The sequence below is a fragment of the Elgaria multicarinata genome, chromosome 4, assembly GCF_023053635.1.
Source record: "Elgaria multicarinata webbii isolate HBS135686 ecotype San Diego chromosome 4, rElgMul1.1.pri, whole genome shotgun sequence".
In the NCBI taxonomy this organism is placed as follows: Eukaryota; Metazoa; Chordata; class Lepidosauria; order Squamata; family Anguidae; genus Elgaria; species Elgaria multicarinata.
In genome coordinates this window covers 16,300,346-16,588,703 of record NC_086174.1, presented here as the reverse complement: position 1 = coordinate 16,588,703, position 288,358 = coordinate 16,300,346, and positions in this window count along the sequence as shown.

Sequence of the window (288,358 nt, the reverse complement as noted above, 5' to 3'; positions counted from 1 at the left end):
AAGGGAAATCTGGCCCTTTTGGGGTCTGATGGATCCCTGCAAGGAACCCGGCTCGGCTTCCATTTGTGCGCCAAGTCATTCAATCGCTTCTGAAACCTGGGAACTTTACTGAGTATGTTTTGTGCAAAACTATGTGCCAATTTGTACAAAATTAGTGCTGTAAAATGGCGTGATTTGTACACGTCCACCCTAAAAATCTGTAAGTTGGCCGAAATCACTGCGTGTCAAGTTTAGCCAACTTGTGGATGTTTGAGCCAGTGTCAGGGGGGCGGGGAAGCCCATGAAAACGCACCAAGCTCCACCCCCCAATGGATTCCTCTACTACCCCTAAGATAAGATAAGTTTTAAATGAATGAATTTCTTCGAGATAAGACTTGGCAGCTCTTACATCAAATTCTACTAGAATCATACCATAACATAGATAAATGCATTAACTTCATAGAGTTTCATCCAGACTTGAGCTAGATCTACACTATTGCTTCACAGGGCATGGCTAGACGGGGGCGATATCCCACATGACGCACAGGGCATCCCGGGAGCAGGGAGGAACGATCCCTCCCTTGGCCCGGGATATCGCCCTACAGTTTAGTTCTGATTTTTCTGCGGTCTCAGAATGATCCTGAGACCGTGGAATGTGTGGCCTGCCATTGCGGTTTTGTCCCTGCTCCTCGCAAGTAACAGTGAGGACCCAGGACCCAAGCATGGGGCATGGAGTTCCTCAGGAGCTCTGTGCCCATCGGGGGTGGGAGTGCGTAGTGAGAGGGTTTTTTTTTTTTTTTAAACACTTTCATTTTTTGCAGGAGCGCTCCTGTGCTCCTCTCGGGTTCAAAAAAATGAAATAAAAATGGCAGCCGTGATGTCCTCTCTGGGACGTCGTGTGCCGCGTGTAGATGAGGGTGATGATTTCGCGATCATAAAATCAAGAGATCATCACCTTCCACCCCTCTTGCCTAGCCATGCCCACAGTGGTTTTGAGGTGCACTGATAATTGTTGGGGCAGAATCCACATTCCATATACTGCTTTCATGGTATTATTCCCTGCTTTTTCTAAGTTCATAATGATTTGACATAAAGTATAGATCTGGCCTTAGTCATATTTAGAGAAGACCCATTGTAACCAATGGGAAGCCCCATGATTTCAATGTGTGCACTCTAAGTATGATTAAGCCTGAATCCGACACAGAGATAATGCATTGGTTTTTTTTATTATTATTAGACTGTAAGCCTGCGGGCAGGGACTGTCTTTTTTGCTAAGTGTAAGCCGCTCCGAGAGCCTTTTTTGGCTGAGGAGCGGGGTATAAATATGATAAATAAATAAATAAATAAATAAATTGGGTCTTTTGTAACCCGTTAACTGATAAGCAAAACTCTAACTCAGGTATGGGGAAATTGTCGCCCACAAGATGCTGTTGGCCACATGATCAAGGATGATAGGACTTGTAATCCAGCATCATATGGAGGACCACAGGTTCACCACCCCTCCTCTAAGTAAACTTGTGACTGAGTGATCAAATCTTGCAACCCAACATTCTTTAAGGAAACTCTTTCAAACACATCATAACCTGTTTTCCTAAGAAAATAAATACTCTCATTCACATCTACAAATTCTTATTTATTTACATTTTCAGTTGCTTTCTGCTTGGCATTTCATAACATAGCCATTTGAAACAAGATGTGTACATAGCTTTGAGGGATGTGAATTAGCATTTTCTTCAGTAACCATCCTCAGCTCATCTAAAAGTGCAAAAAACAACTGCTCTCTCAAAATCTGTGACAATCTTTTCTTTCCCCTCATGATAATTCATTTCCAGAATGTCCTTCTAATTCCAATAACAGAAAATAAAATTCAGATATTGGCTTAGTATCTTCATTGTCTTAGTATCTTTAATAATTGTTTTGAACCTAGTTGGAGAAGTTTGTTTTGTTAACATTATTCATTTCTAGAATTGGTTGATATAAAATCCATTACCTAGAAATATAAAGATTACTGGACATTTTCGTTGTTCATGTAAAGACATGAAGACTAGATCTACACTACTGCTTTATAGCAGTATTGGAGTGCACTGATAACTGTTGGGGCACAGTCCATATAGCATATACCGCTTTCAGTGTGTTATATCCTGCTTTTTATTCCACATTTGTAATGATTTGACATCAAGGTGTAGATCTTGCCTTTGTTCATGGAGAGTTTATGACACCTTTTGTGTATCATTTATTTGAATCTAGGCAGGATCTACACTCCTGCTTTATAATAGTATTGAAGTGCCCTGACAACTGTTGGGGCACAGGACACATCCCATATACCGTTTTATACTGCTTTCATAGGGCATGTCTAGACCAGGGGGGTGGATGGGGAGGATCTCACGATATGCTGATTGTGAGATCCATCCCCTCAGTCTACATGAGGCATGTGACGTCCTGGGAGGAAGAGGACGTCACACCCGCCATTTTGTTTTTGTTTTTTTATCGAAAGTGAGCACAGGAGCACTCCAGAGGAAAAAGTGAGGTGTGTTTTTTTCAAAAAAGGACCCCGACCCCGCTCCCACCCCTGATGGGAACAGAGCTCCTGAAGAGCTCCTTGCCCCATGCCCGGTTCCTGGCTCCTCGTGTTTACTCGCAAGGAGCCAAGACTAAACCGGGATGGCTGCCCAGACGTCCCACAGTCTTGGGACAATCCCGAAACTGCAGGGAAAGTTGGGATTAAAGCCGTCCTGGTTATCCCGGGGGAAGGGAGGGATCATCCCTCCCTTACCCTGGGATCCTCTGTGCATCATGTGGACACGCAGGGATGATCCCAGGATATCGCCCTGTCTAGCCATGCCCATAGTGTTATATCCTGCTTGATGTAGATCTGGCCCTAGTTACATAGTGAATAGTCCATTTTGACCTAAGGCCGATCTACACCAAGCAGGATATAACACTTTAAAAACAGTATGAAAATGTTATATGTAATGTGTCCTGGGCCTGAACAGTTGTCATAACCCTTATAAACCGTTATAAGCAGTAGTGTAGATCCTGCCCTATTTCCACACAGATACACACATTGGTTAATTGGTTGTGTGGTAGATCCATGACTGCTGACTTTAAGAAACAAACGAACAGTGAACTGCAAGTGTTGGAGGCTGTTAATTTCCCCACACAGTGTGTGTGTGTGTGTGTGTGTGTGTGGTGTGCTGATAGTGTGGTAGTGGTGGAATGTTTAATTTTTTCCCTGGCACCATTTTTCCTAAACTGTTTCCCAAAGTGTTTGCTAAATGGGGCAAAAATGCTTAATTTGAGGGAGGGGCGAACCATTTTGCAGACAGGAACTCGTGTGTGTGTGTGTGTGTAAGTAGCCCTGGGAATGTCATATGACCATTAAAGGGAAGGGTATGATTTTCAGAAAGCATAATGTACTAACAGTGAATTCAGTTCTCCAAATACCAGTCTTTACGTAGCCAAAAAGTCACTGCCCACATAGGATGGGAAATAAAAAATGTCCTAAGGAAGAAACCCTGAGTGGGGGTCTTCGCCCCCTCCCCAAAACAGCCCTATGAGGACTGAGTGAATGTTTGACGGGGACCTTGGGAAACTGGGTTGAGTGGAATGGAGTGTCCTGGAGAAGGGCATGGCTGAATAGTGAGCAAATGTCTGTGAGATAAATATTATGAAGGAGAAATGCCATAAATAAATGAATCATTAGGCGCAACACCCCCACCCCCCAAAAACAAGGAGGCAACACTCCCCCTCTTGCAAACAGTCATGTGTGGACTGAGCATGCTCAGCAGTGGCTACATACTTATGTAGGGTGACCATATGAAAAGGAGGACAGGGCTCCTGTCTCTTTAGCAGCTGTATAGAAAAGGGAATTTCAGCAGGTGTCATTTGTGTGCATGCAGCACCTGGCTGAAATTCCCTCTTCATCACAACAGTAAAAGCTGCAGGAGCCCTGCCCTCTTAAACAGATACAAAAGAGGGCAGGGTTCCTGCAGTTTGAACTGTGGTGATGAAGAGGCAATTTCACCAGGTGCTGCCTGCATACCAATGACTCCTACTGAAATTCCCTTTTCTATTCAACTCTTAAAGAGACAGGAGCCCTGTCCTCCTTTTCATATGGTCACTTTAACTTATGATTGTTGCAGTGCCATAATTATGCATTCCTTACTGGTGCAGGTGCCCACATCCAGGCAGGGGGCGGGGCAGTGGGGCCAGTTGGCATGGGCCTACAATTTTGAGGGGGCCTACTCCAAGTCGCCCTGGTGAAGGCAAAGGGGGGCCCTTTGGTAAAGATTTGTTACAAAGTAGCTCAAATATTGAACTTGTGATTCGGCAATATTTCCCCAAATGTCCTCATCGTGTTGCACATTTTTCTGTCATTGCCAGTAAGAGTGGCCTCTAATGAGAGCAGCTTCAGTGTCCTAAAATGAATCAAGTCATACTTTTGGTCTGCAATGGTGCAAATTTTTTTGAATGGATTAGCAGTTTTGAACGTTAACATTGACAAGGCAAAGTTGCTTGATTTTTCTGTTGATGATGATGACGACGACGATGATGAATTTGCCCAAAGAAAAGCAGGTAAAGCATTTCTCAATGTGAAGAAGTGATGTCTTATATAAATCTTGAATAAAAGTGCTTGCCACTACCTTTTTAAATAAATTGTTCTAGTTCATAAGTATTTAGAACTGATTAAAAAATACTTAATGAGCAGTTTGAAATGGGGCCTACATTCCCCATCAGGCCCGGGGCCTTTTACCAGCTTTGCCCGGCCTTGCAGATGCCAGTAGTAAGTAATTCACTTTGGAGAACCACATGAGAGAAAAGGGCCTAGATGTCCCCTTTTAGCAGGGCAAATGGGAAATCCCCTGTGGCTGCATTTCAGTTCCGCTACTTTGTTTCTTAAGGTCAGGAGATCCAGTCGCAGATGTCCTGTGCAATATGCAATTTGAGTTTAAGATTGCTAAAGTTGATTTCTTTTTTATGTAATGCTCCGGAATACCTAATGAGCAGCCTTGTTCTATACAACAGAACGGTGATGAACGGCCGGCATGGAGGTGACGGTGGACAAGAGCAAAGTAAGTAGGAAAGAAAGTCTTAAAAACTACGATGATTATAACCATTTAAGTGATTGAAATTGTAGCACCCTGTTATAGAACTAATTTTATATTCATGGCGTGTGAAACGGCATAATTAAAATGCTTTATTGTGGCCATACACAATGAGTGTAGTAATAACTTCCACTATGTCTGTGTCTCTCATTTGAAGCAACCATCAGGAAAAAGAGGGGAAAGAAAACCTTTGGAACTAAGGGAGGCTTAAATCCTGCATTCACATCTCCATAATATTATTATGGCACCTCAGAAACTTCTGCGAAGACGTTGGAGCTGCTCAAGATATCAAAATAGTTGCAGAAGCAAGAGAACCAATGCCTGAGTGCAACTCCACGGATGCACCATGATTCTGCCTGCAGGTCCTCTTCTCTATTACACAACAGCAAACGAACGGGTGAGTAGGGGTTGGACAGCCGAGGAGCGCTTGTGCATCCAACAAACTGGCCCCGGCAAACTCCTGCTGAGCACTCCCAAGGTTTGTAGGCCTGCTTGGCTTCATCCCCTTTCCCCCACTGCGTTAATGGCGGCAGCCAATAATGCAGTGGTAAAAAAAATATGCACTTTCCCCAGCCTTGGAGAAACCATGTGTTTCTCCCACCTCCAGCTGATGGAGGCTCAAAGGCCCCATTAACGACTGTGTTAATAGGGACTTTAAGGCCCCCCATGGGCTGGGCTGGGAGAGAAATGCACAATTTCTCCAAGGCTGGGGAAATTGCATAAGAGAGGGAAATGCCGAATTTCCCCAGCCTTGGGGGAATCATGTGTGTCCCCCCCCCTATATTGGGAGTCTTAAAAGTCCTATTAATGCAAGTGTTAATATGGAATTTAATGTCCCCATCAGTGGTGGAGGAGACAGAAACACGCAGTTTCCCCAAGGTTGGGGAAATTGCATATTTCCCCCCTCTATGGTAATGATAGCAGCCTGCCTAGTGCGTGAATGTAGGGTGACCCTATGAAAAGGAGGACAGGGCTCTTGTATCTTTAACAGTTGCATAGAAAAGGGAATTTCAGCAGGTGTCATTTGTATATATGGAGAACCTGGAGAAATTCCCTCTTCATCACAACATTTAAAGCTGCAGGAGCTAAACTAGAGTGACCAGATTTAAAAGAGGGCAGGGCACCTGCAGCTTTAACTGTGGTGATGAAGAGGGAATTTCACCAGGTTCTCCATATATACAAATGACACCTGCTGAAATTCCCTTTTCTATGCAACTGTTAAAGATACAGAAGCCCTGTCCTTTTCATATGGTCACCATAGTGAATGCTCAGCAGCTGCCTGCCTGGCTTTGGCTCTTTCCCCATTGGGGAAATTGCATTTTTCCTCCTCCTGCATTAATGGCTTCCGCCATTAATGCAGTAGGGGTAAAGGGTGTAATCTGGAAGCCAGGGCAGATCCATGCCTGAGTTGGCGTGGGCTGGGTCCATCCCAGTACTGGGTGCGTCCACCTGTGCCTGGGAGGGCCAAATGCAAGGGCATCCACTGCCCACATGGACAGAATTTCAGAACAATACTTCCGGCATGCAAGCAAGGTCCCTTCCCATCTTGGTTATGAACTGCAGATTGCTTTTGCATTTTCATGGAATATGTGCCTGGATTGTGATCTCTCATTAGTATGTAACTTTGACATTTTCCTTTATATGTGTCTAGACACGTTGAGCAGGGGGTTGGACTCGATGGCCTTATAGGCCCCTTCCAACTCTACTGTTCTATGATTCTATGATTCTGTTACGCTGCTTTGACCTGGTGGGAATCTACACTGGTGTTATTCTAATGTTTTGAATGGGTTACTGTGATGCATAGCGTCACGTGACCCTGGGTTTCCAACGTTGTAAATGAGTCGTACTTACAGGTTCTATTTCTTAGTTCCAGCATGGCTACAGATTCATGTGCCTCGTCCTACCGGTAATTTTCCTCTCCCTTTCTCAGAGCTGCTGGGTTTGCTCCGCCCACTTCCTGTTATCCTTCCTTTGCCCCATTTGCTATCTTATCTGCTACAGCAGGTAAATCACACCAGCATTATACTGTGCAATCACTGACAATTGCATGCAAAGGACTCAGAAGTTTTCCACCTTAGAATCTGCTTTTATTGTGAAGTACTCCCATGCATCCTGCCTTAAAACTTGAATCAAATTGGGTCATCGGTTGATTTTTTATGATTTTTTTTTAACATTTCCCCCCTCTTTGCAAAGGAGCTGAGGAGCGCTCAAAGGATCGCTGTAGCTCCATGCAGGAAAATTAACAAGGGTCTCCTGGTCCCAGTCCAAAACTCATGACCAGCAGGGCTTAAATGCGGCTGCTGCTAAAACTTTTCAATTTGGTCTCCCATCCCAACCCTGACAAGACCCAACCCTGCTTAGCTTCAGCAAAGTGGCTGGCTCCTATGCATTCAGGCAATTCCCTGGGACTTGTGCTAAGATGTTTTGGGAGGGAGGGAGTTTGTGTGTGCTTATGACTGTTGCCCTGCACTGCTGGCTAGGAATGAGGCAGGCAGTGGTAGGAGCAAACCCAGCAGCTCTCAGAGAAGAGGGAGGGAGAACAACGAAAGGATTTAACAATGTGCCCTGCAATAACGTTACAGCTACAGAGAACCGATACAGAGAACCACGTTAGAAAGGGACACTAGCAATGCAATAAGACTAGTGTAGATCCGGCCAAGGTCTGAGATACCAGAGATTCTCAGAGTTTAACTCTTCCAAGCCACTTGAATCCTTTGAGCATCAGTCTCAACATCCCACGTACTCATAGCCGTGAAGGTGTGATTTAGATCCAGAAAATGGCTTCATTTATTTATTTATATATTTATTACATTTTTATACCGCCCAATAGCCGAAGCTCTCTGGGCAGTTCACAAAAATCAAAACCACGAAGAACATAATAAAACAACCAACAATCTAAAAACACAAATACAAAATACAGTCTAAAAAGCACAACCAGGATTAAAACCACGCAGCAGAAGTTGATATAAGATTAGAATACAGAATTAAAACAGTAAAATTTAAATGTAAGTTAAAATTAGTTGTTAAAATACTGAGAGAATAAAAAGGTCTTCAGCTGGCTATGAAAGGAATACAGTGTAGGCGCCAGGCGGACCTCTCTGGGGAGCTCATTCCATAGCCAGGGTGCCACAGCGGAGAAAGCCCTCCTCCTAGTAGTCACCTGCCTCACTTCCTTTGGCGTGGGGTGGAGGTGAGGAATCGCCCAGCATCACTGCTCTGATCAGAACCAGAACGTGAAAGTAAAGAACAGAAAGAGGATAAGGGGAAAAGAAATGAGCCAATAACCGATCTCAGACAGTCGCACGACTTGGTCCTAATCTTCTGTGGATTGTGCATACATGTATAGTACAACCAAATACATGTCTACTAACAAGTTCAAAGGGGCTTACTCCTAGCTACATAGAGATAGGATTACAGGTAGGGTGACCATATGAAAAGGAGGACAGGGCTCCTGTATCTTTTACAGTTGTGTTGAAAAGGGAATTTCAGCAGCTGTCCTTTGTATATATGGAGAACCTGGTGAAATTCCCTCTTCATCACAACAGTTAAAGCTACAGGTGCCCTGCCCTCTTTTAAATCTGGTCACTCTAGTATAGCTCCTGCACCTTTAACTGTTGTGATGAAGAGGGAATTTCCCCAGGTTCTCCATATATACAAATGACACCTGCTGAAATTCCTTTTTCTATGCAACCGTTAAAGATACAGGAGCCCTGTCCTCCTTTTCATATGGTCACCCTAATTACAGGCTTCATTGTTTAATTAAATGTTGAAGCCATTCTTGCCTTGGAGAGCCACAATATTGCCCCTAGGTAGTATCAGGGGGAGCCATGGGATCGTTTGGACTCCTGGAGAGCAGTCTAGTCTTGGGCCCAGGACTCTGAGTTCCTTGCCACTGCTTCTTCCCTGCCAGAATGGAGAGAGCACGGAGAGAGAGGAAAGGGGGCGTGCCAGTGGGAGGGAAGGAGGGGACTGGGGGGAATATATTATGAAGAACCCTCCATCCCCCCCCCCGCCTCCTTCCCTCTGCAGAGCCTCAGCCAGATGGGCGAAAAAGCCTGTCTAGCAAAAATACAGAGCGGGAGGAGCACAAAGCTGAAGATTTATTTATTTATTTCATTTATTTCATTTCATTTTTCCTCCAAGGAACCCAAGGTGGCATACATAATCCTCCTCTCCATTTTATCCTCACAAGAACCACCCTGTGAGGTGGGCTGGGCTGAGAGTCTGTGACCAGCCCAAAGTCACCCAGTGGTTTTCCATGGCCGAGTGGGGAGTAGAACTCGGAACTCCCAACTCCCAGTCCAACACCTTAGCCACTACACCACACTGGGTCAGGAACTACACTACTGCTTTAAAACGGTTTATAACAGTAGTGACAACTGTTGGAGGCCCAGGACTCACTCCGTCTCCAGTTTTCAAACGGTTTTCAAAGTGTCATATCTAGCTTGGTGTAGATCTGCCTCTCACACCACACTGGCTCCATGCTCCTCCTTCAATGTATAGAATGCCCACCATCTTCTGAATTTGGAGGCTGACGGATTGTGCCTTTAATCTCTTCAATTGACGACCTGCCTATACCTTGCGTACTAAAAATTCAATTGTGTCCATTTCTCACTTGTTAATTTGAAAATTGATTCTGCCCCATCACTCCCAAATTCCCACCATTTTCATCTTCAGAACCATGAACAAATAGTTTCTTCCCTTTGTTGATGATGTTAAAACAGTAAGTACATGTTTGTAACCTGCACGCCTGGACAAATTGTGTGAACAGGACCTTGGACAAAAAATGCCACCCCCTCTTCCTTTTGTCCTTGCTGTTCAAACAACTCCTGTTTGTCTCCTTTGTGATCTGTTTATAGGCATGACACTGAATATAAGATTTACTGGAATATAAATATGTACTGCTGAAAGTGTATCACATATTTAGGATGTGTGATATTTGCCAACCCAATTTTTAAAAGAGTGCATTTCCCAGACAGTGGGGGCTGCTTTACAAAGCTTACCTCTTTTCTTTTTTAATGAATAAAATTTGAGCAACTCAGTGTTAATGTTCAGTTCCTGTATTAACATTTACATTAATTAGCTAATTGAAAGATTAAATTGCTTACATACATTATGCAAATTTGATTTACACACGTTTAAAGAGCAGCTACTGATTAATAAATTAGACACTTAAGAAATCATGTGTAAATCAATGTAAACCATTCGTTTTCAATTTCATTTCCTTTTTAATGGCATTTTGAGGAACACCTGGATTTGAACTCATCAGCTGTTCTGCACTTGCATTTCTTATGAGCAGTTAAATGTTCTTCAGTGGATATTATGAACAAACGAAGGGTCAAACTGGGCAAGACGACAGAGATCTACTAGCAACTCTCCCATCACTTTAAATTTTGGCTAGCTACAGTGACTCCCAGCCTGGATTGGGTCCATGGGTCTGGGGGAGGATTTTTTTCAAAACCATTGCTGATGTCTTAAATTGATGTCAGCTTTATCTGCTCCCGTCTATGTGTCAGTCTTTTGTATGGGTAAAATGCAACATACATCCTACTTAGAGTAGACCCACTGAAATGAATGGGACTTAAGTTAGCCATGATTAAAGTAAGTACCATTCATTTCAATGGGTCTACTCTAACTAGGACTTGTGTTGAAATGAAGGTTTATTTGTTTTGTTTTTAAAGAAAAATGCTGTAAGCTATCTCCAGGATTATTATTTTTTAAAAAAGTGGGAAGGTGGCATATAAGTAGTTTTAATAAATAAGCAAACATTTATGGTGCCTGGGGTTTAGGTGTCCAATCATTGATGCTGCCACAAGCATATTTCCTTGACATACATTGGGTATTGATCATATATGGTGGAGACAATTTTCTCAAGCTAGCTGATGATTGTTGTAGCTTTCATATCGGTCTACCCATTGCATTAAGAACATGAGAAGTGCCATGTTGGATCAGACCAAGGGTCCATCTAGTCTAGGACTCTGTTCACACAGTGGCCAAACAGCTATTGGCCAAGGACCAACAAGGCAGGAGATGGTGCAACAGCACCCTCCCACCCATGTTCCCCAGCAACTGGTGCACACAGGCTTACTGCCTTGAATACTGGAGATAGCACATGACCATCAGGGCTAGTAGCCATTGATAGCCTTCACCTCCAGGAATTTATCCACCCCCCTTTTAAAGCCATCCAGATTAGTGGCCATAACTACATCTTGTGGTAGTGAGTTCCATAATTTAACTATGTGCTGTGTGAAGAAGTACTTCCTTTTATTTGTCCTGGATCTCCCACCAATCAGCTTCAATGGATGACCCTGGGTTCTAGTATTATGAAATACTAGAAAAATCTCTCTCTATCCACATTCTACACACCATGCATAATTTTGTACACCTCTATCAGGTCTCCCCTTAGCCTCCTTAAGATGGCTTTAAAAGGGGGTTGGATAAATTCCTGGAGGTGAAGGCTATCAATGGCTACTAGCCCTGATGGTTGTGTGCTATCTCCGTAATTTGAGGCAGTAAGCCTGTGTGCACCAATTGTTGGGGAACATGGATGGGAGCATTAACCCCAAAAGTAAATACCCATTTGCTAGTGCAGTGTGGGAAGCAAATCACTACTATTAAATTCAGAACTCTGAGAGAAAATAGTGTCATACCAAAAATTTCTCCTATGAAAATTTCCACCATTCTCATTCAATTTGTTAGAAAAGAAATTGCTTTCAAAAAGAAATTCAAAGGAGAAGAATTTTTGGAGACTTTCTCATGGGTTTGGTTCAGGCCAGGGTTCTTGTGCTTGCCTTACTTATGAGATGGCTGAGGACTGTGTGTGAAAGTGTCCTGTCTTTCATTGTACAACCATCTCTCTGTCAGCCTGTAGCCTCCTTGGCTTCCCGCACTTCCTGCTCAGGGGAAGACGTCATTAATTGTTCCCACAATTTCTCTCCCCACAGATAGGGTGGAGAATTTTGAGAGGCCATTTGTGCACAGCTTTAGGAGAAACTTTTAGGGGTGTGATCCGCTCCGATTAGGAGCGTAGAAGCAGTAGCGGATTGGCCTGCTCCGCCTTACCCAGAGGCGGAGTAGGAGCGGACCGCGGACCCCCTAGAAGCAAGGCGAAGAGAAGCGCCCATTTTTCGGAGCTCCTAGTTCAGGCGGAGCGCTCCGGTCGCCATCTTGAAAACATTTCACCATAGGATTGCATTGCGGCAAATAATCGCGCATAACTACGTTCTTTTTGAAGCTATCGTTCTAGAAATTCTTGTGCTCAGAGAGTCGTGGATGGGGGTCATTTTGAGACCACTCTCACCTCTCTGCGTTGTCTGGGTCGCGTGCTATATTTTTGTGAAAATTGGGTCAACCGCGCGGCTCAAACGGCGTTTTCGGCTTTTCACCCATAGGATTGCATTGAGGGAAAGACTCGGGCATAACTGGGTTGGTTTTTAAGCTATCGTTCTGAAAATTCTTGTGCACAGAGAGTCGTGGATGCGGGTCATTTTGAGACTACTCTCAACTTTCTGCGTTGTCCGGATCGCGCGCTAGAAGTTTTTTAAAAATCGGCGGGAAAAATACCTTTTTCAAAGGGCTGAGGGGCAGAGTCAGCTCCCGGTCATGATGATCCCAAAGTTAGAGGAGGGCATAGGCAAAACAGGTAACTTGGGATTCTGGGAAACTTCTCTTTCTTCATCTGAACGGGCTTTTCCCCGTGTTTTTTAACACAGTAGCCCCACCAAATGCACAAACACAACCTGAAATCATATACTAAGCCAAGAATAAGAGATAGAAACACAGCACTGCTCCCCACCCTAACTTTGGGGAACAACTGAAAAGATGTGGTGCAAGGGGATGAGCTCCCCTAGGGCATCTCATTGTGGACGTGCCCCCACTCTCTCCTGCACTGGAAGGCCATTAGAGCCTTCCAAAGAGAGTAAAACGGTGGAGCAATGCCTATCATGAGTTGAAGTGAATGTTCACTTTTTAGTGGTGGAGCGATGCCTGTTATGAGTTGAAGTGAGCGTTTACTTCTTAATCTCAGAGCTGTTGGTGGCTGTCTTGAGTTGAACTGGCAGCTGCTTCCCCCTCCCCCGGGCACGTCCCCCTATTGCTGGTAAAAGACAGATATAGCCTTTTTTTAAAAAATCTTCTTGCTGTTTATTGAGCAACACTGCTGCTTTTAATTCCACCCCTCCTTTGTTTATTTATTGATTTATTCCATTTTATATGCATTACTGGCTTATCCTTGGCTCACTTCCTTATGCCCCCAGAAATGCCAGCTGCATGCCTGCCTGCCTTCCCTCCCTCCTCCCCTGCCCACCTCGCAGGGATGTTGTGTGTGGGGTGCCCGATTTTCAAAAATTCGCCAAAAATCAGGGGATGATGGGATTGCTTTGAAACTTGGCGTGCATGTGTATATCCCCATGAGGTGTCATGGTGCCAAACATGAGGTTTCTAACTTGAAAAGAAAAAAAGTTGTATAATTTTTTAGCTTTCAATGCAAGCCTATGGGGGGGGGAAACGGAGCTCCGGATCCGGATCCGGAGCTCCGGGCGGAGCGGAGCAGAAGTGGGCGGAGCGGGGGTGGGGCGGAGCGGCCCGATCCGGAAAATGGCAGATCTGCAAGTGAAGCGGAGCGGGGGGTCCGTGCACACCCCTAGAAACTTTTAATTCCAGGGGCTCATTTAGGAATCTCAGGGACTTTTAATGTTCACTTCAAAAAAGACATGAGGACTGTCTTTTGTAAACCGCCCAGAGAGCTTCGGCTATGGGGCGGTACATAAATGTAATAAATAAATAAATAAATAAATAGATTATGAGCCCTGATTTTTTTTTTTTTTAGTTTGGATTCAAACCTGATGTCAATAGCCCTTGAGGCAACAATATTTCTTGAGGCACACCAGTGCATTGCTAGGACGATGTGGAGTAGACCAGGGCACACTGGAATGCTTCCTTCCTTCTTCCCACAGTGCTGTTGCTACTAACAGCCTCAAAAGCAAATAGACTTCAAATGGAAAGGAGAAGAGTCTTGGGGGCAAGGTAGGTGGCAGAGAGGATGTCTTGGGCCGTGCAGTGGACAAATTTGGATTTGGCTCAGAAATGATCCAATTTCGGAAGAGTAGCTAAGCACATTTCTAGGTCAAAGCAGATATGAGCCACAGTTCGCTCATCCATCACTACTTAACCTGGCTTATGGATCATACTGAGATAAGTCAAAGCCCGCCAAATGCATCTCTTTAATTTAGACTTCACTTTGGCTATTGCCAACACATTTTCCCCCAGAGTGTTTTGGCCTATTTTCCCTTCAAATCCTGGACATAGAAGGAACTGTGGTAACGTTCCCAAAGGCTGGCTTGGAAGGCTACAGGGAACTGTGTGTTCTCTGAGTTCCTTGCTTAAAGACATTCCTAAACTTGTTGTGAGGAAGCTTGCCCACCTGATTGAGCTAAAGCTAGAGTGACTAGAGATAGGATTTTTGTTTGTATTTTATGCTTTTTATGGTTTAAAATTTTGTATATTTGTTTTAATATTCATTGTTTTAAATTTTTGTAAACCGCTCAAAGAGCTTCAGCTATGGGTTGGTATATAACTGTAAATAATAATAGTAATAATAATAATAATAATAATAATAATAATAATAAGGGCAGGGCTCCTGCAGCTTTAACTGTTGTGATGAAGGGGAAATTTCACCAGGAGCTGCATGCATACAAATGACAACTGCTGAAATTCCCATTTCAATACAACTGTTAAAGATATAGGAGCCCTGTCCTCCTTTCCATATGGTCACCCTAGCTAAAGCTATGTCACCACAAGGGATATAGGCCTGGACTGAGGTAAACCCTGGCCTATATCTAGGGGGAGGGCTTTCTCTTCTGTGGCACCCCAGTTGTGGAACGAGCCCCCCAGAGAGGTTCGCTTGGCACCTACATTGTTTTCTTTCCATCACCAGCTGAAGACCTTTTTATTTTCTCAGCATCTGAACACCTAATTTAACTTAAATTTAAACTTTGCTGTTTTAATCTCATTTTTTAACCTATATTAATTTTTGCTGTGTGATTTTATTCTCGTTGTGCTTTTTATATTGTACTTTGTATTTGTGTTTTAAAATTGTTGGGGTTTTTTATGCTCTTCATGGTTTTAATTTCTGTGAACCGCCCAGAGAGCTTCGGCTATTGGGCGGTATAAAAATGTAATAAATAAATAAATAAATAAATAAGGGGAACACATGGCTTTGATGACAATTAAATGGTTTGGGGAAGGTCTAATGGGAGTCTGCCTAAGGCAGCTGGACTTTCACCAGGTTGGTTCCTTCCCAATACATTGGATTCAAGTCCTATTATCCCCAGCCATCATGGGGATGTTTTGAGGTATAGTCCAAGACATCTGAAGAACATCACATTGGAGAAAGGGAGCCTGAGGTGCCAACAAGTTAATTGTGAGCTTGTCAAGGTTTCATCAGACTAGCTCAGAGGTTGCATAGCTTCCTTGGTCCCAAAGGTCAGGAACTTCCCTCAGCTAACCCACAGTTCCTTGGAGCCATTAAAACAACAAAAAAAGCCAGTCTTACGGATGTCAGAGGAATCTGTTTTGGAGGTGGAGCTCAGTGAGTTTTTGCCAGCTCAGGCCCTGGATGCCACCTTGAGGACTCCTGAGCTGGCTCAACTCAGCATGCCCTGAAACAGGCAATCTCACAGTTTGCTGCTCTTTTGGGGCAGGGGAATCCTGATTTGCACAAATTAATGGCTGGGAACGTTTATAGAACTCGTGATTTGTACAAACCCATAGCCACAAATAGCACAATTTGTGCAAACGTGTAGGTATAAATGGTCCTTTACACCTGCATTTTTATGCAAAATTTCTGGCTGTGGTTTTGCGCAAATGGCAATTTCCATAAATATTCCCAGTCATGAATTTGTGCAAATCAGAGCTGGTGTTGGGGTGGGAAGAGAGAAAAAAGAAATAAAGATACACATTCATGCCAGGCGCTCCTGGATCGTCCGGCGGTTTGCCGCACATGCACACTGCGAGTTCACCCTGCCTGAGCTCTGTTTAGACTCCAGGATGCAGGTGGAAATCTGAAAGTCATTTTTCATTTCTGTGTAATTTGCTTAGCGGTAAAATAGATGGGTGTTTTTTCCTCTTAAAGTGGAAAAAGAAAAGAAAAAAGGACCCCCCTCATAAAACATGCATCTTTTGAGCACAGTATCAAAGTACATGAAACTTTGGCTATTTGCCTGAGGCTGAAATTCACGAAGGCTGTTTCTACACCTGCCTTTTCTCCCGGGATCATCCCAGGATCATCCCTGTGCATGCAAATGACACCCAGGGGATCCTGGGAGCAGGCAGGGGTGATCCCTCCATTTTCCTGGGATAATCCTTAGGTGTAGAAAGGGCCCAAGTTAGAACTGCCTCAGATGTTGCTTACTGTTGGTAAGGTTCAATTCATCTATAACTATTGTCAGTTTAGGAGGGGGGGACATTTATCAGTTGTGTGTCAGGTTCACACCCATTTGGGGGTGGGGAAGAAATTGGAGGTTTCAGGCATGTAGCAGTGAGAAAACAGCACACTAACCATACTAAAACAATGTTCACATGAACCTTTTAGAAGGAGGATTGAAGATCTAGGTCAATAAAGGCAAAGTTGGAGGCAGCTGTTACTCAGCTCAAAATATGACTTTATAGTGTTACATACTCCCCCCACCAGTTCGATTTTTCTCTCTCTCTCCCTAAGAAATAGCTACCAAGGAAACTAACAAGAGCAGAAGAAAAGTGCAAGAGAAATGGTGTTGGTTATGCTTAAGATTTCATCTTCCTGCTCTTTGCCTACTCAAAATTTCACACAGTGATACAGACCCAAGGTGCTTTCCCACCCACGGGTGGTAAAAAGGAGGTGGGAACCTCTCAGAGAAGTAGATCTTCTCTGTTATTTTAACTGAACACTCTCCAAATTTCTTGGGTGATGGGACCAATTTGAGAATGGCACATGGCATGGACCAAATGTGAGCAGCTGATTTGGAGGGAGAAACATTTGTGGGGTAATGTGTGAATATCAGTGTGTGAATGAAGGATATCAGTGTGTGAATGTAGACGTGATGGGGGTTTCAAACCCAGAATGTTACTTTAAAAAGTGTTGGGCATGAGAAGGAGAGGACGGTAATGCTGTTTTGAGAAGAGAATAAATCTCAGCTCAGCAGTGAGCTTTCATAGCGGCCTTAGTTAAACCACAACCTCATGGCTTTCATCCTGTCATATGGGGATAATAATTCTGGCATTAGTTTCAGATAATAATTCTCACCTCAGTTATGAAGCAGAATGTTCATGAACTATGTATAGTCAGCGTGGAGTAGTGGTAAGAGTTCACATTATGCCAACACTTTTCCAGCTGGACTGGCTGCCAGTCCATGTCCGGGCCCAATTCAAAGTGCAGATATTAACATTCAAAGCCCTAAACGGCTTGAGGCCAGGTTGTTGGAAGGATCACCTTCTCCGATAACTACCTGCCTGGATCCTAAGATCATCTTCAGGGGTCCTTCTCTGTAAGCCCCTGCCAAAGGAATTGAGGCCAGTGGCGACCTGGAAGAGGGCCTTTTCTGCTGCGGCCCCTGACTGTGGAACAAGCTCCCTAGACAGGTTTGCCTGGCCCCTACATTGTACTCCTTCTGCTGCCAGGACAAGACCACCACCCCGTATGTATTTTAGCATGCTGTTTTAAATTGTATATTGAATCTCTTCATCGCTGCAAGGTTTTATTATGGTTGTGCTTCTATATTATGGTTTTAAGCTCCCATATTTTATAATTTTGTGCTGTATCTTGAGGTTTTGATTTTTGGGAACCATCCAGAGAGCTTCAGCTATTGGTCAGAAATGAAATGAAATAAATAAGAGTTTCAGAAAAGGACTAGGGAGACCCAACTTCACCCTTGATGCTCACTGTATGACCTCTCTCAATGTAGCCTACTACACTGGGGTGTTGTGGGGACAAAACGGGGGGAACCCAACCTTGCCTTCCACCTTGAGATCCTTGGAGGATAGATGGGATAGAAATGAAATAAATAATGGCATTTCCCCCTTTTCTCGCAGTATCAGATAATACAGAGCATGTGACTTAAAGGGATTATGGTCTGAGTTTCACTGTCCCCTGAAGTTGTAGCTAATGGAGAAATTTGGAGGGTGTTGATGACATGCTACATCTTACATATTTATGGTAAGGAAGAAGAAAAGACCTGGAGCTGCCCTTGATTGCTGTAACTGCCAGGCATCCTCCATGGTTTCTAGTGTTGCCCTTTCAGTGAGACTAATTAATTCAGGTCTTGTTACTGTAAGAGAGAAACACAGAGAAGTGCAAACCAGTGACAGACAGGACTCCAACTTGGGAAGTATGGTGAGGTTTGAGTAACACTTCAAAGAAGAGAAGGGGATCAAGCTCACTTGCCATTGAAGCTGATCTTCATACCGTACCGCTGAAACCATGAAACAGACTTAGACAGAGGAAGGGTTTGCTGAGTGTGTCGGAAATTGCATGACAGCACATGTCAACACAGATTTATTATTGAAGGGTGGCTGAGCAGGGATTCTTTGTAGATTCCACGGACCTACTAATGGAGATAGTGCCTGTTTCACTGTACATTTGCAGGTTCACCTTTCAAAACCATTATTGTGAAGTCATGGGGAAGACACCTGCAGGAGGGCCAAAGCTCAAGCAGTTTCTCTTTGGATTGTATCTACTAGAGAAAGCCAAGTTTTCAATGCATTCACAACTAAGGTACAAACTCTTAGCAGCTATCACCAAGGCCCAAGATGCAGTCAGCGAAACACTTAGAACTAGCTGTCGTCCTTTCAGGAAATCCTTATGCAGTTAACACACGGTGTCTGCAAAGGCAATTTGTGGACCCAGGCTCTTGGGTAAAAGATGATTAACTGCAATCCTATACATATCTACTCAGAAGTAAGCAAGGATGGACAGACTTACCTCTTTCTGTGCCACATGCCAGTGTCACTCACCAGCCAACCCTGCTCACCATGCACGTGGACCTCCCATGTTGTGTAAAAACGGCAGCTCAGCCTTTTTTGTAAATGGTTTGTGCAAATGGTGGCCACGAAGGTTCCATTTACACAAAATTACAGACCTGTAATTTTGCATGAATGGGCCACTTCATAGCTGCCGTTTTCACAAAAGGCCCTTTCTGAAAAGGCCGAAGTGCTATTTTGTGATTTGTCGGAGGAGTGGGGCCGAGCTGAGCAAGTGCAGCAGTCCGCAGACTCCAGTCTGGGGGTCCAAGCTGGTGAGAAATCACCGAAGTTCCATCCCCAAATGAACACCCATGACATCACTAAAAGTAAGCTCTTCTGACTTCAATAGGACTTGTTCGCAGGTAGGGACGTCTAAGAAATTTGTTTTGGTTCATTGTAGATCAGGATTTCCCTGGTTCACACCTTCTGGATTAAACCAGACATAAATCTGTGGTCAAAGACGATGCATTTTCGAGCTTTCAGTGTCATTTGTGGACCTTCAAAAATGCATCAGACAGCATAAGAACATAAGAAGAGCCATGCTGGATCAGACCGAGGGATCTAGGCCAGTACTCTGTCCGGCCATGAAGCTGCCGACCAGGGACCCACAAAGCAGTGCATGGTGCAACAGCACCCTCCCACCCATGTTCCCCAGCAACTGGTGCACACAGGCTTACTGCCTCGAATACTGGAGATAGCCCACAGCCATCAGGGCTAGTAGCCAATGATAGCCATTGAATCTGAAATTCTCACCTCTTCCAGCCTCTTTTGCCCGAGTTTTCACACACACACCGAAATGCCAAAAATGGAATGGTCAAAATTTTCACCACAGCACTAACTCAAACAGTGCCTGTTCTGCTTTCACTGCCTCCCACCCACCCTGTTCTTATTCTGTTGTTCCCATGAAGGAAACAGCCTCTGCTTTCTTGGCAGGAACTATTTGTTATACATGCATCTAACCGAACACACCTATCAGAGTAAATTTAAGAGGGAAGAATTAATGCAGGGGTTAGGCGGCATGATGCCCATGGGCTCCAATGTACCTTGACACCTGTTTTGGCACCTACCAAGTTGCATCATTTCTCCCACTTTTTTTTTCCTTAATGAGCACTTTTTCTTTGCAGTAGTTGGGATTGCTGTGAAAGAGATTTCTGTTGGTGCTGAAAGCAGTTGGTTCAAAGGAATTGTTCAGTGTGTTGGAGCTGAGACTCCGCCTCTGCATTGTATTCAGTCTTTTGGGCCATTTATTTGCCCTTTGCCATGCCTCCCATGGCAGCCATTTTGCAGTGGTGCCCAGGACAGCTTCTCAAATTGCCAAATGTGTAGATGGTCCAAAACGTTTGCCTATCCCTGAATGAATAAGTGTGAAGGGCATTTTTTTCATATGGGGAGCATTCAAACATGTGACCCCTATTGCCTATAATTGGAATTTGAAGAGGTACAGTGATCAGTGCTCCAAAGGAATTGCATGTGATGTGTGTTTGAGCTCTTAGGGTGACCCTATGAAAAGGAGGACAGGGCTCCTGTATCTTTAACAGTTGTATTGAAAGGGGAATTTCAGCAGGTGTCATTTGTATATATGGAGAACCTGGTGAAATTCCCTCTTCATCACAACATTTAAAGCTGCAGGAGCCCTGCCCTCTTTTAAATCTGGTCACTCTAGTATAGCTCCTGCACCTTTAACTGTTGCGGTGAAGAGGGAATTTCACCAGGTTCCCCATATATACAAATGACACCTGCTGAAATTCCCTTTTCTATGCAACTGTTAAAGATACAGGAGCCCTGTACTCTTTTTCATATGGTCACCCTATCTTAGTTAGAAGACATGTCAGTATTCCTGATTCCTGCAGTGTATGCAGCCCATGCTGGTCTTCTGGGTGGGATCTACACTTATGGAAAAAACAAACGTTAAGGAAGGGTTGTGATAATGTGACACTCATTTTTAACATTTTTTCATCGTTTTTTTCCTTCTTTCTATCAGTATAAATGTTCTTTTCTTACATTTTAAAAGCATTGCATGAGATGGCATGTGTCCCCTTCTGTCGTTATTCCTTCATCTCTCTGAGATTTCAAACACAACCCCTTCGTCTGCAGCCAGTTACTATAATCCTCCACCCCCCACAATCCTTTCCCAATTCCCATGATTTTATGAATGGAGGGAAACATTGCTAGATACTTCCCTTTCGTAGGTACAAGAACTCCTGGGTTCCAAAAAACACACCCGCTCCAGGCGCTGCAGCTAGGCTCACTTCAGCAATTCAAAACCTTGTTGTTTAGCCAATCGTAGTCCTGCATTTCTCCTCCTGTTCCTTAGCTCACCCTGTGGGGGAGGGGAGGGAGAAGGCAGGAGATCAGGAAGAGGGCGGATCACAGTATCGAGTGATGAAGAGTGTGTCCTGGTTTAATGAATAATGACTGGGTGTGACCCGTGACGTTTAAAAGCATCCCAAGCTGAAATGTTAGAAGTAGTAAAAAACAAACAAACAAAAAAAAAACACGTTGTAAGCAATTGTGTAGATTCGCCCCGGCTGGTAAGCCACAGGGTGGCTAACAGAAGTCACAGGCTCACTGTGGACCATGCATTCTGCATGGCTGGCTTCTCTATTTGAGCCCAGGGTTATCCCAAAGGAAAAAGTACTCGCCTAGAACAGGGATCTTTCCTGCCCCCACCATTTTACAATATGTAACCCAATTAGGAGCTGCCACTGGGCTCTGCAATTTTCTCCCAGCCACTGAGAACATGCTCTGTCTTTAAAATATATATGGTCTCCACTTAGTGAAATTTATTATCCTGTACTGTTGCCCACAGCCTTTTTCAATATGGTTGCACTTGACAAGAGTGCATTCATTATCTTATCATAAATGTAAAGCTCATGGATTTCAAACAGACACAGCCAGCTTGAGCATTCATTGAAGCAGTTCATTCATTGAAAGGAAATGCCACATAATTAATTGAAACTGGTTGCAGGCAATTATGACATCCTGGCAAGGAAAACCCTTGGTGGAAAAGCACATCAAATACTTCAACCTCGTTGCATTTGGAATAGGCGGGGAGACAGCCCGCCCTGGGCTTAAATAAACTTTGGGGACATGCTACGGTATGAGTATTGTAAAACCAATCAGATTAACGTTTCCCAATAAAAAGGTACACAGTTGTAAATCTGTCCATGTGTTGTTTTCATTTTAATGGCTTAAATATGGTTGAGATAAAAATTACTCTATTGTGAAAGGGGAATGCTATAAATCTTGGTACTTGGCATAAACAAATGTTTGTATGTATGGTCTCTCTCTCTCTCTCTCTCTCTCTCTCTCTCTCTCTCTCTCTCTGTGTGTGTGTGTGTGTGTAACTAACAATACAAATTTTCTCTTGAGGTATAATCTATTGCTCATCCTCAAAGATGAGCAAGTCCAGTGAGTTTGGAACATGTATAATAGGAAGCCCGAAGGGTTGGACAATGCTTTCCTATGGAATCAATGCAGCCACATTCCTTTCTGTATATATAATAACAGGACCGGTCCTTGGTTGGAGACCTGCTGAAATAAATGTGCGAAACCTTCATTGTCATTTCCTTGGATATTTCCACCTTTCCCAAAAGTGCCATTGCATGGTCAAAAGTGGATCTGTAATTGGAAGGACAATTGTCTAATGGATACCTAACGTGGATTTGCATCATATCATACATGTGCATTGTTCCCTGATCAAAGAATCAGTCATCTTGCTATTTCACATTGACTGCACTGGGTTGTTGGTGCTCATTGTGTCCTGTGTAAGTACCAACTAGTTTGTTATTGCCTATTATCACTCCTGTCAAAGTGATGTCTAGGATTATTGCACATAGAGACAAGATATTTCTTGAATGAAACTACTGAACACCTTTCATGATTCTGTGTAATTGGCTGCATCGACCAGCTGTTTCATCACCACCACCACCATGCTGCCCTGCACATCCAACTATTCGGAAGCCCTATTTTGTTATTCAGGACACTTATTTGTGGCTCTGCATAGGTGACTTTCAAGTTTGGAATAAAAAACAATATCCCATCCCTAGAACTGGTCATTGGAAGACTAGGGCCGTAGCTAGACCTAAGGTTTATCCCAGGATCATTCCGGGTTCGTCTCTGCCTGAGCGCTGGATGCCCTGTGTGGCACTTAAATGAACAGGTTTGACCCCAGGACAACCCTGGGATAAACCTTAGGTCTAGCTATGGCCTTAGATTCAAGAACATCCTTTGTAGCAGACTCAGGTCTACTTCAAATGGTACGACATTTTTGGGAAGAGATACTTTCATTTTCTGAACCTGGATCAGTTATTTGGGCCATCTGTTCTTATGTTCTCGGTTCCACGTCCTGGCACTTTCTGATCCTGATCTTGTGAACTGGTGCCATCCTAAATCCTACATGAGCTGGCCTACTGCTAAAAAAACCAATGGTGCTGCTGGCAGAGGTTGTATGGCTTGTCATAATACCGTCCTTCCCCATGTGCCATCTGGTGGGATGTTGCTGTAACTCCAACATTCTAGTTCACAATGTGCTGCTCTGATGTGATGTGTTCTATTTTCTTGATGGAAAATAATGTGACAAAACAAGGTGCCAATGCATAGTTCCTCCTCCTCCTCTTCCTCCCATAATTGGAATCTCTCCTTATCACTCTGAGTTTCACAGCTTACTTTTGCACCTGCTTCTTAAGAGAAGCAAATCGCCCCCAAAGATGATGGGTAAAAATACAATTCAACATATTATTATTATTATTATTATTATTTATTTATTTATATAGCACCATCAATGTACATGGTGCTGTACAGAGTAAAACAGTAAATAGCGAGACCCTGCCGCATAGGCTTACATTCTAATAAAACCATGATAAAACAATAAGGAGGGGAAGGGAAAGCAAACAGGCACAGGGTAAGGTAAACAGGCACTGGGTAGGGTAAAACTAACAGTATAAAGTCAGAACAAAATCAAGTAGCTAAGTAAGGGCAACATCAGGATATTCTTGCCTTTAATGTGCTTCATGAAAATGAAATAATTAACATTCTAATTATTCCTTTACATAGGCTAAGCATTACGACTGAATGAAGTGCCCAGAGTTCTATTATATCGTCTTGCAGTGCTTACTAACAGCCTTGTTTGTTATGTTTTTCCACTGACAATATGTGCAAAAAAGTTCATTTAAAGAATCAGTGTTTGACATGGCCATTGAAGACAATTTATTTATTACATTTATATACTGCCCCATAGCCGAAGCTCTCTGGTTGGTTTACAAAAGTTAAAAACAGTGAACATTAAAAACAAATATACAAAAAATTAAAACCATCAAAAGCTTAAAAACAACAATATCTGTTTAAAATCTGGATCAACTTCCCCTAACCTGGTGCTCTGACATTTTTAGATGACTATAGATCAGCGGTTCTCAACCTGTGGGTCGTGACCCCTTTGGTGGTCGAATGACCCTTTCACAGGGGTAGCCTAAGACCATCGGAAAACACATATTTCCGATGGTCTTAGGAACCGAGCTACATAATTTTGCTACATAACAGTTGCAAAATTACACTTATGAAGTAGCAATGAAAATAATTTTATGGTTGGGGGTCACCACAACATGAGGAACTGTATTAAAGGGTCACAGCATTAGGAAGGTTGAGAACCACTGCTATAGATGTTCCTGCTAAAATAAAACATCCAAGGAATGTTGTAGTATTTAACAGGAATGGCCCCTCATGTTTTGCTGCTGTGTTCAGAGATGGAGAAATGGGGTGGCCATTTTGGCTATGTTTCAGGAGATGACAGAAATACCCCTCCCCCCAAAAAAAATTGTTTCAGGGTGTTAAAAGAATGCTCTCTCTCTCTCTCTCTCTTCCCCAAACCTTGCAAATGAGCCTCTTTGGGCAGGCTGCTGCCAGGTTCATGCCTCTCCCGACATGAACCTACCCATACACTATGCTCAACATCTAAGGTCCTCCTCCGGGTGCCTACCCCAAGGGAAGCTTAGAGAACGGCAACCAGGGAGAGGGCCTTTTCAGTGGTGGCCTCTCAATTGTGGAATGATCTCCCCAACAAGGTTCACCTGGCGCCAACATTGCTACCTTTTCGGTTCCAGGTTAAGACTTTTCTTGCAGGCATTTAACAGCATTTAACAGCATGTGCTGAGTTTTTTGACTGACCCCGGAGTGGATGTTTTTAAATTGATATTGTCTGTTTTTGTTTGTATTTTATGCTTTTTATGGTTTTAATATATTTCTTTTAATGATCACTGTTTTTAACTTTTGTAAACGCCCAGAGAGCTTTGGCTATGGGGCGGTATATAAATGTAATAAATAAATAAATAAATAAATAAATAAATAAATAAATAAATAAATAATTCCCAGAAGGCAATGACATTGGTATCTTGACATGAGATATAGTTCTGGAGTAGATGTGTGCACTCTGCCCCAGAATTATCTGGTAACCATGAACATCTGTGGAGCATTCGATTGTCCAGATCAGAGATTGGCCACTACCAAACCCATCAATAAATATCAGAGCAGAGATGTGCCCAATCAGAGCTTCTAAAGTCTCTGAAATTATCATGCTCTCTCTGTGTGTGCATCTAAATTGAATATCTGCATATTTGGAAGATGCTGAGCGGGATGAGGGGTAGCTTTGATATTGACTTCTGTGGCTAACCAATTGGAAATTGCTACAGAGCTGTCCATGACCATGTTCTCCTCCAATCGCAGTGTTCAGGGAAGTGGGAAACACTAACTGGCCACTGATTCTGGGTGGGTGGGGGGAGGAAGAGAAGGAATGTTTCTCTGCTCAGACTTGTAGAAGTCAATCATCCACATTTCCACAGTGTGAAAGTGCTGCTTGGCCGGCTGACATTGTGAGTAAGAAAGCTTCTGCACCTGAGTCAGGCACAGGCAGGCTCTTTATTTCAGTGGCAGGGCTTCCAGTGCAGGGAGGGGTGTCCATCCAATAGATCTGGAGGGCATCAGGTTGGAGAAGGCTGGACTGGTTGTTGTTTTTTTTAAAAAATCCTTAAAAATCAAGGCATGGATGGATCTGATTCAAACTTGGCATGGCTAAAGTTCTGCTTAAGTGCTATTGCCTTGCCATGTTTCATCTCTTTATCTGTAAAACTTACGCAGATATCAGCATTTTTTTAAATTTCCATTTTAAAAAAATCCTAGAATTCAAAGCATGAACTGATCTGAATCAAGCTTGGTGGGGCTAAAGCCCTCCTAAAGAGCTATCACTGTGCCATCTTTAAAAATGAGGGACCTGTAAGCATTTGTTTAATTTCCATTATCAGAGAGTTTATCCGAAAAGGGGCGGTTCTCTAACGGGTAATCCAATGGGGCAGAGTAAGGGCAGCTGCTCTGAAATCAGGGCACAGAATAGCCTCAACAGAGCTCTGGCTCAAATTTCAATGTGGAGAAGACCCACTTTGCACACACCCCTATGCTGGAGCCATTGCTATCTTCATGAAGAAATCACAATATGGCCCTGAAAACTGCTCTCTCACTCACTCCTCACAACAGAAAAAGAGAGTGTGCTTTCAAGACTTGGATTTATTTTTTTATTTTTATTTTTAAAAAGGCACAACAGTCAATATGCCAATGGAACTCCCCTTGCCATTTTAGGGTGCATTCACCCCAATCTCACCCCCTTTCAGTAATGAAAATGGCACCGTTTGGTGGCCCAAATCACTTGACCTGAATTGGCTCACACCAAATGTCAGAGCACTTTCATATGTTTATATCCAATGTGCTCTTGCCTTGATCCAGCTCTGCATCCCCCTACACATTGCCTGTGAATAGGCATGTGCATCCGTTTCAAACTACCTGAATTGGTATTGCCACCCTATGGGACAAATTGGTGGAAGGCATCCTGCAAATATTTAGTCACTTTGGTGAGAATAACTGAATTGGTTCAGGAGGGAGTAAAGGCTGCAAGATATCTCTTTCTTTACCTTCTTTGTCTAGCATGGTGAGTAGTGGCCTGCCTTCCTTCCTTCCTTCCTTCCTTCCTTCCTTCCTTCCTTCCTTCCTTCCTTCCTTCCTATTCTCCACTGTGTGAACAGAATGCTGGATTCGATGGACCTTTGGTCTGATCCAGCATGGCTCTTATGGTTCCTCTTCTTTGTCATTGCAGATTAAAGGGGGAGGGGCAATGTACATAGCCAGCTAGGCAGGATCATAGGTGTACTCAGCACATTTCATTAGGGTGTGTACCCAGGGAAATTGTTTTTTTTAAAGGCAAACATTTATTGAATACTCAGTCATAAAGGACCCTACTCTTGGCAGAGACTCCCAGCAGAGATTTGCACAATTTCCAGCTGTAATTTGCTTGATCTCTACAAATTTCAGCTATAATTCTGGCTGCAATTTGTGCAAATTAAGCATATTAGGTGACAATTTGCACAAATGAAGCACATTACAGCTGCAATGTATACAAATTAAATCTAGTGTGGCCACAGTTTGTGCAAATTAAGCAAACAACAGTCAGAATTTACATAAATTATGCAAATTGAACCCACAATTTGCATAAACGGAGATTTAAGGGGTGGTGGGAAACCACATCTGAAAATCTGCAAGCTGGCCCAATTTGAGACAGACTGAGTTGGGCTAGCTCGCAGTTAAGTTAGCCAGAGTTCAGGGTGGGAGGCAGCTGCTGAAAGCTCAGCAAACTTCACCCACCGGACAGATTCCTCCGACATCCCTAGTTGAGCCAAGGCATCACTTCAAGTTGTGACTCAACATGTCAGGACAATTCAAAGGACCATTTTGAACTATGGCTTTTACCAAGAAGTTCACCATGGTTCTGAAAGGTACCTGCACATCCCAGCCTTAGCTAGACCTAAGGTTTATCTTGGGATCATCCCGGGGTCATCTCTGTGCATCTAAATGACACACAGGGGATCCCGGGAGCAGGCAGAGACGACCCCAGGATGATCCCGGGATAAAACTTAGGTCTAGCTAAGGCCCCCATAGTTGAGCTAGTTTTGTGTGTGCTGATACCCATGCCCTGAACTCAGATAGCATCAGGAAGGGAAAGCAGATCCATGCTTGCTTCAGTACATAGTGGGTAGCATGTGAGTGCAACCATTTGATTCAGCACATGGCAGTGCAGGCTAAGTAAAAATCATCCAGCTGCCATTGTAGGTGACTAGGCATGTTTAACAACTGTTGGCTCCAATCTCCCATGCAGTTCCTAATTAATACCGAAGCAAGCACCCATTGAGATCAATTGGGATTCAGATGAATGTTACAATATGGATGGGGATGTGTTTTCAGATGTACAGCTACATGGGTCAATTGCTCTTTCTGAATTGACCCAATAGCCACAAGTTGGAAAAGCGATGGGAATAGGTCTGTCCTGATAATATTTACCAGAACTGGGTACATGGAAATTGGCCACAGACATCTTAGCTATTATTTTCCCTATGTTATGTAAGCCACTTTAGGAATTTTACCAGAAAAGTGGTTTTGAAATATTACACATAAATGTAACTAATAATACCTTTATATGATGAATTATTATATTTGAGGTTTGAGGGATAAAGGACAAGCTCTTCTTTATTCATTGTGGTCTGTCAAATAAATAATATTCTGTGATATTCTATAGAAATGGGTCTTAGTGGGAGACTAAGAGCAAAGTGGTATTGGCTGCAAAGGGAAATCTGAGAATCAGCATATAAAGATTTCTAGAGCCACATACACACATTAAAAGACTTAAATTACAATGCCGATGGGGTAGCCTCTTAGTCAAGACAGTAAATTTTACCAACAGGAGGATAGAATTTTAGACTAATACTTTCTCATAATGGTGGCTTTTCTCCCCTGCAGCTATTGAGTAATATGATGACTTTATCTAACCAAGGCATCTCTTTAGAAATCATTGGGTTTTATTTATCTCAGGATGAAAGCTCTAGCAAAAATGCTTAGGTTATTTTTCTTCACAAAAGCTACAAGAATGGCATCTTGTGCAGCTTTTGAGACATTGCTTTATGCTTATTGGCATCCTCATCTTTATCAGTTGCTTTTGCTTTTCCTATTGAATGTTAAATTTGGACTTGTATAAAATGCTTCATTGAACCTTCCATACAACAACGACAACAACAACAATGAATAATTTGTGTGGGGTGGAGAGAAATTGTTGGGAGATGGTTATGTTCTATCACATGGTGTGTCTATGTGTGTGAAGGTTAGGGGCCTACATAAGCAAAGTAGAAAGGTCAGGCCTTAGAGGCTTGGGGTTTTTCTGTTGAGAGGGGGTATCCCTGAGAAGAGTAGTTTAATTTCTCTGGTTAAGATTAATTTCCCTGGTTAAGTTTCATTTCTTCGAGGTTTAAACATCACTTTCTGTTTCTGGAGGAAGAGGGTATCAAAACAGGAGAGAGCCAGCCAGGTAGAGACCAAGAAAAGACAGCAGCATGAGGAAGAAGCAGATGGAAAAGCCTAAATCCAGCTAGGGTAAAAGAATCTGCACTTTGCAACTTTTATTTTCTATTTATTTATTTATTTACATTTATATACCGCCCCACAGCCGAAGCTCTCTGGGTGGTTTACAACAATTAAAAATAGTAAACATTAAAAGTATACAAAAATTTAAAAACCATAAAAACAGTCTGAAAACAACAGTATCCATTTAAAAACAACAATTCTGGGGTCCATTAAAAACAAACTATTTTAATGCCTTTGTATCACTTAGCTCTATTGACAAAATAACTTTACTTATAATTTGTTGTTTTAATATTTTAGTAAACTGTTATGCTAAACCTTAAGGGTCTGGAACGTCACTCACCCCACATCCACAGCTTAAACCCCATGTTATTGAGAAAGGAAAAATAAAGGAAGGAAGGTCAGACTCTTAAAGAGGCAAAGAGCCTTAAGGAGTTACTCAGGGAGTCCAGGTCACAGATACAGTTGAACCCTAACAGTGTCCTACTGATATATTTATTCATTTGTTGTGTTTACATCCTGTCTTTCTTGATAAAATGTCTCCAATGGATGTGTAAATTCTAATGGAAGATGTTTAAACTAAAGAGAACAATAATTTATAAGTGTAAATTCCAATGGAAGATGTTTAAACTAAAGAGAACAATAAGAAATATTTTGGAATGTACTCAGGCACACATGGGAAGCTCCAAGTAATAAAAATGTTTTATTTGATGTCAGGTGATCTTGGACTCTGCACTGTCGATGGAGGTGCTGGAGGTGTCAGTTCCTGAGAGTGTCTTTTATTAGCTTCAGCTGATTTATCAGCTGCATCCTTATCTAGAAGAAGTGGGCCTTGGTACAGCCATTCCTGCTCTGGCTACATCCAGACTAGTCTACTGTAACACACTTCAACTCATGCAGCATGCCATAGAGAGCTAATCGAAGCGAGGAGGCAACACCCATCAGTACTAGCCGCGTTGGTTGCCAATGAATTTCCAAGCCTAGTTTAAAGTGCTGGTGATTACCCTTACTGACCTAACCTGTTTGGGAACAGGTTATCTGGATGACCACTGACACTGGTATGAACCTGTCCAAGACCTATGACGGGCCATTGTAGGATATTATGGAGTTAAAATGCTTTGTTTCTTTGCCGATCAGATGGCCAAAGGCTTTGATGATGCAGCTGTCCATTCATCCTAAGCACCGCTGGGCTCTTGTCAGCAGGGTAGAAAGAGTGACAAAGGTGAGTTTTGCTTGTCTGTCCTCTGAAATAGCTTTTTATACTAGATGGGCCTCTGACCTTCTCTCCCTGCTGGGATGTGTGGATGGGAGGCGAAAGGCCTTTAGATCCAGGGCCTCTCCCATTCCTTGCCACTTGTCTGTTCACATTAACCCCATTTGAGGTCAGAGTCCTGACCTCAGGAGAGGGAACCCCCATGGAGTTTTCCATGGCAGCTGGGAGGGGCTTCTAGGGTTGGTAAGATCCAAAGTCAGATCTCTTTCACCAAGGTCAGAGCTCTATCTCCAGTCTCGGAGGAGGAGATTCACTTCATCCAATGGTCTCTCTAGGGGGCATAGGATTGTTTCTTAGAGGTCAAAAGTGTAGTTAGAGTGTAGAGGCCAGGAGGTTTGCTCAGTGGAGCAGGAGATTTAAAGTTCAATAAAGGGTTGGAGGAATAGAGAAAAACTTTCAACTCAGGAAATAGAAACATTGGCCTTTGCTAGAACACAGGTTAGCCCGGGGTGAACCCAGGGCTCGCCCCTGTGCATCCAGATGACACACAGGTGGTCCCGGGCTCAGGCAGGGGTCAACCCTCCCTTATCCTGGGGTAATGGGCTCCAGTTGTAGCCCGGTATTTCCCGCGGCCTTGGGCTGAGCCCGAGACCACGAGCATGTAGACCGTTCTGCTGCTTTTCCCCGGCTACTGCAATAACTCGCGGGTAGCCAGGAAAAGCAGCAGATGGGGCGCAGTGCTCTGCAGGAGCACTGGGCCCATTGGGGCGGGGGGGGGAGATTGGGGAGGGGGAGATCGGAGCCAGAGAGAGATCGGGGGTGGGGAGATTGGGGGGAGAGTGGAACCAGGGGGAGATCAGGGGGGAGATTGGAGCCAGAGGGAGATCGGAGGTGGGGAGATTGTGGGGAGATCGAAGCTGGGGGTGATTGGGGGTGGGGAGATCAGGCAGGGGGGAGTGGGGAAATGATTTTTTTAAAACAACAACAACAACCTTACCTTTTGTCGTTGGTGCACTCCTGCACACCCGGCCCTTTAAGAATTTTTAAAAAATGGTGGACGCGATGGGGCTTTCCTGCAGCCCATCGTGTCTGATGTCTGGATTGGAGCGATGGCCCACGCTACTTGTACCGCGGGCTCACCCGTCCTCCTGCACGGATTCCCAGGTAGGTCTAGCAAAGGCCTTAGTTTACACAAATGAAAAAGAACTACTCTCCTAATTGGTTGGAATCAGGGGTTGGAGAGAAACCTCTTTTTTCCCTAGAAGGTATGAAGATATCTTTTTTTAGATGATATAAACCAAAGCCAGAGTGGCAGGGGTCAGAGAGAAGGCAGAAAGGAAAGAACGCCCAGAAGGTCCTAGAGGAATCAGAGTTGCTGGAACTGGGGAAGAAGTTGAAAGTTCTGGACTAATACAGTAACTATTGCTTGGATAAGGGGACTATATCCATTTTTAAATTACTCTTTTGCTCATATGGGGGTTTGTGTTGAACATGCACATGTGTATCTATTCAAGTCTGGAACATTTTCCTATTGACATTTTTGTTCAGTAAATTTTAAACCTTGTTAATTGAAATTGCGTGGTTTGTTTTTCAGTTACCCAACCTATGTTTAATAGTCAACCTCCACACTATCTAAAGTAGATACCTGAGACTAGGGATGTATGAGAATTTCATTCCTATTCACAATCAAATGGGCATGTCCAGTTTGCAACCCCAAATCTGAACGCAAACATGAATGAAATTCTAGGGAAATGTCTGCAATTTCCTGGATTTACATTTGCACTACAAAGTTTGCACTTGTGCAAGTGCGTATTTCCAAAAATATATATGCAAATATGTGTAAATCCTCCAAAACCCCACATTTCACCCTTTTCAACGATTGTTAATTTTCTTCCAAAACTGAAAAGGCTTTATGAAAATACTTTATGTTAGTGCTGCTGCCAAATTGGATCCAATGGAATGGGTTTCATTGCAATTTACTTCCATCTATTTATTTATTTTTGCTATATTTTGCCCATATGAATCAATGGGGCTTCCTTAAAAATGCTTATGATGATGACAGTCTTGATGGGCAGTATGCCAATTATACGAGGTTGCCTCATGTGGCTAGCCAGTTGTTCCACTGCTAGGTAGTTTCCTTTTATAACGGCCTAAGAAAAGTTTTTTTTAAAAAAAAGTCGGGTAGCACACTGCAGGAAAATAAAGCCCCTTGGGAAGAGAAGAGGTACAGTAAATTAATGAGTGCTCTTCCTATCTTTCCCTTGTGTTAAAGGGGTGGGGAGAGAGAGAGAGAGAGAGAGAGAGAGAGAGAGAGAGAGAGAGAGAGAGAGAGAGAGAGAGGAATCATCATTGCAGAAACATACGTAACACAGCACCAGACGTTCATGTACATGGCAGCACTTGGCATCCAATTAGAGCTGAGCACATCATGTTAAAATAAAAATTCAGGACCGTCAGAGAATAACAACTAGGAGTTAGTCTCAAATGTTTGCGTTGCAATTTTAGCTTTTGAGACAGAATAATGTGTAATAAATTCCTTTGTCCCAGCTTAGGCAGATGAATGTCCAGGGAAAGCCAATGTCTCTGAAAGAAATTAGGGATGGGTAACAGTTTTGTTTGGTTCCATTTTAGAGAGAGCGATGATAGAAAAACCAACAACAATGTATTAAAACATAGATTTGAACTAGTGCTGTTGTGAAAATCTGGATTGCTCCATTTTTAGCATTTCATGGGAGGGGGGAAATGAAAACTCTGGTGAAAGGGGCTGGGAGAGGTGATAATAATTTTCTCTTTTGGGAGGAGGACAGGGCTTCCACATAACTTTTTAAGTGTAGGCAGTTGTTGAGGGGTCTTCTTTCCATTTTTTAATTAAACACACCCACACACCCCTGGCACTTGGAGGAGCTCAGGGGTTCTTCCTGAATGCCAATTGGAGAGGGAGAGGTCACATGGTCTCCAATAGGCATTCAGGACAAACTGCTGGGCTCCTCTAAGTGCTGGGGGTGGTTTTTTTTTTTTTTAATAAAAAATAAAAAGCAGAAAGAAGATTCCTCAACTGCTTCCCTGTGAAACAATGCCTCTTCCGCAGGGAGAGAAAAGGCTCCCAAAAAAAGGTTCCCAAAAATTCAGGCAGAACTTTCAGGATTTCAAACGTTTGCCCCAGCATTGGTCCATACAGGTACAAGAACGCAGCAGTCCTGCACTAGGCATAAAAACTAGGTATCTGTTCAGTTGGGTGGGTGGAGGGGGGCTGTCCTTTTTTCACAGAATGGAATTGGGGGTCAAACAACATATCCCCAGAGGCATGGATACTGAGAGCCCAATTTCTTTCCTGTTTGGGATCCATGCAGTGGCCAGCCCTGGACCTCTTGCTGCCTGAATAGGAGCAGGAAACAGTGGATCTCCAACCACATCCATCCATGTCAAGGGCTAGATTTACACTACTGCTTTATAGTGGTATTGAAGTGCACTGATAACGGTTGGGGCACAATTCATATTCCATATACCACTTTTATGGTGTGATATCCTGCTTTTTTTTTTTTTTTACACAAGGTGTAGATCTTTTGTAAACCGCCCAGAGAGCTTCGGCTATGGGGCGGTATATAAATGTAAATAATAATAATAATAATAATAATAATAATAATAATAATAGATCTGGGCAAAGCTAGGGATTGTATGGATTTAGCAAAATCTGTTCCGTCTGCATTTTGCGGATTTGTCAGGTGCCTTTTGTTCCATTATCCACTCATTGGGTGGATCAGATTTAGGAGTGTCGCAGGCCCTTGAATGGGTCAAGGACCCCAGACCCAGTCAGGCTCCCATGCCACATTTGTGGGCTCATGGGTCAACTGCTTGCATGGACTGGTGAGTGCCCCCACCCAGAGCCTCCATTGTGCAACCACTCCCCAAATGTGGAAGTCCTCCCCAAATGCCCATTTTTTCTGCTTTATGCTGTTGGGGAAATGCACATTTTTAGCCATCCCCCCCACCCCGTAAATGCATTTTTCTACAATTAAATTTGCATAAAATTCCAGAAAGCAAAGAAACTCATCCACAAGTCCACAGAATATGTGCAACTTGGGAAATGCTTGTCTACTAAGGAATCCATGGTTTGGAATCCTAGACTTGATTTCATAACAAGTGCAAAAGTAGCATCATAAGCAGGGCTTTCAATTTCTTAAAACTTCATTCATTCTATTTCAGCTGTACATTTCTCCAACATGCCTACTCAAGGTACTTAGTTCCCATGTTAGTTTGGTACCTGAGGGCAAAAATCTGACAAATACCTCTCCTCCTTCCTGGTAGTAGAAATACAACAACAGCAAATTAAATTAGGCAATGAAGAACTCACAGGGCTAATGGCGCATTGGGGGAATTGCACACTTTCCCGGGGCCCTGGAATATGTGCTCTGCCTCCCTCCCCCATGCCAATCATGGCCTTAAAGACCCTCTTAATCCAAGAGGGCCTTTATGGCCATGATTGGCAGGGAAGAGGGATGGGGGGGGGGGAAACATGACTTCCCCAAAAGCGGAGAGAGAAAATATGCAATTTCCCCAGCCTTGGAAAAATCACATATTTCTGCCACTGTGGTAATGGCAGCCACCATTACTGCAGTGGTGAGGGGGAGGACAAAGGGCATGCACAGGGTCCTACAGGTGCAGTGGGGCAAAAATCCACCCAGCTTGTTCTTCAGGGTCTGGGAGGGCCAGATGTGGGGGTGACCACTGCCCTTGCTGGCAGATTTTTGCCTCATACCGTATTTCTTCAATTCTAAGACACACTTTTTCCTCCATACAAACATCTCTAAAAACAGGGTGTGTCTTAGAATCGCGGGTGTGTCTTAAGTTTTTTCCCCCCTGTTGGTGGTACTGAAATTAGTGTGTGTCTTACAATCGATGGCATCTTACAATCGAAGAAATACGGGAGTTAAATTAAATAACCACTTGCTGTCATTTTATGGCACCCAAAAGTAATTGCCTGATGCAGCTGCCTCACTCTGCCTAAAGGGAGGGCCAGCCCTGGTTGGGATAGCTCCCTTTCACTGCTGAAAGTTTCCTGAGATGCAAACATGAGGCCCATTTGGGAGACACCTTAAACCATAGCTTTTTAACTATTGTGGTTAAAGCAGAAATCTAGGCCATATTCAGAAGACACCTGAAACCATGGCTTTAGCCATGGTGAATAAGGCTTTTTGCTTTATTCACCATGATTAAAGCTATGGTTTAAGGTGTCTTCTGAACACAGCCCAGCTTTCTGACTTAACCAACATGGTTAAAGCTATGGTTTAAGGTGTCTTCTGAATGGGGATACAGTGTTTTCAAGGCCAGTGTGGTAGGATTCAGTTCCCTGCATACTCACATTCACATTCCTATCACAGCAACCTGGCAGTATTTTCCATTTGCCACTGAAAAGATCCAGCATGTTCTGCCCTCTTTCAAAGCAGAAGCATTTTCTGCCAAACCTTGCTTAATTTAATACAAATAGTTGGGCTGATGTGCCATAATAAAGGTTTCAGTTAGGTAGGACCAGCCTAAATGTTTTAAAATGTGTTGCTATACAACAGGAATGTAATTATAATAATGTAAAAAAAATCTAAATGGCTATTTAATCCCCCATAGGTCTTTTAGCCCTGAAAAGCCATCTCGAAGCATATAATCTCCTCCAGATTCGAAACAGAGCAGTCTCAATGTGCTTTCATGTGCAGCCAAGAGCAGCTCCCACCCCCAACGATAATCAAAGATGATGAAAAAGGTAATGATGCAGAATAACGCCAAGAAAAAATATTATGATAACAGAATAGCTATCATCAGGAATATATATATATATATATATATATATATATATATATATATATACACAAAATTACCACTCACTCACTCAGTAGCACACATACGATCTATGCCTGGTGAAATTCAGTTCCTTGTAGCTGACAGAGTTATCTGCTCAAAACCAGCACTGGTGTTCTGAAAACAGAACAGGCTTCCAAGCACACAGTGCTTGGATATCCACATCTGGGTGTGCATAGGCTTTGATGTGGATGGGGCTGAATGTCCCCAACAGGGATCAATAGCTGGTGCACATGACGAATTGCCCATGACTAGAGCTGGAAGGGAGCCATTCCTTTCTACCAGCCTTTCCCAAGCTACAATTTGGGCTACAATGCCAATGGTCAGGAACACTGAGAGTCATCATCCAAACTGCCTGGAGGGTTGGGAAAAGCTGCTATGTACAATTGCCTATATATGGCCTTTGTGACAAAACAGATATTCCTCTTAGCTCTGGCAATTGTCAAAAATAAGTGAATGTTTCCAATGCAGCTGTAGAGACACATTTACAAAATAAACAGCTTCAGGCCATTGGAAAGACAAAGAAAACATAATCAGGCATCAACAGAGCATGAGTAGGGGGGAGGAATTACCTAGAGATGGAACGTAAGTAGGTGCCCTTATATTCTATGGGCTTCCCAGAGACATCTGGTTCATTGGCCACTGTGTAAACAAAAATGCTGGACTATCATAAGAACAACTGTGACAACAAGAACAACAAGAACAGCAGCAATAATAATAATAATAATAATAATAATAATAATAATAATAATGTATTACATTTATATACTGCCCATAGCTGAAGCTCTTTGGGTGGTTTACAAAGATGAGCCTTTGGTCTGATTCAACATGACTCTTCGTATGTTCTGTTTTCTGTTATCTTGGGAGGTCCAGTCCAATGTAATGAATGGTTAGAGTATCGGACTGGGACTTGGGAGATCCAGGTTGTTTCGTGTGTGTTTGTTCGCATGTATGTGTTATGGGTGTACAAAGTGGGTCTTCTGTGCCTTGAAATTTGATCTGGAGCTCCACAGAGGTGATTCTCTGCCTTGATTTCAGAGTGGCTCACCTCTCTCCACGTTGTCGAATTACTTGTTGAAGAATCATTTAGTATTCGGGTAACTGGTGTTATCAGAAATGCTTACAGCTCCCTCTTATAGAGATCTTTAGACCCTCAAAGTTGAATCAGATCAGTTCATGATTTGATTTTTTAGAATTTTTAAAATGTAAATTATCAACAATGCTTTACATCTGCATAATTTTTATAGAGAAATAGATGAAACATGGCAACTTGATAGCTCTTAAGGAGGGCTTTAGCCATGCCAAAATTGAATCAGATCCATTTATGCTTTGATTTTTTAGGTTTTTTTAAAAAAAATCCCACTCGTTTTCTCCAACCTGGTGCCCTCCAGATCTATTGGATAGAGCCCCTCCCCCTGCACTGGAAATGCAGCCAGACCACAGGAGTAATAGTTTAACTGAAATAAAGGACCTTCTTGTGCTTGACTCACATGTAGAAGCCTTCTCACTCATGATGCCAGCCAGGCCAGTAGCACTTTCACACTGTGGAAATGTGGATGATTGACTTCTTTGAGTCCGAGCAGAAACACACTCCCTCTCCCCACTTCCCCCTGGCAAGGATCAGCAGCCAGTTAGTGTTTTCCACTCCCACAAATACTGTGATTGGAGGAGAACATGGTCAGGGACAGCACTGTGGCAATTCCTAATTGGTTGGCCACAGATGTCAATATCAAAGCTACCCCTCACCCCACTCAGGATCTTCCAAACCGTAGTGGTATTTTGGGGGTCTTCCTTCCAACCCTTCTATTCTCCCCATTCTCTGCAGTTTGTCACAGTCCACATGAGGATAAAGAGATGGATATGTGAACAACCTCTATCTGAGACAGCGAAAAATGGCTGACTGTCAAAGAAGACAATGCACAGCTAGAAGAACGCATAATCTGACCTGGTACAAAGGAGCTTCCTACGTTCCAAGGTAGATAAATGGAATGAGCTCCCCACTTAGATGTGCCTGGCACTAACACTATCATCTTTCCAGCACCAGGGTAAGACTGTCCTCTACTCCCAGGCATTTAAAGGCATTTAGTGGCATATGATGGGGGCATTTATGCCAATCATCTAAACAAGACTACAATTTGATTGAAAAAGTGTTTAGCTGTCTAAATTGTTTTAAATTATTATTATTATTATTATTATTATTATTATTATTATTATTTATTTATTTATATAGCACCATCAATGTACATGGTGCTGTACAGAGTAAAACAGAAAATCGCAAGACCCTGCTGCATAGACTTACAATCTTATTCTGTATTTCTATAGTATGTTATTATTTTTATGAATTACTGTAAACTGCCCAGAGAGCTTGGGGTATTGGGTAGTATAGAAATGAACTAAATAAATTATTATTATTATTATTATTATTATTATTATTATTATTATTAGTGTACCACCCAGGGAGCTTCGGCTAATAAATAGTAATAATAATAAATAATAATGGGACAATGGCATGACCACAGAAGAAAATTACATCCCAAAGGCAGTTTCAACATCAAATGTAATATTCCAGGCAACTGGAAATTGGTACCACCAAAGTTAAACCAAAAACAAATCATGTACTCGCACAATGATGTCTTTCTTGTTTGGTCTCGAAGCACCAGACTTCATCACATCTGTAATTGGGGAAGGGTGTGGGAGGGGCTGTTTTCCCTTCCTAAACTAGGTAGCGAACCACCAACCCAATCAAAATTTTATTGCGACAGTCCTGGAAGATGTAAAACATACCTCTAATGAGAAGAAAGGAAGTTTCAGCTGCTAAGTTTTACTGTTTCTCTGGCCACAATATTCAAAATGGAAAGAAGATTTGAAGGCCTTTGGCTAGAGATGGCACACCTGGGGAAACAGGCTGAGGAAGAATAATGTGAAGAATACATTTTCAACTCATTCAGCAGAGCTGCCCAATTCTCACAGCATGAATTTCTGAAGGCCTGTGAGGAGCCATTGGCCATTCCACATTTAACTTTATTGTCAAACAGAAGTATCACAGAAGTAGGTGTTTGTTTACACTGATGAATATTTCAATCCAGATTCATTCCCACCCATTGAGAACTGGTTGTTTCATTGGCTTTGACAGATTGCACTTGGGTTAATTCATTTTGGTAGCTTCCACTTCATCTAATTTGCTTCAGCATCTTTAGAGTAGACATTTTTCATTTTTACAGCTGGGTGACTGGTGCTACTCTTACGTGTGTGTGTGTTTCTTCCATCTTGCATGGGTATAGCTGCATGTGCAAAAAGGAATCATCATAGACTCAATTTAGCCTACTCATTCTTCCCTTCCACCCCACAGCTTCTCCTAAGCCAACTATATCCAGGCACATTCACACCCTGCAGTGCTCAGTGGGGAATTGTGTTCAGTGGGGACCCTGTGCACTCCTCACATGTGTTCATCCAGGCATCTTTGACCTTTTCAGGGCTCTACTTTGTCCTTTTCAGGGCTCAGCTAATCATACCCTGGTGTTAGGGTGACCATATGAAAAGGAGGACAGGGCTCCTGTATCTTTAACTGTAATGTAGAAAAGGGAATTTCAGCAGGTGTCAATTGAAGAGGGTGAAATTCTCTCTTCATCAACAGTTAAAGCTGCAGAAGCCCTGCCCTTTTTTGTATCTGGCCACTCTACTATAACTAGTGTAGCTTTAACTGTTGTGATGAAGAGGGTATTTCATCCACTTCAATTGACACCTGTTGCAATTCCCTTTTCTACATTACTGTTAAAGATACAGGAGCCCTGTCATCCTTTTCATATGGTCACCCTACCTGGTGTAGGAAATCCATGCCTGATATGCAAGGCTCCTGGCTGCCACCTCATGGATTCAGGGACGATATAACTCAACCTTCCCCAACCTGGTTCCGGATGTCAACTCTCATTAATTCCAGCCAGCATGAGCAACATCTGTAGGGCTGTGGAAGGCTGATGTAGCAAACTGCAATCTGGACTTGCAATCTAGCAATTGGAAGAAATGTCTGAACCATTTTTGGCAAATGCAAGGTCAACTGACCCCCATCTTGTGGGTAGAGGGAGAAGCAAGGAAATAATGACATGGACACCAGAGTTTGGGTATAACTAGGGCCTCTTTGTTTAGCTCACCCTTCCCTCGATCTGCATGCAAGAATATGGGAATCCAAGCATCCTGTCTCCAGGCAACTAGCCTGCATAAAGGGTGAGCCACTCAGCCAAGCCAGGAGTCAGATTAAAAACCCAACTCCTTTCTTAAGCTACACATGTGTGCTCCGGGGGAGACCTCCCCGTGTCACTCCCGCCTGGAGCTACATAACCCCAAGTAAGTGAGACAGTGAGGTTCCCAAAGGCAAGCCATATCCTGGATCAAGGGCCACACAGCCCCTGATGACCAGGCCTCCGAACCTGCCAATCACCATAAAAGTGCCCAACGAGTGCTCACCAATGTCATCTTTTATTCCAAGATTCTTGCACAACCCTGCCAACAAATCAACCTAGTATTTACCCACCATCAACTAATTAAATTCCAGTATGGAGTAGGCAAAAAACCTGTACACCACACCTAATACGTGGCAGGTAAAATCCCTACTCAGCGCCCCCTCCAAAGGGGGTGTCTAGCTAATCCCATACTAGAGGAGGGTGGGAGCCAGAAGATTGAAAGAGGCCAGATAAGCACGTGGGGCTCACCTTTATAGGCTGGCCCCACCCATGCATAACATAGGCTTATGTGCAAGGTATGTGATACATCATTTCCATCCTCTCCCCACCCGCAACAGCCTGCCCCTGCCCTAGATGTACTGGCTGGGCAGGAACAGGTCTAAGGGATGTATGAGAACTTTGTCTGAGTCCCTTTATGACCAGAATTTACCCAAACAGCATCTCCTGAATGCAGACTCAAATGTCCTCTGTGGTCCATCCATTTCTGATCTTGTGATGTAATTTGCCAACAAATTCCAACAAATGTGTTTGACAACATGCATACATTTGGAAAATATATATGTATACATTTGAAAAATGCACACATGAACACACGTCAATCAATAGGAGAAAAGTGCATTCTTTCCAAAAAAATAAATAAAAATATGTGCAACAATTGGTGCACATACTTGTAAAATGTACATGAAAATGGGCTTGGATTTTCATGGGAACAGAAAAAGAAGATCCCAATCTGATCTATAGACATGAACCAGAATGAGCTTTTGGGGTGGAATTCAGAGTACTTTGACAAGCTCACATTTTGCTGATCTCCACATCCCTAAACACAAGCGCTGTATGGATCAGTAAGGTGTGAGGCTCCATTCTATCATTCCATAGAGCAACTCTATGTCCTGTAATGCAGCACTCATTGGAGTTGTGCAGGGAGAAGAAAAATCCTTCTATGGGACTATTAGTACTACATCAGCAGTAACAACGGGGTGGTGGTGGAGAGGGAAGCATGCTAGTTGCAACACTCCAGGTACTACAAGCGAATGAGAACAGAGTCGTGTGATGGCCAAACTATAAAGGGAAGCTTAAGAAATTAAGTCCATCCTTCTGGTAGATAGTTTGTTGCCTGCACAATTAGCCTTGCCATAGCACCAAAAGGAGTTGAGAAGGACTTACTGGCTCAGGCCTGGCCTTATCTGAGCAGCCTTTTAGGGTGTAGATTAATGTGGAAATGAGTTTTCCATGCTTCAGTAAGCTACGGCATTAGGAACTTTCTTCCTCTTCTTTTTTGCTAGAACAGTTACAAAAGCCACTGCTGAGAAGAGCAGTTGCTAGGGATGTGCTCCACTTCTAATCGGACTGGCTTGCGGCCCAGACTTCCTGGCTGAACCGCGGGCTCAATTGAAGAAGCCGACGGACCGCGGACGGAGGCAGGTAAGGCCCCCCTCCCCCTTGGTCCCTTTCCGGGCTCTGCCACCGTCACCGCAAAGGCGGCGACGGCGGCAGGGCCCGGTAACCTTCCCCGCCCTCCTCTCCTGGCCTTTCCTGGCACCACTCCCCTCCCCTGCGGAGCTCCGATTCGGAGCCGGAGCTCCGCGGCGAAGAGGAGCGGAGTATGGGTGGAGCAGCGCGGAGCGGGCCGGTCCGAAATTTTTGGATCGGCCCGCGGGGCAGAGCGGGGGGTCCGTGCACACCCCTAACAGTTGCCTAATTCTGCGACATGGGCAAGAGAGATGATGGTGTGGAAGTCTGAGGAGGAATGTAACTGACCATTTGTGCGTGCGTGCGTGCGTGCGTGTGTGTGTGTGTGTGTGTGTGGTGCATGCATGTGTGTGTCTGAAAGCTTTCTGGGAATGAGCATCAACAAGACAAAATGGCAACTGTGGCCATAGCTAGACCTAAGGTTTATCCCTGGATCGTCCAGGGGTCAAACCTGTTCATCTAGGTGACACACAGGGGATCCAATGCTCAGGCAGGGGCGAACCCTGGATGATCCCAGGATAAACCTTAGGTCTAGCTGTGGCCTGCGACTCAGGAATGACAAGGAAGAACAAAGAGGAAAATGCTTCAAAATTGTTGCTGCCAAGAAAGAAAGTTCTCAGACAGAAAGAAAAGAAGAGACTTCTATGAGCTTTTCTTCACGGAGCTCTTAATCCGCTCTATCTACTTTCAGTTTCATTGCAGAATTGAGATCCGAGTTTTACAGTGTTTTTTTCCTTTCATGATTTTCAGCTACACAGCCTCTAGGTGGCACTGTATTACAGCAGAATCATTCAATTATTCAAGTAGGAAAGCATGTTTTCTTTCGCTTTCCCAAATAATTCACAAATTCTCCACACCATGACAATTTTACCCCACGCTCAGCTTACCAGTCAGTCAATGTTGGGAAGGGTTCCTTCTTTGAAAAAGAAAAGCAAAAATGACCATCTCATGGTGGTAGACATGCTGTTCAATTCAGCCGAGTACCGACTGAGCTGGCTCTAGTGATTAACTGGACAAAGGAATAGTGACCATTTCCAGGAACCCCTAGCAAACTATGAAGAGGGAAGGAGGAGAGCACCAGGGCAGTCTAGGATTTGCCCAATGACTAGTTTATCAAGCAGCAAGGGATTCATTTTTTTCTCTATCAAAAATAGTTGAACAGTGGCAAGTGTGCTGCTTCATCAGCACAACCAGCTGGTTGACTTTTTGGAGGAGGAGGACAAGGAGCACGTGAGCCCCCACTGGCATTCTGTTGGAGACCCCAGAAATATGCTGACCCACCCATCTGTAGGCTACTTATTTCACCCATCCCACCCATCTTTTGAATCAAGTGATGAACATGCTTGCATGAGGCATAAGAATGGAAGCTTTTTTCCATGGGGGAAGAAAACTTTCAGGAAATTGGAGGACAGATTTTGATGCAGCATTATTTTCAACTCTTCCCTGGAGCTGGACATAACACTACATTGGGGTGGATATAAAATGGAGGCCAGTCTGTCAACATAGTTGATGCTGTTGTCAATAGCAGTGGCAGTGCACATACGCAAACCCCAAAAAACCCTTAGGAAACAAGAAAGAAACTGTGCTACAAACCCTGTCATGGAGAGCCCTACCTGTGAAAAATGGTTGAGAATTTCTCCTCCCACTGGAGAAATTCAGTGAACCCCCCCCCCCCCCGCATTTCTCTGCCCCAAAATAGGGTGGAGAACTTTGAGAGGCCATTTGTGCACTGCTCTATTCATCAAAGTCTTTGCTTAATTGTGCTGCTGCTGGTGCTGGTAATTAACATTTAAAGTCCTGAAATCTTTTGTTGTTGTTTTTGCTGTTGCAAACTAAACGCACGTTATGAAAATGAAAGCTAGATAAATTATATTCCTTGTGTCTTTGTTTTCAGACTGAAGGCTTCAGGATAAGTCATAGCCACAGAGATTGGTGTTTATCCTTGTTCAAAGAGGAAGTCAGACTCAGACAAAGGTGACCTGTGCAATGTGGTTTGCCTGCTAGGGTAGAAGGACTAGATGATATACCAATAATTTATTGGGCTGTCATTAAAGCTTTATGCCTTGCGATGATTTATAAAGAAGGGTAAATGGATTTATCTCTCCAAATGACTTTTTCTTCTTCTTTTTTTTCAAAAAGGCTGTTGTTGAAGCCCTCTCTAAATTGCATTGCTAGGTGACTAAACTATAAGCGTTCACAGTGTGGATTCTTAATTAACAAATTTGGTCTTCTTTCAAGATCAGATTGGGGTCCTTCAGTGAATCCACCGATCACCATCTTTCAATTTGGAGCAGAAAAACCCAGCATTTTCACAAACTGCAGAAGAGGTTTCTTTTTTAAAAAAAAAGAAAGAAAAGACAATAGCAACCACACTTCTTGCTTCCTTATCCCCAGATACAAAATTTCCCAGTGAAGCCAAAGAAAATTAAGAACTGCCTTGCTGGATTAACCAAAGTCCATCTAGTTCAACATTTTATTGTAAGCAATGGCTAGCCAAAAGCTTCTGGATACTTACCTGTTGCCAGTTCTCTCCTTTTAGATAGTCAGCTGGACTCAATGGCTGCATTCAAACAGCACATTAGTCAATGGTGGGTTAATAGACAACTCCAGGGTTGATTGTCAAGGGGGTTCTTCCCACATGACATAATTATAATCAATAGTGGTAAGGATTAAGGCAAGCATCGAGTTGACACATTCCCTGCACTCTCTCCTCCCCTCAGTCCTCCCACTGGTATCCCATCAGCCATTGCAAGTTCTGCTTGTTGAGCTAGAGCAGCAGCTGCCACTTTGGTTACTTAGGGTGACCATATGAAAAGGAGGACAGGGCTCCTGTATCTTTAACAGTTGCATAGAAAAGGGAATTTCAGCAGGTGTCATTTGTATATATGGAGAACCTGCTGAAATTCCCTCTTCATCACAACATTTAAAGCTGCAGGAGCTATACTAGAGTGACCAGATTTAAAAGAGGGCAGGGCACCTGCAGCTTTAACTGTTGTGATGAAGAGGGAATTTCACCAGGTTCCCCATATATACAAATGACACCTGCTGAAATTCCCTTTTCTATGCAATTGTTAAAGATACAGGAGCCCTGTCCTCCTTTTCATATGGTCACCCTAAGTTACTCTAGCCAGGGGACTCTGTAGTCGCCGAAAGTAACCATCTGTGTGTGATGAAACAGTCAACGGTGCCTGACACACAACACTATAACCAATGGTTTTTCATATAATCAGCTCTGCACAGCATTAGTTATTTGCATTGGTTATTTCAGCTGAATAACCAACCATTGTGTGAAAATGTCCTGACAGACAGCACACTAACCAACCACTGACTACTTAACCCAATGTTGGTTATCGTGTTGTCCGAACCCAGGCACTGCCCCACTATAATTATTACGCCTATTTTCTCTTTTGCATTTTCTTCTTAATGCCCTGTTTTACTTCTTTGAATCTTCTCTTATGCCTTTGACAACTGTGTTTGCAATAAGACAAGAGTGTAATGCAATATGGCCTAAATGATGCTGCGTCATAAACTTGTGTAATTAGTAAGATGCCAAGTCACACCTTTGGTCCATCTACCTCTCCATTATCTGGCTCATTTCCACCCCACAGATCCTTCCCCCACACCCATGGCCCACACAGGAACCTTTCACATGCAAAGCAAGGTAAAGCTCTACCACTGAGGTAAGACCTTTGCCCCAACTTCAACAGTTGTTCCTACTTGAACCATCTATACCAGCCTTCCTCAACCTGGGGTGCTCCAGATGTGTTGGACTACAACTCCCAGAATGCCCCAGCCAGCTGGCTGGGGCATTCTGGGAGATGCAGTCCAACACATCTGGAGTGCCCCAGGTTGAGGAAGGCTGATCTATACTGTACCAACTGTGTTTCTGAGTCCAATTGAAAGAGCTGGCTTTCACCGTTAAAGCGTTAAATTGTTTGGGACCAAATTACGTGAAAGATTATTTTTACCCATATCAGCCTAACCACACGATAAGGTCAGCAAAAGATGCCCTTCTCATTTGCCCACCTGTGAGAACAATTAGGTTGGTGATCACATGAGAGAGGCCTTTTTCCTCAGTGGCCTCACACTTCTGGAATAAGTTCCTTTGTTTTTTAAAGAAGGTCCTGTGAACATGCTTCTTTACTTCGGCCTTCCCCATCGATGCTTTATCGGACTGGGCTATGGCTGCAGTTCTCTGTCGCAAGCGATATTTTATGCTGGTGTTTCCTGTTCTTTGGAACATTTGCTGTGGCTTCTGTTTCATTGCTGTTCCTGTCATTTGATCGTGTTTTTACTAGTGCTGTGCTGAAAATTGATCCACATTTTTTCAACCACCCCCATTCAACTTGATAGAAAAGAAATTGCTTTTGAAAAGAATTTCAAAGGAGAGGAGATTTGGGAGAAATTCTCATGGGTTTGGTTCAAGGTTCTTGCGCTTACCTTACTTATGAGGTGGATGAGGAGTGAGCAAAAAGTGGCTTGTCCTTCATCGTACAATCATCTCTCTGGCAGCTTGTAGCTTCCTCCATTTCCCAGACATCAATTGATATTATATAGTGACCATGTTCCCTTCCCCCTTAGGTATTGGACAATGTGGAGGATGTAAAATGAGGGCCAGGCTAGGGTGACCATATGAAAAGAAAGACAGGGCTCCTGTATCTTTAACAGTTGCATAGAAAAAGGAATTTCAGCAGGAGTTATTTGTATATATGGAGAACCTGGTGAAATCCCCTCTTCATCACAACAGTTAAAGCTGCAGGTGCCCTGCCCTCTTTTAAATCTGGTCACTCTAGTATAGCTCCTGCATCTTGAATTGTTGAGATGAAGAGGGAATTTCACCAGGTTCTCCACATATACAAATGATACCTGCTTAAATTCCCTTTTCTATGCAACTGTTAAAGATACAGGAGCCCTGTCCTTCTTTTCATATGGTCACCCTAGGGCCAGGCTGCTCGCACAGTTACTGCTGTTGTGGCTTTTCTCACCATTCCTCCATACCCCCTCCAAAAAACAAACGAAAACCTTAGGAAATTAGAAGTAAGCTGTGTCACAACCCCCATCAGTGATGTACTGTAGTTTTGAGAAACTGTTGGAGAATTTCTCCTCCCACTGAAGAAATTCAGGCCTCAGCTAGACCTAGCAGTCTAGCGGGATGGAGGGGTGCAGATCTCATGATATTTTTATCATGAGATCTCCCCCTCTGATTACATGTGGCCTGCGACGATGTTGGAGTGTGAGGACATTGTGGCTGCCATTTTTACATTTTTCTTCAAGAGGAAGGAGCGCATGAGCACTTGTGCGCAAAAGGTAAGTGGTTTTTTATTTTTTTAAATTTTCCCCGCCCACCCCTCCCCCGATGGGCACAGAGCTCCTCAGCTCCTCGCGAGTAACTGTGGGGAGCCAGGACAAACCGTGATGGTGGGCCACACTTTCCGCGGTCTCAGGATCATCCTGAGACCATGGAAAAAGCGGGCCTAAAGCGTAGGGCCATATCCCGGGGCAAGGGAGGGATCATCCCTCCCTGATCCTGGGATCCCCTGTGTATCATGTGAATGTACAGGGAAGATCCCAGGCATTGCCCCAGGAAAAAGCCCCGTCTAGCTATGGCCTGAGTGAAACCGTCGTCCACTTTCGCTGTTTGCGCACAGCTCTAGTTTTTACCTTTTTTTTAATCTCACATTTCTTTTTATTATGTGTCAAGAGTTGTGCTGCTCAACTTGTCAGGAGTTTAAGGAACAGCAAGTGGAAAGCTGATGATTATATTTGCAGGGGAGACAGATTGTGCTTGCTTTCTTGTTTTTTTTAAATATTCCATTAATCCAATTTCTAAGGCAATCTTAATTTGGAATTAACATATTTTATAAAGTATAGAAAGTTCATTAATTGTTTATCCAAATTCTGCTTGGTGTCCTTTCTTCCCACCTCCCATTCCTTCAAAGCTGCTGAAGATAGTGAAGTTTATGAGTAAGCCATATTTAGCTTATTAGATTAAATTTTCCTCTTCCTAACTAATTTGTGTAATCCTGGGAGAGCGGATTAATTCTTCTGTCTGACCTCAATATCCTCCTCCCCTCTCTCTTTCCTCTACACTGTACCCTGCATATACAAGCTCCAAGTATAACTGTCATTCCATAGTGGGTGGGGATGGTGAAATGTATGTGGCATTATTGACATTTACAATTTTATATGAAACTAAGGAGAGATTTCAGAAGAGCCTGAGATAGCATCTATTTCCTCATTGTTGCTTTTTACCTGTGTCATTCATATATATGCACTTTTTCTTCTGTTGTCTTTTCTTTGAGCAACTTGGGGTAAATGATTTTTTGAAAGAGCCCAGTAAGTATTGAAACACACACACACACACACACACACACACACACACACACACACACACACACACACACACATGAAAGCACATTAGAGACCATCTGTTTATTGTAGCCATAATCCTCCATAGTAGCAATGTTCCATTAGGTATCTAATGTCGAATGAGACTATATTGCACATTTGTGTTTGAGTTTGAGATCAAATGGGGGTGGTTGTATTGTATGAAATATATTGCCTGCTGTGAAATGAACCATCCTCCACCCTTTTTGCAACCACTGCTTCTCCTTTGCCCTCTCCCATAAAATGTACACAGGACAGGAGAATGGGCAGGAGGTAGATCCAATCCATAATGAAGTTTCATTTCCTATTGAAGAGCACAGTAGGATTCCAAATCCTTATTGTAGGAAACTGATGGGAACAGTGTCAATTTCCAACCAGTACCATGGGCATGTTTAGCCTTGAGAAGAGAAGGCTGAAGGGAGACATGATAGCACTCTTCAAATACTTGAAAGGTTGTCACACAGAGGAGGGCCAGGATCTCTTCTCAATCATCCCAGAGTGCAGGGCATGGAATAATGGGCTCAAGCCATCTGTCAGGAATGCTTTAAGGTGGATTCCTGCATTGAGCAGGGAGTTGGCTCAATGGCCTTATAGGCCCCTTCTAATTCTACTATTCTATGGCTGTATGGCCTCAGCTAGACTTACCGGGTCTAGCACGATGGAGGGGTGAAGATCTCACAATATTTTTATGTTTTCTGTTTATATGTGGTGCATGACAACCTCAGAGGGAGAGGACGTCGCTCCCGCCATTTTGGGTTTTGTTTTCCCTTAAAGGAGACGAGCGCACTAGTGCTCGTGCACAAAAGGCAAGTTTTTTATATATTTAATGATTTTCCCCGCTCCCCCTACCCCACCCCTGATGGGCACAGAGGTCCTGGGGAGCTCTGCACCCCATGCGCAGGACCCGGCTCCTCACGAGTAACTGTGAGGAGCCGGGACAAACCGCGATGCCTGCCCACACGTTCCACGGTCTCGGGATTAGCCCGAGACCATGGAAAAAGTGGGCTCAAAGGGTAGGGCGAGATCCCAGGGCAAGGGAGGGATCATCCCTCCCTGCTCCTGGGATCCCCTGTGCATCATTTAGACGTGCAGGGACGATCCCGGGCATCACCCCGGGATATGGCCCCAACTAACTATAGCCTATGAGTCCCGATGTATTATCACAAAGGGGGAAAGCGCTTTGCTTACCATCACTTTTCCACCTGCATGTTTGTCCCTCATTACTTCCTATTTTGAAAGCGGAAGTAAACAACATGCATGTGGCCCATTCAGTGGGCCGTTTTGATCCCGGTGCTTCTCCTTCACACAGCAGGAGATAGCGACAACTTCCATTTTTAAAATAAGTTGGATTTACTGGGGTGTTGTGGGGTGCATGAAGAAGGCTAGAAAGGGAGGCAGAAGATGTCATGAGAGGGACCCACGAAAATCCGTGAGTGCCCAGTATCTAGAGTTCTATACAATGCTTGTCTGCTGGAGCTCCAGTGTGGTCCTTAGTGGGAAAGGAAGCTCTACCAAGGAGCTGGAATCATGAGTGTTGCTTACACATCCCTGTCCTTCTATCCTGGATAAATTGGAGATGCCTTTGGGTGGGGTGAGGGGCGGGGTAGTGGAAGAGCTCAGCACCTGCAGAAGTGGCTTTGGGTACTTGAATGTGTAAACATTTTGCACTTGCTCACGTATTTATTTATTTGTTTATTTATCAAAACTTTTTTATAGCGCCACCTCAGCATTTCCGGCATCGTGGCACTTTACAATAAAAAACATGTAAAACAGTATAAACAGTTTAGCCATTTAAATACGAACAAGCTTACCATTTAAAAACCTCAGAACATTAAAATTCAAGCTGCCACTTCCCCAAACTCTTGCGTAAATAAAAATGCCTTACAGAGACGTTCCAAATGGTGCACAGTGGGGGCCTGTCTAAATTTGAATGGCAGATCGTTCCATACTTGGGGGCAGCAACAGAAAAAGCCCCGGCCCCCACACATTCTAATTTGTAGTTTTATCCACAGATGTGATATGTGGATGTATATACCTTTAAGAGGCCTGTAGCTGCTAGTCTCCAGGTCCTCATCGAAGGCCTGGGCGGGGCCTCTGTTTCAGCCACTTGGTGGTGTGGGCCTTGCTACAGAGTTTTGGAGTGTCACTGTTCTAGGAGGTTTTAGTAATAAAGGAATCCAGCAAGGAAAAGACTCTGAAGTTATTGCCTGGTAGTCTAGGGGCAAGTGGCAGGCTGAACAGGTAAGCTCACCCGTATGGTCCCTTGTAGACAGCAAGAGCCCGTCTACACTTGTCTAGATGAAACATAACAAGTTGGCAGAGATGACGTCAGCAGTCACGTGATGCTGTTGTTGTTACGTTTCTTCTGACTTTTAAAACCGTTCCACTTTCTGTTAAAATCGTTTTAAAACTAGCAATGTGCCCCAACCTTTCGTTGTTTTCAATGCCGTCTTTCAAAGTCATGTCTCGTGACCATGGTCTTTGCTTCCTGATTAGGACAAGTGAGGGCTTTTCTAGGGGAGGGAGAGCTGGCACAACGCGACGAGGGGGAGGGGGAGGGAGGGCGGTGAAAGAGGGGACAGAGGCTTAATTTTTTAAAAAAACTGCTTATCTTTTGGGGCGCACGTGGCCCCTTTAAGACGCTGCAGGGCTTCCCTCGTCCCTACGCGTCGCCCCGCCTCCCTGCCGGCTTATCCCGGCAGGTCTAGCTCAGAGTCACCGGAAGAAGGAGATTTACTTCAGAGCCGGTATGAGCATAATGACGAACATTCTAAAGAAGAGTGTGCCGGGGTAAAACGATAGAAGAAAAGGTATTTCGATTGACTGGGCTCAAGTTGCATTTCCTAACGTAGCAAGGAAGGACGCAACAATGCACTTAAACAACGGTGTAATGAATAGTGTAGATCCTGCCCAGGTTACAATAATCAAGTCTGGAGGTGATCAGGGCACCCTGCTCCTGTGAATGAGTCTGCTGGTAGTCGGACACCAGGGCCAGGTGGGCACTCAACCAAGGCCTAAGCAGTGCAAGGCTTTATAGACAGTTAGTAATAGGGCTGTGCACGGACCCCCTATCCACTCTGGATCCCAATCCACAACTTCCAGATTGGGTCCGATCCACCTCACACTGATCCACCTATGGTCCACTCCACTCCACGGCGGGGCTCCGGATCCCGATCGAAGCTCCATGTTTCCACCCCATAGACTTGCATTGAAAATCAAACACCTATAACTTTTTTACTTTTAACGTTAGAAACCTCAAAATTGGCACCATGAGAGCTGATCCATGTATCCACATTCATAGCCAGTTTGAATCAAATCCAAGCATCCAGTGATTTTTGGCGAATATGTCAAAAAAAAAACACCACCCCATTTTCAGAAATGCAAATGTCATTTATCTAGATACAAACTTGAAAATGGGCACCATCCCAGCCTCCACCTAGATCCACATTCATGCCAAGTTTCAAGGAAATCTGAGCATGCCCGGAGTTTTAGTTATTTTAAAACTTTTTAACCCTCAACCCTAACCTCAATTAACAAACCTTTCTACATCTCTGTCACTTTTAATGTTAGAAACCTCAAAATCGGCACCATGAGAGCTTATCCACGTATCCACATTCATGGCCAATTTGGATCAAATCCGAGCATCCACTGATTTTTGGAGAATATTTCAAAATCCCACACCCCATTTTCAAAAATGCAAATAGCTCCAACATTTTTTACAGATACAACTGGGTAGCAATGCCTTTTTCATCACGAGAAAGGACTCATACTAATAATGTATTTATTATTTGGGGAAATGGGACAAGTGTGTATTGTGCTTTGCCCAGACTTTATTTGAATGCTCAAACTTTATTTGAATGCTTTTTGCACTTAACAAGCAGTGCACAGAAAACACCCACACCCACACCCCCAAGCTAAATCCTATCTCCTCCAAATAAATGCAGCTACAGTACAGAACTAACTAACCCTCCAAGACAGGAAACTGTCTCTGGCTCCCTCTGGCTTAGCCCCCCCTTCCAACATGGGGATTGGAGGATGCTTCACATTATCATCACGATTGGGAGTTCAATCTGTCAATCAAGGTGAAAAAGAAGAGCTTTCCCCTCCCATTTTACCCATTCTATAAAAATTAATAGCAAACGAACCGCACAATGAAAAATTCTGATAATCGACACAAATGACCCCCATCAAGCACTCTCTGAGCACAGTAAGTTTCAAGAATGTAGCTTTTAAAACAAAAAAGTTATATGTGCTTTGTTCTCACAATGCAATCCTATGGGGGAAACCTTCCAACATGGCAGGCGGAGCTCCATGTGGAAGCGGGTTGATCTGCAAATGGACGACCCACCCCACGTTGCTCCACTGCCCCCTGACCCGATCATCCTCCGCCTTTAACGGAGGCAAATCAGGCCAATCTGATGCTGCTTCTACGATCCGAAGCGAAGCGGAGGACAGCTCTAGTTAGTAAGACATTGAAGTGCATCCTAGTAGCCACTGGCAGCCAGTGGAACTCTCAAAGTACTGGAGTAACTGAAGACCATTTTGGGAGCCCCTTGATCAAGCTGCCTCTGTCACATTTTGCGTGGCCTGTAGGCACTGGATTTGCCTCAAGGGAAGGCCTGTAGACAGCAGGTTGCAATAATCAAGTCTGGAGGTGATCAGGGCATGAAATGTGGTGGTGAGATGACACAATGGGGTGGATTTGGAGGAGCACATGTAGTTGGTAAAAACAGCTGCAGACCCCGGCCCCCACCTGTGATGACATGGTGAGGGACTGGTCAAGAAGGACACACTGGACTTGAACCTCTGTCACAATCCTCGGCGAGATTCCTGAGAATGACACACCTCTGACCTCCTGTTGGAGCAAAGATAGACCCTCTAAGAGAGGCATGAGGAAGACACACCAGAGTTCTTGCCCTGCAAAATTTGGGAGGTGAGATCACCCTTTCTTATGCTTGCCTTTGCTGGACTGTATGAATGTCTGTATTTGATCAGCGTGTTGAAGACATACCTCTGCTTCAATTTGCACAGATTTTCCTCGCTCTGGCCAAGGTGTCAGAGGTCCTTACCGTTCTGAAAACAGTAAGGTAGTAAGACAGATAGGCCAAAGGTCAGAACTGAAAAGGACACGTGCTGTGAAGAGCATCACTGTTCTATTCAGAGATCATGTGGAATCTTCCATATAATTCTGCTGACAATAAAAAAACAATAACTTCATACCGAAAACTGAGTAGGTTAGTTTTTCCGACTTGCATCTCCCTTCTCCCTCTAATTGCCCTTTAGTTTGTGTTGCTTAAGTTTAAATTGCTCCAGTATTTTTTTTTTAATCACTTGAATCGGTTTAGTGTCCAAATAGATGTACGTTTTTAATCAATTTATTGTGTACACAGATTGAATCTAAAATTAATTCAGTATCTAGTCTGGATGAATTTTAAATTCAATTTAGCCCTTGATCTGATTTCAGTTTTACATTGAATTACATTTTTCATGGAGCCATGCTAAGATACATTTTGGTGATTAATAAGGCCACACAACCCCATAAATCCAGCATAATTGACCGAGAGCCTAGAAAATGTAGTAGAAACAACTCTGGGCAACCCTTCCCAAACTGCATGTGACACAATTCCTATATAAATAGCAGGCTGGGTTGGCTGGTCTTCAGCTTCTACCCCTGCAATCCTGATGTGCCTTGCTTCCTGAAGTGCCTTACTTCCAGACGCCATGGCCTCATCTACACCAAGCAGGATATTTCACTGTGGAAGCGGTCTATAAAAGGCAGGAGCCACACTAATGCTTTATAGCGGTGTTGAAGTGCACTGACAACTGTTGGGGCCCATTGACACATACCATATACCAGGATACCTGAGAGAGCGCCTTCTCCCCTACTAACCTACCTGGTCACTTAGGTCATCCGAGGGTCTGCTTCTGGTGGTTCCACATAGATCCATCCTCCGATTGGAGTCCACCAGGGGAAGAGCCTTCAACGTGGTGGCTCCCCTCCTGTGGAATTCCTTGCCTCTGGAGGTCAGGTAGGCACCAACCTTGTACTCCTTTCAGCACCTCCTGAAAACATCGTTATTCCAGGAAGCCTTTCCTTAATATCCAGCCATGAGTCACTGTATTTGCTTCTTTTAAAATCTGTTTTGAGTGTTTTATTCTGTTTTTTTTAAAATAAAAAATCTTGTACACTGCTCCGCAATTTTCAATTGGGAGCAGTATATAAATATTGTAAATAAATAAATGTACCGCCTTCATACCACTATATCCTGCTTGGTGTGGCTCCTGCCTTTTATGTGCCACTTTCATACTGCTTTCATAGTGTAATATCCTGCTTGGTGTAGATTACGCCTAAATTTTGTTGTAATACTGAGCTTAAACAAAACATGCCTGGATCCTAAGGAAACAGCAGCAAAGCTAGCAGAAGAGCAGGGTGAGGGATTATGCCATCTCTCCACTCCTGTTCTGACTTTCTCTCTACTCTTGAGAAGACCAATTGACTCACAAGCAGGCCCACCTGGGACATCATGTTTCATGAATGGCTGAGGCTATTGTTCTATCCCCCAACCTGGGGGAAGAATAATCGGAGTAGGATCAGGCTGGGCTATGAAGTCACAACCACCTATAGGAATATAGGAAGCTGCTTTACACTGAGGCCAGATCTACACCAAGCAGGATATAACACTTTGAAAGCAGTATGAAAGTGGTATATGGTATGTGTCAATGGGCCCCATAAGTTGTCAGTGCACTTCAATACCATTGTAAAGCAGTAGTGTAGATCCTGACGAAGTCAGGCCATTGGTTCATCTATGCCGATATTGTCAACATTGGCTCTCCAGAATTTTAGGCAAGAGACTGCCTACCAGGAGATGCTGGGAATTGAACCAGGAACCTTCTGCATGCAAAGCAGGTGCTCTACCACTGAGCCATGGACCCTCCCTGCCTTGCTGTGTTTGACATGAGAGTAGTACTGCCTCCCTCCCTCTCCACCTCTGTGTATTAACATTTGGTGAGAAGGCAGGTTTGACATGAGTGAGTTTAAGGGAATGGTAGTTCTTTGTCCTTTGTACATGTAGGATGCAATCCTATGCGTATTTAGACAGAAAAATGTCCTGCAACTCCCAGCATTCCCCCAGCCAGCCATGCATCCAACTGTTTGAACCTACCATTAAAAGAGACAAATAACAACATAAGAAGAGCCCTGCTGGATCAGACCAGGGGTCCATCTAGTCCAGCATTCTGTTCACACAGTGGCCAGCCAGCTGTCAACCGGGGACCCACAAGCAGGACACCCTCCCACCCATGTTCCCCAGGAACTGGTGCATATAGGCTTACTGCCTCTGATACTGGAGGTAGCACATAGCCATCAGGACTGGAAGCCATTGATAGCCTTCTCCTCCAAATCCCCCTGGAATCAACAGGAAGAAACTAGGCACAGCCAATTAATATAATTAGGGAACAATCCTTTCCATGTTATTTATTAATTGACTTGCTTTAGTAGTTATTAACTGCTGCTTAACTACAGAACTGAATGTTTGCATGTAGGTTATTTTAATATTTTTATTGTTAGATCATTTTTTGCATTATCTTTTGCTATCTTATTGATACTATTGTATTCTGTATGGTGCTGTTAGCCACTTTGGGCTTCCGTTTGGAGGCGGGAAATGAGATAAATAGACAAAGATAATGATAAGGAACTGGGGAACTGAGAAGCAGGAAGTCTGCAGGACATCTGATTGTCATTGTGGTGGGTTTAGGGTGAGTATTGGACTCAGATCTGGGAGACATGGGTTCAAATCCCCACTCAATCATGAAAACCATTGGGTGGGCTGTGGCCAGTCATTATCTCTCAAAAACCTGCCAAACCTGTTTGACCCAAGTTGATGCAGAGAGAAAAATAAATATATAGATGTGTCAGCAAGGGCAATGACGTCTGTGGTGTGTTTTTTTGTTTTGTTATTTTGTACTTCAACATAATATTCAGTGTGCAATGTTAGACTTTTTAAAAAACGGTTTGTGTAAAAACTCCCTGGGGTGGTCAGGTTCAGCTTGCGTTATGAGAGAGCAGGCTGTTCAGAGTGAGATCATGCATGCAAATGAAATCCAATCCTATCAAACTCTCCCGAGGTAATCAGCAAATGATGACGAAACAGCTATGAGCTGAAGTGGGCTCTTGAAACTGCAAACACCTGTACAAAAGTATGCATGGTGTGGAGAATGTGGATAGGGAGACATTTTTCTCCCTCTCTCAAAATACTAGAACCCGGGGTCATCCCATGAAGCTGATTGGTGGGAGATTCAGGACAAATAAAAGGAAGGACTCCTTCACACAGTGAATAGTTACATTATGGAACTCACTACCACAAGATGCAGTGATGGCCACCAATTTGGATGGCTTTAAAAGGGGGGTTGGATCAGTTCCTGGAGGCAAAGACTATCCATGGCTACTAGTCCTGATGGTTGTGTGCTATCTCCAGTATTCGAGGCAGTAAGCCTGTGTGCACCAGTTGCTGGGGAACATGGGTGGGAGGGTGCTGCTGCACCATGTCCTGCTTGTTCACCCCTGGCCAATGGCTGTGAACAGAGTGCTGGACTAGATGGACCCTTGGTCTGATCCAGCATGACGCTTCTTATGTTCTTAGAAACTTAAAACAGAGTACATCGTTGGTTGTTCTCTCCCCCCCCTGCCCCCCCCCCCGCCAGCCGGCCCCACTCAAGGGAAGGCATGAACAAAAGTATGCTCTATGCTGTTGTTGCTGTTGTTTTTAAGAAGGAGGTACCATGGGGACTCAACTGAATATCTCATGTGCCTGAAAGATAACAAGCCAATGCAATGAACTGCCGTGCTCCCTGATTTTTTATCGAAACGAAGAAGAAAGCTTTAATATTAATTGAGATGACAAGGTGTCTTCGCAGAGGAGGCCTACAGCAGAGCAGAGCATCGCTGGAAGGTGCACTCGTAAGGCTGAGCTCAGAGCAAAGGTAGCACTGCACTGCAGGCTACATCTGACAGGCTGCTCGGCAAATGCCCGCATCGTCTTTTCATGGAATAATTGGTTCTCTGGGTTTTCTAGAGACTTTAAAGTCGCCATTAAAGGAAACAGGGCACAATGCAGACCCGGGGAGAACAGAAAGATAGAAAAGAAATTAAGTGTGCCAACAGTTGTCTAGATGGTTTATAAGGACATTGACTCCGCACGCACTAGGAAACCATCGAATTAGGAAACAGGATAATTTAATTAAAATAGATCAGCTGTCATCCTTGGCTGCAGTCCTGCACTCAGTTGGGCTGCTTGAATCCCATTAAAGTTGATGGTCTCTCAGCAGTTAACTGCGCTTAGGATTGCAGCCTTTCGCAACTCATACAGTTGGGTTTCTTGGCGGGTGGCAGAGGCTCTAATGTACACACAGAACTCTTCCATCTGCAAGGGTTTCCACATTTTCCTGAGCATGAAATTAAAAGAGAGCCCTGATCACTGAGGACGTGTTGCATAACTCTGCAATGACCAGAATCATTTTCAAGGCAAAGGGCCTCTCTTGGCATTACTTCAGTGGTGTGGGACCTCAATGTTGGCACCAGTGCTATAGCTAGATGGGGCAATATCCTGAGGATCACCCCGGGATCATCCCTGTGCATCCACATGTTGCACAGGGGATCCTGGGAGCAGGGAGGGATGATCCCTCCTTTCCCCCGGGATATGGCCCTATAGTTGTAGCCTGCTTTTTCCGCCGTCTCGGGATGACCCCAAGACCATGGAACGTGTGGGCGGGTGTCGAGGTTTGTTCCGTCTCCTTGCAGTTACTCGCGAGGAGCTGGGAACCACGCACTGGGTGCAGAGCTCAACAGGAGCTGTGCGCCAATCTGGGGTGGGGTGGGGTGAGCAGGGAAAAATGTTTTAAATAAAAAAACTTACAATTTGTGTACGAGCGTTCCTGCGCTTGTCTCATTTAAGAAAACAAACAAACAAAATGGTGGGCACGATGTCACGTTCCTCCAAGGACATCGTGCGCCGTGTGTAAACGGGGGGCGATCTCACAATAACAATATTGCAAGATCCTCACCCCTCCATCGTGCTAGACCCTTAAGTCTAGCTGAGGCCCAGCTCTTTTGGGAGAGGGTTTTTTTAGCTGCCATGTCCTCTTAGTGGCTCCCTCTAAGGGGCTACCTCCCAGTAATTGGGCTCAGTGGAAGCTGGTGTCCCCAATGTTAGTAGGGTGGTGAATCCACTCCAATTTCAGTCAAAGCCAGTCAGAACTCTAAAGGAGGTCTCCAATCTGCACTGGAGTGGACTAGCCATTGATACATCTGCCCTCCATGAATCTGTCTTGATCTGAAGGCATCTAAGGCCCATTGCTTTGTTGGATGACTTCAAGTTCTAGAATCTGAGGGTCTTTGGTTCGGTGGTAGAACACATGCTTGGCATGCTGAAGGTTTCAGGTTCAATGGCTAGCATCTCAAGTTTAAAGTACCAGATAGTGGGTGATGTGAAGGCCTCTACATGGGAACCTGGAGAGATGTGATTATTCAGAATAGACAATGCTAGGTGATACAAACAAAGAGTCCTGAGACTGAGGCAAAAAACAACAACCCTGAAGCATCTTTCATGGGGGAAGACAACGTTCAGGAAATTGCAGGACCAACTTTGGCACAGAACTTGCTCTATCTCGTTCCTGAAACTGCTCTCCTCCCATCCACTACAGAATTTGCAGGGGGATAGCAGTATTATAAGCATATGCATTAGATTCAAAATGTATCCTCAATCACCTTTCATAAAATTCATGTTTGGAAGACCCTGGAGAAGGTGCTTAGGCCTGAACAATGACAACTAATGCTCTGTCAAAATGTCTCGTAAGGTAACTTTTCTCAAAAAACGTTCGGAGCTTTTTCTTGTCTCCTTTGGAAGAAAAGGACCCTTTGTAGAATATTCTCCAAATTTTCTTCTCCATTTTTGTGGTGTCCATCTCCGTTTCTCTTCCCCCACACTTCCCAATGCCCTGAAATGATACTAGGTATGGGGCACTGTGGGGGATGTCAAATGGGGACCAGGCTGTCAACACAGTGGCTGCTGTTGTCTCCCACCAATAAATAAATAAATAAATAAATAAATAAATAAATAAATAAATAATCCAAGGAAGGAAGGAAGGAAGAAAATGAAAGAAAGAAAGAAAGAGGAAGGAAGGAAAGAAAGAAGGGAGGAAGGGTGCTTCCTTCATTCCCAATGGTGAGCCTTATCTGTGAGAAACTGTTGGAGAATTTCCCCTACTCTAAATTTATCTGCCCGAGAGGCCATTTTTGCACACCTCTGGTTCATATGGATGAATTTGCCCACAAAGGGGACAAATATTTCCCTGCAATTGAAAGAAAGACAGAAAGGAAGAAAGACAGACAGATGAAGGAAGAAAGGAAGTATGTAAGTCAGGGAGAAGCTGTGATGACTTGAAAGGGAAGCAACGGTAGCCAGAGTTAGTGGGGCAGTCCCTCCAAAATATTTTCTTCTACTCTGTTTGCTTCCCTAGCTTTCAGTCCCATGTCTCTAAAATCACATGGATTAATTCCTTGCTCCTCTGGTCTTTGAATTCTCCTTCTTCCTCTCCCAACTTGATTTTCCTAGACTCATTCCTGGGGGGACAGAGTTATTTGGCAATGCAGTTTGTTGGGGGAAATGCATATTAAAATGTACATATTAGTGGGAAGTGTACACAAAATAAGTACATTTTTGGAAAGTATACACAAAACTGTTTTACATCACTAGAATCTTTTGGTGGGGGAATGCTTCAGTGTAGCCACACACAGACCCTACGATTGACAATCCCTTTGCTTTTAGTGAAGTGTGCTAAGTTTCTGTTCAGCGGCTGCAAATCCTCAAAGCCTTTATGAATGAAAGGTCATCTGCAAGGTCACATCCATTTGCAAGGAACGTTGAGCATGCATTTATTATTCATCATAAAAGCATATAATTATTATTTTGTATGGAGCACGTGGTTTCCTATCTGGGCATTACCTGCTAAAAAGACCTTCTGTAATGAAGGCGCCCACAGATTTGATCAAAAGGTGTTGACCGCAAAAGGGAAAGTTGCCAGCAAAAATCGACAGACGAGCGTATGGCTCCAACCTCTCGACATCAGAACACATTAATTCTTACACAGAGAACAACATTTTGGAGAGTGTAACAGGGAAACAATCAGCAAAGTGATTACAGAACATGCAATCAGGAAGCAATTCTTTCTCCCTGTGAGTTCGAAGAGCAAGCAAATCCAGGAAGAGGAAGAGCAGGCTATCGGGCAAAATGAAGAGCCATGCAACTGGATGGGATCCAACATCCTGATTCTGAATGTCACTTGGGAAAAATAATGCCAGGAAACCCAGGAGACAATGATGAGTCATTTCCACTTAAGCGGAGAGTTCCACACTTGCGAGGATGCATACGTCTATTAAAAAATCCAGAGTTACTGTCCTCAGTGGACATATTACGGAGTACTTCAAGGCCATCTTAAAAGCCATGATTTAGATCTATTCTTGATGTTGCCATATCTCTGTGATGATCTCACATGAATCCTCATTTAGCATTTTTTAAAGTTCTCTGGTGCATATGCACCGTGTGTTCTCAAAGGACCTCAGATGAGCCCTTCTATACCCTGTTCAGGCCTGATGACCACCTGAGCCTCATCCTCTAAGAAGGAGGTCCAATAGATTCAAAGAAGCTGTGCACTGGTTTGACGCATGCCATGTGCTGCGGTGTCATTGGAAGAACTCAAGTTTTTCCCATTGCCTACCTCACCAGGGCTATGCTAGAGTTGGAGGCACCCTCACTTGGTTGCTTAGAAATTCTGTTCTGTGAAACTAAAAGTTGGATGTCCTCTGAAAATACAGGGGTGGTTGTAATACATTCCAGTATTCTGGTGATTGTGTGGTATTCTCCAAGTGCATTTGACAACTGAAGATGATGCAATATTTGACAGTATCTGACAGGTAGCAGGCAATAAAGGATGATATGCTGAGTGTGTTGTTATTATTATTATTATTATTATTATTATTATTATTTATTTATTTATTTATTTATATAGCACCATCAATGTACATGGTGCTGTACAGAGTAAAACAGTAAATAGCAAGGCCCTGCCGCATAGGCTTACAATCTAATAAAATCAAAGTAAAACAATAAGGAGGGGAAGAGAATGCCAACAGGCACAGGGTAGGGTAAGCAGGCACAGGGTAGGGTAAAACTAACAGTATAAAGTTCGCACAACATCAAGTTTTAAAAGCTTTAGGAAAAAGAAAAGTTTTTAGTTTTTAGTTGAGCTTTAAAAGCTGCGATTGAACTTGTAGTTCTCAAATGTTCTGGAAGAGCGTTCCAGGCGTAAGGGGCAGCAGAAGAAAATGGACGAAGTCGAGCAAGGGAAGTAGAGGCCCTTGGGCAGGCGAGAAACATGGCATCAGAGGAGCGAAGAACACGAGCGGGGCAATAGTGTGAGATGAGAGAGGAGAGATAGGAAGGAGCTAGACCGTGAAAAGCTTTGAAGGTTAACAGGAGAAGTTTATATTGGATTCTGAAGTGAATTGGAAGCCAATGAAGAGATTTCAGAAGCGGAGTAACATGGTCAGAGCGGCGAGCCAAGAAGATGATCTTTGCGGCAGAGTGGTGAACAGAAACCAACGGACTGATGTGAGAAGAAGGAAGGCCAGAGAGAAGAAGGTTGCAGTAGTCCAACCGTGAAATAACCAGCGCATGAACAAGCGTCTTGGCAGAAGAGACAGACAGTGTGGTATAGCTGGCCAGAAAGCTGAGCTAGAAATCAGGAAGACCTGAGTTAATTTCTCACCACCATTAATTCACTAGATGATGATGAAAATGACGATGTTGATGATAATGATGATGAATTTCTATACTGCCCAATAGCTGAAGCTCTCTGGGCAGTTTGCAACAATTCAGCAGAGAAAAATACAGCATCAATACAATTATACAGAATTTAAAAGTAATTTAAACAGCTAAAAAGCAATTCCAATAAAATACTTAGACCTGTCAAACAGCTGGCATAAATGCTTCATCATGTGCCGTTAAATGCCTGGCAGAAGAGGACAGTTTTAAACTGGCCTCCAAAGGATGATGGTGTTGGTGCCAGGCAGGCCTCAGTGAGGAGATCATTCCTACAGGATGGTCTTACAGGGTTGTCATAAGTTAATGTCTGTGACATTGTGGTAACTACAAGATGTTTATGAAATGCCTTGAACAATTCCAAGTACTACCACAATGGGAGGCATTTGTATTATCTATCATTTAGTGGCCAGTATTTGATAGTATCTAACAGCTTATATGGAGCTGACCAATTTAAAACTCAATACTGTAAAATTCATTTGATAGTATCAGACAGTTGGCATGAAGCAGATAGCAGCCTATTTTACAATATCTGATATGCCACAATTCTTACTGGACTGGGCTTTGGTACATTGATTAGTTCTGTAGAAGACAACACTTCAGAAAGTGAAAATTTTCTCCCCACTGATAATTTTCTCAGGCCACAGCTAGACCTAAGGTTTATCCTGGGATCATCCAAGGTTCGCCCCTGCCTGAGCACTGGATCCCCTGTGTGTCACCTAGATGAACAGGTTTGACCCCTGGATGATCCAGGGATAAACCTTAGGTCTAGCTATGGCCTCAGAGTGCCTACATAAAAATCTCCTCTTCTACACAGCCATGAAAGGTATAGAGGCCTTGTTCTCCACTCAAACAAACCAGTGGAGGGGTATTTATGGAAGTAACCTTGCTTCCTACTTGACCTGAAAATGTGTTGTTCTTTGGAATGCTGTGTTTTCACCCATTCATTTCATTCAATATTTTTATATCCTGACCTTCTCCAATTCTGGAATGCTGGACAGCTAACAACACAATCACCCAAACAGTCATGAAATAACCTGAATGTAATGCAACATCTTTAATTACACACTGCCTTTACATATTATGAAATGGCACCGATAACTCTCACTAGGACTGCTCCTAAACAACTTTACATCCGAGTCCAAATGCCTGAACAAATGAAATGACTTTGCTTTTCCGAACTCTTGCCTCCAAGCTGTAGCTTAAGAATGCTCCCCATGAAGCTGAATGCTCCCTAGCAGGTGACAAATTAAATAGCAAGCAAGGCATTAGCACAACGGGAGCCATTTTGAATCCATTTATCCTGTATTTGGTTTCCCTGTCAGCCGTTAATGCTAATGTAGCAAGAAACAGCTTCACGAAGGGAAAGGGGGAAGTTTCTTCCAAGTTTCCTTCTCAGTCAAAGAAATATCAGTCTTCTTTGTTTAGATCAAGTGGATATTTTGTTGTGGTATCTGTTTCACCTGCCAGGCCTGCACAAGTGGGGCTTCTTATGTGGATTCATTGTGACCTGTTTGGACCATTCTTATATCATCTATATTTCCTTTAGGGATAGCCATATCCATCTATTTCCAGTCTGTGTCACTTTCACATGTGTCCCTTCACACTTTTGCATGTGCTTTCATTTCCCCTGACTTGCCACCACACTAATCTGCAATTTAAAATAAAAAGCTACATGGAGAATTCTTCTTCTTCTTCTTCTTCTTCTTCTTCTTCTTCTTCTTCTTCTTCTTCTTCTTCTTCTTCTTCTTCTTCTTCTTCTTCTTCTTCATTTCAAAGCTCTCTGGGTGGTTTACATAAGATTAAGACACTTAAAAACTAGGGATGTGCTCCGCTTCTCCTCAAACCGGAGAAGCAGGAGCGGAGCAGGGGGCTTCGCCTACCCTTAAGGCGGAGGCGAAGAGGATTGGGTAGGGTGACCATATGAAAAGGAGGACAGGGCTCCTGTATCTTTAACTGTAATGTAGAAAAGGGAATTTCAGCAGGTGTCAACTGAAGTGGGTGAAATTCTCTGTTCATCAACACAGTTAAAGCTGCAGAAGCCTTGCCCTCTTTTGTATCTAGCCACTCTACTACAGCTAGTGTAGCTTTAATTGTTGTGATGAAGAGGGAATTTCACGCACTAAAATTGACACCTGTTGCAATTCCCTTTTCTACATTACTGTTAAAGATACAGGAGCCCTGTCCTCCTTTTCATATGGTCACACTAGGATTGGGGGACCTGCGGAGCATTGCGGAGCGGATCGAGGTGAAGGCGGATCCTTCGCCTTGATCCGGAGCTCCGCCAAAAAGGTAAGTGGGGTTTACTAGGCCCTGCAGCAACGGCGGCAGGGCCAGGTAAACCCCCCTCCCTCCTCTCCCTTATCTGCGTCCGTCTGCGGTCCTGCGGCTGCTTCAACTGAGCCCAAGGACTCAAACAGGAAGACTAGGCCGCAAGGCCTCGGGCTCAGTTGAAGTAGCCATGGGACCGCGGACAGACGCAGGTAAGGGAGAGGAGGGAGGGGGGTTTACCCGGCCCTGCCACTGCCGCCGCCGCCCGTGCGGTGACGGCAGCAGAGCCAGGTAAGGGACCAAGGAGGAGGGGGGGTCTTACCTGAGTCCGTCTGCGGTCCCGTGGCTGCTTCAATTGAGCCTGAGGACTCAACCAGGAAGACTAGGCCACAACTGCGGCCTAGTCTTCCTGTTTGAGTCCTCGGGCTCAGTTGAAGCAGCCATGGGACCACGTATGGACGCAGGTAAGGGAGAGGAGGGAGGGGGGTTTACCTGGCCCTGCTGCCGCCGCCGCCCGTACAGCAATGGCGGCAGAGCCAGGTAAGGGAACAAGAGGGAGTGGGGTCTTACCTGAGTCCGTTGCTGCCCATCCCAGCTTCACTAGAGCCCGTGGCTCAAACAGAAAGTGTAGGCTGGGGTCTACAGATCCTGGTTGAGCCGCGGGCTCTAGTGAAGCTGGGATGGGCCACGATGGACATAGGTAAGGGGGAGGAGGGAGGGGGGCTTACCTGACGCCACTCCCCGCCACTGTGGAGCTCTGATTCGGAGCTGGAGCTCTGCAGTGGAGCGGAGTGGCCCCCAGGTGGATCGAGGCAGGGCGGAGCGGGCCTTATCCGCAGTTTGCGGATCGGCCGCGAAGAGGCTCAGGAGTCCGTGCACACCCCTATTAAAAACAATATACAAAAATTAAAAACCACAAAAACATACAATATACACACATTTAAAACTGCTACAACAACTTTAAAAAACAAACCGATGAGTCTAAAAAAAACAGACCCAGGCTCATCAGATATTGCTAAATGCCTGGGAGAAGAGAAAAGTCTTGACCTGGTGTCAAAAAAATAACAATGTTAGCACCAGGCAGGCCTCATCAGGGAGATCATTCTACAGTTGAGGGGCCACCACAAAGAAGGCCCATTTAAAGCAGTTCAAGCCTATCCATGACTTCCTGTAAGAACACTCCATTGAGTTCAATGGCGTTTACTCCCAGATACATGGATATAGGATTGCAGGTATAATGTATGGATGGACCGATTCACCCACATCAGATTTCTTTGGACACTCACCCCACTGCTGTCCGACCCTGTGTGAGCTTCTTTCAAGACTCGGTAAGTGTCCGATGCCATTGTGAACCCATCCACCCTCATCCAGAGCTTCCGTTGTGTGCAACAATAGAGGCACTGGAAATTATGTCTTTCCCCCATTGCATAAATGGCGACCATAAAAACCCTATTTTGTGCAATGGGGGAAACACACAATTTCCAGAGCCTCCATTGTTGTGCACAATGGAGGCTGCAGATGAGAGTGAGAGGCTGTGGTTGTTGGCCTGTGGGGGCATTCAAAGCAAGGGCCCATGAATGCACCACTAGCACCCAACTGTTTCTGGTGGGGGGGACATGGGGTAATCTGTTGGACCCCCAGACCCAGCCAGACCCCTGCAACATCCCTACAAAATTTATGCTTCTTTGTGTATTTTGATGATTTATTGACTTTTACTTTTTGTCTGAGAAGTGCATCGGAAGATTTGGGAGTGTGACAGCCAGTGAATAAGTTCTAATCTGCAGATTAGTCTAAAAAGTACAGATCACTTGGATCAGAATCCACAAAGACAGCAGCCCTATTCAGGCATTTAAAAAAAAGGGTTAGGTGGATGATGAGCAAAGATGGCTTTTGTCTCTTAACATGGAGACATAAATATACAGAAATTAAACTGAATGGGAAACTGTATGTGTGTGTCTGGAACGGCACGTTTACATCTATCGAGCAATTGTACAAAAGCAGTCTGATATTGCCTCTGGTTATATTTTATTTGTGTTTTCTTTCTGTGTTTTCTGGAGTCTGCACACATTTCCAACTGATTTTGCTGTCTCATTTTTGTCTCCTGATTTGGGATTCTGGCAATGTGCAAGCTAACTTTTCCATACTGATTTGTATTCACATCCAGAAACTGTTTTAACTGTAGAAGAACATTAACAGAAACTCATGTATATTTTCGTCCCTTCTGAACTTGCATTGTCTGCAACTGTAGGCATCAAAATTCAATTCAGTTCTGGATGAGAGTAAGCACCTGAAAGCCTGAACAAGTTTATATATATATATATATATATATATATATATATATATATATATATATATTCTCTAGATGATCAATTACACAGACTGTGTTTTCACTAGGGCTGTGCACTAGCTCAGGTCTGAATCTGAATCCCACACCTGGGCTATAGCTAGACATAAGGTTTGTCCCAGGATCATCCCGAGTTTGTCCCTGCCTGAGTGCTGGATGCCCTGTGTGGCACTTAGATGAACAGGTTTGACCCCAGGGCAATCCTGGGATAAACCTTACGTCTAGCTACGGCCCAAGTGGGCTGTTCTAAACTCTAGAGGCTGAAAAGGGCCATTTCTGGCCACTGCAGATTGAACATTAGATCTAGGAAATGACAGACCTGCCATCATCGAGGATGGGTGGCTGCTAGACAGGTCAGGTATTGCCCATGGGCAGACAGGGCAGTGGCTCACCACGGTGAGTGGGGAGGAGGGTGAGCACAGAGTCTGATGGACTCCCTGTTGGCTTCATGCCCAGGAACCTGCAACATCCAACCCACTTTGAATGTCCTGAATTTATTTATTTATTTGTTGCATTTATATCCCACCTTTTTTCCACCAAGGAACCCAACGCGGCATACATAATCCTCCTCTTCTCCATTTTTATCCTCACAGCAACAACCCTGTGAGGTGGGTTAGGTTGAGAGTCTGTGACTGGCCCAAAGTCACCCAGTCAGCTTCCATGGCCAAGTGGGGACTAGAACCCGGATCTCCCGACTCCCAGTCCAACACTTTAGCCACTATACCACACTAGATCTCGCTTTGGATCTGGAACTGATGTGGATTGGACAAGGCCCAAAGCAGCCCGAAGTGCATCAGGTTTGATTTGGAAGCTCTGAAGACGCCTCCGAAAGAGTTCAGGAGGCCCTGGAATAGCCTTAGTTTTTTGTACAATTCTGTCAGGTAAGTTACTGTCCTGAGTATGTCAATACTCATTCCAAAGACCAAAATTATTCAGCTTTTGACCATCCATAGTATAGAGCAGTATCGCATGGACATAGGCATGTGCTGCACGTTTCATTAGGGTGGGCATCCAGGGAATTCTTTTAAGGTGATCATTTATTGAATCCTCAATCATAAAGGACATTATTTTTATTCATTTATTTATTAAACACTGTAGACTATTATGCCCTACTCTGCATTCAGCTTGCCTGACTGTGGGAGGGCCATTGCAGGTGAGGGGGGAGGAATGAGGAGACACTCCTTAATCCCCAGCATTGGTAGGGCTTTGTGGTGACACTGGCCAGAGCAGGGGCTTACAAGGTGATATTAGCCTTCAGGGCATCTCCTCCTGGCCTCCTTGAAGGTGACTCCCAGCACAGTGATTCCTTTTCACTCCTGCTACCAGGAGCAATGTCATGCTGTCAAGGGTGGTGGCAGTGGAGCAGCTGGAGGGTAGCTGGAGGACAGTTCCTGCTGCATCTGGATCCCCCTCTGAATCTCTGCTTAATGTCCCTCTCAATTTAGCACTTATTGCTTGAGATATTAGGGTGTGCCACAACACACCCCTTGCACACGCCTATGCACATGGGGCATCACATCCTGACAATGCTCCTGAGTCTGAATAGGGCTACCTTCATTATGTGTAGGGTTTCCAACAGTGGGAGGGAAGCCCTGCCCAACCAGGCCCCTTCACGATTTGAATCATGACTGCCTGAAGTAGGCCTTTGAGATGCAACAGTTCAGAATAGGTTAGAATTCAATCTTCAACCACAGCCAGCCAGATGCCTTTGCGAAGCTCATGAACAAGACATGATGGTTGATGGCCTTAGAGGTGAGTGAATGATGTTCAAGTTCATCTGGGCCATAGCTAGACCTAAGGTTTATCCCAGGATCATCCCGGGTTCATCCCTGCCTGAGCACTGGATGCCCTGTGTGGCACTTAGATGAACAGGTTTGACCCCAGGAAAATCCTGGGATAAACCTTAGGTCTAGCCACGGCCCTGGATTCCCCAGACATCATCTTCCTGCTCATCTCTCCCCTAATTCTTGTTCATCTTTACGATTGCTGCTTGCGCCGGGTGAACAGGGAACTTGCACAAATTGAGCAACGATGACATGGGAGATTTCCACATGTCTCCTTAAATTTGCACAAATTTCCTCCACAACCCTCCATAGCAGGGCTAATTCAGTCTAGTGAGGAAATTTGCACAAAGGAGGACATTGCACAAACTGCACTGGGACTCGGGAATGAGACAAATGGAAACACGCGTTCGATAATTTGTGAATATTTTCAGCGTACACATGGTCGTGCTCACATTCAGAGTATCAAATGGGTCATGCACGCAGAAATCCTTCTCTGAACATTATGCCTAGTATCAGATATATAAAATAATTAGGGGTGTGCACGGACCCCCCGCTCTGCTTCTCTTCCAGATCCGTGACTTGCGGATCGGGCTGCTCCGCTCTGCCCCCGTTCCGCCTATGTCCGCTCCGCTCCGCTGCGGAGCTCCGGATCCGGATCGGAGCTCCGTTTCCCCCCCATAGGATTGCATTGAAAGCTAAAAAAGTATACAACTTTTTTTCTGTTAAAGTTAGAAACCTCAAGTTTGGCACCATGACACCTCATGGATGTATACACATGCATGCCAAGTTTCAAGCCAATCCCATCATCCCCTGATTTTTGGGGAATTTTTGAAAATCGGGCACCCCATTCACACCCCTTTCGATAGCTCCGTCAATTTGCACGTTAGAAACCTCAAACTCGGAAGCATGATAGCTTATCCAGGGATACACATGCACACCAAGACTTAAGGCAATCCCATCATCCCCTGATTTTTGGCGGGGCTCTAACCTTTTAACTCACCCCAAATCAAGTCCCATTTTACAGCTACATCAATTTGCATGTCAGAAACCTCACCTTCGGTCCCATGACAGATTATCCATGTGTCCACATGGACGGCAAGTTTCAAGCCAATCCCATCATCCCCTGATTTTTGGGGAATTTTTGAAAATCGGGCACCCCATTCACACCCCTTTCGATAGCTCCATCAATTTGCACGTTAGAAACCTCAAACTCGGCACCATGATAGATTATCCAGGGATACACATGCACGCCAAGACTCAAGGCAATCCCATCATTCCCTGATTTTTGGCGGGGCTTAAACCTTTTAACTCACCCCAAATCAAGTCCCATTTTACAACTATGTCAATTTGCATGTCTGAAACCTCACCTTCGGTCCCATGACAGCTAATCCATGTGTTGACATGGATGCCAAGTTTGAAGCCAATCCCATCATCCCCTGATTTTTGGGGAATTTTTGAAAATCGGACACCCCAGTATCTGCAGACAGCTCAATGGGCCCATTTCAAAGGAAATCCCAACATACCATGAATTGGGGAGTAGAGATAAACCTAAATATGAATCTTCTTCCACACTTGAAAAATTGATTTGGAACTTGAGCACAGGAAGGACTTCTCCCCTGAGTCAAAGCAAGACACACAAAAACCATCCCTGCGAGGTGGGCAGGGGAGGAGGGGGGGAAGGCAGGCAGGCAGCAGACATTTCTGGGGGCACAAGGAAGTGAGCCAAGGATAGTTTCAAAGCCAGTAATGCATATAAAATGGAATAAATAAATAAATAAACAAAGGAGGGGTGGAATTAAAAGCAGCAGTGTTGCTCAATAAACAACAAGAAGAATTTTTTTAAAAAAGGCTATATCTGTCTTTTACCAGTACGAGGGGAGTGGATGTGCCCAAGAGGAGGGGGAATCATCTGCCAATTTGACTGGTCCTGTCTAGGTACCAGTCTTTAAGAAGCAAACGATCACTTCAACTCATGATAGGCATTCTCTCCAGTGATTTACCTTTGGAGGGCTCTGATGGCCCTCCAAGGACAGGAGAGTGCACAGGGCATGTCCACAGGCCCTAGGGGAGCTCATCCCCTTGCACCACATCTATTTAGTTGTTCCCCAAAGTTAGGGTGGATAGCAGTGCTGTGTTTTTTCTATCTCTTATTATTGGCTTAGTATATGATTTCAGTTTGTGTTTGTGCATTTGGTGGGGCTACTGTTTTAAAAAACACTGGGAAAAGTCCGTTCAGACTAAGAACCGCCCAGAGAGCTCCGGCTATTGGGCGGTATAGAAATGTAATAAATAAATAAATAAATAATAAAAAAAGAGAAGTTCCCAGAATCCCAAGTTACCCGTTTTGCCTATCCCCTCCTCCAACTTTGGGATCATGTGATCATGACTGGGAGTTGACTCTGCCCCTCAGCCCTTCGAAAAAGGTACATTTTCCTGCTGTTTTACCCGATTTTCCCAAAAATTCTAGCAAGCGAACCGCAGCATGCAGAGAGCTGGGAGTAGGCTCAAGATGACCCCCAGCCATGACTCTCCAAGCACAAGAAGTTTCAGAAAGATAGCTTAAAAAACAACACAGTTATCCCCTATTCTTTTCCCCAATGCAATCCTATGGGTGAAATTTTGCAAAATGGCGATCGGATCGGTCTGCGAAAAGAGAAGTGCTCCGCGTATGTGCGCTTCTCTTCGCTGTGCTTCTACGGGTCCCCGGTCCACTTCTACTCCGCCTCTGGGCAAGGCGAAGCAGGCCAATTCGCTTCTGATTCTCCGCTTCCAATCGGAGCGGAGCACATCCCTAAAAATAATGTCTTCATACATGGAAGGTCCATCTAGATATAATGCCTGATGCCTGTTGATATATAAGGATTGATAATTCACAAGGGATGCCAATAAATAAATAAATCCTGCCTTCTCTCCCCCAACACATGTACATTGATACATCTTGTGTGGTGCAAACTCTCTGACCCACCCAGGTGACTCATCTTTCACAGTCAACAAGTGGTAACTGCAGCAAAATGTTGAAGTGTAGAGTGTCTCAGCTCAGGATTCCAGACATTTTCTTCCTCTCCTTTTCCTGTTTTTCCAAACCATCAACATTCCTTGACCATTGAGCATGTTCAGTCCTCTTTGGGCTGCGTGATTTGCGTTGGGTAGGGGGAGGTTACTCTCCCTTAGGTTTTCCCCCTTAAATTTTTTTTGCACAGCTACAGATCTCAAACTCCGCTAAAGCTGCTGATACCTTCCTCTTTTGTTAAATAAGCATCAGCACTCAGAGATCACAGACTGCTAATAGTGTGTGTATATGTCTCCTTCTCTCCCTCTGTGTGTGCCTGTGCCTGTGTGTAGACAGACAGACAGATGGAAGATAGAAAGTCTGAAGGTGGAAAAAAGTATTGAATTAAGAAATAGAAGGACATGGGTAAGGTACTTGCTGTACAAATGGTTTATGCTTTAATTTTTTCCTTGCATTTTTCTCATTGATGTACATCTGTTCTCACTTTTTTCCCCTGTGTTACCGTACTGTCAATGCTGAAAGTTTTTGCAAGGGGGGGGGGGAAGCCCAACAACACTGTCTTTTGATAGCTTAAGGTTTAAAACGGATTACAAAGGTTTTATGGAAGACTCTATTCATTAGCCACATTAAAGGCAGACAGTACAAATCAATGTTTGACTTTTCCTTTAACCTTAAAATGTCATTAAATTCCTCACATGAAAAGGTTGATAAAAACACCCTTTTTACTTAATTGACAACACTTCTATTCACTGTAGCATTTTGTAACAGGAGAGGAGCACATGCAAAAGGTGCAGGAAAAGGTCAGCATACAACTTGAAATATTTAGTGTTTGGGGCAGAGGCCTCTGTGTGTTCCGACAGATTTAATACCTGATTCCCCCTCCCCACATGCATCCAAGAACAAGCCATTATTTTTGTTTGGACTTATACTGCTTCCAGATGAATTATTCAACAGGCTAGGGTGGGTAATGTCCACCCTACATTACAGATCTATTCTTACCACTGGCGTCTTGACAGTAACCTTTTGCCTACTAGTCCTCTTCATCCATGGTAGAAAATGTAGCATTGTTCTCCAATGAATGTGTTGCAATTGCAGCATTGTTATAGAGGGTTATAAAGGGGTGTGTGTGTGTGTGTGTGTGTGTGTGTGTGTGTGTGTGTGTGTGTGTCTATGATGTGATGCAAGATTAATTAAGCAGGGTCTACACTTCTGCTTTAAAATGGTTTATAACAGGAGTGACAACTGTTGGGGCCCAGGAGACACTCTATATACAGTTTTCAAATCATATTCAGAGTGCCATATCCTGCTTGGTGTAGATCTAGCCTTAATCCAGTGGAAATCAATGGGCGGTGAAGACCATTATTGGAGGAGAAAGGATTTGGTTCCATAGATGCATCCAACCATGTCATACTATCAATCCAGGGGTGGGGAACCCCAGGAATGGGTACCAAATCTGTGGTCCTAATCCACTCCTCCAAGGTTTTCCAGTTGTTCACACACCCTCCCCCTCTGGCCAACCACTGATTGTTTAGTAGTTTTATGGCTTCTGTGCAGTTTTTCCTCCTTCTTAAAGGTTGAAATGCCTCTCCTAATGGCAGACAAGGAGGAAACTAGCAAACAAGTCAGGAGCAATCCTGGATAAGTAGAATCAGGAGACAGCAATGTCTGCGTAGGGATAGGAGAATCAATGAGGTTTGACCTTGTTGAGGATCTCTGAGTTCCACTTCAAAGCTTGGTTCAATATCTCCCTGATTGTAAGCTTTATGTTTGATGTGAGAAGTGCACATTTAGGTGCATTTTTTAAAGTGTGCACCCAAATGCATACCTTCCCTCTAATGACTAAAGTGTGAAAATACACGTGTTTAAAGTGAGCGTCTTTTCTCTCTAATGAATGCATTTTGTAAGTGGGATTGCAGGCTTGGAAATTTGTGAGTTTGCCCCCACCCTAAAATATGCATTTGTGTTTGCTTATGAAGGTGTGAACAGGGAAATTTTTGATGTTTAATGAACTGAAATGACATTCTCATGCATCCTAACTAGAGTTCTAACAAGAGCTGTTGGCTGACCACTGCCACCTATTTGACCATCAATAAGAATATCTTTTGTAATCTGTCTCAAGTAAGGGTACAAGGAGAACGCGATTTGTTGAAATTCTTGAAATTCAATCTCAAAGCTTGTTCTGTCACATGTCAGTATCAGAACTCAATCTTTGCTTTTATTCAATTTATTTATTTATTTCATTTCTGTACCACCCAATAGCCAAAGCTCTCTGGGCTGTTCACAAAAATTACACACGGTACAGCATAAAAGATAAAATATAGAAGCTTAAAACCACAATGAAATGGTACAACCAGAATAAAACCTAGCAGCAATGCAGAGATTTAAAGATACAGATTTTAAACATCAGGGCTAAAAGACTAGGATGCTAAAATGCTGAAATAGTGGGGAAATAAAAATTTATTTTATATTTGTTACATTTATACACCGCCCCACAGCCGAAGCTCTCTGGGCGGTTTACAAAAGTTAAAAACAGTAAACATTAAAAGTATACAAAATTTAAAAACATAAAAACAACAGTATAAAAACAACAGGTCTTTATCTGGAGCTGAAAGGAAAGGAGTACAACTTAGGCCCCAGGTGAACCTCTCATTCTACAGCTGAGGTGCCACAGCAGATAAGACCCTCTTCCTGGTAGCCACCAGGAAGATCTATTAATAGCCACCAGGTATGCATTTTTCACCCATTCATTAAAATGTACTTGTGTCCATTTTCCAAACTATGCATTTTTATATACATATTGTTCAAATGCATTCATGCCGTTGAACACATTTTGGGGAGTCCATGAATCACATTGCAAGCATGTAAATGGGTGGATTTTGACAGCAGATTGTGTTTGAGCCAGTATTCAGTTCAGTAGATGTGAGCAGGGTAATTTCTGATTAAAAAAGCTTTTAAAACCTGATTTTGTTCTTACTTTATACTGTTTGTTCTGACTTTATACTGTTAGTTTTACCCTACCCAGTGCCTGTTTGCCCTACCCTGTGCCTGTTTACCCTACCCTGTGCCTGTTTACCCTACCCTGTGCCTGTTTACCCTACCCTGTGCCTGTTTGCATTCTCTTCCCCTCCTTATCGTTTTATTATGGTTTTATTAGAATGTAAGCCTATGCGGCAGGGTCTTGCTATTTACTGTTTTACTCTGTACAGCACCATGTACATTGATGGTGCTATATAAATTAATAATAATAATAATAATAATAATAATAATAATACCAAAATGAATTTCTCATATATCCCTAATCACAAGCCCATCTAAGAGAGTCCTTTGCTAGAAATGTCCCACCAATGCACCCCAAGTAACACCCCATTTTCCTTTCTTTCGTCTGATGCCTCAGAGAAAATGAGAACTCCTAAAAACATCATGAGGAAAATATTCAATTCTATTGTAATAGGCCAGTTCAAGTTAATGATACAGATTTGTGTGTCTATTCAGGTGAAATCTGCTGGAAGCATTTTGAGTAAGAACCTTAAAATAGAAAAACTTTTCTGGCTAAAAATACATGGCTCCTTGACATTAGTTTTTGACGTGCCATCAGAAGGAAGGCCACATGCAATCTAAGTTGCTAAAATGCTTTCAACTAGTTTAATGCAGTTTAGCGATTCAATAAAATGTGTGTTTTGCAGATCCATCAGGTATTCTCACAGGGCAGAAACTTCCACAAGTGTCTCGAATGTTGCTTTATGAATGTTGATTGAAATCAATAACTACAAATTCATGAGGAAAAGACTTCTCTCTTCCCCGGGGAGAACTATGATCATCCATCTACCTACCCACAACCCAGCAGCCACTGTGGCTCCTGCATTCCCATGCCCAAATCCTCAATAAAGCCTTTTCATCCATAATGTATTATGTTTTCAGCTGGGTGATATTTTGCTTTTTCCCTCTCTGCCTTCCATTTGCTTTTGAAATTACCATTATCAGCCTTAATGGATTTCGGCTTAATTAAATCAACAGAATGTAATAAGAATACAACTTCTGGTCAGTTGTAGTATTTTGCCAGTAATAGCATCCAAGCTTGTTCTGATACATTTTTTCAGCCACTCACACATTGTACAATGGAGTAGCCACTAAAGTTATCCTATGTTAACCAACGTAAAGTGGCACACAGGTGGATTTAGGTGGTCTTCTCTGTATATACCCTGAATCAGTTCCATTTCACCATTCGTATAGAATTGGTTTTCCCCATCATAAGAACATGAGAGCAGCTGTGCTGGATTGGACCAAAACATCCTTTTCATAGTGGCCCAGAAGCAGGTCAGAGTACAAGAACACCTTCCTGCTCACATTCCCCAACAACTGCAATGATGTCTACTAGAAGCCATTGATAGTCTTATTCTCCATAAACTTGTCTAATCCACCTTTAAAGTGATCCAAATTGGTGCCCATCGCTACATCTTATGGTGGCAAATTCCATAGTTATGCACAATATGAAGAAGGACTTAATTTTAGCTGTCCTAAATCTCTCACCATTCCTGCATTGAGCAGGGGGTTGGCCTCGAACGCCTTATAGGACCCTTATAGAGAGGGAGAAGAACATCTCTTGGTCCACATCCTCCATGCCATGAAGAATTTTCTACACCTCTGTTATGTCCTTCCTTACGCACTCTTTTTCTAAGCTAAAAAGCCACTAACTTTGCAACTTTCCAGCATCAGAGAGTTGCTTCAGCCCCTTGATAATTCTGGACTCCCTTTTCAGCATCTTTTCCAGCTCTACAATATCTGTTTTGAAATGCATAGGATAGAATTGTACGCCACATTCTGAGTGTGGTCTCATCATAGAGTGATATTGATACTGTCAGTTTTATTCTCAATTCCTTTTCTAAAGATGGACTTCCCCCTTTTTCTCAGCGCGTTGCACATTGGCTCAGCCTTTTCGTCAGCTAGCCCACCACAACCCCAAGATCCCTTCCCTGTTCTGTGCCTGCCAGCCCAGTCCTCATCAGCACTGAATTATTATTTTTTGCCCCAATGTGCATCATCTTGCAGCTGCTTACATTTGCCATTTTAACGCCAGTTTGGGGAGATGCCTTAAAGCTCCATAATATTGATCACATTGCTGCCCTCCTTTTGTGAGTTTCCCAGAGCCGTCTGGGTAGGATCTACACTACTGCGTTATAATGGTTTATAACAGTAATGACAACTGTTTAGGCCCAGGACACACTACAAATACAGTTTTCAAAATGTTTTCAAAGCGTTATATCTTGCTTGGTGTAGATCTGTCCTTGCTTAGAGAGTGTCGGAAAAAGAATGCTGAACTACATGGAGCTTTGTCATTATCTAACAAGGCAATGCTCTCAGGCCATAGCTAGACCTAAGGTTTATCCCAGGATTGTCCTGGGGTCAAACCTGTTCATCTAAGTGCCACACAGGGCATCCAGCGCTCAGGCAGGGACGAACCTGGGATGATCCTGGGCTAAACCTTAGGTCTAGCTATGGCCTCGGTCCGGAGTGTAAGCTTCATTTCTCCTGTACATCATTTCTAGGGATGGTGCAAGCATCCAGCTGGGCCTGTGAGGGCAGTGGACCCCCATGACTGGCCCTCAGGGACTCAGTCAGACATGCTTGGGTACAAGGGCAGACCTGCACCTGAGTGCTCACAAGCCCCGTGCAGGTCTGAAGCATGCGGGAATCATGCGTTTCATCCCACTGTGCTAATGTCATTAACATAGCCGGTGTGTGTGTGTGTGTGTGTGTGTGTGGAGGCCAGAAGCCAGGTCAGCTGCTGAAAGTGCATGAGCCTCATGAACACGTGGCAGGGGCCCACATGGCCCGATTCGTGGGGGGTGGGGTTGTTGCTGGAGCAGCAGGGCAAGCACTCGCCAATTTCGGCCACCCCTAATTTCTGACACTATTTTATATTTTATCTTGTTATAAAGCTTTGCACATGGGAGTTAACTTATAGAATGTCCATAGTCAATTTCTAGAATTGGCCAGGGATGGATGACCCAGTGATGAGTTAGGATTTTCCAAACATCGTGTCATCTCGTGCTGCATTTCCATTTGCAATTGCAGTCACTGCTCGCTTTGCATGAATGGGAGATTTGCCAAGCAGCGTTCGAATGAGAGATTTGTGAAAATCTCCCCAAATATGCGCAAATCTCCTCCATAGACTAAAGTGGGGCGGATTTAGTCAACTGAAGAAATTTGCGTGAACCAAACATGGAATCGGGAACGAGACAGACATGAGCACGTGTTTGATGATTGGCAAATGTTTTTGGTGGGCACGTGGTCACAGTTGCAAGGTGTGGTAATGACAGTGGAGCCACCAGTCTCCAACCTTTTTGGGGGTAGTGTTCAGCTTGCATAACTCTTAATTCTGACTGAAACCCAGAGTGATTCACAGCCCCACTGAAATTAGAGACACCAGCCTCTACTGGATGATAACCGATAGCTTAGAGGGCTTTAAAGGGACACATCCATGGAGAATAAGTCTACCAATGCATACATAGAATCATAGAATAGTAGAGTTAGAAGGGGCCTATAAGGCCATTGAGTCCAATCCCCTGCTCATAGCAGGAACCCACCTAAAAGCATCCCTGAGAGATGGCTGCCCAGCTGCCTCTTGAAGGCCTCCAGTGTGGAAGAGCCCATGACCGCCCTAGGTCATTGGTCCCATTGTTGGGCTGCTCTAAGAGTTATACAAGTTATAATTGATGTGTGGAACCTTGAAGTCAGGCACAGGATTCCTCAAAATACCAGATGCTGTGTATCAACAATGGGAAGGTATTCTTGCCTTCCTATCCTGCTTGTAGCTTTCCCATAGGCATATGGTGGGCCAATGAGTGAAACATGATGCTGGATTAGAGCTTTTGGGAGCATCCTGCAGGGTCCTTTTTACCTCCTTCTCCTTCTCCTTCTCTCTTTCTCCTTCTTCTTCTTTTCATTTCTATGTCACCCAATAGCAGGAGATCTCTGAGCAGTTTAAAACAATTTATAAGGTAACAAAACGCAGCATAGAAATGTAAATATAAAAAATCTTAAACAATTTAGACAGCTAAAAACAGTGTCGATAGAATACTAGACCTGTTTAGATGGCTGGCATAAATGCCCCATCATATGCCATTACATCTTACGATGAAATGCTGATGACAATAACACCACCACCAGACACATGAGAATTAATGCAAGCCTTTGTCAATTTGATTATGCTGTTATCATCCTCCATTTATGTGCATATTTGTCCACCAAGCATTCCAGAAGACTTCACTGAGGGAGATGAGAGGGGAAGCAGGGCCATTCCACCAGCCGCCATGAAGGCTCCTCCTCCTCCATCTATCACCAGCAGCAGCCATTTCAGAGCAGCCTTCCAGTTTTTTATTTATTTATTTATTTATTTATTTATTACATTTTTATACCGCCCAATAGCCGAAGCTCTCTGGGCGGTTCACAAAAATTAAAACCATCATAAAACAACCAACAAGTTAAAAATACAAATACAAAATACAATATAAAAAGCACAACCAGGATAAAACCACGCAGCAAAATTGATATAAGGTTAAAATACAGAGTTAAAACAGTATAATTTAAATTTAAGTTAAAATTAAGTGTTAAAATACTGAGTGAATAAAAAGGTCTTCAGCTGGCGACGAAAGGAGTACAGTGTAGGCGCCAGGCGGACCTCTCTGGGGAGCTCATTCCACAACCAGGGTGCCACAGCGGAGAACTACATGGAGCGCAGTTTTCATTTTTCCTCTTTCCTATCCATCCCTGTTTCCTTGTGTTCTGTATTTTGTTTAAGTGGTTGTTTATAAACTTCTCTGGGATCCCTTTTAGCTGAGGACCAAATAAATAATATTCTAAATAAGCAAATAAATAAATGCGAAGCTCCATTATACTGAATCAGACAATTGATCCTTCTCACCAAGTATGGTGTAGTAGAAGATGCTAAATTCCAGTCTCAGGTATGGGTCTTTCCTATCACATGCTACCTGAGATCCTTTTACTTAGGGATACAGAGCCTCAGACTTGAGGAACAAATATGTCCCATTTGGGGTCTCTCTCAGTCTCTCCAAAGTTCCCCAGATGGCCACATGCTCCTCCCCCAGCTCTGCCTTCTTCTTCTGATAACCAGTCATTTGGTGGTCCAATGACATGTGTGTGTGTGCATTTTAAAAGGTTGAAATGCCAATTCTAAGACAGAGGGCTCATCTACACCAAGCAGGTATTCCACCATGAAAGCAGTATATAAAAGGCAGGAGCCACACTACTGCTTTATAGCAGTATTGAAGTGCACTGCAGGATCTACTAGGGTGACCATATGGAAAGGAGGACAGGGCTCCTGTATAGAAAAGGGAATTTCAACAGGTGTCATTTGTATATATGGGGAACCTGGTGAAACTTCCTTTTCATCACAACAGTTAAAGCTGCAGGTGCCCTCCCCTCTTTTAAATCTGGTCACTCTAGTGTAGCTCCTTTAACTAGTATAGCAGCTTTAACTGTTGTGATGAAGAGGGAATTTCACCAGGTTCTCCATATATACAAATGACACCTGCTGAAATTCCCTTTTCTATGCAACTGTTAAAGATACAGGAGCCCTGTCCTCCTTTTCATATGGTCATCCTAGGATCTACACTACTGCTTTATGGAGATACTGAAGTACACAGACAACTGTTAGGGCCCATGACACATGTACCCCAAGCAGGATATAACACTATGACAGTGGTATGAAAGCAATATATGATCTGTGTCAATGGGCCCCAACAGTTGTCAGTGCACTTCAGTACCACCATAAAGTAGTAGTGTAGATTCTAGGGTGACCATATGAAAAGGAGGACAGGACTATAAAACAGAAGTGTGGATCCTGTCTTTTATATACTGTTTTGATAGTGGAATATCCTGCTTGGTGTAGATGAGCCCTTAGTTACTGGCAGTGAGAGAGTTATGCCATGATATGTTTTGGTATTTTGGCCCTGCCCCATTTTGCCTTCAGCCCCATCAACTGAAATGTAATTCTCAAAAGATTGTCTGTAATTGTATTCTGGGCTGAATGGAATTCACCACCTTGCTTTAACTGGGGATGCCCAACAATGAGTCAAAAGATATGCCCTACTATTGAGCTATGGCCATTTCCCTCCTGTGCCAATGCATATGATACGCGTTGATGGACCCTAATTATGAAATGCTGTTAGGGCGCGATCCTATGCCTGTTTAGTCAGAAAACAGTTGTACAATTCCCAGCATGCCACAGCCAGCATGCTGGCTCAGGATTGCTGGGAATTTTAAGAATTTTTTTCCACCTGTCTAAAATGCCTACGATTGTGACTGCAGTGTATAAAATAGTTCCATTGTCTCTTCTGGCTGTCAAAACATTTGCATAAACAGCATATCCCTTTCAGGCAAATGAATCAATAGATTGCTACAGCAACTTAGAGGCTTCCAAAATTCTTCTGAAAGCAGAGGGCTATTAGTGCAATTGCCCTCGTCCACTCACTTTTGAACAGCTAAACTGGAAACAGATTTATTTATTTTGTATACCTCTCACTTGTAGAGAAAAGGAAAGGGGCTCTTATTTATGCAGTTTGCGTTCTGCTTATTTCTTTAAGCTTCCATTGTACAGGACATACAATACTTTCTCTGCCCCCTCATCTTGCACTCAATTTTATTATGATTGTTTGATTATTTAAAACCCATGTTTACCAAACTCAATGCTTTTCCCCACTTAGGCACTAGCAAACCATAGCTTTGTGTCTGGAGAGAGAGAGAAGGGTGGGGGGAAGCATTTCCAAATCATTTTGATTTTATTCTAGCAGTCATTTTCCCTTGTCTGTTTTATTTGCATCGAGATATTTAATGCTGAACACAAAGTAATTGCATGAGTGGCTACTGAATTGGTTCTATGAATATATGAATAGCCTTTGTTTCTGTCCCATATCTCAGAACAAACATAGGGGATATCTTGTACTGTAAACTTTGGCTTATGAAGCACCCACACAAAGAAGTCACAAGAGTCAGAGGTAGGTGTCATGTATGCCCCTACTGCTCTGGTGTTGGGAGCAGGTGACCCAGGAAATCAATCAGAAACAGATTCTGATTCAGAAGACACCAAGCTGTGGGGGGGGGGAGTTCACATGGGAGAGCCTCCAGCAGCAAATGCGCCCCTCCCAGAGTCTGTCTCCTCAAGGCCAGATCCTATGCTCTCAGGAGACAGGGAGTCAACTTCCGGGGGTGAACATTCCAAAACATTACTGGATACTAGGAATCGCCAGAAGTTAAAACATTCAGCGAGATTAGCAGCAAAGGGACAGTCGGAGAGGTTGCTTGAGAAGGCGTCCACGCTTCCTCCTCCACCTTGAAGCTTGGGACATTTGAAAAGCCTTTTCTTTCCTTTGAATGGTCAATTGTTTTGCTTAGTCTGCATAGCGTTGCGTAGGGGGGATTTTCCTATAAAAGTGCCTAGTTTGTGTTACAGAAGTGTTAATTGTTTGTAATAAAGCTTTGTAGATTGGCCTCAGAACTTTCCTTAGTTTTGACTTCTTGGAGATGCTTGGGCAACTACAGCTCATGACAGTAGGTGACTTGCAGCCATCCAGATGTTTTAGCCTACAACTCCCATCAGGCCTAGCCAGCAAAGCTAATGATGTAGGATCATGTGAGTTGCAGGCTGCAAGTTGCTCAACCCCCTATAGACCAAAGTGAGTTGAACTAAACTAGACTCTTTAGTTTCATTTTCACTTTTCACTTTTGTGGAAATGTACATGGGTGGATGTGTTGTGCTTGCTGTACATTTCTCCATGCCTTGGGATTTTGTGTATTTTTAAAATTCCAGACATTAATCATCCCAGATGGGATAGTGGAATCACCACCCCCTCCCCTTGGCTCAATTTTTAAGGCTCCAGAGGTGTGGCTTTTGAGGGTGGGAGAGAGCTGAAACCTGGGATAAACGCCCAGAGAAAAATGTGCTAATCCTTGTGCAGAATCCCTTCATAACTTCTCTGTATTTTATTTATTTCCTTTCTTTTCTATGCCACCCACTAGTCAAAGCACTCTGGGTGGTTCACAACAATTAAAACCACAAGAAAGTTATTGAAGACAATTATAGAAAGAAATTGATACCATGGTGTTAGTAGACAAAAGTTACAAAGGAAAAGAAAACAAGATGAAGCACAGTGCACATATTACCCAATGCAGATCTGTGAGTGGAGAAAGAAGCATGCGATAAAGACACAGGCACCGGAGATTGGGATAAACTAGAGCCTCTTTATTTAAATAAGGGAACTTTACCCCTCCCAGGTGGATCTGCATGTGAAAGTGTAGATATCTATTAGATCCTTTCTTCAGGCACCTAGTCCACCATTATGGGCGAGACACTCTCCAAAGCCAGGAATCAGGTATACCCGGCCCCTCCCTTATGAGACACTTTGAAAGTATGGGGAGACCAACCTGCATCACCCCTGTCCAGTGCTGCACATCTCCGAATAGGTGAGGCAGGTATGTCCCCAAAGGCAAACCATATCCTGACACGAGAGCTGCCCAGCCTCCGAGCAGCAAGTCCTCCGGATATGACAATCCCCAAAACATGCCAGAGGGCTCACCGTCCCTATTGTAATATCATGCAAACTCCTGCACACCCATGACAATCCAATATAGTCCACCTATTTACTCACCTTCCGCTAATCGCAATTCCAGTATGGAGTAGGCAAAAAACCTGTGCACAACTGCAAATGTGTGGCAGGTAAAATTTCTGCTCTGCGCCCCCTTCAAAGGGGATGACTGGTTAATCCCATACTAGTTAAAGGGAGGGTGGGAGGGAGCCAGAAAGCAAAAGAGATTGAGCTTCAGTGGGGCTGGCCATTACAGCCTCTGCCCCATCCATGTGTCACATATCATACATTCCTTTGCATGTGCCTTCTTTCTTCCACTCTCTCCCACGCTCAGAAGCCGCCCCCTGCCCAAGGCTGAGCAGGAAGAAGGCTTCTGCTGGCAGAGATTACTCCCTGCCAGGAGCAGCCCCATGCAGTGTTTCCCCCCTTACTTTTATAGTTTTGCACTTGAACATAATATGTGGAACTCTAATTGTCTACTTTACTAGTTTAATCCCACATCTTCTTATTTATTCATATTAGACAATGTTTTGGTTTTATAGTTCTGTTGAAATTTCCCAACCTGTCTTTTGCGATTTTTGACCTGCCTGGCACATGAACCTTATTGAGCAAGAATGTTTCTCATAATGTACAGTTTTCCTCATGTCAAGCTTCCTGGCAGAAATAGGTCAAAAGCTAACTTCATTTCAGACAGCCATTTTGATATGCCTGAAATGTCTACTGCCTTACAGTTGCCTACATTACCATCACAGCTTGAGAACCATTGTATCATTTGCCTTTTCAAGTGCTACTCTAGTGGTTTCAAAATATTTAGGAACCTCTTTCAGCCTGAAGGCCAAATTCAATGTGGAGAAGCACCTGGGACCACATTCCAGTAGTGGACAAGGCTGAAAGTAAAGGGGGTGAGGCTAAATGCACACACATACATACACACACATTAAATGCAAACCCCCCCCCCCCAGCATATTGTATCTGGTTTCATCCTTAATGGCAGCCTAGAAATAATCCTAGTAAGATAGATTAAGGCTTTTACTTCCAATAACTAAACTTTCAGAGTTTTAGAATGGGGTGAAACTTTGCAAATGTTAGGAAACCACCAAATGGAGAAGGAGTGTGGCCATCTGGGAATCCTTGATCTAGAACATGTGGGAGGAGTCTGTAAGTTCACCAAGAGCATGGGAAGAAATGGCTTGGGGCCAGGCTATCTGAACGAACGCCTCCTCCCATATGTACCTTCCCGGATCATAAGATCATTCTCAGAGGTCCTTCTCCATGAGCTCCTGCCAAAGGAAGTGAGGCAGATGGCTACCAGGAGGAGGGCCTTCTCTTCTGTGGCACCCCGGCTGTGGAATGAGCTCCTTAAGGAGGTTTACCTAGCACCTACACTATACTCTTTTATATGCCAGGTAGCACCTTTTTATTTTCTCAGCATTTTAACAATTAAGCAATTTAATTTTAACTTTGCTGTTTTAAACTTGTATTTTAAATCTGTATTAATTTCTGCATTGCTGCTTGATTTTGTCCTGGTTGTGTTATTATATTGTATTTTATATTATGTTTTTTGTACTGTTTGTTTTATATTTTGAATGGTTTTTATGGTTTTACTTTTTGCTGTGTGTGCAGATGACAGGGGATCCCGGGGTCAGGCCGGGCTAAACCCTCCCTTGACCTTGTAGGCCCCTTCCAACTCTGCTATTCTATGATTCTATGACCCGGGATAACTGAATCCACTTGTGGCCCGGGGCTGCGCAAAGTCTAGCTGGTTCCGTGGTTTTTCCCAGCTGCTTGCTTACTTGCGAGTAGCCAGGAGAAGCCGCGCAATGGGCGGATTCAAAGGTAGGTCTAGCAAGGCCCTAAGGCAATATCAGAAAGGTCCTCAAAATATGTTGTGGATTGGTCATTAGGTGGCACGCATTAGGTGGCATACAAAAGATGTGCAGAAGTCAACAGAGGAGGCATCAAGGCAGGCCAAAGAAATGGGGTTTTAAAGCATGATCACCTGAAATAGGCCAGATATACACCAATGAGGATATGACACTTTGAAACTGGTTTGAAAGTGGTGTATGGAATGTGTCCTGGGCTCCAACAGTTGTCAATACCATTAGAAATAGTTATAAAGCAGTAGTGTACCTTGGATAATAAAAATCACAACATTGTATCTCAATAAAGAATGTTGTCCTTTAAAAAACAACTCACCCCCACCCCAATAATTCCATGTTGTTCATCATGCGACGAAAAATGACAGCGCTGAATTCAGGACTGCGCATTAAGTACATCATGCACATTTTTCTCTTTCATGGTTTAAAAATATCAGTAAAGGTCACAGGGTGATCACTTTTCTTGTGGGAATCATTAGAATCAATTATTCAGCTCCCCCTTTGTATAAATGCCAGTGCTGCACTGGATTTTCAATCTATTTACTTTTGACCATTCTTTGGTGGGGGAGGAGCGAAAAGAAATCACGTAATGGAAAATTGAGGGAACGGGTGAGATGCCTGAAGAAATTTCTTAGTGTACAGTGCTCAAGGGATTACACTGTAACAAGATGGTCAAGTTAGATGTGTGCTCTTACTTTCTTTCTTTATTTATTTACTGCATTTTTATACCGCCTAATAGCCGAAGCTCCCTGGGTGGTTCACAAAAACTAAAACCATTCAAAGTATAAAACAAACAGTATAAAAACATGATATAAAATACAATATAAAAGCACAACCAGGATAAAATCAGCATCGGTGCAGAAATACAAATTTAAAATACAAATTTAAAACAGCTACGTTAAAATTGAATTTATAGACTGTTAAAATGCTGAGAGAATAAATGTTGTTTTTATATTGTTGTCTATATGTTTCTGATGGTTTTTTAAAATTTTATTTTATTTATTATTATTTATTTAGTTATTACATTTCTATACCGCCCAATAGCCGGAGCTCAAATTTTGTATACTTTTTTGACGTTTACTGTTTTTAACTGTTGTAAACCACCCAGAGAGCTTCGGCTGTGGGGCGGTATATAAATGTAATAAATAAATAAATAAATAGGTCTCCTCCTGGCGTCTGAAAGAATATAGTGTAGATGCCAGGTGAACCTCCTTAGGGAGCTCATTCCACAGCCGGGGTGCCATAGCAGTGAAGGCCCTCCTACTGGTAGCCACCTGCCTTACTTCCTTTGGCTAACGGAGAAGGTCCTGTGCTCCTGCGCTTTGTGTTGTCCCTGGCTCCTTCCGCTTTCTGAAAAGCCCTTCGAGGTTTCAGCCCGAACTTCCTCCTTTAGGAGTTTCTATTACTTCTGCCTATGAGTGCCTGAAAGCTGAGTGCGGCCATTAGGGCTCCTTCTATTGTCCTGGACCCCTGAGCAACTCATTAAGGATTTCTTGCCTCCTTAAGTGTCCCACCTTCCTTTGTTTACCTTCCCCTTCCCAATAACATAATTGTTTAGGCTGTAGACATGGAGAGAGTGACACTCCAGACACTTTAGGTTCAACACAACCATTTACTAGTTTATTAAACAACCAAATTACAAATAAAGGCATTTAGTCATTAGAGCTGAGTGATACAAATACATTAAAGGAAAATAAAAGTTGCAAAACACAAGTTCTATTGCCCTAGCTGCATTTAAGCTTTTCCAGCCACTTCTTCCTCATTCTCCTGCCTTTTCCTGCTCTGGCTGACCTCTTCTCTCTCTTTTTTTTACTCTCTTCCCCAAAAACAGAAAGTACTGTTTTATCCTTGAAGAAATGGAACTTAACCGAAGAAATGGAACTTAACTGGGAAATGAAACTATTCCTCTCAGGGATACCACCTTCCAACAGGATAGCCTCAGGGCCCTAAGGCCTCACCATTTTACTTTGCCTCTGTAAGCTTGAAACAGAGGCATTTTTTGTTAGTTTTGTTGTTAAAAGGACTCTGACTCCTCCCTTAGCTGCTAGAGCTTCGTTGCTTTATCAGAGGGCCTTCCTAGACCTGCCGGCTTACGGGGGCCGAGGCACGCTAACGTTAGTGCGCCTCCCCCATGCTTCCAGACGGTGGAGCCGCAGGGAGGACGCAAGCCCTGCGGCGTCCGCCATTTTTTTTTGTTTTTGTTTAAAGGGGCCGCGGGTGGCCCGAAGACTCCGGGAAGGTAAGTGGCTTTTTTATTTATTTTTTTAAAATGGGGGGGGAAGGGGGGAGGGTGGGTGGCACGGGGGGAGGGCGGGTGCGATCGCGCCGCCGCCGCCCGAGCAAGCAGCCGAGCGGTGCTTGCCCGGGCAATGCCCGGGATGGGGCGGCATTGCCCGGGCAAGCGCCGCTCGGCTGCTTGCTCGGGCGGCGAGCGGCGCAATCGCACCCGCCCTCCCCCCGTGCCACCCACCCTCCCATCCTTCGCCCTCCCCTCTCTTCCCCCCCCCCTGCCGATGGGCACAGCGCTCCTATGAGTGCTGTGCCAGGTCCGCGGCTTTTCGCGGCTCCTCGCAAGTAAGTGAGGAGCCGCGAAAAGCCGTGGAAGTCTCCACACTTCCCCCAGCCCCAGCCTGAGGCCGGAGCTGGGGGAAAAGCGCGCCATAAGCGACTTAGCTTATGGCGCGCTAGACCAGGCCTCACTGCAGCCTGCCGCCGGATTCCCCTGTTCGTCATCTGGACGCATAGCAGGGAAACCGGGTTGGAAGGCGCGCTAAGGCCTGGTCTAGCAAGGCCCCAAATAGCATGGTGTTTACAGGCCTTCTATTGCTCCCCAAGGAGATCAGGACTGACAGGCTTCATTCACATTGGAGAAAGGTACTCTATGTTATAAGCAATTAAAAAGGTGTTACATGCAATATGTTTCACACTAGTTTCCAATGATCCTATATTGGATTTTACTGTTTCCCCCCATTTAAATACCAGGACATTTCCAGACATTCCACTACCCTTCCAAAAGATCAGCCTTGCCAAGTTTCAGACAGATGGGACAAATGGTCTCCAATTAAGAAAGGGCTCACAGACACAGACACGTAACTGCTACTGCTACCGAAACCCAATGAAATATCAATACAAAAGGAGAGGCTGACTGACTAGGCAACTTTAGAAAGAACTCCTCCCTTTGTGCACTGTGATTGGAGGGTTCAGGCTGATTGTAGAGAGGAGTAGACCTAGACCCTTCCCATTCCTAGCCTGGACCCACAATATCCTTACTCCCTGGCAACCTGCTTCCCAGAGTGGCCAGATGGATGCCTCGGCGAGAATGCATTGCATTCTCTTTTCTGGTTTCCCCCCAACTGAAATGGAGCCCAATGTATTCAAAACAGCATTTCCTATGAATACAATCCTATTTTTCTTACACTGTTAACATGGCTTTGTTTATCCCAACAATAATAAGATCGCCTCTACAAACATAGGAACTTTTGTGTCACTGAGGTCAAACGTCATTTCGTATCCAGCATTAATAGAATCATAGAATAGCAGAATTGGAAGGGGCCTATAAGGCCATCGAGTCCAACCCCCTGCTCAATGCAGGAATCCACCCTAAAGCATCCCTGACAGATGGCTGTCCAGGTGCCTCTTGAATGCCTCCAGTGTGGGAGAGCCCATGGCCTCCCTAGGTCATTGGTTCCATTGTCGTATTGCTCTAACAGTCGGGAAGATTTTCCTGATGTCCAGCTGGAATCTGGCTTCCTTTAACTTGAGCCTATTATTCCGTGTCCTGCACTCTGGGAGGATCGAGAAGAATGGTCTTTAAAAGACCATTCATATCGGTCTTTTAAAGTACTGTAGGCATTTCTGCAAATATGTTCTTCATAACACAATCCTACGCTTGTCTACTCAGCAGGACATCCCATTTAACTCAGTCGGACTTACTCTGAAATAATTTTGTATAGGATTGCAGCCTTAATTACTGACTTTGAAATTCACACTTGATGCATTTTCCCTCCCTCCTTCCTCTTTCAGGACATATTTTTGGCTGCTCTGCTACAAATCAGGCTTGGACTTCCTGTTGCTTAAATAAATAAATAAGATTTATTATTAACATCTCCTTTTTAAATAGCTGTGCAAAACACACACACACACACACACACAAACACATGCATATAAACCATGTAAATAACTTGGAGATAAGTCCTAAGACTATTTTAATGTTAACCAAGATTGCAGGAGCAGAGTTTTCAGCAAAATCTACATACACACTCACCAACTGCTGGAGAGGTAATTAGACTTTCATTTGCCACCTTTCCTCTAAACAAATAACTGGCTATCCAGACTTCAAATGCCTGCTCAGAATTGAAGATTACCCTTATCAGTCCTGTCAGGCAATAAAATCACTTTTGCACAAAAAATATCAGCCCTTTACATTGAAAACACATTGTCTGATAAACAAAGATTGTGAAATAATTTCTCTAATTTCCTACCGGGTTTACATCACCTGCCTGCATGGATTTAAAAAGGACTCTTAGGCATGGAACTGAGAAATTAGTTCCCCAATACTGAGCATATCGCACCTGTGGGGTTTGGGGTCAGATGTGCAGTTGTCAGTCACATGACGGGCCAGCTGGTGGATACTGGTTGGAATCCAGGGGGGCCGAACCCTGCCCCAAATGGATTGGTCTGACGTCCCTAAAGGACTTGGATAAAATAGGAACACTGATGAGTTCAGTTATTTGGATGTGTTTATCCCTTGTTGTGTCATTGCCTTATTGCTGGTGTGTGTGTGTGCCAATTCAGGTGTTAAAACTTTTTCCTATTGACATTTTTCTCCAGAATTTATTTAATTTTTGCTTTTTGGAACTTTGTGGATTCCTTTCTTTTTAGGTTACCCACCACCCCACATCTAATAGCCAAAGTGCCACTAAGAAGATACCTAAGACTTAGGCCATGGCTAGACCAGGCCTATATTCCGGGATTGTCCTGGGGTCATCCCTGTGCATCCAAATGACACACAGGAGATCCTGGGAGCAGGCATGGATGACCCCTCCATTTGCCTGGGATAATCCTTAGGTTTAGCTAAGGCCTCAGAGAATTTTGGGGATAGTTTGGTGAAGGAAACCAGAGGGGTGTTTGTGGAATCCATCTGGTTGCAGTGGATCCAGGGGGGATCTGGGAAATTACAGGCCATTTAGCTTGACATCTGTTCCAGGTAATTGGTTGAAAGCATTATTAAAGACAAAATTAGTAAGCATATAGAAGGGCAGGTCCTGCTAAAGAAGAATTAACATGGCTTCTGCAAAGGCAAGCCTTGTCTCACTAATCTGCTAGAATTCTTTGAGAGTGTCAACAAACATGTAGACAGGGGTGATCCAGTGGGCATTGTTTACTTGGATTTCCAAAAGGCTTTTGATAAAGTCCTCCACCAAAGACACCTGAACAAACTTAGTAGTCATGGAATAAGAAAAGGGGTCCTCTTCTGGATCAGTAACTGGTTAGAGGAGAGCCTGAAAGAACTGGGCATGTTTAGCCTTGACAAGGGAAGACTGAGGTGAGACATGATACCACACTTCAACTACTTGAAAGGTTGTCACACAGAGGAGGGCCAGGATCTCTTCTCGATCGTCCCAGAATACAGGACACAGAATAATGGGCTCAAGTTACAGGAAGCCAGATTCCGGCTGGACATCAGGAAAAACTTCCTGACTGTTAGAGCAATATGAAAATGGAATCAGTTACCTAGGGAGGTTGTGGGCTCTCCCACACTGGAGGCCTTCAAGAGGCAGCTGGACAGCCATCTGTCAGGGATGCTTTATGGTGGGTTGCTGCTTTGAGCAGGGGGTTGTACTCGATGGCTTTATAGGCCTCTTCCTACTCTACTATTCTATGATTTTATGATTCTGTGACAATAAAACATGGGTAGACAACTCTTTTGGGCTGTGGACATATTTGGCCATTTGAGAAACTCTCCCGGGCAACACCACAAAATGGCTGCCTTGGGAGGTGTGGAAAAGGACAAGTGTATGAGGTTGGTAGAGCAGAACAAGTGAAGGTTAGAGCACGAAGCATTCCTATGCTTCAATAACAGTAAAATTCTTTACAGGTTTACTATGAAATAAACTCCACGGAGTTAAATGGGTGTATCCCCAGGTAAGTGGGTACGGAATTGCAGCCTGTGTGTGCTATATATTGATGCTGATGAAGATGCTGATGGTGATAATGATAATCATGATGATTATAGCATTTTTACTCAGAGGTAAGTCTCATTGACTTACTCAGTGCATTTGCTTAGGATTGCAGCCTGAATGTATGTCGTACCTTTCCACTGGTATGCTCAAGGGACTAGCAAAATCAATACTGCATAAAACAACAGTGCCCGAATCAATAAAAAATGATTAAAACAAAGTTATAAATCTTTTAAAATTTTATTTTAAAATATTTAACATAGTACATAGAAAAATAAATCTGCTGTGATGATAGAGATATTAGATTAGAATATAATTACAGTAAATCTTAATGGTTTTTAACAACATATATGGCTGAACATTGTCATGTATTTTACTGTTCCAAAGCAGCAGAAACAAATTGTCAATTTGTCTTCCTTCTGTGGTACATATGAAGTTTATCGATTTGATCATAGAAACTCTATCCTAGAAGTTAAGTTACTAGTATATTATAGATGATAGATCCAGTTTTTCCATCTACATGCAATGAGCATTCTTGCTATTACGGGAAGGGTGGCATTTCCAAATCTTCTGATTTAATTAGGAATTTCGAGCAGCCAAAGAGAAAGGGCAGAATCCTCCATTGGTGCAAGAGGAAGATAATGAATCCTGCAGTAATTAGAAATTAGCAAAAATGCTCATTTCTGGAACTGGGAAGACCAGCAAAACTTGCAGAAAGTAGCAACTGACTTGACCCATTCTGGGAATATCTGTTCCCCCCCCCCCCGGCCCCTCAATTCTTGGGTTCTTCTTGGAAGCACTATTTCCTGTGGTCTTTGTTGTGATCCCACTAGTGAAACAGAAGTGATGGGAGTGCAACGGCAGTATTGAATACTGCCCTCGAGCAGTTCTAATGAAATACATTTTCCACCAGTTTCTTTAACGTGATACAATAGTTTGCAACACAGTATAAGTTTTGGACCGTTCCAGAAAAGGATATGAATCAAATTAGCATTTTCTCTCTCACACACCTCTAGGAGCTGAGCATATTTTAATTAATCATGCCTGAGTAAGATGCCTAGCAATGCTAGAAATATTCCAGAAACTTTCTCTAAGGTTTAAACATACAATTTTGCCTACAGATTTAGTCATCCATCAAGCCGACCCATTGAAATCAATTCATCTTAAGTTACCCATGGTTAAACTACATGCCACTAATTTCAGTGGTCTACTCTAAGCATGACTTAATGTCGATCCAATCCTGTCTTTGATTTATAATCCCACCCATCAGGCTGCAATGAAAACCTCAAGATTGCCTACAAGAGAACATAATAAAATACAACTGTTGCAATGCCAGCATTAAAAATACAGTGACCAATATAGCTGAACGAAGTCTAAACAACAACAACTTTAGAACTGAAACAAGGAATGGCACAACTTTAAAACTGAAACAGGGAATGTAACATTTAATTTAGTAAACAATCCTATTAGATTATTGCCTGCTAGTTGGACGCCTCCCATCTTGGAAGTTTCAAAGGCTCCTAAACTCTGCTGGACTAAAAACTTTTCTTTTTCCTAAAGCTTTTAAAACTTGATTTTGTTCTGACTTTATACTGTTAGTTTTACCCTATCCTGTGCCTGTTTGGTGCATTCTCTTCCCCTCCTTATTGTTTTATTATGATTTTATTAGAATGTAAGCCTATGCGGCAGGGTCTTGCTATTTACTGTTTTACTCTGTACAGCACCATGTACATTGATGGTGCTATATAAAATAATAATAATAATAATAATAATAATAATAATAATAATAATGAGCAAATTTCATTTCTCCACCCTTCTTTATAGTATTATTTATTATTATTTTATTTTCATAGAGCACATTGTAGTGATCCAATCTTGAGGTTACCAATGCCTGTACCACCATCGCCAAGCAATCACTTATCCACTAGACGAGCTCTGGGGCCCTCTGGTGGAATTCCACTGCTGAGGTCAAGACCAGGAACTGCGCAGCCCCAGGATCTGTTGGATCCACAACCGCTCCACCCCCACCAGCACATCCCATCCCTCTCCTGTGTTTCCTTCCCTGAGGCTGCAGCATCAAACTTGGGTAATTCAGCTGCCGCAGAGTTCTATGCAACTGGGAAGGACTAGGTTGGGTGGTGGTGGTGAAATGCATCCTCAGGTCTCCTCCAGTGCTCGAGGTCTGACTACAATTGAGGAGGGGATATGCAGCAGCCTAAAACACCCCAGAGGAGGAATGTGCGAATCAGTAAAAAAATTGAGCTCACTGAAGTTCTCTGAATTCCATCTCAAAGCTCATTCTGAATTGACTCCATATCAGATCACACATAAGGTAGTCAGAGGAATCCCTTTTGGACATGGAGCCCAATGAGCTTTCATGGATTTGGTCCATTTTCTGCCACACAGTTGGGCCAGTTTATGGTATTCCTTGTTTTTTTGAGGGTTGCGCAAATTCCAACTCACCACAAATAAAGAAAAAAAAATGCAAAATGCTCACAGAGTTTGGGGGAAAAGCCACGACTTGGTCCACAAATGCTGACTACCACAAAGCCTACCACAAAGCTCTGGCGAGCCAAAGCAGGGGTGGATTTCCCAGTGACGGACATCCCTAATTGTGAACTGTGCTGTTCTCTTTTCACGTTCAAACCCACCTCATATTTTAGTCTGTTAACACAGGTACACATCAACAGTGCTCATTTTTTAAAAATGTACTCATTCTTCTTCCATTGCTTAATGTGTATTTTTGCACATTTTTGGAAAGTATGCATCTCTTCATGCACATTTTTGAAATGTCCACATGCTGTCAAATGCATGTGGTTTGGTCCGCAAATCACATTGCAAGCACAGAAATCTATGGACTTTGACCGGAGATGGCATCTGAGTCTGTGCTCAGTCTGGAAGGTGCGAACTGGGTAAAATCCTGATCAAAAAAGAAACTGAAACAAAAATTTTCAACTATCCCTACCCCAGATGCCTGTCTGGGGACTATCTTCATTATTATTTCATGTATTTCTGTCCTTATAATCCATTTTTCCTTCCTGAGGGAAGCCCAAAGCCCCTAACATCAAAAGAGGATGACACAATTGATGCAAAATATCAGTGATAGGTGAGATAATAAAACAGTATTCCAAAATACAAATGAATAGAAGTCCAAAGTAGTAACAACAATATGACAATACATCTGTCCAATCCATAAAAATGAATTCATTCATCTTTCCCCCACCCCACCCCACTGAAGAGGACCTTTCCCCTCTCTCAGCAAGAAATCTGGGGACACCCAAATAAGGAACCAATGACCTAGGGAGGCAGTGGGCTCTCTCACACTAGAGGCCTTCAAGATGCAGCTGGTCAGCCATCTGTTAGGGATGCTTTAAAGTGGAACCCAAGGCAGCATACATAATCCTCCTCCTCTTCTCCATTTTATCCTCACAACAACACAACAACCCTGTGAGGTAGGTTGGGCTGAGAGTTTGTGACTGGCCCAAAGTCACCCAGTGAGCTTTCATGGCTGAGTGGGGGCTAGAACCCAGATCCCCTGACTCCCAGTCCAATATTCTAGCCACTACACTACTCCTGTGGTAGGGATGCACATAGAACTCCACTCCTGTAGGCCTCTTCTGATCTGGAACCCTGATCACATTCCCCCAGTCTAAAGCATGGAGAGCCAGGGTGGAGTAGTAGCTAATGTGTTGGACTGGTAGTCAGGAGATCCAGGTTCTAGTCCCCACTTGGCCATGAAAGCTCACTGGGTGACTTTGAGCCAGTCACACACTCTCAACCCAACGTACCCCACAGGGTTGTTGTTGTGAGGATAAAATGGAGAGGAAGAGGAGAATTATGTATGCCACATAATTTTCCTTGGAGGAAAAAGGCAGGATATAAATGTAATAAATAAATAAATTAAATAAATTGGGGCTGGGGCATCATGGCATGGCATAACAACGCAGGAGGCATGACGAGTGGCAGGATCACCCCAGCTCCTTTAAACACATGATGCCCGTTCACACAAGGAATATGTGAAGGTGAATTGAGAGGGCAGCTTCATGGTGAGGGGAGCTTGGGCAGGGGCAATTTTTCCAGAACAGAGGAGCAGAAGATACCTAGCAGCTTCAGGACTCCTTTTGAAACCGGCTGGGCTGGTTGCAGAACTCTCGCCCCTTGCAGGAAGATACCATCATACTCTGATGCTTATTTAGGGAGGGGATAAGAGCTGACCACATTGAAGAGAACAACCATAGTCACTGCTGTCAAGCTGCAAGCAGGCCGTAGAAGAGGTGGGGCAATCCCCTCCCACTCCCACTTTGTCTGGAAGTTCTCCTTTGAGAATTTTTGGTCCAGCTTTGAGTGCAGAGGTTGTTATGCTCCAATGGAGCATCCTTATTTCTTTATTAAAACATTGATATCCCGCCCTATATCACAAGGATCTCAGGGCGGCGAACAGATAAAATCATACATATAAAATAGAACAATAAATATGAAGTTCTAAAACAAATTCAACCATTAATATGTTAAAACCTGTATGGAATTTTAAAACGGTAAAATCCAACCAAAACAAGACAGTGTGCAAGCTAGTGGATTTAACCATCAAAGGCTTTGTTAAAAAGCCATGTCTTAAACTGACGCTGAAATGAAGCATTCCACAGCTGGGGTGCTACAACAGAGAAAGCCCTCTCCCATGTCCCACCATAGTGTATATCCCGCATTGGTGGGACGCAGAGAAGGGCTACTCTGACAGGTCACAGGCAGGCAGATATAGGGAAAGGCGGTCCCTCAAGTATCGAAATCTCAAGCCATTTAGGGCTTTAAACATCATTACCAACACCTTGAATTCTGACCGGAAATGTATTGGCAGCCAGTGCAATTCCTTTAAGACCGGTGCTATATGGTCTCTATGAGATGTTCCAGTGAACGGTGCAGCTGCATTTTGCATTAGCTGCAACTTCTAAGTCGTCTTCAAGGGTAGCCCCACATAGAGTGCATTGCAATAGTCTAATAGGGAAGTTACAGTATTACTGCGGCTAGGTTATCCCTGTCCAGAAAAGGCCGTGGCTGGCAGATCAGCCAAAGTTGACCGCAGGGCTCAGTCCTGGGCCCAGTGCTCTTCAACATTTTTTTTAATGATTTGGACGAGGAGGTGCAGGGAATGCTGATCAAATTTGCAGATGACACAAAATTGGGTGGGATAGCTAATACCCTGGAAGACAGAAACAAACTTCAAAGTGATCTTGATAAGCTGGAGGGCTGGGCTGAAAACAGAATGAAATTTAATAGGGATAAATGCCAAGTTCTACATTTAGGAAATAGAAACCAAATGCACAGTTACAAGAAGGGGAATACTTGGCTCAGCAATGCTACAAACGAGAAGGATCTTGGAATTGTTGTAGATCGCAAGCTGAATATGAGCCAACAGTGTGATATGGCTGCAAGAAAGGCCAATGCTATTTTGGGTTGCATTAATAGAAGTATAGCTTCCAAATCATGTGAGGTACTGGTTCCTCTCTATTTGGCCCTGGTTAGGCCTCATCTAGAGTATTGCGTCCAGTTCTGGGCTCCACAATTCAAGAAGGACGCAGACAAGCTGGAGCGCGTTCAGAGGAGGGCAACCAGGATGATCAGGGGTCTGGAAACAAAGCCCTATGAAGAGAGACTGAAAGAACTGGGCATGTTTAGCCTGGAGAAGAGAAGATTGGGGGGAGACATGATAGCACAATTCAAATACTTAAAAGGTTGTCACACAGAGGAGGGCCAGGATCTCTTCTCAATCCTCCCAGAGTGCAGGACACAGAATAACTGGCTCAAGTTAAAGGAAGCCAGATTCCAGCTGGACATCAGGAAAAACATCCTGAAAGTTAGAGCAGTACAACAATAGAACCAATGACCTAGGGAGGTCATGGGCTCTCCCACGCTGGAGGTAGCTGGACAGCCATCTGTCAGGGATGCTTTAGGGTGGATTCCTGCATTGAGCAGGGGATTGGACTCAATGGCCTCGTAGGCCCCTTCCAACTCTGCTATTCTATGATTCTACGACCCCAAGTACTCCGAGCTACGCACCTGCTCTTTCAGAGGGAGTGCAACCCCATCCAGAACTCCAAATGAGAGAGCTGAAGGCTTAGCTACCTCCCATCCCCCACAAACCATATAATACATATGAAAAGACAATGTATTTTTCATCAGATGAAACAAATATTTACTAGAGCTGGCCTGACTTATTCAGTGTTACACTTCCTGCCCACTGCTCCTCATTATTTTAAAGCCACATCACAAGCATGTGAAAGAAGAGGTGTGAGCCATAGCTATTTATTGCATTGTTATTAATACACTGCATCCTGTCAAGCGCGGCGAAAGATACCGGCCTTATCCCTATGATCTATGAATGCGTTTTTTGTAATTTAATTTTAAATCCTCAGTGCTGGCATTAGCTGAACAAATGGGGGAGAAAGGGAGATAGGCCACCTGACAGCACTGGGCCGTGGAGGAGATCTTTGTTTGCAAAAGAAAAAAAGAAAGAAAGAAAGACAAAAAAGGAACATAAAGGAGAAGCTATTGTTGCCAGCCAGAGATAAGACCCACCTAATGAGTGTGCTGTGCTAGCGTTACTTTTCTAGTGAAAGTACTATTTGTAATAGTAGACTCGAAAAGATAATATAGTGGGTATGGATCGAGTAGCATAATTGGACAGGGATGGATGAATCAAACAATCTCTGGACCGTGTTTCTTTCACATGTGTTCAATCGCAAGCCTGTTCTACCCCATTTCTACATTAATCCACATATAGGAAATTGCATTCAAAGATGTATGTAAATACAACAAACATAGCAACGCTTGTTCTGTATCACAATCAATGGTCTACTTCTAGACATTATCTTTGTCTTGCTACACTTAAACACTCAATACCACCACCACCCCACAAGCCAGGAAACCAGGGACTCTCATGTATCTGGAAAAATGTATTTCCAGCCCACTCACTGACCTGTAATTTAAGAAATTCAAAACACAATTATTCAAATACAAAGGGCTTCTCTAAACAAGCAATTTATATCATGTTTGTGACTGGCCACTCATGGAAGTTTGCAGGTCATTTTTGACAATGTTGTGAACCTCCTGAACATCTCCCGCTTCTTCCCCTTGTTATTCCGTTTTTCTAAAACATAATAGTAATAATGAAAAACTTTGGATATCCCGATTCTTCTGAAATATCTCAGGATTTCTTACCGTGTGCAGCTGAAGTTGTGCTACAAAACCCCCACTAGAGGGTGCTGTCCGATTCAATACTATGAGAACAGAGAGGAGAGGACATTTTCAATTACAGACCACAAGGTCGCCCATCTCTTCCTGTGTAATTCAGGTCCCTACAATTGCGGAAGAGAAGCAGTAAGCAAAGTGCCAATAAGTGAATGGGATTTCCCTTTAATCTAAAGAAGCCTAAAGACAGGAACAACAGCATTTTAAATGACTGTTTTCTCAAAAACTGGTAACCCAGAAGTTCAAGGAAGCTTTGTTTGGAAAGTCTAGGGTAGGGATGGACAACATGTGAGGCCAAGTTGAGGACTTGGCTCTTTATGTTCTTCACTGCCACCTATATAAATCACCACGGACCAAATTCATCCTCCCCTTTCTAAACTTCCTTGAAGGCCACACAGAAGGGTTCAAAATCAGGTGGTTGCTGGCAGACACAGGCCATAGCTAGACCTAAGGTTTATCCCTGGATCTTCCAGGGGTCAAACCTATTCATCTAGGTGACACACAGGGGATCCAATGCTCAGGCAGGGGCGAACCCTGGATGATCCCAGGATAAACCTTAGGTCTAGCTGTGGCCACAGACAACTTTGTAAGCTACAGGGTGGCCCTATTTGCCCTAGCAGCATTAAAGTTAAGGAGAGCTTTTGTGGCAGGTCTGGATTCTGACCTTGGGTAAGGTAGACAATAACACAAAGAGTATGGCATTGATTTAAGATAACGTGTTTTATTGCTGCTCTATTTTGCTTAATGTGTTAACTTGTCCTACCGTTTCAACGGTTTTAATCAGATTAATGTTTTAATGTTTTAATGTTTAAATGTTTTAATGTTTTATGATGTTGTGATGGCCATTGGCTACAAACAATAAAGAATGAATGAATGAATGACAACATGTGATTCACAGGATGTTGTAGGACTGCATTTTCCATCAGCCTTTGCAGCATAGTCATTGGGGTGAGAAACAGATTGGAACTGTAGTCCAACAATACCTGGAGGGCTACAGGTCTTCTGGGTACAGTTGCTGTAGAATATACTATGCACCACACTTTTGACTTGTAGGTCCAAAACATTTCTCTTTGCAGACTGCAGGTCTATCCCACATGGCTTACTGCCCATCAATGATCTAATGCCCTGGGGCCCAGATGTCTTCTCCTGTCAATGATTTCAACAAAGTGCTGTGGAAGACAGGTTACACCAGAGCAATGATGTCAGCTGAAGAATTCAGAATAAGTAGCTATAACAAGGTAGTATAAATAGTATGTTCAGTCGCTGGCAGTCAATCCAGAAGAAATATCTACAGTAAGAACTTCGTCACCAGAAAAGTGACGGCTATATTTGTAATAAATAAAATAATAATAAAGGCAAAAAACCCACCTCACACAACATTTTAACAAATTGCAAGCAGATCCAACCCAAGAGAAATGAGTAACATCATCGTCGTCATCATCATCATCATCATCATCATCATCATCATCATCATCATCATTCTTTCTTACCTGCCTCTCCTACTGGATTGAGGTGGGGTACAATATCAAATATAAACATACTACAATATATAAAACTGATTAAAAACATATAATAATAAACATTTAACAGCTAACTTTGTCTTTTAATGGACGACAGAACTGTAGTTTTTTATACTGTTGTTCTTACGTTTTTGATTGTTTTAAATTTTGTATACTTCTTAATGTTTACTGTTTTTAACTTTTGTAAACTGCCCAGAGAGCTTCGGCTATGGGGCGGTATAAAAATGTAATAAATTATTATTATTATTATTATTATTATTATTATTCTGGCAGTGAAAATTTGGAATGTTTTTTCTGGTATGTTTTAAGGATGTTTTAATCATGTATACTATGTTTTTAATCAGTTTTTATGTGTTTTATATTCACTGTTGTTCCCTGCCTTGATCCAAGTGGAGAGGTGGGTAAGAAATATATTATTATTATTATTATTATTATTATTATTATTATTATTATTATTATTATTATTATTCATTATTAAAATAACAGCCAGACATTGTAAAATTTGACTGGGTAGGCCTGCTGGAAGAGATCAATCTTTATAGTTTTTTTAAAATTCAGAAAGACTGTTAGGTTGGTGAATCTCTCCCGGCAGGCCATTCCACAGTTTGGGACTGGCAGAAGAAAAGGTCCTCTGGGTAGAAGAGCTGCTTCTTCTCCTCCTCCTCCTCCTCCTCCTCCTCCTCCTCCTCCTCCTCCTCCTCCTTCTTCTTCTTCTTCTTCTTCTTCTTCTTCTTCTCCTTCTCCTTCTCCTTCTCCTTCTTCTTCTTCTTCTTCTTCTTCATCATCTTCTTCTGTAAAACAGGTCTCTCCATATTACCAGCACCATTCAAGGTTAGAAAAAGAAACGTCTGTACCATATATAGTTTTCCGCTATTTGAGGTACCTGCCAGAAGTGTTTTAATCCTAAATCTGGCTTTACCAAAGCTCCGGACTGTACAACAAAACATACACCTAAGTCCACCCAGCTGCACAGGGTAAAGTCTGTTCCATCAACTCCTTGGAAGAATCTTCTTTCCACCACTAGTTGGCTGTGGTTTTGAGGCTTCTCATTAGGGATGTCATGGGCATCCAGTTGGGGCCGGAGGTTCAGTGATTTCTTGCCAGCTTTGCCCACTCCACCCCCACGACTGGAGTTGGCAGACCCCTGTGCTTGCCTGACTCAGTGTGTGCTAAGTCAGGCAACCATAGTAGTCCCTGCTGGTATGCTGACTCACAAAACGGCAGCAAATGGTGATTGTGAAGAGGCAAAATTAAAAGAACATTTGTGCAAAATGGCTCTTTATGGAAAAGTTTGCACTGCCATTTTGTGGCTTGGCAGAGGTGCCACCTGCCAGGTGCCTGTGGACCAACTGGTGGCTTCCTGCATGTGGCAAACATGGTCGGGTGGCCATCAATGGGTGGTGCATGGCACGAGCGGGCTTCAGCTTGGCCATCCCTACTTACCATTTCCTTAAGGTTTACAGCATGAATGAAGGAGATTGATCCCACATGATTGTGGCTCAGATGAGCGATGCTGAGATTTAGAGTTGCAGTCACACTAAAGGTGCAATACCAGAGTTGATATAAAGCCTTTGTAGGAATTATTAATAATAAAAAGTTAAAAGCTCTCAATCTACTTGAGATGAAGCAAAAGAGTGAACAGTACCATAATGCTTAACACCTGAGGTCTTTGTTGATGTTGCGATGAAACTGTATAAGTATGCTTACTGAATATAAATTGTCCAGGACTTAATGGAAGAGGATTGTGTCACTAAGGTCAAGTTCTGCAAGCAATGCCTAATGGAAGAAAACCATCAATATCCTGCATTTCTGGAGCAGTTAACATTTTAAGATGAAATACATTTTTTGGGGGAAGGAAAAAGTGTTTAGATAATACTAGCAGTTCCTGTTTCCACCTCCCAAATGGGGCTTTGAAACAAGCAAGCAAGCAAACAAACTAACTAATATTGGATATAGAGTACTGCTTCCAGTCCTGGGCTCCACAATTCAAGAAGGACGCAGACAAGCTGGAGCATATTCAGAGGAGGGCAACCAGGATGATCAGGGGTCTGGAAACAAAGCCCTATGAAGAGAGACTGAAAGAACTGGGTATGTTTAGCCTGGAGAAGAGAAGATTGAGGGGAGACATGATAGCACTCTTCAAATACTTAAAAGGTTGTCACACAGAGGAGGGCCAGGATCTCTTCTCGATCCTCCCAGAGTGCAGGACACGGAATAATGGGCTCAAGTTAAAGGAAGTCAGATTCCGGCTGGACATCAGGAAAAACTTCCTGACTGTTAGAGCAGTACAACAATGAAACCGGTTACCTAGGGAGGTTGTGGGCTCTTCCACACTAGAGGCCTTCAAGAGGCAGCTGGACAACCATGGCCATAGCTAGACCTAAGGTTTATCCCAGGATCACCCTGGTTCGTCCCTGCCTGAGCGCTGGATGCCCTGTGTGGCACTTAGATAAACAGGTTTGACCCCAGGACAATCCTGGGATAAACCTTAGGTGTAGCTACCGCCTAGGTCTAGCTGTGGCCCATCTGTCAGGTATGCTTTAGGATGGATTCCTGCATTGAGCAGGGGGTTGGAGTTGATGGCCTTTTAGGCCCCTTCCAACTATACTATTCTATGATTCTATGATTCTAAATGGTTTTGTATCTCCCAGGTTTGTTTAATGAAATCCAAGGACAACCATCTTCTGTATTTCACAGGATATTCTATTATCCACATGATGATCTGGAGGCTGGATATACTAGGCCAGTCCTAGTATATCCAGACAGAGTGGAGCAACTAATTTAGGTATCATGCAACAAGAGCACATGGCTAATTATTTTGTAGCAGTATGTCTTGACTGCCAGTCATGGGGGAGGAGCTTGTGGGATGTTCTGACACATGTTCCAGAATAAGTTGGTTGCTTTTGGTACTCTGCACCTTGACTTGGATGTGCAAGGGGTAAGAATGCTAGAGAAATTCATTTCATTTTGGCTTTGATCAGGATTTCATTGAATTCACACCTTCTGGACCAATCTGCAAAGCCCATCTATTTCTGACAGCATGTGTACATTGTGTACATTTCAAAATGAGCGCATTACAAAAATGTGTACAAATATGCTTTAATCATGGGGAAAGAAGGTGTACATTTCCAAAATGCATACATTTCAAAATGAGTACATTTCCAAAATTCTGGATGATATATACAGACTTTGACTGCAGATTGGTCTAGAAGGTGTGAATTCAATGAAAGACCATATCGAATTGCAAGTGTTGTTAGGAACATAAGAACATAAGGAGAGCCATGCTGGACCAGGCAAAGGGTCCATCTAGTCCAGCACTCTGTTTACACACTGGCAACCTGTTGTCAAGCAGGGAACCACAAAAAAGACATGGTGCAACAGCAGCCTCCCACCCATGTTCCCCAACAACTACCTCTGATACTGGAGGTTGAACTTAGTCATCAGGACTAGTAACCACTGATAGGCTTCAGTTTTTCATTCTCATGAAAATCCATGCAAATCTTTCTGTGCATATCTTTCCAAATATATGCATCAGTTGTGTGAATTTTTGAAAAGTATGCATTCTTCTCCCATGATAAAAGCATATTTGTGCACATTTTGGAACTTGTGAAATGTATGCATTTTTGAAATGGATACCTTCTTTTCCCATGATTAAAGTGTGATTAAAGCATATCATAGGAGAAGAATGCACACTTTTCAAAAATTCAAGTGCTGGACCAGATAGACCCTTCGCCTGAACCAACACGGCTCTTATTATGTTCTTAACAACACTTGCAATTTGATGTGGACTTCAATTGAAATGAACTTTGAGATGGAATTTGGAGAACTGCAGCAAGTTGTAGTTTTACTCATTGGCATGTCTCCACTGAGAGGGAACATCTACTGCTGCAGCTCATTGCCCAACATGTCTTGGGCCATTTCTACACCAACCCAGTATAGAGGGAAGGAGGGGGGAGGATCTCACGATATCCTGATTGCGAGCACAACATCCTAGGAGGAAGGAGGATGTCACACCTGCCATTTTAATTTTCACAGTGTACGTGCGCTCCAACTAAATGTAAGGTTTTTTTTTTTATAAAAAACCCCAACCCTGCTCCCCTCCACCCCCAATTCCTCTCCGCCTGACTCCCTCCCTCTACTGATCCCCATTACTTGTGGGGAGGAGGGAAGAAGCCAGGATGGGCGGCCACACACCCCACAGTCTCAGGACGATCCTGAGACTGTGGAAAGAATCGGATTTTTCCAGGGAGTACTTATCCCTGGGAAAACCCATTCTCATCCGTCCTTCCTCCTGGGAGTCCTTGTGCGTCATTTGGATGCAGAAGGACTTGGCCGTGACCAGCCCGCACTTTCGGGCTGGTGTAGAAATGGCCTTGGTCCATGAGAGCAAGTGAGGCAGGCTCTGCCGTCATGCTTACAGACTGAAAAGAAAAGGCCAGAAAAAAATGAGGATCTATAAACAGCTTGGGCCAGGTTGACCTCTCCTTGCTGGTGTCCTTGCATTGAATCAGAGTTGGTGGCTCCAGTTTATTATTGATGGATGGGCCCTGAGTGCTGAGTTCTGCTGCAGTTCTAGGGCAGTAGGCTGTTGGAGCAAAGTGTCAGGGTGTGGGGAACTGAGTGCCCTGCAGTTGCTCCTTCTGTTGACTATGGAAGGTTCATCTTCTTGTTGCGTTCATAATACTCCCAGTGGGACTCGAAGCCCTGGCCATTGGCGGAAGCCAGAACTTGCTTCGCTCCTGCTCTCTAGTCTCAGGGAAAGTGTAAGTGGGAGCCAAATGTTCCTTGTGGTGAAAAAGGGAGGAAGTGAGCCTCCTGAAGCTGTTCCTTCTCAGGCTGATGGATGGGGCCAGGTTGGTCTCCCCCTTGGCTTGATGTTAGTCCTGTGAGGCAGGGGGTACAGTCCCACCAGTGTCCCTAGGTCCCCTGGCTGATGCCAAAAGATTTGATTCCATTGTAAATTGGGGGAGGGGGGTCCCTTGCTGAAGGTCTTGGTCTGATCCAGCATGGCTCTCTGGCCATAGCTAGACCTTGGGTTTATCCCTGGATCATCCAGGTGTCAAACCTGTTCATCTAGGTGACACACAGGGGATCCAGTGCTCAGGTAGGGGTGAACCCTGGATAATCCCAGGAGAAACCTTTGGTCTAGCTGTGGGCCTCTGTATGTTCTTATGTTTTGCCTCCATTTCAAATGAAGCTGTGGACAAAGTTGATACCGTGTGTGCTGATAAAAGCAAGGCCTTAAAAGCCACATTAAATTACCCCATGGCTTGACTTGGGCTCCTGGGCTGTTAGTTGGCCATCAACTACCACACTGTGGTGTTGGTATTTTGAGATTGTTTATGGCAAAAGCATTTCAAATCTACTGCAGCATTCCTTAAGACGAATCCTCCTTTGTATTATAAGCTCCACTTCTTGCTGATACTTTTGTGTTCATCTCCCAAGGTTTTGAAAGGAGCCTTCCTCGCAGCATCATTTTTCATCCCCAGTTTGCATATCCAAGGTCACAAACAAAGCAAGACACATCAAATGAATCGCCAAGTTGTTGGCGAATATCGATGACTGAAGCTGTTCACAGGATGCAGCAAGGAATGGTGGATATGTTCTGAGGAAAGCAGGATTTCAAGGGAATTATTCTCTTAAAACATTCTAGTTATTGCTCTTTTAAACAAAGAGAAAACATGAAATACTAAGGCCAGGATTTATGTATTTTAAGTGACTGTTGGCACACCTAAGTGCTTGGGATGTATGGAACCAACCCAATTATTCCTGTTATTTTCCTGCCTTACAGTTTCACATGTGTATTTTCCCCTGTTGTATAATAGTTTGAATTGTGACATAATTTGCATATCGTTGGAGGTGGGGTTGGGGATCTGTAATGGGACCTAGTGCTATATTAAAGACACTCAGTACTAGCAGAATTATGCAAATCCATTTTGGCAAACAAAACAATCGTGGATAAATATGACAAGGGTGTAAATGTGTCCATTACGGTTTTGACCTTCCAAAACCTCCTTGGATGCATGGAACAAAGTGTTTGGAATTGGACCAAAGAAGACGTTTCATTGCAGCCTTTAAAAGAGAAATAAATCCAGGGTATTGATCATCCTGAGAGATTGTTTTTACCTCAAGGAACAGGAACAATGTCAACAAAAATACTGATTTGCATAATACCTGGCTGTGAAAACTCTGCTGCGTCTCTCAGCCTCTTTCATATTCAGCTCTGTAACTTATTAGATTGATAATTGCCGGTGGGATATCTTTAGCATTGTGGGATCAGCTGATAGTTGTGTGGCCACATGAATATAATTTAAACAGGAAAAATGAGTCAAGAATAAGAAGGGGGAATTATAAAGATATAGGACCAAACACGAGAGGTCTTACTAAAATTTGAATTCAAAATACACATACATTTGAATGATGGAAGACACACTGATACATCTTTCTTTCTTTGCTATATTACACTTATAGATCTACAATAGACTCACCTTTCACTACATAAACTGTATGCCAATGTTGAAGTAGAAGGACATGTCCAGAGATATTCTTGAAGTCCACCAAATGAGGAACTGTGGAACTCCCTTGCTCATGATTTATTTATTTATTTATTTATTTATTATTGCATTTATATCCCACCTTTTTTCCTCCAATCCTCCTCCTCTCCATTTTATCCTTACAACAACAACCCTGTGAGGTAGGTTGGGCTGAGAGTCTGTGAGTGGCCCAACGTCACCCAGGGGGTTTCCATGGCCGAGTGGAGACTAGAAACTGGATTTCCCGACTCCCAGTCTGACATTTTAGCTACTACACCACACTGATGAATCTAACAGCATATTATGTTTGCTTCATAGTCTCCATGTGGCAATGGATTCCCTTCCCACCCATGCTTAACTCCAACAATTTTTTTTATTTATTTGTTTAAAGCATTTGTATCTCGCCCTATATCATTAGGATCTCAGGACGGCATACAATTGGAACCACCACATTATAATTTGCTTGGAAACTGGAGTGGATACAGGAAAACTCAAAAGATGATATTACAAGCTGTGAAGTACCCACCAAAGGCACAGAACTGGGATGGGAAATCTATTAGCAAGGGCATCACCATAGCAAATATTTCAGCTGAATGTCTCAGCCTTAAATGAGGCATTCTTCTTTGGGTTGGCTTCAAACTACATTTAAAGTTTGGTAGGAATGTATGAGGATTTTGTTTCTGTTTCCAAATCATGCAAGCCTGCCCCAATCAAAGGTCTAAATGTGAGTGTGAGGCATGTGTCCACCCAAAATATTTTCAAATTGTCAAATACATGTCTGCATTCACCTCGTTCCCGATGCCCAGTTTAATTTGCACAATTTTATGTCATTTCTGCACATTTCCTCACTAGACTGACCTAGCACTGCTTTGGTCTATGGAGGAAATTTGTGCAAATGGGGAATTTTGCGCAAATTTGGGGAGATTTGCACAAAGTTCCCATTCAATTACTGATCAATTTGCACAAATTTCCTGTTTGTGCAGATCGAGTAGCAATCACAAGCAAAATGGGAATCATATGCAAGATGAATGGGGAGGCAATGTTTGGAGAATTCTAGAGATCTCAAACATCACATGTTCGCCTATACCTAGATTTTGGTATATAGCCATCCTGTCCCCCCCCCCTCACCTGTATGCTTTAAATTGGCATTTGTTTGGGTTGTTAATTGGGATGGGAGAGAGGGTGGGTTCAAAGTAAAAAAGGTCAGAGCCCCAAGCACCAAACACTTTCCCCCCTTTTTTATTGTGAATGTTAACAAAACAGAACAGAAAACACATTGTGAAAATGGGGGGAACATACAATCAATCAATCAATCCTTTATTTACAGCCAATAGACCAGAAAAAGAAAGTTACAGTTATTCCAAGCAAAAGATCAATAAGATAACCTAAGCATATAAAACATATCATTAATAATACATTTTAATACATAAAAATCAAGGGTAAAAGGGAGTAAGATCAGAGCTAGAATGGGACATGTGTTAACATTAGATCTTAAACAGAACATAGGAGGAAAATTCAAGCAATCATACGTGGTCTGATGAGAATGGCCATTACATATATAGGATTATCATCAATTTCCATCATGTATACCATTCATAGAAAGGGAGAGAGTTATACAAAGGTTTCAAGAAAAGCAGACCAAATATCCATGTATTTAACCACTTGCAAGTTGTGTCTATATAACATCCGTTGAAAAGTTGATAATGTTATTAGGTCCTTGACCCATTGCATTATGGGAGGTGTGGATTTGTCCTTCCAATGTGATAGCATAAGTCTTTTAGCTGTCGGAATAGCTCTGAAGATCCATATGCACTGACTATGTGTTAACTTCCAAGAAGCCGGTAGGTAGTTTAGGAGGACATGCACATTGTTCCATATTATATTTTGTTTCAGTACAAAGTTCATCCTTATTGTTACCTCCGCCCAAAAAGGAACAACTATGGGGCACTGCAAAAACTTATCAGTTAAAGACGCATTAGATGCATTACATCTCCAACAATTGTGCAAGTTAGACAAACCCTTATTAAAAAGGCAAACCCTTAGACAAACCCTTGTTAAAAATGTATCATCATATTCTAGCTTAAAGCTCTTATTGCCAGCAACTAAAGTTTGGGAGAGGCATTTCAACCTTTTAGAATGGAGAAAATTTAGGGATGTCGTGAGCTCCCAAGTGGGTATGGGAGTCCAGCAGACACACACACACACACACACACACACACACACACACCCCATGTCTGTGTTGTTAGCATAACCACCTCCATTTTTAACAGGAAACTGTAAAGTTTCCATTGCACACCAAGCAAAATCTCATGATGCCCTGTATGAGAATGTCTCCTTGTGTGCATCCTTATATCCTTCTTATCTAAACATAAACAAGTGTTCTGTCTCCAGCTGTCTCCAGTGCTGCTGTGTCGAAGTTAACTTCTGTAACTTACTGTCAGGCCAAAGGTATTGTTTACAGAACTGTTTAGCATAATTAGCTATGCCCCAGTGTTATGTTCTGATTGGTTAATGCTGCTACTGGGCCCTGCCCCTTGCAAGTTCAAATATTGTACCGTATTCCCTATGTCTTTTGTCTGATTGCTCCCTTTGAAGAGACCAGGCCTTGATTACTAATCAATAAAGCGCTTTTGAACCCTCTGTCGCTGGAATGGTGGAGTCGTGCTTAAGGGCTGTTTGGATTTCGTCCTTGGGTGAAAAGAACATTGATCTAACAGTGCCATCAGACCCAGTCGGGCGTACTTGGTTCGAGCTCACACCCTGCTTGAGTATTCGTGGAGTGCCTGAAAATGATCAGTAGCCGCCTGTCCTTACTGCCAAAAGTGTGCATTTCCCCCCTGAATCAATGGCAGCTGTCAGTGATGCAACATGAGGAAATTGCGCAACAATGGTGCCTCTAGAAAATGTGCATTTCCCTCATTGCGTCAATTGTGTCCATAAAGGGTAAAGGCATAAATCGAGCATTGATGTAATGGGGTGGGTGGGAGAAATGTGCAATTTCTGGAGGCTTCGGAAATTGCAAAATTCCCTCCCTTCCATCAATGGCAACCATCATTGACGCAGGGAGGAAGTGCACAGTTTTGGCAGTGAGGGTGGGTGGTTGCTGAGTGCTCTCCAGGCCAAGCTGAACCTCAGAAGAGGCTCGTATGGCCCGATAAGCATGGGGTGAGTGCCTGCTGAGATAGGTGCAGGTGAGTTCGTTCAGCCCTAGGAAAATCTGTGCAACAGCCAGAAAACCACCAAACAATCAGTATTTAGGAGAAGGGGAAGGGGGTGGGAAGAGGTGTGGTCATCTGGAGAACCCCACAGATTCAGACTGGTACCCCAGCAGGGCTGGATTTGGCCCACATTCCAAGTTCGTCAATCTTGGTGTAAGCCATAATAACTGTTCCAATTCCTCCATTTATGGTGATGGGTGCACAAAACAAAAAGCCACCGCAACAACCCTACTCCCTCACCACATTGGAGGCATGCATGCATGCAAAGCAGGGACACAGATTGTTTCGGGTACAACTTTGGGCCACAATAACGCCACCGCCCCTAATTGCATCGCCCAGCATAGGAAAGTTCAGTGAATTTGCCACATCCATTTTGTTGCACCAGAGGCCTCTGGCTATTTTTCGTATGAGATCTAGAATGGCCCATTCCGCTGCCGAAATCATGCGATCTCTGGCTTTGGTGCAGGTTACTCCGGTCAAGGAAGCTCGTAGCCTTGGCTTTATATTTGACTCCTCGCTCTCCTTTATTCCTCATATTGAGGCAGTAGCTAAATCTTGTCGTTTTTTCCTGTATAATATTGCCAGGATTCGATCATTTTTGTCTGTCTCTTCTGCCAAGACGCTTGTTCATGCACTGGTTATTTCTCGGTTGGACTACTGCAACCTTCTTCTCTCTGGCCTTCCTTCCTCTCACATCAGTCCGTTGGTTTCTGTCCACCACTCTGCCGCAAAGATCATCTTCTTGGCTCGCCGCTCTGACCATGTTACTCCACTTCTGAAATCTCTTCATTGGCTTCCAATTCACTTCAGAATCCAATATAAACTTCTCCTGTTAACCTTCAAAGCTTTTCACGGTCTAGCTCCTTCCTATCTCTCCTCTCTCATCTCACACTATTGCCCCGCTTGTGCTCTTCGCTCCTCTGATGCCATGTTTCTCGCCTGCCCAAGGGCCTCTACTTCCCTTGCTCGGCTTCGTCCATTTTCTTCTGCTGCCCCTTACGCCTGGAACGCTCTTCCAGAACATTTGAGAACTACAAGTTCAATTGCAGCTTTTAAAGCTCAACTAAAAACTTTTCTTTTTCCTAAAGCTTTTAAAACTTGATGTTGTGCGGACTGTATACTGTTAGTTTTACCCTACCCTGTGCCTGCTTACCCTACCCTGTGCCTGTTTGCATTCTCTTCCCCTCCTTATTGTTTTACTATGATTTTATTAGATTGTAAGCCTATGCGGCAGGGTCTTGCTATTTACTGTCTTACTCTGTACAGCACCTTGTACATTGATGGTGCTATATAAATAATAATAATAATAATAATAATAATAATAATAATAATAATAAGGTTCTGGGCAACATTGGGTGGCACCTTTTGTAATAACGGTGTGTGAACTTTTATTGTGAAAGCCTTTTGTTGTGGAAATCATTTGTTGTGCAATGTTCACAATTAAATTCCACAGATGATGGACCAGGAAAACAACAGCTTCCTTGAACCTGAGGAACAGATCGTCACAGCACAAGATGCATGGGGGGAAACAAAAACCAGGCAGTCCAATGTAACTCTCCCTGGTTTCCTTCTGTTAAGAGTCCTACCTTGTTTCCAAAACAGGGAGCAATTAGATAGCAGTAAAGAAGTGCATTCTCATTAGCAACCTAAGTAAAAAGAGATCAAAGTAGTGATACTTGGAAGCCACTCGATTTATTGCAATGATGAAGTATGGTTAGTGTTTTGGAAAAGAATTTTATGACCATGTTAAAATCAGCTCTGTATTAAACCCACAAATTAGCTTCTGTTCAGCTGGAATCTAATTATCTGTTATATGAGAGCAGGAGTCCAGCAAGGCAGGTGGAAAAAATGTATATTTTAATCTGGAGATGTAATTTAAAGATATGACAGGCAGCTAGGGAAACATCAAGTGTCTCAATACAGTGTGTTTTATCAGATATACAGTAGGTCAATATAGGAGTTTGTCAGATTCAGAGTCAACAGCTAGGGGGAAAGACACCGTGGTTCCATTCTAGCAAGCTATTACCCAACCCAATGTGGCTGGTTAGAGCAGCACTTTGTGAAAAGGAAGAGCTTGAGGTGTTACTAGGATATGAGGTCTTCTTCTCATAGGGACACCTAGGTGCATGTCTAGTCCTGTGGTACAGGACTAGCTGAAGAATGGAGGATTTGATGAATCCCAATTCTGGCAGTCTGCAACCTTCCTAGCATCCCATCCTTCAATTAAAGCTCAGGAGAAGATGCCATAAGCTAATTCCTCTCATGGAGCCATTTTCCATAGCAGGACATACAGGTTAGGACGCCCGGATTGTGCCAAATCTGTTCCATTCTTTAATTTCCAAATTTGTGCAAATGTGCAAAATTCCCCCCCCCCCAACTTGCATTTTCATGCTTTAGCCTATGGGGGAAATGCAAATTATTGGCTGTTCTTTTTAAATTTTGTGCATTTTTCTATGTAAAAAATTTGCACAAAATGCCCAAAGATTAGGAAATGCTCCATAAGTCCACAGACTCCATCTGACAGGAGAAAATGTATTTATTTATTTATTTATTTATTTATTTATTTATTTATTTATTGCATTTTTATTCCACCCAATAGCCGAAGCTTTCTGGGTGGTTTACAAAAAGCTAAGCTGCCTATATGAAAAGGAGGACAGGGCTCCTGAATCTTTAACAGTTATATTGAAAAGGGAATTTCAGCAGGTGCCGTTTGTATGCATGCAGCGCCTGGTGAAATTCCCTCTTCATCACAACAATTATAGCTGCAGGAGCTATACTAGAGTGACCTGATACAAAAAGAGGACAGGGCTCTTGCAACTTTAACTGTTGTGATGAAGAGGGAATTTCCCCAGGTGCTGCTTTCCATATGGTCACCCTACAAAAAGCTAGTCTGCTGTGGAATCTGTGGGTCAGATTCATAAAAAATCCAACTCGTTTGGTTCTATTGCAGATTTCTCTGGCTTCCGTAAGTGCAGGCAGCCAGGGAGGCTGAAGGGTGTTAGAGAGATGTATAATTGAAAGAAGAAAACCAACCAACCACACATGACTGGCCATGATAAGACAAGCTCAAAAAACAACACCAAAAGGGAATTCTGCAGTACTCTGAGAATGAGCTGGAGTAAGAGGAGAGAGAAAACTTCCCAGAAATTGAAGGAGAGATTTCAGCATAGCACGACTTTTGAGGCACAGAGAGTATGTAGCCAAATCTGTTAATTAATTCATTTCTGCAAAGGCACCCAAGGCTGTTTACAAATTAAATTACTAAAACAAGCAAAATAAACATGGCAGAATAATACAATAGCAATGTTGTCTCCGGCTATTGGTGGTCTTTACAGGAGTCGATGGCATGAGCTTTCCGACCTCGGCGTTTGCTCTTCTGCCTTCCCCTCATTGGTGGTCCCTTCAGGAGCTGATCACCTGGGCCTCTGGAGAAGCTCGAGCCTTCAATATCACAGTAGCTACAGAAACACCTGAAGAGAGAGAAAGAGAGCTTCATATCAAAGTATTGGGCTGGTATGAGAGTAGATCCTAGAATTATAGTAATACCACTGGGCTACAAGCAACGTGGTATGTTTGAATTTGCAGTTATGTCTGAACTATGAAGATCTATTTCCTCAAGAACTATTTATATATTACTTTTTGCAGCTACATTTGGGAGGGTTAAGATAACATTGGAATATGCCAAATTTAATAAGAAAACATGTTCTGGGGAAATGAATCAAGAATTCTGAGATTGGGCAGATGGTCTTATGGTGCAGTTTAGCTTGTGATGATGAACAGTGGCAATCTTGGCTCAGCTAGTAGTTGGGAGAGAGAGAGAGAGAGAGAGAGAGAGAGAGAGAGAGAGAGAGAGAGAGAGAAATCCTGGGCAGTATGTACTACTGATAAACAACAACAACATACATACAATTCTGCAACCAGGCAGTCCAATTTCTGATCCAGTGATAGGTGAGTCATACTTTGGTAAATAGCATGCTGTCACACCAGAATCAGCATGCATTCAGTGCACAGTGTAAAGATATGTGTGGGAGGGGGGAGGGTGTGAAGCCAGATCCTGACTGAGCCATGTGGCATTGAGGGGCACTTGAGGCTGTGTGGCTCACTGCTTTGCCTGTCCCACATCCTCATCCCCATTGGGGAAATAGCCGGGTGGGTGAAGCAGGTGAAACACTGGGCCATCACCTCCTTGAGTTCCCCAGCTGTGTTATAAAGCTAGCACCTTACATCAATCACTTTATTTCAGTTTCTTGACTCCATGTTCCACATTTTTTTTCATTTATGTTGACTTTTTTATTTGTGTCTAAGGAGCATGGTAATTCTTCATGGGGCACTGGACAACTATTCCCAGAAAATTAACCACATACGATCTTGAAAATTTGCCTTGATTGCCATGCTTAAGTAAAGATCTACCTTTTCAGTTACTCTGACTGATCAAATAGTTGTCTGAAAGCCATTAACGTTTTCTCCCAGAACACGAAGCAGTAACTGTGTGTTGTATTCTAAAATTTTCATTATACAAAAGCTGACCTTTAGCATATAAATCCAGAGCGCCTTGTGTCTTATGCTGAACTTCATACTGTTATTTCTTACTGAAATGACATCGGTTGTTGCTGCTTAGAATTGCTTCTGCTATTGGGTGCTATAAAAATGCAATAAATAAATAAATCAGTTGAAGGTGTCTGATTATCTCTTGGTAAATGGACTAGATGAAACTCTTCAGTGTTCAGCTGGTTTGGTTATTACCTGGTCTCTTTGCTCAAGAAGCAACGTTCTGTTCTAAAGCCTAGAGTTGAATATCCACTGAAAGGGTATATAAGTTGGTGTTGATAATATGTTATCTGCTTTTGTAACAAATTATTTAAAAAAATTGGCCGTACCAAATTGGTCTTCAATTTCTGAGTTTGTGAATTGATTCCATTGTTCATCTAACTTGTGGTTTTGTTTGTGGGCTGCCCCAGAAGGTCCCAGGTTCAATCCCTGTCTTCTCCTGATAGCACAAGGAAAGGATACTACTTGAAACCCTAGAGAGCCACTGCCAGCCAGTGTTGACAACACTGGCCTAGATGAACCAAAGGTCTCACTCAATATAAGGCAGCTTTCTATGTTCCTATGTTATTAATGCATTTATATAAATTTGAAGGTTAAAAAAAAGAGAGCCATGTGTCCATGGAATCCACTATACCCAAAGATGCTGGACTGATGTGGAATCCACAGACCACATTATCCAAACTCATTTCAATCTGTTTCAGATTTCTAAGACATCCCTAAGGTCAGTACACTTCTCTCTGTGGCCTTAGCTAGACTGGGCTTTATCATGGGGCGAACCCTGGAATCGTCCCTGTACGTCCACATGATGCACAGGGGATCCAGGGGTCAGGCAGGGATCATCCCTCCCTTGCCCCGGGATAGAGCCCTCCCCTTTGGGCCTGCTTTTTCCATGGTCCTGGGCTGAGCCCGAGACCATGAAACATGTGGCCCATTGCCGCGGTTTGACCCAGCTCCGCGCGATTACTCGCGTGGAGCCTGGAGCCGTGTACGGGGCGCAGCGCTCCTCAGGAGTGCTGCACCCATCAGGGTTAGGGTGGGGGAAGCAGGGAAACTAAATTAAAATTAAAAAATCACTTACCTTCAGTGCATGAGTGTTCATGCGCTGCTTCTCCTTTAATTTTTTTTTTAAAAAAATGGCGGACGCAATTTCTCTCTTTCTGAGGTCATCACGCCTCACGTGTAAACGGAGGAGGGATTTCGCATTAAACACAATGCGAGATCTTCCCTCCTCTGTCCTGGATTATAAGGTAGGTCTAGCTAAGGCCTCTCTCTCTCTCTCTCTCTCTCTCTCTCTCTCTCTCTCTGTGTGTGTGTGTGGCTCCTGGTATAGCTTGTAAGCTGTGATTGGTTTGGTGAGTCACAACAAAAGTTGTTCAGGCCAATATTGCTAAGGGCCATTCTGAGATAGTTGTCCAAAGAAACAAAAGACAGCTCAGAAAGATTAGTACTCCTTCAATGAGATACTAGCTTTTATACAAAAGTATATACTATGGGGAACTCCAAAGGGAAGGTGTTTCTATGAGTAGTGCATAACACAGATATCCTGAAGAAGATAGCGTAGCAATGTAGCTTGGATATTTGAAGGATCTGAAATGCTTAAAAATATATTTGATATGTAGCTTGTATATTTGGTTGGTCCAGCTGTGAAATATAGTAGTTCCTTGTTCCTTGATTCATTACTGATCTGATGGAATTCTGCCCGAAATGAAATACCAGTCAAAAGCTTAGTTACCACCTGGGGCAGAAGTTTTGTGTTCTAGCCCCATTCCAAAAAGAGCTTACAAAACAGACATTTTACAGTTTGGAGATATTTCCTTCCTGCCACCTCATTGTATTGCTGGCCCAAGATCTTAAGAAAACTGATCTACCTGCTGTAAACCCCTATGCATGTCTGAGTGGATTGTGAAAACACACTCTGGGCAGAGTGCAATGTATCTGCTCTGTGGTCGGCCCAAACTCTTCAGGGCAGAACCAAGCTGTTCCCTTATTTACCTAGATGATGTGATCCGTAGATGGCACCTGTCCTCAGAAAACAGTAAAGAAAGATGGAAAACTAAAGATAATAAGATGTGACAACTTAGATGGGTATCCAATTAGACCAGTAATTCTTCTTGCCAAAATATAATGATTAAGGGAGAAAAATAGGGATCTGTTCTTCCATTGCTTGATGACAGTACACTACAGCCTATTACCATTTGGGGAACATTGGGAGGCAAGCTCAACACAAACACACACACACACACACGGATGGCAGTTATATTATGCACTGTGTCACCATGGACACCAGGACCAAAGAGTCAAATATGATGAAGAGGAGAAGCAGAACAGAGGACAAGAGTTAGTATCCATGGCAACAAGTGGGAAAGAAATAATTCTCTATCAAGTTGGACCCCTATCCTTGCCAGGGTTATTAAAAGGGAATTTGCAAAATCAGATCCTCTTTCATGCCAATGGAAAGATCTTCCTGGGCAGATGGAATATGGGCCGGCTTTAATGAGGAGATACTATTGAGTTGCTTTCTATCATATCCACACAGCGTCCTGCTCATAGAATCCACCTATGGTGGCATCTCATGAATACAGGAGCAGTTGCCCAGATCTATGAATGTCTGTAATTTATAATATCATTGAATGATCAGAGGTGAAAGATGTGAGAGGGGGAAGGCAAGAGAGAGCAGTGATTGGCAAATTATTATTAGGAATGCTTCAGGGGGCAGTCAGCAGTGAATGAGCAGGTAAAGGATAAGTAAGAGTAGTCCAGGGATGGCATAATTTGCAGAAATTATATGTTGTCTTCATTATTTGGGTGCTTGTTAGAATTTTTTTAATTGCCCCTTTTTTAACTCAGTGACTTTTCAGAGCAGCTTGCTGAAACAAAGAACAATAAAATAATAAAAACACAGTGTCGTATATTAAAAACCTAAAGAAAACAGCTGTTAAAGAGATGACTAAAAGGAACAAATAGAATGGCTGTAGCTTATACAACAATATTATTGTTCACAATAATTCTGGGTGAATAGATGTATCTTGGAAGTTAAAATGCATTCAATTAGGGCAGGATACTCCTGGGAGAAGGAATTCCACAACATGGGAGCCACCACAGAAAAGATCCTCTGGTCAATCAGCACCTGCCAATTTTCAAGCATTAGGATACACTGCTAGCCTGCTTTGTGAGAGTCAGGGGGAAATTGTCTTGGTAATTGCCCCACAATTTTGGGAACCACAGCAAAAACATCTCCTTCCAGTTATTTTTGTGATCCAGTACATAATTTCAATTCCATTATGCTCCCTTCTAAAATCTAGGCTTTTCTTTACAGTTCATTCTTGAGCAATACACAAATGTCCTTTTGTAATTCTCCACCCTGTTCATGGGCAGAGAAATTGGAAGGACAATTTTGCTGAATTTCTCCAAGGGAAAAAGAAATTCTCCAGCACTTTCTCTTAGGCCACAGTTAGACCTAAGGTTTATCCTGGGATCATCCAGGGTTCGCCCCTGCCTGAGCACTGGATCCCCTATGTGTCACCTAGATGAACAGGTTTGACCCCTGGACGATCCAGGGATAAACCTTAGGTCTAGCTGTGGCCATAGACAGGGCTCATCTTCTTTCTTTCTTCTCCCTCTCTCAAAATACTAGAACCCGGAGTCATCCCAACAAGCTGATTGGTGGGAGATTCAGGACAAATAAAAGGAAGGACTTCTTCACACACCACATAGTTTAATTCTGGAATTCACTACCACAAGATGTGGCAATGGCCACCAATTTGGATAGCTTTAAAAGCACATTGGGTAAATTCCTGGAAGTGAAGGCGATCAATGGCTACTGGACCTGATGGCTATGTGCTACCTCCAGTATCAGAGGCAATAAGCCCATGCACACCAGCTGCTGGGGAACATGGGTGGGAGGGTGCTGTTGCACCATGTCCCAATTTCACTAAATTTCTCCAGGGAGAGAGGAAAAAATCTCCACAGTTTCTCATAGATAGGGCTCACCATTGGCAGGGATTCTAGCACAGCTTATTTCATTTTTTTTTCTTTAGGGGTTTTGGTGTTTGGTTTGTGTGCCAAGCATTTGTTACATCAAATCTGAACTGCCCTTCTTTTTTGTGTGCTTACAATTATCCTGGCTGAGAGCACTATACAGAAGAAAATCTTTTAGGATTCCTTCAGATGTTGCCATCAATACACACACAAACACACACACATAATCTAGCCAATTGTCTAGGCTCTCTGTTGTCTAGCCAAACATACAGAAAAAGAGATAAAAGAATTTGCATTGTTAAGACTTACTCATCATATGGGGAAGATTTATCAATATCACCTGCAGAGAAAGGTGGAGTCTGAGATCTTCAGAAGAAAATAATACTTTTGCAGATAAATGCATCTACTTGAACATACCACCTGGTCCTCTTACAGTCTTATTCAAATTTGTTTAAATAATGTGTTCCCCATCACAGACATCTCTCTGAGCAGTATAACGGGCAAACTAGACATGATGTAAATTGTCTGAATGCAGTTAACACGTGTATTTTGAAATGAAAATAGCAGTCACAGAGAAGCCTGATCAAGCTTGGGGTCATGGAGGGGTAGTGGTTAGAGCATTGGACTGGACTGCAGGAGATCTGGGTTCTAGCCCCCACTCAGCCATGAAGCTCACAGGGTGACTTTGGGTCAGTCACTGATGCTCAGCCTAACCTACCTTGCAGGGTTATTGTTGTGAGGATAAAAATGGAGAGGTGCAGGATTATGTATGCTTCCTTGGGCTTCTTGGAGGAAAGGGGGGATATAAGTGTAACAGAAATAAATAACAATAAATCCCATAATTTATTCATTTATTTAAAAGTTTGTATCCTGCCCTGTTATCACTGGGATCTCAGGGTGGTGTACAGATAACATCGGAACAATGTAAACATAAATAAGCACAGCTAAAAAAAATTTAAATTGTTAACAATTTAAACCAGTAGGTCTTTTTTTAAAAGCAATTAAAACAATTAAAACTATGTGTGACCATGAAGAATTTAGCCCTCAAAGGCTTTGATAAAGAGCCATGTTTTAACTTGGCGCCGAAATGAAGTCTATGTCGGTGCCAGTTGGGCCTCCAAGGGGAGGGTATTCCACAACCAGGATGCCACAACAGAGAAAGCCCTCTCCCACATCTTCCCACCATAATGTATGTCTCACGTTGGCAGGATGCAAAGGAGGGCTCCTCCAACAGATCTCAAATCTTGGGCAGGCATATTTAGGGAGAGGTACTCTCTCAAGTGCCGAGGTCCCAAACCATTTGGGGCTTTAAATGTCATTGCCAGCACCTTGAAATATGACAGGAAGCATATAGGTAAGCAATGCAGTTCTTTTAAGACTGATGTTATATAGTCTTTATAGGATGTTGCCGTGAGCAGTCTAGCTGCTGCATTTTGCACTAGCTGAAACTCCCGAGTCGTCTTCAAGAGCATCCCCATGTAGAGTGGATTGCAGTAGCCTAATCAGGAAGTTACCAGTGCATGGACTGCTGTGGCTAGGTTGTCCCTGTCCAAGAGAGGCTGTAGCTGGCAGATCTGCCGAAGCTGGCCCTAAGTACTCTGGGCTATAGCGTACACCTGGGCCTCCAGTGACTAAGATGGATCTAGGAGTACGTCCAAGCTACACACCTGCTCCTTCAGAGGGAGTGTAACACACACACACACACACAGAGACACACACAGACACACACACACACACACAGAGAGAGAGAGAGAGAGAGAGAGGGAGAGAGAGAGAGAGAGAGAGAGCACCTCCCCGGGTACCCAGCCCAGTTTCGCATTAGCCATTTTCTACACTTATGTGTATCTGCATTAGGGTAGCCATGGATTTTGATTACTTTGCCCCTTTTTAAATGACTCGTCCCATTCAGGCATGATCAGAAGTGGTGAGACTCACCACATGATCAGGAACAGAGCTATGCTGAGTAGGAGCATGAACGGCTGCCTGAGGTCCATCATAATGAAGCTCCTCACAGAGGCTTCTAGCAATGCTGCAGCAAGGTGGCCTTTGCATGTACAGCCTTACACACATAGGTGACACATGATCGGGAAGCCCAGTTCGCTTTGTACATGTGGACACCCATGGGAGGAGCGTTGTTGTGACACGACTCGAGCAGGAGGTGCAGCCCATTCCTGCTCGCATGATGAGTCTGCCAACTTTTAATCTAGCCTGAATGTGACTAAATTCACAGTTGCTGTACTAATATGCAGTTTGGAATCCTGTTTCTGTACTCCCCTGAATTTTGTGATACAGTTCTCAGGTAATAAATAAATAAATAAATAAATACCAAAAGGCATATAAAACTGCATGGGAAAAATGTGTTCAAAATGTTCATACCCTCCTATTTCCCTCCAAAATGGAGTCACTGAAGGCAACTTGCAAAACTGAACAACAGGCATAAAAACAACCCTGATCCATCACTCAGCTACCAAATGATAAGCAACATCAAGATGAAAATACAAAAGGCCAAAACTAAAAAAAAAAAAAAAAAACCAATATCAAAATTAGGCAACCAAAGAGCCAACTGTAACTGGACCACAGAAATAGAGGATGGTGACCCAACAGTTGGGGCAGCACCACAGAGAAAGCACTCTTGTGCCTCAGAAAACAATGGCAAACACAGAAGTGGTGCACCAGCAGGTTCACATGGGATCACATGGTCCTTCAAGTATCCAGATTTTGTTAGGGATTGGGTAGGGATGTCCATTGCTGGGGAATTCATTTCTCTTTCTGCTTGATGGAGTTTTGCAGCTTGTGGGCCAAGCCATGGGTTTTCTCCAATCTCTGGGGAACTTTGTGTATTTTTTATTTTTTATTTTTTTTGTGATAAGCTATAATTGGTGCAAATAGAGATTTGTGCAAATTGTAACTGGAATTTACATTACTTGCACAATTTAATATAATGTGTGCAAATTATGCAAATTTGCACAAAATTCAGCCTATATATGGAAAATCTGCTAACTGTCCCAACTCAATGCAGATTGAGTCAGGGGGAGGGGGAGAAAGCTTCATCCTCAAATGGATTCCTCCAACATGCCCTAAGGATAGGATAACCAGAAATGCTCAAGCTTGTTGAAATTCTCTGAACTTCACTTCAAAGCTCAGTTCAAAAATACATGTACTTTTTTTTTAAAAAAAGTGCAGTTGTAAAAATGTACACTTTAAAAAAATGCGAACTTTAAATTATGTATTTTTCAATTGTGAATTTTAAAATTCTGCTTTTTATTATGCATATTTTGTCAATGCAAGTTTCGGGATTTGCAAACATTTCTTTTTTGAGAACTTGTGCTTAAGTTCATATTCAGAGTTGCGAACTGGGCATTTCTGGGTAATTTGTGAAGTCAACACAATTCGTGTTGATCCCTTGATCCCATCAGGAGCCATTTAAAGCTTTAGCAGAACAATCATTTATCCTTGGGAGGGCATCCCAGGGCTAATAGGATATTGCATATTTTCTCCACTCCCACTGAAGACACAGCTATGTCCTCAGGAGGGGAAATCCTAGGTCTGATTTCCCCACTCCCCACAAATGCTGTGGAAAACTCTGTGGTGGCTCAAAGTTCTCTCTAGCTGAAAATGGCAACATCAGAAGAACAGGAGGCTGTAAAAGCATCCAACCTCCTCCTACCTGCCTAGCTTTTTCTGGCAGGGTGTTGGGCAGATGGAGAGCTCTGACCTCAAAGCCCACCATCTATCAAGAGTGCAATTGACAAAACTGCGCTCTAAAGTTGGTAACAAGCACCTTAAAATGCTCTCAGAAATGATCTGGGAGTCCTTATGGCTGATACAATAAAGAAATCACATAGTCTCAGCACTTTGTCCCAGTCAAAATCCCAGCAGCAGAAATTGACGTTCATTAACGTATTTTTCTGAGATGTGTTGATTGGCAGTCCCACATAGCGAATGTTACACAGTTCTCCAAATGAAATGCAACTAATACATGCAGGATCATGGCTAGATCTGACCATACCAGGATCAAAGCATTTACCTTGGTCTAATGATTGTGATGTGTCTGCTATTTCTCCATGGTCCTCTGACTAGTGACTGTATTCACTGAGTATAGACTCCTTTGCTTCTTGTCATGCCTACTGGTGGTATAGAGCTTCATGATTTCATGAGATACCCAATCCTTTTCATAAGGGTTTTAATCTCAGATAAATCATTGTATGTGCACAGGACTACCCGTTATAAATATACATTGGAGTCGTTATCTTGTTCCTTTGAAAGGAGAATTGTTGTATGTAGACAACTTTAAAAGGTTACAGGAGATATGGACGTGAAATCAAAATGTAAATGTTGAAAAATTAATAAAATGGAAGGAACATTCATGAAAAGAGGGTATGAAAAGAGGAACAGATTGGAAGCAAAGAATAACCACACACTATTAAAAAAAATCCAAGGGCTCATTATTACAGAGTCAGGGAAGAGAAACTTTACTGAACTTTGAGTAATCATCTGCTACCACCTACACAAGGAGATTAGGGAGATCATAATGAAATCTTGAAAATGAGAAGCTAGGAGACCCTTTCTAATTATCTCCATGATTCAAGTTGAAGAGGAGAATGAAACCATGAGATTTATTAATCCAGTTTCATTATGGAGACTCAGTGTGAAAAAGAGAGACATACACTCTTTGGTGTATGCACCATTAGGGCAGTTTCCCCAAACTTCTGATAGCTGAAGTTTGCTTTTTTTCTGAATTAAAATTGGAAGTATACTCAACTAGACTTCCCTAATTTGGACCCTTCCAGATGTTTTGGACTCCCAACAGCACTGGGCTGCATGTCCAATGGGTAGGAATGCTTGAAGTTGTAGTCCAAAATATCTGGAGGGCACCAGATAGGAAGCCCACCACAAGTAGGAGGCTGTATTACACTCTTACACAGAGGGAGGTTACTTTTAGAGTGTGTGAGGAGGTAAAAACTACCCATCCTTGGTGGAGCATTACCAATAGAGATGAGGGTGAAAACACACTCAACAGAGTTTGAAATATGTAATTTCTCAAGTTGGAAAGCTTTAAGCCTTATGGAGCCAGGCCTAGTTACACTTGAACTTGGCTCTGGTTTGAAGTGAGGTTCACTTTTAGGTCTGCTGATGCCAAGAAATCCTCTTTTTTTCTACACCAGGCAGCCATCATTGCCAACCCCTTCACCTCTTCCCAGACACCCCCAATCCCTTAGTTTTGAGAATGTGGAGGAAAACTAGCATTGGAGAATACTTAATAGATATGAAGCCCATTCCAGCCTCTCCTTACCTTGAAATTATACTCCTGCTCATACTCAGGAACATAAATTCCTGTTGGGGAGCATAGGATGTGTGATTTCCTCTGTATCCCAATTTTAATGAAGACTCAGAGGAAACCGTACACCCGATGTCCCATCATTTTCTTCTAGACTGCATGGGATTTCGCTTTAATATGCCTTCCAGTGCATTTGGAAGGTAAAGGAAACTACAAATCCTATGCTTCCTGGCCAGGAGAAGTCACTTCACTTCTGGTTAGGGAAAGCTGACAAGGGCCAGATCTACACCAAGCAGGAGATGACACTTTGAAAATATTTTGAAAACTGTATATGGAGTGTGTCCTGGCCCCCAACAGTTGTCAATACTGTTATAAACCATTTTAAAGCAGTAGTGTAGAATGTGCCAAGGTCTATCCTTTGTTTAGTGAACCTTCTCCAACTTGTCAACACTAAGGGCATGTCTACACCAGTCGATATCCTGGGGATGGCTTTAATTGTGACTTTTCATTCGGTCTTGGGATTGTCCCAAGACCGCAGGACATGTGGGCAGCTGTCCCAGTTTCTTCCCAGTGAGTAAACCTGTGGAGCTGGGAACCAGGCATGGGGCATGGAGCTCTTCAGGGATTGGTTTCCCCCCCCCCATCTTTGGTGGAGGAGAGTCCATGCACTCCTCTCCTGGTTTTAAAAGAAAATGGTGGCTGCAATGTCCTTCTGGGACATCACGCGGCCGTCTGGACACTCAGGGAGAATAGCGGAAGCCGGTAAGTCCGTGATTCTCCCCCTATACCCTTGTGGTGTAGACCTGCCCTTAGCCTAAGGAGACACCTAGGGATGTCCACCACTGAGAAATCCAGTTCTTTTTTGACTCGATGGAGATCTGCAGTGTGTACGAATTGGTTTGCAATTTGTGAGCCAGGCTGTGGGCTGTTCTTCAAACTCCAGGAACTTTTTTGGCACATTTGTTTCCCCACCCCCACCCCTACAGCAGATTCTACCATTGGTGCAAGTTTCTGAGCCATTTCTGTGAACCACAACTGAATTTGCGTGAATTTGGTCAAGTTGCGCTAGCTCGCCATAGTTTGCACAAAATGCTTCAAAATTAGCATGGATTGCTCCAAAATTCGAACAAATTGCAGAACTTGCTGTGGAAGAAATGCACCACAATGAGAACTAAAATGAAGTCCGGGGGGGGGGGGGCTAATCAAACTCATCAAAACGTACCCCAAACAGATTTCTCCAAGATCCCTAAATTCAACCTCTTTGAATGGGGAAAAACTGCACCAAAGCCATGAAGCCAGGTAGAGAACCCCAGAGGGCCAGAATGGGGTCCCAGGCCTGAAGGTCCCCATCCCTGTAGTGTAGGAACTACTTCATTAGAGTCCAAGAAGCTGAATATTGATTTCTCTGTTAATATTATGGAAGTGGAGCTTATTTTCCCACTCATCATGTGTAAAAGAAAAAGATTGGAATATACACACTGAAGATACAGGATCAAACAAACAAATGCACCAGTGTTTTTCATAGAAAGTAGCACTCATTTGTTCTGTGTTGAAACCAACGTCTAATGAGCACATCTCATGATGAATAATCGGCACAGTCAAATTTAAACTTGACTATTTTTTTAATTAGAGCTGACATTTCCAACCTCACTGTTGTATTAGAATTGATTGTATTGCTAAAAGATTAATGGGTGTGATGATTTAGTTAGTTATTTACATTTTCATACTCAACTCATCCTGAAGGCTCAAAGAGACCAGCAAGAGATTAAACACACACACGCACACTTCAAACACAGACACCACAAACATACACATAAACACACACACACACACACACACACCCCTGTATAGAAAAGCCCATTAAGATGAAAACAATACATGAACCAGACTCAACTTTGGTACCATTAAAAGCTAGCTGAAATAAATTGGATTTTACACAGCTTTGGAAATACTTTTGAGCCCCGGCTTGGGGAAACTCTGTCGGAGAAGGGAATTATATTTATGAGGCAGGAACTGAGAGGTTCATGTCCTGTAATGGTGCAGAGAAAGTAAACCCAAAGACAAGCTATTGCAAAGAGACTCAGGGCTCATCTACACCAAGCAGATATTCCACTATGAAAGTGGTATGAAAGCGGTATATAAAAAGCAGGAGCCACACTACTGCTTTACAGTGCTATTGAAGTGCACTGACAACTGTTGGGGCCCATTAACATGTCATATACCTCTTTCATACCACTTTCATAGTGGAATATCCTGCTTGCTTGGTGTAGATGAGCCCTAAGATACACCAAACAATGAAAACAAGGCATGGAGCATGTTGCATTATCTACCAGAGGTGGTCAACAAGTGTAACAGCATTCTGACTGAGAGCAAGAGGATCTGGAGGGATTTGAGTGAAGACTAGAAGCTTGTTTGCAACTAGTAGAAAGGTGCTGTGGAAGGGGGGGAATCAATTTTGGTGGCAAGGCAAACAGAAAACAAGACATGTGCCTGCAGGTGGCTTCAAGAAGAAAATTCTATTCTGAATCCTTCTCACTACTCCCATTTATTTTAAAAGTAGCTGGAATTAAGATGGCAGTATTTGTGGTCATGCTCCAGCACAACTCTTTAAATCTATGAAGCACCCAGATAATAGGGATTGTTGATTGAGTGCAGAAGCAGAAACTGCAAGATCACCTTCAGGGGAAGATAAGGCTTAGAATGCTTTCTGAGCATTTATGTAACTAAAAGAGCATCCTTATAAAGTGTGTTGATGCATGCATTGGAGCGCTCTGTTGAAAATGCGATGCATAACTAACTCCACTACATTCAGAATGATAAAAACAAAAAACAAATGATAATATAAACCTGACCACTTGGAGGAACTTCTGGAAGAGTCATCATATGATAATGACAAGGGAATTCCATCTGGTGGTGTCTTTGCTGGTCACAAAATGGTGACCTAAACTCACCCTGAGGATTTCAATGAATAAGTGTAGTAGTGGCTGAACTTGAAGCCAGGCTGGTGACAGAGGGCTCATCTACACCAAGCAGGATATTCCACTATGAAAGCGGTATATAAAAGGCAGGAGCCACACCAAGCAGCATATAGCAGTATGAAAGCGGTATATAGCATGTCTCAATGGGTCCCAACAGTTGTCAGTGCACTTCAGTACTGCTATAAAGCAGTAGTGTGGCTCCTGCCTTTTATATACCACTTTCATAGTGGAATATCCTGCTTGGTGTAGATGAGCCCTGACTCGGATGTCATTGGGGTAGTGAATCTGCTCTGGGTTTCACTGAGAATGAGTTAGAACTTCAAAGGAGCTGGATAGCTCCTTTAGAGTCCTGCTGACTGGCTCTGAGTAAAACCCAGAGTGGACTAACCACCGCATGGACATCAGAGTTACTAGCTTCCATTGCGTTGAATCTGCTACTGTGTGACATTTTGAGCATGATGGCCATTTGTGTGTTTTTCCCAACACTTCTGAGATAACGTGGCAAGATTGCAGGTCATCACCCGTGGGACGCTTTTAAAAGGTGGGTTGGTGGGCTATCACAACTTTGTTATGATCTCTCCATTTGTATGTGAAGTGGTAGAGAATTGTAGGGATGGGCAAACTTACCACCACGCGCACTGCTCGCTGGTTCCCTGCTGGCCACCCGACCTTGCTCGCAGCACACTGCAAGCTGCCAGGCAGTCAACGAGTGCCTGACGAAGAGCACATGGCTGCCCGATCCCTTGCTGAGCTGCCATTTTGCGCAAAATGGGGGGGGGTGTCATTGTTGTCCGTAAATCCCTATTTTCCCCAATTGGCAGCAGTAAAACAAGCTATTTACACAAAATTATAGGCCTAAATGGTTGAACTTTGTGTAAACTGCCCCATTTACGGGCATCATTTGTTCAAAATGGGGATTTATGGAAAACGAGCCCTGGTTTTTTTTCAAAATGGCAGCCACCGGAGACCCTATTGCAGGCCAGCACAGGACTTCTGCTGCCACCCGTCAAGCCCTTGTGCTCTCCTTGCAAGGAAGGACAGCTCAAGAAGCACCAGCAGGGGAAAATAGCAAGCTTGCTCAGTTCCCTGGATGTTAGTCCAGGGATCTGCAATCTAAATGCATATATTTCTGAGTTTGCAAAGTGATTCGCGAAAGAAAACAAGGAATTTTTTTCCCTGGAAAATGCATACGTTTGTAAAATGTGCATGAAAAATGCACACAAGCGTGCTTTAATCAACAGGAGAAAAATGTATGCATTTCAAAAACATACTCAATTGATGCTCATACTGGGGGGAAATGAGCATGAAAATATGCTGAAATATTTCTGATAAAACAATAACAACCTCAAAGCTGGCAATCTGATACTGACACAAGTCAGAAAGGGTTTGGAGGTGGAATTTGGAGAACCTTGATTAGCTCCAGTTCTGCTGATTCACACATCCATACTGATGACCTGGTTTCAATGGAGTCCAGGAGCATGCTTGCACAAGTAAGGCTGATGTGCCAATTCCACCCTCTCCTGGCGATGCCAGATCTGATCACAGGGACACGTGCCATGGTTACATCCCATTTGGAGTAGGTTTCAATGGCTGGGCACTGTTCATTTCTTTTTCATTGGTGCGTTTTAAGTGATATCCTTTTATATTTTCATTTTCACTTTGCATTATATCTTATATTTGGCTTCATTCAGTGTTATGTGTAATAGGCAAGGATATAAATTAGATAGATATAGAAATTTATGATTGGTAGCTGTGACTTCTTTTACCCATTCAATTCTTTATCTCAACCATCTTCAACAAGGTTCAAGACAGGGGATGTGTCCCTGTCCCTTCGTTTTCCTTATAAGAACCCTGTGGGTTAAGTATGGCTAAAAGGAGGGCCGACCCACCACCTACCCCCACTTGGACAGCCTGGCAATAACTTGATGAGTGCTGTGGGGCTTCCTGTCCCCTTAGTGATCCAAAGAAGAGAGAAATGAGTCCTCAGAATGCAAAAAGATTTATTGCACAAAGCAGACATGTTGAAACATGCTCTCTAACCATTATTATTATTATTATTATTATTATTATTAATTTATATAGCACCATCAATGTACATGGTGCTGTACAGAGTAAAACAGTAAATAGCGAGACCCTGCCGCATAGGCTTACATTCTAATAAAACCATGATAAAACAATAAGGAGGGGAAGAGAAAGCAAACAGGCACAGGGTAGGGTAAACAGGCACTGGGTAGGGTAAAACTAACAGTATAAAGTCAGAACAAAATCAAGTTTTAAAAGCTTTAGGAAAAAGAAAAGTTTTTAGCTGAGCTTTAAAAGCTGCGGTTGAGCTTGTAGCTGCGGTTCAGCTTGCACCATTGGCTGCAAAAGGCTAAGTGACCTAACTATTGCTTAGTGTGTTTTCTGAAGAGGTCCAATGTTTGTGTGCCTCTTCTACCCTCCCTGTAGTTGTGTAGTTCAGTCTTCCCCAACTTGGAGCCCTCCAGATGTTTTGGACTATAACACCCATCAGCCCCAGGCAGTATGGTCAGTTATTAAGCATGATGGGAAAGGCCAAAGCACATGGAGTGGAATGCTGATGTAAAGGGATAGAGATGTATGAAATGGCCCTAATTCGTTGGAACCACAACATAGAAGGAACACTCCTTTTCAGGATAAAATGATCACAGGACGCATCTTAATTAGAGACTGAAAAGCATAAACACATTAGAAAGCTAAATAGAAGGCCTAAGGACACAAGACAAAGATGAAAGAAAGAAAGTGAACATGATAAATAATTAGTCATCTCGTCACATGAGAATTCCATAAGCTCTAGAGAAACAAACAACTTGTTCCATCCTGAGTGGAGACATGATAGCTCTCTTCAAGTACTTGGAAAATTGTCACACAAAGGAAGGCCAGGATCTCTTCTCGATCATCCCAGAGTGCAGGACATGGACTAATGGGCTTGAGTTACAGGAAGCCAGATTCCGGCTGGACAACAGGAAAAACTTCCTGACTGTTCGAGCAGTATGAAAATGGAACTAATGACCTAGGGAGGTCTTTTCAGGTGACACTTCAGGCTCTCTGTTTAGCGAAACTGTGGTTCTCTGAGGTTAGCACTAACCGCAAGCCATGCTGTCGCACACAATACTTTAAGCCATGGTTAGAGCCACCAACCCTGCTGCAGACGGTCCGACTGTGGTTAGTGAGTGACCAGGGTTTAGCAAAATACATTGCACAAGACACCTTAAACCCTGCTGCTTAACCAAAAGCCTTAACCAGCAGGGTGTCACCTAAATCAGGAACATACGGAGCATGGAAACCACAGATGCTTTCATGTGATATTTGATCTTCTTGGTCTGCACAGTGATGGTGGCACTGCTGGGGCCACAGACTCTTTTACTGGTGCTGTAGCTCTAGCAAATTCTTGAACCGTCCCCTTTGAGCCAGCTCTTCCTATATATTTTAAGAAATCTTTCTTTCTGAACATGACTGATAAGAGATGTTATAAAATTATGGGAGCGTGATATGGAATGTGATGCTGTCTCTGGTTGTGGTTTGCTGTTCTCATTTGGTGGGGGTTCTGTGGTGACCCAAGGCTGGCAGAAATTCGAGGTGCATGGCCCGTGGCCCAAGGTGGTGGTGGGATTTAGGGCCTTGCTAGATGAGGCCTTAGTGCGCCTTGAGAGCCGGTTTCCCTGCTGTGCGTCCACAGGACGCACAGGGGAATCCGGCCCCAGGCCACACTGAAGCCTCCTCTAACGCGCCATAAGAAAAGTCGCTTTTGGCGCGCCTTTTCCGCAGCTCCGGCCTGAGGCCAGAGCTGCAGAACGTCTAGAGACTTCCATGGCTTTTTGCGGCTACTCGCTTACGAGTAGCCGCAAAAAGCTGCGGACTGGGCACAGCGGCGCTGTGCCCATCGGGGCGGGGTGGGGGGGAAGCCGGACCCGGCAGGAGGGGGGAGAGCAGGCATTGGGGATGGCAAGGGGGGAGGGCAGGTGAGAGAGAGAGCGGCGGGCGCCGCTGCCTGGGCAAGGCCCGGCGTGGAGTGGGTGGACAGCCGCCCGGGGAAGCGGCGGGCACTGCCGCCCGGGCAAGGCCGGGGACAGGGAGGGTGGATGGCACAGGCATCAGGGATGGGGAGGGGAGGGGGGGCTGGGGGGATGTCTTGGGGGGGCTTAGTTTTTTAAAAAACGGACTTACCTGGTCCGGAGTCTTTGGGCCGCACGTGGCCCCTTTAAACTTTAAAAAAAATGGCGGACGCTGCAGGGATCCTGATGTCCCTGCGCGTCCCACGTCTGGAGGCTGGGGCGGCGCACACTAACGTCAGCACGCCATCGCCCCGCCTCCCTGCCAGCTTATCCTGGCAGGTCTAGCAACGCCCTTAGGCTCTTATGGAAGATCCCACATTTTCTGCAATATGTTTCCTGCCTCTTCTTCAGGATCTACAGATGGGTCATGTATATTAGACAGACTATATGATGCAGCTGCATGAGCAGGGGATCTTAGGTTTGTCAGATGGAACTTTGATCTTCCTTTCCCTTTCATGCCATGTATTATGTTTTATTAAATGGGTGTTGTGTTACACTGAAAGCTCAGGCTCGTATTCTGCCTTTCTTACTCTGCAAAGTAATTTTGCACACTGTTATTGAAGTGGCAGATTATTCACATGTGCACATAAGCACACACACAGAGAGAGAATGGAACTCGAACCAAATGATTGGCTTAAACCCAATATTCGGCCAAAGTTAGAGTCACCAATAACATATGCCAATCATTGGACAAAATTATGCAAAGCCAACATTCCTGTGTGGTCGTTGGCAGCAAGCTGCACATGAATCAGTAGTGTGAGATAGCCGCTAAAAAGGCTAATGCAGTTCTGGGCTGCATTAGAACAAGCATTGTATTAAAGATGTCTGGAGTCCTTATTCCTCTCTATTCAGCACTAATGAGACCACATAACTAAATGGGGCATCCAAATGGCATATGCGGTTCATTGTAAGCAAGTTTAAGGTGATGCACATTGGAGCAAAAAATCCCAACTTTGGGTATAACCTGATGAGATCTGAGCTGGCACTGGCAGACAAGAAAGAGATCTTGGGGTTGTGTTGGACATCTTGATGAAAATGTCAACACAGTGTGTGGCCGCAGTAAAGAAGGCAAACTGCATATTAGGCATAAATAGAAAAGGAGTTGAGAATAAAACTGCCAGTATCATACTGCCTTTACACAAATCTATGGTGCAATCACAGTCAGAATGCAGTGTACAGTTTTGGTTGCCACATCTTAAAAAAGATATTGTGGAGCTGGAAAATTTGCAGAAAGGGCCACTGAAATGATCAAGGGGCTGGAGCATTTCCCCTATGAGGGAAGGTCACAACAGCTGGGATAGTTTAGCCTGGAAAAAAGGTGGTTAAGGGGAGACATGATAGAGGTTTACAAAATTATGCATGGTATGGAGAATGTGGATAGGGAGAGATTTTTCTACTTCTCCCATAATACTAGAACTCGGGATCATCACATGAAGCTGATTGATAGGGCATTCGGTACAGATAAAACGACGTTCTTCTTCACATAGTGCATAGTTACATTATGGAATTTACTACCACAAGATAGTAATGCTGGCCACCAATTTGGATGTTGGATAAGTTCCTGGGGGGGAAGATTATCAATGGCTACTAGTCCTGATGGCTATGTGCCATCTCCAGTATCAGAGGCAGTAAGCCTGTATACACCAGCTGCTGAGGAACATGGGCAGGAGGGTGCTGTTGCACCATGCCCTGCTTATTGGTTTCTGATTGACCACTGGTTGGCCACTATGTGAACAGACTGCTGGACTAGATGGACCCTTGGTCTGATCCAGCAGAGTCCTTGTGTTCTTATCATTATTTTGTGGCTGTGAGTCTGAGAATTTGTCACCTTGACCCAGGCTGTCCATGTCTGAGTTTCAGCTGAGGAGCTGTAGTGGATCCAAGTTCATGACATTTCCAAAGCATTTGAACAACACCCAAGGGTGATACATGCAGTCTGAGCGCTGGAAGGAATCCACACTTTGCAACTAATTGTTATAACTAATGAAACTGCTTGTCACCAACCTGGCTTCTATTACCATCATTTATTAAAAACATATTTGTTTGTTATATAAATAAAAGCTGTAATGGATGCACCCTCTAGCAACAAATTAATTATCCGAAATATGTCTTAAAAGCATAAGGCTTTGATGAATGCAATGAAATGCAAAAAGGATCTGGGATTTTATTACCACCAAATCATTAGTTCATTTATGGTTTGCCTTCGAATCAAATCCCTGTGAGCCTCCTATTGAAAATAATTGATTATCTGGAGCAATTCTGAATAGCAACACAGAAAAATTCCGTGATTTCCATGCCGAATAGAAGCAGATTTATTTGAGTGTGTTGCAGGAAGTGTCCATCGTGCCATGTGGGACTCATGCATATGTTGCACAGAAATGATGGTAGGCATTCAAAGGACCACCTTTTCAATGACAGATTTTACAAATGAGTCTTTGCCCTGCCCTGGTAGAACTCAGTGGCAAAGAAATTAATATCCCAGGCATTGTCACTTATTTAGGAGAACAAGATGACTGCTACTAAAATAAATGACTTCTTAACTTGGGGTGGGGTGGGTGGGAATGCACTTTTCACATTGTAGAGAAGGGACATTGTAGAAAATACACGAAATGCACTTTATGTGGGACCACCCTTGTGCTTGGCCTGAGAGCTGAAAGAATGCAGCAGCCAGGATGTGGAATGGGACACATGGCCATGCACACATTACACTGGTTTTGAAGTGACTGTGTTGGATATTACCTATTGAGTCATGTTCAAGGCCTTGCTATTGGCCTATAAAGCCCTTAACAGCTTAGGATAAAGTCACCTGGGAGATTGCCTTCCCCAATATAGATGTGTGCAATCACTAAGAATTTTGGAGGAGGCCTTGTTGGTTGTACTGCAACCATGTGGATTGGCAGACTAAGCTAGACAATTGTCCTTTCAACAAAAGAAAGGTTTTTTTCCCCTGAGCCACTTTACTTCAGGGAGGGTTCCTCTGAAGAAGCCTTTGGTAAGAAGCTAGCTGAGCTCATAGCTTCTTGCCTTATTTTAGCTCTTCCCGGTTGAGTCTGCAGCAGACTCTGGGATCGGTCAACTCTAAAGTCCCTTACCCCTCTGCGGAAAGCTGAGTTCCCACAGACTCTAAGGCCATGGCTAGACCAGGGTTTAGCCTGGAGTGAACCCTGAACTCACCCCTGTGCATCCAGAAGACGCACATGGGATCCCGGGGTCAGGCAGGGGTAACCCTCCCTTGCCCCAGGGTATTTGGCTACAGTTGTAGCCCGGTATTTCCTGCAGTCTTGGGCTGAGCCTGAGACCGTGAGCATGTAGACCGGTCCACTGCTTTTCCCGGCTACCGCAATTACTTGTGAGTAGCCGGGAAAAGCAGTGGACGGGGAGCAGTGCTCCGCAGGAGCGCTGTGGCTATCAGGGCAGGGCAGGGAGATTGGAGCCAGGGGGCAGGGAGATCAGAGCCAGGGGGCAGGGAGAGAGGAGCCAGGGGGCAGGGAGATCGGAGCCAGGGGGGCAGGGAGATAGGAGCAAGGGGGGGGCAAGGAGATCGGAGCCAGGGGTCAGGGAGATCGGAGCCAGGGGTCAGGGAGATCAGAGCCAGGGCAGGGAGATTGGAGCCAGGGGGGAGTGGGGAGAATGATTAAAAAGAAAAAAGAAAGATTTACCTTTGCCACTGGTGCGCTCCTGTGCACTCGACCCTTTAATGCTACATACAAAATGGCGGACGTGACAGGGCTTTCCTGCAGCCTGTCGCATCTGATGTGTGGATTGGAGTGACAGCCCAGCACGGGCTGGCCCCTCCTCACCATCGGATTATCAGGTAGGTCTAGCAATGGCCTAAGTTGTTAGCATTCTTTCTGATAAAGTCTAGTGAAGATTCATCCCTGGCTCCTGCAGAGCCTGGGAGAATCTTCTTCCCTGCTTCCTGTGTTGACTGGCCCAATTCAATGTGCTAGTAAAGCCACATGTGATTTAGGATCAGGATATCTGAAGGAATACCCCCTATCAAAAGGAACTACTCACACATCAAGATAGGCATATCCAACCGTTTTTGGGGGTTGGTGGACACATTTGGAAGTTGGAGAGTGTCATGGTTGCTCTAAAAAAATGGCTGCCATGAGGCTGGCCCATTCACAAAATGTCTGCCATGGCAGGCGTGGCCAGTCACAAAACACACATTTCCTAGAAGACTTCAAGAAATGGAACTTGCCCAAGAACCTAAATACAAGTGGGGTTTGAGATTCAAAACACAGAACAACTCTTTTGAACCCAGAGTTTTCTGCTGCAATACCCATTTCACAGAAAGAATGAGGCTCAAAGATGAAGAACATGGCTAAGAATGTCATGTGGATTCCAGAGACATTCTGGGAAAAGAGAGAAAGAAGGAAGGAAAGGTGGCTCTCAAAGCTAGTGCATCGCTTAGCCATTTGAGAGAAAGAGAGAGAGAGAGAGAAAGAGAGAGAGAGAGAGAGAGATCAACTTACAAAATAAAATGTGAATCAAGAGGGTCAGGGAGCTTGAGCCTAATCTACCCCAAGCTGGATATTGCACTATGAAAGTGGTATATAAGAGGCAGGAGCCATACTGCTACTTTATAGCGGTATTGAAGTGGACTGACAACTGTTGGGGCCCATTGACACATCTACACCAAGCAGGATATAGCACAATGAATGCTGTATGAAAGCGGTACATGGTCTGTGTCAATGGGCCCCAACAGTTGTCAGTGCACTTCAATACCACTATAAAGCAGGTGTGTGGCTCCTGCCTTTTAGATACCGCTTTCATAGTGCACTATCCTGCTTGGTGTAGCTTAGGCCTAAGTGTATGCGTGAGACACTCCCAGTCCTTTCCTTTCTACAAAGATAACATTATCTCAGGCCAAACATTTCCACGGAGACCAGCTCTTCCTTACACTGGCTTCATCCCCTATGCAGCACCTGCTTATTGGAATGGAAAAGATCCATGTTGCCTCTGACAAAATCCCATCACCCCCCCCCCCTTCAGTGAGCCCATACAGTTGTTTTGTGTTGTTGTTGTTTCCGTGGCCTGGCCCACTGGCAGCTTTCCGGAGACGTGGCCCAGTCACCGTAGCATTGTTATTGTTTTCTCTCCATTTAATCTTTCCAGCTAGCCATGACCTGCTCAGCATGATGAACTACCTCCCTGTTGTTTCTACGTGCTGACTCCAGTGTATCTGCAGAACACAGAATAAGCATCATTGTTGAAAAACAGCCAATCCGCCTCCGCCCCCCTCCGCGCAGCTTGTAGAACAGCTGCCAGGTATTCCGGTCATATAGCTGCATGCCATTCATGCATACATTACATAGCCTCATTCTGTGATGAATGGCAGACATGCTTAGCCAAACGTTTTGCAGTTTCACCCCATATGTACATTAAGATGTGGAACAGTGTAACAAACTAGGAAGGGACGCTTTTCTAAAGGGAGCATTAAAGGTTGGTACTACGCTTAATTTATTTGGAATTAAGTCCTACTGATTTAACTGGGGCTTGCTCCTGTTTAAGTGTGCACATCAGATGGCAGCCTTAAACTGGTTTAAGCCATTTCCACTCTCTGGAGAACCCTTTGGAATGTATCTCTCTGGGAAAGGCTGGGATAGGTGACAAAGAATACACAGTGCTTTCTCAACAGACTACAGTTCCCAGAATTCTTTGGTGGAATCCATGAGAGTTGTACAAAACTAGACAAATTTTGTCATGTAGAGATGTCCATTTCTCCCCTGCTCTTTCATCATCACTACATTTTGGCAGCTTTCTAACTGCATATCTGTATAATTTCAACATCTTTTGTTAAGGCAGCACAGGACAAATAGGATTGCTTTATGGTCTATGTTTATATTATTTGTTATTAACATTTATATACCACTTTCGTGGCTGAAACGATATTGAGGCAGTGCACAATTTAAAACAATAAAATCAAAAAACCACAAAACACAGGCCACTAAAAACATGTTAAAATTACATAATTTAAAAGGTGATGGGGAAAACCCTATGCATGTTTAGACAAAAAAAAAAATGTGGTGTAACTCTCAGCATTCCCCAGCCAGTCATACCTAAACATGCATATGATTGCACCCTAAATTAAAGAGATGTGTCTTCACACCATTTCTGAAAGCCACAAGAGAGGGGCCTGATCGCAATGAGGAAGCACCTTTCATAGTTGGGGAGCAACACAGGAGAAAGCTGTTGTCCACGTAACTGACCAACGGGCCTCCTGCAGGTCTTAATAACTGACATATTCATATTGACAAGAGAGAGAGAAATATATAGGAAAAAGACAGACAGAAGGCACATTTCTCATTTCTCCAAATGAAAATTTAAAATCTTGAGTTGTGACATTTTTAGTCATAATGTGTTCATTCCTGAACACAGTATTCCAATCATGGAATAGCTGGTAAGGAAGAGATAGGCCTTTGCTATACCTACCTGTTAGTCTGCGATGGAGGGGTGAAGATCTTGCAATGGTTTTATTGTGAGATCTCCCTCTGTTTACATGTGGTGTGTGATGACCTCAGATGGAGAGGCGACGCACCCGCCATTTAAAAATTTTCTTAAAGGAGCAGCAGTGCACAAATGTGCGTGCGTAAAAGGTATTTTTTTTTAAAAAAAATGACTTTCCCCACTCCCCCCACCCCACCCCCGATGGGCACAGTGGTCCTGAGAGGCGCTGCACCCAGTGAGCAGCTCCTGGCTCATCACGAGGAATCACGAGGAGCCAGGGCAAACCACGGTGCCCGGCCATACGTTCCGCAGTCTTGGGCTCAGCCCGAGACCACGGAAAAACTGGGCCTAAAGGGGAGGGTGAGATCCTGGGGCAAGAGAGGGATCCCCCCTCCCTGATCCTGGGATCCCCTGTGCATCATTTGGATGCACAGGGACGATCTCGGGGATCTGCTCAGGATTTTGCCCGGTCTAGCTATGGTCATAGATAATGTGCTGGGCAGGTTTCCAATTTGTGCAGTCAATTGTGATATTTCTATCCTACCCTTCCAAGACACGTCATTTCAAGATATTAAAATAAGATGCAATCCATAAAAATACACCAACCCTAAAACAACAAATCATACAGTATAGAAAATCAGCATCTGACCAATTCCACAGGGAATTAAACCATGAAAAGGCCTTGGGATTTTTTTTTTTTTATATATATATATATAAAAGGATAGGTAGGAAGATGGCAAACTCTTTGGGGAGAGCATTTCACCATTGGGGCACCATCAATTCTCATTCTATAACTTTCCTCTCATAATGGAGGGGGGGACAGAAACAACTGAAGTGAGTCCTTCACATGATTGCTTGCATGGAGGCCTTGCTCACATATTACATCACCAGACAGTACAACCGAGAAATTGGGCACACTCATTTCCCCCCCTCCAAATACACATGGACATTCTGACTCATATCCATATGAGATTGTGAGCTTCTTTTCTCTTTTAGTGTGAAAGTTAGTGCTTATTTTATGTGCATTTCCCAAAATGTATGCATCAACTGTGCACATTTTAGAAATGAATGTATTTTCTCCCATTGGTAAAAGTGTATTTTTACACAATTTTCAAGAGTATGCATTCTAAACATGCACTTTTTTTAAAAAAATGGAAACATTTTTAGTTTCTTTCTTTTTGTGGTTCTTCAAACCACATTGCAAGTTCAGAAATTGTCTTTGACCACAGATTTTGTTCAAGTCCATGATGTGCAAACTGAGTAGATACTGATTGAAACCACACTGTGACAAAGTTGTCATACATCCCTAAGTAAAACAGGGGTTGATACATCATTCCTTACAGAAATAATTGTGAGGGGAAATATTCACAATAAATGTTCATGGGCTCCAACTTGTCAAAACGTTACAGAAAAGCAGTCGAGATGACCAGGAAACGAATAGCTTGCTAAGCAAAATTTCAAGATTTGATCTAGCATGTCTTCATGTTCCAATCATGGGACAACAATAATTGCAGGTTATGTGATCTTGACTCTTCTTCTTCAAGGTTACATCAGCTGGGCTAATTACATGTTTAAAAAAAACACACAGAAGTGATTGATTTAAAATGTAGTTCTCCTTGCTGGGGCAAGACTGAAGAACCTTCAATGGGTTTCATTTTCCTCTGCACCCTAAGTTTCATTTTCTTCATTTGAGCTGCCCTTTGTTTTAATTTTTTGTTCTCATCCCTGATCTGACAAAGCCACTCTCCATTCTCTCAGGATGTGCCAAGAGCAGATGGCATTCAGTGGAGATGCCAAGATTTATTTTTTTAAAGTGAACAATTAAAGGATAAAAAAGTAGAGATCTTTATAATTACTTATTATTATATCACTGAAACAGAGGCCTTAGCTAGACCTAAGATTTATCTTGGGATTGTCCCGGGGTCATCCCTGTTCATGTAAATGACACACAGGATATCCCGGGAGTAGGCAGGGACGACCCCGGGATAAACCTTAGGTCTAGCTAAGGCCTTAATATTTATTATCCTTAGAGAAGAGAAATAATAATAATAATAATAATAATAATAATAATAATAATAATAAAAATCCATAAAGGAAGGTAGGAGAATTGGAAAATGAAATTTTATCTTTAAAGCATGCACAATCTGACTTGAGTGCTCTTTTGTTAGAAAGTTGGGGTATTAATTAATTAATTAATTAAATTAATAAATGAAATCTAGGAATCCTTGAGTTCTAAACATTTATCTTTATTAAAACTGCACTTAAACTTTCCTGAGTTGTCTAAATGGCACACAGTTCAACCAATACATTTTCCACAATGGAAAAAAACATGCTTTGTTTATTGAACTGATTTATCCTTTTCCATGTTTGGATAATACTAATGTTCATAAGGCTGTGCTTTCTCCTTCACAAGATTGTAGACAGTATCTGAGTAAGCCTGAACAGGTTTGACTCAGATGGGGGAAAGGACTGAAACTAGAAGCTAGGACCCAGGAAACATATGGGCTACCTGTAGCCCTTATGTAGATCTCAAAGGCTTTCTCTGGCGCTTGCATGAGTGCCCAAGGGCATGTCTACAGCAGGAGAGGAAAGAGGGAGGATCTTGCAATATGCTTAGAGATCCTAAGTGAGAGGAATGAGGTGTCTATTCCAGTGTTCTCCCCACAGCCTCCTTCCTAGCTGATTCACTGTTGACCACCAGCATGCTGCCCATGGGCCTTCATTGAAGCTGAGAAGTTCAAGCTGGCCTCAGGTTTTTGAAGTCCCTTGGGCAGGTTGCCTCAATGAGTCCCTTCCATCAGTGAATCTCCCTTTTCATGCACATTGTCACCAGAGGCTATTACTCCTCCTCCTCTATCACTGCTCCCACTTGCTTGCTTGACAGGCAGAGAATCAGTGAGCAAGCAGGCAGTGGTATCTTCTGCTCCTCCTTCTCACTGGCACCATTTTCAGTACCAGACTGAGAAGCAAGTGAACAAAATGGTAACAATGGAGAAGAGGAGTAGCAACGTCATGGAGTTATTGTCAGTGGGGCCCTATTGGGGTGTGGGGCCTTGATAAGGACCCCACCATGCCTACCCTTAATGCCAGCCCTGAACATACAAGCCCTAAGGAGACTACCTGTGAACCATTAGTTCCCACTGATGACACAGGGCATGTCTACACCATGCATATATCCCGGGGTCATCTCTAGGTCATCCCTGTGCATCCATTTGACACATAGGGGATCCCGTTGTCAACCAAGGATGACCAGAGACTTTCCCCAAGATATCTGGGACTGCAGATTTCCCAGTTTTTCCATCCTCAAATGGGCATGGAGCTGCGTGGGGTGGCTCCGTGCCCAATATGGAGCAGCAATTTTGCCATCCCAGAGATGGCGAAGGTGGTGGTTGGGCATGGGGGGTTTCCTTACTTTTTCACTGTGTGACTGGCTTGTATTAAAAAAGACATGGTGCCCGCGACATCCCTCTTCCCTTCCGGAATGTTGTGTGTCCATATAGATGCTGGGGGAGGATCACGGAAGCAGGTAAGTCCACAATCCTCCCCTCTCCCTGCCACTCCACCCTTAGCTGTAAATAATAATAATAATAATAATAATAATAATAATAATAATAATATTTTTATTTATTTCTTACCCACCTCTCCCTTTGGATCGAGGCATGGAACAACATTAGAACAGGAATCAATACATCTTAAAAAATTATTGATTTAACATTGATCTGGATAGGCCTGCCAGAAAAGGCTAGTCTTTAAAGCTGCCTTAAAATCACACAGAGAGTTAAATTTACGAATCTCCTCCGGCAGGCCATTCCACAATCTGGGGGCAACAGAAGAAAAGGTCCTCTGGGAAACTGATGTCAGCCTAGTTTTAGCTGACTGAAGTAAGTTCACCCCAGAGGACCTGAGTGTGTGGGGCGGACTGTATGGGAAAAGGTGATCCCGCAGATAACCTGGACCCAAACCATTTAGGGCTTTAAAGGTGATGACCAACGCTTTGTACTTCGCCCGGAAACTAATTGGCAGCCAGTGGAATGATTTTAATGTTGGGGTAATATGCTCACCCCTAGATGTACTGGTGACCAACCTGACTGCCATATTTTGAACTAGTTGAAGTTTCCGAACTAGGTACAATGGTAGCCCTATGTAGGCGCATTGCAGAAGTCAAGCCTTGAGGTTACCAGCACATGCACTACTGTCTTTAGGTCTTCTGACTCTAAGAAGAGGCGCACAGATGAGCCCACAGTGACTAATCATATTGTATATTTGAAACAGCAACCTGCCTAACAAACTCATGGTTGCTTAACAGTTGTGACGACGTTCTGACCACACCATGTTGAGAAATATTGAGAAAGATTAGAGGAGTTAGGGGATGGTGTTTGTGAATCCGTTCTTACACCTATTCTAGGCCTGTGCCCTGGTACTGATATACATTCTAGGCTAAGACCCTACCGGTTCAATGTGTGTTCTGCCCGTGAGCATGGGCAGAAGGTTTCAGCTAGTATAACAACAATAATCTGTTCAGTAACTTATATGTCATGATGTTGGAGTTGTTGCCCTTCTGGCTATATGATTCTAGAAGTTTAAACCTCATCCCGATGTAGAGTGGATCTTAGCACGGACGTACAACGACAATGATGCCTTGTAAAATAATAATTTGAATAAGGGGGGACTCTTAACTCTCCCGGTATGTTTAATTCAACATCTGAGCATCCAGGGTATATTTTAAATTAACAGCAAATCGCTTTAATTGAGATCTCATAAACTTGCAAGCTTTGATAGCCTTTTTACAAATTGTACAGCGTGTTTGCTCGTTAAGCAGAGGCTTTCCGTTTCTCTCGGCTCCTGTACTTATTGAGTCTGAACCCTGTTTCACCCCAAACCGATTAAACAGCTTTCTATTAGTCCGAGGGAGTTTTAAAACAAGCACAGCTCTGTCATTAGTTGTTTCTTTGCAAAGAGGAGCACAGTCCACTTTGATATTGGCATAGTGTTAAAACAAGAAAGGATTTCGCAAGGATTTGACTAAAGCTGCAAAGGAATAATGGCAGGAAGGGCCTCGTTTCCTTTCTGCACTCTCCCAGAACAGTTCTCACTGTAAATGCAATGTTTGGGAATCATGGTTCCCAAAGTGTGAGGTGAGCCACCCAAGGAGGATTAAGCTAGGGGCATGCCTATATCCCGGGATCGTCCTGGGATCGTCCCGTGCATCCAAATGACACACAGGGGATCCCAAGAGCAGGCAGGGACGATCCCTCCATTTGCCTGGGATAATCCTTAGGTTTAGAAAGGGTCTAGGAGGGCAGTAAGCCAGGTTCACTATTTACCAAAGGTGGTTTGTTGACCTTCCAGTGGTTCAGATGAGTGCTGTCAAATGGGAAGTTTCCATCACAGATCCAAGAGAGATGACACATCTTAAGATATTGAGGGGAAAATAACGGTTTTCAAAACAGCCCAATGTGTTTTGCCTCTGATATTTTTAGGGGCTTTCTTCAGGGGTAGCTTTACAATTGCCTTCTGAGAACTCAGGTCTGATCTATACCAAGCAGGATATTGCACTGTGAAAGTGATATGAAGGCAAGAGCCACACTACTGCTTTATAGTGGTATTGAAGTACACTGACAACTGTTGAGGCCCATTGACACATACCATATACCCATACCACTTTCACAGTGTTATATCCTGCTTGGTGTGGCTCCTGCCTTTTATATACCGCTTTCATACCACTTTCATAATGCAATATCCTGCTTGGTGTAGATTAGGCCTCAAAATGCTCCAGCTCTTTATTCTTCTAGTTAATGATTTGAACAGATATCATTTGGAATTCTCAGAAGGCAATTTTATTGAGAATAAACTTGTATTTTCCATGCCATTTTGAAAGAATGTATTCTCCCTTATGAGCCTGCCCGTGCTTTAAGATCTTCTGGAGAAGGCCTTCTTTCAGTCCCACCATCTTCACAGGCACGCTAGTTGGGAACATGGGAGAGGGCCTTCTCGGTGGCTGTTCCAGTGCTCTGGAACTCTCTTCCTGGGGAGGCTAGGTTGGCTCCCTCCTTGATGGGCTTTCGGAAGCAGGCAAAAACTTTTTTGTTCCAGCAGGCCTTTGGAGAATAATCTGGCCCTCCATCTATGTTAATGTCTTATAATTTTGTTGTGTATTTTAAATGTTTATGGTTTTGTTCCCCCCCCCCAATGTATGTTTTAAACTTTGTAAGGCCGCCCTGAGGCCCAGCATTGGGCAAAAAGCGTGATACAAATAAATATAATAATAATAATAATAATAATAATAATAATAATATCACACTACTGTGATTCATCAGAAATAGCCTCCAAGAAATGTCACCCCAAACCATATGTAGATCCTTGTGGACATCTGTCTTGAAATGTGGTGGCACCATTGAAGTAGCTCCATTGTAATCCATGTGCACATCTGGAAGAGTATTCAGTCCTTATGGAGATGTTGAAGCACCTATTCAAGTAGCTGCACTGGACTTATGATGAAAGGTATGTGCATCATGTGATCCCTTCACCTTGCCTTTCAATCCCTGCCTTCCATCTGCTCACTCAGTACCATCAATTTATAGATTGTAGAGTTTAATACAAACTGATGTTGCTGAGCAAAGATAAAGAGAGAAATAGCTGTAGTTCACACCAAAAAGGATGAAAGCCCACCACCACCACCTCCCATGGAACTTGTTTGTAATTGACTTGTACTGAAAATGAGCAGTTGCTGCTAGGAGAATGGAGATGTTCTCAACCACTGAATATAACGTCCCAGAGGAAACATCAGGTATAGAACACAAAACAACAAATATGTTGTTTAGAGGTGCATCACGTGGGATGAACATCCCGGGTCATGTTTAAATAGAGACTGACAAGGCGAGGCAGGGGGACCCAACAGTTTCCCACAAACTTCAGAACAGAGATGGGTTCATTTCAAGTCCAATTGGAGTTGCACTGTTCCATGTGTAATGGCATTGGGAGCACAAGTGGGGCAAATCTTTTGCTTAAATCCTTGTGAACTTCCATATCCCTCTTCCTTCTCAGCTGACTGACTGCCCACCTGCTTCCATATCTTCCATCCAACCAGTTACCTGGCTTGTTGCTCATCTAGTCCCATGGAGCAAGAGAGGGAAGTCTCCACCGCTTTCTCTGCCTCCTTCTCCTGCCTCCCTACTTTGTCATTTGACATCCAGCTATAACTGTGACAGAGGCACCAAAACTACATTTCCTGAAACTCCAGGTCTCTATCTTGCAATTTGAGTTCCATCCTCAGTACCAGGATCAGATTGGGGAGAGAAAGGGTCCTAGGGCATTTCTATACCTCCCGGCGATCCGGGAGGGAGGGGGGAGGATCTCGCAACATGCTGATTGTGAGATCCTCCCTCGGCATCCACACATGGCGTGCAACATCCAGGGAGGAAGGAGGACATCGCACCTGGCATTTTTTTTTTTAAAAAAAGAAAGGACCTGGAGCACACCTGTGCTCCAGCACAAAAGTAAGTTTTTTTAAAAAAAAAGCCCCGATCCCACTCCACTCCTCACCCCCATTGGGCACAGAGCACTTGAAGAGCTCCATGCCCTGTGCCTGGTTCCCAGGTCCTCGGATTTACTCGTGAGGAGCCAGGACAAAACCGGGATGGCCACCCACACCTCCCGCAGTCTTGGGACAATCCCTAGACCATGGGAAAAACTGAGATAAAAGGGCATGGCGAGATCCCGGGGAAATGGAAGGATCATCCCTCCCTGCTCCCAGGATCCCCTGTGTGTCATGTGGATGCACAGTACGATCCCAGGATGATCCCTGGGATATCGCCTGGTGTAGACATGCCCCTAATCTACACCAAGCAGGATACAGTACTATGAAAGTGGTATGGAAATGGTATATAAAAGGCAGGAGCCACACTACTGCTTTATAGTGGTATTGAAGTGCACTGACAACTGTTGGGGCCCATTGACACATACCATGTACTGCTTTCATAGTGCTATTTCATGCCTGGTGTGGCTCCGGCCTTTTATATACTGCTTTCATATTGCTTTTATAGGGCTTGTCTTGATGAAGGGTTTGCCCCAGGGTGGATTCAGAGTGGCGGCAGGTCATCTATATGATGCAGCCGCCATCCCAAAGCCATCCCGGGACAAACCCCCTAAACTCTGCTTTAAAAAAGCCAGGCACAGTCAATGGCAACCCCTGATTGGTTGCCATCGGCTGGAGGAGGGCCAGTTCGGGCACCGCACATCCCTCTCTTCCTCCCCCTCCAGCTGCCCCGTTGCTTCACCCATCTTTTTTCTTTTTCTTTTACTCTGTAGATGCCCCCTTCAAAGATGTAACTTCTAGAGTGCACACGTGTGGGTTGGAACTTGAATGGAAAACCTAGTGCACTTGGGGACATGGTGCATTGGATCCAGACTGAATCTATTTAGCTTATTGCCCACTGAAAGCAATAGGACTTAAAGCATGACTTCCATACCCCATTAAATTTGGTGGGATCTAAGGGCTCATCTACACCAAGCATGATATTCCACTATGAAAGTGGTATGAAAGTGGTATATAAAAGGCAGGAACCACACTACTTTTTTACAGCGGTATTGAAGTGCACTGCAGGAGCCACACTACTGCTTTATAGTGGTACTGAAGTGCACTGACAATTATTGGGGCCCAGGACACATCTACACCAAGCAGGATACAGCACTATAAAAGTGGTATATGGCATGTGTCAATGGGACCCAACAGTGGTCAGTGCATTTCAATACTGCTATAAAGCAGTAGTGCGGCTCCTGCCTTTTATATACCACTTTCATAGTGGATTATCCTGCTTGGTTTTTGATCCAGCTAGCAAAGAGCAACAGCTACGCTCAAAATTTCTACAAAATGGAAAATAGGAACAACACTGAGACAATCACATACCAGGACCAAGTGCAGGAAAACAGAATGTTCCTGTTAGGTTTGAGAATATGCTGCAAAAGTAGTGGGGATTTTCATCCCCAGCAACCTCATCAAATTGTGACCACTCTTATTTACTCATCTCGAGCTTCAAGAATTTCCCCCTAACCTTCTTTAATGCACATGCAAATCAGAAGGCATTACATTAAGCTCCAGAAAGGTTAACGGGAAGCCGTATGTAAGGGTTGCTTAAAAGTTTAAATATCTCTCCTTGTAATCAAAAGTATGAATCACATCACCAGAATCCCAGTTTAATACATCCTTGATCTAAGAAAATGAGGTCTGGTATTATACGGTAGAAGACCTTTGAACAAAAAGAAATAGACTTTTTTTGCTAGCTCCAACACAGGAAGGTTTCTACACAGGGTGCTGCATGTTGGGCCATTTAGAAATGTAATAAATGGATATGAATGAATGAATGAATGACCCAGTTAGAATCTCTTCTAAGTTCTGTATATCAAATAATCCATTGCTACCATATATGAACCAATGTATTCATAAAAGGAAAATGTAAATGGTCATTGGAATTGCAAGATGGCCACCATGCTTCCAATGTAGAAACCCACCTTCTTGTTGAAGTCATCTATGGAGGCTTTGCTCTTGGTACCCCCAACATTAGTGGTAAAGTGAGTGGCTTCCATGGACAAGGACAGGGCCTTTTCCACTCTGGCACCATGTCTGTGGAATATACTTCCCAGATATATTTGTCCAGCACTGGGTTTAATTTCTGAGATACTAGGTGAAAAGGCTGTGATGTGTTCTTTTCGTAACTAAAGCCTTTAGTGGCTTTCAGTTCTTAATCTTTAACTGCTGACTCTGATTTGTTTAATGCTGCTGTGCTCTGAATTTTGATTTTCTAATATATTAATATTAACTGTATTGATTTTGAATAGTTATGTGAGCTGCCTTGGACATCTATGTAATAGAAATGCAGCGTATCAATCTTCCTTTTTCTAATTCAAATTTGCACAATCCTGGTGGTCCTTTTTGAGTTGCTGCAGCTGTGAAAATAATAGAAGCATGGTGAAAGAAACTGCATGAAGCACCGGTTAGTATGAAAGGGTGACCATATGAAAAAGAGGATGGGGCTCCTGTATCTTTAACAGTTGTATAGAAAAGGGAATTTCAGTAGATGTCATTCGTATGCATGCAGCACCTGGTGAAATTCCCTCTTCATCACAAAAGTTAAATTGGCAAGAACCCTGCCATCTTTTGTAACTGATCAAAAGCGAAGGGCTCCTGCAGCTTTAAGTGTTGTGATTTTGCCAGGTGCTGCATGCCTACAAATGACACCTGCTGGAATTCTTTTCTATACAACTGTTAAAGATATAGGAGCCCTGTCCTCCTTTCCATGTGGTCACCCTATAATATGATGCAATCCCCTTTTGTCCAAAAGCCAGCTGAGGGCTCCACGTGTCCCCACAGCTAATAATGAGTGGTCACGATGCACCTATTTTATTTATTTATTTATTTATTTCTATACCATCCAATAGCTGAAGCTTTCTGGGTGGTTCAAAGAAATTAAAACTGTAAGGTACAGCATCAAATATAAAATATGGAAGCTTAAAACCACAGTACAACCAGAATAAAATCTACTAACAATGCAGAGATTTAAAATACAGATTTAAAACAGCAGAGCTAAAAGATTAGGATGCTAAAATGCTAAAATACTGGGAAGATAAAAAAACTCTTTCCTTAGCACTGAAAGGGGTACAACATAGGTGCCAAGCGAATCTCTCTAGGGAGCTCATTCCACTGCCTTGACTCCCAATACTGGGGAAAAGGCTGAATAACAACAACAACAACAACAGCAGCAGCAGAAAAGGCATTCTTACTGGTAGCTCGCCGCCTCACTTCCTTTGGCAGGGGATCACAGAAATGGACCCCTGAAGATGATCTTAGGGTCTGGGCAGTTACATATAGGAGGAGGCAAACGTTTAGATATGTTGGCCTCCAAGTTGTTCAGGCTTTGAATGTTAATACCACAACTTTGAATTGGTTGAGTCATGGGCCATTTCTACACCTGCCTTTTTCCCCGAGATCATCCTGGGATCATCCCTGTGCATCCAAATGACACACAGGGGATCCCGGGAGCAGGCAGGGACAATCCCTCCTATTATTATTATTATTATTATTATTATTATTATTATTATTATTATTATTTATTTATATAGCACCATCAATGTACATGGTGCTGTACAGAGTAAAACAGTAAATAGCAAGGCCCTGCCGCCCTTAGGTGTAGAAAGGGCCATGGACAGGTAGCCAGTGCAGCTGGAAAAGTAGTGGCACAATGTGAACTCATTGGCCAGTCCCCATTAACATTCCACACCAGCTGAAGTTTCCGGACCATTTTCAAAGGCAGTCCCATGTATATGCATTGCAGTAATCCAGATGAGAGGGTATCAGAGCATGAATAACTATTGCTAGGCCATCTCTGTCCAGATAAGGGTGTGTATCAGACTAAGCAGATAAAAGATGTTTCATGCCACAGAATCTACCTGTGCCTCAAGTGACCTTTCTCGGTCCAAAAGCACCACCAAACCATGACCCTGATCCTTTATGGGTAGTGGAACATCCCCCCCCCTACAAGAACAGGTTGAACACACCTACTGGGCAGATGAATCATCTGCTAAGTCTGTTACCCAGCTCAGCTGGTATGGCTTGAGCAGGAGAATCGGCAGTTGCGGTGGGGAGGAGAGGAATAAAGGCCATATGTGCAGGCACATATGGGCCATGTGAGGCAAGGGTGGGGCCGAGCTATAAAGGCCAGTCCTGTCCAGTACTCAGTCTCTCTGGGCTTTTGGCTCCCTCCCTCCCTTCTCTAATATGGGACTTAGCCAGTTGCTCCCTTTGCAGGAGGGCTGAGGAGGATTTTTTCCTTCCCATTGTTGCGGGGAGGTTTTTGCTTACTTCATACTGGATAATTTATTAGGTGGGTGGCTGTGACGCCCACCCTCTACTGGATTTACTTCTGGATCACTTTACTTCTTTTATGACTCCAAAGGACCCAGCTCAGGTGCACTCGTCAGGGCTAGAGATGCCAACTCTGTCCCTGTGGCATGCCTACTTCTGCTTTAGGCCCCCACAGCGGCACAGATCCGCACTCTTGACCCAACCTGCTCTTTCCCGCTGCCACCATATAGAATCATAGAATAGCAGAGTTGGAAGGGGCCTACAAGGCCATCGAGTCCAACCCCCTGGTCAATGCAGGGGGGCTTCCACACACAGTCTTCAGGGTGCCCCGAAACTCCTAGTGTAGCTACCTGGTCAGAAGAGATGGAGGAAGAGGCGGCGGCGGCGAAAAGTTCCCAGGGCTCGGCGGCTTCTCTGGTGAGTCCTTGCCGCGGAGCCCAACTCCCCGCCGGCCTCTTCCTGCTGCCGGCAAAAGAGCCACCCGGGTTGGAGAGCTCGGCAGATGAAGGCGCTTTTGGGGGCGCCCCGAAGACTGTGTGTGGAAGCCCCCCAGGAATCCACCCTAAAGCATCCCTGACAGATGGTTGTCCAGCTGACAGATGATTACCTGTACCCTTCCCCAGGTACTCCAATGTCCACACCAGGTTTAAATGAATGTTATTTATAAGATGAAAATGCAGATTCAAAGCTTATTGGTTTCTCTCAGTGACAAGCGTAATGGTTTCATAGGTTACTTCACTTTAAAGTTTCACAATATATAACTTCAAGTACTCCTATCTACTCAACCCTTTTCTAAACCACACAGTTCTCATTCCCACACTCTAATCTACCAAAACAACAAAAATGCAGACCCTTCCTATCTCTATCCTAAAGCATTCTATACTTTCTCTCCTCAGAAGCAGCCTATATATTCTCCACAGTCCTCCGACTCCTCCCCTTCTCACAGCCAATCCACACGCTCCACACAAACATCCAATCAGCACTCTCCTTCCATCCAGAACTCATTCTCCTCTCTATGGTTCATACTTACCAATCTGTAACAACTATACAGTGGGTACTTACTTAAAACTCTGCAAACCTTAATACATTCTTATACTTTATACTTAATAACATGGTCATAAGCAGTAAAACATCACAGTGGCTAAACAGGTTGATTTGTTGGAGAGGTGTGTGGGAATTTGATATAGCAGAATAGGGACAGTGATCACCTTTCTGTGATTGGCATGTCCGGAGCTCCTGCTCCTCATGAGTTTTACGGCTCCCGTGTCAGGATATGGTATGCCTTTGGAGATCCTCCTTCCTCATCTACTCGGAGTTCTACGGCTTTGAGTGGGGGTAATGTGGGGTGGTCTCCCCACACTCTCAAAGTGTCATATAAGAAAGGGGCTGGGTTTACTGGTGTATGAGTGGCTCACCTAGGGTGACCATATGAAAAGGAGGACAGGGCTCCTGTATCTTTAACAGTTGCATAGAAAAGGGAATTTCAGCAGGTGTCATTTGTATATATGGAGAACCTGGTGAAATTCCCTCTTCATCACAACACTTAAAGCTGCAGGAGCTATACTAGAGTGACCAGATTTAAAAGAGGGCAGGGCACCTGCAGCTTTAACTGTGGTGATGAAGAGGGAATTTCACCAGGTTCCCCATATATACAAATGACACCTGCTGAAATTCCCTTTTCTATGCAACTGTTAAAGATACAGGAGCCCTGTCCTTTTCATATGGTCACCCTAGGCTCACCCATAATGCCTGGCAAGTTGCCTGAGGTAAGGACATATAGATTCCTGCACTTCTCACATACAGATCCAGGAGGGGTTGAATATCCCTTATTGTTTAAATAAAGAGGCCCTAGTTTATCCCAAACTCTGGTGTCCGTGTCTTTATTCCATGCTTCCTTCTCCACTCTCAACAGTACTCCATCTTGTCTGGATTGAGTCTCAGTTTCTTGGCCCTCATCCACTCCGTTACTGTGCCAGGCACTGATTGAGATCAGGACTTTATAGTAGAGTTGGTGAACCACCAGATTCAAATAATGAGCTAACCAGGCTCTTTCTGAGTAAATTCAAAGTCTACTTTTGGCCTATAAAGCCATGCATGGTTTGGGACAAGGATATCCAAAGGGTTGTGTGAGTGCCTGCTTTAAAATGAACCTTGTCAACAGCTGAGGTCAACATCAGAAGTCTTTCTTCAGGCTTTCCTATTGGCATAGATTCAGTGGGTGGCTACTAAAGAGTGTTTTCTGTAGTATCTGCCTGTTTGTGGAACTCACCTGTGGGAGATCCACCTGAATCTAGCAAATCAGCAAAACTTGAGCTTGCCATGTTTCTCTGAATTCCACCTCAACCTGAAACCACATCAAACTCTTGCCCCATCTTTCACAATATTGATGACATTGACCTAGGGTGACCATATGAAAAGGAGGACAGGGCTCCTGTATTTTTTAACAGTTGTATTGAAAGAAAATTTCAGCAGGTGTCATTTGTATATATGGGGAACCTGGTGAAATTTCCTCTTCATCACAACAGTTAAAGCTGCAGATGCCCTGCCCTCTTTTAAATCTGGTCACTCTAGTATAACTCCTGCAGCTTTAACTGTTGTGATGAAGAGGGAATTTCACCAAGTTCTCCATATATACAAATGACATCAACTGAAATTCCCTTTTCTATGCAGCTTAAAGATACAGGAGCCCTGTCCTCCTTTTCATATGGTCACCCTAGTCACTGACCAGAGTTTTAGGCAGGAGTTTTTCCAGCCTTGCATGGATAGGCACAGGATCAAACTTAGGACCTACGATATGCAAAGCAGGAGCTCTATCACTGAGCTATGGCTCATCTCTAAAGCCCTCTCATCATTAATGGGGACCTGTCATTAGGGAGTGCAGTTGGCAGCTCTATGTCAAATGGCTCCTGTAAGACTATGGCTCATCTTCTTCTGCTGCCCCTTACGCCTGGAACGCTCTTCCAGAACATTTGAGAACTACAAGTTCAATTGCAGCTTTTAAAGCTCAACTAAAAACTTTTCTTTTTCCTAAAGCTTTTAAAACTTGATGTTGTGCGGACTTTATACTGTTAGTTTTACCCTACCCTGTGCCTGCTTACCCTACCCTGTGCCTGCTGGCATTCTCTTCCCCTCCTTATTGTTTTACTATGACTTTATTAGATTGTAAGCCTATGCGGCAGGGCCTTGCTATTTACTGTTTTACTCTGTACAGCACCATGTACATTGATGGTGCTATATAAATAAATAATAATAATAATAATAATAATAATAATAATAATAATCTCTAAAGACCTCTCATCATTAATGGGGACCTGTCATTAGGGAGTGCAGTTGGCAGCTCCATGTCAAATGGCTCCTGTAAGACCATGGCAAAGACGCCTACCAGGAGATGACAGGGATTGAACCTGAGACTTTCTGCATGCAAAGCAGGAGCTCTACCACTGAGCTTCATCTCCTCTGTTTGAGCTACAGCCTTTTTGACTTGGAACATCTTTGATTTGCCTCGGAGATGCTGGAGCCACTGATGTTCCTCCACTGCCAGCACTCTGTCTTGGTGATAAGCTGTGCTATGCTGAACATTCTCTTGCTGTTTTACTTTATATTTTAAAATTGCTCTAATATTCTTTTAACAATTTATTATGATGCACTTTGAATGCCGTTTGATGAGAAAGGTGGCATACAAATATCTCAGTAAACAACCAAACAACCAAATGATTAGAAATCAAAAGATATGTATGCACATGTGAATAATCCTAAAGCATAAAAATATATTTTGGTTTTTAAATGTTGATGAGCCTAGATAACATTATTGGATGGGTATAATGCTAGTATCTACACAAAATATGTAAGGGGTGTTGAAGATTTTTGTTTCAAATAGAATACTTCCTTTGAAGATTTTTTCTGTTACAAAGGATAAATTAATTAATCATTTCATTAACCACTCATTTCAAACAAAACCAGAATTTTTCCTTATTTTCTTCTCAGAGCTGCTAGAGATTAAATTCACTGAAATGTTAATACACAATATATTATAAATTTCCACCCCCTTACCACACACACACACACACACACACACACACACGTGTGTGTGTGTGTTAATATCACAGGATAAATATAGTATTGACTCTAGCAGCAATTTTACATATCCTGTTTTTAGAGTGTGTTGGATTTCTCTGAGATATCCAAAGCCCTGCTGGGAGGATTATAAAGAGGCAGGAATGGCATTTCTGTTTTGCTTTCCCTCACTGGGGGTGGCTTTCTGTTTAATGTTGCAAATTCCCTTCCATTGGGACAAATGGGAGGGAGGGTTTTTTCAGTGGCTGCTTCCAGGCCGTGAACACCCTGCCAAGGAAGGAGGCTAGTCACACACATCCCTCTCCGCTCTCCTGCCATTGGCAGACAGAAGCTACATTTTTCAGGAAGGCATTTGGCTTGCATGTGGGTCCATTGGGTTGGGTGTTGTTGTTTTTTTAAAAAAAAATTCATTTATTCTGTAATTGTTAGGGGTGTGCGCTCCGCCCCGAAAATCCAGGGGTCCGCCAGACCTCTGACAAACCTCCAAAATCGCAGTGTGATTAAGGGGCAATTTTAAAACCATCAGAAACCCATAGTGTGGTTAGAAGATTGTTCAGAGCCCTGAATGGATCCGTACGTCTGAAGGTTTTTTAGGCAATATGCATGCCATTTGTTTTTATAGAAAGCTGAGGTACAAATAAAATAAATAAATAAATAAATAAATGCCTATAGATTTGATCCCACATGTAGGCCAATATGCCATCTTAAACAAAAGTACCTCTTAAACAAAAGAGCTTCCATATATGGCTTGTATTTAAGAGCATTGCCTTAAAAAAATATAAGAAGTGATTTCACGTGTGGAAATGTAAGTGTTTATTTAGCAGTACAGGGCTGAAAGTACTGAGAGTATGAAAAGAATGTAGTTGTATTTCCTTTAATGGCATTAGATAGTGGTAAAATTTCTCCAGGTATTATTTTCCAATGTTCTGTTTACATGCATACGTGTGCATGTGCGTGTGTGTGTGTGTGAGAGAGAGAGAGAGTGGGGGGGGGGAGAATAACAGATACACAGACAGAGAGAGAAACAGAGATGTAGATGATACAGAAAAATCTTGTCATCCATCTAAGGAAAAGAAAAGCCATATACCAACATTATCAAGCATCCTGGGGCATCAAAAAGGATGACATCTGAAAGAATATGCTGAAAGAAGAGTGATCAAATCAATATGAATTTGTTTTGATGAAGAAAGTGCAGTCTTCTCACTTCAAAACCTAGAGTAACTTATCAAAATATTATGCTCAGGATTCAAAGAGATGTTTGAATGGAAAAGATTCCCCCCCCCCCCCACCACCACAAGAAGGGAATATACAGAATGGAGCAAAGAAGGATAAATGTTGACTATTGCACAATTGAAAAATCACAGGCTTTCTCAACTTATATGTTAAGAAGGGGATGCTGTTAGGACTTCATTTTCTTCAGGCTAAACTAAACTTTATAAAGAAAATGTGGATGCCACTGAGAACAGTAAACTCACATCTCTTCCCCATGTCTCTGTGGCCATTACTACTACAGACTCCGGTGCGTCTGAAATCTCCCAACAACCTATAGTTCGCACAAACATGCCAGTTCTGATGTGTACGTCTGTGTAAACCCTGCAATGAAAACTGGATCTGGGGTAGAGTTTTAGGCTATCCCATTTTAACAGGCTTAAAAAGTATGTAGAGAAGTGTGTGCGTGTGTGTGTTTGTTTAATCACCATTTACTTTCTGCACAGCTAAATTCTCTTCAGAACATTCCCTCACCCAATTGTCAGTCTTTACCCATCTTTAATATTCACAAACATGCCCCCCAAAAATATTGGTCCAGATAGGACAAAGTGCCATCAGTACTATACTTGAAGTGAGGTGAACCATGTCAGAACATGGCCTCTTTTTATAAAGAAAGCAAGAAAGCTGTATTTACCATAACACAGCAACGTTTTCATTTTCTTCACTTGGCATTCTCACTTGCTACAAAATACGGGTTTGATTCCACTATGGTAGAACTGCATGATACAAACAGGGATTGCAAGAAGTTTTTTGTTGTTCATATAGTCATTTGTTTATATGAAGGACTTACTCTGAGCTAAGCAGACTTTGATGTTGTGGTCTTTCCCCTTAGGGGAGTTGCTGTAGCCCTTTGATCATTTTAGTTGCCCTTTTCTGCACCTTTTCCAACTCTGTAATATCCTTTTGAGGTGCAGTGCCCAGACTTGTACAGTCTTCCAAGTGTGGTCACACCACAAATAAGTATAAGATCAGTATGATATTGGCAGTTTCTAATTGTTCCTTTTCTAATTGTGCCCAACAGGGAATTTCCTTTTTAACAATAGCTGAGCAGTAGGTTGACATTTTCAAAGAGCTGTTTATCACCACCTCAAGATCTTTTTTTTCTGTATCAGTCACTGCTAGCTTAGATTCCCATCAGCATATATGAGCAAAATCCTATCAGGATGGCAGCAACTCTCCAACCTCAGAGGCGCATCCAATGCAGAGGAGCAGCAGAGATGATCTTTGCCTCTAGACTCCTCTCACTCTACATTTTGGCTAGGGATGTTGGAGAGATCCATGGGGAGAGTTTGACTAGTTTCTCTAGATCTCCCCATGGCTGAATTCCAGTTCCTGCTGCTGCCTTTGCAATGAGCTGATCATCAAGAGCATCACACCAATAAACAATTGTGCATGTTCTTGGTGCTCAAGGACATGCCCTTGGCTTTCACTGCCATCTCCAAATAGCTATGGATATGGATGGGGATTGCCCCCTGCATGTCTTGTTCCATCACTGATTCCATCACCTCTATTAGGGTATAGAGTAAGGTGGCTGGCCAAAGAAGGCCTGGGAGAGAGCAGGTTTAGAACTGCTGACAAAATTACAGTGACTGATCCAGGCACTCTATTACAGATTCAGGACCATGGAGAACAATCCTACAGCTGAGGCAAAGACACAGAAACAGACAGTGTTTTATAGCAAGGATGGCAGAATCCTCCTGGGATCTCCATCTTCTCAAGTGATGCACTTGCTGCTGCTGCTGCTGCTGTTTAAAAAGGACCAGTATTCTTTCCTGCAGTAGCCAGCTTCTTCTGGGTGCTGAGGATCTGGGGAGTGAAGCTCTGGTTGTAGAACGCTCTCCAGGGCCTCCCTCTCATCAGAGGGCAGTGGTACCTTCTGGGGGTTGAGTGAACAGAGTGCAGGATCCAATGTGGAAGGCACTGCTTGCAAAGATTCAGTAAGTGGTTCTGATTATTCCTAGGGGTATAATGGAAGAGATAAGGAATTATTTTTAAACAAGCAATGTGCGGAAGTGGAAGAAGACAATAGAATAGGAAGGGCAAGAGACCTCTTCCAGAAAATTAGAAACATCGGAGGTAAATTCCAGGCAAAAATGGGTATGATCAAAAACAAAGATGGCAAGGACCTAACAGAAACAGAAGAGATCAAGAAAAGGTGGCAAGAATATACAGAAGATCTGTATAGGAAGGATAATAATATCGGGGATAGCTCAGACGGTGTAGTCAGTGAGTTAAAGCCAGACATCCTGAAGAGTGAGGTCGAATGGGCCTTAAGAAGCATTTCTAATAACAAGGCAGCAGGAGACGACGGTATCCCAGCTGAACTGTTTAAAATAGTGCAAGATGATGCTGTCAAGGTGATGCATGCCATATGCCAGCAAATCTGGAAAACACAAGAATGGCCATCAGACTGGAAAAAATCAACTTATATCCCCATACCAAAAAAGGGAAACACTAAAGAATGTTCCAACTATTGGACAGTGGCACTTATTTCACATGCCAGCAAGGTAATGCTCAAGATCCTGCAATGTAGACTCCAGCAATTCATGGAGCGAGAATTGCCAGATGTACAAGCTGGGTTTAGAAAAGGCAGAGGAACTAGAGACCAAATTGCCAATATCCGCTGGATAATGGAGAAAGCCAGGGAGTTCCAGAAAAAACATCTATTTCTGTTTTATTGACTATTCTAAAGCCTTTGACTGTGTGGATCATAACAAACTGTGGCAAGTTCTTGGTGGTATGGGGATACCAAATCATCTTGTCCGCCTCCTGAGGAATCTGTATAACGAACAAGTAGCAATGGTAAGAATAGACCACGGAACAACGGACTGGTTTAAGATTGGGAAAGGAGTACGGCAGGGCTGTATACGCTCACCTTACCTATTCAACTTGTATGCAGAACACATCATGCGACGTGCTGGGCTTGACGAATCCAAGACTGGAGTTAAAATCGCAGGAAGAAACATTAACAATCTCAGATATGCAGATGACACCACTTTGATGGCTGAAAGCGAGGAGGAGCTGAGGAGCCTTATGACAAAGGTGAAAGAAGAAAGTGCAAAAGCTGGGTTGCAGTTAAACCTCAAAAAAACCAAGATTATGGCAACCAGCTTGATTGACAACTGGCAAATAGAGGGAGAAAACGTGGAGGCAGTGACCGGCTTTGTATTTCTGGGCGCAAAGATTACTGCAGATGCTGACTGCAGCCGGGAAATCAGAAGACGTTTACTTCTTGGGAGGAGAGCAATGACAAATCTTGATAAAATAGTTAAGAGCAGAGACACCACACTGACAACAAAGGTCCGCATAGTTAAAGCAATGGTATTCCCCATAGTAACCTATGGCTGCGAGAGCTGGACCATAAGGAAAACTGAGCGAAGGAAGATAGATGCTTTTGAACTGTGGTGTTGGAGCAAAATTCTGAGAGTGCCTTGGACTGCAAGAAGATCAAACAAGTCCATACTCCAGGAAATAAAGCCAGACTGCTCACTTGAGGGAATGGTATTAAAGGCAAAACTGAAGTACTTTGGCCACATAATGAGAAGACAGAATACCCTGGAGAAGAGGCTAATGCTAGGGAAAGTGGAAGGCAAAAGGAAGAGGGGCCGACCAAGGGCAAGATGGATGGATGATATTCTGGAGGTGACAGACTTGACCTTGGGGGAGCTAGGGGTGGCAACGGCCGACAGAAAGCTCTGGCGTGGTCTGGTCCATGAAGTCACGAAGAGTCGGAAATGACTGAACGAATAAACAAATAATGGAAACCTGAGTTTATGAGGCCTCTCAGTCCTGGTTCATGACACTGAAATGGTAGCCAGTGATTCCTACTAGTGGTCCTGTCCACTGGCTGTCAACGTTCATTGCTGATTTGGCCTGAAACTGCAAGTATACTTTCAATTCTAAATAAATAAATAAATAAATAAATAAATAAATAAATAAATAAATAGTATTTGTCAGTGTTTTTACTAGGTACAGGCAGTGAGTGAGCCAATCCAAAGGTGAATAAGATTTCCAATGAAATCAAACATTCCCTGGAACTTTAAATCCTAATTTACTTTCTGCATAATGGGCATATTACCAAGAGTTTAACCAGGCCTGTGTAGAGATATTTACTTCAGAGGAGCTGTATATTCAATAATTTCTAGAAGGGTAGCTGTGTTGGATTGTTGCCGTTAAAACATTAGGTAACCTCATGGTGCGTTATAGATAATAATACATTTGCTAGTCTTTAAGATTCTTTGCTGTATATTTATTTACTTATTTATTTATTTTACAATATTTATATACCACTCCCCATTCAAAATTTCGGAGCAATGTACAAAATAAAATAAAATAAAACAGTATAAAATACCTTAAAATAGATTTTAAAAGAAGCAAAATGTACAGTAAACCATGTCTGGTCATTAAGGAAAGGCTTCCTGGAATAATGACATTTTCAGGAGGCGCCAAAAGGAATACAATGTTGGCGCCTGCCTGACATCCAGAGGCAGGGCATTTCAGGGCATTTCATAGCAGGGGAGCCACCACACTGAAGGCTCTTCCCTTGGTGGGCTCCAATCGGAGGATGAGTCTATGTGGAACCATCAGGAACATGCCCTCAGATGACCTCAGGGACCGGGCAGGTTGACAGGTGAGAAGGCGCTCTCTCCGGTATCCTGGTCCCAAGTTATTTAGGGCTTTGTACACAAGTACAAGAACATTAAACCTGGCCTGGTAGCGAATAGGCAGCCAGTGCAGTTGCCTCAGCAGAGGAGTTACATGCCCCTCAAGGGCAGCCCCACATGTACCACCGTGGCCAAGCTATCCCTGTGTAGGACAGGCCATAGTTGGAGAACCAGTTTAACAGTTGTTTATCCTTAACAGTTCTTCTAATGAGTTGTGGTTTTGTAATGTGACCAGTGAGCTAAACAGAAGCTCACAGCGAATAGCTGCATATGAAAATGGTGTTTCTCTGAGTCACTAGATTCGCTGAACAATATTTGATACCAGAAATAAAAAAGCTACAACCGAGAGAGTACTCAAAGTGAATAATGGTGCAATTAAAAGTCCCTCCAGGACTGTAACTCTTTGGAAATGCGGAAGATTCACACAGCGTTTCAACCTGTATCTGCCAAGAAAAAGGGAAATGTTGATATGTATCAGCTGATGGGTGATCTCCAGATGAATTAAGCCAGAATACTTGGGTTGAAGACAATTTAGTCTCTCAGAAATCAGTGTGACTAATAATAGCTAGATACTTTTACCAGTCTTCTGAGACACTAGTCTGTAGGGTGACTGAATGCTGCAATCCTATACAATTTCTGAGTTAAATGTGTGCAGGATCAGGTTACACTTCTAGTAACTGAAGTTTCTGCTTAATATATCTGACTTATAATGAGCTTTCATTTAGCACAGCCCGTGCCTTTGTAAATCAGTTTATATCTCAGAAGTGCCACTTTTTTAAACTGCTAAGTTTCTTATTTTAGTAGCTCATAATTAACATTCTTTTCAGGAACTGTGGACATGTTGCACATATTCTACAATATTCATATTTTGAGATTGTTAAAGTCTACTGTGAGAAAACTTGATCAGCTCTTGGGTGAAAAAAAAATCCTGATGGTTGAAAAGGACAAAAATAAATAAACCCTGTCTACTTTTAGAATATTTTGTCTCCAGTTTCTTAAGAGTGCATGTCTGTCCAGGATTAAATGTGATTGAGTTCAGTGGGACTTACTCCCAGATAAATGTGTATTGGATTCAGCCTATGCACAGTTTATTTTAAATTGGGAGTGGGTGCTTGGGAGATAGATGCAATCCAGAACCAGCTCAAGCCACGTTCCTCTTTAGGCATAAGTTATTTTGTGTGTGTACCTCCCACATGCATCTTAGCCTCAAATCTTTTCTCGAGTGCATCCATTTTCTGTGTTCCATACACATGGAGGGAGTAAAGTGAGAAGACTTTGCCATATGGATCGAGGGAAGAGGTTCTACAAACAGGGCAAAGGAGGGCGGCGCAAGTACCTTTACACCAGTTTTAAAATCTCTTCACTGGCTGCCAATTAGTTTCCGGGCGAAGTATAAAGTGTTGGTTATTACCTTTAAATCCCTACACGGTTTAGGTCCAGGCTACCTGCAGGATCGCCTTCTCCCATACAATCCACCCCGCAGACTCAGGTCCTCTGGGAAGAATTTACTTCAGTCAGCCAAAACTAGGCTGACAACCGTTACCCAGAGGACCTTCGCTTCCCAGACTGTGGAATGGCCTGTCGAGAGAGATCCACCAACTGAACAGTCTTTCTAAATTTAAAAAAGCTATAAAGACTGACCTCTTCTGTCAGGCCTACCCAGTTGAATTTTAAGATGCAATGTGCTGCCTTTAATAATGTATTAGTTTTAAATGTTTTAATTATATGTATTTTATGGCATTTGTATTTATGTTGTACCCTGCCTCAATCCGGAGGGAGAGGCGGGTAACAAATAAATAAATATATTATTATTATTATTATTATTATTATTATTATTATTATTATTATTATTATATCCCATATCATGTTGTCCAAAGAATATGGGGCTGAGCAGGGGATTGGCTAGAGAGATAGCTTGGTGGAAAGCATACCCATTGCTTGCAGAAGGTCCTATGTTTAATCTGAAATGATAGGCAGCTGCTGTCAGTAGATAATATTGAGTTCAAAGGGTCAGTAATCTGACTCACAAGACCCTGAAAAGAGATGTGTTGGATCAAACCCGAGGGCCTATTTAGAGACATGTGAGAATTTCTTTTTTCTTTGCAAAACACATGAGCATGCCCTGTTCCCTTCAAACATGAGCACAAGCACATGTCTATCAAAAATATTCACAAATTGTAGAATATGTGCTGGTATTTATTTAATTCCTGATTTCCAGTTTGATTTGCACAAATTTCCTCTGTAGACTGAATCAGTCCCACCACAACCTATGGAAGAAAGTTGGAAATCTGTGCAAATTTGGGGGGATTTGAGCAAATTTGGGGAAACTTGTGCAAATCTCCCATTGGATCACTGCTGTTTCTTCAGGATTCCCATTTGTGCACACCATGAAGCAATCTCAAACATGAGTGGAGATGTGGAATGAGATGAGTGGCAAGACAGTATTCAGAGAATTAGCAATCTTGAACATAAGTCATTAGCACATCCCTAGGCCTATCTAGTCCAGCATTCTGCTCCCACAGTAGCCCAAATAAGAACATAAGAACATAAGAAGAGCCCTGCTGGATCAGACCAAGGGTCCATCTAGTCCAACACTCTATTCACACAGTGGCCAACCAGCCATCAGCCAGGGACCAATGAAGCAAGACATGGTGCAACGGCACCTGGTGCACACAGGCTTACTACCTCGAATACTCGAGATAGCACAGAACCAGATGTCTATGGGAAGCCCACAAGCAGAACACAGTTGAAGGAACCTTTCTGTGTCACGTGCATCCTTCCAGATGAATTTCCTAACGTGGAACCTCTGGAACTGTTCTGCACCAATCAAATGCCCAGCTCAAACGCAACCTTCAGGATGTACATGTCCAACTTGGCTTTACAGTAAAAAAGAAAGGAAAAGCCTTACATTGACTCATAAGTAGGTCCCATGGAACTCATTAGGGCATACTTCTGAGTAAGCATGCTTAATGATCACTCTGCATGAGTTTCAAATCAAAACTCATAGAAGAAGATGATGTGTGGGTATGTGCTGGGAGTGGGGTCAGCTGGGGAAAAAATGTCCTTATTCAGCTTTTTTTCCCTTCTAGGAAGATTTTTTGCTACTGCCTGTTTTCTGTGCATGGAATCTAAATTGAACTTTGTGTCAAAGGTTTTTGAAAAGCAGATTGGTGAGAAATTGAAACACTACACAATCGGGAGAGGAGGGTGAACAAAAAATAAAACCCTACCACTCTTAGCTGCGATGAGGCAATAGATTGAAACCTGCCGTGATTCTTCATGCTGCTTTGATTAAAAACAAGGGCTTGATTTCATTTTAGTTTTGATATTTTCTCTCCCCCCCCACCCACTTCCTGAACGTTGCCTCTCGCTTGGGAGGCTGAGCTGAATTAGAGCACACAGGCAATGTATTGTTAAAAACCTATCTTGCCTTTTCAGACCTAATTCATTTGCTGTTCTCTCTCCTCTGTCCATTTACACAAAAGACCCTTCCACTGTCCCCCATCATTTCAGATCTAAGATCTGACCTCATTTTGTCCTTCAGCTTGGACAGGTTACTAGGGATAGGCAAACTGTTAGTTTTGTTTCTCTTGAATATACGTTTTACTCTCTTGATTTTTTTGTTTTAAATCTCAAATGCTGTCTCTGCCAGATATGAAGAACTTTGTGTATTCTGGCAAATTATATTGTCAGTTATATAATTTGAACTGTTTATATATGATTATATGATTATATGATTATATAAACATTCTATGAACTAATATGTCAGTTCTTCCCACATTTCTTTTTGGAGAAATTTGTAAATTTGAGTAAATCCTTGTCCAAACCAAATTGAAATGAAATAACCTGTCGCTACAGATTATTGATCTTTTCAGTGTCTGTCAAATACATAGTCAGTAGCTGGCTGTAAGGGGGCTATAAGGCCATGGAGTCCAGCCCCCTGTTCAATGCAGGAATTCATCTTAAAGCATCCCTGACAGATGGTTGTAAACCACCCAGAGAGCTGTGGCTATTGGGTGATATAAAAATGCAATAAATAAATAAATAAATGGTTGTCCAGCTGCTTCTTGAATACCTCTAGCAAGGAAGAGCCCACAACCTCCTTAGGCCATTGGTTCCATTGTTGTACTGCTCTAAAAGTCAGGAAGTTTTTCCTGATGTCCAGCCAGAATCTGTCTTCCTGTAACTTGAGCCCATTATTCCATGTCCTGCACCCTGGGATGATTAAGAAGAATCATAGAATAGCAGAGTTGGAAGGGGCCTACAAGGCTATTGAGTCCAATCCCCTTCTCAATGCAGGAATCCAGCCTAAAGCATCCCTGACAGATGGTTGTCCAGCTGCCTCTTGAATGCCTCTAGTGTGGGAGAGCCCACAACCTCCCTAGGTAACTGATTCCATTGTCGTACTGCTCTAACAGTCAGGAAGTTTTTCCTGATGTCCAGCTGGAATCTGGCTTCCTTTAACTTGAGCCTATTATTCTGTGTCCTGTACTCTGGGAGGATCGAGAAGAGATCCTGGCCCTCCTCTGTGTGACACCCTTTCAAGTATTTGAAGAGGACTATCATGTCTCCCCTGAGACTTCTCTTCTCCAGGCTAAACATGCCCAGTTCTTTCAGTCTCTGCTCATAGGGCTTTGTTTCCAGAACCCTGATAATCCTTGTTGCTGTCCTCTGAACCCCCTTCAGATTGTCTTCCTCCCTCTTAAAGTGTGGTGCTCAGAACTGGACACAATACTGGATGCTTAAAGAAACCCTCTTCTGAATTCAACGTTCTATTATGGCTTGCTGTCAAGCATAGGCCAGGACCCCACACCCGCTCACTGCTTTTGACAATAATTCTATTTTGGATCTCTCCCCCGCCCCCTTGCCTGATGCTGACTGGAGCTCCCAGTTCTCTCAACTGGTCTCAGCAACACCACCATTTGGATCCTTCCACAATGCAATGGTGTATGTATACGTGGATATCATAACTCTGTATTTTAGTCCTATATCAATTTTGCTGCGTGGTTTTATCCTGGTTGTGCTTTTTATACTGTATTTTGTATTTATGTTTTTAACCTGTTGGTTGTTTTATTATGGTTTTAATTTTTGTGAACCGCCCAGAGAGCTTCGGCTCTTGGGCAGTATAAAAATGTAATAAATTAAACAAATAAATAAATAAATATTTATAGGAGAAAGAAAACTGCAGCAGAAGCAAGAGCAACTGTACAGGACTGGTGCTCCTTCCAGTGCCACTGCCACTTACCACCACCATGGCCTAGTAATCCCACCAGGGGGACAGCCTGCAGGAGAGGCTGGACCAGCCTGAAGGCACCTGCTAATAGACCACCTTAGATTTTGTTTTCTCATGCTCCTGACATTGATTTAAATGGAGGCAACCTTTGTGATTTGGCTGATTCCTCCCTGTTCAGCACAGACTCTAGCAAAGACAACCTTGACAACTTCTAGGCAGGATGCCATTTAAGAATAAATGAGAGAGAGAGAGAGAGAGAGAGAGAGAGAGAGAGAGAGAGAGAGAGAGAGAGAGAGAGAGAGAGAGGGGACACTACTTTGCATATGTTTTGTATATGCTAATTTATAAGTATAGATGCCAATTTAGAAATAGTTATCATAATTTAAATAGGAATACAGTCCACTATCATAGTGTAGAAAGCTGTGGCCATGTGGCTTTCTGTGACCAAGTCTGCTTTCTAGGTGCTAACTGTTGATGGAAACCAAGAACAAGCAAGAGACAGCTGTACAGGTTGTGTTCCCAATGTGTTTCGAGTCTTTATCAAGGGAATTGCAAACACTTAAAGATTAGAAGATATTCAATCTTCCAAGGCATGTGCAGGATGTCTGTTCATCACCTTTGGTCAAGATCAGGTGATTAATAGACCTGATTGTAAGCCTATGCGGCAGGGTCTTGCTATTTACTGTTTTACTCTGTACAGCACCATGTACACTGATGGTGCTATATAAATAAATAAATAATAATAATAATAATAATAATAATAATAATGCCTTGAAAGATTGAATACCTTCTAGGTTTTTTGGGGATGAAGAAAGGGAGAGGGAATCCTCCTGAAAAGTTTTTTAAGAGTTCATAATTCCGTTGATAAAGACTCACATTGAAACGCGTCGGGAACCGAATCAGGGCAGCTGTCTCCTGATTGGTTTTGCTAATTGTTGATGGGCAACAGTTTGTATGGATCTTTAGCTTTAAACCCGACTTGGAATGGACGGCTCTTCAAATATATGACACATTCACATAGAGGATGGTCCTCTGCAAAAGAGGACACTTCAGCATCCTGCTTCTAAACTGGTGACTTGTAGAGCATTGGTAGAGTTTAAATTACCTGAAAAGATGGATTATTATTATTATTATTATTATTTGCATTTTTATACCGCCCAACAGCCAAAGCTGAAGGTTTAATGACAGAGTTACCCTGCCAAACCACTCCTCACCTTAACATGACTGCTTAACCTTGCTTCACAGATCTGAGGAAGAAGAAAGGGAGCAATGGAAGAGAATCTATTATTTGCATTGGATCTTTGGCTTTGCTACAAATAGCCGCAAAGTTTCAGCTAAAGGCTTCCTAAATCATACATTTTAATATTGTGGTCAGGGCCTTCCTTTTATCCTGCTATAGTGCTGCTTAATTATCTGAGATGGAACAACCACATTGCTGCTACCTTATTGTGTCTTCTTTTATTATGGTCTAAATGTTTTTTTTTTATGTTTTATAGGTTGTTGTTCCACCTCACTTGTGCACTGCCCACAAATGTTTCGTTATTGGGTGGCGGCAACTCCCCACTGACACATTTTGTATACTGGGTAAATGGGTTTCCCCTCTACTGCTCCCCTGTGAACCCTTATGCAGTTAACTCAAAAATGGCTCAGTGAGGGTCTCCCAGCAGTCAGGAGCAGATTTCGAGGGTGTGAAGAGGAGTGTCCTGCTCTTCATTCTGTAGATGAAAGCCATTACATTTCCTGAAGGGATTAATTGGATACCATCTATTGTTCTTTAAAGAAAAAGTAGCTGATGGTCTGGTGGTGGTGGGCTGTGGCAGGGGCGAGGAGGATTGAACCAGAATGTCCCATTGCATTTCTGGAGGTCCCACTGCATGAGTGGATTTCCGCTCATGCGACATTTGGATCTAATCCTGAGATCTCCCTTGCCCCTGCTGAAATTACATCACCAATCCCATAATAGTCACAACCAAACCAGGGTTCTGGCACAATCCCATTTGATAAAGAACAGATTTTGCTTTCATTGGTAGTTCCAGGCTTTAAGCCAGAAGAACTCTAATCCCGTTATCCTGACAGACAGGAGGGAGACATCTCCATTCACCATTATCAGATGTGTGCTGCAGTACCAATGCTAGGGCTAAATCCTGTTCTCACTGGAGTCAATAATGCTATATTCCTCAACCCCCACCCCTATTGATGTCCTTGGTGCAGCATTTCTGCTGGGTGATAAAAAACAGTCAAGTCCGATCAATAACCAACGAAATGTATCACCTGATAAACAAGTAAGCATTTATGTTGAGAGAGACTCAATGAGATCCAGGGATACTGCAAAGCCATTGAGTATCTTGTAGTGACACTGTGTTTAGGCTGCCTTAGTAGGATTCCCCATTCACCAGGGAATTAGGGAGAGGGTGCTTTTCAACTGAGGTTGTATGCTATTGGACGTTAGAAAATAGAAGCTATGGTTTGGCATCCCAGTAGCAGAGTGGGAAAAGGATGAGCCTGCTTCTGATCTGTGTCACTTTCACACATAATTCTGTTCCATCCCATTTCCATATTATTCAACTTTTTTAAAAAATCTGCATAAAATATGAAAAGACATGTTTTAAACATCTTTTCTCTCAAAGCACATATTTCTAAATGCATTTCAAAATAATGCACTTCTAAATGTATTTTCCCCCTTCAACGCATGCATTTTTAAATATATTTTGTATAATTCTTGAGCCAAGATAGAAGCGAACCAGAATGTTAGGGAATTCAGTGAATAATTAAGTTTGAATGCACACATTAGTCGAGGGGTTGAGGCTCTGGTCAGTTCATACTGGAAATTGAAAAGATTGAATTCTGCTAGCATCTCTACTTTGGAAAAGGAGGAGGAAGAGGAGGAGGAGGAAGAGGAAGAGGAGGAAGAGGAGAAGAAAGAGGAGACCCACCCAGGTATTGTGTATAGGGTACATAGATTTTTCAGCACCTCTACTCCAACGGCTGTTTACCCTATCCTCCAAAAAGCTGCCTAGAAAATTTCAGGAACCTCTGGAGCAATATTCCAGGAAGGGACCACATCTCAGTAGTGCAGCCCCTGCTTTGCATACAAAATCCTAGGTTCAATCCCCTCCATATCCACGTAGTCCTGGGGGGAAAAAACCTTCCTTGGTCCTCGGAAAGCTCTTGCCAGTCAGTGTTGACAAAACTGGGCTACATGGACTCAATATTGGGTCTGATTCATTATCAGGCAGCTTCCTATGGTGCAAGGAGCTCCATCTACTGAATATTAGCCAAGTTCCTGCTGACACTACCATAATGGTGATTTGCTTCATGGGTTCCTTTTGGTAATGGTTGTAACATCATCTTAATCATCATCATCATCACCATCTAATTATTTCTTTTCCATCTAGGAAAAAGAATCGGGGCATGGGGCCGGGGCTTGTCCAAGGATCTGACTTATGTGAAGGATCTGCCCAGGGGCAGGTGACATTGACATGTCTAGTGATTTGGACTGTCATCACTACTGCTTAGACTTCCATGCAGAAATGGAGATCATACCACTTTGGAAATGTACAAACTGAACTGAAAACTGGGATTCTGGAGAACAATAACGTTTATGAAAGATGTGTCATTTTAGATCTCTCTCCCTCCAACCCTCTCTCTGTGTTTTTATGGGATATTTCAGTGGGAATGGTAAGATTCATAGCCTTGACTGGAATCCACCTTAGATATACCGAAGATTATTTATTTATTTATTTATTTATTTAAAAAATCAGCATATTTGAGTATTCCTTCAGGGTATTTTTGCTCTGCTTTCAAAAACATGTTATTTATAATTTCTAAGATTTCTTACAATAATTGACATAAACAGCAAAAACAAATCCAGGACTTCTAGAAAGAACCTGTCAGACTTATCTTAATTTACTATATTTTTAATCCGTTGAACTATATTAATAACATATCATTAAATGGCAAATCATATCATTATGTGAAAGCAGTGCTCAAACTACAACACATATTCATAGCTGGGGATGCTGGTGTGGAAAATAGAAGGGAATAATCAATTCCTAGCTTATACTGCTCTAATGTGTATAGCTAGACCTGAATGTTAACAGAGGCTGCAAAGAGATGTTCTAGTTTTCAGAAAATTGTAGGAATGGCCTTTCTCATACATGTGTTTAAAGATCACCACAGTTTCTGCTTCTTGAATAAGATGTGGACATGTGTTCCAGAGGGTGGGTGCCACTACTAAGTATGGACAGACTCTCCATCCATTCTCATTGGGTGCTCTTTGAGCCACCATGACCAACCATCCCTGCTCACTGTGCAAGATTTGCTGCTGGTCAGCCCAGTGTTCACCCAGAGAGCACTGTGGAGCTGTCTGTCCCCTTTGTGAGCTGCCATTTTGTGTAAATGGATCCTTTATGCCTGTAATGTTGTGTAAATGGCCGCTTTCCATTCACCATTTACACAACATTGCATTTCAGGAAAACCCCAAGCTGCCATTTTTTGTGTAAAATGGTAGTTCACTAAGGGCAGCCACCTGGCACTTGTGGACTGCATGGCACTTGGAAAATGAGTCTCGTACATGGTGGTGGTTCGGTGCGTGGGTCCAGGAGGCTGAATGGGGGGGGGGAGGCCACTGGATTCCACCCCCTTCTCAGAATACTGTAATATCCCAAACCACTACTGAGAAGGACTGCTTATTTGTTCTTACCTGGTAACACTCTATTGGCCAGGGAACAACCAATAAGTTCTCCTCAGAAGATCTCAGGTGTCGATTGTGATATAGGGGAATCCATCATTAAACTATGGAATTTCCTTCCACGAGGTGTAATGATAACCACCAATTGGGATGTCTTTAAAAGGGGATTTGACAATTCTACAGTATATAGGGTAAGGCTTTAAATGACTATTAGTCAAGATGGGCTTATATTACCGCCAGTATCAGAGGCAGTAAGGTGAGGCATTGGCTAAGGAAGATGAGCAATGGGGATCCTCTTGCACCCATGTCTTGCTTGTGTGTCTCCCATCAATAGCTGGTTGGCCACTGTGTGAACAGAATACTGGCCTAGTTGGTCCTTAGTGTGATCCAGCATGGCTCTTCTTATGTTCTCAGCTATGTAGCCTTGTCCCAAGTTGTTGAGCGCTCCTTAGGTTGGCCACAGAACCTTGAACATGGTTCAGAAGCACATGCAGGTCATCATAATATTATAATTATCAAGTGATGACAATGCCAAATTGAACAAGCCTATATACTACCCTAGTCTATGAATGGCACATAACCTCAATGATGGGAGAAGGAAGATACATCTTTTGGCTATGGTTGAGCACTGCTGGTTTACAGTCAAAATCTCCCAGCATGCAAATGCTGGCTATTTGTATTTTATTATCATCCACTCATGTAGATGCAGGAATTAGTGAACATAACATGAAAAGCACAACCTATTTCTAACCTGATTATTTCACACCTGTTCTCTGCAGATTCTCTCATAAATATTGCAAGATTGGTGGTGGTGGTGTGAAAGTATTCTTTAATTTTTGTAATACAGGTGTAGATATACATGGCATTTTCCCATGGCTATTCAGTCATCTACAGAGGTCACCATTAATCCATTAGTAAGTAAGAAATATTCCAGAGGAGGAAATAACGGCAACTTGGAACCCTCCCAGGCATCCCTCTCTCTCTCTCTCTCTCTCTCTCTCTGGCATTCTGGAGACTCAAAAACATTCTAGCTGAGAGGCATTGAACACGGTGTGAATATTAATGCACCGGCTGTGTTCGCAGAACTGTGGGTTTGGACGAGTGCCAAAACTGAACATCTGAAAGAAGAAGCTGTTCCAAGACCAGTTCTTATGCTACACTGGACATCATTCCCGTCATTAGCATTCAACATTAGCAACATAGCATATCTTCAGGGATCTCAGCTAAGGAACATCCATGATCTCAGATGCAGATCCTTGAATATCAAATTCGAAGATGCAGAATCTCTCCCTCCTGCACAACGAAGCGTTGCAAGTATTTTTCCTTCCCCTGGAATTGGTTGGATTTTTCTCCTGTGCTTCCAAGTTTCGATTTAGGTGACTTTTACTAACAACTCTAGCAGTCCCCAGTGTTATCAACTTTGCACCAAGTATAGAGTTTATCAGCCTAGAATTCCCAATGATAATAATAATAATAATTAAATAAATGTATTTCTTACTCACCTCTCCATCCTGATCGAGGCGGAAAACAACAGCGAGTCTAAAATACATAAAATACTGATTAAAAATATAGTATACATTGTTAAAACTTCTTTAAAGCATCCTAAAAGCATCCTAAAATTCCACTGGATAGGCCTGTTGGAAGAGATCAGTCTTTATAGCTTTCTTAAATGCTAAAAGACTGTTAAAGTTGATAAATCTAATCCGGCAGGCCATTCCACAGTCTGGGAGCAGTAGAAGAGAAGGTCCTCTGGGCAATACTTGCTAGCCTAATTTTGGCAGACTGAAGTAGATTCTTCCCAGAGGACCTGAGTGTGAGGGGCGGATTGTACAGGCGAAGGCGATCTGCAGGTAGCCTCGAGTAGGGTGACCATATGAAAAGGAGGACAGGGCTCCTGTATCTTTAACTGTAATGTAGAAAAGGGAATTTCAGCAGGTGTCAATTGAAGAGGGTGAAATTCTCTCTTCATCAACACAGTTAAAGCTGCAGAAGCCCTGCCCTCTTTTGTATCTGGCCACTCTACTATAGCTAGTGTAGCTTTAACTGTTGTGATGAAGAGGGAATTTCACCCACTTCAATTGACACCTGTTGCAATTCCCTTTTCTACATTACTGTTAAAGATACAGGAGCCCTGTCCTCCTTTTCATATGGTCACCCTAGCCTCGACCCAATCCATGCAGGGTTTTTAAGGTGATCACCAACACTTCATATTTCACCCAGAAACTAATTGTCAGCCAGCCAGTGAAGAGATTTTAAAACTGGTGAAATGTGGCCACCCCTAGGTGTACCGGTGACCAGCCAATGAAACCTCCCATGTTGTTGTTTAGGGGTCTGGAAATATTACACTCAGTGTAATTTGCAACAAAGGAGCGGCTCCACCAAACATCTCAAGTGTAGTAGTCAGTAGGGATGTTGCAGGTGCCCAATTGGGTCTGTGAATCCGGTGGAATCCCCAATGTCCATCCCACCCAGACCTGGTTGGGCACCCACAGCACATTCACAGCCTTGTGCTTCAAATGCTTGTGTGTCCCGACGAGTGCCCGCCAGCTGTACAAATTCTCCATTGTGTGCAACAATGGAGGCTCCAGGAATAGATGGACTAGATGGACCCTTAGTTTGATCCAGCATGGCTCTTACGTTCTTATGTTCTAATTGTGTATTTCCCAAAGGATCATCCCTGTGCGTCCATATGATGCACAGGGGATCAAGGGGGCAGGGAGGGATGATCTCTCCCATTTCCCAGGATAACCAGGATGGGTTTAATCCTGACTTTTTCCGCAGTCTCGAGATCTTCCAGAGATCATGAGACATGTGGGCAGCCGTCCTTGTTTCGTCCCAGCTTCTCACGAGTAAATACAAGGAGCTGGAAACTGGGCATGGGGCACAGAGCTCTTCAGGAGCTCTGTGCCCATTGGGGGAGGGGAGTGGGATCTTTTTTAAAAAAAAAAACACCTTATCTTTTCGATGGAATGCTCGTGTGCCCATCTTCAATTAAAAAAAATGGTGGGTGTGACATCCTCTTCCTCCCGGGACATCGCACACCACATGTGGACTGAGGGGGAGGATCTCACGATCACCATATCATGAGATCCTCCCCCTCCACTCCCTAGGTTTAGACATGCCCATCAATGTACAGGAATGATCCCAGAATGATCCCAGGGAAAAATGGCAGGTGTAGAAATGGCCCATGCCTAATCTACATGAAGCAGGATATTGCACTATGAAAGCGGTATGAAAGCGGTACATGGTATGTGTCCAGGGGCCCCAACAGTCATCAGTGCACTTCAATACCGCTAAGCAGTAGTGTGGCTCCTGCCTTTTACATACTGCTTTCAATGGAACCAGTTACCTAGGGAGGTTGTGGGCTCTCCCACTCTAGAGGCCTTCAAGAGGCAGCTGGACAACCATCTGTCAGGGATGCTTTAGGGTGGATTCCTGCATTGAGCAGGGGGTTGGACACGATGGCCTTAGAGGCCAACTCTACTATTCTATGATTCTATGATTCATAGTGCAGTATCCTGCTTGTGGTGGCTTCTGCCTTTTATATACTGCTTTCATACCACTGTATCCTGCTTGGTGTAGATTAGGCCTGGCCTGAGCAAGAGGCAGGTGAACAGCTAGGCTGCATTGGTGAAGAGGAGGAGCATCCCCAGGGGGCTCTTTCCAGGGCCCCCCTGCTGGGGTCTGGGCCCTCCTCAGATACCCAGCCAGTGCCTACTCTTGACGTTGCCCCTGGATATTTGCACACAGGCCCCGTTAATGCAGGTGATCCTGTGTGTAAAGGAGGAAAGCGTGTTTGCCCAAGATCTATTACTCCCCATCATGTGTGAAGGCTCATCTTTGAAGCATAAACCGGATTGAAGAGAAATATGACTTACATAGGGTGACCATAGGAAAAGGAGGACAGGGCTCCTGTATCTTTAACAGTTGTATTGAAAAGGGAATTTCAGCAGGTGTTGTTTGTATATATGGAGAACCTGGTGAAATTTCCTCTTCATTACAACAGTTAAAGTTGCAGGTGCCTTGCCCTCTTTTAAATTTGGTCACTCTAGTATAGCTCCTGCACCCTTAACTGTTGTGGTGAAGAGGGAATTTCACCAGGTTCTCCATATATACAAATGACACCTGCTGAAATTCCCTTTTTTATGCAACTGTCAAAGATACAGGAGCCCTGTCCTCCTTTTTATATGGTCACCCTAACTTACAGATATAAATGAAATGGGATAAGATTAAAGCAAAACAAGGCAGAGGCAGCATGATGGAATTAGCAGCACCCACAGGCATAAAATATTTTTGAGGTGAATTCTAGAAGGATCTGTATTGTATAGCAGTGTTTTGAATCCAACAGTGGAAACAAGTCTCTTTTTAATGAGGCCAAGGGGTATATATAAGATGTTTTAGAATGTTTTTAGGATTTTTTAAACAATGTATATTATGTTTAAATTCAGTTTTATATATTTACTATTTACTGTTGTTCCCCACCTCAATCAGAATGTAGAAGTGGGTAAGAAATAAAATTATTATTATTATCATTATTATTATTATTATTATTATTATTATTATTATTATTATTATTGTGTGTGTATAATTTCCATTCCTACTAAGCAGCTCCCTTTATTTCTCCTGAATCAAAAGGCTAGCACATGCTCTAACAGGTTGCTTAGTGCACAATAACACTCCTCACACAGTTCGCAGCTTCACGGGTGTGACTGACAGCTTGCCCAGGGTGTGTAAATAGCTCTTTTGACACATCATGGAGCCAAAAGTCAGTGTGACCTAAGGAGAGACAAGAGGTGAAAAGGAGGGTGACAGTTAGGACAGCTGGGAAGGCTACCAGCAAAATAATATTTAAAGAATAAGACATTATGAATATGAATATGACAGAGGCAGAGAAATCCATGGCAAGCTTGGTAGATGTGAACACATTGGGGGATATATATGAAGGGGGGTTGAAATACACTGTACATCTTAGACAGGGTTGCAGCACCACAGGCCTAAATCTGACCATTCTAGGTCCCAACCTTGACCTCCCTGGTTTCCCAAATGGCCCCACCCCCTTCCTATATCCCCACCCCCTTTCCCCAAACCACCAATTGTTTTCTGACTTTTGTGCAGCTGCCCCCTCCCCATTCTGAATTGGAAAAATGCCTCTCCATTGACTTAAGAGGTAGAAATGCTTTGGTTAACATTTCTAGCCATGTCCAACCCCAAGGCTTAGGTAACAATAACCTTAAGTTGTAACCCAGTGGTAGATTTCCACTACTGCAAAGTACTTCCAAATGGGGCTTCCAATTTTCATGGATCTGTGAAAATATGTCCCTGCATGATCAAAGACCCTCTGGAACAATGTGAAGTATGTATGGCATGGGGAGATTCAGCAAAAATTGTGTTCTCTGCCTTCTGCTACAACAAAGCCACCATTGAACAAAGCATAATTAGGGATGGATGGACTCACCTCCATCTAGTTTTGCAGAGCACTTCCTAAACCACTGCTTCTGCCCATGCCCTCTCACCGTACAAGCTGCTAGATGGCCTGGAGACACGCTCAGGGAGTACTGTGGGCCTACACGTCTACTTAGCGAACTGCCATTTTGCTTAAAAATAGTGGCTCATGAATTCTGGAAATCTAACATTATGTAAATGGTGGCCATAAAGGGGCCATTTACACAACTCTACAGCTGTAAATGGACCATTTACGTCTATAGTATTGTTTAAATGCCCCCTTTACAACCACCATTTATGTAACATTAGATTTCTGGAAAACCCCAAGCTGCCATTTATTTTACACAAATGGCAGCTCTCTAAGGGACTGCATGAGCGCCCGGCTAGGTGAGCAAGGTCCAGGTGGTGGAGTAGGAGGTAGTCCATCAGACTCTACCCCCTCTGCAGACTCCTGCAACATCCCATCCCATAATATAAAGCAATGGTTCCCAAAGTGGGTGGTACCACCCCCTTTGGGGTGGTGTAATTGCATGGGGGGCATTAAGAAGCAAGGGGGCAGCAGAGGGGCGCTCGAGGTGGTCTTTAAACCCAGGGACATTTTTATGGGAGGAGGTAGTTTGGTCCCAAGCCATATAGGGGGAAAATCCACACATGTATTAATACTGTTTAAGAAGATTCCTTTTAATGGTGAATTGAAATGTTTCAAAAGCACCAAAATGCTAATGAAGACACATACCCTATTTGGTGTGCCATGCCACGCTGGCTGCAAAACAGAAGTGTTCGCTCTCTTTTTCCTCCCTCCCTTGGCAAACCTGCGGCGGGTGCTTCCCATTTAAAGGGGCCACGCGGAGTGGGCACTGGGCATGAGTTTGTGAAACCAAGGGGGCAGTTACCTGAAAAAGTTTGGGAACCACTGATATAAAGTATTTATCCAATCCCATCTCTTTGTCATACTCGAAAATGGCCAAGCAAGAGAACTCAGATTAATGCTGCTGGATGGTCTGTGAAATTCCTGGGAGTGCCCTGGGGCCATCCACTCCCTTGCTGAGGTACCATTTTGCATAGAGATGGCAGCTTGTGCTTTTCTGTAAATTTAATGTTATGCAAATGGTGGTTGTAGAAGGACCATTTATGCAACGGTACAGGCATGAATGGGGTCCAGGGGATCAAGTGCAGGGGAGTCCACTGGATTACACCCACCCACACCCACACCCACCACATACTCTCGTGACATCCTTAGGATGCAAACTCCAAACATTTCTGAACTTGCAATGTGATTTGTGGACACACCCCTCCCCAAAATGTGTCCCTTTGGGGGAAAAAATGTGCATGAAAACACTTTTGAAAAATGGGCACAAATATGCTTCAGTCAATGGGAAAAGAATGTGTACATTTCAAAGATGAGCACAATTGCTTTGCACATTGGAAAAAATACACACAGTAATACGCACAGATTTTCATGTGAAAGGGGATTCCTGCTTATGGGTTCCTAGTCAACAGCTGGTTGGCCACTGTGTGAACAGAATGCAGAACTAGATGGACCCTTGGCCTGATCCAGTTCTTCTTATATTCAAACAGACAGAAAAAATGAAGTTTGCAGCCTGATAAGGACTTGAGTTGGAATGAGCTTTGAGATGGAATCTGGGATCTTAAGGGAGGTCAAAATACTAGAACCCAATGGGGTCATCCCATGAAGCTGATTGGTGGGAGATTCAGGACAAATAAAAGGAAGGACTTCTTCACAAAGCTCATAGTCAAACTATGGAATTTGCTACCACAAGATATGGTGATGGCCATCAATTTGGATGGCTTTAAAAAGGGGTCAGATAAATTCCTGGAGGCAAAGGCTATCAATGGCTACTAGCCCTGAAGGTTCTGTGATATCTCCAGTATCTGAGGCAGTAAGCCTTTGTGCACCAGTTGTTGGGGAACATGTATGGGAGAGTGCTGTTGCACCATGTCCTGCTTCATTGGTCCCTGGTTGACCACTGTGTGGATGGATCCTCAGTCTGATCCAGCATGGCACTTCTTATGTTCTCATGTTCTTATCCCTATCCTTATCCACTGTTGCCTGTTCAGTAGGTGGCTGCTGCTAACACCAGCTCCCCCAGACCAGGCATGTGGATGTCCACCCAGTTAAACAAACCTGAGTCAAACAAATGCAGACGAGGGCAAGTCGTCCCTTCCTGATAAAGGTGGTGCTGCCAGAAACTTTCATAGTTTAAACTATGCCATCCCACTGCACTGAGATGAATGTGTGTGTGGAGATGTGGATTGCGAGTGGGAGTGGGAGTCTTGGGGCATGTCTACACTATGCCTTATACCGGGGATCATCCCGGGATCATCCTTGTGCATCCACATGATGCTCAGGGGATCCCGGGGGAAGGGAGGGGAAATCCCTCCATTTCCCCAGGATAACCAGGATGGCATTTAGCCCGATTTTTCCTGCGGTCTCAGGATCATCCCGAGTCTGTGGGAAGTGTGGGCGGCCATCCCATTTTCATCCTGGCTCCTCACGAGTAAATGCGAGGAGCCAGGAACCAGGCATGGTGCGCGGAGCTCTTCAGGTGCTCTGTGCCCATTGGGGGTGGGGTGGGGTGGGGTGGGGGAGTATCGCAAGATCCTCCCCTTTCCCTGACCAGTGTAGACAGTGTCTGTGTGTGTGTGTGTGTGTTGCCATGGAGGCTGGTGGATCAGATATCCATGGGGCTGTGAATTCACTCTGTTTTCAGTTGAAACCAGAAAGAACTCTCAAGGAGGAATCCCCAAAATGTGCTCTACACCTTTAGAGTTCTGACTTGTCCTGACTGCAACACAGAGCAGCTTTACAGCGCCACTGACATTGGAGCCACCAGCCTCCACTGGTGTTTGTGTTGGTGATATGTGTTTGTGTGTGTGAGAGAGCGAGCGAGCGAGCGACTGAGTGGGGGAAACACTGTGTTTGCCTCTGTGTGTGTGTGTGTGTGTGTGTATGACAGGAGTTGGAGTAACAGCTCTGTGTTTCCATGTTTGTGTAAGTGTGTGTGTGTCAGTGAGAGGAGGAAGCGTGCCCAGGCCATAGGCGTGCACAGCACATTTCATTAGGGTGTGCACCAAGGGATTTTTTAAAAGGTCATCGTTTATTGGATACTCAATCATAAAGGACATTATTTTTATTCATTTATTTATTAAACATTCTAGACACTGATGCCTACTCCACATTCAGCTTGCCTGACCGCAGGAGGGCTGTTGCAAGTGTGTGTGGGGGGAGGGGGAGATGAGGAGATGCTCCTCAAGCCCCAGGATTGGTGGGGCTTTGTGGTGACACTGGCCAGAGGTGGGGCTTATGAAGCGATTAGACTTCAGGGGCCTCATCCTGGCCTCGTTGAAGTATGGCATATGCCGGGGGTGTCAGCAATGGAGCATCCATAGGGCCATTCCTGCTATGTCTGGATGCACCTCTAGATCCCTACTCAATGCCTCCCTCAACTTGTCACTTACTGTTTGAGACATTAGGATATGCTTGGGCACACCCGGCACACCCCTTGCACACGCCTATAGCCCAGGCTTTAACTTGCTCTGATTCTACCCACTGCTACATGCATCTCTCAGGGGGCAAAAATATATTCTCCACCCCTATCTATACCCTGAATGCAGCACTGTGAAAACTTGACTTGTAGAGGAGATACTCAAAATAAAGTAAGTGAGAATTACAGTGCACAGCCATTTGAAAACTGCGCTCCTGTTTCTTAACAGTCCACCATCTTTCTTGCTTGCCAGTTGCCCATAAAAAAGAAAGATAACAACATCCAAAAATCTGTGGCTTGAGAAACAGTCATCAGAGGAACACAATTAATCATAAATCTGTGTAGGGAAGAGGGTTGCGTTCGAAGAAATCAATGTGATATTTCATTTCAATTTAATTTTAACTGATGAAATGGGGCGGGGGGGGGATGTTGCCCAGATACTGCAGCAAATGTTAATCAGGAATATATATATATATATGAGTGTTTGATGGACTGAGCACACACACCCCATCTCAGATGGGATTTAAGATAGCTGACCTGCATCATGTAAGCACAGCTGCTTCCAGAGTATTTAAAGAATCCATTGGCTATGCCATCAAATGCAAACTACTTTGCTGCATATGAAAAAAGGGTCTCCCTTAGTTGTTGCAGTTTCTGAAATGATGGGGGTGCTTGAAAGCTAAACCACAGGAATGGGGAGCCTCTGGCTAGATATAGGGTTCCCATCCAGCCCACCAGCTTCTTCACTGATTGGAAATAAAAGCTTTTTCCTGGTGGGTAAAGGGGTAACAAGCTGCTGAGTAGTTCAGTCCTGCTTACTTCTGAGGCTTCTCTACCTTACTTCTGGGGCTTCTCCTGCAGTCCTGCCCTGCTTATTTCAGAATAGACATGCCACTCATGCTTACTTCTGAGTAGACATGCTGCTCATGCTTATTTCTGAGTGGACATGCAGGCGTTTGGCATTTGAATGCTATTTGAAAGTGCTGCTAACTTATGCAGGACTGCATGATTCAGTCCTGCTTAATTCTGAGTAGATATTTATTTATTTATTTATTTATTTATTTATTTATTTATTTATTTAAGTATTTTTATGCCGCCATTCAGCCAAAAAAGGCTCTCATGGCGGCTTACAAAAGTATTTCTTGACAGTCCCTGCCCACAGGCTTACAATCTAAAAGACATGACACAAAAGGAAAGGGGATTGGGAGGGAGGAGGAGGAGGGGGAAAAGGAAAGCAAATTCAGGCACTACAATCTTAGTTGGAAAGTTCAGCAGTTACAGATGACAGCAGGAGGGAGGGGGCTCTCAGCTGGAGCTGGACCCAGGCACGGTGGAGAGGTGCCTGGCTGCTGCTTCCTCCCTCACTGGTGGCCTCTGCAGAGACAGTTGGTAGCAGGAGGGAGGGGGCTCTCAGCTGGAGCTGGACCCTGGCATGGTGGAGAGGTGCCTGGCTGCTGCTTCCTCCCTCACTGGTGGCCTCTGCAGTGTCAGTTGGTAGCAGGAGGGAGGGGGCTCTCAGCTGGAGCTGGACCCAGGCACGGTGGAGAAGTGCCTGGCTGCTGCTTCCTCCCTCACTGGTGGCCTCTGCAGTGTCAGTTGGTAGCAGGAGGGAGGGGGCTCTCAGCTGGAGCTGGACCCTGGCATGGTGGAGAGGTGCCTGGCTGCTGCTTCCTCCCTCACTGGTGGCCTCTGCAGTGAATATGCAGAAGCCATCTGTAATATTGCATCTTGGACCATCCCACTCTTGTCTTTCATCATGCTTACTTTGCCTTGGGCCATAGCTAGACCTAAGGTTTACCCCTGGATTGTCCAGGGGTCAAACCTGTTCATCTAGGTGACACACAGGGGATCCAGTGCTCAGGCAGGGGCAAGCCCTGGATGATCCCAGGAGAAACCTTAGGTCTAGCTGTGGCCTCAGTCTCACCCACCCCACCCCAGATGGGATGTAGCCCCCGAGACTTTCCTAATTTGGAATTTGGCCCCAAATGGGTTTACCATTGAATACTCAAGAGGGAGCTACAGCCTATCACGGCTCCCTGACAAGCTCATATTGCATAGCTGCAACCACAGTTTGGGATACATTGCACATCATATTTTAGATGTAAACTTAAAAGGTCTTGGGTGCACACCAAAAACAAATGCTATGTGTGAAGTGGCCCTTTTTGGTGCAAAATGGGTAATTGGATTAAGGCTTAATCTTCACATTTTGGCAGGAAATAAGGAACTAGAGAATAGAGACATTGTCTGTCACATTTGGATCCTGTAGCAAGATTTTACAGCTGAGCTATAAGCCAATAAAAGCTGGGTTTATAATTGAAGTGCTGACACACAAGTCTTAGGCATACTAGGGTGAGCACACCACTATATAACACATGAATCAAAAGTCTGTTTCATAGAGCGGCACGTCTGTTGCCGAATATGCAGATGACTTGGCTTAATGAACAGCTTCATTGAAACACACACACACACACACACACACACACACACAAAGAGTTCATGTGGCTAAACAATCAGTGACTGTTATTAATGTTTTAATTTTGTGGACAGAAGTTGGATGCATAAAATTAAATCCAGTAAAAACACTCCAGAGATATTTATTTAGAAGGAACCTTGCTAAATTTAAATCATCATCTGCTAGAGGACAGCTGCTGGGTCAGGGTTACAAACCCCCAGAAAATTAAAAAAAAATGAAAATGAAAAAGTTCATTTTTGGCACCTTATAAAGGACTGAATATTGCTGAAAAATGTGGCCTGGATAACTCACATGTCAGAAACTCCTGAGTTGAACTAAATTAAGGTGCACTAAAGAGCAGGGATGATGGTGTGGTTGTGGCTAACAGAGGGCCAAAGTTACCACTTCCAACCTGGTGCTCTCCAGATGTTTTGGAGGTCATCTCCCATAAGTCCTAACCAGCATGGACAATGGTCAAGAATCCTAGGAAGTATAGTCCAAAACATCTGGAGGACATTAGGGCTATAGCTAGACCTAAGGTTTATCTCTGGATCGTCCAGGGGTCAAACCTGTTCATCTAGGTGACATACAGGGCATCCAGTGCTCAGGCAGGGGTGAACCCTGGATGATCCCAGGATAAACCTTAGGTCTAGCTGTGGCCCATATTGGGCAATACTGCCTTAGTAGGGTGAACATTACAGAGCTGATTACTCTGAACTCAAGTTTAATATTATAACGCCATATCCAAGTGTGTCATTCAATTAGTGAGCCTGTGCTAGGAAAAAAAAAGTGGGTTCTGAACTATGCAGAAGAGAAGAATCCAACTAAAGTTACATTTGCACGAACATGGTAGCACAAACCGTTGTGCATTATGCTTCTTCAACCTGTTGTGCAGCCTGTTGTGCCTAACTCTTGCGCAATCCATTGTGCAAGTCACTGTGCAACTTGTTGCACAACCCATCGCCAAATGAGTTGTGCAAGTGTAAGGAGCAACCGCTTGTGCATGGAAAGATTCAGCAGAGCTTGCTAACTGATATTTTAGTTTTGGAAGAACACTGTTGGATACTGCATCACAGGCTGTTTCTACACCAGCCCAAAAATGTGGGCTGGTCACGACTGAGTCCCTGTGCATCCAAATGACGCACAGGGACTCCCGGTGGCAGTGTTGTGTTTCTCAGAAAACTCCTGCTTTCAAATGACGAGGCTTGCTAAGTAATCCACAAAGCTTTTATTAAGATTTATTAATATCTCTTCTACCTGACAGTCTAATCTTTTGGAAACTTTCCCCTAGGCAAAACTATGCAAACTAAGCAAGACAATTGCCCGCTCAAGAAGAATAGGAAGCCCCATCCCAAACGCCTGTAACTTCAGAGAGCCTAGTGCGGAGGCAGGTTCTGATGCAATCCTAGTCGGACCGACTTTCTCACACCTTCCTTCCACTCTGTGCGTTTTAACTTCCAGTGGACCCTCACATCAGCTAGCTTGTCGGGACGCTCTCCTCTGGAAGAAAGCTCACTTCCGACTGAGTGTGTAGGATTTGGCCTTGAGTAGATAAGCACTGGAGAGGGCTGACTACCAGCTGGTGAATTGCCCATGAGAGCTCCCTCCCTCACCGGTACAGGCTGGCTGGTGTCTGGCGCCGCCGCCTCTATTTCTGAATCTGATTAATTACCTGAAACACCTTCTCCCAAAACAGGAGCAGTAGGATTAGACATGACAGGCAGGGGGGATGAGCGTGGGTTTAGACCATTTCTTTCCTTCCATGGCATCCATGGCCAGCCTTTACTTTCATGGGTTCCTTCAGTGCCTCTTCTCCTCTCCCTCTTACCATTCAAACTGTCTCCAACTTGCCTGCATCCCTTTTTGCACTGCAAAGCCAAAATTGAAGTGCTTATTCGATTAACGGATGTTACCAACGCAGAATAGAGCTGCTCATTGAATTTCACTGGATTTGTTGCCTTGTGCTGATATAACTTGGAGTGGTGGGTTGCAGAGCTCATTTCTATCACATGGCATCATTTTGTACCATAGTATCACATGCAAATTCTTCTGGGATAAGTGTATTAGATTCCTGCTCCACATCTCAATTTTAAAGAGAAATCTGTGAATTTTGTTGCAATTCTTTTAACTCCTCTCACAAATCCTACAGATCACCCCCCCCCCTTCCTAGGTGAAGCTAAGGAAATATGCTAGCTCCAGTTTCTGAGGCAGTAAACCTGTGTGCACCAGCTGCTGGGGAACATGGGTGGGAGGGTGGTGTTTCACCATGTCCTGCTTGTGGGTCCCTGGTCGATGGCTGGATGGCCACTGTGTGAACAGAGCGCCAGACTAGATGGGCCCTTGGTCTGATCCAGCATGGCACTTCTGACGTTCTTAAGAACATAAGAACCTTGGCAACATTCTTACCTCCTTTACCCCACTCACATTCTGAGATCAGCACTGGTCAACTCTATTTATTTATTTATTTATTTATTTATTTATTTATTTATTTAATTAATTAATTTATATACTGCCCCATAGCCAAAGCTGTGTTTTTGTGCACAGTTTACTTATAGGGAAGATGTGCTTCCTCCAGTATCCAAGGCAGTAAGCCTGTGTGCACCAGTTGCTGGGGAACATGGGTGGGAGGGTGCTGTTGCACCACATCCCACTTTGATGGTCCTTGGTCAACAGCTAGATGGCCACTGTGTGAACAGAGTGCTGGACTAGATGGACCCTTGGTCTGATCCAGCACGGCACTTCTTACATTCTTATGTCCTTAATCCACATTGAATTTTGTTTTCGTCTGAATTTAATGGGATCTCTAACTTTAAAACAGGGGTGTAGTGTCAGCAAGGCAAAGAGAGGCATCATCTCCCTAAATTATAATTCTTCCTTTCCATTTTATTTTTTTCTTTCCTCGCACACCTAACATTTCAGTCATTTAAAACCTTACCTTTTAGAAATACAATTTAGACATCCATCCAGGGTAAGGAGCAATGTTAATTGGTCATGCTAAGGAAATGTGAACAGTATATGCCAGAGCAGGGGGTTGGACTTGATGCCCTTTTAGGCCCCTTCCAACTCTAATATTTTATGATTCTACATTAGCCTCCAGAGCAGCTATGGTTTCTCAAGGCTTGGTGGTTTCCTAACCACCATTAACACCCTCTGAGGTGCACCTATGACAACAATACAAGTCAGGAGACACCATAAGACATATTTGGTGTCTTTATGACACAGTACAATAAGAACTACATGTAACTGTAAAATGAAGTAGGGATGTGTACCGATAGTGGGAATTTTGTTTCAGTTTGGTATTTGTTAGAATTTACCAAGCTACTGAAGATTTCCATATTTGAGACAAAAAACAAAACACTTTGAGATGATAAACACGCAAAGGTGGGAAAAACAAAACCAGACATATTGATCCATCCAGGCCCAGGTCTTTGAGTGCCTTGCTCTTAAAAGTTTGGCTTTTAATCCTTGTGTAGAGGGAGGGAAGGAGGGGGAGGATTGCGGTTTTAGCTGCTTCCATGATCCTCCCTGAGCATCCAAACGGAAGTGGAATGTCCTGGAAGGGAAGAGGGACGTTGTGCCCACTGCGCCCGCTAATTTTTTAAAAGAGGCAGGAGCCAGAGCGCAATTGCGCCCCAGAAAAAAGTAAGTAAAAACAAACAAACGCTTCCCCCCTCGATGTCCCTGGACTCCCCCTGGCCCAGCTCTTTCCATCTGCTGACCCCGGCTACAAATGAGGAGGAGGGAAGAAGCTGGGATGTGCACCCACACTGCCCACGGCCCTTTGGAATCACCTCAGGACCACAGGAATGGGGTAATTGCAGAAGAATTTACCCCGGAAAATGGAGGGGTCATCCCTGTTTGCTCTCAAGATCCTCTGTGTGTCACTTGGACATGCAGGAACCATCCAGGGATGACCCTGAGGAAAATCCATGGTGCAGAATGGGCCTTAGGCCCTTTCTACATCTGCCTTTTTTCAAGGATCATCCCTGTGCATCCAAATGCCACACAGGGGATCCTGGGAGCAGGCAGGGACGACCCCTCCATTTTCCTGGGATAACCCTTAGGTGTAGAAAGGGCCTCTGTCTCTAGTCCCCTAATCGTCTTTGGCCTTTGCTAAACCTAACTGAAAATCGGGGGAGAGGAGGGGAGACCTTGCATTGTGAATAACACGAGAGCTCACCCTCATTTGCACGTGTGTGTTTTTTTAATTTATTTTTTCATAAATTGTTAGATATCATTTGATAACATATATTCTAAGTTATTCTATTAACATAATCATACTTAACATAAAAGTGTACCCCCACCACAGGATCTTATTCCTTTTTTTTTTTTTTTTTTTTAATTTTTATTCATTTTCAACACTATATAAACATAGATAAACATTTCCAAAATATAACTGAAACTAACACAATAAGAAAAAAAATACATCAAATATCTGCTGCATACATATTGAATAATTGTTGAGTACAAATATCAAAAACTATTACATATGCCTTATCACTCTACAACATCTTCATTCTTAACATAAATGTGCACCCCCCACCTCGGGATCATTCTTGAGTCCAAAATCTAATCATTTCTTCTGCTGGTGGTTTCCCACTTCCCTTAGTAAACACGAACACTAGGAACTGTTTCCAGATTCCTTCGAACTCATTTATTTTAGTTACGCCTTTTCTCCACTTAATATTACATGTCAGTTTATCATTAATGGCTATGTCCCATACTACTTTATACCATTCCTCAATAGAATATTCCCCTTGGATCTTCCAGTTCCTAGCTATCATCAATCGTGCTGCAACCAACAAACTCGATATCAGCTCTATAGTTCCTTTTCCACACTTTATATCTTCAAATAGTGACAGCAATGCTATTTTTGGTGTTTGTTCTATTTTCATTCCCACTATTTCTTCAATTTCTGAAAACACCATCTTCCATAATCTTTGTACATATTTGCATTGCCACCACATATGTAAATACGTTCCTTTTTCCCCACATCCTCTCCAACAATTTGCTGAATGTTGATCACTTATCTTATTCAATCTAACCGGGGTTAGGTACCACCTCCATAAAATTTTAAAATAATTCTCCTTTATTCTTACTGATAAACTTCTCAACACTCTTTGTTTCCATAGTCCCTCCCAGCTCTGTCGCCCTATTTGTATCTTCAAATCTGATTCCCAAATCATTTTCTCTGTATTCTCTCTAAACTCCTTCTCTAACAATATTTTATATATTTCACTCATTAATCCTTTTGAAACTATACTACTTCCTTTTCCTTTCTCCTTACTTACTACTAATTCTTCAAACCTCGTCATCTTTCTGCACATTCTATTATCTTTAATCCACTTTTTATTCCATTGCTCTAATTGACCATATTCTAGCCAAGATAGCTTCTTCTCCTTTAACAAATTTTCCATATCTTCTCTTGTTTTAATATCTCTTACCCAATCCTTTAATTTTATTTTATTTTTCTCTTTTAATATTTTACATAATCTACCCTTTAGATCCTCTGGGAAATTCTTTAACATTATTATCGGTGCTAAGGGAGAGTTGCTCGGAAGCAGCTTCCCTTTAAATTTACTCCAAATTTCCCATTGAGTCCTCAGGAGTGGATTATCTATACTTCCAACCCACTTTCTTCCTCCATCTTTAAAAAAAACATTCTCCAGATTCATCTCTACCTTACTTATAATTTTTTCTTCCATCCAATATAAATCTCCTACTCCCATAATTGCTTCTACAACATGTCTTAATCTATTTGCTACGTAGTATAATTTTATGTTTGGGAGACCCATTCCCCCCTTTTTTTGGCTTAGGTACCAATTATTTTTATTCACTCTTGCTCTCTTTTCTCCATTACAATATTTATTAATAATATTTTGCCAACTTTTTATCTCGGTTTCTGATATTTTTATAGGTAACATCCTAAATACAAAATTAATTTTAGCTAATATCTTCATTTTTATCAAAGCTATTCTCCCAAACCAAGATAAATTTAATCTTTTATATTTTTCCAATTTCTCTAGTACCTCCTTCTTTAACCTCGTTAAATTTTCCCTTTCTAAATTCTCTAGATTTTTTGTAATTTTAATTCCCAAATATTTAATCTCGTTCTTAACTTTCAATTCCATTCCCTTAACTTCCCAATCCTTTTCTTCCCTCTTAGTATAGTTAAACAACATCATCTCTGATTTAGACCAATTTATTTTTAACCCTGTAATTTCCTCAAATTCCCTCAACTGATATTTAATTCTTTCTAATTTTCTTAATGGATTCTTAATGGTCAATAAAGTATCATCCGCAAACATGTTTAGCTTTATTTCCCTTACCTCTCCAATTCCTTCTAATTCTTTATCCTCCCTTAGTGCCTTCGCCAAAACTTCCATAACCATTACAAAAAGGACCGGCGAGAGCGGACATCCTTGTCTTGTTCCTCTGGCTAGTCGTATCTTTTCAGTAAGTCCGTCATTTACCACCACTACCGCCGTATTTTGGGAATATAGCTGTTCTATTACATTTTTAAATTTATTTCCAAATCCCAATTTATCTATAATACTCTTTAGTGCCTGCCAGCTCACACAATCAAAAGCTTTAAAAATATCTAATGCCATAATACCTGCCTTAATATTTGCTTTTTTTATTACATTTATTATATTTAAAACTCTACCCACTAAATTATGCATATGTCTTCCTACCACAAACCCACATTGATCTGCTCCTATATATTCTGCCAAGAATTTATTTAATCGTTTGGCCATAATAGATGTAAAAATTTTAGCATCCTGATTTATTAAAGAAATAGGTCTATAAGAATCGGGATTAGTCAAATCTTTATCTGGTTTTGGGATCAGAATTATCACTGAATGTTCCCATGATTCAGGTATCTTCTCTCCTGATAATATCCTATTATAAAGTTCCATTAATTTTGGAACTAGACAATCTTTGAAGACCTTATAATATTCTGGACCCAAACCATCTGCTCCTGGTGATTTACCCACTTTTAACTTATCAATAACCTCTTCAACTTCTCTTTGAGTTATTACTGACTCCATTAACTCCTTATATTCTGATTTTATTTCCTTCTTTATAAACCTTCCAATATACTCCTCCACCTTTTCTTGTTGAATTTCTTTACCCTTGTACAATTCCTGATAAAATTCCTGAAAAATTTTTATTTTAGCTTTCATTGCATGACAATAATTCCCTCGGCTATCTTTCAACGTTTCTATCCCATTCCTCCCTTTTTCTTTTTGTGTGAGCTTGGCAAGCAACCTCGAGTTCTTATCACTATTTTCAAAATATTCCCTTTTCATATACATTAAATTCTTTTGAATCTCTTCTATATTTAAATTTTCTAATTGTTTCTTCTTAGCTTGTATTTCCACTAATTTATATTTATCTTTACTTCGCCAATATCTTTCCTCCAAGTTTTTAATTTCTATCTCTAACTTTTCCTGTTCTGCACGTTGTTGTCTTTTTAAACTGCATGTTTCTCTAATACAGATTCCTCTTGCTACAGCCTTCATGGTGTCCCAAATGACTGACCCAGCTGTTCCTCCTTTTTCATTAATTTCCCATGACTCCGACAGTTCCTTCCGAATTTTATCTACTATTTTATTGTATTTCAATATCTTTGTGTTCAACTTCCATCTATATGCCTCTTTATAATCTTTCTTAACTGTAAATTCTAAACTTAACAAGGCATGATCAGTTACTTTTATTACCCCCATTTCCATTTTACAAATCCTCGTTGCAAAGTCTTTTGAAACAAATATATGATCTATCCTGGAGTATGTATGATGAACTGGGGAAAAATATGAGAATCCAGGCCTATTCCCGTTAAGTAAGCGCCACGAATCTAAATAATCATTTTCTTTTATTAATTTATTCAATATAGTCATATTGTTTCTCTTTTCAACATTAGTGGGATTTGACTTGTCTCTTTTATTATCCATAACCATATTAAAATCCCCCGCTAATATAACATACCCCTCCTTAAATTCTTCTATTTCTTTAAACAACTTTATAAAAAACTCTCTATGCCTCTCATTTGGGGCATAAACATTAATCAAAGTATAGACCTTTCCCTCAATTTTACCTTTTAACATAAGATATCTACCCTTATCATCCTTTTTTACCTCTTCTAATGTAAACCCACTTTTTTTTGAAATCAAAGTGGCCACTCCATTTTTTTTTGATGTCCCTAATGACTTTTCATAATAGGCTAGCCACTTTAATTTTATCATATTCGAATTCTCGGAGCCTTGGTGTGTCTCTTGGATCATTATAATATCTGATCCCTCTTTATTAAGCATTTGTTCTATTCTCTTCCTTTTCACGACTGCCCCTAAACCTTTAACATTGAGTGTTGATACCTTTATCTTTTTATCCATAATCACCCTTTTGAAATCTCTTCCGATCCCTTGTGCTCAGCAGTTCAAACTTGCTTACATAAAAACACAAACTCCATACATAAAACCCCCACCCTCCTACCCCAATCCCTCCTCCCCTACCTTCCCCCCCTCCCCACCCCCCCACTCTAATCCCCCCCCCATATCCCCGTGAGTCTAGTACTCCAGCCATCTACTTTAAAGGGGGAGGGGGGAGGCAGTGCTGTGCCTGGCCGGCAGATTTCTATATTAGCATTTTTATTTGCAATTATCTCCAAACATAATTAACAATTCTCTTACTCTCCAGATGTCCCAGCCTCATTCCCTCCCCCACCCACTCCAGCCCCATCTGCTTCCCCATCCAGACCCAGCCTCTTCAGCAAATCTTTACCTTGATCCAATGAGGTTACTCTGTGTTCCCTCCTCCCATATGTAAATCTTAAAAAAACCCGGGTAACCCCATGCATAAGGAATTTCATTCTTCATTAATGTTTCCATTATTAGTTTAAGACTACTTCTCCAATTTAATGTACGTTGAGAAAGATCATTGTAAATTTACACTGGTTTGCCTTTATATTATATCTGATTCTTAAATCTCAATTCTTTCATAATTTGCTCTTTTTTATAATAATTACCAAATTTCACCAAAATGTCTCTTGCCCCTTTGTGGTTTTGCCCCCCCACACGATGGACTCGATCCGGATCCAATCCGTCTATTGATATATCGGCATCAGCTCCTTGAACCAGTTCACGATGATTTCTCTAAGATCTTCTCCCTGCGACTCCTTTAGCTGCTTTATTCAAAAAGTAGATCTACTAGATTAATCTTCCGAGGCAATCGATCACAGTACCCATTCTTTAAATTGTATATTAGTTGATTTCTCAAAAGCCTCTTATTCCTTCTGGTCCAAGTCCGCTTTAGCCTCTATCTTTTTGATCTTATCCGAATTTTCCACCTTTTTTATCCGCTAAATACACAATTAATGTCTAAATTCACTCATATGCTGATCCATTTTTTTAAAATATAACAATGTTATTTTCAGCTATAATGGGCCTGATCTCCATCAACGAGGGAGGGTTACTACCACTTTCTCCTCCTTCAGTCATATTTTTTCTTTATTTGGTATTGTATCCAAAGGGACTGGGTCTTTATCTTCCTCCTCTTGCTCAACTCCAGGGGCTGTCCTTTCCAGGAGGGAGAGGCATGCCAAATTATGATTTGAAAGTTCCTTTTTTTTTTATAATTTGAAGGTTTCTTATTTTTTTTTCTTATTTTTTTCTTTTTTCTTTTTTTTTTTTCTTTTTCTTTTTTTGTATATTAAGCTTTGCCCAACTTTTGATCTTTCTTTTAATGTTAGGCATGGGACTCTTCTGGGTAGGGCATAAATCTTAGAGTGTAACTCGCTTCCTTAGCAACTTATGCTGGCTTCTCTGTTATATATCAAACACTTTTTCTTTCTTCATGAGGGGGGGGAATATCCAGTTCACAACAGCATTCACTAGAGGGGATCAGTTTAATCATTCGCAGCCTCTCAGCTTCCCACATCTCCCTCACCGAATGCCGAATGCAGCTTCTTCCACCTTCTCTCCCCCCCTTCTCACCACGCCAATAAATCCAATCAACAACTTCCACCTTACAAAGCCAGCATTTCAATCTTTCCCATGTGAGATAAGAATGAAAGGTTATAACACAAATCAATGTCCAGCAAGCATAAATTCCTTCTTTTTAAACTGCGTCAGTGTTACTTTCGGTTTCGATCGTGTTGCCGTTTATACAGACATTGTATTAAATATCAATCATCTCACCTCCCTTCTTCAAATCTCTCAGCTTTTCCAGCTCCTGTGACTTTTATAATCATTTTCTGTCGTTTGCTCAAAGATTTATGCCCATTAGAAGAGAGATAATTGCTTTTTCCGGCAAACGCCGCTTAGAGCCTCAGAAGAAACCCGCCATTGCTCAGGCGGCCAGCTCCGCCCCCCCAGGATCTTATTCCTGTTTCCAAAATCTCATTGTTTCTTCTGGAGGTGCTTTCCCACTCCCCTTAGATAAGACAAATTCGAGGAACTGTTTCCATATTCCCTCAAAATCATTCGTTTTTATCATTCCTCGTCTAACTTTTATATTACATGTTAATTTGTCATTAATAGCAATATCCCATGTTTCTTTATACCAATCTTCTATATGATAATCCCCTTGAACCTTCCAATTCCTAGATATCATTAACCTTGCTGCAGTTAACAAATTCGTTATCAATTCTTTTGTCTCTTTGCTACAATTTAATTCTCCATATAATGATAACAATGCCACTATAGGTGTCTCTTCCATCTCCATTCCTAAAATTTCTTTTATCTCATTAAATACCATTTCCCACAATTTTTGTACAAATTCACATTCCTACCACATATGTAAATACGTTCCTTTTTTTTTTTTGACAACCTCTCCAGCAATTTGCTGAGTTCAACTTATTTATTTTATTTAATCTTACCGGGGTTAGATACCACCTCCATATAATCTTATAATAATTTTCTTTTATCCTCACAGACATACTTCTCAACACTCTTTGTTTCCATATTCCTTCCCAGCTCTGTTGCCCTATTTGTTCCTTCAAGTCAGTTTCCCAAACCATCTTGCCAATACTTTTTGTCTCCCCCTTTTCAACTAATATTCTATATATTTCACTCATTAACCCTTTCATTAATTTATTTTCCCCTTTCTCAATTTCTTTTTTTAAGATCAGCTCCTCAAATTTTGTAGTCGCTCTACACCCTCCATTATCCTTTATCCAATTCTTCGTCCATTGTTCTAATAGAAAATAATTTAACCACATTAAGTTTCTCTCTTTTAATCTCTCCATTAGTTTACACATAAGGCACGACGACCTCAAGAAGAGAGGCTTCACGCCCACCATTTTTTATTTTTTAAAGGGCCGGCTGCGCACGAGCACTCAAGCGACTAAAGGTAGGGTGTTTTCTTTAAAAAAAATTGATTTCCCCACTCCCTCACCCTAGCCCTTATGGGCGCAGCTCCCGGCTCTGCGCGAGTAATCGCACGGAGCCGGAAAAAGCCGTGGAAACAGGCCACACACTCATGGAAAAACCAGGCCCAAAGTGTATGGCTGAATCCCGGGGCCAGGGAGGGATGTTCCCTCCCTGATCCCAGGATCCCCTGTGTGTCATCTGGACACACAGGGGTGATCCTGGGTATCAGCCTGGGATAACCGCTGGTCTAGCTAAGGCCTTTGGTGCCCTTTTCTGAACTTGTTCCACTGTATCTGAAGGAAGCCTTACTTAGCCCAGGCAGTGGAGTGTTGGAATATTGTGTATGAGTGTGAGGGTGTGTGTGGATATTTCTTTTGTTAAATCAGTTGAAAAATGTATATTCCTTGACAAGTTAATCATCACAGCGGCAGTGCTCATTTATTTTACTTTGTCCTTTCTTCCCTCTTTAAAATTGATTTGGTTCCTCTCTCACGCATTGCGCATGGCTCTGATTGTGCAGTTAAAATTAAACAGCAAAATAAACCAGCATGTATTGTTTTCAAACTGCTATTGCAATTTTTTTAGATCTTTGCACTGCTGCTGGTTTTTACTCTGGTTTTATGCTGTAGTTTTAAACCTTTAGAAGGTTTATTTTATGCTTTATCATGTTGCTGTATTTTATGATTTCAACAGTTGTGAGAGTATTTTGGCTGATATGGAAATATAATAAATAAATGAATAAACTAGTAACTACACTTCATTTTATTTATTTAGTAACATTGCTTGTTTGCCCACAGAGATTGGGGATGGGCAAACAAGCAGTGTTCAAGATCATACTAGCTATACTAGAGTGATGAGATACAAAAGAGGGAAGGGCTCCTGCGATGAAGAGGGAATTTCGCCAGGTGCTGCATGCATACAAATGGCACCTGCTGAAATGCCCCTTTCTATACAACTTTTACAGATAGAGGAGCCCTGTCCTCCTTTCCATATGGTCATTGTACATAAAGCAGCTTTTGCGAACTCCTCCCCTCACCACCCCAGGATCGCTTCCTTTTTGGCCTCTCCATGCTCTGTTTTGGAGCACAGAGACTTAGGCTGTTGCTAGATGAGAGTTTAGCCTGGGCTGATACCCAGGCTTACCCCTGTGCGTCCAGATGACGCACAGGGGATCCTGGGGTCAGCCCGGGGCTAAACCCTCCCTTGGCCTCGAATAACCAGCACTAGTTGTGTTCCAGTATTTTCACAGCCTCAGGCTGAGCCCGGGGCTGTGGAAGGTTTAGACCATTCCGCTGCTTTTCCCGGCTGCGTGGCTTACTCGTGAGTAGCCGGGAGAAGCCAAGCACTGTGCCCATCGGGCCGGGGGGGGGGAATTGAGGGGGAGGAGGAAGATCAAGGCTGGGGGGGAATCGCGGGGGGGGGAGAGATGGGGGGCAGGGGGAAAGAGTGGACCCAGCAGGAGAGATGGGGGGAAGAGCAGAGCTAGGTGACATCGGGGGGAATTGTGACCCAGGGGCAATGGGGGGATCGGACATCATGAGGAAGCAGGTGGGGGGGCATCAACAGGGCGGGGGTGGGGGGCATCGGACATCACAGGGGGAATTGGGGGCAGGGGGAGCGGGGAACCTTTTTTTTTTAAAAAAAAGCCTACCTTATCATTGGTGCGCTTCCGTGCACATGGCCCCTTTAAGCTGGAAAAAATGGCCGACGCAATGGGGCTTTCCTTTACCCCATCACATGTCATGTGTGGACAGGTGCGACAGCCCGCGCTATGTCTAGCATGGGCTGGCCCCTCCACATGCCGGGATTTAAAGGTAGGTCTAGCAAGGCCCTTATCTGGGGAGCAGAAGGGGAGGGGAAAGCAGTTTCTGGTCTCTGAGGTCAAAGCTCTGGTTTTGTCCTCAGTTCCCAGAAACCAAACAATGCTGTGGTTCTTTATAGAGTGTCTAGTGGATTGTGTCCTTAGTCTTGGAGAAACCCTGCACCAGGCCTGTGTTTGGAGCTGTGCCAGGGAACTGTAGAAAACCTTGCCTATTGATTTGGTGACGTTAGCAATACCTGTGTGGCATCTGAATGCAATGGTCTGAATCCAGCAGACGACACAGCATAAAACTGTAACACAAAAATAAAATTGAGTTTGTGCAAGCTCTTTGGGGTGGGTGGGTTCACAACTCTGTCACAGCCATGGCATTCTTATCTTCCTTGTCTCTGTAATGTCCAGGTTTGCAGCCTGAGTCCTTCATGTAACAAGGTTCTATTCACACCAAGTGATTTTCCACTTAGTCGTGAAGAGACAAATGCAAGCAGGAGACTGCTCTAAGCAATGTGTCACTTTTTTCCCCACACTCAAGCATATTCCACCTCAGACTGGAAGCAAAAGGTGATAGACACAGAAGAATACCTGAGTATCATAACATGCTGTAACAGATAATTCTCTCCTTGTCCCCAAATATATATATATATATATATATATATATATATATATATATATATATAATATTATTATTACATTTTTATACCACCCAATAGCCAAAGCGCTCTCTCTCTCTCTCTCTCTCTCTCTCTCTCTCTCTCTCTCTCTCTCTATATATATATATTGTGTGTGTGATTTATTTCAGAATTATTATTTTTTTTGTGGTGGTTGACAATAGGTTATCGATTGGCTTTAGAGACAGTGAGAAGACTGACAATGAACTGCCTTGACTCAGCCCACGCACGTTTGCTTCACCTTAGAATCATAGAATCATAGAATAGCAGAGTTGGAAGGGGCCTACAAGGCCATCGAGTCCAACCCCCTGCTCAATGCAGGAATCCACCCTAAAGCATCCCCGACAGATGCTTGTCCAGCTGCCTCTTGAAGGCCTGTAGTGTGGGAGAGCCCACAACCTCCCTTCATATCCCCAGTGAGTTTTCATTCATTTCTCAAGAAGTAAATATTTCTTGTTTCCCCTCAAACGCATGTTGCACTGATCTCTGCAGAGAAACATCACTAAGATTCAAATTGCTCTGTTCAAATTCCCAGCCGGCCGCTTAAAATGCAGATAAGGCCTAATAGTTGAGTTTTAAGCAATGGAAGATATTTTTAAAAAATGCTGTTGTACATAATGACATCTCAAGAGTATTGTTCATATCTAGGGAGGCCCGGTTTTCCTCCTGTACATTCCTTCATTGTTCCTTTGGTTCCCTCTGCCTTGCGTTCAACTCTTCTTGAATTCTGGCTCAACTGGGGTTTCTCAAATGAATCCCAGAAACGGGGCATGCTCACTTGGCAACAGGCAGGGCCGGCATTAAGGGTCAGTAGAGTTGGCCACTGGCCAAGGCCCAACAATTTAGCAGGGGCTGCACTGACAAGGTACTCTGCAACCTGCTTGCTTAACTGCTTCTCATTCTGGCCTGGACAATCATTATGATGTAAAGCATAAGCAGTAGATGGCGCTGCCAGTTTCCCAATTTTGCCTCTCTACGGGCCTTGCTAGACCTACCTGATAATCTAGTGGGGAGTAGGGACGATGCTGCACTACAGCTAGTGCGGGCCATCGCCCTTTTCCACATGTAACACACGATAGGGTAAGGGAAAGCCCCGTCACATCCTCCATTTTTTTTTATTTAAAGGGTCATGTGCGCAGGAGCGCACCAACGGAAAAGTAAGTCTGTTTTTTTTAAAAAAAATAAAGGGTTCCCCGCTCCCCCTGACCCTGATTTCCCCCCCGACAATGTCTGATGCTCCCCCTGCCCGCTCGCCTGTCCCCGCTCGCCATGTTCACCCCCTGCCCGCTCACCCATCCCCGCTCGCCATGCCTTCCCGATCACCCACCTGCAATGTCCAATGCCCCCTCCACGCCCCCCCATCCGTGATCTCCCCACCCTGGCTCCGCTCTTCCCCCCCATCTCTCCTGCCAGGTCCGCTCTTTCCACCAGCCCCCATCTCCCCCCCCTGGTGATTTCCCCCCCCAGCCCGATGGGCACAGCTCTCCAAACGGAGTGCTGTGTCCACTGCGTAGCTTCTCACGGCTACTCATGAGTAAGTGAGCAGCTGGGAAAAGCCACGGAAGTAGCTAGACCTTCCGCAGCCCCGGCCTCAGCCCGGGGCTGCGGAAAAGCCGGACCATAAGCGGATCCAGTTATCCCGGGTCAAGGGATGCACAGCAGGGAGCCCGGGCCTCACACTGGGCTAACTCCTCGTCTAGCAATGGCCTGCCTGGAAAGCAAGCAGGTGATAGCCGAAAATAAGTAGTGCTGTGCCAAAAATTCCAACCATTCCATTTTCTGCATTTCGTGGGGTGTGTGGAAAGAAAAATGAAAACTCTGGCAAAAGAGGAGTTCTTCCTGAATGCTTATTGGAGGGGATGAAGTCACATAGGCCTTACTAGACGGGGTGAAATCCCGGGGCGATCCCTGAGATCATCCCTGTGCATTCACATGATGCACAAGGGATCCCGGGATCAGGGAGGGATGATCCCTCCCTTTCCCCGGGATCTCGCCCTACCCTTTGAACCCAGTTTTTCTGCTGTCCCGGGATGAACCCAAGACCTCGGAATGTGTGGCTGGGCGTTGCTGTTTGTTCCGGTTCCTTGTGGTTACTCGTGAGGCGCTGGGACCTGCGCACAGGACACAGAGCTCCTCAGGAGCACTGTGCCCATCAGGGGTGGGGTGGGGTGAGCAGGGGATTTTCTTTTTTTTAAAAAAGGTTACCTTTTGCGCATGAGCGTTCGTGCACATCCCCAGCACTAAAATCAAGAAAGAACAACAGCAGTTAACAGCCATGCAGGTGAGCAGGTAGAGGGAGGGAGGTCTGTTTAGAGTGTCTTGCCCAAGATCCCTCCAAAACCTGGAGCTGGCACTGGCTACAACTTTTGATACCTTCAATCCATAAAAGCACACATACACACACATATTGTTCCCATGCCATGTGTCAGAGCAGGAAGGGAATTGCATGCAGGGCTGAGGGAGGCAAGGCTCTGATTGCATTGGCACAGAGACACATCTATTTCTTGGATTTGATTTCTACCCTCCCCTGCCAGTCACATTTGAGTTAGGGATGTCCGTTGCCAGGAAGTCCAGGTTATTTATGTATTTTTGCTCAGCAGTGTTCCACGATGTGTATAACTTCATTTGCATCTGCGAACCAAGCTGTGGCTGTCTCCCAAACTCTGGGAACTTATAAACACATTTTTTGGGGGAGGAGGAATCTGTAATTTGCACCATTTTCTGAGCAATTTGTACAAATTATGGAGTAACTTGTGCACATTTGACCATAATTTGTGCAAACTGCACAGCCTAATAAAAAAGAAAAATCCTTAAATGCCTGAAAATCCTTGAAGTGGCCGACCTTACTGTAGATTGAATTGGTCACTACGGCACTGCTCCCCACTGAAAAATTTCGGAGCGGTATATAAATACAGATGCACACATACGTATTGATAATTATTATGCCTTATCATTGAATTGTTGTGATCTTACTTGGTTGTTTAAGATGCAGAATTGATTGCTAGCCTTTTGAACGGATGAGTGGCATATGTGAGGCGTAGATGACTACTAAGGAATGGGACTTTTCAGCGGTGGCACACCAGTTGTGGTATGCCCTCCCCAAAGGACCCCATCTGGCACTTATATCGTACTAGTATTTTAGGCACCACATGAAGGCTTTTTTAAAAAAAATTCCTTGGGTTTTTAGTCATTCTGTTGTTGTTGTAACTGTTGTTGTTGTTTTTTTTAAAAAAACACTCTTAGTGAGGGGGTGTTTTTCCAGACCTAACAGCGATGCTAGTTCTTACTTTGCATGAATTCTATTGTTTTTAATTTTGTATTTCTGTAAGAGTGGATTGGAAATTTTCAGCAACCTGCAGAACAATTTCCCAAAATTCTTTCAAACTGGTTCAACTTCAATACTGTTTTGAAGAGTATAGTGTTGTAGCTACACTGTGTGCCAACAATAAATGCTATTAAGCATACAGGTAAAATCATCATCATCATCATCTTCCCAAGATCACTTGCAGTATATAAATTATTCCTCCAGCCACTCCTCATCTGTTATGATGGGTATTTTTTTTATTATTATTATTATTTTGCTATTGTAAAATGGTTTGTGTAGGACAGAGCCTTCTGGGTTGTTCTGTTTTTCTGACAAATAAATAATGTTCCTGTTTTCTTACCTGGCTGAGCCCATTCCTGGGAAGCTTAGAAGGACATCCCTGGAGTGCATCGCAACAGACTCAAGCAAGCGAAGCCAGCCGCAAGGGGAGGCAAAAATGGAGATAAGGCTCTGTGTGTGTCTGAGAAAGAGAAATACATTTCTCAGGGAAAAATGGCAGTGTGCATTTAAAATGTTTCCTCTCTGTGTAAGAAACAAACAAACAAACAAACAAACAAGTTGTCTTTTACTGTGCCTTGTCTTTTTTGTTCTCCTGTTTACATCCTTGTATGATGCCAAAGTCAGTCTCCATTATTAGCGCAATGTCATGGAGATGCTATTAATGGGTGAATCCAAACGCTGAGCTTTTCTCTAGCAGATGCCTCTGCTTATGTATCTTTTTTCTTCTTGTTGTGGCTACATGGGATTCCCAGGTGGTCTCCCCTCCAAGCACAAATCGGATTCCAACCAGCTTAGCTTCAGCAATGTGGCTGCCTCATGTGCCTTCAGACCATGCCCTAGAACTGAAGAAATGTGAGAGGAAGAGAGTAGCACCATGATGTCCCTAAGCAGGTCTGGGGGAGACCTACACTAGCCATGTGGGCAGTGTCTGGCAATATGAGCCCTACAATGGGTCATATCCAGTGTTGAAATGAATAGGACTTTGGTTAACCATGACTAATTGAAGGCCCATTCATTTCAATGGTTCTATTCAAAGTGGGAATAACATTGGATACATCCCATCCCCGGTTGTCTGTCCCTCCCCCCATCCCATCCCTGGTTGTCTGTCCCTCAGCCGCATCCCATCCCCGATGTCCGGCTTTCCCCCCCCTCCTGCCGGTCCAGCCTTCCCCCCTAACTCCCCACCCCCCCGGGATCCCCCTGGCCTGATGGGCACAGCGCTGAGTGCTGTGCCCAGTCCGTGGCTTTTCCCGGCTACTTGGACCTTGCTAGACGTTCTGCAGCCCCAGCCTCAGGCTGGGGCTGCGGAAAAGGCGCACCATAAGCGACTTCGCTTATGGCGCATTAAGGGAGGCTTCAGCGTGGCCTGGGCCCAGATTCCCCTGTGCATCATGTGGATGCACAGCAGGGAAACCGGGCCTCAAAGCGTGCTAAGGCCTCGTCTAGCAAGGCCCCGAGAGCAGGTTTTGTGGATTTTTGGAGGGTGGGAGAGGCAATCACCCTCTTCATTTATAACATACTAGCTGTACCCTGCCACGCGTTGCTGTGGCTCAGTCTGGTTAAATTGAAAAGAAAGAAAAGACAAAGCGGATGTTTCTAATATGTTTAATTTTACAATGCTTGTGGATATACAATATTTTTAGTTGTTCCATTGTCTGTGTAGATATAGAGATTGTCTGGTTTGCCGACTCTAGAACACGCAACATATAATTGTCCATGTGAGAAGCAATCTGTGTCTAGATCTAAACCGCACAATTCTAAAGATTGGCCCTGAGCTTTGTTGATGGTGATTGCAAACGCCAATCGAATTGGGAATTGCAATCTCTTAAATTGAAATGGCATAGCTGTTGGAATCATAGGAATGTGAGGAATGAGGACATCTTCACCTTTGAAAGGTCCTGTCAAGATTGTTCCTTCTATGACGTTGCTCAGTAATTTTTTTTACTGCAAGCCGTGTGCCATTGCAAAGTTTTGTGAGAGAACATGCAAATAGGAGAGGAGGCAGAGGCAGTGGACTGGCCTACTGCTTGGTTTTTTAAAAAGGATGTTTTTACGGTGAGGAGGTTAGTGGAAACTCCTGGCAGTTACCTTTCTTCAGAACGTGTAACTGTCACAGGTGTGACATCTATATTCACTCAGCCAATTGTGAGAGAACATGCAAATAGGAGAGGAGGCAGAGGCAGTGGATTGGCCTACTGGTTGGCAATGTCACAATGACCTATAAGAGCAAATAGGAGAGAACATGCAAATAAGAGAGGAGGCAGAGGCAGTGGATTGGCCTACTGGTTGGCGATGTCACAATGATCAGCAGGACTGGTTTTGAGGAGGCCTATTTCTTCGATTTTAAGACAAACTTTTGTCCCCATATAGAACATAGTTACATAACAACGCTCGTGTATTCGAATGCAACGTTGTGTCAAAATTTCAAAGCAATCGGTGAAGAACTTTCGGACATATAACGTCTGTTTCGAACGAACATTTACACTTTTATTTATATAGATAGATGGATCCAGTCTGAGGCCTTAGCTAGACCTAAGGTTTATCCCGGGGTCATCCCTGTTCATGTAAATGACACATAGGGGATCCTGGGAGCCAGAAGGGACGACCCCGGGATGATCCCGGGATAAACCTTAGGTCTAGCTAAGGCCTGAGACAATTCTATGCAGAAATATCCCTGCATTTATTTTGCATGGTGAAATAATTCACACCTAATGAAAGAAGCAGTGCTGCCTTCTGTACCTCCCGACGGCTCTGAAACTTCAGGTGAAAACAGATTTTGTTTTGCCCTTTCACCAATGATATATAAAAAAGGTGAAATATTGCTGGCTGGCGATGTTGCAGAGGCTTAGCACTTTTCGAGTTTGCAGCTGTTGCTTTTCATCTTGAGGCCAGGAGGATACACAAAAAATTGTCAGTGACATCTAGCAGTAGCTTCATCCTCATTCCAAACATGATCTTCAAAACTCACGTGGGAAGCAATAGCGAAACGACCAAGTATGAAACAGCACTTTTGGCCATCTGCAGAGCCAGAGCCAACATCTGGCATTTTTTGGCAGCTGCCAGGGTCATAGAAACCTGCCTTGGGCTCCCCCTCCACCCCTAAATATATATATTATATTAGGATGGACAAAATCACCTTAAAAGAGAAAATGGATCACTAAAAAAGAGGATAAAAGAAGCCAGCGATTTGCATCAAATTTGCACATGCTGTTTTTTATATGGATAGGTAGATGCAAATTTAAAAATAATTAGCAGATTTTAAATAGAAATACAGTACATCTCAACTTGCTGTGGGAGACTGTGACCAGGGGGCCTGTGTGTTTGCCTGTTGTCCAGGTTTTAACTTAGGATGAGCAATATTTATTTTAAAAATGTTTCTTTAGCTTTAAACTAGAATTGGACAGAACAGCTTTCCAAATAGAGGACTGTCCTCTGTTAAAAAAAGGCCACAAGGCCACCCTACCTTATGGCCCAGTGCTCTAGGCAGTGGTGGGCAGCTGGGTCTATCCACCATTCCTATTTCCCACAATGCTCCCAGAGTGATGCTACACCAAGGCATTTACATGACAGATGGACCAAGCAACAAGGTGACACTTCTGAATCTCTGCAGAAGTGGAAGTGCTCGTATATAATATCTCTCACCATAATGGGGGAGTTTGTGGCCAGCTGACCTGTGTGCCTGCTGAGTCTGCTCTCAAGGTGCTAACTGTAGATTGAGAAGATCAAAGCCCCTGATCTCTCTCCCTTCTTATGGTTCTTCATCTTTAAACCAGACTTGGACCGGAGGACACTTTTAAACAGAGGATGCCCTCTGTTAAAGAAGACACATGGCTACCATCCTACCTGGAAAGATATTGTTGACTTTGCTGCTCACTGCCCTCAGGTAAGATGGCCAAGGAAGATTTGCCTAGGACCTCCTCAAATGGAAAGACGACCACACCCTACTGTCAGGAGTTTAGCTCCTGAACCTGGTACATAAATGAGAGTGTTTTGTATCCAGCCAGCATGCTTAAAGGTGTGAACTAAAGAGAGACCAGTCCATCTTGCAAGGATGTCTCTTCACCATCATAGGCTGAAGTGACATGGAAGATACTCCCTGTCACCAGCCAGCAATTCCCTGTTCTACACGAGAGGAAAATCATCCAAAATAACATGCCCTACTCCTTGTTGCCCTTCCCTTTCTGTGAACCTCTTTGCTACTACTAGGTGGAAATCTGTTTACCCCCTCTGGCTGCCTTCATCAAACCAACTTCAAAATTCTTTGGATCTCTTAGGCAGTGTGGGGGTTGCCTATGGGGTTGGTAACCTAGGGTGACCATTTCACAACCCCCCACCCTGCTTGCCCAACTCAGCACATGCTTACCCGTGAGCTAACTTTTTGGTAAAACCGCAGGTACACTTTTTACGTAAATTACTATTTTGCACAAAATGGCAGTCATAAATAGCACTACTTCCCAGTTGCTGAGGAACCCGGATCTCCCAAGTTCCAGTCTGTCACTCTAGCTACTACACCACACCAGCCCAATATTCCAAAAGGTGGATTGGTTATTGTTTCCTGGATGAGCCACAAACTGGGACTTCTTCACTGGGATGTCTTATTTCAAATGTCCAGCAAAAGTAACTCAATGATGTCTTCCTCTCAGGCATGCTGTGACTGAATCAAGAGGCAAACAGAAAAATCCATCTTATAAATTATTCCTGGTCGGTTAACAGGCCAGCTCTACCCAGAATGCATTGATCCATTCGTTCAGAAAGATGTGAGCTGCCTCAATGCAAATGTTATAGAAAAAAAGTTGTTTCAATGAGAGCTTCTAAGGTTGTTTTCTTTTAACATCCTTCCACTCCTGTAAAAATTAGCTAATTCTACAAGCCAGATATTGGTTATTTATATTGCAATACAAAGTTTGCCATTTACATGGGACATTTGATGGACTGCCCAGTTTTCAGGATTGAAATTTACAGGATTGTTTGTGTTTGTGAATCTATTTACTGAGTTAGGTTAACCTCGTTCCTTCTTTATTGGTTTGTCTATCTGTTTGTTAGGGATATTTATAGGGAGCAAAACCTCACTAAATTGTAAGGCAGCCCTCCTGCCCAGTATATCATATCCAGAAAGCTAACAGTGAAATCACAGGCAGCCAGTCAAACACAGTAAATTAGAGATCACACAGTAAATCAAAATAGCTTCTGGTGCTGGAAAGGAGAAAGGGAGCCTTAAAAACAAACCAGTTAACATAGTTTAGAAGCCACAAAGGAACCCTCTTTTTGATTAGTGTGACCCCTCATATTTGCAGGTCAGTAAAACTGGATTGTGTTGGAGGTATCAGAAGATGTGTTTGTCTGTCTGAATGAAAGGGGGAAGCAGAGGGAGATGAGAGCACAGGGTGGGAGATGCCACAATGGTTCACAAAGCTGGAGGATTTGATCTGCCAACTGAAAAATTATGGGAGGCTTGTGTGGGGCTTTGATGATACCAAGCCAAACTGTTTTATATTCTTGACACACGCAGCCACCCAGGCCTTCACTGCTGAGAAAGTTGCATGCCCTTCCTGAATTGCTGACCAACCCCGACAGCAAAGCATTAAAAGCAAAACAAAACAAGAAAGAAAGAAAATAACCAACCTCAGTTGGGGTTAGAGTAGCAAGACAACACTTTTCAATCCGCATGTTTAGACACCAGACTGGTGTGAATTTCTTTGTATTATTATTATTATTATTATTATTATTATTATTATTATTATTATAAGATGGGGGATACTTGGCTCAGCAATACTACGAACGAGAAGGATCCTGGAATTGTTGTAGATCGCAAGCCGAATATGAGCCAACAGTGCGATATGGCTGCAAGAAAGGCAAATGCTATTTTGGGCTGCATTAATAGAAGTATAGCTTCCAAATCACGTGAGGTACTGGTTCCTCTCTATTTGGCCCTGGTTAGGCCTCATCTAGAGTATTGCGTCCAGTTCTGGGCTCCACAATTCAAGAAGGACGCAGACAAGCTGGAGCGTGTTCAGAGGTGGGCAATGAGGATGATCAGGGGTCTGGAAACAAAGCCCTATGAAGAGAGACTGAAACAATTGGGCATGTTTAGCCTGGAGAAGAGAAGATTGAGGGGAGACATGATAGCACTCTTCAAATACTTGAAAGGTTGTCACACAAAGGAGGGCCAGGATCTCTTCTCGATCCTCCCAGAGTGCAGGACACGAAATAATGGGCTCAAGTTAAAGGAAGCCAGATTCCAGCTGGACATCAGGAAAAACTTCCTGACTGTTAGAGCAGTACGACAATGGAATCAGTTACCTAGGGAGGTTGTGGGCTCTCCCACACTAGAGGCCTTCAAGAGGCAGCTGGACAAGCATCTGTCAGGGATGCTTTAGGGTGGATTCCTGCATTGAGCAGGGGGTTGGACTCGATGGCCTTGTAGGCCCCTTTCAACTCTGCTATTCTATGATTCTCTATTATTGAGAACTAGTGATGCTGCTGAATTTTGTAATGACTCAGTTTGTTTGCCAAAACTTGGACATTCACAGTGCTCATCTTTTTAGCAAGCCTAGATTGGCATATTATGAATTCACTATTAATTTTGGAACTTCAGTGTCATTTATCTCTCCATCTCCTCCATGATTGAGTGAGTAAACATGATGTAGAAAGGCAATGTGAAAGCAGTCCATCGGGAAGAGAGTACATAATGTGGTGGTGCATGATGTCATGCCATATTAGGCAAACTATAGGTCCCAAGATGCACTTTGATGTTTTGCCTGAACAAAAAGTCATATTCATGGAATGAGATATTTTATTAAAGAGAAATCTCATCCAAGCTCACATGGTGAATTTGTTATTTTCCAAGGAAATATGAATTCGCTCAGAGTAAGTTTGCTCATCACTTATTAGAACTTACAAAATTTTTAAAAGTCTTCATAAATGGGACTGAAAGAGCTTGAGATTTAAAAGAATTACAGAGACTTAAACTGACAGATTGCTCTATCCAGGTCCAAGGCTTTCAGTGGTTAGCGCTTAAAAGTCTGGCTTTGAATTTCAGTGTAAATTTAGCCATTTTATCTGACAACCAACTTATCTTTAACAACTACATTACAGGTAGGAATAACATGGTCCTCTCCATCCTGGGAATAGCTTTACCTATTCAATTTGGCTGATGCAGACAGCTGAAAAATTCATTTCAGTTCATTTTTGAAAAGAATTTACCAATATCTGCACATTTCTATATATTCAGAATGGAAAGCAAATTGAATGTTGCAGAAAGTGACACTGATTGATTTGTCCATTCTTACCAGTGAGATTACAAGGGTTTGAGCAGGAACAAACTAGATACAAACATTCATCCAAATATGGCAAGAGAAGTGAAATACACTATTGAAATATTTCAAGAAGTTGCCAAAACGTGAAATAACCCAGTTCCAAATATGGATGTACAGGAATGTACATTTCAGTTTTCAAATCAATAAAACCTACCCCGTTCACAAATATGAATGGGAGGGCATGTTCTCTCCAAAATGTTCACAAATTCCAGAATTTGCATTTGTGTCTGCAAAATGTGTACTTTAAAAAACTGCACAACTTTAAAAATGCACAATGTAAAATTGTGCATTTTTAGAGCGGTACTTTTTAAAATTAAAAATGCACTCTTTTAAATATTCCCATGTTCGTGTTTTAATGGTGGGAAAGTGAGCACTTTAAAAACTGTGCGTATTAAGAAATGCACAACTTTAAAAATTCACAATGCATTTTTAAAGTTGGGCATTTTAAAAAAATACACTTTTTTTAAAAAAAAAATCATTTTCAGACTTTAATGAATGAGGGGAAAGTGCACACTTCTGAAAAATGTGCACTTTTTATTTGAATGAACCCAATAATAATAATAATAATAATAATAATAATAATAATAATAATAATAATGCAGATCACAAAAAAAGAACAGGAGTGATGCAAATAGGGATGGCCAAAGTCTCACCTCACATGCCATCAGTGGACCCCTGCCAGATGCAAGCTGCCAGATGGTCCACATGTTCCCTGCACCCAGTTTCCTGCTGCTCCGGCAGCTGCCATTTTGCACCAAATGGCAGCTAGTCCATTTATGTAAATTGTCATTTTGCACAAATGGTAGCCATAAATCGGGCCATTTATACAATATTATGAATTAGACCATTTACGCCTGTACACGTACTTCTGTGGCATGTGTACATCGTAACTCATTTTTTATCTTGGAAAATAGTGCAGTCAAGTTTGTAGAGTGCCCTTGAAAAAGTTTTTTTTATATATATATATAACTCAAAAGACGTCACGGTTGGAATAAGCATCATCACAATTTTCCAGCTTGTAATTCTTTTGTGTTCAGATGCTTGCAGGGTTCCCTCTCAAGTCTGCATGATGTTTTGGTGCCTTCCCTCTGTTTGTTAGGTCCTCTCCTGTAGCTCTTAAGACCTGGGCAGGCTTCTTTGGGAGCAGATAGTCCCAAGCCATATAAGGCTTTATACATCATAAACAGCACTTTGAATTCTGCCTGGGAACAAACCAGTAGCCAGTGAAGTTCTTGTAGCAAAGACTGCAGTATTCCGGACCAGATGAAGTTTCTGAACAATTTTCAAAGGCAGCCCCACATTTGAGCACATTACAGTAGTCCAAATGGGATGCAACCAAGGCATGTGTGACCATGGCTGGATCAAACACCTCTAGGAAAGCTTCCGTTGGCCAGCCATGCTAATGCACTCTTGGCCATTGCTAAAACCTGGGCATCCAGGTTTAGGGCCAAGTCCAGGAATACATCAAAATTTCAAGCCTGATTTTTCAGGGGAGGTGTAACCCCATCAGGAACAGATTGAATCCCTATTTCCTTATCTAGGGTTTTTGCAAGCATCCAACAGAGTCTGTGAGGGCAATGGGACCCCCCCCCCCATGTCCAACCCTTGCAGATCCAGTCGGATGCACACAGCACAGGCATGGACCTGCACCTGAGCACTTGCAAGGCTAACACGAGTGCCTGGCAACCGCCCACCCTGGCAGCTGACATCACATACTTTCCCCTTCCATGCTAATGGTGGCCACCATTTGTGTGGAAGGAGGAAATATACACATCCAGAGAGACCAGAAACCACGTATTCCACCCCTGTGCCAATGGGGGCCATAAAGGTGCACAGGTTAACTCAGTGGCAAAGAGCACCTTTGATCAGCTTAGGCTGATATACCAGCTGCGCCCTTATCTGGACAGTGATAGCCTAGCTACAGTTATCCATGCTCTGATAACCTCTCGTTTGGATTACTGCAATGCGTTATACGTGGGGCTGCCTTTGAAAACAGTCCAGAAACTTCAACTGGTACAAAACAGGGCAGCACGCTTACTAACAGGGACTGGCTGACGAGACCACATTACGCCAGTCCTTTTCCAGCTTCATTGGCTGCCAGTCCAGGCCCGGGCCCGATTCAAAGTGCTGGTATTAACATTTAAAGCCCTAAACGGCTTGGGGCCAGGTTATCTGAAGGATAGCCTCCTCCCATATGTACCTGCCCTAAGGTCATCCTCAGGGGTCCTTCTCCGCGAGCCCCTGCCAAAGGAAGTGAGGCAGGTGGCTACCAGGAGGAGGGCCTTCTCTGCTGTGGCACCCCGGCTGTGGAATGAGCTCCCTAAGGAGGTTTGCTTGGCACCTACATTATATGCTTTTAGACGCCAGGTGAAGACCTTTTTATTTTTCCAGCATTTTAACAGTCTATAAATAAATTTTAACTTGGTGTTTCAAATTAGTAATTTTGCATTGCTGCTGTTTTTATCTGGTTGAGCTTTTATATTGTATTTTATATTATGGTTTTATACTGTTGTTTTATACTTTGAATGTTTTTAATTTTTGTGAACTGCCCAGAAAGCTCCGGCTATTGGGTGGTATAGAAATGTAATAAATAAATAAATAAATATTAACACAAGGATAAAGGGGCGGCTGGCAGCAACAGCTGGGTGAGCATCCATGGGGCAAATGCTCTGTGATTTTGCCCATCCCAATCCTTATCTGCCTTTTGACTAACCAGAAGCACCTATCTATTGCCTGGATCAGGCTTCAATTTGTTTGCCCTCATCCAGTCCATTACTGACATCAGGCACCAATTAAGAACTAGAACATTTTCTTGGATTTAGATGAAAAGGAGAGATAAAAGTGGGTATCAGCACCAGCATACTGATACCAAGCCCCCAAACTCTGGAAATCTGTCCCAGCAGTTTTATGTATGTTCAACAGCATGGCGGATAAGATGGGGCCTTGTGGTCAATGGCACAATAATCCCCCAGCTCCACCTTCTGAGATCACCTCTCTGAGAAGCACCTAAGTCACTATATAATAACAGTGCCTCCCAGGCCATAGCTAGACCTAAGGTTTATCCCTGGATCATCCAGGGGTCAAATCTGTTCATCTAGGTGACACACAGGGGATCCAGTGCTCAGGCACGGGTGAACCCTGGATGATCCCAGGATAAACCTTAGGTCTAGCTGTGGCCCCAGTCCCATCTCAGAAAGACACCCAGAAGGAAACCATGGTCAATGGTATCAAAAGCTGCTTAGAGATCCAGTAGAAACAACAGGGCCACAATCCGCCTGTCCAGTTCTTAGCATAGATCATCCACCAAAATGATCAAAGCAGACTCTGGCCACAGCTAGACCTAAGGTTTATCCTGGGATCACCCAGGGTTCAACCCTGCCTGAGCACTGAATCCCCTGTGTGTCACCTAGATGAACAGGTTTGACCCCTGGACGATCCAGGGATAAACCTTAGGTCTAGCTATGGCCTTTGTCCCATAGCTGGGCCTGAAACCAGGGCAGGATCTACACTACTGCTTTAAAATGGTTTGTAACAGTAGTGACAACTGTTGAGGCCCAGGACACGCACCAAATATAGTTTTCAAACCATTTTCAAAGTGTCATATTTTGCTGGAACTGAGAAGCCGCCACATGTCTGAGCACCTTGCCCAAGGATGGAATATTAGAGGCCAGCGAGAAATTATCCAGTACAGTGGAGATCGGGGAGGGGTGACTGGTTTTTGTTTGTTTGTTTGTCTGTTTGTTTACTTGCTTGCTTGCTTGTTGTTGTTGTTGTTGTTTTAACAAAGGTCTTGCCACGGCTTCTTTTAGGCAAGAGAGTAAGACATAATAACACCTTGCCATAAAGAGGCATTCTCTAATCCTACTTTGGAGTGTCGCTTCACCTCAGAAGTGGTGCAAATATCGCTGACAGTGGTTCAATATCTTGATTTCCTCCGAAGTGGATGTACACATTACACAATGTCTTAAATTAAAAGAGCAAAATAAATAAAGAAATAAATATATGAAATCAATGCAGAGTAACGACAAGTAATTGACATGACCTAAGTGTCAATGGTCTAGCTGCCGAGAATTTTGTCCTGGTTCACAGATTTCCTTACCCTTCATGGGATGTATTTCATGGTGGGAGGAAAATAGGGATGTACAAGAATTTTATTCCGATTTGCAAATCATGTGAACCTGTCCCATTCACAGTGGGAATTCCATTTTTAGGAAGTCATTGCAATTTTCTGAACTTGCGTTTGTGTTCAGAAACACACGTCTGTCCAAGTGCACAAATCCTCCCCAAGCCAGGTTTTTAAGGTTTAGTCTGTGGGGGTGGGGTGAGATGTGCATTTTCAGCTGGAGGAAAATATGTTTTGAGTGCAGGAATGCAAATGAGGTGAAAAGAGCTTCAAGGGAGAATTCAGAGCACTTTGGTGATCTTAAAGATTGCATCCATCGCTAGAGGAAAATGTTCATGAAACAAATCCCACCCACCCTCTTTCCAGCTCAGACTTAAGGATATATAAAAGGGATTTAAAACAAAAAACAAAACAAAAACCGCAAATGCGTTATCAGATATAGCACATCATGTCAGGTTCGATTCGTCACTTCACGTTCTATGATGTAAATAATACATTTCCGAGCTATGCATTATTTAATTCTGAATAGAGCCAGCACATGTGAATACATAGGTAAAAATTAGTGGTTCAGAGAAATGCCAGGGGCTTGTTTTGCCAGACACTGAGGAAAGGATTGCTGAGGTTATGTTTTGATTTGCATTTTTACCTTACCAATGTTGAGCATATTTAAATGCTATGAATTCATAAGTTCGTAGAGTTCTTTTCTTTTCCTTTCTCCCTTTCCTTTTCTCTTTCTTTCTTCCTTTCTTTCTTTTTTTCTTTCTTTTTGTTGCTTAGAAGTAGAATGAAATAATTTGCTATATACAGCAGAAGACCAAGTGATATATACTGCAGAATCAACTGTACCATTTAAAGGTTAAATTGTGAGTGGGGCATGGATTGAATATTTAAATACTCCGGGGGGGGGGGGGCACCCTGTTTATAGAAAGTTAGCATGGCAGGGATAAGATTTCATCCTAGATTTCTCATTGATAAGTGCAGAAACTATTTTTTTCCGTAGGGGATCTTTTGATCAATGCATCTCTCTCTCTCTCTCTCTCTCTCTCTCTCTCATACAAACACACACACACACCCCTTCTCCTTTAGTATAAAGTGAAGTTGTACAATAAAAGAAAATAGCAGGGTGAGGGATTCACATAGAAATCCAAGGACAGTTTCCCTCCTTCTGTAAAAAAAAGCCAGCTGACCAAAATATTTGGGGAGATGTGCTGACATTATGAGTGGGGAAGGTGATCCACTCCCAGGTAATCTGTTCCCAAGTAGTTCATACGACAGTTTATACGACAGCAACAAAAAAACGTTGCACACAGCAAGTTAGCTAACAGTCAGTCAGTGCTACTGTTTCAATATGCGCATGCCAACTCAGCATTGTGACTGCCACATTCTACACCATCTGCATCTTCCGGTCCACGCACATGTGTAGCCTCACATGCCATCACCATTTCAGGTGAGGATTATAGCAAACAGAGAAAGGGTCCTTTCAGTGTAGTGCCATGATTGCGTAACTCTCTCACCAAATAGCTAAGTAGGCACCAGTAGGGATGATTCTGAAATGAGTTCAGAATTCTATGAAACTGATCCACAAATTCAGCAGCAGACCACCTTTTCTTGAATCACATGGATTGTATGGCCTTGCGGACCAGTTTCTTTGGGTTTTTTTACCTTTTGGGATTTTATGCAAATTTAGTGATAGAGAACGAAGTAAAATGGGAGGGGGAAACCACGATCTGAAAATGTGCTTTCCCCTAGGGATGTGCTCCGCTTCTCCTCGAACCGGAGGAGCAGGAGCGGAGCGGGGGGCTTCACCTACCCTTAAGGCGGAGGCGAAGAGGATTGGGGGGGCAGCGGATCGAGGTGAAGAGGATCGCCTCAATCCAGAGCTTCGCCTGAAGGTAAGTGTGGGGGGGAGGGGGACTAATCTGGCGCTGCCGGTGCTGCCATCCATGTGGCGGCGGCGGCGGCAGCATCAGGTAAGGGAGCAGGGAGGAGGGGCACTTACCTTCCTCCATCGCCGGCTTCAATTGAGGCTCCGGTTGAAGCTGGAAGTGAAGGCCGAGGCCTCTTCCGGCTTCAACCGGGGCCTCAATTGAATACCGCAACGGAGGAAGGTAAGGGGGCGGGGTGGGTGGGTGGTTTCTCTTGCGCCGCCGCCGCCGCCATCCATATAGTGACGGCGGCGAAGCCGGATTGGGCCCGATCCGGATTTTCCGGATCAGGCCACGAAGCGGATTGGGGGGTCCGTGCACACCCCTACTTTCCCCTAATAGGCTAAAGCATGGAAGTCCACATTTGGGAAGGGGGGATTTGTGTATTTCGCAAGTGTAAATTTGTGAAAATGTGAATTTGTGCAGATGTGAAGTTGTGCAAATGTGAATTTGCACAACAGGAAATCGGAAAAATCCCATTCTGCCAGTCAGTGGGCGCTAGAACAAAAGGCCTCTGGCAATTCATGAAACACAGATAAAATGGATTGAACAAAATCCATACATCCCTAGGGACAAGGCAATTTTCCCAGGAGAATGCATTTCAGAAGTGGACTGCCGCAACATTGGAAAAAAAAATCCTTTTCTTAGCTGCTAGCTACCATATCTGTGATGGTGGAAACACCAAAGGAGAGAGTCTGAAGGTGCACTTAATTCAGAAGCCAGCTCATATGGAGAAACGCAATCCATCAGATGTAATCGTTGTGCTGATTTGCATAACGTACACCAGGTCACAAAATTCCGCTTTTTAGAAACCTTGTTGGATAACCTTGTGTAAGTTTTGTTATTCTTCAAGCATAGAAAACACACGGGTTCATTTGTAGCACAGAAGGAATACCAGAAGATGGCAACTAATAGCATTGACCAGGATGCCCTTGGGATGTTAATCATGTTGGCAGGTCCATTATGCTCAACGAGGAAGTGCAAGTACCACTGGGGTGGTGGCATCCATGGCTGTTTGCTGGATCACCTTCTCCAATGTAGACCCATTCAGTCACTAACAACATTGGAGGAAGCCTTGCTGGTGGTACTGCAACTTGAAGATTACCACCTGGCAGCACTTGGGAAGCTTGCTTGCTTGATGGTGGCATGGAATGCCCTTCCCTTTGATATGTGGGAGGTGCCAGCTGTAGCACGTTTTAGGCACCCAATAAAGACCTGCCCCAGGTCTCATAAAAAAATAGAATCATAGAATAGAAAGGGCCTATAAGGCCATTGAGTCCAACCCCCTGCTCATTGCAGGAATCTACTTTAAAGCATCCCTGACAGATGGTTGTCCAGCTGCCTCTTGAAGGCCTCTAGTCTGGGAAAGCCCACAACCTCCCTAGGTCATTGGTTCTGTTGTCGTACTGCTCTAACAGTCAGGAAGTTTTTCCTGATGTCCAGCCAGAATCTGGCTTCCTGTAACTTGAGCCCGTTATTCCGTGTCCTGCACTCTGGGATGATCAAGAAGAGATCCTGGCCCTCCTCTGTGTGACAACCTTTCAAGAACTTGAAGAGTGCTATCATGTCTCCCCTCAATCTTCTCTTCTCCAAGCTAAACATGCCCAGTTCTTTCTGTCTCTCCTTATAGGGCTTTTTTCCCAGACCCCTGATCATCCTCGTTGCCCTCCTCTGAACATGCCCCATCTTGTCCGTATCCTTCTTGAAGTATGGAGCCCAGAACTGGAAACAGTACTCAAGCGTTAATACGCAAGCATTAATCCCTGATGGGATTAATTGAGGGTGTGCATTTTTTTTAAAAAAAAATGTGTTTAACTGAGATGTGTTACATGTTGTATTTTTAAGTGTTTGAACTAGGGATGTTGCAAGAGTCCACGGGAGAGTGGAGACTGATGAACTCCTCTGCCCCTGCCTTTCCAGACCTCACTTGCAGAGCTGTGGAGTGGTCACGGGCTTGCTCGTTGAGCGCCCCAAGGCTCAGCAAGAGCCAAGCGAAGTCACCTGCCCCTTACTGAGGCACCATTTTGTGCAACAATGGTGGCTAAGGCAATACTCAGCACTGCAAGCATGAATGGAGCAATCACACTCATTACATTGCATAAATAGCCCCTTTACAATGGCCATTTATGCACCACCCCCTTCCCAGAAATGCCCAAGCTGCCATTGTTGCATAAAATGGTGGCTCCTTAAGTGGTCAGACAGCCCCATGACTTTGTTGGGCACTCAATAAGCCATAGAAATGCTCACGTGGTGTGGTGAGCAGGGTCAGATGGGGGCGGTAGCTCATCAAGCATGTGAGGAGTCCATCCTTGCCTAGTTTGAATGCAATGTTTTGTATTTTTTTTTTTTTTGGTCTTTTCAGATATAATCAAGCCGTCTATAAAATGCTTAAATACATACATAATTAACCTGAAGGCCCAGTCTGCCCATACCGTGAGGGTATTGAGCCTTTCCTTAGCTCCAGCTTCCCCCCCCCCCAGCCCTGACTGCTGATTGTTTGATGGCTTCCTCCATCCCCCTCCCATTCTAAAAGGTTTAAAATGCCTCCCCAGTTACCCACAGCAAGAGGTTTATGCTAAAATATACAGGTGTGTTTTGGTGTTTGGGGTATTTTGACTCCACCCATTTTTCTTTGCCCCTCCCATTTTGCCTCTTGCCCTGCCCACTGAGAACCTTTCTGAAATTAAATTCAGAACGGAAAATGCCCCATATCCCTGGCAGTGGAAGCTGGTGGCTCCGATTTCAGTGGGATGGTAAATCTGATCCGGGTTTTGTTCAGAACCAGTCTGAACTCTAAAGGAGCTATCTAAGGTGCTCCATACCTCGGATAGCTCCTGGTTCTGACTGAAACCTGGAATGGATTCTCCACCCAATTGATATCGGAGCCATTATTATTATTATTATTATTATTATTATTATTATTAATATATATAGCACCATAAGTGTAAATGGTGCTGTACAGAGTAAAACAATAAAATTGCAAAACCCAGCCATATAGGCTTACATTCTAATAAAATCATAATAAAACAATAAGAAGGGGAAGAGAATGCACCAAACAGGCACAGGGTAGAGTAAAACTAACAGTATAAAAGTAAGATCAAAATCAAGTTCTAAAAGCTTTAGAAAAAAGAAAAGTTTTTAGCTGAGCTTTAAAAGCTGCGGTTGAACTTGTAGTTCTCAAATGTTCTGGAAGAGCGTTCCAGGCATAAGGGGCAGCAGAAGAAAATGGACGAAGCCGAGCAAGGGAAGTAGAGGCCCTTGGGCAGGCGAGAAACATGGCATCAGAGGAGCGAAGAGCACAAGCGGGGCAATAGTGTGAGATGAGAGAGGAGAGATAGGAAGGAGCTAGACCGTGAAAAGCTTTGAAGGTCAACAGGAGAAGTTTATATTGGATTCTGGAGTGAATTGGAAGCCAATGAAGAGATTTCAGAAGTGGAGTGACATGGTCAGAGCGGCGAGCCAAGAAGATGATCTTTGCGGCAGAGTGGTGAACAGAAACCAACGGACTGATGTGAGAAGAAGGAAGGCCAGTGAGAAGAAGGTTGCAGTAGTCCAACCGAGAAATAACCAATGCATGAACAAGAGTCTTGGCAGAAGAGACAGACAAAAATGATCGAATCCTGGCAATATTATACAGGAAAAAACGACAGGATTTAGCTACTGCCTCAATATGAGGAATAAAGGAGAGCGAGGAGTCAAATATTAAGCCAAGACCACAAGCTTCCTTGACACCAGCCTCCACTACACTGCTCATACACCATGACCCAGAAGAAAAGCCTCCTCTGCTGTCTTTCCCCACCACCCACACTGCTGGAAACACAATAAATGTAATTTCAGTTAATATTTATTGCTGACAAGGCTCGTGTTGCATTGTTAGCAGTGCTGCCTTAATCTATTTTGTGAACATGTGCACAATATGCTGTAAATAATGGATAAAGGGATGAAGAGCCCATACAGCACAGAGATTCAACCTGTCATGGGATGCTTTAAGAAGGATTACTACTAGTAATAATGAGATGGCTCTCTATTTCGAGAGCCCTTTCAAGGAATATACAAACTGGATGGCAGGAACTCAACTAGGGATGCATCAAAACTCAGAATTAGGTGGTTCATTGGTAGAATCTATCATGGTTATAGTACTTGCACATATAGCAAGCCTGGGTAGCTATCTAACAAACTTCAGTATTTTCATTATTCAATCAGAGATTGATTTTGAGTTGACATCGATGTTCTGTGCCAAGGTATGAATGAGAATTTTGTTTTAGTTCATTTTTTAAAAAAATCAGGGTTATACCAGTTTGCACTTTCCAGACTGAACACAAAATTGGATGTAATCTACTCTTGAAGTATGTACATTTCTGAGCTTGCAATGTGATTCATGGACCCCTGCCTCAAAATAATGGTTTGACAACATTTGAAGGAGGGTTTTATGAGCTCAGCTGGCATCCGCATCACAAACATTCACACCGCTGCTTGCACAGTCAGCCCCAATGAGCTGGGCAGTGCACTGCAAACCTCTGTCAGGTGCTTGTGAGGCTCCCAAGATCTCACAAGCCCTGGGCAACCACCCACCATGTTAACGGCGACCACCATTGGAGCGAAAATGGGAAATGTGTGATTTCCCCATGGTCCAGTAATTGCCCATTTCCCCCTCACACTAATTGCACTATTAGGGTGGAGGGAGGGAAATGTGCAATTTCTGGACCATCTGTGAATCACATGGTTTTTTCCCCATGACAATGGGGACCTTAAAGTTCCTTTTAACACAAGGTTAACCTTGCGTTAAGATGGTCTTTAAGGCCTCATTGGCTCGGGGTGATGTGCGCTTTCCGAAGCATCCAGAAAGTCCCCTTTCCAAGGGAGGACCCATGTCCAAGTCCTTGGGCACAGGTCTGTCCTCACACCAGATGCGTCCAGCTGGGTCCATGTGGGCCAGACACAGGGGGTTCCACTTCTGTCGCAGACCCAACTGGGTACTCGTGACATCCCTAATTTGAAGGTTGCACATGAAACAATGGCCTTAGCTAGACCTAAGGTTTATCCCCGGATTGTCCCGGGGTCAACCCTGTACATGTAAATGACACACAGGATATCCCGGGAGCAGGCAGGGATGAACCTGGGATGATCCTGGGATAAATCTTAGGTCTAGCTAAGGCCAATGAGTACTTTTGACAAATGTGCACAGGTACACCTTAATAAATGGGAGAAGAATGTGTACACATTTGATGTGTACATTTGCAATAAGACACCAGAAAATACACATGGATTTCCATGCATAAAGAAGGGGGGAAGCAAAGCTTCCAATCACATACTGTCTTGAGTTGGAATGGGCTTCCAGATAGAATTCAGAGTACTTCAGAGACCAGAGCTCTACAGGTGCTATGCCAGGTGCTGAACCCATTTTGGGGATAGCTTTTGGCGCTTTTAGAGCTCTTTTTGGTTCTAACGAAAACCTAGAACAAAATCCCCACCCTTCTGGACCCGTAGCCACAGCCTCCACTGATTAAATGGGAACTTTCACCAAAGTCTACACAAATTAATTTGTCACTTTCCGAAGAAATAGCAAACTCAGTTTGGCCATCATTACTTATCAAGTCTCCTATGTGTGAAGGGCTATGTCTGATGTCTTGCTTTCTTTATCAGCTGCACATTATGGTGAGCTGCTAGAACTGTGGGGCAACACTATGAAAACACTCTATAGCTGGCAATTTCTTATCAGTGATTCATCCCCTCCATAAGCATCCAAAATAACACTTTTCAGAAGCCCTACTTTCCTTCTCCATCACAATATGTTAACTTATTTACAAAATAAAGCTGCAGTGTAAGATCCATTTCATACCTTCCCACAATAAGCATCTCGAAGCAATTCAATCAATTTGCTTTCATGCCCCTTGCAGAAAAGTGATCTTTTCTCTCACTCTTTTTTTTAAACCCAGACAATGTAAATAATTCTCTGCCACACAGAAGCTTTATTAATTTTTAGCCCATTGTCACACATGCTTGAGAGTGAGTTTAGCTGAAATTAGGAAGGGAAAAAAAGCTACTATTTACAATTAATTCACATTCAGTGTCTGATGGAGGCACATGTTATTGTCCCGGGTTGCGGGGCATCAAATGAGATTTCTTTTTTTCTCTCCCCAACCTGAGTTATTTATCGAGGGCACAGCACATCTCTGCTTCTAATCAGATTTAACGGATGCTGCATTTGAATTCGGTTGGAGCTATCAGAAGACAGCAATTTAGCATTTATTTATTTATCTGTAGTTTTTCTGTTTTTCTTTCTCTCTCTCTCTCTCTTTTTTTGCCAGCACATGTCACAGCTAAGCTTGAATTAATGGCAGTGGCATTTGGAATATTGATGCGGGAAGTGTATGCAAATGAACAAATGGACCCATAAAGAAGAAGAAGAGGGAAGCAGGCTGAGGGCCATGAGGTGTCATTATTCTACAACTAAAACAGCTTCTGATTAGAATTTGGATCAGCCTTCTGTAGCCTTGACCACTGGTCATGATAGCTGGGGCAGATGGGAGATGAAGTCCAAAACACCTGGAGGAATGAAATCTGAACTCTTTATTACTAAACACGATAAGCCATCACAATTCGACATAATAAAAACAAGTAAAAAGATAAGCTAAAATAAATAAGTTAAAAATGGATAATTTAAAGTAAAATAAAAATAATGAACACAAATGGAATATAAATATAAAAATCACATTAACATACATCTGGAGGAAACCGGGTTGGGTAAAGGTGGCTGGGAGATTGCCAGTTCTAGTCTGGTTGATTTTTTTAAAAAATGATTTTTTAAATGATTTTTTAAAAAAATGCTGGATGCGCACGAACGCACATGAGCTTAGGTAAGTATTTTTTTTATAAAAAAAATCGTTCTCCCTGATCTCCCCCCTGCTCCTATCTCCCCCCTGCCCCGATCTCCCCCCTGCCCCGATCTCCCCCCCGCCCCAATCTTCCCACCTTGCCCCGATCTCCCCACCCTGCCCTGATGGCCACAGCACTCATGCAGAGTGCTGCGCCCCATCTGCCGCTTTTCCCGGCTACTCGCGAGTAATTGCGGTAGCCAGGAAAAGCGGTGGAACAGGCTACATGCTTACGGTCTCGACCGCAGGAAACACTGGGCCCAAAGTGATGCCCGTTATCCCAGGGCCAGGGAGGGTTGACCCCTGCCTGAGCCCAGGATCCCCTGTGCATCATCTGGATGCACAGGGGCGAGCCCGGGGTTCACCCCGGGCTAACCTGTGGTCTAACAAAGGCCGTAGTCTCAGTAAACACAGTCGCTTGTCATTCATTGCTGAATTTATTCAACTTTTTAAATTATTTTTGGTATGGAATAGAGCTCTAGAGTGATCCTTCATTCACTTGACAGGCAAAAGAAGCCTTGCTCTCTGCAGATGCCAATGTCATCTTTGTTTTACAGGGGGAGGAGGGAGGAAATGCCATTTGTATGGATAATACCTAATTTCTGGAAGAAATGGGGGGACCCCTAACTAATTAGGAAAACAGAGAGACTCCAAGCTTTCTAAACACTACTTATCCTGTGTAATGGTATAAACCCAACACAAGAGCGGGCAACTAATTTGTCTTGCTTGTATTGGATTACAATGTGTCTTCTTGCATTTTCATTAGTGCCAGGCTGATATTTTTGGCTAAGCTGGTTTTGGCTACTCACTGGCACGGTGTGGGGAAGGGGGGAGAAAAAGTCATCAAAGTTTAGAAAGAGGTAGGAGAAATTTCTGAGAAATTGGGGTGTGATGGATTATCTTACTTTAGGGAGTAGGTGACAAAATGTTCATTTCTTTTATTTTCTACACTTTTCCACGAGCTAACAAACCCAGCTGATGTAACCTTCCCTCATAAGGGAGATGCTCCAACCCCTTAATCGTTTTAGTTGCCCTTTTCTGCCCCTTTTCCAGCTCCATAATATTCTTTTTTAGGTGTGGTGACCAGAACTGTACACAGTATTCTAAGTGTGGTTGCACCATAGATTTGTATTAAGGCAGGATAATACTGGAATTTTTATTCTCAGTTCTTTTCCTTATAATGACTAATGTGGAGTTTGCCTTCTTTACAGCGGCCGCACACTGGGTGGACATTTTCATCAAGCTGTCCACCACAATCCCAAGGTCTCTTTCTTGTTTGGTCACCACCAGCTCAGGTCCCATTAGGTTATACTTGAAGTTGGGTCCCCCCCCCCACAACTTGCATCACCTTACACTTGCTTCCATTAAACCACATCTGCCATTTGGATGCCCTCTCTCCCAGCTTGGAGAGATCCCTTTGGAGCTTATCACAATCCCTTTGTGTTTTAACAACCTTAAATAATTTGGTCCCATTGGCAAACTTCGCCACTTTTCTGCTCACTCCTAATTCCAGATCATTTATGAACAAGATGAAAAGAATTGGTCCCAATACCAATCCCTGTGCGACCCCACTATTTACTTCTTTCCATCGAGAGAATTGACCATTTATTCCTACTCTCTGCTTTCTGTTCTTTAACCATTTACTGATCCATAAGAAGACTTCTCCTCTTATTCCATGACTGCTAAGTTTATTCAGGAGTCTTTGGTACAATATTCTGCAGCCTTTCAAATCTGGTCTGCCTTTTCTCTTCGTGTGCCTGATCCCAATGATGCTAAATTCTACCAGGAAAATCTCCACCGCATCCAATAACAAGATGGCGGAAGCAAATAAAAGAAGAAAGGAAGAAAAATTTCACCAATAACTCCCTAAACTTCACATCCATTTTATCTACTGTCAAAAATCACCACCTGGATTTTGGTCCCCTCTTCAATCTGTCCCCCACTCCAAGTCAAGCTAGAAGTTCTCATGTGAGAATGCTTCCCTTCCCAATTCTGCTTACACACCACACCCACTCATTCCTCAAAGAGAAAAAAAGCTTACCTTTGGGGGCACTTTTATATTGTATTTTATATTATGGTTTTATACTGTTGTTTTATACTTTGAATGGTTTTAATTTTTGTGAACCGCCCAGAGAGCTCCGGCTATTGGGCGGTATAGAAATAAACAAATAAATAAATAAATAAATAAATAAATAAATAAATAAATAAATAACAGGCAGAAGGATTAAGATAGGAGAAATCAATTGGGTCTTTCCTGCTTTGCCCACACGGCTGGGGTGTGTATATGACAAATGCAGTCACTTAACCTCTTATGGTGGATTCATGGTGAGCTTGACAGACATTATCCTGTACACAGTTGGCTCCTGCATGCAAAGATGGCAACAGTCTTGAATGAGCCTTGGTAAGACACCATCCATTAACTGGGTGATTTCAAGCAACAAGTGGTGGGAAAAGCGAAGGAGCATTGTGCACAGTGTAGAGAGAGAGGAAGCAAGAGAAAAAATAATCAGTGTCAGCTCTGGTGTATTACGATTGTTAGGATAAGACAATAAATGAGCTGTGGATGTTGCAACTTGATGGTGAGAACTCTACAGAGGCCATAATATACTGGGGCAAAGAAGCTGAAGATTGGGCTTTCCCTCCTGGTGAAGGCCAGCTAGCTGATCTTTAAAGTTTGTAGTTCTGATTGGTCTCCTTGTGCATCCATTGTTATCTGTGGGTAGGGTGAGCCACAGTAAAAGTGCAAGTGTAAAATAGGAGGCATCAATGAGGAAAAGGAGTTACTGGCATTACAAAATTCAGAAGAAAATATCTAATGGTGTCATTCTGCCAGTGGGAAAGAACCGCTGGAAGAATAGATTTTCCCTCTTCCCTGCAGTTCCTTGTGCACTCCCTCCCCCAGATCTACTCTGGAGGTTGGAGGACTCTCCAGAGCAGATTTGTGGTGACATGGGAGCTGCAGGGGAAGGGGGGATTGGAAATGTCTTCCCTACCACTTCACATTTCAGTTTCTGTTTCTGGTTGTGCAAGCATTCATTTCTGCTGGTGCAACATCATAAGAACTAGTGAAATGGTGCCATTGTATACTATACATATTCTCCATGAAACAGTGGTAAGAGAGTTCTGGTTGCAGATTCTGTATCTACCTCATCTTATGGACCTCCTGAAAGGGCCTTTCCTCCAATATCCTTATCTCATGAAGCATGGATTCCTTGGCAATCTAAGATCCCTGAGTGGTACCGCTCTTAGAGCAATCACAGCATTTTCAAATGAAGTTGCTGGGGAACATGGGTGGGAGGGAGCTGCTAGTTCTGATGACTATGTGCTGCCTCCAATATCAGAAGCAGTAAGCCTATATACACTTGCTGAGGAACATGGGTGGGAGGGTGCAGTTGTACCCATGTCCTTCTTATGGATTCCTGGTCAACAGCTGGTTTGCCATTCTGTGGACAGAGTGCTAGACTAGATGGACCCTTGGTCTGATCCAACATGACAATTCTTATGTTCTTAAGGGAATGTTCTGATGTTATACAAAAAGAAACACACACACACACACACACACACACACACACACACACACACTGGAAGAGATCCAGAGTAAGACCAATTATATTTGCTAGAACTATCAACTTTATTTCTTAGTGACTTTGTATGAAAGCCATGTAGGCAGAGAAAGTGAAAACTTTACTGAAGATTTCAATTAGCCTTGTCGTCTGGGTGAGTGGATGGCCAACCACTGTATCTACGCAGCAGATGGTCCTTTGTGATATAATCCACATCATTCAGAGCCTCTTCAAGTACAGTATGGCCTCTCTAATCTGAATTTCACTAAATAACAGGTTGTATAGCTACAACATATATGGGTAAATGCACACGTGCTCGCACACACACACACACACATGATGTTGCCATGCAGTTCTTTCATTCCTAGGGATTCACAACAGAAGGAATGCAACAAAGGTTGTGGCCTTGTCAGATATATTCTTATTTTTAAAGATGTGTTTAGAAGACAAAAGCAACAGAATATAGCCCAAATGCTTTTAATTCCATTTTGTAATGTAATATTGCATTGTGTAACTGCTCCATTTGCATGTACACAGATGGAAATTAGATGATCCATCTGCACGTCTAGAGGTGGTAATACTGGAGGTGGGCATCAAGAGCTGGGTAGGCAGGAAGGAGCCAGTCGCATTTGCTCCCCTCCATGTGTTCGCTTATTCAGGAGGATGAAGTATCAAACACTATCTTACTTTTACCGTATTTCTTCGATTTTAAGATGCACTTTTTTTCCCCATATAAACATCTCTAAAAATGGGATGTGTCTTAGAATCGCGGGTGCAATTATTATTCTTAGAATCAAAGCTTTTTTTCTGTTGGTGGTACTGAAATTAGTGTGCGTCTTACAATCGATGGTGTCTTACAATCGAAGAAATATGGTATTTTAAAGTTTGCAAAAAGTGACTTTTAATGTTTTCAAAAAAAAAGTGTGTACATTAGACTAGGGTGACCAAATAGTTCAGTTTTCCCTGGGTTTGCCTGGGTTTTTGCTCCCTCCTGGGAGTACAGGGGGATTTTTAATATTTTTTAAAAAAATGTCTGGGGAAATTCCGATGTCCCCTCTTCGCCCAGAAGTCTTGTGCCTTGTGAGACTTCTGGGAGGAGGTGCCTGACCACTTGCAAGACATCAGACACCTCATTCTAGAAGTCTCGTGAGACATGTGACTTCCAGGAGAGGTGGGGCAGCTGCCACTTGTTGGTTTTCTCACTTCTTGGAAGCCAGAGAGCAACGGTTGCCTAGAACTCTGTCCTCCTCCCTCCTGGCTCATGAGTCAGCAGTATGTAGAGGTAGGCAGCCATTGCTTATTGGTTTTCCCACTTCTCCTGGAAGTCCTGCATCTCGCAAGACTTCCAAGATGAGGTGTCTGACATCTGGCAATGTTTGCAAAAAGTGACTTTAATGTTTGCCAAAAAAGTGTGTATTAATTTTAAAAAGCACACAAAAATGTGTACATGAGGATAACTGTGCACATAAATGTTTATGGATTTCCATGCTAATGTAAAACAAAACAAAAGACGAACTTAAGACTGGAGTTTGAGATAAACTGAATTTAAGTGTGGGGAAATGAGAAACTGAGGCCATTGCTAGACCTAAGATTTATCCCAGGATCATCCCGGGTTCGTCCCTGCCTGAGCGCTGGATGCCCTGTGTGGCACTTAGATGAACAGGACCCCAGGACAATGCTGGGATAAACCTTAAGTCTAGCTATGGCCTGAGAGAAACTGAGATTGTCAAGTTCTTGCATCCCGAACTGAGACTGTATCCTAGGGAAGTGAAATATCCCAGCCCCAAGTTGTTGAACCCAAGAGAAATTCCACTAGCAGCTAAAACTATTCTCAATGAAGTCCAACACATTTCATCCCTGATATGTTTACGGACCTTCTTCAGGGGCTAGAAAAATGATGATCCACATAATTAAATCTCTAAAACTCAATACACATTGCATACACCATTGTACTTACTACTACCTTTAAAATTACCTGCTAAGAGAATGATTTCTCTCTTTCACTCAATAATTAGCAGGTAACTCTTTTGATTCCTTAACGATTCAGAGCAGGCACCTCCAAATTTTGCCTCAAAATTTCACTGCAGCCAAAATGCTGTAGCATCTATTGATTCTTCATATTTGAAACTTGTATTTCTTCTCTTCCACCCCTCCCATCCTTTTGCTCTCTGACCACTGAGAATAATTGATGCCTGATCTTGCTTTACTTTCTTTTTTTGACATCCTAGTAGCAAAGACCAAAATATGTCTTTGCTCAGTCATCTTCTCTCCAGGCTAAACATGGCCTTTGGCCTAGATCAGAGTTTCTTAACTTTTAATAATTCCTGTTGGTTACCATTTTCCATCTTCTCTAACATGTGGTGACCTGAAGATAACACGCTGTGAAAGCTGAGGTTGATGCATGTGGGTTTGTTTGCGTTATTTCTCTAACAATGTGGATGTGCTGTACCGGTGCTTGGCTGCGACAATGGACTGGTTGAGGGCTAATAAACTGAAACTCAATCCAGACAAGACTGAGATGCTGCTGGTGGGTGGTTCCTCTGATCGGGTGGGGGGTGTTCAACCGGTTCTGGATGGGGTTGCACTCCCCCTGAAGGAGCAGGTTCGTAGCTTGGAGGTTCTCCTAGAACCATCTTTGTCACTTGAGGCACAGGTGGCCTCGGTGGCACGGAGTGCCTTCTACCAGCTTCGGTTGGTGGCCCAGCTACGCCCCTATCTGGACAGGGATAACCTAGCTTCAGTTGTCCATACTTTGGTAACTTCCAAATTAGATTACCGCAACGCCCTCTACATGGGGCTGCCTTTGAAGACGGTCCGGAAACTGCAGCTTGTGCAAAATGCGGCAGCCAGATTGATAGCTGGAACAGGGAGATTTGAGCATGTAACACCGATTCTGGCCTGCTTGCATTGGCTGCCTATATGTTTCCGAGCCCAATTCAAGGTGCTGGTCTTAACCTATAAAGCCCTACATGGCTTGGGACCACAATACCTGATGGAACGCCTCTCCCGACATGAACCTCTCCCGACATGAACCCTCTCCCGACATGAACCTACCCGTACACTGCGCTCAACATCTAAGGTCCTCCTCCGAGTGCCTACTCCGAGGGAAGCTCAGAGGATGGCAACAAGGGAGAGGGCCTTCTCAGTGGTTGCCCACCGACTGTGGAATGATCTTCCCGATAAGGCTCGCCTGGCGCCAACATTGTTATCTTTTCGGCGCCAGGTCAAGACCTTTCTCTTCTCCCAGGCATTTTAACAGCATTTTAACAGCATTTAATAACGTTAAGTTTGTTTTAATGGACCCCAGAATTGTTGTTTTAAATGAATGCTGTTGTTGTTGTTTTATACTGTTTTTATGTTTTTTAAATTTTTTGTATACTTTTAATGTCTACTATTTTTAATTGTTGTAAACCGCCCAGAGAGCTTCGGCTGGGGGGCGGTATATAAATGTAATAAAATAAATAAATAAATAAATAAATAAATAACAAGGTCCAAAATATTTACATAGCTGATATGGTAAACTATGTGAAATAGTAGCATGGGGATGTTTTGCCTCTGGCTGCGCTTCCTATAAATGCATTTTCAAGATCTCCTGTGGAGTTTTAACTTCATTGCTCAGGTGACAATAAGATCCTGCTGTAAGGGTTAGAGTTCTTTTATTTGATTTTTCTTGAGACAACATGGTGTCATCCTCTCATCCAGTGTTACAGAGCTCAACAGAGGTTAGACCATGCTGCAATATGTGCTGTGTCCAGCCCAGAGCCAAGTTCAACTAGTGACTCTTCAACTGGTTTCTCATTTGAATGTTGGCCATATAAGCATTGACAACAACAAAACATTTTAGTAAAGATGTGTGAAATCTGTTCCTTATCTCCCCTCACCCCAATATTTCAGTCTTCCCACTTGATGGCATCACGTGTCCAGAATGCGTGTCCACAAAAGCTGATATCAGACGTTCGCAATGCAGATATGCAACACTGCATCACACGTTGATTTCAATCCACTGTTGATTTAATGGTGCATCACTACAATGCTAGAATGTAGCTAGCATAGATTTTATGACCCTGTTCAGATGACACGCTAAGCCACAGTAGTTAATCACTTTTGAGCTAAACATGTCATGCAAATCATGACTTAGGCTGTTGCTAGACGAGGTTTAGCCCTGTGCATCCAGATAATGCACAGGGGATACCGGGGTCAGCCCGGGCTAAACCCTCCCTTGGCCTGGGATAACCAGAACCGTTTGTGGCCCGGTATTTCCACAGCCCCAGGCTGAGCCCGGGGCTGAGGAAGGTCTAGCTGGTTCTGCGGCTTTTCACGGCTATGTGGCTTACTCGCGAGTAGCCAGGAGAAGGAGCGCTGTGCCCATTGGGCTGGGGGGGAATCATGGGGGGAGGGAGATCAGGGCCAGGGGGGGAAGAGCAGTCCTGGTGGGAGAGATGGGGGGAAGAGCAGAGCCAGTGGACATCAGGGGGAATCATGGCCCAAGGGCAATGGTGGTATCAGATATGGTGGGCGGGTGGGCGGGCATCGGACATGGCGAGGGGAAAATCGGGGCAGAGGGAGCGGGGAACCCTTTTTTAAAAAACTACCTTCTTGTTGGTGCGCTCTTGCGCACATGGCTCCTTTAAGCTAAAAAAAATGGCCGACGCGTCAGGGCTTTCCTTTACCCCATCGCGTGTCACGTGTGGACAGAAGCGACAGCCTGTGCTACTTCTAGCGTGGGCTGGCCCCTCCACACACCGGGATTTAAATGTAGGTCTAGCAAGGCCCTTAGAGTGTCATGTATGCCATTCCTAACCATGGTGGCTACATAACTATGGTTTAAACATGCTCACTAACCATTTGCTGAAAAAGGCTAAGCGACCTAACCATGGCTTACTGTATTGTCTGAACAGGCCCTATGTGAAGCTAGTTTGAAATGCAATCCTTTTTACTCAGAAGTAGATAACCATAAGTTTAATCTGTCTTGTTCTCAAGTAAGTGTACGCAGGGCTGTAACCATTATTGTAGATGCATGCCCAGAAATGTATTCAGGAGGATTTCTTGTCTTATTCCTGAGCATTGGCCATGCTGTTTGAGTCTGATAGGAGTTGTAATTCAAAACATCTGGAGGGTACTAGGTTGAGGATTCCTGCATTACAACATAAGATGAGCCTTGTAGGATCAGACCAAACCTCTATCTAGTCCTGCATTCTATTTCCAACAGTGGGCAACCCTATGCCTCTGGAAAGCCTGTCAGTAGGACATGAAGTTAACAACCCTTTCCAGATGTTATCTCCTTTTCAAACAAAGGCTGCATCACTACATTGGATGATCCAATGTTGTATTCTTCCTCTGTCATGACAAGAGCTTAACGTCTTTGGACGTTATGTGATTCCAGGAAGGATCAGGAATGGGATAGCACCACAGAGAGCTCTCTGTGTTGCTGGGACTGGAGGCCAGGCAAGGTTGTCTGTATGTTGCTCCATCAAATAGCAGATTCCAACTGAGCCTTAAGTAGGTGTTTGTCTTATAGAATCATTAGAATAGCAGAGTTGGAAGGGGCCTACAAGGCCATCGAGTCCAACCCCCTGCTCAATGCAGGAATCCACCTTAAAGCATCCCCGACAGATGGTTGTCCAGCTGCCTCTTGAAGGCCTCTAGAGTGGGAGAGCCCACAACCTCCTTAGGTAACTGATTCCATTGTTGTACTGCTCTAACAGTCAGGAAGTTTTTCCTGATGTCCAGCTGGAATCTGGCTTCAACTTGAGCCTGTTATTTATTTATTTATTTATTTAAGGATTTTTATGCCGCCATTTAGCCAAAAAAGGCTCTCACGGCGGCTTACAAAAGTATTTCTTGACAGTCCCTGCCCACAGGATTACAATCTAAAAGACATGACACAAAAGGAAAGGGGATTGGGAGGGAGGAGGAGGAGGAGGAGGAGGAGGAGGAGGGGGAAAACGAAAGCAAATTCAGGCACCACAATTTTAGTTGGAAAGTTCAGCAGTTACAGTTGACAGCAGGAGGGAGGGGGCTCTCAGCTGGAGCTGGACCCAGGCACGGTGGAGAGGTGCCTGGCTGCTGCTTCCTCCCTCACTGGTGGCCTCTGCAGTGACAGTTGGTAGCAGGAGGGAGGGGGCTCTCAGCTGGAGCTGGACCCAGGCTTGGTGGAGAGGTGCCTGGCTGCTGCTTCCTCCCTCACCGGTGGCCTCTGCAGTGACTGTTAGGATTCATTTAGGCTGGTTAGCCCTACCTCCACAATGACTGGACTTTTCTCTTAAGGGGGTCTAATCTGTTTTAGGAGCCTCAGGCTGCTCTGATGCAGTGGTGGCAGTGGCATGCTGGTATCATTACGGTTGGAATCCTCAGGGTCTTTGCAGAGGGCAGACCCAGAGATACTCCTGGAGAACTGGGGCTGTAGCTAGACCTTAGGTTTATCCCAGGATCATCCCGGGTTCGTCTCTGCCTGAGCGCTGGATGCCCTGTGTGGCACTTTGATGAATGGGTTTGACCCCAGGACAATCCTGGGATAAACCTTAGGTCTAGCTACGGCCTAGGTCTTGAAGAAGTGGGAGCTTTGTGCTGCCTTTCTGTAACTGAGACCACTCCTGAGCAGTTAATTTAGGAGCCGCTTCATCTAAGGACAAGGGGTCACTATCCTCTTAGTGCAAGAGTTTGGGATCTTGGTCCATGATATCCAATCACACCCAATTCAGTGGGACATTCACAACTCCACAACACAAAAGCCTTCCCATTCTCTTACTCCCAAGCAAGCAATATTGAGTGGCATTCCTCCTCTCAACTTAGATGTTCCATACAGCCATCAGGAGGACTAACAACCATTGATAGACCTGTGCTCCATGAATTTGTCTAATTCCTGTTTGAAGCCTTTTAAGCTAGCAGCTATCCCCAAACCCTGGGCTGGTGTTACTTTGAACATCATTACAGATGCAACTGAGCACTGGGTGGGGCTCTGGTAGCTCTAGCTCTATCACCTCTCAATGGTGACTTGAGAGCTGCTGGAAACAATGCCTGAACTTCAACAATAGTCTTTGCATCCTTCCCCCCTTCTTCTAGCCTTGCTGCGTGTTTGGATCTCCATGCCACTGACCTCTGGACTTCTACCTGGCTCAGCTTTTTGGACTGCTTTTATCTCCTGGCATTTGATCCTAGCTGTGCCCCTAGGGGGAAACATTATGAGCTGAGTAAAACTGTGCCTGCTAGACTGACTACTCTACTGTATATATCCCTGCATTTGCTTAGCAAAAAGCCATGACTCAGTTTAGAGCAGAACAGGAACATTTTGATTAGCAGGGATGATGACATCATCTCCCCCTCTTCTCCCGAGACTTCCACATTCCCTCTGAGCAATCCTCACTGTAGCTGGTGTGTGTGGAATGGATTCCCACCCACCCCAGCAACAATATATTATTTTCAACGGTCCCTGTAGTAATGCAACAGTTGGGGTGGGTGGGTGGTTTGATCTAGAATTAAGCCCATCAGCTTTACAAAAGACCTGTTCTTGGTGAAGCTGGAAACTGCTAGAACTTGTTTATTGATATCAAAAGAGATGCCTCCATTGACTCTCCTTGAGGGTTTAGTTAAGGGGAGCATCAGAACTTCAAAATTTGCCACTATACCACCGAGTGTGCCCATTAGATGTCATTAAGTTGATGGAAACCTATGGCAACTAGTTGTGGTTAATGGTGAGTGAACTCCCTGTGTGCACCTTGGGTGCTCACCCATCACTGCTGCCATCCAACCCCACTCACCAGAGTCCATGAGTCTATTCTGAGCCTTGGCTCACGCCCGGCGAGTGCTCAGCAGCGGCCCACCCTTTTGCACCAAAATTGCATATGTATCCCCATTTGTCAGTGGACACTGCCATTGACACAACGGGTGGGATTGTGCTATTTATGGAGGTCCTGTAAATTGTGCAATTCCCCCTGTTGCATCAATGGCAGCCACCACTGAGGCCGTGGGGAATTAAGCAATTTCAGTGCGAAGGTGCAGGTGGCTGCCAAGTGCTCTGTAGGTGGCTGCTGAGCACTCTACAGGCCTGCTGAGCAACCCACTCCATTTGTGCCTTTACCCTTGCATAAATAGGGCCTTGATGCAGTGGGGGACGTGCACAATTTACAGAGATATGTCAAGCACTCTATAGGCCTTGTGGGCACTAGAGTGGGGTCCGCGCTCATATCAGGAGCACCCAACTGGGTCCAGGGGGACAGGCAAGGGGAGAACTCCACTGAATTCTCCCAACCCAGTCGGGCATGCAAGACAACCCTGCTAATGGTATCCATGGGTATAATTGCAGGCTTTTTTGATGGGCAATTAACAACAACAACAACCAAATCTGTCAGAAAAACTTCCTGACTGTTAGAGCAGTCCAACAATGCAACCAGTTACCTAGGAAGGTCATGGGCTCTCCCACACTAGAGACCTTCAACAGGCAACTGGACAGCCATCTGTCAGGGTTGCTTTAAGGGGGATTCCTGCATTGAGCAGGGGGTTGGACTCGATGGCCTTATAGACTCCTGCCAACTCTACTATTCTATGATTCTATGATACCAATAAACGAGCATATAGTTCCAGCTCACGTTGAATAGCTGTGTGAAACTTAGGAAATATTTTCTTTTCTTTTCACTCCACTTTTAAATTTCTTTCATTATTCAAGTGATGTATCATTTGGCCTACCAGTCTGTACAGAATGTGCACAGTGGTCTAGAGGAGGTGGAGGTGGAGGTGGAGGAGGTGGAGGAGGAGGAGGAGGAGGAGGAGGAGGAATGCTCTGTATTTTATTTTGGAAAAATGGATAGCACTTAAATGTAATAGTTCTTCTATCTTGGAATTATGTTATTGGACTTCTACAAACCTTGCATTCTATTTATGTATTTGTCACAACATAAAATACAAAGATTGAAAGTTAAAAACAGAATTATGCAAATGTATGCAGAATTCACCCAGTGCACATTTGAGTTGTTAGTGATGCAGAATAAGATGTGCTGTGCTTTAAAAAAGAAAGAAAGAAAGAAAAAGATGATGCCATAATCATAGCCCAGAGTAAAAAGACACATTTACATGTTAGCATTTTCCCCCTTCCCAGATATCTCTTTTTCTTTCAGGTTCCTTTTTGAACTTACCAGTTAAAGTGGAGTTTCCAAGACAAAGGGCATGTCTACGCCAGCCCTATATCCCAGGATCGTCCTGGGATCATTCCTGTGCATCCAAGGCCTAATCTACACCAAACAGGATATTGCACTATGAAAGCGGTATGAAAGTGGTATATGTAAGGCAGGAGCCACGGTATTGAAGTGCACTGCAGGATCTACGCTACTGCTTTATAGTGGTACTGAAGTGCACTGACAACTGTTGGGGCCCAGGACACATCTACACCAAGCTGGATGTAGCACTATGAAAGTGGTATGAAAGTGGTATATGGTATGTGTCAATGGGCCCCAACAGTTGTCAGTGCAGTCCAGCACTGTTATAAAGCAGTAGTGTGGCTCCTGCTTTTTATATACTGCTTTCATAGTGCAATATCCTGCTTGGTGTAGATTAGGCCTAAATGCCACACAGCGGATCCCGGGAGCAGACAGGGACGATCCCTCCATTTTCCTGGGATAACCCTTAGGTGTAGAAAGGGCCAAAGAGAAACTAGTTGCTGTGGGGCTAAGGGAATGCTTTGAGGGGAAAGACCTGAAACTGAACATTTTACTTCTCCTCTGCTCTCTGATTTCTAAGTGCCTTTCATTATTAAATTAAAGTGAAGGATAGTTTGGTCTATCTGTATGTAAACAGGTTGGGCTCTTCAAGAGGAAAGCTGGGCTTACAGCTGCTTTGAAGAAAAAGAAAGATGGAAGGGATGAAAAAGGAGGCAAGGTTCTCCCCGCCCTCCTGCCGAGATGTGCTTCTGAAGAACTTTGAACTTTTAATGAGCAAGGGCCTACATTGCTCACAGAAAAACACACACACAAACAAAAACATAGCAGAATGCCAGCAAGGGAATTGGTGTGCCTGAATGAGAGAATGTGGGAGTATTCTGACATGACTGGAAATAAGGAAAGGGAAAATAGTTAGATATGGATGAATCTATGAAACTTGCTTTCTCCCACAATCAGTTCTTTTTCTTTTTTTAAAAAAAACCACTTCATGTTCTTTCTTTCCTGAATTAGGGATGGCCGTCACAGGGGAAACCAGTCCTTTTGGGGCTCACCAGATTTCTCCAGAGCATAAAGCTTGGCTTGGATTTGTGATATGAGCCAGTGGGGGTTGAGTGGAATTCATGTACCCACTCTTAAAATTGGCAATTACACAAATCACATACATTTGCATAATATATGCAAATTGCAAGTATAATTTGCATAATATTGACAGATTGGAGGAGTGCCATGTTTAACTTGCACAAAATGTGGGTGAAATTTGCACAAATTGGAGGTACAACTTCCACAAATTAAGCATACTACATTGGCAATTTACACAAATTTGAAAAAATGCCGATTTTAAGGGGAGAATGAAAATCCGCAAGCTGGCCTGACGCGACACAGATCAACTTGTGCCAGTTCATGGGTAAGTGAGCTGGAATTGTGTGTGTGTGTGTGTGTGTGTGTGTGTGTGTGTGTGTGTGTATATATATATATATATATATATATATATATATATATATATATATTGCTAAAAGCTCACTGACTTCCTGGATGGATTTCTCTGAGATCCCAATCTTGAGTATGAACTTTGCAGAATTTTGGTAAATTCTGATAAAAAATGAACAGAAGCAAAATTCTTACCTACCTGCTCTAGTCAAATTCAATAGGTCCAGCTCTTCCCAGCACAATTTCTTTATTTATTACATTTCTTTATTACAATGGAAAGGACGATAATGCTATTAATGTTGAGGCTGTCAATTCTCCACCAGAAATGCCCCAGGAATGAATATGGGAAGTCACATAGCATCATTCTAGGTACGGGGAGAGATAGCACCTCATCTTCCCTGGAATGCCCCTAAGAATGACGCTATGGCCGTAGTTAGACCTAAGGTTTATCCCTGGATCATCCAGGGGTCAAACCTGTTCATCTAGGTGACACACAGGGGATCCAGTGCTCAGGCAGGGGTGAACCCTGGATGATCCCAGGATAAAACTTAGGTCTAGCTGTGGCCTAGATCATCATCTAGCATTAACTCCAGGGGGTATCAGCAGTAGATTTCCAAAGTGATAGGTGAAGTGTATAAAAGTGTAACACATACACACATTCAAACTCCACCCACCCCCCATACATGCACAGGCTCAGAAGTCCACATACCCCTGAAATTAGAAGGAAACAAAATTGAGCTGAATTTCTCCACCCATCCCTTGTTGGACATGACACCTTCTTTTCTCATCCTAATGCTCACATTCAGTCATGTCCCACAGAATCTGAGAGGTTTGGGATGTCTTCCTACTGAATGGAATGATTTCCCACCCACCACTAGCCCGATTTCACTTGGCCATCCTTTATTTAGAAACATTAAGAGACTCAGGCCGTTGCTAGATGAGGAGTTAGCGCGGTGTGAGGCCCGGTCTCCCTGTTGTGCATCCAGATGATGCACAGGGGATCCCGGGGTCAGGCCGGGCTAAGTCCTCCCTTGACCCAGGATAACCAGATGCGGTTATGGCCCGGCTTTTCTGCAGCCCCGGGCTGAGGCCGGGGCTGCGGAAGGTCTAGCAGGGGGGCGCCATAGGAGCGCTTTGACCATCGGGCCGGGGGGGGAATCATGGGGGAGATGGGGCCGGGGGAAAGAGCGGACCCAGCAGGAGAGATGGGGGGGAGAAGAATGGGGACAGGCATGGTGGACGGGGACAGGGCATGGCGAGCAGGGACGGGGGACAGGCATGGCGGACGGGGGATGGGCATGGCGAGTGGGGACGGGGGACAGGCATGGCAGATGGGGGAAGAAGAATGGGGATGGGGGGCAGACATGGCGGACGGGGGGAAGAAGAATGGGGACGGGGACAGGCATGGCGAACGGGGGAGGACAGGCAAGTGGGGACGGGGCATGACAGATGGGGATGGGCATGATGGATGGGGGGAGGATGGGCGAGCGAGAGGGCAGGGGGGGCATCAGACATTGTGGGGGGGAAATCAGGGGGAGTGGGGAACCCTTTATTTTTTTTAAAAAAAACTTACTTTTTTCATGGGTGCGCGCCTGTGCACATGGCCCTTTAAGCTGAAAAAAACTGGAGTACGCGATGGGGCTTTCCCTTACCCCGTCGTGTCTTTACGTCTAGCTAGGGGCGACGGCACGCGCTAGTTGCAGCACGGCCTCGCCCCGACTCCCCACCGGATTATCTGGTAGGTCTAGCAAGGCCCATACATTCTGTGGGAGGCATTCAACAGCTGATTTAACTGCTGTGGGTTTTTAGTCTCTGCAAAACTGTTTGAAAGGTAAATAAAGAAGCTAGATCTTTTCTTTCTTGTCTCCCTCCAAATACATGGTTGAACTGGGGAGGAGTTCAAATTCTTTCTTTATATAAAATGTTTGGGTCCCCCCTTTTCTTCTAGGTTCCCTTTTTGGTATTATTAAACAGCAGCTGAGCTCCTTTGCTTATGGCTTGCATAACAAAAAAGAGAGGAATTATAAAAGAGACGGTTATATCACAGTGGAAAGCTTCACATTTTTAAAGCAAATTCATTTATAAGATGTCTTTCTAACATGTTCTTTTCCAGAAGATCAAAAAAGGGTCAAGGGGTTCCATTGTGGCTCAGCTGTGCTCTCAGAATGCAAGGGCTGACATTTCCTGCCCCCACGAATCACAGGGACTTTATTATTCATATATAAAGAAGGCAACTCTTAATTGATATTATGGAATGCACTCTGCAGCCTTAACATCCCCAGCAAGTAAAGAATGCGCATCCACCACTTTCCTCCCATCTGGGTCGTATAAATGTGAATGTCACACACAACCCTCCTCAGATAAAAATAAATAAATCATCAGTCACAATACACTGACTTGGAATTGGTATAAAGAAGAGAAATGCTTCTTTAACCCTGTCTAGTCTAAAAAGGACGTGGTCATACCTTCAAGACAGTTGACTGCATGGAAAGCAATTACAGGAACATCTCACTTCAAAGATTGCATGGCAGGGGAGGTGTCTGGAAGACCCTGTGCCTCACGAGCTGCAATGTTTACTGAAGATTTTCAGTCAAAGGTTATAGCTTTTACATTCAGAGGTGCACATTTCAAGTGGCGATTGTGTGAAGTATCTGCTTGGAATCAAATCATTGCCACCTTCCTGTCTCCTTGCTTAACTGCCGAAGGAGGAGAAGTTGGTGACTCAGTGGCTTCTGAATTTCCTGGAATTATTATTTATGTATTACATTTATATACCACTCCATAGCCGAAGCTCTCTGGGTGGTTTACAAAAGTTAAAAACAGTGAACATTAAAAAGAAATATACAAAAATGAAACCCATAACAAGCATAAAATACAAACAAAAACAGACAATATAAATGTTATATCCATTTGAAATGTATGCATTCTTCTCCCATTGATTAAAGCAGATCCGGGTGTATTTCTCAAAAGTACACATTTTTCACACACATTTTTTTGAAATGAATGCATTCTGTCAAATAGCATGGGGGGACTGTAAATCACACTGTAAGCTCAAAAATGTACAGAATATTGACCTCAGATTATGTCCCAGTCCATGTTCAGTCCAAATGCTGCAACCTGGGCAAATCCTGATCAAAAATGAACTGAAATGAATTTTGCATACATCCCTAACTGGGACATTTTCTAGATCACACACAGAATTCATCAGGTGAGTTAGCCAGGCTGGTAGGGTTTGAAAGACACCCTAAATTTCAGAAGCATTACTAGTCAACATACAGTACCTAGATAAATATCATTAAGGCCGTAGCTAGATGATGGGTTAGCCCGATCTGATACCCGGGATTGCCCCTGTGCGTCCAGATGATGCACAGAGGATCCTGGGCTCAGGCAGGGGTCAACCCTCACTTTTGGCCCGGTATTTCCCGCGGCCTCAGGCTGAGCCCTGACCGTATAGACTGTTCCGCCACTTTTCCTGGCTACCGCAATTACTCGTGAGTAGCCGGGAAAAGTGGCGGATGGGGCGCTGCACTCCTCAGGAGCACTGTGGCCATCAGGGCTAGGGTGGCGGGAGCGGGGGGAGCCATTATTTTTTAAAAAATAACCACTTAACTGAGTGCACGAGCGTTCGTGTGCATGGCCCCTTTAAGTCAAAAAAATGGCGGACGCGACAGTGTCCTTTCTTCACCTCGTCATGCCTGAGGTGTAGACTACGTTGAGAGTCCACGATAGTTGCATCGCGGGCTCTCCCCTCCTCACCACCAGATTATCAGGTAAGTCTAGCAAAGGCCTAAGTGTTGGAAATTCAGCATAACATATATTTTCAATTCTTATAAAATAAAACATATCTCAACGTGTAACTGTTTTAGTGAAGTGCCTTATACATGTCAGTCCAACCTACCACACAGGGTTGTTGTCGTGAGGATAAAATGGAGAAGAGGAGGAGGATTACGTATGCCACCTTTGATTCTATGGAGGAAAAAAAGGTGGGATATAAATGAAATAAATAAATAAAATAAATAAATCATCATCATCATCGCTCCTGCATTATTTAAAAATGGAACGTTTGAATCAGAAAGAAGTTGTGTGTTATCTACACCTATTCTTGGTGAAACAACCCTATAATAGCCAGGGATGTGTGAATCACCAGAACATGAGCTCACAGAGGGCCTTGCTAGACCTAACTTAGAATTCGTGTGGGAGGAGGGGCCAGCCCATGCTAGAAGTAGTGTGGGCTGTCGCTCTTTTCCACACGTGAGGGGGGAAGGAAAGCCCTGTAGCGTCCTCCATTTTGTTTAATAACTTAAAGGGGCAGGATGTGGAGGAGCGCACCAGCGACAGAAGGTAGGCTTTTTTTTTTTAAAAAAAAAAAGGCTTCCCCGCTCCCCCCTGCCCCCAATTCCCCCCACAATGTCTGATGCCCCCCACTCGCCTACTCGCTTGCCCGCTTGCCCCCTTGCTCGCCCGTCTGCTTGCCCCCTCGCTCGCCCGCTTGCCCCCTTGCTCACCCGTCTGCTCGCCCCCCTCGCTCACCATGTCCACCCACCCACCCGCTCGCCTGCTCGGCATGTCTGATGCCCCCTCCACCCCCCCATTCATGATCTCCCCCCCAGCCCAATTGAAGTGCAATGACAACTGTTGGGGCCCATGAGACACATACCATATACCACTTTCATAGTGCTGTATCCTGCTTGGTGTAGCCCCAACTACACCAATGGGCCCCAACAGTTGTCAGTGCATTTCAGTACCACTATAAAGCAGTACTGTAGATCCTGCAATGCACTTCAATACTGCTCTAAAGCAGTAGTGTGGCTCCTGCCTTTTATATATCACTTTCATACTGCTTTCATAGTGGAATATCCTGCTTGGTGTAGATGAGCCCAAAGCCTTTAAGTTCAGAATATCTAATATAGGAAAGCATCTAAAATGCTCTCCCTTTAAATTGTTTCACATTTTCTGGGCTCCCTCATTAGCTGGTCATGGTCACAGAGCAGCACTAACGTACTCGTTAGCTGCCAAAAAAATGTATTGGATTTCTGGAGTTTGCAAAGACTATAAACAGTTTTCTCTTGCTATTCCACCCCTCACACTCCTTCCAGGGAAGTCATGATTATGAGCTCTGGTAATAACACACACACACACACACACACACACACACACACACACACACCATTTCTTAAGCACACAGTTTACTCATCACCATATGTGTGTGTCTGTGTGCACAGTAGGGATGTGCTCCGCTTCTCCTCGAACCGGAGAAGCAGGAGTGGAGTGGGGGGCTTTGCCTACCCTTAAGGTGGAGGCGAAGAGGATTGGGGGACCCGTGGAGCATTGCGGAGCGGATCGAGGTGAAAGTGGATCCTTCTCCTCGATCCGGAGCTCCGCCAAAAAGGTAAGTGGGGTTTACTTGGCTCTGCCGCGACTGCGGCAGGGCCAGGTAAACCCCCCCCCTCCCTCCTCTCCCTTATCTGCGTCTGTCTGCGGTCCCGCAGCTGCTTCAACTGAGCCCGAGGCCTCAACCAGGAGGCCTTCGGGCTCAGTTGAAGCAGCCGTGGGACCGTGGATGGATGCAGGTAAGGGAGTGGAGGGAGGGGGGTTTACCTGGCCCTGCTGCTGCTGCCGCCGCCCGTATGGCGACGGTGGCAGAGCCAGGTGAGGAACCAAGGGGGTGGGGGTCTTACCAAGTAAGGGGGAGGAGGGAGGGGGCCTTACCTGACGCCACTCCCCGCCACTGCGGAGCTCCGATTCAGAGCTGGAGCTCCGCAGAGGAGCGGAGTGGCCCCCAGGCGGATCGAGGCGGGGCAGAGCGGGCCTGATCCGCAATCTGTGGATTGGCCGTGAAGAGGATCGGGGGGGGGGGTCCATGCACAACCCTAGTGCACAGTTACACATAAATTTTAAGTGCAGTCACCTGTGCAAATGGGTTGCCTCCTTGGAAAACAACAACAGCAACAAAGCTAATGTGAACAAGATCTGGGTAGTTGCAACAACAGCAAATTGTTCAATCCATAAGGAGGAGACTCAACTTAACAGTCTATTAGCATTTAAGAAAGCTATAAAGACTGATCTCTTCTGGCAGGCCTATCCAGTGGAATTTTAGGGTGTTTTTAGAATGTTTTTAGGACGTTTTAACAATGTATACTATGTTTTAATTCAGTTTTATGTAGGCATGTGCTCCGCTCCAATTAGGAGCGGAGAAGCAGTAGCGGATTGGCCTACTCCGCCTTACCCAGAGGCGGAGTAGAAGCGGACCGCGGACCCCTAGAAGCAAGGCGAAGAGAAGCGGCCATTTTTCAGAGCTCCTAGTTCAGGCGGAGCGCTCCGATCGCCATCTTGAAACATTTCGCCCATAGGATTGCATTGCGGAAAACAATCGGGGATAACTGGGTTAATTTTTAAGCTATCGTTCTGAAAATTCTTGTGCACAGAGAGTCGTGGATGGGGGTCATTTTGAGACTACTCTCACCTCTCTGTGTCATGTGGTTCGCGTGCTATATTTTTTTAAAAATCGGGTAAACAAACATTACAAACAGGGACAGCGCGGGTCAAACGGAGGTTTTCGCCCATAGGATTGCATTGCGGAAAACAATCGGGGATAACTGGGTTGATTTTTAAGCTATCGTTCTGAAAATTCTTGTGCACAGAGAGTCGTGGATGGGGGTCATTTTGAGACTACTCTCACCTCTCTGCGTCGTGCGGGTTGCGCGCTAGAATTTTTTTAAAAATCGGCGGGAAAAATACCTTTTTCAAAGGGCTGAGGGGCAGAGTCAGCTCCCAGTCATGATCACATGATCCCAAAGTTAGAGGAGGGCATAGGCAAAACAGGTAACTTGGGATTCTGGGAAACTTCTCTTTCTTCATCTGAACGGGCTTTTCCCCGTGTTTTTTAAAACAGTAGCCCCACCAAATGCACAAACACAACCTGAAATCATATACTAAGCCAAGAATAAGAGATAGAAACACAGCACTGCTACCCACTCTAACTTTGGGGAACAACTGAAAAGATGTGGTGCAAGGGGATGAGCTCCCCTAGGGCATCTCATCGTGGACGTGCCCCCACTCTCTCCTGCACTGGAAGGCCATTAGAGCCTTCCAAAGACAGTAAAACGGTGGAGCACTGCCTATCATGAGTCGAAGTGAGTGTTTACTTCTTAGTGGTGGAGCGATGCCTATTATGAGTTGAAGTGAGCGTTTACTTCTCAATCTCAGAGCTGTTGGTGAAGCAATGGCTTTCTTGAGCTGAACTGGCAGCTGCTTCCCTCTCTCCCGGGCACGTCTCCCTATTGCTGGTAAAAGACAGATATAGCCTTTTTAAAAAAATTCTTCTTGCTGTTTATTGAGCAACACTGCTGCTTTTAATTCCACCCCTCCTTTGTTTATTTGTTTATTTATTCCATTTTATATGCATTACTGGCTTAGCCTTGGCTCACTTCCTTATGCCCCCAGAAATGCCAGCTGCATGCCTGCCTGCCTGCCTTCCCTCCCTCCTCCCCTGCCCACCTCGCAGGGATGTTGTGTGTGTGTGGCTTTGACTCAGGGGAGAAGTCCTTCCTGCGCTCACTTGGAGTTTTGGAAGTTCCAAATTTTGCAGGTTTAAGCCCCGCCAAAAAACAGGGGATGATGGGATTTGCTTGAGTCTCGGCGTGCGTATGTATCCCTGGATAAGCTTTTATGGTGGTGAGTTTGAGGTTTCTAACGTGCAAATTGACGGAGCTATGGAAAGGGGTGTGAATGGGGTGCCCGATTTTCAAAAATTCCCCAAAAATCAGGGGATGATGGGATTGCTTTGAAACTTGGCGTGCGTGTGTATACCCCCATGAGGTGTCATGGTGCCAAACGTGAGTGTTCTAACTTGAACAGAAAAAAAAGTTGTATAATTTTTTAGCTTTCAATGCAAGCCTATGGGGGGGAACGGAGCTCCGATCCGGATCCGGAGCTCCGAGCGGAGCGGAGCGGAAGTGGGCGGAGCAGGGGCGGGGCGAAGCGGCCTGCTCTGAAAATCGCAGATCTGCAAGTGAAGCGGAGCAGGGGGTCTGTGCACACCCCTAGTTTTATGTATTTTATATTTACTGTTTGTTGTTCCCCGCCTCGATCAAAATGGAGAGGCAGGTAAGAAATAAAATTTATTATAATTATAGTTCCAATATGAATTTGGACTTGCCCCATAGTAAATCTTGGGATAACAGAAATTCACTCATCCCTTGTCTGTAAGCAACGTTATCATACAGAAGACAAAGGGTGTGTTTGAACCATAAAGGTATCTTAGTTTTATATTATTTTAACTCTCCAAGCCTCCCGTACCAGAATCCCAAGAACTGTAGTTCAATGAGGGGCTGAGATAAGCTCACAATTCTCTGATGGAGATTCCAAGCCCTGCCCCTTATACAATGTCAATTCTCAAGGCTAGGTGCCCTAACAAAGAAAAAAAGAGAGAGAGAGGAAGAAAACTGGCTGAAGTGTGTGTTGTAGATATGCCCACAGAGATCTATACAGGCATTTCTGAAGCTCTCATCTTCAATTACTTTCTGTTTGAATGGTTCCTATGGGTAAATGTGACATTTGATCTTTTCAGGCACTGCCCTCAGCATCCCGTGTCTTGGGTGGTTAGCATTGTCTGTGACCCTCCTCCCTCATCTCTTCTGTGAGGATCCATTTGGTCTTCACAAACCATCTGCTTGGATTTCACTTTCTACATTGCTGCACACGCTGAGCAAAATACCTCAATTCCCAGAGCACACTTCAGTTCAAAACATTCAGCTTCAGCCTTGACATTTAAGTGAAAGATTTTGGGTTTCCTTCCAGATACTGCCTGGTAGAAAGAGTCATAACTGTTTTCATCATATGCAAGTGAGATAATTTCATATGTTCAACTCGGCAATAACTTGCTACTAAACTTGTGGGGGTGGGAGAATTCATGGAACATGACATTATGTGTAGAATACCATAGAATTGTTTCAGATGTTCAGGTCCCCCAATCTGAGCCCAAAACTCATGCCTGGAAGAGTATTTTAAGTAAATTCTCCCAACGTGTGGTTGCAAATATTTAAATTGGCACTCTTCTGTTTTCTTACATTTACAAGTATAGCTGAAGGCTATTTCTCACATTGGGTGTACACACAAAGGGCCCCTCCATACATTCCACTTATGCATGGAGTGGGAAACATGACATCTCACAGCCTTGTTTCTAACTTCACACTTCCTGCTAGTCCTGAAACTGAAGTATTTTGTTGTACTATCTTCTTCTGACTGGCGTTCCTTCTTCTCACATCAGTTCATTGGTTTCTATTCACCACTCTGCTGCTAAGTCATCTTCTTGGCTCATTGCTCTGGTCATGTTACTCCACTTCTGAAATCTCTTCATTGGCTTCCAGTTCACCTCAGAATCCTATATAAGCTTCTCCTGTTGACATTCAAAGCTTGTCACAGGCCATAGCTAGACCTAAGGTTTATCCCTGGATCGTCCAGGGGTCAAACCTGTTCATCTAGGTGACACACAGGGGATCCAGTGCTCAGGCAGAGGTGAACCCTGGATGATCCCTGGATAAACTTTAGGTCTAGCTGTGGCCACAGTCTAGCTCCTTCCTATATCCTTCTCTCATCTCACACTATTGCCCCACTTGTGCCCTTCACTCGTCGAATGCCATGTTTCTTACTTCTCTTGCTCGTCTTTGTCCATTTTCTCTCACTGCTCGTTATGCCTGGACTTCTCTTCCAGAGCATTTGCGGATCACGAGTTCAATTCATGTTTTTAAAGCTCAATTGATTTTTTTTTTCATTTTTCTACAGCTTTTAGAACTTGACTTTGTTCTTACTTTCACAGTGGCCCAGTTCAGACAATGCACTAAACCATGCTGCTTAACCACAAAATGGTTAATGGAATGCAAATGCATTCTGTTAACCATTTTGTGGTTAAGCAGCATGGTTTAGTGTGTTGTCTGAACTGGGTCACTGTTAGTTTTATTGTCCCCTGTGCCTATCTGATGCATTCTCTTCCCTTTCTTATTGTTTTCTTATGATTGTATTAAAATGTAAGCCTATGTGGCAGGGTGTTGCTGTTTTATTCTTTTACTAGTTCAGCACCATGTACACTGATGGTGCTACATAAATAAATTTATTTATTTTATTTATTTATTACATTTCTATACCGCCCAATAGCTGAAGTTTTCTGGGCAGTTCACAAAAATTAAAAATTAATTAATAATGATGATGGACAGATGGACATGCACAGGAGTGTGAGTAGAAATCCAGTTAATCCAGTGGCTCCAATTATATAGTATGGAAGAACCTCTATATGCATGTATATCAAGCACATGATTACCAGGGGCAAGACTGGTGTAAGCATCAGTTGCAGGATGCATGTGTAGTAGGTCTGGTGTCAATCTCTCTTCATGCATACTTTGGAGGCCACCATTATTATTATTATTATTATTATTATTATTATTATTATTATTATTAATCATCATCATCATCATCATCATCCAGTAGTGCCCTTGAATGATGCTGCACTGTAATGTAACATCATTCTAAGGCCTTAGCTAGACAGGGCTTTATCCCGGGTCAAACCCCAGGATTGTCCCTGTGCATCCACATGACACACAAGGGATCCCAGGATCAGGGAGGCATTATCCCTCCCTTGCCCCGAGATCTCGCTCTCCACTTTGGCCCTGGTTTTTCCGTGGCCTCATGTGGCCCGTTACTGCGGGTTGACCCAACTGTGCCCATTGGGGAGTAGGGTGGGGGGAGTGGGAATTTAATTTTAAAAAAACACCTTACTTTTAGTGCCTGAGCATGCGTTCCTTCCTCTTTAAAAAATAAAAAAATGCTGCACGCAATGCCTCTCCTTGTGAGGTTGTCACACGTCACGTGTAAACGGAGGAGGGGTCTCATGTGAAACACAACGTGAGATCTTCCCTCCTCTGTTGTGGGATAAAAGGTAGGTCTAGCTAAGGCCTATGAGTCATGACTGGGAAATTAAAGTGGTAGCTGTTAGACTGGCAAGTTCTTTTTTCAATGATCTCAAAATTCACCTCTCCATTTTTCCAAAATGCCTCTCCACGTGTATGACTTCTGATTGCTTTTGCAGAAGCAAGGGAGACTTGCTTTTAAAAGATGTTTTAAAAATGTTTTTAGAATGTTTTTTTAGGATGTTTTAACAATGTATACTATGTTTTAATTCAGTTTTATGTATTTTACTGTTTATTGTTGTTCCCCACCTTGATCAAAATGGAGAGGTGGGTAAGAAATTATTATTATTATTATTATTATTATTATTATTATTATTATTATTATTATTCATTGGGCTAAAAGGGGGGAGGCAGCAGAAATGTAGCTAATCACATGGCATGGTTGATACATGCCAAGGAGAGAATCCCTGCAACTATAGTTTATCTCTTGAAAACTGTAAAAAAGGATGATAATGGTAGATATCTTATGATAAAGGGACAAATTGAAAGTGAACAATATACATTAGTTAATGTTTATGCCCCTAATGAGAGACATAGAGAGTTTTTTATGGAATTATTTAAAGAAATAGAGGAGTTTAGGGAGGGGCATCTTATTTTAGCTGGGGACTTTAATATGGTAATGGATAATAGAGTGGATAGATCAAACCCCACTAATGTGGAAAAGAGAAATAATATTACTATATTGAATAAACTAGTAAAAGAAAAAGATTATGTAGATTGTTGGTGTTTACTGAATGGGTCGAATCCGGGCTTCTCTTACTACTCCTCAGTTCATCATACATACTCTAGAATAGATTATATATTGGTTTCAAAAGAGTTTGCAAGTAAGGTATGTAAAATGGAAATGGGGGTAATAAAAGTAACAGACCATGCATTGCTAAGTTTAGAGTTTACATTTAGAAAGAATTATAAAGAAGCGTTTAGGTGGAAATTAAACACAAAACTTTTGAAGTATAATAAAGTGGTAGAAAAAATGCAAAGAGAACTGACAGAGACTTGGGAAATTAATGAGAAGAGAGGAACGTCAAGGGCAGTAGTTTGGGATACCATGAAGGCAGTAACAAGAGGGATATGTATTAGAGAAATGTGTAATTTAAGGAGGCAACAAATAGCAGAGCAGGAACAATTGGAGGAAGAGATTAAGAAATTGGAGAAAGATTATTGGCAATCTAAAAATAAATATAAATTAGTAGAAATACAAGCAAAGAAAAAAACAATTAGAAAATTTAAATTTAGAGGAAGTTCAGAAAAATTTAATATATATGAAAAGGGAGTATTTTGAAAATAGCAACAGAAATTCTAGATTGCTTGCCAGGCTCACACAAAAGGAAAAAGCCAGGAATGGGATAGGAATATTGAAGGATAAACAAGGGAATTATTGTCATACAATGAAGGGTAAAATAAAAAAAATTCAAGAATTTTATCAAGAATTGTATAAGGGAAAGGATACTCAAAAACAGAAGTTGGAAGCTTATATAGAAAAGTATATAAAGAAGGGAATAAAAATGGAACATAAAGAGTTAATGGAAAAGGTAATAACTCAAAGAGAAGTAGAAGAAGTAATTGAGAATCTGAAAGTGGGTAAATCACTGGGGGTAGATGGTTTAGGCTCAGAATATTATAAGGTTTTTTAAAAATAATTTAGTACCAAAATTATTGAAGTTGTATAACTCCATATTGGAAGGAGAAAGAACACCAGAATCATGGGAACATTCATTAATAATTTTAATACCAAAACCAGATAAAGATTTGACTGTCCCTGATTCATACAGACCTATTTCATTAATAAACCAAGATGCTAAGATTTTTTCAACTATTTTAGCAAGGCGGTTGAATAAATTTATAGAGGAATATATAGGGGAGGATCAATGTGGATTTGTAGCAGGTAGGCAGATGCCTAATTTAATGGGAAGGGTTCTAAATGTAATACAGGTGATAAATAAGTCTAGGGTTAAAGTGGGAATTCTGGCATTGGATATTTTCAAGGCTTTTGACTGTTTGAGCTGGCAAGCTCTAAAGATGGTTTTAAATAAAATGGGATTCGGGAATAAATTTAAAGTTATAATAGAACAGTTGTACTCTCAAAATACAGCCGTAGTGGTAGTGAATGATGGTGTGACGGATAAGATACGGCTAGCCAGAGGGACAAGGCAAGGATGTCCACTCTCGCCGATCCTATTTGTAATGGTAATGGAATTATTGGTGAATGCAATACGAGAAGATGAGGCGATTGAAGGAATAGGTAGTATGAAAAAAAATTAAACTGAATATGTTTGCAGATGACACGTTGCTGACTATTAAAAATCCAATAGAAAAGATGGGGAGAATTAAACAGCAACTGAGAGAATTTGAGGATGTTACTGGGTTAAGAATAAATTGGTCCAAATCAGAAATGATGTTGTTTAACTATACTAAAAAGGAAGAGAAGGATTGGGAAGGAAAGGGAAGAGAAATGAGAGTTAGGAATCAGATTAGATATTTGGGAATAAAAATTACGCAGAGGTTAGAGAGTTTAGAGAAAGAGAATTTAAATGTGTTAAAAAAAGAGATTTTAGCAAAATTGGAAAAATATAAAAGATTAAACTTATCCTAGTTTGGAAGAATAGCATTAATAAAAATGAAGATTTTAGCAAAGATTAATTTTGTGTTTAGGATGCTACCAATAAAAATTTCAGAATTAGAGATAAAAAGTTGGCAAAGTATTATAAATAATTTTTGTAATGGTGATAAGAAAGCGAGGGTAAATAAAAGTAAATGGTATTTAAGTCAAAAAAAGGGAGGATTGGGTCTCCCAAATATTAAACTATATTATGTAGCTAACAGATTAAGACATATTGTGGAGGCAATTACAGGAGTAGGAGAATTAGATTGGATGGAGGATAAAACCACAAGTAATATAGAGATTAATCTGGAGAATGTATTTTTAGGGAAGGGGAAAAAAATGGGTAGAAAGTATAGATAACCCGCTTTTGAGGTCTCACTGGGAAATTTGGAGTAAATATAAAGGGGAGCTGCTTCCGAGCAGCTCCCCTTTGTCACCGGTAATAATGTTAAAGAATTTCCCGGAGGAATTAAAGAGTAGATTAAGTAAAGTTTTAATAGAAAAAAATAAAATGAAAATAAGGGAATGGTTAAGAGGAATGAATACAAGAGAGGATATGGAAGAGGTCTTTAAAGATAAAAAAATAACTTGGTTAAATTATTGGCAATTAGAACAGTGGACTAAAAAGTGGGTAAGAGATAACGGAGATTGTAGAGAATTGACGAAGTTTGAGGAATTGATAGTTAAGAAAGAAAATGATAGGGAGAAAAGAACAGTGTTAAAAGGGTTGATGAGTGAAATATATAGAATATTGGTGGAGAAAGGGTTGATGGATAATTCACACAAATGTATTTTTCTGTTTATGAAGACTTAGGGTTGTTGCGAGCGTCCGACTAGATCTGGGAGGCTGATGGACCCCACCCAGTTCCAGTCCCAGCACCAATCAGATGTGCCAAGCATGAAAATGCAAGGGCCCTGTGAGCACTTGGAAGCTGGCTGCCCTGGCTGCCGACATCTTGCACTCCGCCCCCGCAGCATTAATGGGCCCTTTATGCCATAAAGGCCCCATTAACGTAAGGGTAAACCATAAAAGCTACCATTAATGCAGCAGGGGAAAGTGTGTGAGTTTGGCAGCCAGGGCAGGCAGCTACCGAATGCGTGCTGGGACAATCTGAACCTCAGAAGAGTCTTGCACAGCCTGGCAAATGGCGGAAGAATGGTGGCAGGTGATTTCACTCACCCTATGTTAAACGATTCAAGGTGAATTGGCTACAAATGTCCTAAAGGGAAACAAGGAGAACTGTTTCAGGAAAGAAATTCCTGACTGTTAGAGCAATATAACAATGGAACCAGTTACCTAGGGAGGTCATGGGCTCTCTCACAGAAGAGGCATTCAAGAGGCAGCTGGACAGCCATCTGTCAGGGAAGCTTTAAGGTGGATTCCTGCATTGAGCAGAGGGTTGGACTTGATGGCCTTATAGGCCCCTTCTAACTCTGTGATTCCATGATTCTATGTTTAGACCCCTGTGTTAAAAACAAACAAATAGAATAAGATCCCGAGGGTGGGGAGCACTTATTAATGTGAGTTAGTTTAAGAAGTAGAATGTATAGCTAAGAAATGAAGAGCAATGTTATTGTTATGTACGTATATGATTTATTATGTGTTGTTAAATTAAAAAAAATTAGAAGATAAAATATAATAAAAAAATAAATAAAATAAACAACAACAACAATCTTGATGTCAAACAAAGCTCACTGGTAAGGTTGGAAAAAATGGAACTTAGTATTCTTCTGTCCTGTAAACTTGAACTTGGCAGTGATGTTCTTTGCTTTAGCCCTGCCTCTGGCTCTATACTTAATGTTTAAGATGCTCTTGAAAACAAGTGGTGGAGCAAATTTCTTGAGAAAGAATGCACGAATGACCTTGCATGCATAGGCTGTTGCACCCCATTTATGAGCTAGAAAATTTGCATCTGTTTGGGACGGAACGAAGCAGGTTGGATTGCTCCTATTGGGATCTCTATGTTGATTTACAGTTAAGTTTTTCCATTTCCCACTTATCTATTCTCATATGGAAGGCCAATGTTTGGTATATTTTTTTTCATATTTAGTGTCACAGTACTGGATTAGCACATTTGTGCTGGAAAACCTTAATGGAGGTTTTGTTCCAGACTGTTCTGAAATCCATTTTTGTGAAGCATGCTATGTGCATGTGAATCTGATGGAGTCAGGAATTTATAAGCTTTTGGATTCGCAGGGGCAGCTGTTCTATAGAGTGCCAATTTCTCTAGGCAAGGCAATATAATCCGGTGCTCAGGAAATGTAAAAAAAGAATATGTATATACTTTTCATATAAAGTGACTTATATGATCAATATGTGTGGTTACATTTCTGCCTTGGGCAGTGGACAATTGTATACTTGGTTGTTGAACATGCTTTCTCACATAGGTGTGATCCTTCCGTAATGAATATTGTAATACACATACTCTGTCTCTAGATGCTGCTAGAGGGCTGTCTGCTTAATCACTAACTTCAGCACTCTTGGAGATAGGGACTCGTACAATGCCACCAGTGAGTGATGAACCCTGCAAAGATGCAAAGCAGCACAAGTCACTGTCTAGCTCCTTCCTATCTTTCCTCTCTCATCTCACACTATTGCCCCGCTCGTGCTCTTCGCTCCTCTGATGCCATGTTTCTCACCTGCCAAAGGGTCTCTACTTCCCTTGCTCGGCTCCGTCCATTTTCTTCTGCTGCCCCTTACGCCTGGAACGCTCTTCCAGAACATTTGAGAACTACAAGTTCAATCGCAGCTTTTAAAGCTCAGCTAAAATCTTTTCTTTTTCCTAAAGCTTTTAAAACTTGATTTTGTTCTGACTTTTATACTGTTAGTTTTACTCTACCCTGTGCCTGTTTGGTGCATTCTCTTCCCCTCCTTATTGTTTTATTATGATTTTATTAGAATGTAAGCCTATGCGGCAGGGTCTTGCAATTGTATTGTTTTACTCTGTACAGCACCATGTACATTGATGGCGCTATATAAATAAATAAATAATAATAATAATAATAATAATAATAATAATAATAATAATAAGATGACATCACGTACACAAACAAAATCATAAAGCAGTTGTATCTGCCATTTCCTAAGAACATTGGAATATAAGAAGAGCCATGCTGGATTACATTAAAGATCCATCTAGTCCAGTACTCTGTTCACAGAATGGCCAACCAGCTGTTGACCAGAAACCCATAAGAAGGACATGGGTGCAACAGCACCTTCCTGCCCATGTTCCTCAGCAAGTGATGTATATAGGCTTACTGCTTCTGATACTGGAGGCAGCACATAGTCATCAGGACTAGCAGCCATTGAGAGCCTTCTCCTCCAGGAATTTATCCACCCCCCTGTTTAAAGCATCCAGATCAGTGGCCATCACCACATCTTATGGTAGTTTAATTTCATAGTTTAAATATGTGCTGTTTGAACAAGTACTTCCTGTTATCTATCCTGAATCTCCTAGCAAATCCTTCTCCTGCTGTCTCTCTTCAATCTTCCCAGTCTATGTTCCTCTCTCTAGCTTTTGTCTCCACACCACGCCACAACCACTGCTATTTATCAATCCGGGCTTGATCTCTAACCTTGTCTGGTCTGACTAGCACTTGGACAAAAATCCCCATATCATTTCACAGGGCTGTTTGTTCCCCTGTGAAAGGGGACGTATTTGGGCACACTTTTTTGGGGGGGGCAAATTCTAACAATTACCATAAACACATGAGGTAGAAAAGAGGGTTTCCCATTTTTCTCCTGTCTTTTAAAGAAACAAGCATAAAGTATTTGTCAATGCCTGAAATGGTAGCAGAACTGAAATAAGGAGCCCTGTCCCATATGAAGAACTATAGTGAAATCCTGTCCCATATGAAGACCCAGTGGTAACAAACCCATATCATTATGCTGCATCATGAGTTTACATCAGGGGTAGCTAACATTGTTCCTGCAGGCATTGATACACCCTTGGACTGCTTTCCTGGTGCCCACCTACCCCCTCACTTAAAAACAAAAACAAAACCCCACTTTCTTATGGGTAGGTGTGATTGCTGTGAAATTGGTTCTGTTGGTGCTGAAAACGGAATTCAAGGAGTTGTTCACTGCATTGAGCTCAGACACCCACTTCTGCCTTATACGCCATCCTGAACACAAATGCAAATAGGAGTTCAGTTTCCTTGAAAATGTTAGCAGGTTCCTGAACTTGCTTTCACGAAATGCCTATATCAAAAATGTGCAACTTTCTCCAAATGCACAACTTTTACATCATCCACACTTTAGTCTATGTAAGAAATTGGTGCAATTTTGGACATTTGCACAAATTTGGGTTTGTTGTGCAACTTTCACATTCGTTAGCTTTTAATTTTGCAAAAATAATAATAATAATAATCCTGTCCATGTAAAATGAACAGTGATTGCAAATGTGAGCACAAATCAAATAATAATAGGCCTATCCAGCAGGCCTATCTAGTAGAATTTTAAGATGTTTTTAGACTGTTTTAGGGTGTGTGTTTTTAGGATGTTTTTAACAATGTTTTAATTCAGTTTTATGTATTTTATCGCTTGTTGTTGTTCCCCGCCTTGATCAAAGTGGAGAGGCGGGTAAGAAATAAATTTATTATTATTATTATTATTATTATTATTAATAATAATAATTTATTTCTTACTCTCCGATTGTATCGAGGCAGGGAACAAGACAAGCATAAAATACATAAGATACTGATTAAAAACATAGTACACACTGTTAAAATATGTCCTAAAAGCATATTAAAAGTATCCGAAAAAGAGATGTGCAGTGAGATGACGTTCAGAGAATCTGAGGGCCTTCCTAGACGAGGCCTTAGCGCGCTTTGTGGGCCGGTTTCCCTGCTGTGCATCCAGATGACGCACAGGGGAATCCGGCACCAGGCCGCACTGAGGCCTCCTCTAACACGCCATAAGCAAAGTCGCTTATGGTGCGCCTTTTTCACAGCCCCGGCCTCAGGCCGGGGCTGTGAAACATCTAGGAAGGTCCGTGGCTTTTTGCAGCTACTTGCTTACTCGCGAGTAGCCGCAAAAAGCCACGGACCTGGCACAGCGCTCATACGAGCGCTGTGCCCATCGTGCCGGGGGCGGTGATCCGGGGGGGAGATGGGGGAGGGAAGGCCGGACCGGCAGGAGAGGGGATGGTGGAGGGCAACGACTGGGAGAAGGCGAGGGGGGAGGAGGGCGACGACTAGGAGACGGCGAGGGGATGGCAGAGGGCGACGACTGGGAGATGGTGAGGGGGGGCAGAGGGCGACGACCAGGAGACGGCGAGGGGGGGCGGAGGGCGACGACCAGGAGACGGCGAGGGAGGGCAGATGGGGGGAGCTTAAATAAATAAAACCTTACCTTCTCCGGCAGCTTCGGGCCCCACATAGACCCTTTTTTTAAAAAAAAAAAAACATGGCCGATGCTGCAGGGCTTGCGTCATCCCTACGCGTCGGCCGTCTAGGAGGCTGGGCAGCGCGCTTTAAAGTTAGCGCGCCGTCGCCCCGCCTCCCTGCCGGCTTATCCCAGCAGGTCTAGCAAAGCCCTGAGTGAGCTTGAACATTGCTCGATCACTTATTCTTCCCCCATGCTCAGTGCATAATTTGTAATATAGGATGCGATTTCAGTATCAGAGTGAATGATCGCAACACCTTCCCAGGCTGTCCATTCCACCACTGAACAACCCTAACCTTTAGGAAGTTTCTCCTAATGTTGCTTCCCTGTAATTTCCAAGCACTGGTTCTAATCCTGCCATCTGGAAGAACACAGAACAACTCTGCTCCAGATTCTGTGTGACAGATATGTGAGATGTATTCTCAAGACTGAATATAGTTACCCAACTCTTTCAACTATCCTCGTAGGACTTGGTTTCCAAACCCAGCATCATGCTTGTCACGCTCCTCTGGACATGTTCCATTTTGTCAATGTCCTTAAAATGTGGTTCAGAAGTGGATACAGTACTTCAGATTTTTCTTGACCGGCATGGCATAAAGTGAACTGATAAATTCTCATGATATGGACATTATGTGCCTGTGTTAATGCATCCTAAGATTTCATTAACTTTTTTTATTTAGCAACTACAATGTACTATTGGCTCATGTACAGGTGGTGATTAATGAAGACACGTCAATCTTCTTTGAATGTATTGCTGCCAAGTCAGATCTTCCCCATTTCATACCCAGGCCTAAATACACGACTTTATATTTATCTGTGTTGAATTCCATCTTATAGATTTCGTCCCACTGTCACAGCCTGCCAAGATTGTTTTGAATCTCCCTGCTATATCCTATGGTGTTAGCTATGTCTCTCTGCTTCATTTCATCTTGACTTCTGGTAACTATCTCCTCTATGCTCCCATCCAAGTTCATAAAATCATAGAATCATAGAATAGTAGAATTGGAAGGTGTCTAAAAGGCCATTGAGTCTAACCCCCTGCTCAATGCAGGAATCCACCCTAAAGCATCCCTGACAGACGGTTGTCCAGCTGCCTCTTGAATGCCTCTAGTTATTTATTAAATGTTGATCACCACAGGGTCTTGGATAGAGACCTCTGGGACCTCATTCTAGACCTCCCTCCAGGTTGAAACAAAGGCATTGATTTACCAGTTTCTCAAAATGGAAGGCTTTCTCAAATGCTTTGCTGAAATCAAGATATATTATGTCCATGACATTCCTTTGATCTACCAAACTAGTAGCTCTATTTTTTAAAAAAGAAGTTAAGATAAAGATAGTTTGGCATAATGCTTGATAAATCCATGATGGCTCCTAGTAATCAATGTATTTTTTCTCAATTATCACAAACCGCCCACTAGATTATCTGTTCTAGACATTTCCTTGGTATCAATATCAGGTTGACTAGTAAGTAGTTTCCCAGATTCTCCTTCCCCCATTTTGAAGATAGGGAAAGTATTTGCCCATTTCAAGTTTTCCAGAATCTTTCCCATTCATCAAGAATCCTCAGAGATATCAGACAGTGTCTTTGAATTAATGTCTCAAGCTCCTTCTGAGAAATAATTCATCTAGCCCTGAAGACTTGAACTCATTCAAAGTAGCTAAATGTTCTCTAATGATCTCCTGCGCTGCAAGTCCATCCTTGTATCATTTGGTCTTCATTTCCCAGGTAGAACACAACTACCCTTGCAGGAGTAAAAGCAAAGCAATATAGGAATTGAGTAGTTCTCCCTTGCCTTCATCATTTGTTAATGTGCCACTGACTTCCCAAAGCTGTAGACTGAAGGACAATTTATTCACCACCACCACCCAAACTGGTGCTGAAACTGCAGGCAATCCAGGCTGTGGAGCAAACGACTTTGAAAAGTAAGCTTTTGGGAATCTGTAGGTATATGTTCAGGCCTCCTGAACATCCCCCATTTTACACTGAAAAGGTTCTCTCTCGATTATTCAACTTAGCCCTAGTGAAAACATTCAGTGAATAATTGCAATGTAAAATCCATGTCCGTATATTAAACACCACAATGTTTCAGCATATGAACACCTACGCCTAGCTAATTATAGATGTGTTAAACTATAGCTCTACTGTGAGTATTTGAATAATTGCAAGCAACGTGCTATCATCAGATACTTCAGTGGATTGTGGACTATCCCAGAGAGCTTTTAGATGCCTGGAAATTCTGTCTGGCCCATATATTAACACAGTATGAGAAGTGGGCGAGGAGAGGGGGCTACGGTTATTTTATTTTTAAAGAAGAAAATCTGGCTTTTGGATAAGCAAGGATATATGCATATAATGTTGGCCTATCTCTGAGGAATTTATGCATCCCTAAAGAATACTTAGTCTTAAGAAGAATAACCACATGAACCTTCCAATAACTGCTTTTCAGCAGTCAACAGCCTGCTGGTTTAATTAATATTTTCACCACCCCCAAGACAGTCTGCAGGCACAACAATGGATTAGAACAGCAGCAAAGCCCCATCTCAGAATAATGAGATATACCCAGGCTGCAATGAATGGGAAGGTAATAAAAATGTTAAAACTTCTTAATCTTTTTTTATGTATATAATTGTGATTTTTTTAAAATATTCAGGGAGATTAATTAATTGCCACTATCACGTGTGACAAATGTAGACTGTGGAGTCATTTCATATACTTTTTTCTTATTAAAGTAAAGGCTCTACTGTATTGCAGGATGTGTGATCCCTAACATTGCACCCCTAAATTCACCAAACACCACTGCCTCTTACATTTGCACAAACCAAAAAAATCAAGAAAACCCCCTAAATTTAGAAAACAAACCAATCAGTTGTGGGTTTTGACTCCAATATCAGTGGGTGGTGAATCCCCTCTGAGTTTCAGTCAGAACCGGTCAGAATTGCACATTGCCGGAGGGGGGGGGACCCAACATCTTCAAGAACAACCTGATGGGATCTGAGCTGGTGGTCACCAAACAAGAAAGAGATCTTGGGGTTGTGGTGCACAGATTGAAGAAAATGTCAACCCAGTGTGTGGCCACTGTTAGGCCTTATAAGAAAAGGACTTGAGAATAAAACTGCTAGTATCATACTGCCTTTATACAAATCGATGGTGCGACCACACTTAGAATACTGTGTACAGTTCTGATCACCACACTTTAAAAAAAGAGTTTATGGAGCTGGAAAAAGTGCAGAAAAGGGCAACTAAAATGATCAAGGCGCTGGAGCATCTCCCCTATGAGGGAAGCTTGTAACAGCTGGGATTGTTTAGTTTGGAATAAAGGAGGCTAAGGGGAGACCTGATAAAGGTGTACAAAATTATTCATGGCATGGAGAATGTGGATAGGGAGACATTTTTCTCCCTTTGTTAGAATACTAGAACCCGGGGTCATCCCACAAAACTGATTGATGTGAGATTCAGGACAAATAAAATGAAGTACTTCTTTACACAGTGCATAGTTAAAATATGGAATTTGACGGCCACCAAATTGGATGGCTTTAAAAGGGGGTTGGATAAATTTCTGGAGGAAAAGGCTGGCAATGTCCACTGGCCCTGATGGTTGTGTGCTATCGCCAGTATCCAAGGCGGTGAGCCTGTGTGCACCAGTTGCCGGGGAGCATGGGTGGGAGGGTGCTGTTGCACCATGTCCTGCTTTGTTGGTCCCTGGTCAACAGCTGCTTGGCCACTGTGTGAACAAAATGCTGGACTAGATGGACCCTCAGTCTGATCCAGCATGGCATTCCTTATGTTCTTAATTGTAAAGGAGGTATCCAAGAGTATCTTAGAGTTCTGGCTGGTTCTGACTGAAACTTGGAGTGGATTCACCAACCACTGACATTGGAGCTTTAGGGTTGATTCCTGCATTTAGCAGGGGGTTGGACTCAGTGACCTTATAGGTCCCTTCCAACTCTACTATTCTATGATTCTACGGAGCCACCAGCTTCCACTGAAACCAATTGTTTTATTACAAGTAGGAAAGGCAAAGCCACAAGCACACAAATTATAAGGGTTACACCTGGAAATTAACAATACAGCAGTAATAAAGTTTAACAATTTAATAATCCAACTAGTGTATATTACACAATTATCACATTTGCCCAGTTTAAATAAGTCCACAATAGTAACTCTCTGTTTTTATTGGCAGAACAAATGTGATATTGACTAGTTCTACCCTTATTGTGCTCCAGTGTAACCCCTTTTTACCGTTTCCTGTGTAATATCATGGTTTTCAACTGTAAACCAATTTTTTCAAGTGGGTACCTTCAGGAAATCCTTCCCTGACTGATTTTGTTGCTGCGAATCTCCTGAATAAGTGGTGTGGAATCTCTTTGTTGTGTAGAGTGTAATGTTTTTGTTTGCAAAAACAGGCTAGAGAATTGAGGAATAGTGTAAAACTATATAACTTTATGTTTGGGATCCTTTAAAAGCCTTTGGTCATGTGACTTTAAGGCAAATCCACAAATTACTTCATCCTTAAGTGTCCCTAAAAGTATAAATACTATAATTAAACAAAGGAAGAGATGTTCTGGAATGTACACTCTGTTCACAAAAGTCCAAGCTTCAGGGGCATCACCATTAGTCCATAGCCATTGCTAGACGAGGCGTTAGTGCAGTGTGAAGCCCGGTATCCCTGCTGTGCATCCAGATGGCGCACAGGGTCAGGCCAGGCTAAATCCTCCCTTGACCCGGGATAAACGGATCCGCTTATGGCCCGGCTTTTCCGCAGCCCCGGGCTGAGGCTGGGGCTGCAGAAGGTCTAGCAGGGTCTGTGGCTTTTCCCAGCTGCTCGCTTACTCGTGAGTAGCTGGGAGAAGCCACACACTGGACACAGCATTCCATAGGAGCGCTGTGCCCATCGGGCTGGGGGGGGGGAATCATGGGGGGGAAGATGGGGACCGGGGGAAAGAGTGGACCCGGCAGGAGAGATGGGGGGAAGAAAAACGGGGATGGGCATGGCGGACAGGGACAGGGCATGGCAGACCGGGGGTGGGAGAATGGGGACAGGGCATGGTGGACGAGGGGGAGAACGGGGACAGGGCATGGTGGACAGGGGGGAAGAACGGTGACAGGGAATGGCGGATGGGGACAGGGCATGGCAGACGGGGACAGGGCATGGCGGATGGGGGGAAGAACGGGGACAGGGCATGGCGGATGGGGGACGGGCATGGCGAGCAGAGATGGGGGACGGGCATGGCGAGCGGGGATGGGGGACGGGCATGGCGAGCGGGGATGGGGGACGGGCATGGTGAGCAGGGACGGGCATGGCGAGCTGGGGGAGGATGGGCAAGCGAGCAGGCAGGAGGCATCAGGCATTGTGGGGGGAAATCAGGGGCAGGGGGAGTGGGAAACCCTTTATTTTTTTTTTAAAAAAAAATACTCTCTGTTCCGTTGGTGCACTCCTGCGCACATGGCCCTTTAAGGAAAAAAAATGGAGGACCAGCACCTTGAATCAGGCTCAGAAATGTACAAGCAGCCAATGCAAGCAGGCCAGAGTTGGTCTTATATGTTCAAAACATCTGGTTCCTGTTATCAATCTGGCCACTGCATTTTGCATAAGCTGCAGCTTCTGAACTGTCTTCAAAGGCAGCCCCACGTAAAGCGCATTGCAGTAATCTAACTTGGAGGTTATGAGAGCATAGACAACTGAAGCCAGGTTATCCCTGTCCAGATAGGGGCATAGCTGGGTGACCAACCAGAACACACACCATGCCACTGAGGCCACCTGAGCCTCAAGTGACAGAGATGGTTTTAGGTGAACCCCCAAGCTATGAACCTGCTCCTTCAGGGGGAGTGTAACCCCATCCAGAACAGGTTGAACACCCTCTATCCAGAGGAGGACCTTAGATGTTGAGCATAGTGTATGGGTAGGTGAAAAGATGAAGATGAAAAGGAGAAATAGAGCTGGGTGTCATCAGTACAACACGCTCCAAAATTCTGGATGATCACACCCAATGGTTTCATGTAAATGTTAAACAGCATGGGGGAGAAGACTGACCCTTGCAGAACCCATACTGGAGAATTCACGAGGGCAAGCAATGTTCCCCAAGCAGCACCTTCTGGAGCTGACCTGCCAAGTATGAGCAGAACCACTGTAATGCAGTACCTCCCACTCCTAACTCAGCCAGCCATCCCAGAAGGATACCATGATTTATGGTATCCAAATCCGCTGAGAGATCAAGGAGAATCAGTAGAGTCACACTCTCCCATCTTTCTCCTGACATAGGTAATCATACAGGGCAACCAAGGCTGTTTCCATGCCAAAGCCAGGCCTGAAACCTGACTGAAATGTATCAACTTAAAGTGATGCATTTAGTGTCATGTTTAGTGGGAGTCCTTGCAATGACCCCCTAAAGCACACCTACCCTTCCATTGTGACTGTGCACTCCATGGGAAAATATACCATAGTTGGTAAGTTGTATTCCAAGGAGTCTTTCATCCATTCCACCTTTCTAGTTGAGTTTTTGAAGAACTCCAGAGAAGTCACTCCACCACCTTCCCTCATTCCCTTTGCTTATCAAACCAAACCAAACAATGCTATTAGGTAGGGTGACCATATTTTGGAAACCCAAAAGGAGGACAACATGGTCGCCCCCAGTACCAAGGGGGCATGCCCACCCGAACATAGTCTTGGTCACATGTCTGATTTTACTGCACACATTTAAGACAAATCTGTTCTACATAACATCTTAATGTTAAAATCACTGAAATAAAGAGCAAGTGAGAGATTCAATGTATCTGAAATTAACTTCAATCACTCCTACTTTTGTAGGTTTACTGTACTTTGAAGCTTTTGCTATACTCTGTGTGTTACATTCTCCCCTTCCCTCAAATATCTTTTCTGACTATCTTCACTCATTGCAAGCTGCTGTTGTTGTTAACGGGGTTTGCTACTGGCCCCAGATCTGTTTCAAATTTGGTATGGCTAAAGTTCTACCTAAAAGCTATCATGGTGCCAACTTTCAGCTCTTTATCTTTAAAAATGACAGTTTTAAAAATAATAATTTTAAAACCTCATTTTTTAAAAAATTCCTAAAAAATCAATGGATGAACAGAACTGTTTCAAATTTGGTGTGGCTAAAGCTCTACCTAAATCCTATCAAGGTACAAAGTTTCATCTCTTTACCTTTAAAAATAACAATTTTAAAAATAATAATGTTAAAACCTCAATTTTTAAAAAAATTCCTAAAAAATCAATGGATGAACAGATCTGTTTCAAATTTGGTGTGGCTAAAGCTCTACCTAAATCCTTTCATGGTGCAAAGTTTCATCTCTTTACCTTTAAAAATGACAATTTTAAAAATAATAATTTTAAAACCTCAATTTTTAAAAAATTCCTAAAAAATCAAGGGATGAACAGATCTGTTTCAAATTTGGTGTGGCTAAAGCTCTACCTAAATCCTTTCATGGTACAAAGTTTCATCTCTTTACCTTTAAAAATGACAATTTTAAAAATAATAATTTTAAAACCTCAATTTTTAAAAAATTCCTAAAAAATCAAGGGATGAACGGATCTGTTTTAAATTTGATATGACTAAAGCCCTTCGTAAGAGTTACCATTGTGCCAAGTTTCATGTCTTTATCTTAAAAAATGACGGAGTTATAAGCATTTTTGTTAATTCCCATCACAGTTGCTCTTTGGAAAAAATCCGGATTTCCCCTCCCCCTCCCGGATTTGCCATCAAAAACCCGGGCAAATCCAGGCAAATTTCGTCATATGGTCACCCTACTATTAGGAGAGGAAACAGAATGTCTGCCTGTCTGAGCACAAACCGGCAACAAGCCTTGTTCTGTCCCAGTTCCCGTTATGATGGTTTCAGAGGGAAGCCTGCTCTGCCTTGGGAAGCAATAGAAATGGTCTGAAGGGGCCTGATTCGGTTCAGTTTACTGGCTTCATCCAAACGGAATGCACAAACCTAATTCAGATCTCCCCTCTGGCAGTGTGTGGAGGGCATCAGGGCCAGGTGACAGGAATATGATTGAAGGGGCGAAACTATCAAGTGCAGCCCACTCTCCTATTCACATGATTTACAAGCCCTAAACAGCTTGGGGCCAAGTTATCAAAAGGAACGCCTCCTCCCATATGTACCTGTACAGACCCTAAGATCATCTTCAGGGGTCTTTCTCTTTGAGCCCCTGCCAAAGGAAGTGAAGCAAGTGGCTACCAAGAGGAGGGCCTTTTCTGTTGTGGCACCCCAGCTGTGGAATGAGCTCCCTAGAGAGACTCGCCTGGTGCCTACATTATACTCTTTCCGATGCCAAGTGAAGACCTTTTTATTTTCCCATCCTAGGGCCTTGCAAGACCTACCACATAATCCGGTGGGGAGTAGGGGCGATGGCGTACTACAGCTAACGGGCGCCGTTGCCCTTTTCCAGACGTAACATGCGCCGGGGCAAGGGAGAGCCCCGTCGAGCGCACCGCCGAAAAAGGTAGGTGTTTTTTTTTAAAAAAAGGGTCCCCCGCTACCCTTGTCCCTGATTTCCCACACACACACAATGCCTGATGCCCCCCTGCCCACTCGCTCACCCGTCCTCCCCCCGTCCGCCAGGCCCTGTCCCCGTCCTTCTTCCCCCATCCACCATGCCTGTCCCCGTCCTTCTTCCCCCCGTCCGCCATGCCCGTCCCCATCCCCGCTCGCCATGCCCACTCCCTGCCCGCTCGTCATGTCCGATGCCCCCTCTGTGCCCCCATCCATGATTCCCCCCACCAGCCCGATGGGCACAGCACTCCTATGAAGTGCTGTGCCCAGTCCATGGTTTCTCCTGGCTACTCATAAGCGAGCAGCCAGGAAAAGCCACAGACCCTGCTAGACCTTCTGCAGCCCCGGCCTGAGGCCGGGTCTGCGGAAAAGCCGGGCCATAACCGCATCCGGTTATCCCGGTTCAAGTGAGGACTTAGCCCGGCCTGACCCCGGGATCCCCTGTACATCATCTGGATGCACAGGAGGGAGACCGGGCCTCACACCGGGCTAATGCCTCATCTAGCAACGGCCCGAGTCTTTTAACTTTACTGTTTTGAATCTGTATTTTAAATCTGTATTTAGAGGCAGGATTTACACTACAGCTTTAAAACGGTTTATAACAGCAGTGACAACTGTTTGGGCCCAGGACACACTCCAGATACAGTTTTCAAGCCATTTTCAAAGTATTATGTTCTGCTTGGTGTAGATCTGGCCAGAATCTTTGCATTGCTGTTCAGTTTTATTCTGTTTGTACTTTTACATTTTGGTTTTATTTATGCTTAAGTTGTAGTATTTTTTGTGAACCGCCCAGAGAGCTCCAGCTATTGGGCAGTATAGAAATGTAATAAATAAATAAATAAATAAATAAATAAATAAATAGTTTATGGTTTTAATTTTTGTGAACCACCCAGAGAGCTTCAGCTACTGGGTGGTATAAAAATGCAGTAAATAAATAAATGAATCAAGGGGAAATGAATGAATAGGGCTCATATCCCAAAGGCAAAGGGTGAGCAAACATTTTTAAAAAAGCATTTTAATTAAAACAGCATTAAAATACATTAACATACATTACTTCAAATAAATGCAACCTATCATAAAAAAAAAATCCATTTCCCAATGCAAAGCTTAATGGTAGCTAGTTAAAGCCAGCCCTAATTTAAAAGGTCCTACTTATGCACCATTTTGAACAAATGTTCAGAGCTGATTGAAAACTTTAGTAAAAATTCATCTTATGGGCCTTGAAGGTCTATAGCACATCAGGCTAAAAATGGAAATCACAGATTAAAGGGCCTTGCCCTCTCCCTGGCAAACTAAATTTGCAAGTTGTACACTTTGGCAAGGAGAGAGATTCAAACATGTGAACCCCTGTGCATCTTATGAGGTGATACATGAACGATATCATATACTTTTCCAGCTTTTGAATTTGGGCTGTGCTAAATATTTCTTCTGGATGTTTTTTCAAACATGTGACCTGATAGGAAAGGATGTGTATTCCAAAATATTTTCAAAGGAAAAGAACAGATTGGTGAAATTCTCCTGAGGTGGTGCAGGGCTGTTGTGAGAGGCAGCGGAAGAACAGAATAAAGACACGGACACAAGAGCTTGGATTAAACTAGGGCCTCTTTATTGATAATTAGATAGATCCCTCCCTCCCTGGATCTGCATGTAAAAGTGCGGGAACTAAGTCCTTACCTCAGATCACTTGCCAGGCTTATGAGCGAGCCACTCTCCAAAGCAAGGAGTCAGGAAATACAGTTCCTTACTTATGTGACACTTTGTAAGAGTGGGGAGACCGCCCTATGACACTCCTCCCACTGCTATAATGGACAGCGAGTAGGCAAAGATAGGAGGGTCTCCAAATGCATATCATGTCCTGACACGGGAGCCACATAGCTCCCGAGGAGCAGGTCCTCCGGCTATGCCAATCACCAAAAGGTGCCAGAGTGCTCACTGTCCCTATCTGCCCAGAGAGCTCCGGCTATTGGGCGGTATAGAAATGTAATAAATAAATAAATAAATATCTAATATAAGCAATTCCCACACATCCCTGCCACAAATCAACCTAATTACTTACCCCTCATGTAAGACTTGCATTATGAAGTAGGCAAAACCATCAAGAATGGAAAAATTCCTACTCACTCCCCACACACACACACACATACACACACTCTAAAGGAAGCGACTGGCTAATCCCATACTAGAAGAAGGGTGGGAGGGTGGGAGCTGAAATAGAAATAGGCCGATTCCTTGGGTGGGATGCCTTTTATAGGCACAGCCCCGCCCTACCCCACGTGGCCTACGTTTCGTGCCACGAGGGGTGCCTTTATTCTGCTCCTCCCCCTCACAACAGCCGGGCGGACACCGGATTTGCTCTTAGCTTAGTTTAGTTACATGGTGGCCAAGAGATGTGTTTGATTGTCCTGTCTTGTACAATCATCTCTCCAGCACCCCGCAGCCTCCCTGACTTCCCATGTTTCAAAGAAGCCCAGGGGAGAAGAGTATGAAGTGACTCCTGCCATGGGGCTTTTTCAGATCACATCGTGTGGACAGCTGGGGAGGCTGCAAAGTGATAGAGAGACGTGCAATAGAAAGGGGGAACACAAACACAGTCACCTTACAACAAGTTAAGCTCAAAAACACCACCAGAAGAAATGCAAAAGAAATTCTAAAGCACCCTGAGAATGGGCAGAAGAAGAGAAGCCTCTTCAGTAGTGAAAGTAAATGTTTTGGAAAATGGAGGACAGATTTTGACAACATCAGCAGTAATTTGAACCAAGCTGTCTGACTCAGGCTTTGTGGGGCTTCATAAAGGATAGCAACTACCCAGCTCAGGTGTAGGTCCTGAGCATGCTTTTCTTTGTGCCCTTTGTATCCTTTGACATCAGTACACTGAGGGCCTTGCTAGACCTACCAGATAATCCATGTGGGAGGAGGGGCCAGGCCGGGCTAGAAGTAAGACGCGACAGGGCAAAGGGAAGCCCCGGCACGTCATCCATTTTCTTTCCCCCTTAAAGGGCCATGTGCGCAGGAGTACACCAACGAAAAGGTAAGTACTTTTTTTAAAAAAACATTAAAGGGTTCCCCACTCCCCCTGCCTGTCCCCCATCCCTGCTCGCCATGTCCTGTCCCCCGTCTCTGTCCCCGATGCCTGTCCCCGCTCAACATGCCTGTCCCCATCCTTCTTCCCCTATCCCCGATGCCTGTCCCCCGCTCACCATGCCTGTCCCCGTCCTTCTTCCCCCCATCCCCGATGCCTTTCCCCCACTCGTCATGCCTGTCCCCGTCCTTCTTCCCCCTGTCCGCCAGGCCCTGTCCCCATCCGCCATGCCCATCCCCATCCCCGATGCCAGTCCCCGCTCGCCATGCCCGTCCCCGTCCCCGATGCCCGTCCCCTCTCGCCATGCCCATCCCCGTCCCCAATGCCCATCCCCGCTCGCCATGCCTGTCCCCATCCTTCTTCCCCCCTCTCTCCTGCTGGGTCCGGTCTTTCCCCCGGCCCCCATCTCCCCCCGCTGTGATTTCCCCCCCCCGGTCCGATGGGCACAGCGCTCCTATGGAGCGCTGTGCCCAGTCCGTGGCTTCTCCCAGCTACTCGTAAGTGAGCAGCCGGGAAAAGCCACGGACCCTGCTAGACTTTCTGCAGCCCCGGCCTCAGCCCGGGGCTGCAGAAAAGCCGGGCCATAACCGCATTCGGTTATCCCGGGTTAAGGGAGGACTTAGCCCGGCCTGACCCCGGGATCCCCTGTGCATCATCTGGATGCACAGGAGGGAGACCGGGCCTCACACCGGGCTAACTCATCATCTAGCAACGGCCTGAGACAGTAAAGCACTCCTAAGAGAGCTCGGCCAATCAGTTAGACATCACGTTGGGACACAACAGAGGAGGCGTTCTTTTAGATCTGCTGGACCCAAACCACAGAGAGATTTATTTTAAAAGACAGTCCATAGGAACATAAGAGGAATGCTGCTGGATGAGATGAAACACCCATCTGGTCCAGAGTTCTATTTCCAGATTGGCCAGCCAGATGTTTCTGAGGAGCTTACAAGTGAGGCATCAAGACCAAGCAGTGTTATTGCATGCAGTTCAACCTCAGGAGAGTTCCTTCCTTGTTTGTGTAGCTGAAATAACAGCTGTCAGCTTGAAGAAGGCCAGAAGAATAACTGGGCGGATTCACAATTCCAGGAAGGTTTTGAGAGCTGACCATCAATTTCCCAAGAGCCAACCACAGAAGATGGGCAAGCTACCTGCTGAGAGAAGACAACCGTGGCAGGACCACTCAAGCACTACCTATTTTGTACATGTTTGCTTTGTATACAAAAGTCACAGAGAGACACTCCTGCATTTCATAGACTTTACAGCCCGCTATTTCTCTTTCATTTTTCCCAAAACAAATACAATATTTCATGTACCTGAAGAAACATGGCCCATTCCATGAAAGCTTATGCTGTAATAGGTCTGACAGACAATAAGATGCTCCCAGAGATTTGTCATTGTTTTTATATTGGCAAAGAGTTCTGGTGAATGCAAGAAGTGTGCGTGTTCCATTACTGACAATATTTTACACTCAATGGCTGTATCCAATGGACCACAATGATTAACATGCATTTTATTGCACTAGCATAAGCTACCAATGCCTATCAGTTCAGTTGGTGCACCATGTTTCCCAGGGGAAACTCAACACGCCAGCTAACACTTCTGACATTGTGCTAGAGGTAGTTTATGGTAGCCCAATGTAATTTACTTTATCAGTTGCACCCTACTGGATACTGCCCCCAGATCCCAGATTTTTTAGTTTCAGGGAAACTTTTCCCCATGGACATTGTAAGGGGATTTTTCAGGTGACTTTTATTTTAAGAGGCATTGAACATAGGCTGCTTGGAAGTGAAGGTTCCTGCAGTACCTTGCAACAACAGTCCTTAAATTCCCCACTATACAGTAGCATAGTGTGGGTTGCCGGCTCCTGGGGCCAGGCAAGTATTGTGCCCCTAATCCATTGACCTTTAGCACTCCCTGAGTCCCTTCCACCAGTCCAGTATTGAACCACTCCCCCCCCAGCACATGTATTATATTTTAAGAAAATACTGATCTATTTAAAGTAAAATTAATTTAATAGTAGTACACTGATACTTATATTTATTTAAAATTGCCTGGTTTTAATATGTGCAAATTTTTCAATAACGGTGTTGAAATCTACATTGAAATCTCTCTCAATCAACGGTATTGCTAGGTTACTCAGTCTTTCTTGGGTCGTTGTAGATCTCTGATACGTTTTGATTAATTTAAGTTTTGAGAAACTTCTTCCACAACTGGCAGATGAAACAGTGATAGTTAGAAAGATTCTTAATGTCACAACAAAGTTTGTCAAACTCTCTTGTAGCTTCCTCTTGTACACCCACCGAAGCAAATCTAAAGCTGTCCAGTTAGCAATCTGCTCATCAGGATTAACTTCCTTATACAAGACAATGATATGATAACCGATCACCTTGCAGGCTGCATTTCCTCCCAAACGGGCCTCTCTAGCACATGCGTCGCTGCTCTGTTCTCCTTCTGGATGACTTAGAAGGTAGCCAGAGCAGCAACGCATGTGCTAGAGAGGCCCATTTGGGAGGAAATGCAGCCTGCAAGGCCTTCCTGACCTGTGTGCAACAAGAAAAATGCTGTAAAATGTTACATGGCAACATTTAATGTTGTAAACTTCCCAGAGAGCTTCGGCTGTGGGGCGGTATATAAATGTAATAAAATAAATAAATAAATAAATAAATAAGTTTATTTGCCCCATCTACACAGTTGGATCTACACAGATTTTATTTTTTTATTTATTATTACTACTTTCTTTCTTTCTTTCTTTTTGAATTTTTTGTGCCCCTAAGAATTTTGCACCCAGGGCAACTGCCCCTGAGCACCCCACCCCCATGCTACACCACTGCCTCTATACTAGGTGTAAGGAAGATCCGGAGATAGATGCCCAGAATTATTGACTTCACTGTTAATGAAACTCTTATAGCTTTAAATCATTTATTAAAACAATTTAAGAAAGTTAAAGTTAAACAGACACACAAACCTCTATTCAGCAAAGCAAATTAAAAGAATATACTCACAAGTCCGGCAGATTTCTGGAGAACAAGATCTTTGCAAAGAGAAACATAGACAAACACGGACAAACACCACCCCGCCCCCAATAACAGCATGACAACACTTTGCTGACTCTTTGCCCTTCTCAAGAAACACTGTGGTCTCGGGCCCAGCAACTAGGCCTAAACCACTACTGAAATCAGTGGAAGTCTTGATGGTTTTAGAGAAGAAAGATATCTGCCTCATTCATACTGACTCTGCAAAAGAGCTCTTCTTCACAGAGGGACTTCCATCTCTCCTAGGCAAGACCAAGGCCTTTGCTAGACCTACCGAAAAGTCCATGATGGAGGAGGGGAGAGCCCGCAGTGCAAGTATCGTGGGATGTCGCCCTAGCCTACACGTCAGGCGTGACGAGCTCAAGGAGATACCCATCGAGTCCACCATATTTTTTTAAAGGAACGAAGCGCACGAACTCTCGTGCTCTAAGGTAAGGGTTTGTTTTTTAAAAAATGGGTTTCCCCACTCCCCCACCCTGCCCCCAATGGGCGCAGCTCCCGGCTCAACGTGAGTAATTGCGCGGAGCCCGGAAAAGCTGCACAAATGGGCCACACACTCGCAGTCTTGGGCTCATCCCGAGACCACAGGAAAAAGTGGGCTAGAAGGGTTAGGCTATATCCCGGGGCCAGGGAGGGTTGATCCCTGCCTGAGCCCGGGATCCCCTGTGTGTCATCTGGATGCACAGGGATGATCCCAGGTATCACCCTGGGATTTAGGCTGGTCTAGCAAAGGCCCAAGTCATGCCTGAAGGAAAGAGAAGACATCTTTTACCTCTATGTTCAGACTTAAATACCCTTCTCAAAGACAAAGACCTCCCTCCTAATACATATTAATTTATTCTGAAATACCTAAATCTATTGGTCCTCATCATCAATTAGGACATCCTCTTCCCAGAATATTCCAGCCCTTTCTGACATATTTGTTTACCTCTAAGTTGGACATTACTTCTGCTTTTCATGTGGTCAACTGTCTGGTTCACTTCTCTGTTCTTATGGACACTGGAATTTTTCCAACCACAACCTCACCTGTTCTTTACCCTGGACCCTTCACCTAGTTGCAGTTGGTACATGTCACATGTTCTTGCGATTAATATCTTCTGAGCAATACTAAATTGCAAGTTCTTATGAGTAATATCAAGTTATATTTCCAAATCTTTTTTTCCATCACTACATCCAACTTTGGATGCAGTGTTCTATGTGTGCATGCCTACTTGCCCTGTTGCTCCCCCACCCCAGCATTCACTAACCTCCCTACCTCCCCCGCCCTGTACCCCAGTGTCATAACAATAACTGAAAGCAAATCTCTTACAACATGTTTGTTGCAGAACCCTTGTGAACTGCACAGGATTCTGAGATATATTCTGAGTGTTAACATTTGGTTCATGTAGGTGCTGAACATGCCCATTGGGCCTCACCATAGTTTATCCTGGACTACCCTTCTCCAACCCAGTTCTCTCTAGGTTGGGGGAGAAGGCCATATTGTTTGGGAACAGAGGCAGTATAACTAGGGATGTATGGATTTTGTTAAATCCTTTCCGTCTGTGTTTCACAGACACTCAGGCATATTTTATTCTGTTGTCCTCCCTTTGACAAAATCTTCTGATGAACTCCAGGGTTAATGTTGGAACACAACTGGGATTTTTTAGCTTGAAAAAAAGGAGGCTAAAGGGAGACATGATAGAGGTATATAAAATTATGCATGGTGTGGAGAATGTGGATAGGGAGACACTTTTCTCTCTCTCTGAAAATACTAGAACCCAATGGGGTCATCCCATGAAGCTGATGGGTGGGAGATTGACAGATAAAAGGAAGGACTTCTTCACACAGTGCATAGTTAAATTAAGGAACTAAGGTTGAGTTGCAGAGTTAAGTGTTTTGTTTTGTTTTAGAATAGGTTTGGGTGAAATTTTGGGCAAGGGACCTTGCCGGAGTTACAGCTGGTGGGTGATTTATTTATTTATTTATTTATTTATTACATTTCTATACTGCCCAATAGCCAGAGCTCTCTGGGCAGTTAAGTGGGGAGTGTTATTATTATTATTATTATTATTATTATTATTATTATTATTATTATTTATTTCTATAGCACCATCAGTGTACATGGTGCTGTACAGAGTAAAGCAGTAAATAGCAAGACCCTGCCGCATAGGCTTACAATCTAATAAAATCATAGTAAAACAATAAGGAGGGGAAGGGAATGCAAACAGGCACTGGGTAGGGTAAACAGGCACAGGGTAGGGTAAAACTAACAGTATAAAGTCCGCACAACATCAAGTTTTAAAAGCTTTAGGAAAAAAGAAAAGTTTTTAGTTGAGCTTTAAAAGCTGCGGTTGAACTTGTAGTTCTCAAATGTTCTGGAAGAGCATTCCAGGCGTAAGGGGCAACAGAAGAGAATGGACGAAGCCGAGCAAGGGAAGTAGAGGCCCTTGGGCAGGCGAGAAACATGGCATCAGAGGAGCGAAGAGCACGTGCGGGGCAATAGTTTGAGATGAGAGAGGAGAGATAGGAAGGAGCTAGACCGTGAAAAGCTTTGAAGGTCAGCAGGAGAAGTTTATATTGGATTCTGAAGTGAATTGGAAGCCAATGAAGAGATTTCAGAAGCAGAGTAACATGGTCGGAGCGGCGAGCCAAGAAGATGATCTTTGCGGCAGAGTGGTGAACAGAAACCAACGGACTGATGTGAGAAGAAGGAAGGCCAGAGAGAAGAAGGTTGCAGTAGTCCAACCGTGAAATAACCAGTGCATGAACAAGCGTTTTGGCAGAAGAGACAGACAAAAATGATCGAATCCTGGCAATATTATACAGGAAAAATCGACAAGATTTAGCTACTGCCTCAATATGAGGAATAAAGGAGAGCGAGGAGTCGAATATAAAGCCAAGGCTACGAGCTTCCTTGACCGGAGTAAGCGTAACATCATTGACAGTAAGAGAGAATGAGAGATGAGGAGAAGGTTTAGGAGGAAAAACAAGCAATTCAGTCTTTGCCATGTTAAGTTTCAAGCGACGATGAAGCAGCCAAGCTGAGATATCTGAAAGACATGCCGAGATACGATCGTGAACATCAGGAGAAAGTTCCGGAGATGACAGATATAGTTGTGTATCATCGGCGTACAGATGATATTGGAGGCCATGAGATTGAATAAGCTTGCCCAAGGGCAACATGTATAAGGAAAACAACAACGGGCCAAGCACCGAGCCTTGCGGAACCCCTACTGAAAGGGGAAAGGAGGAAGACGAGCTGCCATTAGTCAACACGCTGAAAGAGCGACCCGCTAGATAGGAGGCAAACCAGTTATAGACAGAGCCACAAAATCCAAGGTCATGAAGGGAATCTAAGAGAAGATCATGATCAACCGTGTCAAAGGCTGCAGTTAGATCAAGGAGAATAAGAACGGAATAATGGCCTTTAGACTTGGCAGTAAGGAGATCATTGGTGATCTTAGTAAGGGCTGTTTCGGTGGAATGCAGAGGACGGAATCCAGATTGAAATGGATCCAAAGCAGAGTTACTAGAAAGAAAGTCAAGACAGCGAGAGTAGACCGCACGCTCCAGGATCTTTGAAACAAACGGCAACAAAGAGACAGGTCAGTAGTTAGACAGAGATAGCCTATCAAGAGTAGGTTTCTTGAGAATGGGAGAGACTGTAGCATGTTTAAAAGCAGAAGGAAATGAACCAGAGGACAGAGAAAGATTAATAATATGTAGCAAGGAAGGGAGGATAGCAGGAATAAGATTAATAAAGACGCGAGAAGGAATCGGATCACGAGAACAAGTGGAAGGCTTCGAAGAGCGCAGTATTGTAGACAGTTCATCCGCAGAGACCGAAGGAAACGCAGAGAAATTTGCAGGAGGAGCTGACAGATGAGGAACAGGAACTGGAAGAGGAGCAGAGCTGGCCAGATCAGAGCGGATAGTTTGGATTTTAGCATTGAAAAAAGAGGCAAAGTTATTAGCAGACAGAGAGGCGGGGAGAGATGGCAGATTAGGCTTCAGAAGAGAATTGAAGGACGCAAAGAGCCGCTGAGGATGCCTAGCATTTGACTGGATCAGCGTTGAGTAGTACTGCTGTTTGGCCAGTGAGATGGCAGAAGAGAAAGAGGAGAGTACAAATTTGTAATGGACAAAGTCCGCCCGGTCCCTGGTCTTACGCCAAAGGCGTTCAGCTGCCCGGGAACAAGAGCGAAGGTAGCGGAGGGAAGAGGTGAGCCACGGTTGGGGTTGAGAAGGGCAAACTATCCGAGTTGTAGATGGAGCAAGATTATCAAGAGTTGAAGATAAGGAGGAATTAAAGAAGGAGACAGCTGAGTCCAAGGAGACAGCCGAACAGACAGAAGGAAGGGAGGAGGCTAGAGACTGGGAAAAAGCCTCATAATTGATATATTGCAAGTCACGACAAGAGCGAGAAGCGGGACGTGAAGGAGGAGGATTATGAGTAATATTGAAAGAAACTAGGTGATGATCTGACAGCGGAAAGTGAGCAGTAGAAAAGTCCAACACAGAGCAATTCCGAGTGAGAACAAGATCCAGACAGTGTCCAAGGGAATGTGTGGGTGCATCAGACCAAAGCTTAAGATCATAAGAGGAAGATAATGAGCGAAATCGTAGAGCTGCAGCATCTTGAGGGTCATCCACATGAATATTGAAATCACCCAAGATAAGAGTAGGACAGTTATCAGAGAGGAAAAAGGACAGCCATGAATCAAAATCAGAGATAAATTTTGAGGACGAGCCTGGGGGGCGGTACAGAACTGCAATCCGCAGTCGTAGTGGAGCGAAGAGCCTCACCACATGTACCTCAAAGGAGGAGAAGCAATGTGAAGGTGGAATGGAAAGAGGCTGGAACTGGCACAAACTAGATAATAAAAGACCCACACCACCACCCCGACCCTCTGGGCGACTAGTGTGAGAGAAAGAGAATTCTGTTAGGCTTGAGCATGTGAAAGTAGGGTGACCATATGAAAAGGAGGACAGAGCTCCTGTATCTTTAAAAGGGGATTTTAGCAGGTGTCATTTGTATGCATGTCACACCTGGTGAAATTTCCTCTTCATCACAACAGTTAAAGCTGCAGGAGCTATACTGCAGCTATACTGTGACCAGATTTAAAAGAGGGCAGGGCACCTGCAGCTTTAATTGTTGTGATGAAGAGGAAATTTCACCAGGTTCTCCATATATACAAACGACACCTGCTGAAATTCCCCTTTTCAATACAACTGTTAAAGATACACGAGCCCTGTCCTCCTTTTCATATGGTCACCCTATGTGAAAGGGAAGGGTGAGATATTAGTCCCTGCTGTCCTATGTGTGTCATTCCTTTGTCCGTGTTCTTCCCCCAAACCTCTTAAGTGTTTACCTTAATGTGTGGGCCCTTATGAAAGTGTGTAGTGTCAAGAATAAAAGTGTTTGGTCCCTACTTCTGGAGTGTGGCATGGTTTCCTTGAGAACCTAGACTGTAAAGGGTTAACAAGTGGCAGTGAAGGGGCGTGTGTCTGGGCTGGTTGAGTCAGACCCCCCTTCTCTGGCCGGGGAATTGCTAAGCCAAATGGAGCAATTCCACTACAACTACCACAAGATGTAGTGATGGCCACCAATCTGGATGGCTTTAAAAGGGGGTTGGATAAATTCCTGGAGGTGAAGGCTATCCATGTCTACTAGCCCTGATGGTTGTGTGCTGTTTGCAGTATTCGAGTCAGTAAGCCTGTGTGTACCAGTTGCTGGGGAACATGGGTGGGAGGGTACTGTTGCACCATGTTCTGCTTTTTTGGTCTCTGGCTGATGGCCGATTGGCCACTGCGTGAACAGAACTAGATGGACGCTTGGCCTGATCCAGCATGGCTTTTCATACATTCTTATGTTCTTATTTTGAAAACCAAGTTGATCCAGGAAAAGATCTTACTAAGTTTGGATCTCTAAATTTCTTGGAGATATAATATATATACATATATATAATCAAAGGCTGTTGGTATTTGTGATATTTCTGGCAGGGGAGGGGAGAGAAACACAAATATATACTGTTCCTATTTATCATCTTCCATCACACTGTGAATCGCATTAAATTATTGAAAAGCAATGACGTCCTCAAGCTCACAGTTTTGCTAGGCCACCATCTGTTCTATTTTACAACCCGTGAAGAAAATGAAGTGGTACATCTCCTCGGCATGGTGTGCATTAATGTATTTACTGCAGAGAGTTTTCATGGGAAGGTAAGATTTCTGAGCTAGCAAAGGTGCCATTATAATAGCTTTTTTTCTAATCCTAAGGATTTGGTTTCTTCTTTGATGATTTATTATGCAAAGCACATGTTTGTTTTGGGGAACAATGTTATTAACCAAGGATGGATGAATCTCTCTATTTCATGTCAGTGTCACTTTCACAAGTATTTACCTATAAGTCTGTTCCACCCTATTGATGCATTAAGCTGCGATTAAAAAAAACACGATCCACACAAATGTTCACAACTAAATAATACACATTTAAGCACCTTTTGAATATATTTCCCCTCAAAATACGCAATTCTAACTGCGTTTTCTTTCAAAATAAGCATTTGTAAATGTATTTTCTCTCCAAGCACACATTTAAAAATGCATTTTTATATGTTCTTTGAGCTGAGAACTATAATGGAACTAGGGATGGGAGAATCAATTCAGTCTTGCATTCTCCTATATTGCATTTTTAATAATAATAATAATAATAATAATAATACATAAATAAATCTCAAGTTCTTTCTCCTCTGAATATGAAATTTAAAAAATTTGGTAAATCTTTATTTATTTATTTATTTATTGCATTTTTATACTGCCCAATAGCTGAAGCTCTCTTTGCAGTTTTCAAAAATTAAAAACATAAAAACCATTGAAAATATAAAACAAACAGTATAAAAGCATAATATAAAATACAATATAAAGACACAACCAGGATAAAATCAAGCAGCAATGCAGAAATTAATACAGATTTAAAATACAAATTTAAAACAGCAAAGTTAAAATTAAATTGCTTAACTGTTAAAATGATGAAAAAATAAAAAGGTCTTCACCTGACATCTAAAAAAGTATATTGAACCTCTTTAGGGAGCTCATTCCATAGCCATGGTGCCAAAATGAATTGAAATGAAAATTTCACCCATTGTTCATAAAGCATTTACACCTGTAACATTGCGTAAATGGCTTCTTTACTGCTGCCATTTGCACAACATTACTTTGATGGAAATCCCTGAGCAACTGTTTCTATGCAAATGGGTGCTTGCTATGTGGATGGGCGCATGGGCGTTCGGGCGAGTGGGTCCATGAGTGCCCTATGGCTCAGTGAGCAGGGTCTGGAGGCCTGGGAGCAAGGGAGATCGCCGGGCTCTTGGACCTGGTCAGGCACTCATGACATCCCTATGCCAAGCACATGTGTGCATGTATGATGCATCGTCAGAAATGTACAAATTCCCGACCAGAAATTCAGTTCAGATCCATGTTCAGTTCCAGGAATTTTGAACTGGGTAATTTTGCATAGCAATGTGAATCATCCCTAGTCTCTTCGTAGGGAGTTTCACACTTTTACTTTTCTGAGAAACTTTAGGACTTAGCTAGACCAGCGGTTATCCTGGGCTGATACCCGGGATCGCCCCTGTGCGTCCAGATGATGCACAGGGGATCCCGGGATCAGGGAGGGATCATCCCTCTCTGGCCCCGGGATGCAGCCCTACACTTTGGGCCTAGTTTTTCCCACGGTCTTGGGCTGAACCCGAGACTGCAAGTGTGTGGCCCATTTCCGTGGCTTTTCCTCATGTGGAACCGGGAGCCATGCATGGGGTTAGGGTGGGAGGAGCAGGGAAAGTTCGTAAAATTAAAAAAAAGACTTACCTTTGCACACAATCGGTCAACCGCTCCTGCCTCTTTAAAAAATAATTTTAATATGGCGGGCGCAACGCCTCTCTTCTTGAGGTTGTCGTGCCTTATGTATAAACAAGGGTGAGATCTCGTGTTATTCATAACACGTGGTCTCCCCTCCTCTCCCCCAGAACAACAGGTATGTCTAGCTAAGCCCTTAGATTCATCTAAATACCGAAGGTGTTCAAATTTGCTTGTAAGAACTATCAGTGATATGTGGACAAAATGCTCAGTGTGACTCCCAAACAAGCCCTAAACCTCTGTGCCCACTCTGGACAACCCTAGCCCCATAAGAGCCCATGGGGTGAACTGTAGAAGCTGTAAGAGAACTGCAAAGAGATTTTTCTAGGGCAAGTGTGTTCAGATCTACAGATTCATAATTTGCAGCAAACAAACAAACAGGAGGACAGAGACAATATGTCTCTTCTACGGCTCAACCCAAAGTGAGAGTTACACTCAGTAACTCGCACTGATTCATTTCTATAGCTTACCTATGTTCAGCTAGAACCTGATTTAACGGCATGGTGAGGAAGAGGGACCTTGGGGGAAGAATATCTGAAAGTCCATGACAGATCTGTCTGGAAAAGTAACAGATGCTTATGGCTCCAGCCTCTCATTGCACTACTGATGCATTTCTATGCAGGAAGTCATAATGTCCCCAGCTTGCTGCATCCATCTTCTTCTTTCCACGGCATTAACAATGAAGGCTGACTGGGATCAGGAGGTGGGTGACCCGTCTTCTGTGCAATTGCCTTTGCTAAGATTGTACGTAAACAGGTGTGTTGGTACTTCATTGGCACAAATGCACATTTTAAGCTGCCTTCTAATCATGGGACAGCGCATCTCCTACAGACTACTGTGAAACCACGAAGGAATGGGCTGGTGTAGAAATGGCTCCAGTCCATGTTGACAGTGGCTGTAGCTAGACCTAAGGTTTAACCCAGGATCATCCCAGGTTTGTCCCTGCCTGAGTGCTGGATGCCCTGTGTGGCACTTAGATGAACAGGTTTGACCCCAGGACAATCCTGGGATAAACTTTAGGTCTAGCTACGGCCAGTACTGGGTTAGATGAACCAATGATCTGACTCATCATGCAGCTTCCTGTGTTTCTATGCCTTTGGCCAAAGGAACATCCAAGGAGTCCTCCTGGATCCCACTAAAAGTACAACTAGTTCAACATCCTGTTCTGATGTGGTAAGACAAATGCTTTCAGAGAGCCCACAAGCACAGCATCAAGGCAATAGCTCTTCTCCACTCCATTGTAGAGCCTGTAACTCAGTGGTAGAGTCCATGCAGAAGCTCCTAGGTTTGATCACTGGCATCTCCAAGTAGGGCAGGAAAAGCTCTTGCTTTAAATCCCAGAGAAACACTGCCAGTCATTATCAACAGTCCTATGCTAGGTGGACCAGTGGTCTGACTCACTATAAAGCAGATTCTATATTCCCATGTTGCCTCTCAAGGAACAATTGGTATTCAACAATATATTGTTTCTGAATGTGGAGTTTCCATTTAGCTGGCATGGCTAATAGGCATTAATAGACCTCTTCTCCAAGAATTGTCTGAAAGCTATCCATCACAGCAGGAAATCCATAAATTAATTACTGTACTTACATGTTTTTTTTCTTTTGTCTTCCTTACATTTTCTTTTAACACATACTATTTTCTGTATCCTTTTGGTGACCTCATGTCCTAGTGTTATAGGAGAAAACAATGCTTTCACCCACTTTTCACAAGCATGCATAATTTTATAACCCTCTAACATGCATCTTCCATTGAAAGCTTGGCCCATGTTCTGACATTATGCTCCACTATTTTTTGATATTTTATTGGCACCCCACTTAGACAGAATATTAGACAGATACGCATTGTCAGTATCAGAAATAGTGGTCTGAAAGAAAGGTAGGCAGTCCAATGAGGATGAGCAGGCCAGGGCCTGTTTGGTTTGTGACTGAGATAAAGGTTGACTGAACAATGAGCCCATAATCCAGCAGTGGGCAGTCTATGGCCTTCAGGGTGCATCCAGTCCTCAGCACAATTTTATGTGGATCTTGACCTAATTTCAACATCCCTCTGCAAGACATCAATCTCACATCTCTGACAACAGTGCCAGACATCTTTCTTCCCCCTGACAGCCCACTGTGTGATGAGGAGAGAGAGAGAGAGAGACAGAGAGAGACAGAGAGAGACAGAGAGAGACAGAGAGGCCATAGCTAGACCTAAGGTTTATCCCAGGATTGTCCAGGGGTCAAACCTGTTCATCTAAGTGCCACACAGGGAATCCAGCGCTCAGGCAGGGACGAACCCGGGATGATCCTGGGATAAACCTTAGGTCTAGCTATGGCCAGAGAGAGAGAGAATTATTATTATTATTATTATTATTATTATTATTATTATTATTATTATTATTATTTCTTACCCGCCTCTCCATCCTGACCGAGGTGGGGAGCAACAATAAGTATAAATACATAAAATCGATTAAAGACATAGTACACATTATTAAAACATCCTAAATACATCCTAAAAACATCCTAAAATTCCACTGGGTAGGCCTGCAGGAAGAGATCAGTCTCAATAGCTTTCTTAAATGCGAAAAGACTTTTAAGTTGACGAGTCTCTTCCAGCAGGCCATTCCACGGTCTGGGAGCAGCAGAAGAGAAAGTCCTCTGGGTAATTGTTGTCAGCCTAGTTTTGGCTGACTGAAGTAGATTCTTCCCAGAGGACCTGAGCGTACGGGGCGGATTGTACGTGGAAAGTGGATGATAGGTGGAGAGAGAGAGAAAAGGGTTCCCCACCCCAAAGAACATAGGAAGAGTCATGCTGGATCATAACAAGGGTAGATTTTGTCTAGCACTCTGCTCACACAGTGGCCAACCGGTAGCCTGATTGGCTGAAACCCAGAATAAGAGCACTCCTGCCCTTTGATGTCACCTGATTTCAGCTTGGGTGCTAGCTGCAATACCATCCTCTGGCCATCTGTAGTGGTGACTCCCTTGTGTATCGAAGCTAGCTGGGTGGTGTATATAATAGGTGGTGTGGGCTCTACCACAAGCATCAATAGTTTTGGAATGCTACATTCCCTCAAGTGTGGACATTCTAGCAAATGCATTCATAGAGTGTGGATCCTCGTAGAGCCAATGCAGCACCATCCACACACAAGAGGGATGTATTAGCAGGCTTCGAGGAAACCCACATTTAGAAGAAGTATTACACGTCTCTGGTATGTCAAAACCTTTCCTCAGACTATGGAAAAGAGACTACATATAAGTTTGGTATTGAAATAGGGTGACCGTATGAAGAGGAGGACAGATGTACTGAAAGGGGGGATTTCAGCAGGTGTCATTTGTATGCATGCAGCACCTGGTGAAATTCCCTCTTCTTCACAACAGGTAAAGCTGCAGGAGCTATACTAGAGTGACCAGATACAAAAGACAGCAGGGCTCCTGCAGCTTTAACTGTTCTGATGAAGAGGGAATTTCTACAGATCCTGCATGCATGCAAATGACACCTGCTGAAATTCCCTTTTCTATGCAACTGTTAAAGATACAGGAGCCCTGTCCTCCTTTTCAGATGGTCACCCTAATAGAAAATAATGATAAACTTCTAAGCAGTCCACAGACTCCACATATATTCTGGCCTGTAAAATTTTGGAAAATCAATAAAATTGAATATATAAAATCTCTGTGTGTGTGTGTGTGTGTGTGTTTCTCTCTCCCCAAACATGGAGAGAACACACACACACACACACACACACACACACACATGTTCAATGTGGATCTGCTTGCTGGGTGCCCATGGAATCCTAACTGACAATTTGGGGACAGGGAAATGGAAAACTGATTGGGAGTTGGTGATGGAATGGAGCATCCTGGAAGGGAACATGGCTGGCTGGAACCAAAATCGGAGCACTCCAATTCTGAGATAGCCCCTTAAAGGGACTGAAGTTGACTTTGCCCTGTTTCGTTCCTTTCTTGCTGGCAATTATTGTCCCAGCTAATAGGACCTGCAACAAAATGTTGCAGGCCAAATTCAACTTTGTTCCTTTTAAGGGGCTGTGCCAGAATTTATGCACACTTTAATATGGTAAACAGAAATTCAGTAGGTGCATCATCGTGTTTCAAGGCATGCAAAGCTGTTGCTATTTAAGTCATAGAGCCTCTACCGTGCTGGTCTGGTGGTAGTAAACCTCTTCTAGATTTTGATTTGATGGTGGTGGTGGTGACGACGGGGAGAGGAGTCCTCCTTGGAATGTCTTATATAAATCAATTGTCAGAATCCACTTATGAACCACACACTTTCCTGACTTCGCACTTTTGTCTAAACCATTGATTCCTGGAAAGCTTTAAAGATAATTTGCTTAAATCAAGGCTACCTTAATTATGGGGCCCTTGATTAATTGCCACAATGCACGGGCGTCCTTAAAACGTATTAATCCTAATAGCGAGGCGCCAAAGCATGAAAGCCCTGACAAACACCCACCGTTGTGTACGTAGCAAATATCTTATGTCTCTGGTAATGTAACATTCCGAGATGCATTGTTTCCATCCGCTTCTTACTGCATCATTTTGTGTAATTGCTCCTGACTGGCCTAACAGTATCTGTGACAAATGAAATGTAATGCAGACAAATACTCAGGGATACATAGTGCATGGCTTGCAGAAATGGAGAGCATAAATACAAAATGAGCGAATGAGAGAGACCTGGGGTTGACTGTGATTGGAACTTAAGGGAATAATGCAGGCGGGCTCTCAGTATGGTTGAAAAGCAATTTAAAAGTAAATAAAATGTTGAATATCCGTGGCTTCTGTTGCAGTGTTCACTTCCGCTGTTATTCTTATTTAAGTCTTCTCCCCCTGTGTCCCACTCCCCCAATTAAGGGAATTAATGTCTTCGAAAGAGTGCTGATTTCAGCTTGGTGATTTCATATTGATCCAAGTTAGGGCTGCAAAGTTTAATCAGTTGATTGATTTAATCCATTAGATTATTCGATTAAAAAATACCTTTTGATTGATGTAAAAGATGCCCTCAATTAATTGAGCATATTTTTTAAAAAACTAACGTTCCCAATACAAGTAACTTGGAAAAACTGTAGATGTGAAGCACAATGTTGACAAAAGCTTCCCCCTCTCATTGAATTCCTTGCAGGTAGGTATGGGTTGTGCTCCCTGTGACTGTTCCAAACTCAGGCCTTAGCTAGACCAGGCTATATCCTGGGGTGAACCCTGGGATTGTCCCTGTGTGTCCAGATGATGCACAGGGAATCCCGGGATCAGGGGGGAATCATCCCTCCTTTCCCCAGGGATGTAGCCCTCCACTTTGGGCCCACTTTTTCTGGCCCTTTCTGCAGCTTGACCCTGCTCCACACGATTACTTGCACGGAGCCGGGAGCTGCGCTCATCAGGGTTAGGGTTGGGGGGAGTGGGGGAAACAAATTAAACTTTAAAAAAGACTTACCTTTAGCACACGAGCACTCTTCAAAAAATAAAAAATAGCGGGCGCAACACCTCTCTTCCTGAGGTCGTCACGCCTTAAGTGTAAATGAGGGAGAGATCTCACGTGAATCCCAACGCAAGATTTCCCCTCCTCTCTCCCGGAACAAAAGGTAGGTCTAGCTAAGGCCTCAGCCTCATGCAGACCTGGGCCTCATCTACACCAAGCAGGATATTGCACTATGAAAGCGGTATATAAAAGGCAGGAGCCACACTACTGCTTTATAGCGGTATTGAAGTGCACTGACGACTGTTGGAGCCCATTGACACATACCATATACCGCTTTCATACCACTATATCCTGCTTGGTATGGCTCCTGCCTTTTATATACTGCTTTCATACTGCTTTCATCAAGCAATATCTTGCTTGGTGTAGATGAGGCCCAGGTTACACTAGTCCCAGCCTTCCTGAACTTGGGGCCCTCAGTATGTTTTAGACAACAACTCACAGTATTCCTGATCACAGGCCATGCTGGCTGGGGTTGATGAGAGCTGAAGTCCAAAACATCTAATGAGCACCTGGTTGGGGCTGCCTACAGTTCTATAACCTTGAGTAAACCAAAGTTTGAGGCCATGGCTAGATATGGCCTATATCCCAGGATCATCCCGGGATCATCCCTGTGCATCCAAATGACACACAGGATCCTGGAAACAGGGAGGGATGACCCCTCCATTTGCCTGGGATAATCCTTAGGCCTAGCTAAGGCCTGAGTTACTCTGGAAAGAGCGGCCTTGATCATAGGATCATAGAATCATAGAATAGTAGAGTTAGAAGTGGCCTGCAAGGCCATCAAGTCCAACCCCCTGCTCAATGCAGGAATCTATCTTAAAGCATCCCTGACAGATGGTTGTCATATGCATTTCCCTAGGGATGACTCTTACAAATGCAGACTTTTTGGATAAGCCTTTGAGGAAAAACTTGGTCTTCTGCAAGTCATGGGGGAGAGCAGTATTCAATAAATGTTCACCTTTGGGGGGGGAATCCCTGGGTGCGCACCCTAATGAAAAGTGCTGTGGACACCTATGCTTGTTTATTATATTTAGGAATAGACAGACTCCCCTGTGTCTGGCTCTGTCAGACGCTCGCCAAGCCGCTGCTGCCACCCACCCACCCCCACTTACGGTACCCCTCAGGCTTCTCTGCAGTTCAGCAAGTGCCCAACGAAGCTGTGAGTATGTCTCCCCTTGTCTGGAGCCTCCACTGTTGTGCACAATGGAGGCTTTGGAAATGACGTATTTCCTACCTTGTGTAAAGGGCAGTCATAAAGTCCCCATTTCCACTTTCAGTCTTGCATAAATGGGGCTTTTCCAGATGCCAGTAACCCAAGATAGAAAATACGTAATTTCTGGAGCTTCCATTGTGTGCAACAATGGAGGCTCCAGACGAGGGTGAAAGGCTGCGGGGCAATTGTCAGGCTGCGGAGTGCTTGAAGAGCAGCACAGCAAGCTGGGTCCAAGCAGGCAGATGTGGGGAAGTTCATCAGTCCCTCAGACCCAACCGGGTGCCCACACCATCCCTAATTATATATACTAAATTATGGAACTCACTACCACAAGATGTAGTGATGGCCACCAATTTGGATAGCCTTAAAAGGGGGTTGGATAAATTCCTGAAGGTGAAGGCTATCAATGGCTACTAGCCCTGATGGTTGTGTGCTGTCTCCAGTAGTTGAGGCAATAAGCCTGTGTGCACCAGTTGCTGGGGAATATGGGTGGGAGAGTGGTGTTGCACCATGTCCTGCTTTGTAGGTCCCTGGCCGATGGATGGTTGGCCGCCGTGGGAACAGAATGCTGGACTAGATGGACCCTTGGTCTGATCCAGCATGGCACTTCTTATGTTCTTATTAGTTACCCGTTGACCTAGGGCATGTCTACACCATGCCTATATCTCGAGATCATCCTGGGATCATCCCTGTGCATCCAAATGACACACAGGGGATCCCAGGAGCAGTCAAGGATGATCCCTCCATTTGCCTGGGATAATCCTTATGTGTAAAAGGGCCCCTAGTCCTCTAGGTGATATACAGCAATGCAAATTAAAACACAAATCAAATAATACAGTAAAATATGAAATCAACCCAAATTAACACAAATGCATTAAACCTACAAGGGCAAAAATAGAACAATCAAATGTTGTCAGAGTAGGGACTAATGTAATTGTAATGGAACCGCTTGGCTTGACTCAGCAATTTGCTGGCCGGGGAAGGGGGGTCTGGCTCGGCCAGCCCAGACACACACCCCTTCACTGCCACTTTTTAACCCTTTGAAAGTCTAAGTTCTCAAGGAATGACACCACACAGGAGATAGGGACCAAACACTTTTATTCTTTACACAAACACACTTCCTTAAGGCTCCACACATTAAGGTAAACACGTAAGATTTTTTGGGGGGGAAACACCGACAAAGGAATAACACACTTCGGACAGCAGGGACTAATACTAAGCACTCACTCCCCACTAACCACCCACCAGCCATAACTCCAGCAAGGTCCCTTGCCCACTTGTACCCAAACCTAATCTAAAACGAAACAAACACTTAACACTGCGACTCAAGCTCTGCTGCTCACTTTGACTCAGCTTCATGCCACTTGAACTGACTCTTTCCCTCAGCAGCCACGTGGGGCTTCTGCCATCCAGCTGGCCCGGCCTGGATGATCTTACTCACTACGCACTCACCAGACTCCTAACACCCATAGGAAAGGGACCAGACCCTTGGGTGCCCACACTTTTTATCTCTTTCTGGGACCCCCTTGTTGCCAGACCCACCCTGACCAAGAGAAACCCCTTAGCAACCCACACCTCACCTGAAGGGAGGGGGAATGCTCCCAGACATTGCACAGCTGCAACTTGTTAAGTCTTCAACTGGTACCAGCACGGGCAGGCATTATCAGATGCCAGGCACTTCTCGCCCAGCGTGGCCTTGGCATTTCACTTGCTACTCCATTTTCGGACACAAAGAAACCCCTCTCCCTCTCCCAGGGATGAAGCAAAGATGTTCTCTTAAAGGGACCATGGGCCCAGCCCATGACAGTAATAATCATTTTCAGGTTTAAAATAAAACTTAGATGCATATTATTAAAATGTTAGAAGATATTAAAAGGCTTACATGCACCAACAGGTGTTTGCCTGGCAGCAAAAAGATGCCACTATAGGTGCCAGGTGAGCTTCTCCAGGGAGAGCATCCCACTGCAGGAAGACACCACTTAGAAGACTGGAGCCTTCCATACTTCAGGTGGAGGGTGATAGTCCCTATTGCGAGTACTAACCTACCTCAGAGAGTGGTTGTGAGAACCAGGCATGCCATGTAGAGCTTCTTGGAAGAAGGGCAGGAGGAAAGTATAATAGAGAACTAAAAATAAATGTGGGCTTCACATCTTTGATTTAATACAAGACAGGAGACAGATAGAGTTTTGCTGTAGAAATTGCGGTGTAATTCAGACTGGCATAGAAATTCCCCCCTCGCCTACAATGCACAGAGGCAGATTCAGGAATCTGTCAAGAAATTACTGTACTGTGGTTTCGTGGAATCCATTTATGGGCAGGACATGCATTGCATGAATGGCAACCGGAAAAGTTGAAATAAAACCCATATGGGAGCACATAAAAATGCTATATGAGCGTATAAACACATGCTATCTTTTAAAACTCCATGCCAGAGAAACTCCTTTGGTTTGATGGGCAATATACAACAAATCTTCTAACACTTTGCAAGAGACAATTCATAGTGAGATCCAAACGGCCCACTGAATGGGCCATGTACAAGTTGTTTACTTCTTCTTTCAAAACAGGAAGTAATGAGGGACAAACACATGGGTAGAGAAATGACGGTAAGGAAACACAATTTCCCCCCGTGTGATGATGCTCAAATAAATATAAATAAATTTACAGAACTTCCACTGGCACGTAATATGTTGCATATTATTATTAGCTGAGTGTAGAATTAATCAGAGATTAATTGATCAGAGATTTTTCAGATGTGTGTGTGTGTGTGTGTGTGTGTGTATTGTATTAATAGAAAATATTAGTGTATTGTCCAGCAATTCCCCCCTTATTTTTATATGACTACAATTCTGGAGAGTTTTTTTTTAAAAAAAATACATGGAATCAGTGCATAGAAAATGCTATTCCATTGTGGAATCCTGGGATTAGATCCATAGAAATCCAAAGTAATATGAATCCATTGCAGATTTCTCTGACATCCCTAACCTGAAGTCCTTTTAGCAGTGCTAAACACATTTCCAAATAACTGAATCAAGAAATAAAATGTCTCAGGGGGGCCGTTGTTTTCTGTGTTGCATTTCTGGATGAGGAAAAACAAACTGAAGCTGAATTCAGACAAGATGGAGGTGCTTATTGTCAAAGGATCCAACCTGGGTTTGGAGGTGTGTCAACCGGTTCTGGATGGGGTTACACTCCCTCTGAAAGACTGTGTTGGCAGCTTGTGGGTGCTTCTGGATCCGTTGCTCCAAATGAAAGCCCAGATAGATGTGACGGCCAGGAGTGCCTACTATCAGCTTCGGCTAATACGCCAGCTACACCCCTTCCTAGAGTCAGAAGACCTAAAGATGGGAGTGCACATGCTGGTAACTTCAAGGCTCAACTTCTGCAATGCGCTCTACATAGGGCTACCTTTGTGCTTAGTCTGGAAATGTCAACTAGTTCAAAATATGGCAGCCAGGCTGGTCACTGGTACACCTAGGGGTGACCACATCACAACAGTCATAAAATCTCTTCACTGGCTGCCAATGAGTTTCTGAGCAAAGTATAAAGTGTTGGTTATCACCTTTAAAGCCCTACATGGTTTGGGTCCAGGCTACCTGCGGGATCACGTTCTCCCGTACAATCCACCCCTCACACTCAGGTCCTCTGGGAAAAATCTACTTCAGCTAGCAAAAACTAGATTAACAACTGTTACCCAGAGGACCTTCTTTTCTGCTGCTCCCAGACTGTGGAACGGCATGCCGGAGTGCTGGTAGTAACATTTAAAGCCCTAAACGGCTTGGGGCCAGGTTATCTGAAGGAACGCCTCCTCCCATATGTACCTGCCCGGACCCTAAGGTCATCTTCAGGGGTCCTTCTCCGTGAGCCCCTTCCAAAGGAAGTGAGGCAGGTGGCTACCAGGAGGAGGGCCTTCTCTGCTGTGGCACCCCGGCTGTGGAATGAGCTCCCTAAGGAGGTTCGCTTGGCACCTACATTATATGCTTTTAGACGCCAGGTGAAGACCTTTTTATTCTCCCAGCATTTTAACAATCTATAAATAAATTTTAACTTGGTGTTTCAAATTAGTAATTTTGCATTGCTGCTGTTTTTATCTGGTTGAGCTTTTATATTGTATTTTATATTATGGTTTTATACTGTTGTTTTATACTTTGAATGTTTTTAATTTTTGTGAACCGCCCAGAGAGCTCCGGCTATTGGGCGGTATAGAAATGTAATAAATAAATAAATAAATAAATACTAGCATTCAAGAAAGCTATAAAGACTGATCCCTTCTGGCAGGCCTATTCAGTGGAATTTTAAGATGTTTTTAGAATGTTTTTAACAATGTATATTATGTTTTAATTGAGTATTAAGTATTTTATCATTTATTGTTGTTCCCCACCTCAATCAAAATGGAGAGGCGGGCAAGAAACATTATTATTATTATTATTATTATTATTATTATTATTATTATTATTATTATGAGGAAAGGGGCTCTGATTAAGGATATCTGGCAATCCAGTCTGTTTGGAGCTCAGTGAAGTTCCCCAGATCCCTGTCTTAGCATGCATTCATGAGCTGAGCCACAGGATCCCTGCTGGAATTCACAGAGCACCACTGCTGTGCACAACTCTCCCATTGCCCCTGCCAGTTCCTGGCAAGAAGAGCGGGAGTGTTGGGCCACCAGCAGTAAAGCAGTGGCAGGAAGGGCAGTTCCGCAGCTCCACTAGCCACTGTGCACGACTGCTGGGCGGTATATAAATTTAATGAATAATAAATTAAATAAATAATAATTGGAAGAGAAAAACTCAAGGGTTGTCAAACTCATCTAGTATTTAAGTCAAGCATTACCAGCTGGTAAGGTTTATATTCCAAGCCAGTGTGGTCACAGTGATATCTCTCCTACCAGTTGCCTTAATTGCACATCATGTTCACCATTCAAATGCACAGAAATCTGAATTGTTTTACAGTTTACGGTTTCATATATTACTGTCTTAACTGTGCATCAACTTTCACATCCACTTGCTACTTTTTTGTGGTTTTGACTATAACGTTCTCTGACATGCTGCCTGTTTGGCATGACAGATATGAATGAAATTTCATTTCAGGTTAATTTTTGATAAGAAGTTACCAAAACTTGCACATTTATTCATATTCAGGATAGAAAAACTGTCAGCAAGCTAACAGATCTGTCCATCCAGACCCAGGACTTTGACTGCTTAGCTCTTGTACATTGATGGTGCTATATAAATAAATAATAATAATAATAATAAAAAAGTTAAAAGTCTCACCTTGAGTCACTGGCCGTTGCTAGACCTACCTGATCATCTGGTGGTGAGGAGGGATCAGCCCATGCTAAAAGTAGTGCGGGCTGTCACTCCAATCCACACATCAGATGCGACAGGCTGCAGGAAAGCCCTGTCATGTCCGCCATTTTGTTTGTAGTGTTAAAGGGCCAGGAGCGCACCAGCGGCAAAGGTAATTCTTTTTTAAAAAAATCATTCTTACTGCTCCCTCCCTGCCCTGACCTCCCCCACCCCGGCTCCAATCTCCCTGCCCTGGCTCCGATCTCCTTGCCCTGCCCTGATGGCCACAGTGCTTCTGCAGAGCGCTGTGCCCCGTCCACCACTTTCCCCAGCTAATCACGAGTAATTGTGGTAACCATGAAAAGCGGAACGGGCTACACATTCGTGGGCTCGGGCTCAGCCCAAGACTGTAGGAAATACCAGGCTACAACTGTAGCCAAATACCCCGGTGCAAGGGAGGGTTACCCCTGCCTGACCCCAGGATCCCCTGAGCTGAACCCTGGCCTAGCAATGGCCACTGTGTATTCAGCCAAGGTTGTGGTGCTGAATTAGGGTTGGGCTTGTTCACACAACACTGTAAGCCATGGTTGAGCCACTAACCCTTTTGCAGTAAATGGTTAGTGAGCATGTTTAAACTGTGATTATGTAGCCACCACATGCTAAGTCACGGTTCAAATGACACACAAAGCCGTAATGTTTAGCTCAAAATGCTTAACCTCCATGTCTTAATGTCTTGTCTGAACAGTGTTATTGTCTAAGGCTTAATCTACACCAAGCAGGATATTCCACTATGAAAACAGTATGAAAGCAGTATATGGTATGTGTCAATGGGCCCCAACAGTTGTCAGTGCACTTCAATACCGCTATAAAGCAGGAGTGTGGCTCCTGCCTTTTATATATCACGTTCATACCACTTTCATTGCGCAATATCCTGCTTGGTGTACATTAGGGCTAATTGGCCCTCATATTTAACAGGCATAACAGCTTCATCTCTTTGTTGGAATAGCTGGACCTACTGATCTGACTGGTTCAGATGAGTGATATTAATGTCATCTAAGGCTAGAACTACACTTCTGCTTTGTAGCAGTATTGAAGTGCACTGAAAACGGTTGAGGCACAATCCACATTCCCTATACCACTTTTGTAGTGTTATATCCTGCTTTTTATTCCACATTTGTAATGATTTGACACAAGGTGTAGTTCTGGCCTCAGTTTGTTTTTGATCACACACTTTTTCATATTTGGGACGGAAAGTATTGGAATGCCAGAACAAATGAAATGGACGGATTCATCCCTCTGATTATTTAGCTTTTGCATCAGAGGTGGATAACTGTAGTATCCTTGTGGCGACCCCACCCAGACCTAGGCCCTTTCTACACCTAAGCATTATCCCAGGAAAATTGAGGGGACATCCCTGCCTGTTCCCGAGATCTTCTGTGTGTCATTTGCATGCACAGGGATGATCCCAGTATGATCCTGGGATAAATGGATGGTGTAGACATGCCCCTAGTAACAGTAATGTTGAAACCAACAGAGGAAATTCTTAAAAGTGGATCTGTTTTGTAACTGTTAAATATGCATTGTTATTTTCTTCTGACTACTAAATCAGGCTAATGTACTCTTCCCCTGAGCTGTCAGGCATCTACTGTCACAAAAGACATCTCTTTCCAGGAAGATAATGCCTTCAGCATTGCACTTAGAAATGCCAGTTCTCATTATACATGCAAACAAATGCATTGCATGATTTATATGTATTGACAAATGCCTTACACCCACGCCCGGCACGCCTGGGCAGGGGGAGGCTAATTGCGGGTGAGGGTGGCGTGACGAGGTGTGGAGGTTCGCCATTAGTGACCTCCATATGGCGCCACTGGAGTTGGGAGGGGACAGAGGGTATTTAAGCTAGCATACCACTCCCAGCTACCTCTTTTGTTGTGCTGCTCCCTCCCTCCCTCTCCTGTAGAAAGTGTGGGATTGCTGGTTATCTTTTCGGAGGCCAAGTAGGAATTTTTTGCTCATAATCTACCTTGGTTATGAGGTTTTTTTTGCCTACTTCACACTGTAAGACAGGCAGGGTGTTATAATTAAGTTGATTTGGTAATTCAGTTTGGTCACATTTGTTGCATAGGCAGGTAGGAGCGGGCATCTGGAGCGAGGTTGATATTGGTGAGCATTCACAGGCACCATTGTGGTGATTGGTAAGGCCAGAGGCCCACCACTGGGAGCCTTGCAGCATCAGCTGGCAGTATAAGGGTTACCTTTGAGGCCAACCCTCCTCAACCACTCAGAGCACTGCAGCCTGGGGGTGGAGGTTGACACCAGAAGGTCTCCCTACTACAGGAGGGGAAAGCCCATGAGGTGGCAAATTGCCAGATGCCCCTTGGTGGGCAGTGAATGGCTTGCCCGGCCCTAACAATGGCCTGTGAAGTGGCCAAGAGATGATGCCCAATTAAGCCTTCCCTCTTTTGCAGATCTTCAAATACTTAATCCCAATTCTGTGTCTTGTCTCTTCATTTCTCAT